At 39.7% G+C, this 288358-nt stretch overlaps 3 protein-coding genes across 3 annotated transcripts; 1 reads left to right on the forward strand and 2 right to left on the reverse strand.

Moving 5' to 3' along the window:
- Nucleotides 1-6241: 6241 nt before the first annotated feature.
- Nucleotides 6242-7163, reverse strand: LOC126262926 (cytochrome c oxidase subunit 5A, mitochondrial-like). Its single transcript, XM_049959851.1, has 2 exons — nucleotides 7062-7163; nucleotides 6242-6868 (listed from the first exon to the last, which is right to left on the reverse strand). Exon 2 carries the CDS (start codon nucleotides 6857-6859, stop codon nucleotides 6404-6406), a length of 456 nt encoding a protein of 151 aa, XP_049815808.1. The 5' UTR covers nucleotides 6860-6868; nucleotides 7062-7163; the 3' UTR covers nucleotides 6242-6403.
- Nucleotides 7164-7462: 299 nt separating this feature from the next.
- Nucleotides 7463-135972, forward strand: LOC126262571 (bifunctional arginine demethylase and lysyl-hydroxylase JMJD6). The gene is made up of 9 exons (XM_049959283.1): nucleotides 7463-7665; nucleotides 19883-20088; nucleotides 61260-61412; nucleotides 77406-77602; nucleotides 83227-83374; nucleotides 96658-96846; nucleotides 97849-98087; nucleotides 115344-115411; nucleotides 133600-135972. The coding sequence occupies exons 1-8, from the start codon at nucleotides 7605-7607 to the stop codon at nucleotides 115378-115380; spliced, it is 1230 nt and encodes a 409-aa protein (XP_049815240.1). The 5' UTR covers nucleotides 7463-7604; the 3' UTR covers nucleotides 115381-115411; nucleotides 133600-135972.
- Nucleotides 135973-138373: 2401 nt separating this feature from the next.
- Nucleotides 138374-214274, reverse strand: LOC126262745 (U3 small nucleolar ribonucleoprotein protein MPP10-like). The gene is made up of 11 exons (XM_049959554.1): nucleotides 214157-214274; nucleotides 213579-214060; nucleotides 202056-202291; nucleotides 199536-199657; nucleotides 195128-195459; nucleotides 187624-187808; nucleotides 184074-184232; nucleotides 173625-173733; nucleotides 172618-172784; nucleotides 171777-171976; nucleotides 138374-138533 (listed from the first exon to the last, which is right to left on the reverse strand). The coding sequence occupies exons 1-10, from the start codon at nucleotides 214231-214233 to the stop codon at nucleotides 171818-171820; spliced, it is 2028 nt and encodes a 675-aa protein (XP_049815511.1). The 5' UTR covers nucleotides 214234-214274; the 3' UTR covers nucleotides 138374-138533; nucleotides 171777-171817.
- Nucleotides 214275-288358: the final 74084 nt, after the last annotated feature.

A 288358-nucleotide genomic window follows, 5' to 3' on the forward strand; every position in this document is an offset into this window, starting at 1 on the left:
GTTATAAGTTGGCACAGTGGATAGGCCTTGAAAAACTGAACACAGATCAATCGAGAAAACAGGAAGAAGTTGTGGCGAAGATAGGCAACATCAAGGGTAATTTGAGCTCAGGATCGCCGTGGTCCCATGGTTAGTGTAAGCGGCTGCGGAACGAGAGGTCTTTGGTTCAAGTCTTCCCTCGAGCGAAAAATTTTTCTTTATTTTCGCAAAGTTATGATCTGTCCGTTCGTTCATTGACGTCTCTGTTCACTGTAATAAGTTTAGTGTCTGTGTTTGGGACCGCACCGCAAAACCGTGCGATTAGTAGACAAAAGGACGTGCCTGTCCAATGGGAACCGAAAACATTTGATCCCAAGGTCATAGGAAAACACGTCTGATATATTCTATACGACACTGGTGACGGCATGTGCGTCACATAACAGGAATATGTTGTCGACCCACCTAGCTTGTACACTTGGCGAATGGGTAAAAAGATTCTTCTATGTTGCCCGATTTAGGTTTTCATGTGGATGTGATAATTACTCCCAAAAAAGTGATGAAAACATAAGAGTTTGTCACATAAATTGCAACAAGTGAATACAAAAGTCACACACTTTTCCCTGTGCTCCGTCAAAACATATGTTTTTAACGTTTTCAAATTTTTCCGTGTGTAGGCCGTCAAATTCTGCATATGTCCAAGCAAATCTGAACATGTCTTGGAATTTTGGAGAGCGAAGTTGATTATGTGTGAGTGCCTGAACTTTGATAATTGTCTGAAAATAAAAAATTAAACTTTTCGCTCGAAGGAAGACTTGAACCAAGGACCTCTCGATCCGCAGCTGCTCACGCTAACCACGGGACCACGGCGCTCCTGAGCTCACTGTCATTTATGTTGCCTATCTTGTACATGGACTAATCAGTTTGTATATTTTGCTTATTTTTTCATAGTTCCACATAACTTCTTCCTGTTTTCTCGATTTATCTGTGTTCAGTTTTTCAAGGTCTATCCACTGTGGCAACTTATAACTAAATCTGAGGGGGGTGCGATTGGGAGGTTCCCTTGTTAGAAGAGTATCTCAAATTTCACCCATATAAAATATGGATTTCCAGAAGGCAAGTGAAATGGGTTTTGTGCACCTCAGAGAATTTTGTATCATAATGGACACTACTCTTGCGGAAGATGCAGATATCCCAGTATTCATGAGTGATGAAGCCCATTTTCATATGGATGGTTATGTCGATTAGAAATGCTGGTACTGTGTGTCCGAGAACCCCCATGAACACAAAGCTCTTCACAGCTCAAAAGAAGTGTGTGGTGCATGATCTCCAAGACAGGATTGTTGGACTTTACTTTTTTCAAGGAGGAGAAATGTTAAACAACTTTCTTCCACCAGAACTTGTAAGGCGATGGTTCCAGCAGGACAGTGCCATGGGTCACATGACGAGAGCATCTGTGGAAGCGGTCTCACAAATGGTCCTGGGACCTGTCATTTCTTGCTATGGTGATACTACTTTGCCCCCAAGTTCACCCAATGTATGACTTCTTTTTGTGGGGCTACTTAAAATCAAGAGTGTAGATGAACAAGCCCTCCACAATTTATGATCTCCAGTTTTTCATTCATCAGGAAACTGAAGCTGTGACGAATGAAATATTGGAGAGAGCTGTGTGTAACTTTTAGGAGAGGATCCAGATTTATGTCCAGCAAGGACATCATCTAAACGACATTATTTTCTGAACTTAATTAAGACAGATTTTAAAAGTACAATAAAAGTACTGTTATTGAGTGTAAGTTGGGTTTTTTTTTTTTTTTTTTTTTTTTTTAAGAAAATAAAACCAGGTTTCAGTTATTCAATATTGAAAAACATGCATTTCCTGTACCAATACTCTGAGCTATATATTCAGAAGAAAAAGAAAATTACCATATCTGCAGCAAAAGGCTGAAAATAATGTAAGGATCATACAAATGCAGGGAACTTATTTTACAGCAAACTGCATGAACCATTCCAGGCTAATGGAGGAACTATCAATACAGGATACATGGGAAACACTACGACATTGTCAAATTGTAAACTACGAATAGTAAACACTGTGCAGAAGTCACACACATTAGTGGGACATAATTAATTACAGATATGAATTACAAACTGCCAGATGTGCAGTGCCACAAGATTCCACACTTGGAGTAGTACTATTAATTCTCTGCAAAAATGATTTCCCCAAAAATCTATAAAGTAGAAACTTACAATATATGCTGATGACTTTACAATTAACATATACAGCTGACACAAGGAGGCACTTGAAAAGTTCTAAATAGTGCAACTGAAAAATAAGTATATAGTACAAAGCAATCTTTTTGTAAATTAATCTAAAGCAATGTATGTAGAAGATCTGACATAATTAAATTTTCCTTGATACACATTTGTCTCAAATCTCTCTACAATAATGTTAGAAGCTGAAGAAATGAATTAATATTTGTGCTACAGCCAGGAAAATAAGCTGAAGAAGTGAACTGAACTTTGTGTTAGGGAGGGCATTGGACTAGCATAGTCCACACAGCTGTGTTACCTATAATGTTGTGGTGATGTAATGACTAGCACACCTGCCTAGAAAGCAAACTGGTTCAAATCCTGGCTATGGCACAAATTTTAATTCATTTCTTCAGCTTCTACCATTATCGTAAATTATGTTGTGTTCCAAACCAAAAACAATGAAGTACATGATGTAAATAAATTAAAAAGAAAGTCCATTAATGAATTATGCAGCACATGAATTTTAGGAACTATTATAGATGAGCATTTGACAATTGGGAGAGGGGGCAGGGCACATAGATGTACTGTGTGAAAGAGACAGATTTTCCCGATTTGCAAGACAACAAAATTTGTGGATGATAAAGTTCTCAGCCCAATTTACTACAACCGTTTGTTCCCAGATCTGTCCTACTCCATTCATGTGAGGAAGTGCAAAATCGAGCTACTTAAAAAGAACATCTAAAATTCTGAAAAGAGCAGTTAGTTGTATAGCAAAAATGCCACACAGACAGACTTTTACACAAGTTTTTGCAAAATATTACAACTGTATACTCGCTATATATCAGAGTATTACGGCAGTGAGAGTAAGTGATAAAAACCAGCACCATGAAACAAGATGAAAGGAAAATTATAACAAAAGACAGCAAAATAAACTGACAATGACTGCTCCAGATGAAGCAGGCAAAAGGTTTTTTCCCCCCTTCACAAGTTACCAAAATTAAGGAAGAAAAGGAATTACTTTTTTAAAATTCATTAAAGGTGTAACAAACACACACACACACACACACACACACACACAATTTGAACAAGTATTAGATATCAGATTAAAGAAAAAAAATGTAATATCGTATCTGCCTGTAGAGGAAAGTCCTGTTTCCCTTACTGTATATTCCATTTTATTTAAGCCTTGATGTAATTTAACATGGTAAATGCTGTCAGAACACAGGTGTTCATTTGTATTAAACTGTCTCCTACATTCTCAGTTAAAATATAAACTAAGAGCCAATGGGCAAAGAATGGATAAATAAAAAGCATAAAGCAACAAAGCACCTTCAAAAGAAAACTGAACGAATATTTTATCTCTGAACGATGATATAAGGTCAAACAGTACTTGCTGTCAAATACATAGAAGAAATGTAAATTTAAAATTGGGAATGGAGTAAATCATTCCTTTTTTTATGTGGAAACAAATTTTCTGGCTAAACGAAAAAGGAAGACCAAGTCTGATGCTAAAAATACAGAAGAGGAATATGATGTTCCTGATTCTGTGTATTATTGCAAATATGATTTTAAGAAGTTTTTAGTAGGCTTATATTTAAACATCTAAATATTTTCTGTGATATAGCTTACATACACAATTTAAAATTCAGTTTGTACATGTGTCTTAGTATATTCTGCAGTATGGCATAAGTAAGTAACTTTGTCAACTTTCCTTGTGTGTCCAAGGTGGTTGTGTAAATTAATGCAGAATACTGGCAATTTTTCATTATTGTGTTACTAAAAATTGTGTACTGTGCCAGCCCCCCCCCCCCCTCCCCCAATCTAGAATAGCTAGTTACAATTGATTATCTGTTACCATTATAGTTATTTAAAATTTTGTTTTTATGTTATCAACAATAAATATAAGAAATTTTATTCTGTGTAAAATTGACAACATAATGTGCCTAACATTATTGTAAGGTATAATCTATAAGCAAAAACACACTGAACTAAGGAAGAGATCCAAAGTGCCTACATAATTCTAAATTTATATTTGAATCATATCAATTTGACTACTCTTCCTAATCCACAGAATAATTTCTTAACAAATGATACTTTATATTAAGTTGCTTCCCATGACAGTAAATCAGGGATGACTTTTAGTAAAGTAGATGTGACAATTGTGACTAATGACACTAAACAACGCAGTTACCAGTAGCTGGTTTAGTACATGTGTTAAATATCTATTGAAAAGAAATGTAGGCCTAATTCACTTATTAAAAATAACTTATTGGTTAACCCCTCCCCTCCTGCTATGCTTTATGGAGAAATCCAAATACTTAAAATTTTAACACTTGTTCCAGTGTAAGTTACAAAGTCGCAAGAAAATAAGAGAAAACTAACAGGAAAATAAGCAAATATAACAATATACTGTACTAAAAACCAGAATTTCACAAGCTTAACCTGTGGGTGCATGTTCCCACCAGAGGACAGAACTATCAATGGATTATCTTTCACACTTTGATTTCCATTGGTGGCGACCAACTTCTCATTGTTTGTGTGTACTTTAGTTGCAGAGTTTTCAGTTTGTTTGCTTGTTGACTCAATGCATTTACTACCCAGAATGTAGTCATCTCCTAAATTTACATTTTGCCAGAATTTCATGTTCTCTACTTCTAAATGGTCCTTTATCCCCCACTGCCACAGAACTTCCCCAGAAAACAGTACTGTGCTACAGACTGCATACTGAATCCCTGTAACCTACTTCATCACTCTGAATGTGCTCCTTGCATCAATGTTGCCTCCAGAACAGACTGCTCTAATGCAATTCTCCATGCTTACCTGCTCCACCCAAGTATCTTCATCTCTCAAACTAATGCATCCCACATTTTCCTGAACATCCTTGCAGTAACCAAGGTTTGTGTCTCCATTTACAATTTTTGTCCCCCAACACACTTTGCTTCCATTACAAAACTGACTACATCATACTTATGGAAGCAGCAAAGAAATACATACAATTATCTTTTAACTTTTCACTCTTTTGCATTATGCAAGTTGTACTCTATGCCCCACAGTTTTGCCTCAAGATGAGGGTAATGCTGTAACTCCCAACTACTTAATATGATGAACTCCTAATCTAGCCAGAATTAAAATGTTCCACTTCATTCTGCCCCTTACAGCATGTACTGTGTCACATGCTGTCACTGCATTATTGCAAGTCCATCAGAAAGCTACAAACACTGCTGGTCTTATGAAGCCTTTTCCTTAGCAATACCTACAACCCCTACATCTCGCAACGCAACATCCAGCAATCCTTCCCAAATTTGTTTCACAAACAAACATTGCACACAAAACTACATTTTCACAATTAGGAGCAATGAACAATAATGTACTTACTTTACTAAGGTTTCAAGCTCCTCTTTTCGTTCTTCTGTGTTTGCCATTTAAAAACTGGGTTGTTTTGGAAATCAGCCTTATGCAAACAATTAGTTTAATTTTATATTTACCTAGACATGTTTCGACACCAATGTGTCATTTTCTGTGGGTCAAATTTTTATTTCTGTAAAGTATATCACATTTGTAATAATTTGACTGCTGTAGGCCTAAGAAATAAAATAATGTACTGTTCAGTACCTTACATGCACCCCCCCCCCCCCGCCCCACCACCTCACTTTACCCAAGCACCACAAAGTTTGATGAATGTGTGGTACACCGGTTATATATGGGAGAAAATAAAACTGTCATACCACAACAGGTACCTATACAGAAATTTCGACTGTCGTTCCACACGGCTAAAAACTTGCATAGCATTAGCAACTTTGAAATATAAACACAACATAGTTTCTTCAGTGTCTTCTGCTCCAAATAAGTTTGATGCCATTGCCAAAATCTTATGCAGATATCACACACTAAAGCATTGTTTTGAAGTATCACAAATTACTTCAAAAGCTATATAGATCCAGACATTTTATGCGCTTACTGAAAACTCTGAATTATACCATACAGGTGCTGGAAAATGGAAGATACTCTGAACTCAAGTCCAAACAAATGAATTTATTATTACATTCAATTGCACATGTAAATTAATCACAAACTGCATACACTTGCAACTGACGATGTATGTCTGCGAAATGTTTCAGACATTAATACCTGCTATAACACTTCACCTAAGCACTGCTTTATCAGCAATAGCTATCTACATATCATACACACTCTGCAATGCTAATTCTGGTTTGTCATAACCAAGTTCTTCAGGAGTGTTGATTCCGAGCTCTTCCAACGTCGGTCGGATTTCTTGTATTACGTATGGATAAATTTCTTCGACTTTGCTCCCACACTTATCCTTTACGGACTCCAGGAACCTTACCGCGAGGGCATAATCATTTATTCTACGGCATGCCCTCAATGCTGCATTTATGATTTTTGGCTCTGGTACCAGGTCAAAACCAACAAGGTCATTCATTGCCTTGCGCACCTCCCAGCCATCAATATCCTCCCTGTTAAAAAATGCCTCATATCGAGCATCAAATTCTTCGTCTGTTTCGGTGTGCGACGACATTAAACGTGATGGAATGGCAGAGCACGCCGCACGGTTTTTAAATGCCAAGCCCCGTAAAGATGAATGTAGTCTAAGAGCAACCGTTCGCATCATTTTGGTAACCTGCAAAATAAAACTGCGTATGTTATATGCAGTAACGCAACATGAGCAGTACATTCGCGAAGGAATTAATACTGTATTAACAATGAAAGCAGTCTAACGTCACTGTAAAACTTGACATTCAAAATTAACACATCTTTTAAATAGCTGCATGACAAATTTCATCACTTTCAAGCCAAATGATTACTCAACATACCGAATATTATACAATAAGTACTTTAGCCTCTACCGAGTACCGAGACCGACGAAGTTAACCAAGGAAGCTAAGATAGTGCTATAGCACCAGCGGTGTTCGAATCACAGATGAAAGCTATTTATAGGCGAAAGATCATTCTCGATATCGTACTTTTAATGAAAATAGATATTCTGACTGATGTAACATGCAGCTTCAGAATCCTATTGTATACAGACATTATTACCGAAATTAAAATTTATTAAATGATATATGTGTGAGGACCTCTCGAAAAGTTGCTCCTCTGTTGCACTTTTTTTTATTTATTATTTTCCTGGTTAAGACGATTGTGCGACTGTGTGTATACGAGTTGAAATATTTCGCAATTGTAATAAAGCCGTGTACGTGACAAATTGGATTTCAGTAATGACGGCCCCGAGTAGTTTACTATGCTGACGTAGTGGTTCACGATGGCGGTTATCAGTATTTTGGTTATGATAGCTCACATGTGATTTAACTTCTGTTATTTTGTAATATTATTTATTGTCACAGCATATTTTATATAAAATGGAAATAGACCACAGAGCAAAGAAAAGAATTAAAGAAATCAAGAGAAAAGCAAGACCAGGTGAGTAATAGTAAGTTGTATACAACACTAATTTCATGCAGTTTTGTTCGTCAAAAACGCCGAAAGAACTACAAAAATCATTTAGAATGGGAGGAACGCGGAGTAGAAGTGACTGACAGGATTATTTCATTCTACCCTTTCCCCGATCCACGGTGTAAATGAGTGTAGATGCTCGCAATATATGTATATACAGCCTAAGGAGTCTTGTAATTACAGGCACAATAATGCTTTATTTTCGTTCCCGTCCACTGTACGTCACAGCTATCCTTAATGGCACATGGACAGTATTAAGAAGTTTTTGAAGAAGGCGTAGCTACGTCGTAATATTAGAGTCGTATACAGTTCACAAAACCATTTCATCGGAAGGATGATATTGTATGAGAAAGCGTTTAAAGCTACTACAGGAGAGTGTTATCACAATACATTCCTCAGCATAAACACATTTTGCGTTTATTTTAGGGAACGATGACCAAAACTAGTGCCCAGTCATCTTAAGATATAGGGAAGCTCAAGTTTTCGATAACAAAGTGAAAGACAAAATAAACTGTGTTTTCAAATATTTCTTAATTAGTATTACTCGCAAATAACCATCGCCCTTTAAAATCTAGCATTAAACAAGTGACACACATGAAATTGTGAAAACTGATCCAAGGTTTTGGCCTCAGTGAAATCCCACTTAGTCTTTGCATGGAATTTTAAGTTTGTTATGTTTCTAGCCATTACTTCTCGTTAATAATCGGAGTAGATAAGTTTTTTTCTCTAGAGACAGCAAGTACTGGAAAAATATGTGATATTGGTGATTATGTACCTCTACACATTGAGACCAGATTACATAAATATTTGGGATTATACTAGACAGTAATCAGCCAAGACAGACTAATTGCAGGAGACCTCTGGAAAACTGAAAGATTTAATTCCCAGTAAGAACCAACAGATGAATTTGAAATGCTTGTCATGTAGGAATGGGAAAGATCATATTTGACTAACTACAGTTTGCAAAGGAATTCTTCGATGGAATAATGTGGAAAATAAAGGCAAGGCAGCCACCCACCTGAGGCTGACTGATGTCCAACACATAAGAACATTGAGCAGAAAACAATATTCACACCAGCTTTCAAGCTCTTGCTCTAGCAAAAGCGCGCGCACACACACACACACACACACACACACACACACACACACACACACACAAACAACAACAACAATAATGAGTAGTTTTGCTGTGGCCGTGGGCACGTATATTTGAGTGTGTGTGTGTGTGTGTGTGTGTGTGTGTGTGTGTGAGAGAGAGAGAGAGAGAGAGAGAGAGAGAGAGAGAGAGAGAGAGATAGGAGGGGGGGGGGAGAAAATATAAGATGTAAATATGTAAGATGGTGGAAGAGTTGTAATAGTCTGTATTTTATTTAGGCTCTATCTGCTGTGGGGCTGAGATGGGAACATTTCTCTTTTCTGCAAGTTTAGGTCGAGTGTGAATTTGTGCCTTGGATGATGGCATTTTGTGATTGTTTTTCCCTGCGGTCAACCGATTTTGACATGAAACACTGTCAGGAATTGAGTAAGAGACGAAGAAACAATTGTGTGTGTGGTTCTTTTTCCAGTGTTGTATGCCCTTCAACCTCCAGTGATGTATACCCATCAAAAGTAATGACTGTGGCACATGTTTGTTGTCATTGTAGGAGGAGGGAGGACAGTGCCAGATAATGCAGATTCGTATGTTGAAGTAAACTGAACAAGCTTTCCATATGGGCTCATGAAAACCACTCACAAGTGGTCCGTTGTTGGACATTGTCAGAGCTATTAGTGGCACAAAGTTAGTGTCCAGTCAATAGTGAAAGAGACGGGAACTGAGTTTTCAAATGTTCCTTTACAAAGGAAAAAACCAGGAGAATTGCCCCAATGTAATCCATACCACTGAAACGGTGAATGAAATAAGTATTACTATCAGTGGTGCTGAGAAACAACAAAAATCATTAAAATGGAACAACAGAGCTCCAGGGCCCAATGCAATCGCTGTCAGATTCTATGCTGAATTTGCATCCAAGTTAGCCTCCCTCCCCCCCCCCCCCCAATTATAATCGACCACAAATCTGTCAAAAAAAAAGCTTTGATAAGTTTTTGGAAAAAATCACAGGTCCCACCCATCTGAATAAGTATAGTAGTAGTGATCCACGAAACTGATGTCTAATAAATAATTACTATTAAAAACAGTCTTGATCACAATTTATTTAACAAGGTGACCGGTTTCAACCACTACTGTGGTCATCTTCAGACCATTGAGTAGGAACCTCTTTCCTTGAAGAGTGATTCTTCAAGGAAAGAGGTTCCTACTCAATGGTCTGAAGATGACCACAGTAGTGGTTGAAACCGGTCACCTTGTTAAATAAATTGTGATCAAGACTGTTTTTAATAGTAATTATTTATAAGAAATTGATCACTGTTGTGCCCATAATGTATTCAAAAGTAATTGATGTCTAATAACCTTGATATGAATTTGTTGTAGAATCATACAACGTATTCTGAGCCCAAACATAATGTGGTATCTTGAACAGAATGACCTCCTCAATGTGCCAATCAACATGAATTAAGAAAACATTGATTACGTGAAACCCATCTCGCACTTTTCTCACATTACATACTGAAAGCTTTGGATCAAGGCAGTCAGGTAGATGCAGTATTTGTTGATTTCCAAAAAGCATTTGACTCAGTGCCACACCTACACTTATTGTCAAAAGTACAATCATATGGGGTAGCAAGTGAAATTTGTGATGGGCTGAGGACTTTTTGGTAGGGAGGATGCAGCTTGGTATCTTGGACGGAGAATCATAGTCAGATGTGGAAGTAACTTCGGATGTGTCACAAGGAAGCGTGTTGGGACTTTTGCTGTTCGTGTTCTATATTAATGTACTTGCAGACAATAGTAAATTCAGGCTTTTTGCAGATGATGCAGTTATCTATAACGAAGTACTATTTGAAAGTAGCTGCATAAATATCGAGTCATATCTTTATAAGATTTCAAAGCAGTGCAGAGATTGGCAACTTGCTTTATTTAAATGTTCAGAAATGTAAAATTGTGCACTCACAAACAATTAAGAAAGTAATACCCTATGACTATAATATCAATGAGTCAAATTTGGAATTGGCCATTTTATACAAGTACCTGGGTGTAACCGTTTGTAGAGATATGAAATGGAAAGATTACAGAGGCTCAGTCATGGGTAAAGTAGATGGTAGACTCCAGTTTATTTGTGGAACACTGGGGAAGCACAACCAGTCTACAAGGTAGACTGCTCACAAATCACTCATGTGACCCATTCTGGAATATTGCTCAAGTGTGTGGAACCCCTACCAAATAGGAGTAACAGGAGATATTAAACATATACTGAGAAGGGCAGCACGAATATTCACAGGTTTGTTTAATCCATGGGACAGTGTCACAGAGATACTGAAGGAACTGAACGGTAAGACCTGTGAAGATAGAAATAAATTATCCCGAGAGAGTTCGTTAACAAGGTTTCAAGAACCGCCTTTAAATGATGAGTTTAGGAATTTGGCCTATTGCAGTCCGCTACATATTGCTCACATAGGGATTGTGATATAAGATCAGATTAAGTACTGTGCTCTGTACATGAATGGAATGGGAAGAAACCCTAATAACTGCTACAATGAGATGTACCCTCTGCCATGCACCTCATAGTGGTTTGCAAAGTGTAAGTGTTGATGTAGACGTCTGCTCCCAGGACAGCCACCAAGTAGGGGAGCCTGGGGTAGTTTTCAGACATAAATTTGAAGCAAGCTTAATAAACATACAGCCTCACCACTGCCCAAAGGAATCTGAATTTTTGTCAAATAAGTTTTCTTTTCTATTAGAGCGATCTTTTTCAAGCAGTTATATGTATTTTGAATCAAATTATTTTCATAGAACATTTACAGCAACATGGGTTTAGAAAATGTGTCAGAAAAATTCCTTTAAACATTTAGTTTCATCAAATTTTAATACAATTTTCCATTGCACTAGTGTATCAACAGTGGCTAAATTTTATACAGAGTTATCAACCTACATTAAATGGTCTTCAAGCAAGAAATAAAATCTTTAGATGATAATATGGCAGAGAGTGGAATTTTGAAGAAAAGTGGCTAGATTTCATACACTTAGGAGCTTACAAGGTAAATTTGATTGCTTTTAAGTTTCTAAGTGATAAATCATACACTCAGTGGACAAGCTGCAGATCAAGAGGAATATTCTATTATAATCTTTGGCTTAGACCAGTAATGTAATGTTAATGGCTGCTGTGACATCAGCTTTCAATGCATATTTTCACAGTTTGGTTGTTAGATGACAAAGCCAGTGAATGTGGAAGCAAATAAACCTTGCTGTGGTTACAGACTGATTTGTAGCTTAGCTCAAGGGCTAAGTTAAATTGGAAGGTGATAGTTTGGTTGTGAGTTGGGTAGCCAAGTGCAAAAACAAAAAGCCTGATTGTGGAGACTTACTGATCTGTAGTTTAGCCATTTTCAAAAACTCACCACTTATATCACCTTATAGTTGCCATATTTGTTTCTGACGTTTTTTTCTACTTCGCTTATCAAAGCCGGCGATAAGTATCGAATATTCCTCTTTATCCCCAGCTGCTAAGAGTAATTGTACCAGTGAATGAAAATCCCAGTGTAAGCTTCAGAAATGTTACTAGGAAATGTGGGCAATACAGGGACTTATTTTCTCATATTAAAGGACAACGCAGAGGCACAGCTGGAAGGGAGCTAGTTGTTTTAGAAAGTGAAAAAGTGGAACTAGAAAACTCATTGAAGTTTGTTGCCAAATGGGGATTTGCACTAACAATGTGAGTGAGTGAAACATATTACTTATTTTATCAACAAGAGAACGGGAGAAGACTGATTCCCAAACTTTTAAGAAGTGCCAGGATTTTGAACTTTAAGAAGTGTCAGGATTTTGCAGTGAAGAAACCACAGCCTAGGTGAGATGTCATAAATAATTCATTGACAATTTACAACTTTTATGATATGGCGAAAGACGAAATTGTTATAAAAGATGGTCCAGAATGTATTCACAATCTGAATGAGACACGTTTCTGCCTAGGTCCACCTAAAACATACGAAAGATTTGATAGAATTTTAAATGGTTGGCAAATGGAAGATATTGATGATCACTAAAAGAACAAGTGGAAGTTCTAGCCAGTCAGTAGTTTAGGCCAGACATGTTAAAGCCATTGATGATGAAAAACAACTCTATGTATCATCAAGAAGTAGAATAAATGACTCTTTATAGTTAAGAAACATTAAACTGTGATTGTGATATACAAATTCTGTTTGAAAGGTTCATATCTTTTATTGCTCATTGTTTCATAATTGGCTTATAAATACACTGGTATAGTGTTTCACTAACATAGACCTACATTTTGTCTTTCAGTTACCCCAGTTGATTTATTAATTTCGTATTTCGTGGACCATGTGCACTTATAATTTGTAATTATGTTGAATGAGTCCTATTACATTTACATCACAAATTAATATGTAAATATGGCTACATGCTTAATTTTTTCAAAAGGTGGCTTTTTTAAAAGAATTACACAGGTGTGTGTTGCGAAATCCTACCCACTGTCTTTCACACATTACAATAATAGAAATTCTTCTATGGAATATGAGGAATTGTAAAGTAGAAAATTTTTCAGTTTGATTTCAAATTTTACTTTGCTATCTGCCAGACATTTTTTATCAATGGGTAAGTGATCGAAAATTTTGGTTGCAGCATTGTGCATCCCCTTTTTGTGCTAAAAACAACTTTATTGTGGAGTAATGAATGCCACTTTTTCTCGTAGTATTGCATTCATTGTCCTTTTGAACAGTAGACCATTTTTTTACAACAAACGTCATGAGGGAATAAACATACTATGATGCAGTAGTCAGAATGTTCAACTCCTTAAACAGATGTCTACAAGACGATCGTGGGTCAGCACCATATATTATTTTTACAGCACATTTTTGAGCAACAAAGACCCCCTTTCTTAAGGATTAGTTAACTCAGAACAGTATTCCATATGAAATTATTGACTGAAAGTATGCAAAATATGTCATCTTATTCTTTTGTCTCTCCCTGAGATTTGCAATGATTGTAAGTGCAAATGTAGCTGAACCAATTCCTTTTAGGAGTTCCAAAATGTGTTTTTCCAGTTTAAATTGCCATCAAGATGAACACTTAAGAATTTTGAAGTTTCCACCCTATTTATTATTTCCTCACTATGTGTTACACTCCTCATTGATGTAGTACCCCTAGATGTGCAAAACTGAGTATGTCGCGTCTTTTTAAAATTAATGGTGAGATCATTCCCTGAAGAGAGTCAGTGATACTTTTAAGACCACTGTTTACAATTTCTTCAGTTTCTGTATGTGTGGTTGGACTACCTACAAAACTAGTGTCATCTGCAAAATAACTAATTATTTTTGTTGTATATTAGCCAGAAAAGTATTTACATATGTGTGGAACAATTGTGAACCTAAGACTAAGCCTTGTGAAGCTCCATATATGCCTCCTTCCCAGTCCCAATTACATACCCAGAGTATATTGGTACAACCTTCTGCATTCTTTTGGTTAGGTGTTACATCAGTTGGTTGGCTGTGCCATCAATTCCATAAAACCTCAGTTTTCTAGGAGAATGCTGTGACTCACATAGTCAAATGCCTTAGATAGGTCACAGAATATACCAGCCAGTGCTATTTTGTTATTTAACACTTCTAAAAATATGTGAGTGAACATGTAAATTGCATTGTCAATGAAGCAACTCTTTTGAAATCCACACTTCTGTTTTAATGAGGATATTATTGTTGCTCAAGTGGGATACTATAGAATAGATACTTTCAGTAATTCTTTAAATAATCCAAATGGCAGCTGTCTGGAAATTACCCCATGAATGTGTGAGATGCACCCCATTCCATAGTTAATTTCCAGACACCTTTTTATTGTTTGTTTAGTATATCGTGAAATTTTCTCCAGACAATGGTTGGTTATGTAAGAATATTACATAAGGAAAGTATTACAGAAAACTTCGGTATGTCAGCTATAGCAAAAGTAACATTTGTCTGAAAGCTACTCCAGACATTACATGAGAAATTTCAGAATGAAAGAGTTCTGTATCCATGTTAAATTCCACTTCTGCTATAATGTGTCATTTCTCTTTTCAAAAGTGGCTTCGTTTCTTGCAAAAGAGTATATTGTGCAAAATAGAGAGAGATACGTACGTGCAAGCATTAAATAACGTAACAGCGATAATGCAATACAGGCCAGATGTTCATACCAGCGACTAACAAATTGAAAAGTGCAGTTGCAGATACACTGGAAAATGTGTAGCACCCTGAGAGAGAGGAAGAAACATGAAACTATGTGGTTTGGGAAGGTTTCTGCTGTTATTTCAGTGATTACAAAAATTGAGTATGAGCCCACTTCTCAGTAAGACATAGTGCTCCCTCTGGACTAGATGCATGCACTAATTTGGTTGGGAGTATGTCATAAAGCCATTGTATCCTCTCCTGAGGCAAGCTGGTTCACAGCTGCTGTAACTGGTCCTTGATCATCTTCAGGATAGGTAGTTAATTTCGTGTTCCATGGATCATTTGCACAATAAATCGTAATGATCTGAAAGAATCATTTTGCATTCAGTCCACCACTTTTTACACATTGCAGTAATAGATATTCTTCTGCGGAATAGGAGGAGTTGGCATGGAGAAACTATTTCAGTTTATTTTCAAATTTAACTTTGCTGTCCGTCATGCCATTCCGCTCCCGGGATTGGAATGACTCCTTACCCTCTCCCTTAAAACCCACATCCTTTCGTCTTTCCCTCTCCTTCCCTCTTTCCTGATGAGGCAACAGTTTGTTGCGAAAGCTTGAATTTTGTGTGTATATTTGTGTTTGTTTGTGTGTCTATCGACCTGCCAGCGCTTTGGTTTGGTAAGTCTCATCATCTTTCTTTTTAGATATTTTATATCCCTGGATAAGTTACAAAAATTTTAGTTGTGCCATTACACATCCCTTTTTGTGCTAAAGACGACCTTAATGTGGAGTAATGACTGTCATTTTTCCTTTTCGTATTGTAATTACGTATGTTATGTTCCTTAATGCCCAAGTCCTTATACAGTGTCTACGAAATGAATGCGCGTGAGCACATTTTTGAGCAATGAAGACTTCCTTTCTTAAAGATGAGTTACCAGGGAACATTATTCCATGACATTGAATGAAAATATGCAGACTGTCATCTCACTAATTTGTCTCTCCCCAAGATTTGCAATGATTTTAATTGCAAATGTATCAAGCATTTATTTGCAACAACCTTAAGGACTTTCTCATTTGTCATTCCCACTGTCTACAGTATCTTACGGACGTCGCGATACATCATGTCTCAAAACCTTTTATTTTTGTTTTGTTCATTTATTTATTCATTCATCCAAGGATCAAATCACAGTGATATATGATTTGTCAAGGTAATACAGTGCCAATCACTAGGACAAAATATAACACATAGCATACATGAAATGCTGTAAGAGGATAGAACAGATGCTTGCATGGATAGGAGGAGGTGGTCGACCATGGCCTTGATTAAGGAATCATTGCAGCATTTGCTGTAGCGATCCAGGAAAACCCAAATCCAGATGGCTGGATAGATCAGCTCCATCCTCCTGAATATGAAGTCAGTGTCCTAACAGCTGCACTGCCTCATTCAGTAATTCTCGAATGAATGATGTTTCTTCATTTACACACAGTGTTTCATGTAACATACAATACAAAACACGGTTTTCTTCTTCACTCCCCACACACTGAGGACACTGGCAGAGACTCCAGGTTTGTTTCCAGCCACTTGCTATGTAAAACAGTTCCAGTCTTTACTGTTGGTCACACTAAGATGCCCAGAATGAATTCTGGATGAGGAAGAGGCTGCAATGGCTCTTGACTCAATTCTGTACTCCACATCTCCAAGTATTTAGTGGTGTTTATTTTTAATGTCAAATCTTGTATCTCATAAAGGAGTATTTCCCAAACACAGACTTTAGGAAACTATTGTTTTATGCCCGGATCAAAATCCAAACATGTAAGCACTATTTAAATATTTGCAATTCTACTTGAACCTATGGAATGTGGCTTAGGTTAGATACAGTGAGAATTAGGAGAGTTCAGTAGCAAACAACACATGTTTGTGCTCAGATGAGTGCAGGATTATCAACACAAAATAAAAAATTAAAAAACTATGATACAGGATTGTAATTCAGTAGTAGAAAGAGAAAGAACAAGGAAAATAATAGAACATAGACTGGGGGAAGTCATTAGGTAGAATTGTACACAGAGCACAGTCATCATTGCTAATACTTGATTTAGGAATCGTAAAAGATTTTATATCTGGAAGAGACCTGGAGGCTCAGGAAAATATAAGGTAAATTACAGAATGATGAGACAGAAAATTTAGAACCAGATTTAAACAGCAAACCAGTTCCAGGGCAGATGTGGATTCTGACCATAATTTACTGGTTATTTATTATGAATGGAAGAAAATGGAAAGAGAGGGAAAATTAAATGAGATCTGGATAAGTTCAAATAACCAGAGGTTGTCAAGAATTTCACAGAGAGTGTTGGGCAACAATTGACTCGAACAGGGAAAATGAATACAATAGAAGACAAATGTGTAGGTTTTACAGATGAAATAGTGAGGGCTGTTTTAGGTAAACAGATGAGTCCCAATAAAAACTCATGGGTAATACAAAAAATATTGGATTTAATCAATGCAAAGAGGGAATATAAATAGGCAACAAATGAAGCAACCAAAGTGGAACAGATGTCTGAACATGAGAATGACAAAAAATGAAAATCGCAAAGCAGAAACAGCTAGAGGAGAAATGCAAAGCTTTAGGAGCATGTGAAACTGTGGGGAAGGTAGATGATATCTATAGGAAAATTAGATAGATCCATGGAGAAAAGATAATCATCTGTATGAGTACTAAGAACTAAGATGACAAATCATTACTAAGCAAAGGAGGACTGTACAAGAAACACAGGCTTGAAGACAATTTTACATAAAGGAGACAGATGAAGATGAGATATGATAAAGAATTGGACGGAGCCTTAAAAAAGCCAAATTGATACAGGGCCTGTGGGGTATACAACATTCTCTCAGAATGATAAAAATCCTTGACAGATCTATTCCACTCGGTGTGGATTGTGTATCAGATTGGCAAAATGCATTCAGACATGCAAGACCAATGTAGTATTTGCAGCTGTAAATGAGACATCTGCTGAAAGTTATGAATATTACCAAATCATCAGTTTAATAAGCCATGACTCATGAGAGAGAAATACTAACATGGATTATTTATAGATGAATGGAAGAACTGGAAGAAGCTAACTACGAGGAAGACCAATGTGGATTCCAGTGAAATGTAGGAATAAGCAGATCAATACTGGCCCTACAATTTCCCTTTAAAAGATAGGCTGAAGAAAGGACAACCTATATTAATAGCAATTGTAGACCAATCTTTAAAATTCGGAAGGTAGCAAGGATAAAATAAAGTGAGTGAAAGTTTTAACTACAACATATACAGAAAGCAGAGTGCAGTTTTAACATAGGGCATGATGTTGAGAGAGAGGGGGGGGGGGAGGGTGAGTGAGTGTGTGTGTGTGTGTTTTAGCCTATCCTCTATGTTATTCCGTCTATATGTTGAGGAAGTGGTGAAAGAAAAAAATAAATAAAAACTGTTAACATTTGCTGATGACAGAGATTGCAAATTCCTTAGATCAGTTGAACAGAATAGGCACTGGTTGAAAATGAGATTATAAAGTAAACATCAATGAAAATTAAAAAAGAGTAATTCATGGTAGTAGACTTAAACCTGACAATGGTGTGGGAACTGGACTATGGTATGAGACACTGAAAGTGGTAGGTGAGTTTTGCTGTTTCAACAGCAAAATAATCGATGATACCTGAAGTAGAGAGGATAGAAAATGAGAACTGGCGATAGCAGGAAAAACTTTTCTGAAAAACATCTAATATAAATTTAAGTGTTGAGAAGATAAACAGTAGAGATGTGAAGTGAAAAGAAGCAACTTTTGAAGTGTGATGTTTCTGAATAGTGCTTACGATCAAGTGGATGGATTAGATAATTGATGTAGATGCACCGAATTGAATGGAAGAGAAAAGAAATCTTATGGCACAACTTGACTAAAAGAAGGACATTTCCTGAATTCCTGAAGCTTCGTGGAATGACTAGTGTTATAATAGAAGGAAAAGGGGGGGGGGGTTAACAACAAGGCTTGACTGCACTAATCAGCTTAAAGTGGTTGTAGGGTGAACTACTTTTGCAGAGTGATGAGGCTCACTCAGGATAGTGTGAAAAGCCACATCAAACCAGTCATTGGACTGCACCACATGAACAACAAAAAAAAATCTTTCATATTCCATGTAGAGGTACAACATACACATTCTAACATACCGCAGGCTAACTTACTTCACTGCTGTATTAGCTGATCACTCAGTGGTTAGTGTAAGAACATCACATTGACATTGTTTGCAGCATTCTTAAGTGATTTTGCACATTTCCACTTTGATTCATTGGCTTTGTGTAGCATCACAACCATAATTTCAAACTCATGTTGCCTCAACAAATATCATTCTGTTTCTGACCTCTGTACATGGGCCGCAGCTGAAGTCCTCCATGACAGTTGGAAAGGATGCTCGATAGTTAGTGCAATATACTTGAAAATTTAGCAGTCCCCATCGATAAATTTCTTAGATGACTTACAGCAATGATTGCTTTTAACACTTTCCTTATGTTTCCTCTTTGAGCAACAGCATCATCAATGGACCGGAGGACATAAAACCATTGTGAGACCACTAAGATAGAATGCTCAGACGTGTGGAACACTACGTACATCACTCAGTTATTTCACTTACTCCTTTTGATTGAAAACATATATAGGGTGTTGCAAGTATGTGTGTACAAAATTTGGAACTGCTGTGTGATAAATATTGTTTTAGCGGAAGAAGAGAAAAATCCATATTTTCTTAGTCTTCAATAGAGTTGTATAAAATCTGGAAAACTAAAACAGTTCTAAATTAATGCTACTCGGAAGTTCTTCCATGCTTCTCAACAGAATGAGAGTTGCATTTGTTTGTGTATGTACAAGTTGCATTGCGTAGTTGTGATATCATAACTGTGTTTTCAGAATTGAATGATAAAGGAGATTGGACACAACTTGGGTATGCCCAGAGGTTTGACCCTTACAAATTGGTGAATGACAATGTAGAGAGAATACATGTGAAGGATTTTTCACCTAAGGCTTTTATAGAAAAGTATGAGAGTATATACAAACCAGTAGTCATTCTTGGTATACAAGACAAGTGGAAAGCAAAACATAAATGGAATCTCGAGGTAAGTAGGATGCACGTAACCTTGATTGTGATGTCTTCTGTTTCTCCTTCACCAATCTTCCATGCATAAATGGCACTGGGTGGCATCTAAGTTAGAAACTTGGGAAAAGCGGGTACCAAGTAGTTAGAGATTATCAAGCATATCATCATTTCAAAGAATTCTTTTTCTGGGTCTTCCATGTTTTTTTCTACATTTAATGTTTGGGCTGTTAACAGATGTATGTTATTAGCTGATGAATGCCTTACGATATCAGCAGGAGAAGTTACTCATAACAGAATTGTAGAAATACTGGCACCATCCATTATGTGGGACTGTAATATAAATCGTGACGACTGTTTACTTTTCTCAAACCTAAATAATATGACATATTACATACCGTAGCAGGTGTGCAATAACATCACTTAATAGAATTACAATGTACGTTTGCCTACTGGAGGAAGGTCAAATGTCAAAAGTGAGTCATACAGAATGGATATTACTTTTTGTTGACGATACTGTTGAAAGAGAAACTGAAGGAGAAAAAGATGTAGCAGGCAGACACTTTAGGACATAATGTTAAAGTACTATGTTTATGTCCTGAGAGGCAGGAAACTTCCTATGTGGCACAGGAAAAAACCGTCATGGTTGGTTGTATTGAAGGGATCAATCTGACTGTTACCTAACATGGTTTAGGAAAACAATTTAAAATGTGAATTAAGTTTATCAACTTGCAATGTGAGCATTTCCCAAAAAATGCCACAAGGAAGCTTGTGGCAAGTGCCCTTTTTTTAAAGCGTCAGTTCAATCCGTAATCTGAACAGTTGACGTGGCCACTCTTACATTGTATCTACTGTTATTTGAAATCAGGCAGAAGTGCAGCCTGTGATATACAGAAAACTGATACTGACACAGTCTAGCACTCATTTTTGTATTCAAGTGATGGAGCCAAAATTTGACATCTTGCATATTGTGAATGGATAAATTTACAACTACTAGTGATAACAAGTAAGTTCAAAGAAAACCTAAGAGCCATTTGACATTCGGTGCTCTGAAAGAGCATAAAGTTATTTGTTATGTAATGTTTAGTGCTTAAAATGTAAACTATTATACCATAGTAGAACACTCGACAGTTTCTGTCTTCATTATGACATAAGAAATTATTCCGATAAAGAAGAAAGTAAAAATCCAGTGAAAGCTAATAATAGTATCTGACAAGTGTGTCTCGTAATTTGCTCTTGAAGATTGTGACTGCAGTATTTACAGTGGTGCAGAAGCCCACTTACATTGCTGTCAACATTTGTTTATAATTCACTTTCTCCTACAATATTCACATGATGACTTTATTACTGCTAGCTACCAAGTGTACAAATAATCTTTCCACGGTGCTTTTGGTCTTGGATAACTGCCTGGCTACACTCGTGGTTGGGTGCCACATCCCAGTACACATGACTGTAGGCTTCCTTGTTGTATTCTAATGATTAAATCTTCTTGGGTGATCAGCCGAGTGGTGTCATCATCTTATCACAACATTTCAGTGAGTTTCATACCCATCATCTTAAGGTGAAGTGTCAGGATCCTGTATTCTGCATATCTACATAGCCACTGGACTGCTATCTATTTGGTAGGCAGACCAATCATGTGCCTACAGAAGCAGGTGCTGCTCCAGTGGTGGTGGTGGTGGGGGGGGGGGGGGGTGTATGGCCCCAGTGTGGACATGGTGTCATGGAATCTGTCTGTGGACACCACCACCTTCAGGATGGAACATTCCTGTCGCATTTGCATAACTGCGGAATGCCATGGTGTGCTGAATCGAAACATGCTATCACGGTTTATGAGATTTTTGTGCAAACGTGTTTCTACTTCCTCTTTGACAATCGGGTCTCTCAACCCATTGGGACTGCAAACCTTTTTTTGTTTTTTTAGAATTGAAGGTGTGTTCCTCGTTGGTGCTATGCTCTGTGCAAAGATCCTCTCCTAACTGTCAATGTTGCAAATATTAATTTAAAATAACATTGCTCCCAAGTATAAACTATTTCATATGCAGTGCACATAGACAAAGTTCAGGAAAGGAATCTTCACATATATTATTAATCATTTACTTAACTTACAAATGGCATCAGTGTCTAGAGGTTGTGGAAATGACATGGCTGAAGTGTGGTAACTTGTTTTCAGATTTTGATGACTTACTTCAAATCTATATTAATTACTAAAGAGGCACAATCATCATTGATTTTCACATGGAACCACAAATTAGCACAGGACAAATGTGTTGTGAAATCTTACATTATCTTCATAATCACATGTCGTAGAGCTTCACAAACTGTTCGTCATTACAGTCGCAGCACGAGTGAAGCATTTGCCCCCCCCCCCCCCCCCAAAAGGAAAGTAATGCCTATATACAATGTGTTTTGTTTTAGGAATTTCCAAAAAAGTGCTGTAAATCAAATTAGTACCAAGTTGACTTCCATTTTTAAGTTTTACCATAATTTTGATTTAACTCTCATAACACCCCGGGGGGGGGGGGGGGGGGGGGTCGCAATTCATGCCCACCTTCTGCAGTTATTGCAGTTTAGTCATGCACTTTATATTTTACAATTTTGACAGAATTATTTATTGTTTTTAATGATTTCTTATATGAGATTCTGTAGTTGCTTTGAATTTTTCAGTAAAGCTTATACAGAAAACTCTAGTCTTATTAGTGAACGTGACTTTTTGCAACAAGTGTCATATTCATATTTTCAAGTTCAGGACCCTTCTTACACATCTTTTTATCTTTAAGAAGTATGTTGTGAATAAATCTCAGTGAAAATTAACGAAACCTGTATTTAAAAAAAAAAATTCGGTTGTGGTCTTAAAGTACCCCTCTTGTGTACACGTTAAGGAAAACGTGTGATATTGTTAAGATTGTGCTAAAAGATATTTTCAGGTTCTGCACCCTTCTTATTTATCAGTACCTATTAAAAAAATTATGTTTTAATAAAAGTTAACAACTATTAAAGGATTTTTTTTTTTTTTTTTTTTTTTTTTTTTTTTTTTTTTTTTTTTGGTGGGCACAAAGTACCCACCCCTATAGTATGTGTTCTGGAAAAATACATTGCTATTGCTAAGGTTAATGAATGTATTTTACATGTGTAAATTCTTTTAGTGATTTATGAAAATGTGAGGTAAAGACAGTATTTTAAAAATAGTGTAGAAATTTCTAAATTATGTTGATACCATAATCAGATATCAGTTGTAACTTAATAAAAATATAAATAGTGACATTTGTCTTCAATAAATTTAAAATGACTTTGCAAGATAAGAAATCAGTGGTAATATTCTGTTTTATATGCTTTTACTGTCATTTACTGTGAAAATAATTTTCATTATATAATATTGTAGCATGTGTAACTAGGCATGCGGGCACACACACACACACACACACACACACACACACACACACACACACACACACACACACACACACACAAATCGTGAATTAAGTACTTTACAAATGAAAATAAACTCAGTCATGGTCAAACACCAGGTGGTATCATAGGTCTCTTTAGTTGAGGGAAATTCCGACAGGTCTTGATTTATATCTGCCATATGGTGCTGTGAGATGCATCGCACATTCACTCTCGATACTGTAAACACCTGATGTCTGCAGTCCTAGCTGGTTTTTGGTCGAGCTTGCATGGAAAATTATCTTTATTTGAGGTTTCTCCATTATTCTCACAATCTTGGCTGTCGGCGCAACTCATTTGGCTTCTTCTTTTTCTTCTTCTTCTAGTTTTTCCTCCCTCCTCTTATGTACCTTTAATGTGCTTCTTATTTGCATCTCGTTCTAACCATTATTGTGGAAGTCACCTGCAGATGCTGTAACTCATTCGGCAAGCTCTGTGTCGTAGATGTACGTGTGTCTATGTACTAAGGTGGTTAGTACCGAGTTGGCTTGGGTTGGATGGTGGCAAATTTAAGAATTAAAGCCTGGCTCACATTTGAAGAGAAAAGGCATAATTTTAGTGCAATCTTTACATTGTGCTGTAGGACAGTAGCACATAACTGGCAGCCAGTGCCATCAAGTAAAGCACCTAGAAATTTGCATAAAGTCTGAAAAGTATTACAGATAAACACTGCAGCTTTCAACGAAGTATGCCATGTGGTAATAAAGAGTGAAGATGGTGAATGAACTGAAAGGGTTTGGGTGGCAAAAATACAAAAATTCTTTATATGGGTTTCCTCATAAAATATTACTGAAATATCAATGTTTTTATACTAATATTCTCATCAGAATATCGTTCTACGCTGTAAATGACGATTAACTTTTATTACATATTCAGTTATAGAGACTTGTTGTGAGCAGATACAAAATTCACATTAACTCTGATGTTATTGGGTTGGTGCAAAAATTTGTAGTTTTTTTTTTTTTTTTTGTTTTTTTTTTTTTTTTTTTTTTTGTATCCGTGTTGCTAGGGGTTTATTTGTCAATTGTCATTTTGTATTTGTAGTTCACTGTTGCTGTTTGAGATATTTGTCATTTGGAGATAGTGAGTGGAGCTGTGGATGCTAGAAAATGGAGTGCCAAGTGGGAAAATCTGAACATTTCTGAGATATTCCTCTGTTTGAGTTTAATAGAAGGGTGACAGCAGCAGAGGCAGTCAGAAACATTTGAGCTGTGTATGGAGATAATGCCACTGGACATAGCACGGCAAGAAAATGGTTTTCTCATTGTAAGGAGGATTGTTATGACATTAGTTACCCTCCACTTTCAAGAAGACCTCAAGGGTTTGATGAAGATCATTTAAATGTAATAATCCGCAACGATTTAGGTCAGTGTTCCCTGACAGCTTGCAGCACTGTTGCCAGCTTTCAGTTACAAAGTGCTAACAGCTGTAGGTGGAAACAGTACACATCTATAAAGGTCTGGCAACACTGAGGTGTTGCCACAGAGGTGTTTAGAAAATTACATTACATTATTGGTTGAGGTAGGCCCGCGAAGCTGGCGTGCCCGCCCCACTGCAACTGTCAGGGACCAATTTATGCTGACTAAACTACAGTGAACTGACAGATTTGATGAACTGTGATCATTCCATATTGTGTGATATTTGCATGCAATGAGGAAGGTTCAAAAATTGGGTGTATGGGTACCACATGCTCTAAGCCAAAATCACATAAATCAGCGGATGGCCATATGTGCATCTCTGAATGCTCATTATCAGTTAGCTCATGAACACTACCGACAGCTTCTATCCTGTATTTTAACTGGTGATGAGAAATGGTATCTTTATGCTAACATAAAGAAAAGAATCGAATGGCTGAGCCCAAAGAAAGCAACTCCCTGTACAAAGACCTGCATGCATTCACAAAAGATAATGTTATGCATCTGGTGGAACAATGATGATGTAGTATACTACAAATTGCTTCCCTGAGGTTTAACCATCACTGCTGACTTCTAATGTCAACAACTTGGATTTCGTGCAGACACAATCCAAGAACAACGACCAGGAAGACTGAGTGAAGTGATGCTGCAATACAATAACATCTGCCCGCATTCTGCTAGACTGACAAAAAATACTATACAGAAGATGGGTTGGGAACTCTTTCCGCACCCACCTTACTCACTTGAATTTGCCCCCTCAGATTATCACCTTTTCCGCGTTCTACTGAACCATGAACAACCATTGAACAATCTTCGAGAAAGTTCGATGAGTTCTTAGCCTAAAAACCACATGATTTCTACAGTCATAGAATCAAGAAGTTACCTCAGCATTGACAGAATGTTGTAAATAGTGAAGGAGAATATATCATTCATGACTAAAGTTTCTGTTATGTGTATCCGTTGTGTTTATTAAGCTTTTGGAAAAACACAATGAACCTCTGCACCAACCTAATACAAGAGTTTCGATATCATTATAATACACATTATCATTTTGGGTCTTCACAGGCATCTCTTGTAAAGCAAGATTTTGGGGCCTTCCTAGGCAGTCCTTGCAGTGTTGGTAGCTCCAAGCAGCCCCTGCTGTAATGTAGGCAAGTCTACTGGTGAACTCCAGCCACTACACATCACCCAAGTAGTACCTCAAAGAAATATTGAAATGCAAAACAAACATTTGAACTAACACGGAATAACAAGTACCTAGAAGTGACACATTTCTGTGTTATTTAAACATCATAACCATTATAATAACAATATTATGAAAAATATTGATTGCTACGCACCACATAGAGGAGGTATTAAGCAGAACCGTACCAAGGTGGTCCTACACAATTGGCACAACTGCCAAGGCTGCACCACTGCCCCTCCCCCCTTTTTTCAAGCATGCACACACAAAAAACAAGCACACTCACAAAAATACCATTCTTCCGTTTTTATTTTTCCCCCTCCTCCCCTACATAGATTTAGAGGACTTTAGTAACTTTTTAGGTAGGTTTGATAAAAATTATGTATTATTAAAAAATATTATTTGAATGAACTTTATATTAGGAGCAGTGAAATGAAAATGAGTCAGATGGAAAAAAAATCAGTAAACTGTTTATTATTTCAAAAGTAATTGCCGTAGCTGTTAATACAGCTGTCCCCACTGTGAGACTTGTAGGCAGGTCCACATGTTGCCAAGATTGTTCTGACTATGCAGAAGTTTCACTGGGAAACCCTTATACATCCTCCATACAGTTCTGACCTCTTCTCACGTGATTTCCATACTTTTTAGAGCCCTGAAGAAAGACGTTCGCGGCTATTGATTTGCTTCGGATGAAGAGGTTCCTGCATGGGTACAATTACATGGAGACATTGACCATCTTGTCTCACAGTGGGATACATTTATTAACAGTTATGGCAAGTACATTTGAAAGAATAAACAATTTGCTTACTATTCCACCTGTCTAATTTTCATTTGACAGCCCCTTACATTAGTGTTATTAAAAAAGAAACGAGTCAGAGGCTGTAAAATTAAAACCACTGAAGGGATCACGATATTGCAATGCCATGGAAACAGTTGTGGTCACTTTAGGAATGCTGAGACCCCAAACTCGCTTTTGGAGGGACTCAGGCACACCTCCATATGACGACAGAGCGAGAACATACATGCTTCAACCATCCACTGCACTCAGAAATGCTTAAAACAGAGAAACAGGTGCTTCCAAAAGAAGAGCAAATGGGTGTAGTGTGTTTCTTTACAATGGAAGGAGTACAGGGAATGGAAATTCATTGTAGAATGGCACACATGTACGGAGAGCACTGCTTGCCCCCTTGCAAAGTTCAAGACGTGGCGCAAGCAATTCAAGAAATATCGATGGTCTGTAATGTCTCACTACTCTGCTGATAACATTGTCCAACAGGTGGATGCCCTCATTATAAATAATGGTGAGTTATGGTTGCCCCATAAGTCTGAGTGTTGAAATTGCAAGAGACATTTAGTGCACTCTATTACACATCTGCCATTCTTCAATGCTTTTCCATTCCCTGCTACCATTCTTCGATGCTTTTCCATTCCCTGCACTTCTTCAACTGTCAGGAAATGCACTACATCCCTTTGCTGTTCTTTGGAAGGTTCCCTTTTCCTATTTTCACCACTACTAAGGCCAATGGGATCATGTGGGTGTGTGCCCAAGTCCCTCTAGTGGTTAGTTTGGGACTTCAGTGCTCGTACAGTGATGACATCTTTTGCCATAGGCAAAGGCATTACTGAACCTTCAATAATTTTCATTACAGTCTTTGGCTCGGTTCTTTTTGAATGACCCTAATAGATTAAACGATACAAGTTGTGTCCAAAAAATTCTGGAACATTGTTCACAAAATTTTTTTGTGTGCTTTCCTTTCACTTATTGTGCATTTTCTCCTTCGAAATACTCTTCTCCACAATTGAAGCACCCCTCCCAATGCAGTTTCCATTTCTGGAACCACTGTTGGTACTTCTCTTGCTGGATCACGCAAAGTGCCGCCTGGGTATTTTCTCATATCTTGTCTTTCATTGCAAATCTTCATCCTTTCAACATGGTTTTCAACTTTTGAAATAAAAAAAATTGCAGGGTCAGGTATGGAGGGTATAGAGGATGAGGCAGCACATTGATTGCTTTTTTTGTGCAGTAGTCACATAACAACACGGAGGAATGCGTGGGTCCATTATCATGATGCAAAAGAGCCATGAATTATCTTACCACATTGCAGGCTGTTCCATTCTCACACTATCTCGCTGGCATTGCAACACGTGCCGATAGTACTATCGATTAACAGTTTGTCCCTGTGGCACAAATTCATGATGAACTAATCCTTCAAAGTCAAAGAAAACTCCCAGCATGGCTTTGACATTTGACCTGACCTGACGAGCTTTTTTTCGTCTTCGAGAACATTTCCTAACCCGTTATGAAGATTGAACCTTGGCCTCAGCATCATAACCATAGACCCACATCTCATCAACAGTTATGATTATTTTAAGGAACATCTCATTCTCATTTGCGCGATCCAAAAGCTCTTCATAGATGGTGAGGTGAAGGTCTTTCTGGTCTTGACTCATCAGCCGTGGGATGAACTAGGCACCAACACGATGCATTCCAAGATGCTGTGTCAGGATTTCATGACATGCTCCAACTGAAATATTACATTCTTCTACATCTACATCTACATGGATACTCTGCAAATCACATTTAAGTGCCTGGCAGAGGGTTCATCGAACCACCTTCACAATTCTCTATTATTCCAATCTCATATAGCGCGCGGAAAGAATGAACACTTGTATCTTTCCATATGAGCTCTGATTTCCCTTATTTTATCTTGGCGATCATTCCTCCCTATGTAGGTCGGTGTCAACAAAATATTTTCGCTTTCGGAGGAGAAAGATGGTGGTTGGAACTTCGTGAGAAGATTCCGTCGCAACGAAAAATGCCTTTCTTTTAATGATGTCCAGCCCAAATCCGGTATCATTTCTGTGGCACTCTCTCCCATATTTTGCGATATTACAAATCGTGCTGCCCTTCTTTGAACTTTTTCGATGTACTCAGTCCTATCCGGTAAGGATTCCACACCGCACAGCAGTATTCTAAAAAAGTACAGACAAGCGTAGTGTAGGCAGTCTCCTTAGTAGGTCTGTTACATTTTCTAAGTGTCCTGCCAATAAAACACAGTCTTTGGTTAGCCTTCCCCACAATATTTTCTGTGTTCCTTCCAGTTTAAGTTGTTTGTTATTGTAATACGTAGATATTTAGTTGAATTTACGGCTTTTAGATTAGCCTGATTTATCGTGTAACTGAAGTTTAATGAGTTCCTTTTAGCACTCATGTGGATGACCTCACACTTTTCATTATTTAGGGTCAACTGCCACTTTTCACACCAACCAGATATCTTTTCTAAATTGTTTTTCAGTTTATTTTGGTCTTCTGATGACTTTATTAGTCAATAAACAACAGCGTCATGTGCAAAGAACCAAAGACGGCTGCTCAGATTGTCTCCAAAGTCATTTATCTACATAAGGAACAACAAAGGGCCTATAACACTACCTTGGGGAATGTCAGAAATCAATCTGTTTCTTCTGCAATCTCTTTGACAGTAAATCCTTGATTGCCACGCACAATATCGTTGAGGTTCCTGACGAGCATCGTCAGTGGACATCAAAGGGTGTCCTGAACGAGGATCATTTTTAACTTCCGCCCAGCCATTTTTGTACCATTTGAACCATTCATATCACAGAGTACGGCTTAAGCACTCATCACTGTAGGTTTCCTGCATTATGTGGTGTTTCTATGTAAAGGTTTCCTTGAGCGTCACACAAAATTTCATGATGGCATGTTGCTCCTGTAAGTCCGTCATCTCGAAATTCACAAACTGTGCAACACAACGTTCTACTCAGTACACTACTGGACAATAACTAACTGGAACTTCCAGCAGTTACACATTAAACATAAGCATGTGGAGGGATGTCAGCCGCAGTTTGCTCCAACACACCATTGACATGAAATTATGAACGTTCCAGAATTTTTTTGAACAGACCTCGTACGGATAACTGTACCGTAGGTGCTATCACAACAGAGGAGTACCTATGAAGAGGCCAGACTAATCCTTGGTTCCTGAGAGGGGCAGCAGACTTTTGAAGGGGCGACAGTCTACATGACTGATTGATCTGGTCTTGTAACGTCAGTCAACATGCCCTTGCTGTGCTTGCACTGCGAACAGCTGAATGTAAGGGGAAACTGCAGCATGTTGTTTTCCTAATGACATGCAGCTCTACTGTGTGTTTAAATAATGATTGCTTCCTCTCGAGTAAAATATTCCAGAGATAAAAATAGTACCTCATTCAGATCTTGGGATGAGGACTAGTCTCTGCTTACAACTTTAACTACATGACAACAATGCAATTCATATTTAAGGGCCTGATAGTGTGTTCATTGAACCACATTCAAGCTATTTTGCTACCGTTCCACTCTCGAACAACGTGTGGGAAAAACAAACACTTGAATCTTACCATGTGAGCTCATTTATCTTATTTTATTATGGTGGTCACATTTTTGGATGTAGGTGGGCCCAAACACAGGGTGTCTACGACCCGGGACAACCGGGAGATCCGGGAAAAACCCGGGAATTTTTTCATCTGGGAGAAAACTGGGAAAAACCTGGGAATTTTTTTGAATTCCGGGAATTTTTCGTTGTTTTTGTTCTCAGTTAAATTTTTGTAATTTTGACTGGTAAGAACCAATACTCTAACAAAGGATATTACTGTATCCTGCTACTGCACAATAATACTGCAGCCATAAAACATGAACGAGAGAAAAAACTAAAATAAAACTTAAATTGCAAAGGAAATGCGCCGTATACAGCAACAAAACACAGTGCTCATACAAGCGTCTGCCAACAGCGAAATGTGTCAAAGGCTTTAGGAAGACTATGCAATGCTTCGTAACAACAAATTGCCTCCGATGAGCATGACGTCACAACTTTTAACATTAGATTTGTTTTAGCAGTGGGATCATGCGCATATGCAGTTTAGTAGTATCTTCTTCCGCTTCTGGCTACAGAAGGCAGCCAGGTGCTACCGGGAAAAATTTTACTGGCACGCCCAAGCTGCCTGGATCTAGGAGTGCGGGGGAGGGGGGAATTCATATAAACCTTGTTTCACAAAACGCCTAGCATCCAGCGACGTTGGTCTATCGATTATTCGTATGACTTTGAAATGTGTCCCTGTCAGTTTTTGAACATTGTTGAACACATTCTAAGTTGATTTCTGAATGAATCATATGTTGATTTGTGAATGCGTGCATAGTGTACGTGATGTCTCTGTCAGTGGAATCCTCATCACATCTAGAAATAAACTTTCCTGCAGACAAAAGGGGCTATACGAGCTGAGGAAAGTATAGCCGAATGAAAGAAAGCCAACCACTGTCTGATTATGTGGTTGATAGGGTTTGCAAATGATGAGTGTTGTTACGATTACCAGCGAAATCCATAGATTCAGACTACCAGAGTGCGAATAAATGACTAACAGGAATAACAGGTAAGAAAGATTATGTATTATCTTCTCGGTGTATCCAAGAAAATGAAATTTTGACAGAAAATTTTTAGCCAGATCGCTATACTAGCAAAGACTAGTTGTACAGTCTCCAGCTAGCAGCCGCTTTAAGGTCTATTCTGGAAGTAGTGCGGAAAACGCGTTGTACGAACACGTAACAATGCCTAACCGGAGATTAATCCCGGGATAACTAAACTGGTCATTCTGGCAGAGTTGGTGAAACTAACCGGCGAATAAGTTTTGACATTGGCAGGAATAGATACAGAATTAGTGATGACAACATCGTTTGTTAGAATGAGGAAGGAGAAGAAACGGGGACATCACACAAATTATCGAAGAATAAGACGATTCCAAATTTCTATAAAAATTTCGCACTACTACTTTTCGATCTCATGCTTGAGAAACTGGATCGTATGAATGAAGTGTAAAACTATTTCCTAACGTAAAGCGTTTTGCTTGTAGTAGGCCTAATAGGCATTTGATATTGGTACTTTGTGAATTATTATCTGCTGTGTTATAAAAATGACCTTTTCTGCCAAAACAGTCTCGTTTATTTGGTGTGTGTGACAGTTGCTGCAATAGTAGAAAGGCCTATTTTCTTTCGTCTACCAGACATTGACAACAGACGTAATCAGATCGAGAAACCACACCAGTCATTGGTAGTATTTGTATTAACATCTTTTTCAGTAGCAGACAACGACATTTCGATTTTTCATGTAGCAAAAGGTTTGACGAACTTTGATGAGGTAACAGATTCTTTTGCAGGAAGGAAAGCGCGCCATGTAAAGCTGTAGCTAGATTAGAGAGAAAAAAATTCAAGGAGCTAAGGATTGAAGAAATGTGTACTGTCTTGCTTGTCGCTTCTCTTTACTGGTTTTATGTATCCTATGCTTAATTTTATGTCACACAAAGCAGCAAGTTGTTAGCTAATAGGGAATAAAGAGTGCAAATTTTCTGAAGAGTTTTTTAGAGAGGGGGGGGGGGGGGGGCAGGAAGTCAAACTAGTCGACTGGAAGCAGGAGAGGCACCATAGGACATTTTAATTTCCACTGTCCTGAATATAGTTTGATGGCATCCAGTACAAAACATACACGTTTCAATTCCACAGACCGAAATACAGTGATGTGCGATAGAAGAATGCTGTGTAAAGAGGTGTGGTGCTGCACTTTGGCACACTTAAGATCAGATAACATGTCTTACAATTCCTTGGACACATATGTTTTATATATCGGAGTCTTCAGAAAGATGTGCGCTACAAAATGAACGTATTTTTGAAATTTTTTTTTTTTTTTTTTATTTTTTTTTTTTTTTTTTTTCCAAACGTTCGAGGGACGCCGCTATCTACTATTGCCCCGGTTCGGAAATATCGTAGATACGGGTCTGATGCGCAGAGCAGTCTGAGTTGTTATAGGAAAGTGGGTAGTGTCCATGTGACCTGTGTTTACTTTTAGTGATTTTGCTGTTTCCGCTTTGTCTACTGCACTCAAGTCAAATGAAAACAAAATTGATTTCTTTGGCCGGGAGCTATCATGTGAATTAAAATACATTCACATAATAACAGAAGGCTAAAATACATTATTAGTTTCAGATTTTATTTTATTTCCACCTTTCTGACAGTCAAGCATTAATTGCCATGCAGAACAATGAAGTTATTTTTATCGGTTTGCTGAAGAAATTTTCTTTTATTAATGTTTTCCCCTGAGGCAGTCAATATATTTGAAACAAAGGGTTTAATTTCAAACTATTGGCTAGTTTCAACTGTTCGTAGCATTTCAAGTGTACATTTTCATCTTCTAGCAGGTATGGCATTATGCCATAACAAAGAACCAGATATGAGATAACAAAGTACTGGTACCCAAGGAAATTTACATCCCGAAACAACATTGAAAAGCTTAATATCAGGTTGATGCCTACTTCACTGGGAATCTGGGACTCATTTAAAAATCACCTCTTTGATGACGAGCCACTTAGAAGAATTTATAACCCAGAAGATCACACTTTTATGTCAGTATTAAAAAATTTACTAGCACGTTTGTGTGAGATATCTTAAACTGTAATACGTGCATAAAAGACCAACATTATATGTGAAAGCTTAGCTTCTCTTGGAGCGTATTGGCGTTAGAGACCAATATTATATGTGAAAGCATTGTTTTTCTTGTAGCAACATTATATATATATATAAAAACCCTTAACGTTTCTTGTTCGCGTGTTTGCGCTACTTAACAGTGATGTTGCCATTGGCTGAGTACACCACGTGTCCGAAGCTCTGAATATCCACTGTCATCGGCTGGCGAGATCACGTGACAAGAGCTATGACTGGCTTACAAATACGCATCGCAATCTCGATTTCAATGCTTCGGAAAGTAACATGCGGTGTTTGTTGGAATTCGAATTTATACTTTCGTAATGCGAAAATATGCAGCGTACTTGTTACTGCACATCAAACATCTTTCCAAAAGCTGTTTCGTTTTCTAAAGTGCCGGGAAATTCTACGCCCATGTATAACAATTCAAAGGATTGATAAGTTATACAGTTCTGAGAGAAAATATACTGTCAATTAACAGGGAAAAACTATGTTTCCACCCGGGAGAAAGTGTATTTTTAACCGGGAAATCCAGGAATTTTTTTTCCTTGTCCACGTATACACCCTGAAACAAAATATTTTCATATTTGGAGGAGAAAGTAACTGATTGAAATTTTGTGAAATGATCTTGCCGCAAAGATGATCTTGCCACAAATAAACGTGCCTATGTTGATAGTACAAGATGTGCTGCCTTCCTTTTAACTCTTTCAATGTCCTCAGTCAATCCTATCTCAACTGTCAGCAGATATTTTAACTCCACCCAATTTTAACTCAGTCAATGTGAAATGTCAGCTATCTTTATTGCATCAAAATATTCGAGGACTGAGAAATAAAATTAATGAATTAACTATCTGCATAGATGAACTAGAGTCTTCAAACCCAGCTGACATAATCTGCCTCTCTGAACATCATGTGACCACTGGTATAGAACTTTTAAGTGTTACAGGGTGTAGGTTAGCATCTCACTTTTGTAGATCAGAAATGGAGAAAGGAGGAGTTGCCACATTCATCAGGAACTGTCATAAATTTAAGAACATAGACATTCATAAATTTTGCCTAGAACAGCATATGGAAGCATGTGCAACAGAATTAGATTTTCACAAAAAATTCTTCATAATATTAAGTGTATATCGAGCACCTGCAGGTAACTTTAATCTGTTTGTAAACCACCTTGAAGCTGTACTGGCCCATTTAACAACCAAAAACAAAGAAATAGTGGTTGCGGGTGATTTCAATGTAGATTTCCTTAAAGACTCCCCAATAAGAACTTATTTGAGTTAGTAACACTATCATTCAACTTAATTCCCACTGTAAAGTTCCCCTCTAGGATAGCCACTTGCTCACAAACAGCCATTGATAATATCTTTATAGAAAAGTCCAATGAACAAAATTATATTACAAAACCAATAGTCAATGGCCTCTCAGACCATGACATGCAGTTCCTTTTGTTAAATGTTAATACTGAACAGGATATAAAATCTGTTAAAGCTGAGCTCAAGAGGGTAATCAGTAAGCCAAAAATTGATTATTTTAGGACACTCCTCAGAGACATTCACTGGACTGATGTTTACAGTGCTCATGGCATGAATGAAAAATATAACATTTTTGTTAATAAAGTGCTTACCTTATTCGAACACCGCTTTCCCCCAAAACTTACCGAGGTTAGAGCAAAGTCTACAAAGAAGCCATGGATTACTCGAGGAATAGGGGTATCTTGTAAAACAAAAAGAAAACTGTATCTGTCAATCCGAAACATTTCCAATGTTGATGCTATAGCACATTATAAGAAATACTGCAAAATATTAAAGACTGTAATACGGATATCAAAGCAAATATATTACAAGGAAAAGATAGTCATATCAGATAACAAAATAAAGACAATATGGGATATAGTGAAGGAGGAGACCGGTAGAACCAGACATGAAGAGGAACAAATAGCATTAAGAGTAAATGATACATTGGTGACAGATGTGTATAGTGTTGCAGAACTTGTTAACAAACATTTTATAACTGTTACTGAAAAGATGGGGTTGTCAGGTTCGGTAGATGCTGCTATGGATTACCTTAGACCAGACATTTCAAGTAACTTCCATAATATGAATTTGACTCTCACCACCCCAACAGAAATAATGTCCATCATAAAATCTTTAAAATCAAAAACATCTAGTGGGTATGATGAAATATCAACAAAGTTAATTAAAGAATGTGATTCTGAGCTAAGTAACATATTAAGCTATCTGTGTAACCAGTCATTTATCAGTGGAATATTTCCTGAATGGCTGAAATATGCTGAAGTTAAGCCACTGTTTAAGAAGGGAGATAAAGAAATAGCATCAAATTTCCGTCCAATTTCACTGTTGCCAGCATTCTCAAAAATTTTCGAAAAAGTAATGTACAGTCGTCTTTATAACCATCTTATCTCAAATAACATACTGTCAAAGTCACAGTTTGGATTTCTAAAAGGTTCTGATATTGAGAAGGCTATCTACACTTACAGTGAAAATGTGCTTAATTCATTAGACAAAAAATTGCAGGCAACTGGTATATTTTGTGATCTGTCAAAGCCATTTGACTGCGTAAATCACAATATCCTTTTAAGTAAACTAGAATATTATAGTGTAACAGGAAACGCTGCAAAATGGTTCAAATCTTATATCTCTGGCAGGAAACAAAGGGTGTTATTAGGAAAGAGACATGTATCAAGCTATCAGGCATCATCCAACTGGGAACTAATTACATGTGGGGTCCCACAAGGATCCATTTTGGGCCCCTCACTTTTTCTTATGTATATCAATGACCTTTCATCAGTAACATTACCAGATGCCAAGTTTGTTTTGTTTGCCAATGATACAAACATTGCAATAAATAGCAAATCAAGTGTAGTCTTAGAAAGATCAGCCAATAAAATATTTGTGGACATTAATCACTGGTTCCTAGCCAATTCTTTGTCACTAAACTTTGAAAAAACACACTACATGCAGTTCAGAACTTGTAAGGGGTGTCCCAAGAGTATATGTCTAACATACGATGACAAGAAGATAGAAGAAGTGGACAGTGTTAAATTCTTGGGATTACAGCTTGATAATAAATTCAACTGGGAGGAGCACACCACAGAACTGCTGAAGCGTCTTAACAAATCTCTGTTTGCAATGCGAATTTTGTCAGACATAGGGGATATAAAAATGAAAAAGCTGGCATACTATGCTTACTTTCATTCCATAATGTCATATGGGATTATTTTTTGGGGTAATTCATCAAGCCAAGCTAAAGTTTTCCGGGCACAAAAACGTGCAGTAAGAATTATATGTGGTGTGAACTCAAGAACATCCTGCAGAAGCCTGTTTAGGGAACTAGGGATACTAACTACTGCTTCCCAATATATTTATTCCTTAATGAAATTTGTCATTAAAAATATATCACTTTTTCAAACCAACAGCTCAATTCATGGAATCAATACTAGGAATAAGAATAATCTTCACAAGGATTTAAAGTCACTTAGTCTAGTACAAAAAGGTATGCATTATTCAGGAACACACATTTTCAATAACTTGCCAGCAGCCATAAAAAGCTTAACAACCAATGAAATTCAGTTTAAGAGAAGCCTAAAGGATTTATTGGTGACCAACTCCTTCTACTCCATTGATGAATTTCTTAGTAAAACCAACTGATTTGTATATAAGTACAACATAACTTCTGCACAATTTCAGTGCAGTAATGTGTTCATTGTAAATAAGTATTACAGTAGTTGTATTACCTTATAAATAAATAAAAAACTTTTTTATTTTAAATTCAGTGCATTAGTATTTGTAAAATGACTCTTAGTGTTCATTAAAAAATGACGATCATTCCACTTGGGACCTGTGGAATGGTACATTAGCCTATTTGTTTTAGTTGTAAATATTTGCCATGTATTGTTGTTTTTCTGACATGTTCCACATCCTGGAGGACCTCCTCACTATGGATCAATTGGAATGAAAGTAAATCTAATCTAATCACGGATCCTATACCAAGCATCAGTAATTGAGAAGATGACAGACAAGTGTAGTGCCTTGACATTTTACAGGTCATAGTGTGGAGCATTAGATCTTTTAATTAGGGAGGTACATTAGAGAATTTAAAAAGAGAAATAGATACTTTGAAGTCAGGTGTTGTGGAAATTAGTGAAGTGCAACAGCAGGAACAACAGGACATCTGGTCAGGTCAGTACAAGTTTATCAATGCAGAATAGGATCGAGTAATCTGTATATGATGAGACAAGGAAATTATATCAATTGTGGGATAAGAAAGAATAGAACAACATGGACTGGGGGAATGAATGAAACAGGAAGCAGCCTAGTAAAATTTTGCACAGAGCATAATTTCATCATCGTCAATCCTTGGTTTAAGGATCATGTAAGAAGTTTGTATACATGAGTCCACTTTAAGTTTTCGGATTGATCACATAAAGGTAAGACAAAGGTATAGTAACCCTATTTTAAACTGTAGGACATTTTACAGAACAATGTTGACTCTGATCGTAATTTATTGGTTTTAAACTGCAGACTAAAACTGAAGAAGGAAATGGGAGCTTGCTAAATTGAAGCAACTGGAGGCTGTTGAGAGTTTCAGAAGGAGCATTGGGCAACTTTTGTTTGGAGGAATGCAATAGAATGAATGGGTAACTTTGGGAGATGAAACGGTGAAGGCAGCAGATGACCACATTGGCAAAAGACAAGACCTAGGAGAAATTCTTGGATATCACAGGCGATATTGAGTTTAATTGATGAATAGAGAAAATATTTTTAAAAAATGCAGCAATGAAGCAGCCGAAAAGGAATACCAGTAGAGATATCTAAAAATTGCTATTGACAGAAAGTGCTTAAATATTAAGCACCTGGTAGAGAACAAATGCAAGGCTGTAGAAGCATATGTAACTAGAGCAAAGATAGGTGCTGTCTATAAGAAAATTAAAGTGGCCTTTGGAGAGAAGAAAAGCAATTGTATGAACATCAAGAGCTCAGATAGCATGCCAGTCTTATTCAAAGAAAGGAAAGCTGAAAGATGGGAGGAATATATATAGGACCCCTACAAGGAAAATGAACTTGATGACAATATTTTAGAAAGGGAGGTAGTAGTAGCTGAAGATGAGATGGGAGCTATGGTCCTGTGAGACGAATTTAACAGGGCACTGAAAGACTTTTTATTGGTGACAAGGCTCCTGAAACGGGTAATATTTTCCCAGAAGTTCATATTCTTGAGGGAAAAAAACCTTGTTTCACAAAGCGTCTAGTATCCAGCGCACGTTGGTCCATCAATTATTCATATTATTTTGAAACGCATCCCTGTTGGCTTTTGAACATATCCTAGGTTTATTTCTGAATGAATCATAAGTTAATTTTTTAATGTGTGCATAGTGTACGTCATATCTCTGCCAGAGGAATCTCAGTCGCATCTAGAAATAAACTTTCCTGCAGACAGACGGGGACGGGGCTATACGAGCTGAGCAGAATGAAGCCGAAGAATGCCAATCGCAGTTTGTTTATGTGGTTGACTGGGTTTGCGAATGATTAGCGTTGTTATAATTACTAGTGAAATTAAGGCAAAAATAATTTGAAATTTTTAATTTATGCTCTATAACACTTATTTTTACAATTATTTAAGTGTTGTTCAAATGCTTCTGGTTTATTTTAGTGCACTAAACAAAGCCTGCAGCATTTTATTATTTATCACACTAAAGCACATAATTTTGTGTGGTTCTTTTAAATATAGTACACATAAATTGACTGTTAGAGTACTGAATTTTACACTCTGAAAAATTATACAATCTCTGTAGCAAATAAATTTCCAAATAAAACTATATTCCATGGTTTAAATTTGCGCATAAAATGCCACCCAACAGCTATGAAAAGAAAGTCCATCAAATTGACATTCTTTGCTGGGAACTACATTTTTCTTATCACCACTCAGAACCCATTCGATTTTAACAGAAACCCCACAGACACTTTAAACATTTCACTGAAGAAACAGACAGATCCCCATCACAACTTTCCTGAAGTTCTTCCTTTGAATTATACTCTTGTTCAATAGCAGAACTGTTATCACTGACTAATGTAAAATCATCATCTTTATCATTTATTTCTTGATCTGTATCACTGACACGTTCCTCCATAGACGGACTAACAATTTCATCCAACTCGGGAAAATTAAAAATGACATATTCGTGCCTACACATTTTGAGTTATATGGTACCACACTGAAGAAAACAGGTACGTAGTTCATGAGGCGCAGTCTAGGAGACTCCAACACGTACCAGTAACACGTGTCAACAATAAACGCAGAAGGTGATAATGCAACCGACAACAGAACATTGAGCTTGGCAATTTAAGGAGGGTAGGTGGGTTATAGAAGCATTCCAAAAAAACTGGCAATTGACAGCGAGTTCAAAAATTTTTACGCAGTCTGAGAGACCACACCTCTTGAGTTAAGTGTTAACAGGCAAGAAAGATTACATATTATCTTCTCGGTGTATCCAAGAAAATGAAATTTTGACAGAAATTTTTTTGACCAGACCACTACACTAGTAAGGGTCAGTTGTACAATCCTCCATAACAGCCGCTGAAGTTCTGTTCTGGGAGCAGTGCGGAAAATGCGTTGTACGAACACGTAATAGCCCCTAACCCAACTTACGGAAGAATATGACAATTCCAATAAAAATTTCGTACAACTACTTTTTGATGTCATGCTTCAGAAGCCAGAGCGTATGAGTGAAATGTGAAACTATTTCCTAACATAAAGCTTTTTGCTTGTAGTAGGCCTAATAGGCATTTGGTATTGGTGCTTCGTGAATTATGTTCTGTCGTATTATAAAAATGACCATTTATACCGAAAGTGTTTTGTTTATTTGGTGTGTGTTACAACTGCTGCAATATTAGATGGGCCTATTTCGTTTTATCTAGCAGACAGCGACAAAATACACGTAATCAGATTGAGAAACCACACCAGCCTTGGATATTATTTCTATTAACAGCTTTTTCAGTATTAGACAATGACATTAAGTTTTTTCATGTAGCAAAACATTTGATGAACTTTGGTGAGGTATATTCTTTCCCATAAAGAAAAGCATACCATGTAAAGCTATAGCAAAATTAGAGAGAAAAAAATGCTAGGACTTATTAAGGATTGAAGAATTCTGTACTGTCTTCTTGTCTCACCTTTATTGGTTTTATGTAGGCTATATTTAATTTTATGTTACCCAAAAAGCAATAGGCAATAGGCAATAAAGAGTGCAGATTTTCTGAAGAGTTCTTGTTTTCCGAGTTACAAATAATCCCACTCAATATTAATTGCAAGTTTTTTTTAAAGAGAGGCTGGATGTCAAACTGGGAGCTGGAGAGGCACCACAGGACATTGTAATTTCCACTGTCTTGAATATAGTTTGATGGCATCCATTACAAAATATTACACCTTTGAATTCCACAGAGTGAAATACAGTGATGTGCGATAGAAGAACGCTGTGTGAAGAAGCATGGCACTGCACTTTGGCACACTTAAGACCAAGTAACGTGTCTTACATTTCCTCGAACATGTATGTTTAATACATATATCAGGCTCTTCAAAAAGATGGCACTACAAAATGAACATATTTTTGAAAAGTCAATTTTTTAAATTTTTGTCATCCTGCCCCAAACACTCGAGGGAGGGGGCACCGCTATTTAGTATTGCCACAGTTCGGAAATATCGTTGATCTGGGGCTGATGCACAGAGCAGTGTGAGTTGTGGTGGGGAGGTGGATAGTCTCCACATGTCTCGTGCTCGTGTTTATGTTTATTCATTTTGCTGTTTCCTCTCCGTTTATTGCTCTCACATCAAATAAAAACAAAACCAATTTCTGTGGCTGGGAGCTATCAAGTGAATTAAAATACATCCACATAATTACGGAAGGCTAAAATATATTATTAGTTTCATATTTTATTTTATTTCTACCTTTCTGACACTCAAGCATTAATCGCCTTGCAGAACAATGAAGTTATTTTTGTCGGTTTGCTTAGGAAATTTGGCTTTTATTAATCTTTTCCACAAACACAGTCAATTTATTTGAAACACTATTGGCTAGTTTCTACTGTTCGCTACATTTCAAAAGAGCATGTTTTCATCTTCTAGCACGTATGGCACTATGCCATAATAAAGAACCAAACATGAGATTAACAGTAATGGTACTCCAAGAAAATTTACATCCGAATCTGGACATATGAATGTGCACTTTAAGCCGAATTATGCATTTTTGTATGGTTCCCGAAATTACGATGCCCTTGGAGTATCCTTTGACGTCTTGTTTCTTTTATGACATAATGTAAGATCTTTTAATGTCTTACACATACGAACACACGGGCTTCCTGCATCATTGTAGCTGCGCTAGTGCAGTGACACCTGTTACTTGGCATTCTCTGGCAACTACTGAAATGAACCTATTTCTAACAGGTTGTAGGAAAATATTGCGAATGGATGTAAATTTCCTTTTGCGCAAGATGAACTATGTGCAAGAATGTACGACGAATTTCTTAAATCGCAGAGTGTTTGACTGTCATTTAAAGATCAACTCTTTGAGGATGCCCATATAGAAAATTTTCGAGCCCATACGGTCAGACACTTATGTCGTTATTAAAAATTTTACTGGCACATTTGTGTGATGTATCTTAAAGTGTAACACACACAAAAAATCAACATTATATGTGAAAGTCTAGCTTCTCTTCCAGCTTATTAATCTTAGAGACCAATATTATATGTGAAAGGTTTGCTTTTCTGGTAGCAACACTAGGTATATTAATTTAAACCATTAACTTTTCCTATTTGTGTGTATGCACCTACTTGACAGTAATATTGCTATTGGCTGACTACATCACGTGTCCTATGCTCTGAATATCCGCTGTCATTGGCTGGCGAGATCACGTGACATGAGCTATGACTGGCTTACAAAAGTGCATCGCAATCTCGATTTCAGTGCTTCAGGGAGTAACATGTGGTGTTTGGTGGAATTCAAATTTATACTTTTGTAATACAAAAATATGCAGTGCACATGTTGCTGCATGTCAAAGATCTTTCCAAAATATATTTTTCTCCCCTGAGTTTCGTTTCCTAAAGGGACGGGAAATTCTATGCCGGTGTATAAAAGCATAACCATTCAAAGGATTGATAAGTTTTACAGTTCTGAGAAAAAGAATACTGCCAATTAACACAGGAAAAGTGTGTTTTCACCCTATAGAAAGTGTATTTTTAACTGGGAAAAATCCAGGTTTGTGATTGTGTGTGTGTGTGTGTGTGTGTGTGTGTGTGTGTGTGTGTCTATACACCCTGAAAATCTATGATCTATGCCTTACTTTTTGTCGGCAATGCACACTGATTTTAGCGTGATGTACATTACATAAAATTTTGTGCACTCCTCATAAATTAGTAGCAGTGCATAAATTATTAACTGGAAAGAAAAAGAAAAGGGCTATAAGTAAGTCTTGAGAGCATCATCCTTTTCAAGAATTATGTTTTTATTATAATTCTAGTTCCATTTTCTTATATTGGTTATGTCACTGAAGCCTCCATGTGCTGTACACAGTCCATCCCTTAGTGCATTGGGTCCAAGAAAGCTTACACTTGCTCAGTTTTGAAGGAGCCACTGTGTTGTTTATGTGGGTTCCTGGTCACATCGGTCGGACAGGAAACAAGGTAGCTGACACTGCTGCCAAGGCTGCAGTCCTCCTACATCGGCCTGCTAGTTCTTCCATTCTTTCCGATGATCTCTGTGTTGCCATCTGAGACAGGTGGTGTCACTTTGGCATCACCACTGTCCTACCTTTCACAGGAGCAATGTCCAAGGAACTAAACCTCTCCCAGTGGCTTGACTGACCTCCTCCCGGTCCTTTTGCCGCGATGGGATCACTTTTGCTAGGTTGTGTATTGGGCACTGTCATATTAGCCATCACCGTATGTTAAGTGATGATCCCCCACCACTTTGTGCTCGTTGTCATCAACTTTTGATGGTTCACCATTTCCTGACCGAATGCGCCACCGCCACCCCCCCCCCCCCCCACACACACACACACTTAAAAGAAGAAGAAGAAGAAGTTGTATGTTGCAATCTGAGTTATCGGCCGTTTTAGTGAACAACGTACAGGCTGTGAACTACGTTTTACTTTTTATCCATTGTAACAATATGGTGAAGGACATTTAATCTTTAGTTCGGGATCTCCATTGTCTTATGATGTGGACCTTTCTCCCAGAGGAAGTCACTGTTCTTAGCTCTCTTGCCTTCCATCAATTGGGCTTAACGTGTAGTCGCTTTTAACTCGTTTTCCATATTAGTATTCTAAGATTCTGACTTGGGTGTGGATGACCTTAGTGGTTTTCGTGCACTGAAACAAAACAAACAAACAAAGCCGTTGAGATCCTACAATACCGTAGCAAATTTGCAGCAAAAAAATCCATTGTTGAACATGAGGTTGTAATGCCTCGAGAATTTCGGGGTAAATTCTTGAGGCACTCTTATTTCACTGTCTCAAACACACAATATTTTAAGGATGAGTGTGTGAGAGAAATGTGTCTACTGCGCCACGGTTTATGTGTGCGCAGGACAGGCATGTGTTACGAGAAGACTAAAGTTGTGGCGGTCTATCGGCGCTGACCAGTGGTTGTCGTGGACACCTTGGAATCCATATGTCCAGTACAAGGAGTAATCAAGGGCTACTCTTCGGTAGTGAAATAGTAGTGACTGTTGGGAACAAATGAAATATATTTTATCTAGAGACTGATATACTCTGTTGTTTGACAAGGGTTATTAAAACCAAAAGAGACTGTAATGGTATATGTTAAGTACTAAGGTTTTCCAGACGTAGAAGATTTATGAGTCTTGAAAGAACATGTGAAACTTGTGTATTTGTCTTATTGTGAAGAAGACAAGATAGCGTAGTTGATATAAAAGTATTCTGAGAGTAATGAATCATTTCAAGGGTAGAGTAGTAGTTCAGTAACATTTCCCTAACCAGCACATAATCTTCGGAGAAGAAGCATTGTGAAGATCGATGCAGCCATCTGCCCTGAGAAGAAGATCGGCTGCACAAAATACTAAATCACCCACGAGAGACGTGTGTCTTGCAGCCCAGTACCACACAGTCTCTGGTTGTCAGGAAAACGTTAGAACGTGGCGACCCAAGTGACAGGAACCGAAGAAAACGGGAATTTTAAGACAGAAATCGAGATAAGAAGATATTGAGTTGCCATAGCAACTGATAGTAACAAGACAAAAATACTGTTATGCAGAATTGGATCCTGCCTGAAAGGAAGAAGTGGTGAAAGAGTTAATAAGCACCTTACAGAGGAAGACGCAGAGGATAATTCGACCAAGGAAAATTGGTGTGGGGTAGTATGCAGTCCTCACACGTACGCCGATGCAGTAACCAGCCGCCGACACTGAGGCAGTAAACCACCACCGTTGCTGACTGCAATGGCTGCCGTTCACCGTTGCTGACTTCGCTTCCGCTCACTGACACCGCAACCAATGTTCGACACTGCCAGCGCCTATGCTATTCACTGGTGCTGATTCTACACCTGCTTACCAACGCAGCCTAAAAATCTATGCCGGGTGAGCGAAAGACAATAATTGTTCAAGTAGAAAATAAAAAAGAACTTTTCAAAGACTATAGTACTGTAGCTAATACATTTAGAGGTGAAGTTGTTTTAGATGATCATTAGGTCGAAAATCACTAGGGTTATGGACAGCATTCAAAAAACGGGAAACTTCAGAACCAGCCGTGGCCATGACAGTGAGTAAAGAGATGCCAGACTGGTGTGAGGTAGCGAATTTACTTAAAGCCCAGAGAGCAGATTCAGCGTCTTTAAGAATAGAACTGATTGATCAAAATGCTTCTTTAAGAAAAGAACTAAATGCTAAGTTAGATGCTCAAAGAGCAGATTTAAATGCTCAGAATGCTTCCTGGAGTGAAGAGCTGAGTGCAACTTTAAGTGAAAAAATAGATGGCCAGAGTGTAGCTTCAACTGCTCAAATTGCCTCTTTGAGAAATGAAATAAGTACAACTTTAAGTGAAAAACTAGAAGCACAGGGTGAAGCTTTAAATTCGAACTTCAGTGTATTAAATGATGAAGTGGAAAATTTACGATTAGATTTAAAGAATGAATTAAGTAATTCTTTAACTGTCCAAATGAAGCAAATGTTTACGGACATTAGCCAAAAGCAGGATGATCAATTTCAGAAGTTGACCCAGAAATTAGAATTTGATATTGAAGACAAGTGTAACCATATAGAGTCTGAATTTAATGAAAAATTAGGGTCATTTCAGTGTGTGTCATGTTACATTTGATGCAGTGAAACAAAGACTACATACCTTAAAAGATAGCGTAGAAAGACAGGATAAGCTGATCCCTATTGTCCAGTCGCAAATTGCAGGTGTCAGCACTCGAGTCGATGACGTGGAGAGAAATTTTAAAGAAAAACTGGCAACTTCAGACACACTAAATATAAGTGGTCTGAAGGAACAGATAGAGGAAATGACGGACCGAAAAGTGGCCGCGAGAGTAACCTCCGACAACGTAACTCGAAATTTGTTTTCTGAACTTAACGATACCAGGGAAGAGAGAATTTTTGGAAAGAATTCAAATTTATCCAGGATAGAGTAGAAAACAGAATAACTTTACCTGATGTTGTGTTACCTACTAAAGTGGTGATTGTTTTGCCTTTGGGAAACTTTCACACAAAATGTAACGAGAAGTAATGGTCTGCGCTTGCTCAAGTGAAGTTAACGGGCAGAGTGCTACATTGTATGCCTACGTGTACAGAAATATATTTGGATTGGAAAAAAAAAACTAGGATGACAATAGAATATACATCACATACAACTAAGAAGGAAGCGTGAGTAATTAAGTACAGCAAGCCAAAGGAGAATGGATTATGATAATCATTCAAGGAATGTCAGTTTAACAACTATTCTGACGAATTGTAGGATAGTGGAACGAGTATAGCATAAGTATGAGTACTATATATTTAAATCTATATATATGTGTGTGTGTGTGTGTGTGTGTGTGTGTGTGTGTGTGTGTGTGTGTGTGTGTGGTGGTCATTGGAGGTGTAGGAATGGAAATGTAATGGAGTACTCTAGGATATGAAGCGAAGTATTGAGAAGCACGAGTGGAGAGTGGAGTAGATTTCATTTTTTCCAGGAGGCATTGAGTTATAGTACACATAAAGATGTATACTAGGGCAATGAACTATTAAGCCTACTCAGGAAGGAGGAGGAGGAGGGTGCACCCAGCATTTATTGGATGGAAAAAGGCAGGTAGGTAGACGCAAGAAGGGCTGACTTATACTGTACGGGCAGTGGCACCAAGAAGGGGATTGACCCGTACCATAGTAGATTAGGAAGTTTAAAGGGGCATACCTACCAAAACGGAAGGAGGAAGAGCATTCATAGTATCCACCCGTATGTAAGGTATAGGTACTTTGCCTAAAAGGAAAAGGGCAGTATCGGGACAAAAGTCCCACATTTTGTAGAGATTACTCTGATAAGTTTGAATTCTCTATTCCACTAGCATTGTCAGGTTTTATAAGTGTTGGAAAGGACATTTTCATTTGCCTAGAGTTCCTCCAGATTACGAGAAACGGTAGTTAATGAAATTAATATGTACTAAAGAAAAAACAGTACTTATGAGTAGAGTAAAAAATGACATAATTGTCTATGAACCCTGAAGTCTGTAATTGAAGATTAAGAATATTGTCCATATATATATGAAAGTCCTGATTCCAATAAAATAAAGAAAAATGAAAGAGCTGACTCCAGAATAGATTAAAAGGTTCATGTTTTATAATTGTAGTAAACGAAAAGAAAGAAGAGCCATGTAGTAAGTACACGATGGCTAGAAAAAATGTTATATAAACTGATTGAAATGTAAATTAGCATTACGTGAATACCATCTCGATGTACACAATGAACATGTATAAAATATCACGTGTTGGAGCTAAGGGGGGGGGGGGGTGTATATGTAGTGCCCCAGGAACTTCGGGGTAAATTCTAGAGACACGTGTATTTCCACCGTCTCGATCACATGACATTTTAAGGACGAGTGTACGAGAGTGGAAATGTGTCTACTGCGCCACAGTTTATGTGTTTGTAGGACGGGTGTGTGTTACGAGAAGACTAAAGCTGTTGCGGTCTATCGATACTGACAAGTGGTGGCCGCGCACGCCTTGGAAGGCATATGTCCAGTGCAAGGAGTAATCAAGGGCTACTCTTTGGCAGTGAAATAGTAGTGACTGTTGGGAACAAATGAAATATGTTTTATCTAGACACTGATATACTCTGTTGTTTGACTTGCGAGGAGCAAGAACTGTTTTGACAAGGGTTGTTAAAACCAAAAGAGACTGTAATGGTATATGTTAAGTACTAAGGTTTTCCAGGCGTAGATGATTTACGAGACTTGAAAGAACATGTGGAACTTCTTTAGTTGTCTTATTGCAAATAAGAAAATATAGCAGAGTTGATATAAAAGTATTCTGAGAGTAATGAGAGTAGTTCAGTAATATTTTCCTAACCAGCACGTAACCTTCGGAGAAGAAGCATTGTGAAGATCGACACAGCCACCTGTCCTGAGAAGAAGATCGGCTATACACAGTACGTAAATCACCCGTGAGAGACGTGTGAGTCTTGCACCCAAGTACCACATAGTCGTCAGGAAAAGGTTAAAACGTAGCTGTGAAAGTGACAACTATGTGAACCAACCACACTGTTGGCACATAACCCATGCACTGTCTATTTGGTAACAATATCTTTATGATGATACTTGGATAAAATGACACTGTGACAACAGCATTTGTGTATAGCCTCAGATCGAGACAAAGGTTTCTTTTCGCCAGCAGAAGATAGGAACATGTGGGGCAAATGAACTGACATACTTCTTTCAGGTAATTCTTAAACCTTCTTTTGAGAAATTTTATTTATTTATTTTGTTTGTTTTATCCCCCTCCCCCAGCCAGTTTTTATGCTCTCTCTGTGCCTGTGGCTATATATACATATATATAATTGTTTTTGGGTGGATGGATGGTGGGGGAGGGGGGGGGCAGAAGAGACACATAGAACGGTAGGAGCAGTGGTGGAATTTGTAGTGTTGGAGTGGGAGCATGGAAGGGGATTGGTTGGGGAAGGGCTGTGACTAGCGAAGGTTGAGGTCAGGGGGTTTTGGGAACAAGGGATATGTTGTATGGAGAGTTCCTACCTGCACAGTTCAGAAAAGCTGGTCCTGGTTGGAAGGATCAGTCATTAAAGTGAAACAAATTGTGTTGGGGAAATGTTTTTGGCAACTAGGTCTTGGTCATAGTTTGTTGATGGTCATTCATGTGGTCAGACAGTTTGTTAGTTATCATTCATGTGTAGGAAGCAGCACAGTGGTTGCAGCTTAATTTGTAGATCAAATAACTGCTTTTGCAGGTAGTCTTGTCTTTGATGGTATAGGAGATATGTGTGACAGGGCTGGAGCAGGTGGTAGTGGGAGGGTGGATGGGACAGCTCTTGCATAATTGGGAGCAGGAGTGGAGTAGGGATGGACAAGCGTATTGAAGAGGTTCATTGAGTGGTGAAATGCCACTGTAGAAGGGGTTAGGAGGATATTCCTAATTTCATGGCACAACAAGACGTAATCAAGACCCCGATGAAAAATGTGACTCAGGTGCTCTGCTGCTGGGTGGTACTGTCTAGGGAATGTTCCCAGCTATAAATAAATAATCCTGATGAAACTTGGCAGGTATGTAGAGAGGTTAAAATAATGCAGTACCTTTTTTTTGTCTTAAGGGCTAAAAAGGCTCAATGGGGCTGGTACAGCTATTGGAAATGTATGGTGTTTGATGTTGGAAGAACTTTGTGAGAATATTTTCATATCTAGTTCTGCTGGATGATGATGATGATGATGTCGTCGTCTCCACTTGAGAAAAAATATAATCCAGCTGCAGTCACTAGCACGTAACAGTTCTCTTTGCTAAGATTTTCCAGTGTACTGAAATATTCCTGATACAATTCAGGATACTTATAGGATCACCCACCACAATTTACAAAAACTACTTGATTTTGTTTAATATTGTGTTGCTTGTCGTGTGTATTATGTGGAGAAATTTTGTTATTTTTGTGTGTGTGGTGTAAAAAAAAGTAATGTTTTAAGCATTCCTTTATAGTTTGTCATCATTGTAATAATTTTATATCATAGTAATGAGAGTTACTTATTAGTTTCAATGAACAAAATACATGTAAGTGAAATGGTAAACCAGAAAACAGAATAAACATTAATTTAAAATGTAAAGTGACAGTTTAAAATTTAAAAGAAAATTAAGCAAAACATGTAATTAGAATAATAATGAATGGTTAGATATTTTGATTAGGTATATTGACAATACTCTGACAGTTCATTGTATACAGCTTATTATCCAAAATGGTATGTCAGAAACCAGCATTATTATACATGGATGGATGTGGTGTGAAAGCTTTTTTAATTTGTCTCGTAAGAAATGTTTTCATTTTTCAAAATTAATTGATAGTGGTATGGAGTTTCACAAAATTTCAGATTAGTACAGAAGTTGTTATACAGCTTTCAAGAATCTTAATTACATTTCAACTTTTATGTGAAGCATATTTTTTTTATGTATTAGATATTTCCCATAAACCCAATATGCCACCTGTTAAAAGTGAAATTGGACAAAAACAAAAAAATATGTCACATTATTCTGACCTTTCTATGTACTTGTGAAGTTACACCTGGGAATGTTCACTTGTGGTTCACAAGAGCTGTGCTCCCTTGTGGCCGGACAGTGAGTATGTGGGAAATGATAGATGATTGGAAAGACAAGGCACAGGAAGTCTGTTCCTGGACAAGGTTGGGATGGTAATTGCTGTCTGTGAGGACTCAATGAAGCCCTTGACATATTTGGAGAGTGTCTGCTCATCACTTCAGATGTGACAATTGCACGTGGCTAGGCCGTATGGAAGGGACTTCTGGTACGGAATAGGTGGCAGCTGTCGAAGTTAAGGCATTGTTGGTGATCGGTAGGTTTGATGTGGAAGGAGGTATTGATGTAGCCATCCTTGAGTGGAGGTCAACATCGAGGAAGGTAGAAATGGGCTGAGGTGAAACAAATGGGGGCGATGTAGGGGCATGTTAAGGTTCTGGAAGTATATGGATAGGGTGCCCCCAGCCTCTGTCCAGATCACAAAGATGTCATCAGTGAATATGAACCATGTAAGGGGCTTGGGATTCTGGGAGGTTCGGAAGGATTCCTCTAGATGGCCCATGAATAGGTTAGCATAAGGTGTTACAACTTGGTTGCCCATTGCTGTACCACAAATTTGTTTGTAGGTGATACCTTCAAAGGAGAAGTAATTGTTGGTGAGGATATAGTTGGTCATTGTGACCAGAGAGGGAGTTGTAGGTTCCTCAGTGCCCCATTGACTTCGAACCTTTGACTTAACTAAAAACCAAAAAAAGCAGTTTATCATTGAAGCTAGAAAATCTATTGTCTGTTGGATCAAATATTTCATTCATTTTAGAAAATCCTTCATTGATTTGTGTTCTCAGATATGAAATCATCTGTCTTAATTCTGTTGATTGGTGTGTCAGTGTGTGCCTTATTTCTGTTGACTGATTTAAAATCATATGCATAATTGTTTCTGAAGTCAACTTTTCCCTCATGGGAGTCATGGTAATCAGTATCCATACAAATGTTAATGTAAAAAGGCACAGAATTGGCACTGAAATTAATTAAGAACATACTAAATAAGGAATGTGCATCTCTTTTGTTTGTATTGCTCTCAAATCAACAAAATTCACTGAATAAATTCTCTGTCAAAATTGAAAATTGTCTAACAAATCAGCTGTATATTAATAGGGATGGCTTGACCAGTTATTAGACAAACTCAGTGTAATAATTAAAATATGAATTTGCTGCATAATAAAATTGATATTATTAAGTATACAGATCCCACTGGATTTTCCTAAAGTGAACCCACATAGAGTTCGTATATGCCCCATCTGTCACTTTTGGATATGCTATATCTGCTCGATCAGTGCTGGAAGCCCATTGCACTGGCAGCCAGTGTCGTGTTGAACTCTTGACTGTGAACTGCAGGCTGCCAATTGCAGCTCTCTCTGATGTTGTCTTGAACTATTCTTCTCGTAAAGTGAGCTTACATCCAACAAACACACTTGCATGTGTGTATTCTATAATTGTTGCCAGTGCATAACTTTTGATTAACTGTTGCTCAAGACCAATTGAAATTAAATTCAGTGTGCAGAAAATCATCTTTGTGTTTAATATTGATTGCTAAATTTTACTTAATAATGTTTAATGGTGTTTGTCCTCATTGTTGAATTTCTTGACAGCTGCTTGTACATTATTGATGCCAAGAAAAATTCACTTTTGTTTCTCCTTTGGAAGTAATACCGAATATTTTTAAATTGTTTCCAGTACAAAATATGCAGCACTGCTGTAGTTGCCGCAGTGCCTGTTTCACGCATGCATGTCTCAAGCAACATTGTATCACTCTTCCTTAACAACATAGGAACTCAGAATTGTGTGCAGCACTCAATGTCTTATTAATGTACATTTGTACAACTTTTAGTTAATATTAATTCTCCATCGACGTAAATGTTATATGCGCTTAATTCTCATAAATTCTTCTCAGTACTTCACTATTACTTTAAAGTTCTCTGGTAAATCGTTTTGAATTATCTTTAGTTTTATTTTACACTCGAAGTAATTGCAAAGACTTTAGTTCATTTCATGCCATACAGTTAAAAATCTTACTGTACTGCAGCACTCGTCCACATATTGACATTGTCAGAGTTCATTAATATTCTTCCACATGAATCAGAGAAATTTTCTTGAATCTTGAGGAACCAAGTCGTACTCTTAAGTGTTCTGCAATAAATCTTTTCTTATTTTTTAAATGTTTGTTTCTTCTTAATAAGTCTCTTCTTTTCTTCTTAGTTAATTTCTAAATAGAACTTCTTCACTGCAGGTCCGTTTTTTAACACACAGTCATCACATGAAAAATTCTGTACCTTCGCATGGCTTATGTGTCATGGCAGAAGCATTTCCCAAGATTTTCGTTAATCACTGATACAAATTCCTTCATGTACTAGTGTTCCTCTTTTTAATACCTCACAAACAGTATGAACAATGTGCCCAATGTAGGTCGCATGATTTAAGTTGCACAACGTAAGTCAGCATACACTGATGAGCCAAAACATAATGACCACTGCCATCTGCAAGATTGTCTGCCAGTTAATGCCAAGGAGGGCAAGTGACATGGTAAGGAAAGTATATCAACGTTAGCAATGATACATATGGGGAAATCCACTGACATAAGTAATTTTGACAAAGGCAGATTGATTTTCTGGCCCATTGACTGGGAACAACCATCTCTGAAACAGTGGAGATGATCAGCTGCTAATGTCCTGCTGTCATAAACATCTATGTAAAGTGGTTGAAGGACAGTAAATCACAAGTAAATGGCAAGGTGTTAGACATCCACGCTTCATCACGAAACATCGAGGTCAGAGGCGTGGCCCCTCTGTAAAGCAGGATCAGTGGCTATCTGTGCCAGTCTGATGACAGAGTACAATGTTAGTGTAGGGCTGTATAAAATGATAGTGTAGGTAAAAGTGTTTTGGAACACACTGTTCAGTGCGCATTGTTGAACATGGAGCTGCACAGCGGCAACCCATGTATTCTGATGTTGACACATTGTGATTGCAGTAGGCACGGGATTGTCAAGATTGGGCTATGATTACTGGAAGAATGTGGTCTTGGCAAATGAATCACATTTCTTATTACACCAGGTCAGTGGTTGTGTCCGGATATGCTGTTTTCCAGATGAACAGCTGCTCAAAATCTACGTCACACAGCAGACGCAGTGGCCATGTCCAGATATGCTGTTATCCATACGAATAGCTGCTCAAAACATGCAGCACTCCATGGACCAAGTTGGGTGAGGGGAAGTTATAATAGTGCTTCCCAGGCAAAAATGGGAATTTGGATTGAGGAGTGAGCTGTGCTAGGATAGTTCATGCAGTTGTACAAAAGCCACTGTGCCACGGCAGCATAGTGGTTAGCACATGTGTCTAGTGGGCAGGAGACCCAGGTTTGAATCCCAGAATTTTCAGTTGTTGCTTCAGTCTGCATGTACATACTATTACAAAATTTGGACTGCCAAGGAAGCAGCAAAAACTGTGCTAATATTCAGCATGACAGTAATACCAGTCTTACCTAGCGTGAAATAACTGTCACTGTTGTAGGCCCAGAATCGTACTGCTGTGTTTTGAGAGGCATGGTAAAGAATTCTCACTGATGTGTTGGCCACCAAATTCATCTGATGCACCCCAGTGGAAATGAAATACTATTGCCCACCAGCTCCGTACCCACAAATCACTAGCCATTAATTCGTGGAATTTGCATGAGCTGTCCATAGGCATCTGGTGACATACCTCGGGAACCTACCACAGACTTGTCGAATCCAACTTTGCATCATGGCATTGTCTGTTTTCTCAAGGCAGCAGGTTATCAAAAGCATGGGATTCACTTGTTCTCCAATCAAGGGTCCCACGAAAGTATTCATTGTGTATATATACTGTTCTTTCGGGCAATAGTTTTGTATAGAATAAACTACACTGGATCATCAGATGTTACTTATACTGATTTGCGACACTTTCTTCATATAGGAACTGAAAATGCAATTTCTTTAATGTGCTGTCGTCACGAATAAACTTTCCAGTATGCTTATACAGATACAACTTCATAATGCGATTGTTGAATATGGAAAGGGAAATATCACATTCTAGCATGTCACTGCTGTGTCAAAAAAAACGGGGGGGGGGGGGGGGGGGGAGGCTACTCACCATAAAGATGATCCATTCGTTGTGCCTGTCTGCAATTCAATGGATCATCTTTGACAGGTAGCAATGCATCCATCGCCTAATAATATTGACATTCAAGCCTGGAGTTATCTTTATTTAATAGTCACTAACATTGGCGGCTATTGTTTAGGAGCACAAGACCACGTGAACACCCTGACTTTTGACACCTTGTGGATTTATTGGTTATTTTTCTTTGAGTGCTGTTAAACGTACTGCAGATGTGCTAATCTGAAATACCCAGCACTAAATCTGCCGCAGTGTGGTCCTCTAGACTCGGTGAAACTTGGCATCAGGATCGCAAGCACACCTTCACTTGTGCATGTTTTTAGGAGCTTCTGTGCAGGCGCAACTGGTGTGACATAATTGCCTAATGCGCCAAATGCATACGGATTTGATAAACGATGTGCATGGTTCAGGGCATGCACTGTTAGCTCTTACCATTCAGCTGCAAGTTTACATCAATGCCACGAGGTGGTAACACACTGCAGCAGTCTTTTATTCATGTTTGCTTGCCATAAATGCCACTAGATGGTAGCACACTCCACAGATATATAAATTCACTCACTGTATAGTAAGTTATATGTTATAGCTATACTGAAAGAACAACCTATTTTGTGGGATTCTGAGTGAGATATGTTTTGGTTTTAATCATAAAGTAATCCATTTGAGGCACCAAGAACCATACAACACATAATCGTCGATTGTGGGAGTGTGCCATTTATCCATGATTCTGACATCTGTTGATCTTAAGGTGGGTCAGGTTTGTCTGTACTGTAGGGCCACATTGTATATACATCTCAACATTCACAAAAAATTGTCTCACTGGTTTATCTGATATTTACTTAAATATGGGGGAGGGGGGTCGAAGACGGTATGCTTTTGGCCCTTATGGCTCTTAGCACCTCATTTGTATTCTAGTCAAGTAACCTTGTTGGTAGATAGTACTACTTGAATTTAATAATTTCTGCAAAAGGTAGTTTGTGTTTGGAGTTGGTTGTTTACTGTGCAGGAATTGGATTTTCCTGTGCAGTGTCAGCATGAACTCTATTGAACTTGTATTAAGTGCTAACAGGAAAGAAAATTACCAAGAAAAGTTAAATGCAAAGGAAGTAGACCAGAGCCATTGCCTGGGAAAGTGACGAAATCAAACAAGTGTGACTACAAGCAAACATTTAATAAAGAAGCCTATAATAAGTGTAAGCTGTGTGGGTGCAAAGCAACAATGCCTGATTTTCAGCTCGAAAGTTAATTCATTAACAAATACATGAATTACAAAGCGAAAACTCCCACTTGCACAAGAATGCAAAACGGAGAGTAACAAAAGTTTAAACATTATTTCCTTCTTGCCATAAACTGTATTTATGTGCAAAATAATGGAGTCCACAAAAACAATTCTTCCTTTTTCATGCACATTATGCATATTATTGTTATTATTGACTGTGGCTGAAGTTGTATAAATACGTTGACAAGCATAGCTGTTACACAGTAGATACTATTAATGTTGCACTCTGATATGTATCTCAATTTAAAAATTTGTGAACACACAGAATGTGTACCTACTAGCCACAACTGGTCACTAATAAACTATTTGACTATGTCAAACATTCTTCCATCACTCATTGTGGATTTTGGCAGCTTGGATGCTGCAGACAAAAATAAAAAATTGGGTAGCAGTAGAGAAGAAAAAGTTACACTACTTACTGTTTGTGGTGCACTGTACTTCAAACTGCTTCTGCTTGTTAAGTGATCACGAGATAATTATCATGCAGACAATCTGTGCAATGATCATTGTTAGAACTGGCATATTTAAATAGTCTGTTTTGGCAGGAATTGTCATAGTTTATTTGTGTAAATGATTAAGACGGCATACTTTGTTGTTTCATTGAATTTTTGCCCCTTTTTCTTAGTGTTTCGTCTTGCAATTAACTTGCAGTTCCCCTCCACTCCCATGATAATGTGACATTAGTGCCTTGGATTACCAAAATAGTTCCTTTCTTCACTGTAAATCAAGTGCCAAAACACAACTACTGAAAGTATCATGGTAACTTTTCTGCTTCTGTTGGATAAATAGCTGATGTGTAATCAGTAAGTTTTCCCTCAGAATTCCTCAGCATGATTGATTAATAATGTGCTTCCAGATGTTCAACAGAGTTGATGTTTCCATTTTGGTCTTGTGCCAGTTTATAGCTGTGTCTATCTTTGATACTACACTCCTTGATACTATTTCATTTTTCAGAGCCAGCACTGATATTGTGTGAAACTCACGTTCCCTCATTGTTTAGCCATCAGCTCGATATTCCACAAACGAGGGCTTGTACCCATTCCATGTGCAGCCCATATAAGATTTGCATGTAGGTGACTCAGTAAGCAGACAACAATTTTGTGAATGGTTGGCTGTGCACAGAGATGTCATGCAATACGCTTTATATACAGATGAGACTACATATAGAGAACCCGCATGACACTAAGGAAGCAAGATTCCAAGTTAGGTTCTCAGTGAATGTCTGGCGTTGTATGACTGATGATGTGGTGATAGGGCCTGTGATCCTCTCAAATTACATGAAAGCCACAGAATACATACATTTCCTGATAGAAGACCTCCCTGCACTTTTGGAATACGTGTCAGTAGATCAACGATGGCAAACATATCTGCAACATGATGGATCACCGATTCAGTGTACCAGACAAGTATCCCAGTATCTGAATAATACATTTCCTCAACGATGGATTGGCCAGGGTGGACCATTAACTGGCCTGCCAGATCGCCCAACCTAACGCCATCAGACTCTGTTTATGGGGCTGGTTAAAGGGGAATGTGTCTGCTATGTAGGTGGATACATGTGAGGAACTTGTTGCTCTCATCACTGACATTGTTGTCTGCATTAAATGCTGCTGAGATGATGATCTGTGTGCAACACAACACACCCTCCGATGCACTGACAAGTGCACAGAAATGGGCTGGGGACTTTTTGTACAACTCTTGTAGGTTGGATTGGTCATCTGCTAAGAAGCTGATATATAAAACAAAGATACAAAACAAAGATGATGTAACTTACCAAACGAAAGCGTTGGCATGTTGATAGACATACAAACACACACCCAAAGTTCAAGCTTTCGCAACCAACAGTCGCTTCATCAGGAAAGAGGGAAGGAGAGGGTAAGACGAAAGGATGTGGGTTTTAAGGGAGACGGTAAGGAGTCATTCCAATCCCGGGCGCGGAAAGACTTCCCTTAGGGGGAAAAAAGGACAGGTACACTCTCTCTCTCTCTCTCTCTCTCTCTCTCTCTCTCTCTCTCTCTCTCGCACACACACACACACACACACACACACACACACACACACACACACACACACACACACACACATCCATCTGCATATATACAGACACAAGCAGACATTTGTAAAGGCAAAGAGTTTGGGCAGAGATGTCAGTCGTGGCGGAAGTACAGAGGCAAAGATGTTGTTGAATGACAGGTGAAGTATGAGCGGCGGCAACTTGAAATTAGTGGAGGCTGAGGCCTGGTGGATAACGGGAAGAGAGGATATACTGAAGGGCAAGTTCCCATCTCCGGAGTTCTGACAGTTTGGTGTTAGTGGGAAGTATCCAGATAACCCGGACGGTGTAACACAAACCCAATCATCCCGCCCGCCCCATTGTAGCTGGTTACCAAGCCCCCACAGAACGTATCTCTGCCTACGTAGATCAACACCTTCAACCCATTACATGCAGTCTCCCATCCTTCATCAAAGACACCAACCACTTTCTCAAACGCCTGGAACCCTTACCCAATCTGTTACCCCCAGAAACCATCCTTGTAACCATTTATGCCACTTCCTTATACACAAATATTCCACACATCCAGGGCCTCGCTGCGATGGAGCACTTCCTTTCACATCGATCACCTGCCACCCTACCTAAAACCTCTTTCCTCATTACCTTAGCCAGCTTCATCCTGACTCACAACTTCTTCACTTTCGAAGTCCAGACATACCAACAATTAAAGGGAACAGCCCTGGGTACCAGGATGGCCCCCTCGTACACCAACCTATTTATGGGTCGATTAGAGGAAGCCTTCTTGGTTACCCAGGCCTACCAACCCAAAGTTTGGTACAGATTTATTGATGACATCTTCATGATCTGGACTCACAGTGAAGAAGAACTCCAGAATTTCCTCTCCAACCTCAACTCCTTTGGTTCCATCAGATTCACCTGGTTCTACTCCAAATCCCATGCCACTTTCCTTGATGTTGACCTCCATCTGTCCAATGGCCAGCTTCACACGTCCGTCCACATCAAACCCACCAACAAGCAACAGTACCTCCATTATGGCAGCTGCCACCCATTCCACATCAAACGGTCCCTTCCCTACAGCCTAGGTCTTCGTGACAAACGAATCTGCCCCAGTCCGGAATCCCTGAACCATTACACCAACAACCTGAAAACAGCTTTCGCATCCCGCAACTACCCTCCCGACCTGGTACAGAAGCAAATTACCAGAGCCACTTCCTGATCCCCTCAAACCCAGAACCTCCCACAGAAGAACCCCAAAAGTGCCCCACTTGTGACAGGATACTTTCCGGGACTGGATCAGACTCTGAATGTGGCTCTCCAGCAGGGATACGACTTCCTCAAATCCTGCCCTGAAATGAGATCCATCCTTCATGAAATCCTCCCCACTCCACCAAGGGTGTCTTTCCTCCGTCCACCTAACCTACGTAACCTCTTGGTTCATCCCTATGAAATCCCCAAACCACCTTCCCTACCTTCTGGCTCCTACCCTTGTAACTGCCCCCGGTGTAAAACCTGTCCCATGCACCCTCCCACCACCACCTACTCCAGTCCTGTAACCCAGAAGGTGTACACAATCAAAGGCAGAGCCACGTGTGAAAGCACCCACGTGATTTACCAGCTGACCTGCCTACACTGTGAAGCTTTCTATGTGGGAATGACCAGCAACAAACTGTCCATTCGCATGAATGAACACAGGCAGACAGTGTTTGTTGGTAATGAGGATCACCCTGTGGCTAAACATGCCTTGGTGCACGGCCAGCACATCTTGGCACAGTGTTACACCGTCCGGGTTATCTGGATACTTCCCACTAACACCAACCTGTCAGAACTCCGGAGATGGGAACTTGCACTTCAGTATATCCTCTCTTCCCGTTATCCACCAGGCCCCAACCTCCACTAATTTCAAGTTGCCGCTGCTCACACCTCACCTGTCATTCAACAACATCTTTGCCTCTGTACTTCCGCCTCGACTGACATCTCTGCCCAAACTCTTTGCCTTTACAAATGAATGCTTGTGTCTGTATACATGCAGATGGATATGTGTGTGTGTGTGTGTGTGTGTGTGTGTGTGTGTGTGTGTGTGTGTGTGTGTGTGTGTGTAAGACCTAGGGGCGCGCGCGCGAGTGTATACCTGTCCTTTTTTCCCCCTAAGGGAAGTCTTTCCGCGCCCGGGATTGGAATGACTCCTTACCGTCTCCCTTAAAACCCACATCCTTTCGTCTTTCCCTCTCCTTTCCTCTTTCCTGATGAAGCGACTGTTGGTTGCGAAAGCTTGAACTTTGGGTGTGTATTTGTGTGTCTATCAACATGCCAACGCTTTCGTTTGGTAAGTTACATCATCTTTGTTTTTAGATATATTTTTCCCATGTGGAATGTTTCCCTTTAGGTTAAAAGATTTCCAATAATCTCAAACCAGTTGAAACATTGGAATAAGCAGGCTGCTACTGTCTGTCACCAGGAATTACAAAAAGTTAACATGCTTTTAAAAGTTTGTTTAATTTTAGTAATCACTGTAGCAAATATAGAGATACCTTTTCAGTTATGTTCATATATTTTTACAATTAAATGTATTGGTTTTTATTTTAGTTTTTAAAGTGTTTAACTATTTAAATTATAAACATGTAAATTATTCTTAAACAATGGAAAGTCCAGGCTGGAATAAAGACAATATTATGAAAAGGATAAATTGCTACTCACCAGCTAGATGAGATGTTGAGTCACAGACAGGTACAGCAAAAAGACTTGTAGGCATTTAAGTTTTTGGACAAAAGATGTTCTTCTAAAGTAGAAAGCACACACATCCACACAAGCACAACTCACACACACACACACACACACACACACACGACGTCTGTCTCTGGCCACTAAAGCTAGACTGCCAGTAACTGCACTTGATGGGAGAAGCCATGCATTGGCTGTGGGGGTAAGGAGGAGGCTGGGGCTGGGGTGGGAAATGGTAGGGACAACAGGTTAGGGGTTGAGGAGGATGTAGTGCCACTTTTGGGACATGATGGGATCAAGGTGGGCTGCTAGGTGCTGTCAGGAGATTTATTTTATTTTATTTTATTTTTTTTTTTTGGGGGGGGGGGGAGTAGAAAATTAGAAAAATAAAAGCACGGGAAGAGACTAGTGGATACATTGGTGGAATAGAATCCTATTGGCAGAAAGCTTAAATGTATAGCAGTATTTTTCGTGTGCGTTTCTGTGACTTAACAGCTCCTCTATAAGATGAGTAGCAATCTACTCTTTTCATAATAGTGTCGTAAGTTTTTCTTGTATGACATTGTAACATATTTTCATAAAAATTTTAATAGTTTTTAGTAATTGACTGGTAATAGTTTGTAGGTTTAATGTATCATGAATATTCAGCTCGAGAAAAGTAACTGTATTTTTCCTTCATCTTGTTTATAGAAGCTGGCAAAGAAGTACAGGAATCAGAAGTTTAAATGTGGTGAAGACAATGAAGGTTATAGTGTGAAAATGAAAATGAAATATTATGTTCAGTATATGGAGACAACCTTGGATGACAGTCCACTGTACATATTTGATAGCAGCTTTGGTGAGGTATCAAACTATTATTTGTTAATTATTTTGAAAAATATGTATTTTGAGATTATGCCATGCCAGGTGGTCTAATTTTGGATTTTGTAGAAATTTTGTGTGAATATTTGCACGTTACCAATGAATGGCGGTAAAGCTTTATTTTCACCAACTTACTACTTTCAGAGGTATAGTCATTCGTTTGACCCCATAGCACATCTATCAACAATGCACCTGTGAGTTTTCAGCAATTCATCTGTCAGTTTTCAGCAACATTTTGAGACATAATATCTCTGGAAATTTTTTCTTCAAAGAAACAAAACTGAACCATCTTGTACAACATTTTGCGCTGTCTTAAGCGAAATGATTAAAAAAGATTTCCTGACCAAATTTCATACGTTAATTTGAAGCTTTTTATATCTCTGAAAGTAATTCTGGAATAAATCTGTGTGTGTGTGTGTGTGTGTGTGTGTGTGTGTGTGTGTGTGTGTGTCAGTCACATGTGCTTGCTTGTGTGTGTGAACGGTGTTTGTCTCTCTTTTACTAATGAAGGGTGTGGCTGAAAGCTTTTAATTGTGCTTGTCTGCAACTTCATGTGTCTTCTTTACAGTAAGCAGCAATCTGTCTTTCCATACATTTTTATTTGTATGAAAAATGAAATGGCCAAGGAATCCAATAAGAGAATAGTTTTCTCTTTTATTGTGGTTCTAATAATTTGAGGTAATCACATATGAAAGGTGTAATTTTTTGGGTTCTGTGTTATCAAAATTTCTTCCCAAACTATCCCATCAGTGACATCATCTGGCCAGCAGTGTAGTTTTTCTCCTGACTACAGCAAGTTTATGAAGCCTGTAAAAAATTCAAGTAGCTTGAAGTATGCCTAAGCTCAGGATCCTAAAAGAGGCCTCTTATAGCTTTTGCCCCTGACGCTTATAGAAATGTATCAGCTTGGGAACTCGTTGTAAAGAAATCCACTCATGGCTGCTGTTGCACAGCTATCGGCCATGACCCCTATGGGAATGGAGATGCTGGCTTTCTCACTTTACAAGCAAACAGTTGTGATTTGGCCACCATAAACTGTAATAACACAGTTGTACAATATTTTATCTGTACACCAATTTTCCACATAAACTAACAAACTATGCTAATGCAAAGTGCGCTAAAACTTAAACCAGTATTAAACTAGCACGTCAGTAGCATTTCACAATTTTAAAGAGACACTAATAATTATCTATAACAGGAATCCATTCCATAAAATTTCGGGAAGACTGCGCTGAACTTCACCAAAATTTACACAATGTGTGAGTAGTATAAAACCTGATGGCTATTTATGTGGTGTGTGCTGCAGCTGATAAGCAACAATGTTACTACCATGATCTCCATTGCCTTGGTGATGGACGATTAAATTGTGAACTTTATAAACAATATGAGTCTGTAATTATAGCAGAAAAACATCCAAATATGTCACTATGAGTCATGACACGAGGCACCCTTTCTCTTTTTTTAAGGTCTTCAAGTTTTTTCTCACCTTAGTCATCAAGTTTTTTGATACTCAGTTTCCCATAGAGTACTAAATAATTGTAGAACATAATAAAAGATGTCAGATTTAATTTGAGACCAGTGGAATGTAGGCCCATTTTCAAGGACATCCAACTTGTCATTATTTTTTAATGCCTTATTGCAAAACCAAATACAGTTTTTGGGTGGTTTAGAACATTGTCTTTCTAGTGAAACGGGTTTAAAAGAGTTTGGCCTGCTATGCTGCAAATTATCCATGTGAAAATTGGCCAGGAGATTTTTTTCTTGTTTCACAAGAGATAGAGCAAAAATTGTACAAGATGGCCTAGTTTTGTTTCTTTCAAGAAAATATTGCCAGAGATGTTTTGTCTTAAAGGTGGCAAAAACTTAAGGATGCACTGTTGATAGGTGCACTATGGGGTAAAACAATCTCCAGGAGTATTGAATTGGTGACAGTGTAACTTTACCAGTGTTTATCAGGAACACGCAAATGTTCATACAGAATTGGTCACGTGGGAACATCTAGAGCAGCTGGTATGGAAATAACCAATAGGATAAATTACAACTCACCACACAGAGGTGGTGTTTAGCAGCAGGCAGGCAGATTTAATAATAAGCTGTTGGATATTGCAAGCTATTGGTCAGAGTATTACATCGGATGAACACATAACTGGAATTATCACTGCATCCTGTACTCATGGTGGAACCAAACTTCCAGTACAGCTGGTGTAAACACATCTAAAGGCAACAAAACTCATAGCTTTTAGAAAAACAATTTCATTCTTCAGGGCAGGACCAAATGATCCCTCTTAATCTGGATTGTTAGTGAACTCCTACATCCTAACCACATGCTTACATACTTAATAGACCTAGGTCATTAATTTTTCAGAGACAGGTGTTTGATAATGTTACTCAGATACTGCACAATCAGTAGCTATAACTAATATGTTTTTATTGGGTTGTAGTTTTTGTTTTGGCTTTTATTTCATTGTTGGTTTTTAAGTACTACAGTATAACCTTGTTAACACAAATCCAAAAGGACAAGAAAATCAAGAGTTCATGTTAAAAAAAATTGCATTAAGTGGAAAAACACAGGTTCTATTATGTATACACTCACAGTAGTACAGTAATGTGTAATACACTATGGTATCAATCACTTAACATTACTGTAGACTTATAACACTATAAAGTGACTGTCGAACCACAATTACTCGCAAACTACACTATTTTCTTGGAAAAATTCAAGCCTGGTTTGCTGACATGAAAATATCTAGTAATTTCATGACCAATTATAACTACAGCATCTGTAAACCCAGCAGTGATGTCAGATGTTGTAGCAAATCATTCTAAACTGTCCAAGGCTGTAGACATCTCCTGACAGATAAGTGGAATGGTATATGTATTCTCCTCCTCACTTTCTTCTGATGACCCGTGTTGCAACCCGGTCACAGCTTTTGGCACTAAGATTCCACAGAAGCACACATGACAACCCTGTCATGTGCACTAATGAACTGCTGTCATGTGCACTGTCCATTCATCAGTTGAAGTGGCATCATCTAACTTGTGGACATATTCAGTTTTGCTATGTCTCAAGGCTCTGTTAAAGCACTTATGTATATGGTGTCGCGACACAGAGTTCCTGTGTGCTGTGATGACTTTTATTGCATCAAGAAGATTCCAATGTGATGTTGCAGTACTGTCTGCAGCAGCACAAATTGCAGCTGTTAAAAGTTGCTTGCGATGTAGCTCTCTTCATGAGAGAAATGATGCTTTGGGCCAAGGGCTGAAGGCAGCTTGTCGCGTTTGGTGGAAAAAATCTGAACCCTTGTGTTGATCAGGTTCAGATAGTGTATATTATGAGCTGTACATTTGTCCAGTGTAAGAAGAATATGTCAATTTTGAGCAACCATTCGACTGTTGAAACGAAGAAGTCACTTGCAAAATGATGTGCCATTGATCCAAGTGTCTGTATGGTGAGAGTAGATGCGAGGTAAAGTGCCCATATGTATGTTTTTAAAACAACACTGTTTCTCAGACTTACCAATAACCTAGGTACGAAACTTCTCACTGCTGTCTGCATTACATACAAGGGCAACAGTTACATGTTGTTTGCTGCGTGGTCCACCTTGACACTTATCGCCTTTTGTCCCTTGGGTGCAATGTGGAAAAAGTCCAGTTTTGTCCTTATTGAACGCATCACATTAGGCATACTTTTCCCTCACTGTGTTGAATTCATGCAACCAGCTATTTGCACTTTCTTCAGCACCTTTATTTGCTTCACCACAAATTTGTACAGATGCAGTTGAATATCTCTGTTGGAACCAATTCAGCCAACCAGCAAAACAACTGAAGTTTTCAGTGCCTATATTTTTGGCATTCATTTGCTTCCAACTGAATCATAGGGCCACTTAAAGGTATGTTAGATACACGTATATGATTGAATCATTTTAGCAGTAATTCATCATTGTCTTCACACTTACTGCTACAAAGTAATTTAAATTTGTTTCATGATTTTTTTTTTCTCAATTCTTGATTATTGTAGATAAAATGGATTTGAGAATTCAAGACTGCTCTGCAGTTGTTTTCTCCATCTGTTTTCTCTTTGCCAAGTTTCATTCACTACTGTTTGTAGATATTTTTTCAGTATTCTAACTCGATTTGGCTGCAACTAAAAAAAAAACCTGGCATCAGATACATTTCTAAATGCTAATGCATATATTATTGAATTTATTTAAATGTATTGTGTGCACTGATTGTGGAGGTAACAGTCACAGCTGCTGACCTACAGTACATTAGAAACAAGTCAACAGTGGGTAGTTAGCTTTGTAGCTACATCCTTGCATTCATTTCAGAAAAAAATTAACACTTAAAAATACTGTATAATTATGCTAGGGACTGAAAAAGATTTTGTTATTCATCTTTACCAAAATTCATGTTATCAGGTAAAACTTTGTATAAGAACTAATATATTCCTGTCGGGGCCAATATATTTTGCATGCTAAGTGCAAGACGGGCATGAAAGGGAAGCAGTGGTTTGGAAGGGAGTGAGACAGGGTTGTAGCCTCTCCCCAATGTTATTCAATCTGTATATTGAGCAAACAGTAAAGCAAACAAAAGAAAAATTCGGAGTATGTATTAAAATCCATGGAGAAGAAATAAAAACTTTGAGGTTCACCAATGACATTGTAATTCTGTCGGAGACAGCAAAGGACTTGGAAGAGCAGTTGAACGGAATGGACTGTGTCTTGAAAGGAGGATATAAGATGAACATCAACAAAAGCAAAACGAGGATAATGGAATGTAGTCAGATTAAGTCAGGTGATGCTGAGGGAATGAGATTAGGAAATGAGACACTTAAAGTAGTAAAGGAATCTTGCTATTTGGGGAGCAAAATAACTGATGATGGTCGAAGTAGAGAGGATATAAAATGTAGACTGGCAATGGCAAGAAAAGTGTTTCTGAAGAAGAGCAATTTGTTAACATCGAGTATAGATTTAAGTGTCAGGAAGTTGTTTCTGAAAGTATTTGTATGGAGTGTAGCCATGTATGGAAGTAAAACATGGACGATAAATAGTTTGGACAGGAAGAGAATAGAAGCTTTTGAAATGTGGTGCTACAGAAGAATGCTGAAGATTAGATGGGTAGATCACATAACTAATGAGGAGGTATTGAATAGAATTGGGGAGAAGAGGAGTTTGTGGCACAACTTGACAAGAAGAAGGGACTGGTTGGTAGGACATGTTCTGAGGCATCAAGGGATCACAAATTTAGCATTGGAGGGCAGAGTGGAGGGTAAAAATCGTAGGGGGAGACCAAGAGATGAATACACTAAACAGATTCAGAAGGATGTAGGTTGCAGTAAGTACTGGGAGATGAAGAAGCTTGCACAGGATAGAGTAGCATGGAGAGCTGCATCAAACCAGTCTCAGGACTGAACACCACAACAACAACAACAAGTGCAAGTTCATGCTAATGAAGTTGTACTGTATAATTAAATGGACTGTTATATATTTCAAATCACATTTAAGTACTCTCAGATTTTGAGTTTATGTAAATACAACTTGGAACTGTGTTACACAATGATTGCACACTTTTTCTTCACAAGCAGAATTAATTGATGTTGAATTTTTAGATTAAATTTTTATTGTGATTACAGCATTTGTTATTTTTGAAGCCATTTGACTTCCATTGCTGACTAGGCTTTCAAACGTGTCCATATACTGTAATATTATAAGGAAAGTTATGCATGTCCTGACAGAAATAAGGAATGCAGGTAATAAGAATAAAGCTGTATGCGACATTGTCAAATGGGAGACATGACAGCCAGTGTGTGTTAAGGACTCCATAACAGTTAAACTAAATGACAATGTTGTGATTGATAACTCACGAGTTTCAAGTACGTTTAACAATTACTTTCTAAATGTAGCAGTAAACATTGGTTAAATGGTTCAAACAATGGAAAGTCCAGGTTGAAATATCAACAGTATTATGAACAGGATAGATTGCTACTTACCTTAATGATGGCACATTGAGTTGCTGAAAGGCATGATGAAAATTTGCTACATAAGCTTACAGCCAAATTTTTCTTCAGAAAAGAGAAACACACTCACATTCACACGACCAAGCACACCTAACACACACAACTGCTACCTGCAGCCATTCCGGCCTGACTGCAGTCTGGACAGAGACAAGGGTTGTGTGTGTGAGTTATGTTTGCTTGTGTGAATGTGTGTGCATTTCTCTTTTCTGAAGAAGGCTTTGGCTGATATGTAGCAGTCTTTTCATCATACCTATCTGCAATTCAGTATGTCATCTTTATGAATTAAATGGTTCAGTTGAAAAAGCAAGATAATATATTAAAAATATCATTCCACAACACTTCAAGCAGCTAGAAGTAGCACTAACATTCCTCACTGAGATTAATGTATCACAGAAATTAATATAATTACAAAAATTCTAAAAACTAAAAGCTCATGTGAGGTTGATGGAATTTCAAACAGAATTCTGAAAAGTTATTCCAACTTAGGAAGCTTTTCTTATTTATTGCTTTAGCTTTTTATTACATCAAATACAATTATTCATCAATTCATTCATTTACTTATTCAATTTTCACTTTGAAAAAAATTCACTGCTCCTTTTATTATAGTGCTCAGGTGCTACTTTATCTAAGACTTCAAGCAAAACATTAATGTAACATTACGTAGATCTGTTCTGTACAGTCATTAGAGTCAATTCTATTAAATTATGAAACAGAATTTCTGTCAAGAGAACTATAAAATTATGAGGTGTGGCTGATGACAAGTACTTGCCTTTAAGGAGAGAAATATTTAGTATTGCCAATAGAAACAGAAAAAAAATAGAAGACACTATCATGGCTTTCAAAATTATTGGTTCCTTCCCCAGGGGGAGAAAAGAATGAGAAAGATGAGTGAGAAAAATGGTTGTAATGTTTAAGGAATCTATTTATGCTTCTTGCTTTTTGGTTTTGAATAGCACAGTTTCTCCTAATTCACTCTTGTTATTAACCATAAGTACCATTGTGAAGATATGTATTGGCACGCACATGTGAGAATTCACAGGTCCGTGAAGAGGCTTCTGCAAGATGATAATATATAATGCCCACTTCTGTAGAATAAATACTTTTTGACCTTAGTAACATTACCCTAGAAGATTACACCTCAGGGCAGCATGATTTGACTGATGTATGAAACATTTCAAATAACTAAGTACCTAGTGAATTGTGATATTGTTGCTTGTTTGGATTGTGTGCTGTAGTTCTGATGCGTGTACGACAGCGAAATTTTCTGACAAATTTGTGAACAATTAATTTTTTCTAGTAGTTGTGGTAATATTCACTCTTTGTTCTGGTTGATTATGTCTTATTGATGAAGTATCCAATATGAGGTCAAAGGACATTCAGATAATAATACATGTATGATCGCAATGTGTATACAACCACTGTAAGAACTGTTTTTGAGAGAGGTCAGAGAAGGTGAAGATCATAAATGTTTGGACCATTGCTTGTGATTTGTTGCATAAAGGTAAAAATCATCCAGTTGACCTGATATTAATTGTTATTTTTCCAAGTGTAACAAATGCTGGGTTGGTTCACAGCTGATCTCTGTTTCTGAGGATCTTGACATCGATGGGAAATTAGATCTTTTACAAGCATAACTCTGTGTGCATAATTCTTATAGTTTTGTTGCCTTTTAACTGATATTATGTCCTCAGAGTCCTTGTATTTTGTAATTGGATCTCATTTAATGCACTGACATGACCCTCTCTGTTTTATCTCTTGATACATTTTCTGGTTTATCAGTACTTAAAAACATATATTCTTGTCTAAAGATGGAAATCCAGGTCTGGTACCTCAAACTTCCCAGCGAAACTGACAGACTGGTTCATTCATCAGCCTTTGTTGGATTTTGGTTTGAAAACATGAGCACAGCACAAAATTACTTAACTACTTTATTCATAATTTACTAAGGACAACAGACTTGAAAGCACGTGCATAGCAACATCTATGAACACCTGTGACATTACATGACTGTAAAATTTGAATCTCAAGATGCCCCCTCAATTTTTACAAACAGTTTGAGAATAAAATCTTAAACTTGTGATTCTAGGATCAAGGTCCAAACCCATTAACATATTTCTTGTGCTTTGATGCAGGAAGAATCTTCATTAGTACATCAGCCATTGTATCTTCTGTTTGACGATATTCCAGTTTCAGTGGATACTCTTGTAGAGCTTGCTGTATGAAGTGATATTTTATATGAATGTGCTTTGTCTTTAAATGAAAAACTGACTGATTGACATTGAAAAGGGTGATGTATGATTGTTTCTCTAAACCCAGCTCCTTCATGAATGAATGTTGACAGGTAGATCACTTCCATTGCTGCTTCAGTGAGGCTCATGTACTCTGCTTCAGTTGAAAAAAGAGCAATGGCTCGGCTTGCGTGAACACCATGAGATTGCTAATCTTGATGAAGTGAATTAGTAGCAAGTATATGGCTTTCTATCAACACTGTAAATTCCCCAATCAGCATCTGCAAAACGTAAGAGTCCTTCCTTATCCTTTTTGTTGGTCAGTTCCCTGTCTATGGTTCCTTTGAGGTATCTAAGCCTTTTGCCAGGAACAAAATTATGGCTATTATTGTACTGACATAGCTTATTTACCACATAGCATAAGTTGGTTCAAGTACATCGGTGCTCCTTCCAGGTCTCCGTATTTGTAGCTGTTGCACCCAACTTGCTCCCAGTCGTCAATGGAGTACTTACAAGGGAACCTCCCCATCGCACCCCCCTCAGATTTAGTTATAAGTTGGCACAGTGGATAGGCCTTGAAAAACTGAACACAGATCAATCGAGAAAACAGGAAGTAGTTGTGTGGAACTATGAAAAAATAAGCAAAATATACAAACTGGCAGAGAACTCACTCTTCATTTGTTTCCTCCTTTCGGAGTCTGCTGAAAAGATAAATAATGTCATCTACATAAACGAGTAGGAAGACTGGACATTTTCTAATATCTAAAAGACACGTGGCTCTGAATTGATGTTATGGTCGCATTCAACTTCGCATGCTACCGGTGACCAGCTTGGTGCAGCACATAAATGGCTTTTTTAAGTTTACACCCTTTATCACCAGATTCCAATATTTGGAGCATGTCACTTGCCTTCTTGGCTATGATTGTCTTTCTCCGCCTCTCTCATCTTTTGTAATGATTCTACCAGCGAGTCCAAGAGCCTCATGAATATTTCTGTGTCAGTTCTGCAATTGAGAAATGCAGTGGTGATACACAATTGAGAGACACACTAGTCAAATTTGACTGAGAGAACCATGAGTAATCTAAGTGATTCACTGCTTGTAACTCAGAGAGAATGTTTCTCCAAAGTCGTCTCCTTGTGCAGATATGTTGCTTTTCTCCTCAGCAAATATCCATCACTATTGTATTTATTCCTCAAAACAGTCCTACAGTCACTTACCGTTTTATATATCTGTCTGCAATGTCTGCTGTATCATTTTTTCACTGGTGACCTAATTTCATCATACATAGCTTTCAACCACTCTTGATGATCTGAACCACATAATGGATTGTTGACATTGACTTCTGTTGCAAAGTTAATATCATGAACTGAAATATCTGATGAGTCTACATAGAGGAACTCTGGCTCAAGTTTAAAAAAAATAGTTGACTATGCACAGGATAGATATGTACCCAGTAGAACAGTTCATAATGGGAGGGAACCTCTGTGGTATACATCACTGTGAAGAAAATTTTAAAGAAACAGAGATACTGCATAATAGTTGTAAAACAAAGCATAGGGCTATCGATAGAGAGATGCTGAATGAAACGCATTTGGCTGTCAAGAGAGCAATGTGTGATGCCTTCAATGACTACCATAAGAGAATATTGTCTAGTGATCTGTTACTGAACTCAGAGAAATTCTGGTCATTTGTAAAGGCTGTTAGTGGTACCAAAGTTAGCGTCCAGGCCCTAGTGAATGAGAGAGGAACTGAAACTGAGGATAGCAAAGCAGAAGCTGAAATGATTAACTCTGCTTTCAAATGTTTTTTTACAAAGGAAAACCCAGGAGATTTGCCCTAACTTTGTCCTCGTACCACTGAAAAGATGAATGAAATAAGTATTAGTGTCGGTGGTATTGAGAAACAGCTGAAATCGATAAAACTGAAAGCTCTAGGACTTGATGCAATCCATGTCAGATTTTATACTGAATATACAGCCGAGTTAGCCCCGCTTCTAAGTATAATCAATCGTAGATCCCTTGAACAAAAAACCTCGCCCAATTCTTGGAAAAAGGCACAGGTCACACCCGTATACAAGAAGGGCAGTATAAGTGATTCACAAAACTACCGTCGAATATCCATTATATTGATTTGTCATAAAATCTTAGAATATATTCTGAGCTCATACATAATGAGGTATCTTTAACAGAATGACCTCCTCAATGCCAACCATCATGGATTTCAAAAACATTGATCATGTGAAACGTAACTCGCGCTTTTCTCACATGACATACTGAAAGCTTTGGATCAAGGCAATCAAGTAAATGCTGTATTTCTTGATTTCAAAAAAGCATTTGACTCAGTACCACAGTTATGCTTATTCAAAATAATTATCATATGGGGTATCAAGTAGAATTTGTGACTGAATTAAGGACTTTCTGGTAGGGAGGATGCGACATGTTATCTTGGATGGACAGTGTTTGTCAGAAGTAACTTCGAGTGTGCCCCAGGGAACTGTGTTGCGACCCTTGCTGTTCATTTTGTATATTAATGATCTTGCAGATATTAATAGTAAAACCAAGCTTTTTGCAGATGATGCAGTTATCTGTAATGAAGTACTATTTGAAAGAAGCTGCATAAATATTGAGTCAGATCTTAATAAGGTTTCAAAGTGGTGCAGAGATTGCCAACTTGCTTTAAATGTTCATAAATGTAAAATTATGCACTTCTCAAAACACAGAAACTTAGTATTCCAGGACTATAATATCAATAAGTCAGTTTGAATCAGCCAACACATTGTAGGGATATGAAATGGAATGATCAGATAGGTTCAGTTGTGAGTAAAGCAGGTGGTAGACTTTGGTTTATTGGTAGAATACTGGGAAAGTGCAATCAATCATCAACAAAGGAGATTGCTTACAAACCACTTCGGCAACCTGTTGCAGAATATTGCTCAAGTGTGTAGGACCCATACCAGATAAGACTAACAGGGAATATTGAACATATACAGAGAAGGGCAGCACAAATGGTCACAGGTTTGTTAATCCATGGGAGAGAGTCACAGAGATACTGAAGGAACTAAACTGGAAGACCCGTGAAGATAGGCATAAACTGTCCTGAGAGAGTTTGTTAACAAGGTTTCAAGAACCAATTTCACTCTAGTCAAATACTACATCCTCCTGCATATTGCTCACCTAGGGGCCATGAAGATAAGGTTAGAATAATTTCTGCATGCACAGAGCCATTCAACCAATCATTCTTCCTGCATTTCATAAATGAATGGAACGGGAAGAAATCTTAATAACTCGTACAATGAGACATACCCCCTACCATGCACCTCACGGTGGTTTGCAGAGTATAGGTGTAGGTGTAGTCTACATGCGGCAGAAACTGTTGAGCAGGTGTCATCATTGGGGATGAATTCTTGGCCTGAAGTGATTGGAAGCCCACATACCTTAGTTGGACGTCCCCTTTCCCATATCTGCACTAGCTTCAATCTTCCACCTCCAAGTTTTGTTGTCATGTTGAACTCATTGCTCACAGGCACAATAAGTATTTCTTCAAACCATAGAATTTTTCATTGTCTAGCACTGATTCTGATTCAGTGTTTTTGTCACCAATGAAATCTCCTGGCCCTGAATTTATATTGCGATGCCCTCTCTTTGGTGATGATCTGGTTCTTCTTCATAAGTTTGTTCGGGCTCAAAACTGTCATGATCAAGGAACCTCACATCTCTTGACGTGTGAATCCTATGATCTCTTGGTACCCACTCACAATAGTCTTCCAGTCAGAATAGTGTACAAAAATCCCTCCTTTGCATTTAGTATCAAACTTTCTGTGCTTGGTGATTTATCCTGGATGACATTTTGACCAAATGTACGAAGATCAGATAGGTCAGATTTTCTCTTCAGCCATTTTTCATATGGAGTTCCGTCAGACAATCCTTTGGTTGAGCAAAAATTTCGGCTGTAGTCAGCTATGTTGATGGTTTCAGTCCAAAATGATGGTAGTCCTGGCTCGAGCAACATATAATGACCCATTTCAACCTACAAATGGCCTGATTTTCAACTAGGTTTTTGAATTCAGCAAATTTGTTGGCACCTTCTCCTTTGTCAGAGAAAATAGATTTGCTGTGATCATCTACAAAGGTAAAAAAGAAAAAGAAAAAAAAATCTTGCACTGTCTACATTTACATCTACATACATACTTTGCAGGCCACCTTACAGTGTATGGCTAATTATTTCCATTCCATTTGCTAATAGAATAAGGGAAAAATAACTGTCTACAAGCATCCATATGGGGCCCTAATGTCACTTGTCTAATCTTCATGGTCCTTATGCAAAATTATAGTGACAATAGTAGAATCTTCCCTCCAAGGATTCCCATATGATTTTACGAAGCATCTCTATAATACTTGCATATTGATCGAACCAACTGATAAAAAAATCTAGCAGCATGTCTCTGATTTGCTTTTTTGTCTTCCTTTAATCCTACCTGTTGGGGACCCCAAACACTCAAGCAGTACTCAAGAATGGGTTGCACCAGCATTTATATGCCATCTCTTTTATAGATGAGCTACACTTTCCCAAAATTCTCCCAATAAAATGAAGTTGAGCATTTGCCTTCACTACTACCAACCTGATGTGGTCATTCCATTTTGTATCGCTTTACAATGTTACGCCTAAATATTCTGTATTTGAACATTATCGAATTGTTTTTCCTACTTATCTGCAGTAACATACATTTTTCTACACAAACTAGAAATTTTGATTGAGTCATCTTGTATCCTCGTACAGTCATTCAACTTTGACACCTTACCATACACCACAGCATCATCAGCCAAACAATCTCAGATTGCTGCCCACCCTGTCTGCCAAATCATTTATGTATGCTTACCGGACACCCCTGACAATAGCCTTGTCTCTGATTAAAAGTCGCTGCTGAGGACAATTTACTGGGTTCTATCACTTAAAAAGTCCTCGAGCTACTAAGATATCTGGAAACGTAATCCGTATGCTTGGACCTTCATCAACAGCCAGCAGTGGCCCACTGTATCAAATTCTTTCCAGATATTTAGGAATATGGAATCTGCCTGTTGCCCTCCATCCATGATTTTTAGGATAGAAGGGCAAGCTGAGTTTCACCAGAGCAATGCTTTCTAAATCTGTGATGATTTGTGAACAGAAGCTTTTCCATCTCAATGAAATTTATTGTATTAGACCTGAGAATGTGTTCAAAAAACCACCTTGCAAATTTCTTTCATTGGCCCACAGACATTAGAGACAATTAACTCCACAACGGAATGTCTGTGATTTTTCCTTAAATAAATATAGAGCTTCTGGTGAGATTGGCATCACTGAACTTGAAACCTATTGCATATTTGTTTTTGAGCATTTTGATCATATCTCACAAATTCAAGTGGTCTAATCGTGCTTCTTGCTTTTCGTAACTTTTGGCTCAGCAACGATCCACATCTTTGGATCATTTTCTGGTAAATAAAACCAGCTACGCGCTCATTTTGCAATCGCTTTGACTTTACCATTAGTATTTCATATAAATGCATGATTTTTCTCAAATGTCGATATCTGGTTGTTTTCCACAACTTTTGATCCTGAAAGGAGATTTGTGCAGAGTTTTGGCACATAATAAAGTGTTTTTCAGCATTATAGAGTTGGTGTCATTTGCTGCAATTGGGAAGTATATGTCACCTTTAGGTGTTACTTGCGTAGTACTGTTGTCTGCAAGCATTAAATCCTCTTGCATTTCTGTCGCATGTATAAACACTTTTGGATTGTTGCACATGTGTGATGTGCATGCACTGTCTACACACAAAAAAATATTAGATTCATAAACTTCAGAGCAGACTCATTCATAGAGAAACAACAATGAGCTTTGTCGACTTTGTTCTCAACTCTCACATAGTTTCTTCTTGAAAAAAACACACATCTTCATTGTGTCCTTTCTTGTTACAAAAGCTGCAATTTTATGTTGATTTTACTACTTTGGTTTTGCTTTGATTTTTGTTCCAATTTGTCACTGTCACTCACAGCACTTTTTCACTAGTTCGCAAAATGTTTACCCAATTTAACAAACATTGTAACACTTACATTTTCACTAGATTTCTGCATCCTTGCATTGTGTTCTTCCAAGATTTTTGCTTTTAGTGGCTCAACATCTAGTTGAGTGTCACGGGATTCAATAGCACATCTAACATTGCAATTACTACCTGAATGACTGTAGAGCATCACTATTGGCAATAGATCACTGTTTATGTCGACATCCATTGCTTGTAACTCGTCCACTACATCGAAGAATTCAGTAAGGTGATGATTTATATCATCACTAGGTTTCATTTAAGAAATGTGATGGTGCATGAGGTGTTTGAGCAGCTTTGCATTGGGTGCATAATTGATTCTATTTTAAACCATACTTGATGTGATGTAATGCAGTGTTTTACTTTCTTCAGCTCACTGGGATTGGTGGAGCAAATCAAGTGTACTTTTCTGTCAGTCATGAGCCACGCTCTTTACACAGCTTTTGCAATAGTGAGCATTTGTCTTTGCCAGTCACTGCGGGTTGCAGTATGTCTCCAGATACACATTGCCATGTATGATTTTTTTTATGAGTAGTGCTTCTAATTGTATTCTCCATGTGTTGTGATTATTGCATGACAGCATTTCCAGTCAAACTCCATGTGCAGCAGTCATATGTGGTATATTTGTCATGTTAATGAACTTGTGTATTCACACACTTCTAAGCTTACAAATTTAGCTTTGTATAATTGAAAAATGTCACTTTTACTGATCACATGATCTTGGTCCATAACCTTTCAGGGTTGTGGTTTGAAAATACAGGGACAATATGTAATTACTGGACTACTTTATTCATAATTAACTATGTGAAGGATAACACAGAACTGAGAACAACAGAATTGAAAGTGTGCACATAGCAACATCTACAGACACCAATGATATTTTCATGGCAGTAAAATTTTAATCTCAGCAGCCTTCCCTGTTCAAGTCACTATCAAAAAAATTAACTTGACTTTTGACAGAATAGAATTGCCTTACTGTTGTTCATTCCAAGACATTGTCTTATATGAATATTACGATCTGCTTTGTGCTGATAAAAACATGGCTGCCAGCTTCATTCTTGTGGCGGGTGGAAATTATAGGTTATGCTTTGACTTTACAGCTGACAGCCTTGGCAAGTGCAAGAGTTCTATTCACATAAACTTAAGTTTTCCTCGCGTACCAGAAAGAAGATAAAAAGATGTATATATATATATATATATATATATAAATTGGGTTATTGTAAAATTGCATGACACTCTTACATTAGATTTAAAACGTTTGAAGAAGACATCTGTTTTATCTAAATTAACTAAGGATTTGATTATGTGATAAGTGTGCTCCACATGTGTTGCAAGAGGTGGAGCTACTGTATTCACTGTAGCACCAAATCTTTCATGAGGACATTACTGTACAAATGATTTCAGTTGTCCTGCTTGATTAGTGTTTGAGCTCAGTGTTTGAAGCGTCATTTCCACCCTCCTCACAAAAACACCAGGTGTTTATGTAGCCACAAATTGTAATTTTTTCACCTTTTATAGTATATGTTAGTTCCATACCTGTTTTACCAAGTATTTCATACAAATCTTCTGTGCCATGGCTAAACTCCTAGAACGTAGCATTAAGTATAAATAAATTGTGGTCTGACCCAACTGGATCACTTAATTGTATTCTTTCAGCACCCTCGTCGGCGACGGTTGCTGGAGGACTATGAAGTTCCAGAATACTTCCAAGACGACTTATTCCAGCATGCTGGAGAAGAGCGTCGTCCTCCCTATCGTTGGTTTGTCATGGGACCAGCTAGATCAGGCACTGGTATTCATATTGATCCACTTGGAACATCTGCTTGGAATGCTCTTATATCTGGTCACAAAAGGTTTGTTGCTTCTTCCTTTCATAAATATTAACATATCCCAAATTGTTCGTGAGGTATAGCACTGTAGATAGAGGTCTGCGCAGATGCAGACTTCCCCAGTAATAATTTGTTTGTTTGCTTAGCTGTCTTTCACAGCAGCAATTATAATAATTTTTATTGTTTTTTTTCTGTCTTATGCTAACTGCAAATAATAATTTTTTTACCAGGTGCATTTAGCTTTCATTTCTAAAGCATTTTCAGAGGGCACAGTATATTTGCTTCTTGTGTACATATTCTGCAAACCACTGTTTTTCCTTTGTTGTTAACAATGACTAAAGAAAACTGTGATTCTTCAACTTCTCTCGGCGTATTTCTTGCTCGAACAGTCCACGGGTGTACTGCCGGTCAGTAGTGTCCAACGGGCACAATATTTCAGCAATCAGACATGTCGCCATTGTCAGGTGCGCTGACGAACTGAGCTCCTGAGGGCGGGCGGGCGGCCGTCCTAAATCCCCTTCCCCTGCAAGGCATTCTCTCCGCGGTCCTCGGCCGCGCGTCGGCGGTCGCTGAGAGGCTGGCATCGGCATCTGTGGTGGTGGCGGCATCAGTGTAACTGCCTCGTCCGTCCTGATTGCTCATTCGTTTTCTTTGCTGAGCCTCTTTTTAAATTGACTCAGTGCCCTAGAGTCCACAAAGAAGGGATGCCGTTAACGCCCAATTGTCAGCAACATTAGGACACCTACATATTTGCTGGCCAAATATCTGTCAGAACTACTAAGCCCTTACGTGGGTAAAAGCCCTCATCATGTTCGGAATTCTATGGATTTCATAAAACGTCTGAAAAACTTCAAGCTGAAAGACTCAGATATCCTGGTGAGTTTTGACGTCTCATTATTCACCAGGGTGCCTCTTCAAGAGTCAGTTGAGATCATTGCACAGAAATTTGATGAGAAGACGACTGGCCTTTTCAGGCACGTTCTGACCTCCACGTATTTTCTGTTTAATGGAGAATACTATGAGTAAACAGAAGGAGTCGCAATGGGGAGCCCACTTTTGCCTGTGGTTGCGAATTTCTATATGGAGTATTTCGATGAGGAAGCTTTGGCGTCATCCAAATGAAAACCTACTTGTTTTCTACGTTATGTTGATGACACGTTCGTGATATGGCCCCATGGAAGGGACAAGCTCCTGGACTTCCTTACACACCTGAACTCCATACATCCGAACATCAAATTCACTATGGAGACTGAAGCAGAAGGAAGTTTACCATTCCTGGACGTCATGGTCAAAAGAAGAGTAGAAGGCACCCTGGGCCATGAGGTATACAGGAAGAAAACGCACACCGACCTGTATTTGCATGCAAATAGCTGCCACCACCCTTCGCAGAGGAATGGGGTACTGAAAATACTGGTGCAAAGGGCGCGCACCATCTCGGACGCAGAGAGTCTACCCCATGAGCTGGAACACCTCAAAACTGTATTTCGGAAAAACTGGTACTCGGAATGGCAGATCAGACGCGCTCTCCGCCCCACCTCTACAGTACAGCATGTGGAGATGGACGAAGTCACGGAGGAAGAGATAGCCACCACGTATATACCGTATGCTGGTGCACTATCGGGGAAAATAGGACGAATATTGAGGAAACACCGAGTAGAAACTGTCTTTTGCCTGCCCAATAAAACATGAGCATTATTGGGTAGTGTCAAAGACGATCTCGGTTTGCAGAAGGCCGGCATATACCAGATTCCCTGTGATTGTGGGAAGACTTACATTGGACAGACAGTGCCCACCATCTAAGATTGTTGCCGAGAACATCAGAGGCACACTCGACTTATGTACCCCAGCAAGTCGGCAGTCACAGAGCACTGTTTGTCCGAAAATCACGAAATGGACTACCAACATACCAGGGTCTTGGCAAAGACATCTAAATACTGGGACAGCTATCAAAATTCGTACCAGGGACGGACTCGTCAACAGAGATTGCGGCTATAACCTCAGCAAGGCACGGGAACCAGCACTGAGTCTAATTAAAAAGAGGCTCAGCAAAGAAAACGAACGAGTGACCAGGGCGGACGAGGCAGTTACACCGACACCACAAAGACTCAGACACCAGCCTCTCAGCGATCACCGATGCGCGGAGAGAACGCGTCGCGGGGGAAGGGGATTTAGGACGGCCGCCCACCCTCAGTAGCTCAGTTCATCTGCGCACCTGATGATGACGACATGTCTGATCGCCGAAATATTGTGCCCGTTGGACACTATGGACCGGCAGTACACCTGTGGACTGTTCGAGCACTAAAGAAAACTGGTTATACATTTACTCATGGCAGTTTTTCCCCTTTTCAGTTCTTCTTTTTGTTAAGCTGCATTGGTGTTTTTTCTCCACACTTTTGTAAAACTTGAGAAGACTTCCATGTATGTGGGGGAGGGGGGGGGGGGTGAGAGCACTTAAACCAGAAGAAGAATGGTACTTTTTCAAAAGCCACTGAAGTAATAATTATTCGTGCTTACAAGTATCTGAGTGCCTCCCATCAATCATCTGTGTGTGTGTGTGGTGGCCTTTGCTCGTTTCTGTTTACAATTAATAATGTAAAATAATTGAATAAATTTTTATTAATAGTAACAAGTGTGCTGAAAGCAATTAATGTAAACAGTCTACAACAGTATTCCCAGATGCTGGTAGAATTTCTGTCTCAGTGAATTTTTCCCATTGTGGAAGTATTATTTTGTAAACTATACTGATAGTGGTTAAACTGCTAGTTTTTTATTTTATTTTTATTTTTGACTCAATGCCTTTTGTGAACATTTAATGTAAAAATTAAATATCTATAATTTGGAGTAAATGGTCAGGAGAGGACGTGGGAATTGCTTGTATCACACAGTGAAGTGGAATAATGGATTCATAAGGGGAGTGGGACTGTAGTATGAGTGAAATTGGTGGCATGGGAATACAAGTGGAGGTGCATTTTGGGAAATGACTTGCAAATGTTGAAGGTAGTGAGATTATGGGATCAAAGAATGTGTTTAAAGGGAAATCCAATCTACGTAATTCAGAGAAAGCTTGTATTGGTCAAAGATCAAAATGATACAAGTCGTGAAACAGCCATTCACATTGAAGTGTGAAGCATTTTGTGCTTGACAGTGTGTTTCACCACTAGGTGGATCTACTCTATACTTGGCCACAGTTTTTGGTGGTGGCCTGGCCATACATAAGAGATGAGTAGTTGTTTGGTTGTCACGTCCACATAAATGACTGTGCAAAAGTTACAGCATTACTGGTATGTGATTCTTACTGCTTTCATACATGGTCCTACCTCTGATAGGGTAAGTCATCCTCTGATATGACCCATGGGGCAAGGGGTTGGGAGGAGGTGTGGCATAAGAATAGACAGGGGTGTTCTGTCGATTGTTTAGACAGTGGAAGTTACTTTGGAAGAGGTGGGAAGGATTGTGGGTTAAATGTTCATGTCCAGGTACAACAATAGATAGTCAAAGTCCTGGCTAAGGATGTTGTTAAGCTATTTGCCATGCGGAGCAATGAAGAGGTTGCCGCTTTGCACCTGATTTTTAGGGGTGGTTGAAGGTTCAGGTTCATATGTGGAAATGCTGCAGGAGATCTCCAGAATGAATTTTTTGTCTGCAGGGGAGATGCACTGGTTTTAAACTTTCTGGCAGGTTAAGACTATGTGCCAGACCGAAATGTGAATCTGGGACATTTGCCTTTCACAGGCAAGCATTCCTTTCTTCAAGGAATGCTTGGTCTGCAAGCCTCCAAGGTATGTAGGAGAACTTCTGTGACGTTCGCAAAGTAGGTGATGTACCTGGGAGAAGTAAAGCTGTGAGGGTGGGTCATGCGGGATTAAACAGTTGAGCACTTTTCCATGAAAGGCAAAGGTCCCAAGTATGAGTCCCGGAAGTTGTGCAGGAGACCTATTTGCAAACTAGATTTGGAGCATTATGTCTTAGTAAGTCTTTCAGGGTACTGGGCATTACCTTTATCGTGGAACACACGCAGCTTCTCCTGCAAGCACCAAAAATGTATACTGGTGCCACACTCCTCTCCCATCCACTTCCTGGCTGGTCATCCCAGCCATCGGCCACTCTACCCTCCAACCTTCCCTCCTCTCCCCTTTCCTCCTTCCCCTCACCCATTCCATCTGACACAGCCACAGTACAATGCAATGTAGTGTGTGTGTGTGTGTGTGTGTGTGTGTGTGTGTGTGTGAAAAAGGGGGGGCGGGTGCACTCTTGCTCTGAAATAGTACTTTGTTTGAAAGCTTTAGCAATGTTTTCTATTGTTTTGTTTGTGTGTTTATCAACCTTTCAACACCTGAGTTACATGGTGAGTTACGCGGCGTGTTTTTTGAGTAAGTACCGTTTTGAAATTTAAAAAAGACTTGCTAAGATATCACAGTAATTTTATTTTTACATGAAAGCCTGTACCTTAATCTACTTTTCTACATAATTTCCGTCAATATTGAGGCACTTGTCATAACGCTGTACCAGTTTTTGAATACCCTCCTCATAGAAATCTGCCGCCTGACTTGTTAACCACTGCATCACCACTGTTTTGACTTCATCATCTTGAAGACACTGACCTCCCAGCTGTTTCTTCAAGTGCAGGAACAGATGGTAGTCACTGGGCGCAAGATCGAGGCTGTACGGGGAATGATCTAGAGTTTCCCATCGAAAAGATGTGCTGAGATCTTTGGTCTGATTCGCCACATGCGGACGGGCATTGTCTTGCAGCAAAAAAATGCCCTTGCTCAACTTGCCATGTCTTTTGTCCTGAATTGAACGGCGCAGATTGTGCAATGTCTTACAATGAGCTGCTGCATTGATTGTCTCATTACAAGGCAGAAATTCCACAAGCAATACTCCTTTTCTGTCCCAAAAAACTGTGCACATGATTTTCCGGGCAAAAATTGTTTGCTTAACCTTCAATTTTCTGGGTGAATCTGAATGCCACCATTCCATGGACTGTTGCTTTGATTCTGGTGTGACATAGGCCACCCATGTTTCATCGCCCATAACAATTTGGCTTAAGAAATCATCAATGTCATTGTGGTACCGCTCAAGGAAAGTCAATGCAATGTCTAAACGTTTGGTTTTGTGCACATCCATCAACATTTTCAGTACCCAATGTGCGCACAATTTTCGGTAATTCAAGTGCTCGGTCACAATGCCATACAAAACACTGCGAGAAACATTAAGAAAGTCATCCAACAATGAATATCGATCATTTTTAGACCTCTAGCACTAAGAAATCTTATAACAGCCCGTACTTCACAGTCAGCAGGACTCACGATTATCGGAGGCATCTTAAACACCCAGTACACAACGTAAATAAGGAAGAATCAGACTGTAATGGCGTCAGTGCATAGACAACAGATGTAGGTACCCAGAGCGCATGCGCAGAACGCCTACCGCAGCACTGCAGTGTGGCAAAATGGCACTTACTTAAAAAACACTCCTCGTATTTTATATTGGCTGCTTACTTGCATTTTTTAATCTTTCTGTTATTTTCCACATTGAAAGTTAAACATTCTGTACAAATTTTTATACATATTGTATACTTTGAATTCCTTATCCCTGTTAGAGCTATTCTTTCATGAGCATGAATTGTTTTTTGTGTATTATTATAGATGGTGCCTTTTTCCAACTCATACACCACGTGAGTTACTTAAAGTAACTTCAGCAGATGGAGGCAAACAACGTGATGAAGCAATAACTTGGTTTACTGTGATATATCCCCGCACTCAGTTGCCAACGTGGCCAGCTGATTGCAAACCTGTGAGTATGGGATAGTCTGAGACTAGATGAGCCTCTCTTTCTCTCTATCTTGATATTAAATTTATGTAGCAAGTAACAATACCTATAGCAAAGACAGAAAGAAATATATGTATTTATAAATTATTGTTTTCTATAAAACTTTGTGTAAGCCTATCCAAGATTCATGTCATAACTTCAACAGTCTCTTTTGCTGCCCAGATCCCCCCTGTGAGATTGCTTCACATGGCCAGTTGGCTGAAAACGTAAATAAAATGCTAAGTACAATATTTAGATGTAACGTTTACCTATTTCAGCGTTGTAGTATTGTCCTTAGATGTTTATTGGTGCACTTGGCTTCTTTTCTCTTCGTAGATTTTCACTGAGTGCACAACCATCCTGCTGTAATTTGTATAACATTTGTGATGACGAGTGTCTAGCAATAAATGAACATCAACCCATTTAACTTCCCATGGTAAATTGTATCATCTTTGAAATTACTCATCAGAAGAGTTCACTTAAAATGGCCACATTTTAAGGATGAAATCAAATTGAAAATGTTTTATCTTATATCCCTACAGATTTTATTCTTCATCAAATCTTTATAGTTATCTGAATTTGTACTTCAAGGAAGTTAACGGACACTTGAACAAAGTAATTACATGCTAAATTCTCACTGCCTGTAAGAACTTAAGTGAGATATCCATCCTTGATAAGTTTGCATACATGCAGACCAACAAAAGCCCCTCCTCTGTTTCGATTTCATTGAGACAGGAAACTTTCTTACTTAAGGTACTAAAATGTATACAGCTACGAAACCAGTGGTTGGAAGATGGTGACATCTAGTGGGCAGTTTACAATTAGTATTTTCCTTGTAAGGATTGGCGATTGTTTGCATTGATTTCAAACATTAAAACAGTAACTAGCAAACATCATGTTCACTGCCTTGCTGAAAAAATACACAATAAATGCTTAACTCGCAAGATAAAATTATTGATACAATGGAATTGCCTCTAAAGATACTATCACAGTGAGGAAACTGAGGCATGTGAAATACAACTTTAAAATGTCTGTTCCATTCACCCTCATTCACTCCGTTCCCACTTCTAAAGTAATTTTTGGCTGGAAAACATTTAGAGTTCAGTGAAGAGAGATGCAGTCGTACAGGTATTTTTCAGATTCTGCTGGATGGAATCTGTTTCCTAGAAAAGTACGGACAAAATAAATAGGCATAAAATGGCACTTTTACCAAAAAGAGTGTATTTTGACCTAAAAAGTCTTTCAGTGCCAGCTGATTTTCTAATTGTTCTCGAAGTCTCATTTAAAATTTCATTAAATCTTTTCCAACAGTATTGCTGGACCTGTAGGAGATTGTATATCTATTACCATATTTGACTCCCACTCTGTCATTCTTATTTCTGTAGGCTCTTTACACTAAAAAGCAGGCTCTTTCAATGTACTATAAAGTCATTACATAAGACTTACATGTAACGAAAACGGAACTGTCAGTGGTGGGACATTCAATGTTGATCTGCTCTCCTTTCCAACTTCATTCATGATGGCGTATGGTTAAACCAGGAACAAAGACCAGGACGAGATATTTAACATAAATTAGGGACACTCTTCAATATAGCTGCCAGTATTCAGATTAAAGACTTCCTTGGGATAGCAGAGTTAACTGTTCATAAATTTAGCAAAACTTGTCAGGATAGTTCAAGTATTTGTAAATCATACTGATTTGAACTATAATTGCCATACACAAATTTGCATTGTTAGCCGCCTCAGGCAGAAAAGTCCTCTACCATTTTTGCTTTGAGTGGGGTAATCTGATGTTCTTTGGCAAGCTAGCGTAGAAACATCACAAAATTGGCTAAGTGCAAAATGCTCACATTCATTTACATATACAGGTTCTAGCAGAACAAATAGTAGGATATAAAAAGGATAGAACATCATAACATTTCAAAACAAATTATTAAAACATAAGAAGAAATCAAAGAAAAATACATGCCATTACACATCATATACTTCATTCTGAATGTAACACCATATTGATGATCGCCATCATGTTCCATGCATTCCTCCAGGTGGCGAATGGTACACTCCATCACCCAATTCAGCATGTTCAGTGAGATCTCCTCCACAACTGCAAGGAATTTTAAGTTCAACCACAGTATGAGGATGTGTAGTCATACACTTCACTTTTTAACTATAGTGGCCAGTGAATGCCTGCAAATCGGGAAATCTCTTGACCAGGAAAATGATGTTGTAAGATATTCAAGGATTGGCAGGCTGTATGAGCTGTTGTCCAGTCCTGTTGGAACAAAACATTGCTGTTCCAGCTAAGAAGGGGCAAGTTATTTATCATTTGGACACAGCTGTTTCTAGTAACTGTTACTACACATCTATTATGAAGCTCCTCAATAAAATATGGACCGATGATGCTAAACGAAGCCACACAACACGACACAGTCATATGTTTACAGCGCAGGGGTTTTTCATGCAGCTGACTAGGGTTACCCTGGCTGCGGTGCCTAGTGCCTGCAATTCTGTTTGTTTACACTGCTACCTAGGTGAAAATGAGCCTCATCAAACTTCAGTATGATGTTTCGCATCTGCAGGTAGGCTGATTTGTTTCAGGAAGCAAAAGGTGAAGGTTAATCGAACAACTTTGTCTTCGTTTGTTTAGTTCCTGTGTGATGTGCAGTTTGTATGGGTGGAAATGAAGGTTATCATGGATGGATCTGTAGGGAATGATCTGACATTGTTAGCACCAAGGCATGTCTGGCAGCAGAACAATGTGGACTTTGGATGGGTACGTGATGTGTCTCCTCTACTCACTGTGCAGTGTGCTGTGGGACTTTTCTTCTTTGCTCAGGATGCTTTAGTGCTGAATTATTGCACCCACTGTACAATTGTCTGATGATTTCAGACTTTATCATAACATTTCAACTTGAAACGATGATGAAAGAGTAACTGAGCTGTGATGGGAGACTCATTATTTTTTTAACCCATTTGTGGGAATAATTACTGTGGAATTATTTTTAATAAGTGGAAAGCAGTTAGTAATTAATAGATATATATATTAACCGTATAAAATGTCAGATTTGCTGCATTTGTTAAAGGGGGTCCATACAATGAAGTGGGAAGTATTCTTCCCATGGCCCTTCTTTGGAGTTAAAAAATAAAAGAAAAATTTGTAATATATCTCGTATTAATTTGAAAAATTTACTTTTTTGTTCCAATTACTGTTCACAATTATTTGCCATGAAATTTCTAAAACATGGGTCAATACAAAGTGGTATTTGACAGTATGTAGAAACACAACATGTGTGTTTTCTGCTGCTTTGGTACTACAATAACAGCACCTGCTGTAGGTTTCTCCTAAAATAGGTTGGTGTGTTCTCCCACAGCCGCAAGACGAACATCATCAGGTACTTTGACTTTTTGTGCCAGAAAAACAGATTTCTGGCCTTGTCTTTTCCGGGATGAGAAGCCAGCAATCAGTTGCCTGGCTAGAAGGATTCTGTATGTCAGCTGATCATGCTGTCAACCTTCTCTTTTACTTATTTTCCATAGTAAAAAAACTGTTTACTTTGGCAACATCCACTAGGAAATAAAATATTGTGAGCCACCATTTCACAGAGCGTCTGCCAAGAGTATACTTCCTCATAGTTGGTCAAATTTATCTACTCCGCCCATTATTTTATTGTATTCTGCCACAACTTCAGGACATGGAATCTCTGTACTAGGTCCAAATTTGTCTTTTCTCTTCGCCACTGTTGTTATTCTTGGGTCTTGAATAAATTACAAGAAAGTGACTGGACAGGTAGCCATCCACTTAACAGCATAAATGGCTCCTCTCGTATCAAACTGGATCTCACCTCTCCCCAATTTGATGTTCTCCTTCTTAATTTTGGGTAAATCTTTTCTCTTTGTCTTGACAGTCCACAAGCTTACACACCCTTCTTGAAAAGTACTGCCATCAATTTCACTGTGGTGAAGAATCTATCTAAAGCAAGAATATTATTTTTATTTGGTATTTTCTTTGTTAGATCTAACACAGCCCTTTCACCCAATGTCATATTACTATTTGTTTTACACTTGCCTCTGTAAACATCAAAGTTCATTACATATCCATTGAGCGAATCTGACAAGCACCACACTTTATAGCCTCGTTTCACTGGCTTCATTGACATATATTGCTTCTTTGATGATCTTCGTTTGAAGGGAATCATCGATTCATCTACTGACATAAATGATGGCTCATAATTGTTCTTACATTTCTGCAAAAGTCTTTCTATCAGTAGCCGTAGTGTATGCAATTTGTCATGTTCTGAAGATTTCTAGGTTTTGCAGTTTCATTGTTCTTGCAATGAATATTCTCTGCAACCTTTTAAAATCTTTTGCTTGTCTTAACATTAGTGATTGCATCTACTTTTTGTATAGGGTCCGGGCTCCAAAAATTAGAGGGAGCAGAAAGTTGGTGAATGCCCATTATAATAAAGCATACTATAAAAGCTTTCATTTCTTGAATTGTTGTGTCTACCCAGGTTTTTGATGGGTTTCTGCTACCATGATTTTGTTTTGCGTTCAGGTTTGTTTCATTTACAATCAGAGTGAGAATAACATCATCAAAGAACTTACAAAAATAACTGAGTCTCGATCGCTGGCACTAAATGGAAATTTTGGTTTCCCCTCCCTTTTTGCTTGAAAGTTGTTCTTCACATTGTCAAAGAAAGAACAGTCTCCATTCCATTCTTCTTCACATTCACTTCCACTTCCACTGTCCAGTGTATTGATATTGACATTTGTAGGAAGCACAAATTATTCAGTGTCAAGTACACCAACAAAAACATCTTGCTCCACAGAAACATGACTTGAATCACCTATGAAAGTGTCATCTAAAACATTCAGTTCATAGATAGCACCTTGATCTCCTTCAGTATGAATCTCTTTCATCAGGCAACAAAAATAATATATATAAACTACTTCAACATGTTTATGATTGCTGAGATCTAATGCATGAGCCATCTGAAAGCAAAGGAATGCAAAAGATAGAGGATGGAAGGGGTAAAACAATACTGTGGCAGATTCAATGTAAGCAAGCGTGTGGTTTGGTATGATAATGAGACATTCTTTGATAATACACTGATCTGTGTATTATTTCTGAAGTGTACTGGGTCAAAATTCTCAAATAATTGTATCAAAACAGAGAAACATTTATTTTAGACTCTTGAAAAAAAAAATCTACCAAAAAGGCGGTGGGAAATATACTTCCCACCAACAAGATCGAACATTCAAGTGATGTCAACGAGTAATGAAAATAAAACACATTTTACAACATTCAGAAAACACCAAGTAATGAGATAATACAACAAAAGATATAAGTATTTACCTTAGACTGAAGCAGTGAGAAGAAACTCACAAAACATCGTGATAACAGTGAGTCAAAAGCTCCTCTACAGGCAGACACTCAGCGACACAATGCCTCTAAGAGATCAGACTGCTTTAACGGCAGGAACTTATAATTGGAAGTGGTTCCCCCCCCCCTGTGCTTTTCGCTAGATGACAGCGCCATAAAGAGGTGGGAAGAACATATCCCACGGGACCAGGAGCGGATTACTTGAAGTGGCAAGCATGTTTTCCACTGCCTGTGAAAGGCTTAAGTATGCCTGTACAACAAATGTTTGATGTTCTGACCTACACAAGGCGGTAATTACAAATGGCTGCCCTAACGGTTATAACAAATTTTGAACTGAGGTGTTTTCTTACCAGGGAATACTTAGCTAGCTATATTATTATAGCCACTGTTGTAACCTCCAAATCCCACAGAAAACACACACTTAACTCCTATGCCCATATTCGATATCTGCAAATGTGTGCATGTTTCAAGAAACAACAGTTTGCAGCAAATGCACAGAATTGACAGAACCATTCTCATGTTGTAGTTTACTTAAATCATATTGCATTACTGGCCTGTAATGTTGGCTCTGGATAAACTGCCCATTGTCATTGTCAATAGCCATTGATTGCTCCACACTGAAGATGTGTCTGTATGTTGTTGTCTATCATCTCTTTAAAAGTTTTATTTCAATGTGGTTCATGCATGGCAGTTGTATGATGTCAATTGGCAACACCAGCGTACCTGTTCTGTAAGTTGCTTTAAAGTATTAATAAGTTGTGACTCTTCACACTTTCCCAGTGAATATGTTGTAAATAGTCTTCACGGCTTTGCCGCCAGATCATATTGTGCAAATTCCATGATATTTCCTCGGAGCAACTGTCCAACATCTTCAGGTGGTTCAACCTTGCTGGTGACTAGGTACAACTGACGGTATCCGCATGTCGACTTCCCGTTTCTAGAACATGCGCACGGAGTATGCGCAGGCACGGAAATCACACATGCACAAATGATTTGCAGATAGATGGTGCTATATTCAAATGCCCTCTGCCGGAAATTGCAGAGCGGCTCTCCTGTGTGTGCACTGTACGCTGCGTTTACTAACAGTGCGGCCAGACGTTACTCACCAAAGACCATACTAGACCAATGTTAAGATGGGTCTGTTATCAAAAACTATTGATTTTTGCATCGTGATTTAATAGCAGCCAGTGCAGGGTTCCAGGCTGTGCTCAATTGAAATCTCATATTCCTGTTGATGAGATTATCAGCTGTACGAATATGTATTGCTTCCTTAATGGCGCAATCCCAGAAAGATTATGCCAGGGATAAAACTTGAAATGTCATGAAATTTGCCATTTTTTCCCTATTCCTGTATAAAAATATAACAGTTTATTAATATTGGTAAATCGTTGTTTTATGTTGAATTTATCTTGACTTTTTCCTCAAGGCTGATGTTAGTATATAACCTAGAAATTACATCAGACAAAGTGAGACAAAACAGATGGGGAAATAGTAAACTTTGATGGTGAAGTTTGCAGATTTGTTTTCTAACTGGATCCTTCTGTTGTGTTAGGTCCGATTATGTTGATAATGGGGTACTGACAAGGGAACCTCCCCATCGCACCCCCCTCAGATTTAGTTATAAGTTGGCACAGTGGATAGGCCTTGAAAACCTGAACACAGATCAATCGAGAAAACAGGAAGAAGTTGTGTGGAACTATGAAAAAACAGGCAACATATACAAACTGAGTAGTCCATGTGCAAGATAGGCAACATGAAGGAAAGGGCATGAGCACGAGTGCCATGGTCCCGTGGTTAGCATGAGCATCTGCGGAACAAGAGGTCCTTGGTTCAAGCCTTCCCTCGGATGAAAATTTTAACTTTTTATTTTCAGTTTATGTGACAAACGCTTATGTTTTCATCACTTTTTTGGGAGTGATTATCACATATACAAGAAAACCTAAATCGGGCAAGGTAGAAGAATCTTTTTAGCCATTCTCCAAGCGTACAAGTTAGGTGGGTCGACAACATATTCCTGTCATGTGATGCACATGCCGTCACCAGTGTCGTATAGAATATCTCAGATGTGTTTTCCTGTGGAGGAATCGGTTGACCTATGACCTTGCCCTCAAATGTTTTCGGTTCCCATTGGAGAGGCACGGCCTTTCGTCGACTAATCGTACGGTTTTGCGGTGCGGTCGCAAAACACAGACACTAAACTTATTACAGTGAACAGAGACGTCAGTGAACGAACGGGCAGATCATAACTTTGCAAAAATAAAGAAAGAAAACTTTTCACCCGAGGGAAGATTTGAACCAAGGACCTCTCATTCCGCAGCTGCTCATGCTAACCACGGGACCATGGCACTCCTGAAGTCACACTATGCTTTATGTTCCCTATCTGGCACATTGACTACTCAGTTTGTATATTTTGCTTATTTTTTCATAGTTCCACACAACTTCTTCCTGTTTTCTCGATTGATCTGTGCTTAGTTTTTCAAGGCCTATCCACTGTGCCAAATTATAACTAAATCTGAGGGGGGTGCGATGGGGAGGTTCCCTTGTGAGCAGATTTGACAGATGTTGCCCGTCACATTAGGTAGACTGACTCTTTAGGACAGTTCATACCAGTTGTTACAGAAAGCAGCATTAAAACAGGCAATAGTTAATTACAAATGGAGACATTCATACAGACTAAGAGCAGAAAAGAATGTCGCATCACCATCAAGGTTTCTTGAGAAGTAAGTTTTGATGTTGAGGTCATCAGTTAGCGTTAGAAGTTAACTTATTCTTGCCACCCTGATCAATTTATTTTATAGTGCTGGATTTTATATTGGTTTGACTTCTTAATACATATTTTATTGCTTGCTTTGTTTTCGTGCCATATTATAGAAATTTCTTGAGGATTTCATATTTTTCCTTCAAGTATTCTCTCAGACAAGAGTCATAATCTGAAAACAAAAAATTATTTAGGTTTTACAATACCTGTATAAAGACAGCCTGCACTATGCAAGAATAAGAACGTAAATAATTTTAAAAAAGTTTCCTAGTGAAAACTCTGTTAACAGTGAAACAGTCAGCTCTATTAAAGGATATGAATACAGTTTTTTCCTCATTATTTGGCAATTAGCAAGAAGATAAGACACAGTTGAATGAAGAAAAAGATAATTACTGCCTACCAAATATTGCTTGTTGTGTTTGTGTGCCTTTTTTTTTTTAAAAAAAAAAAAACACACATAAAAGATGACAACAATTGAAATGTTTGCATGATTCTTTCCCTATTCTTTCAGTTTGTAAACACTGTGTAGCATTAACACTTTGAGGACTGGCAGCTTAGACATACTCTTGGTCCAGTGGGTCGGCCATTTTTAGCGTTTTTTGAAATGTCACTGGCATGTTTCTATTAAAGATACCTTGAAACATAAAACATATTATGAAAGAACAGTCTGTAAGGTCTATTTAAAACATTTATTTTAATTATATTGGTTGATAACAAAATTAATAAGAACAGACATGAAATGTACGATTTCGGTTTTACAGTCTGAACACCACCAGCTGGTTTCCTTCCTACCTGCTTTACTACTAGATTTTTTTTTCTTTTCTGAGAGCAAACTTTACACATGCTAGTTGGATGCTCCTTCTTCTCAGTGGCTGGAATTTTTTCTGCAAAGTGTCGTCCTAGAAGTGTGTTGCTGTGAGTTTCACTAGGAACATTTGTCTTGTGCCAAATTTGTACATTTGTGAATCAGTCCTTCACCAATTTGTCGTAGAAAAGTGGAAAAATGGCAGGTCTCTCTTTGAGCAGGAGTCCTGGTTTCCCGGTATAAGACAAATGCATTTGTTGCAGCCATTATAAGCATATGGAAGAACAATTTCTTCCACCACTTCATCTATTTTTTCGTAAATGCATAGTAAGAAATCATTTGATCACTCCTATCAACCCCCTTTTTGTAAATATTATAGTCAAGAATGGCATCTGGTTTTAATTTTACTTTGATACCTTCCTTTGTATGAAGAGAAGTGTTAGAGCTGGTCATTTTGTGCACAGTGGACAGGCATAGTACATATCCTGTGTCTTTCCACTTCAGACAAAGCAGATGATTCCTCCTCATTGACACAGATTCATACCTTTTCAGTTTTTGGAAACAATTTCATTTAGTAGTTCTTTCTGGTTAGTCTTGCACGTACCTATTGCTTTCAGTTTATGTTGCCCCAGAAAATGTAATACTGTTGGTGAACTATAAAATCTTTCCATGTAAAGAGTGTGACCTTTTCCCAGGTAATCTGCTAGCAACCTCTCAAAATAATGGTATTATGGAGTTGTCTTATGTTCCATTCCATACTTGTCAGGTTTATTTTTTTATGTAAACCCGAAATGCCATTCTTCCACGAAAACCACACATTCCTTCGTCAATAGTGAGGTTTTCTGATGGGTAAAATGATTATTGTGATTCTAATAAGAAATGATCCAGGATTGGCCTGATTTTATGCATGGGGTCATGCTGAGATTGACTTTTCAGAATGTAAGTTGCATTGTCATTCAAATGCAGGTTTGATAATATTGCCTTGAATCTGTTTCTGGCCATAACAGAGCCAGGGAAAGGGTTGAAATGAAATTGTTAGTAGACCAGTAATCTGTCAGTTTTGACGTGTGTATAAATATGCCAAAAACAAAACAAAAAAAATTTTTTTTTGCTGCTTTACTCCCACCCATGAATTACAAAAACTGTGAAGCTTGCACTGGAAACTGCTTTGAATTTGTCATAAACAGACTTTGCAAATGTTTTTGTTCCGGATTTTATATGTTCCATCATGGAATCGGGGAAAAAGATCGAAAACATATTGAAAGGAGTGGAATTCTCATGAACAGCTGCTATTATTCTAACTTTTCTCTACAAGTTGTGGCACAGTAGGCTGACCATCAGCAAATTTCCAGCCAAATTCGGCATCAGTGGGTTTTTTCTGCGAAATTTGTTGCCTCTTTGATGGAGTTACAGACAGCTGTGTTGCAGAGGATGTACTTTATTCAGTAAACACCGGCTGCACAGATGCAGGCTCATCAGATTCCTCTACAAGATAGATGAGACGAACAGAAATAAATTTTCTGCTAACTGAAGCAACTTGAGCAATATAAGTCGTAATAATAATACTGAAGAAAAACTGCACTAGGCAGCTCCCTACCTGTATCTGAATGTTCTTCATTCTTTTGCCATTCAGACATTTCCCACTCAGAAAATGTGACATATTTGAGAGAGATAAAACAATAAATGGAAAACAGTAATGAGAACATTTGAAACTCGAGGCTAAACCAATGCACAATGGCGCATCGTGTCATGGAAGCTGCTATGCGTGTCTTGCCATTTCTTTTGACGTAGAGTTCTGAAACGAGAACACAGAGGGAGCAGCAGTCAGGGGACAGATAGGCAGGTGTTCCACATAGCACTACCACAGTAGCCAGCCTGCTTCTGAACGGCTAATAGGCTGTGAGTGGAGTACAACAGCCACCCGACCTACACTCGGGTGCGGCCGTTTTGAAGCAGTTCTATGGCCCGACCTATGCTCGGGCTTATAGGCACCAAAGTGTTAAAAGAATGAGCATTGTGAAGAACATTCATTATGAATTGGCTTTCACCAATAACTCTGCAACAATTGCTAGTGTCCTCATGCTGACACTATATTCCATCTTTGCTGTATGACAAATGGTCCCCCATAAATCCACTTTCGCCATCACCATTAGCAAGATGACATTTTCACATACTATGAAAGTGTGTAGTGGAACACGGCCTCTTCCCCCCCCCCTCCCCTCCTCCTCCTCCTCCTCCTCCTCTCCCTTCTTCCTCTCGCCAGTCTGTGCATTTGTATTTGGCATTCAGAGTGAATATATGAAAAAATTAATTAACCCATCACAAACAATTATTGGAGATCACTAAGCCATGTTAAGTGCTCGGCACATAAATTGAATCAAACACTGCAATAATTAATGTAAAGAGCGTTAGTAAGCGAAAGCATTCAGCAATGCAAAATCCAGGATGGAATGTAACAATATTGGAAAGGATAGTTGCTACTCACCATATAGAGGAGATGCTGAGTCGCAAATAAGCACAGCAAAGAGACTGTCAGAAAGAGAGCCAACAAGAGAAAGCATTTGCTTTTGCATTTTTAAAGGTGCAGAAGAGAGATATGAAGGTTTTCATTCTTACAGTAATAACACTCTGAACCTCTTGGCTTTCCAGTCACCATTGTGGCAGAATATTTTGAAGAAATAGTGTAATTCTTCCTCAGTTATAGTATGCAAAAGTTTCCATATGCAGTGATTGAATGAGCTATTTCACTTTCTAATGGATGAAATAAGTTCGGTATTTGTTGAGACCATGTTTGTTAGAGAATACTCTACTTCCCACAAATGATATTTCAATTAAAACAAATTGAAGGTGGCTTGATTAATGTGGGAAAAGGATTTTTTGATGATGAAATGAACACACTTTTGACACACATGATGAGAATTACTTCAGAGCTGAAGGAAATATTGAAAAACTGTGGGTTGCACCTTCAGACTGGGCTGAAGACTCTTATGGCAACAGATCTATGCAAATCTGTGGTCACAGCTTTAGGATCTCGTTTCAGTGCTGAAATGAAAATGAAAATGTCTGCTAACAGTGATATTGCAAAATGTCTTTTATATCTTGGATGGCAGACCTCAGCGAAGTAAATTTTCTGAAAGTGTACAGCTCCCTTCAGAATATAGTAGAAATGCAAATTTCTGTGCAAGCTAGGAATGTAGACATTGTTAAATGTCTTTGACAACAATACTTCATAAACCACACTCTGCTTTGTCGCAATGAATGAAAAAATTATTTTTCTTTAAGTTACTAGATTTAATAGGGTGAAAGCAAATGTTTCTTTTTCCAACCAGTGAAATAAATAAATATGTGTGTACCGCCTAGTGTAATATTAACCCTATATATTTTATAATCATATAGGTTTATAAGCTATTAGCACCCTCTCACTGTTTAGAAGTGAGATTGATGTTATGTTTAATGAGTATTGTTACAAAATCTTGTTCAATGATGGCACTTATTTTGTTACATGTAGACAACAGTGATCAAATAATCCTGAGTTGTTGTTTCTTTATTGGTCCAGATCTTGTTCTTAGCTTCATACTGCATGTAGCTTCAAACAAGGTTCCAAGCTTGCTTCATTCAAAACAGTTTTGTTCAGGAAACAGATTTGTGTTTTGGCCAGGTACAGTGTATATAGATGCTGCCATGTTGATGTTACTTGCCATGTAAGTTAATGCTGGACTGTTTATATTACCTCCACAAGAAAATCTTTGAAACTAACATATTTCAAAAAACTTAGAAATGTAAGTTGAACTATTACAATATTTAAGACAGCATGACTCCATCAAGTACATGCTAAATATGTCCATGTATGCTACCTGTCCAAATTACAGTATTTATAATGACTGCATTAAGAGAACCCATACTGTTGAGCCAAGAGAAATGAGGAATAATGCCTATTTATTCTCCTCCATGTTTGTGCTGGTGGGTTTCTTAGATTTTTTGCAAGCTAATAAGACTTACTTTGTTGAGTGACCAAGTAAACAAATTTTGATGCACTGCTATACATCTACATCATTCCTCTTCATCAGAGTGGATTGAATACAAGTTTATGAGGTGTAACATATCATATACAATATGTCTTTGATGTACATAATAAAGCTTTAGTGGGTCAGTGGCCCAGAATGTGCATTAAAGGAATTTTTTGGGAAAAATGGCGTACTTGAGGGCAGATGAAATTACACTGAAATGCTTGTTAGTTCCTAAATGTGTTCACAGTGCCTTCCATGTTTTACTACATGGCATTTATTCCCTCCATCTCAAATACTTTATATATTTTGCAACAGGTAGAAATACTGCAGGGCCCCGGAGAGACTGTATTTGTACCTGGTGGATGGTGGCATGTAGTTCTTAACCTTGATACCACTATTGCTGTCACACAAAACTTCTGCAGCCGTACCAACTTTCCCATTGTTTGGCACAAAACTGTACGAGGAAGACCAAAGTTATCCCAAAAGTGGTACCGTGTACTGAAGGTAGGTGCCGTTTCTTAATTGTTTGACACATTTTTATATAAACTGTAAAAAACTTCTACTTCCTCTGTTTACCGTTCTTTCACTTTACAAAATAGTTGGAAACAGCTGTACCTTTAAGTAAAGTAAAATGGTGCTCCAGAACCCAACATTATAGACAAAAGAATTCACATTGTCATACTACGCATTATTATTATTTCACTTTTAATATGTGTCAATATGCTAATGATGGCTTTCTTCATGTTGTCTGTATAGATTATCATATGACAGCCAAATGTATAATTATTGCAATGTCTGATTCAGCAATTTCTCCACATTCTATGCTGAAGATTGAAAACGTCCGTCACAGGAACAGATACCTAATTTCTTGATCTCATGGTCATCATCTTGGTAAAATATTAAACAGTTGATAAATTTAACAGAAGACAGTCCTTTTGTTAGTACGTGGAAACAAACTGTAGAGACCCAACACTGCTGTCTCTACAAATTAAACCCTAAATTAGTAAGATGCTTGGATGAACTGAGTACCACATAAGATGATTAGGTACATTTTTCGGGATACATAGATTGATAACAAGTCACAAGAGGCCAAGTCTCAAGACATATTATGGTTGCCAGGTGCAAGAAAGTGTAATGTCTTGCACTGATGGAGGTGTCTTCCTACATGTACTGCACTCATATAATGAGACTGCGTAGTGTTTTTTCCACTCTGACACTGCTTCCGATTCCTTTCTGTGGTCTTCCAATGATGATGGTAGCCTCTTGTCATCTGGCAATACTGTGAAGCATCTGTTGTATCTTTTCACCAAAGAGAGACAGTGCATGTAGATTCAATATGAAGAATGCCACCAAATATTGATTGACGTACACTAATGTTCACACTTCTTTTTCTTTTTGAAAATACTTTAAGAATAGGTTCAAATTAATATTAATGCCCATACTTTTTATTGGTCAAGTCTGTTTATTGTACAAAAATAATGAAGTGTATTTTATTGTGCCATTTAGGAGAAGGAGCCATCGCTAGCAGCCATTGCTGATTCTGTGAATGTGAATGAAAGTACAGGTGTGGCATCAGACAGTTCCAGTGGCAGCTGCTCAACATCGAGCTCCAGTGACTCAGATTCTGATTCTGGTTCGTCACAATCGCATACTACATCGCCAGCACAGAAGCGATCACGCACGAGATCTCGTTCCTCTTCAAGTGATAGTGGTCAGGAATCACTCACTGCCCACAAGAAAAAGAGGTGATCAATTGTTGAATTTCGCATGTATGTATATAATTCTTCATTAAGCCGGTAACCAACTCACAAAGACAATAGGCATTACGTGAATCATAAATTAGTTGCAATTCTTCCATCTGAAACAGTTTTAAGTTGTCTGATGCAAGTCGTGAGCAGTTAACACAATATTACATTAGTTATAGCCGTTTACAATGCAATGGCTTAGTTATCATTCACAGGTGCAATATGGGCATAATTGGACCAGCTGTGGTTAAATAGTGGAACTTTAAATAAATAAACCATGTTGCCTACAATACCTTTCACAAGTCAGTGGCTGTCCAAATATATAGAGAATGCTATGTGACTACTCACGAGGACATCTTTATCAGGAGAAAGAAAACTGGCGTTCTACGGATCGGAGAGTGGAATGTCAGATCCCTTAATCGGGCAGGTAGGTTAGAAAATTTAAAAAGGGAAATGGATAGGTTAAAGTTAGATATAGTGGGAATTAGTGAAGTTCGGCGGCAGGAGGAACAAGACTTTTGGTCGGGTGAATACAGGGTTATAAATACAAAATCAAATAGGGGTAATGCAGGAGTAGGTTTAATAATGAATAAAAAAATAGGAGTGTGGGTAAGCTACTACAAACAGCATAGTGAACGCATTATTGTGGCCAAGATAGACACGAAGCCCACACCTACTGCAGTAGTACAAGTTTATATGCCAACTACCTCTGCAGATGATGATGAAATTGATGAAATGTATGGTGAGATAAAATAAATTATTCAGGTAGTGAAGGGAGACAAAAATTTAATAGTCATGGGTGACAGGAATTCAACAGTAGGAAAAGGAAGAGAAGGATATCTGTGGCCAGGAGCTGTCAAGTGAATTAAAACACATTCACATAATTACGGAAGGCCAACATATGTCATTAGTTTCAGATTTTATTTTATTTCCACCTTTCTGACAGTCAAGCATTAATCGCCTTGTGGAACAATGAAGTTATTTTTGTCTGTCTGCTAAAGAAATTGGACTTCTGTTAACCTTTTCCGCAGAGGCAGTCAATGTATTTGAAACGAAATGTTTAATTCCACAGTACTGGCTAGTTTCAACTGTTAGCTGCATTTCAAGTGCACGTTTTCAATTTCTAGCACTTATGGCATTATGTCATAATAAAGAACCAAACATGATGTAATATGGTACTGCAGCTCCAAGAAAATTTATATCCCGAAAACCTCACTGAAAAGCTTTATATCGGGTCGAGGTCTACTTCATTGGGAATCCGGACATATGAATGTGCACTTTAAGTATGCACTTTAAATGTGCACATTTTAATATTGTTCACGAAATTCTGATGCTCTTGCAGGATCTTCTGATGTCTTGTTTCTTTTATGACATAACATATGATCTTTCAATGTTTTACACGTACGTACATATGGGCTTCCTACGTCATGATAGCTACCCAAGCGCGGTGTCGCCTGTTATCTGCGCTTTCTAGCACATGCTGAAATGAGCCTATTTCTAACAGGTCACGGGAAAATATTGCGAATAGTGGTTTGAAAAGCGTTACTTTCAAAGTAAATATCCTTTTACGTTAGTTGAATTATGTGCAAGAATGTACTATGAATTTGTTAAAGCACAGAGCGTTTGACTCTCATTTAATAATCAACTCTTTGATGACGCGCCATTTAGAAGAATTTCGAACCCTGAAGATCAGACATTTAGGTCATTATTAAAAATTTTACTGGCACAAAAAATGGCTCTGAGCACTATGGGACTTAACATCTGAGGTCATCAGTCCCCTAGAACTTAGAACTACTTAAACCTAACTAACCTAAGGACATCACACACATCCATGCCTGAGGCAGGATTCGAACCTGCGACCGTAGCGGTCGCGCGGTTCCAGACTGAAGCGCCTAGAACCGCTCGGCCACTCCGGCCGGCTTACTGGCACATTTGTGTGATATATCTTAAAGTGTAACACGCGCAAAAAAGATCAACAGTATATGCGAAAGCTTAGCTTCTCTTGCAGCGTGAGAACAATATTATATGCGAAAACTTTGTTTTTCTTGTAGCAAAATTGTATATTAATTTAAACCATTAACTTTCCCTGTTTGTGTGTTCGTGCTACTTAACAGTGATGTTGCTGTTGACTGACTACACCACGTGTCCTACGCTCTGAATATCCGCTATCATCGACTGGCGAGATCACGTGACATGAGCTATGAACGGCCTACAAAACCGCATCAAAATCTCGATTTCAATGATTCGGAAAGCAAGATGTGGTGTTCGGTGGAATTCCAGTGCATACTTTCATAATACGAAAATATGCAGCATACATGTTGCTGCACATCAAAGATGTTTCCAAAACGTGTCTTTTTCCCTGAGTTTCGTTTTCTAAAGTGCCGGGAAATTGTACCCCCGTGTATAAAACCATAACCATTCAAAGGATTGATAAGGGAAAATATACTGTCACCCGGGAGAAAGTGTATTTTTAACCGGGAAATCCGGGAATTATTTTTCCTTGTCCACGTATACACCCTATATTCAATCTGTATATTGAGCAGGCAGTAAAGGAAACAAAAGAAAAGTTTGGAGTAGGCATTAAAATCCATGGAGAAGAAATAAAAACTTTGAGGTTCGCTGATGACATTGTAGTTCTGTCAGAGACAGCAAAGGACTTGGAAGAGCAGTTGAACGGAATGGACAGTGTCTTGAAAGGAGGATATAAGATGAACATCAACAAAAGCAAAACGAGGATAATGGAATGTAGTCGAATTAAGTTGGGTGATGCTGAGGGAATTAGATTAGGAAATGAGACACTTAAAGTAGTAAAGGAGTTTTGCTATTTGGGGAGCAAAATAACTGATGATGGTCGAAGTAGAGAGGACATAAAATGTAGACTGGCAATGGCAAGGAAAGTGTTTCTGAAGAAGAGAAATTTGTTAGCATCAAGTATAGATTTAAATGTCAGGAAGTCGTTTCTTAAAGTATTTGTATGGAGTGTAGCCATGTATGGAAGTGAAACATGGACAATAAATAGTTTAGACAAGAAGAGAATAGAAGCTTTCGAAATGTGGTGCTACAGAAAAATGCTGAAGATTAGATGGGTAGATCACATAACTAATGAGGAGGTATTGAATAGAATTGGGGAGAAGAGGAGTTTGTGGCACAACTTGACCAGAAGAAGGGATCGGTTGGTAGGACATATTCTGAGGCATCAAGGGATAACCAATTTAGTACTGGAGGGCAGCATGGAGGGTAAAAATCGTAGAGGGAGACCAAGAGATGAATACACTTAGCAGATTCAGAAGGATGTAGGCTGCAGTAGGTACTGGGAGATGAAGAAACTTGCACAGGATAGAGTAGCATGGAGAGCTGCATCAAACCAGTCTCAGGACTGAAGACCACAACAACAACAACATGTGACATTATAATCCTACACATCCATGTACTCTGCAACCTGTAAGGGAAATGTACATTATGCCAATATTAGCAATTTTGTATCCTATTCTGTCTGTCTATTGAGTGAAGGGAAACGTGAAAATGCATCTGTATCTGCCCTATCTCTCTCATCCGCTTCTCATGATCTCTGCGAGAGACACGAAAGAGTGGCAGCAGAATTAGCAAGTCATCTTATTCAACTACTGTTTCTGTAAATTTACCCACCAGGGTATCTATCATCAGGAGTCCTCCTGCTTCCAAAGATTCCATTTAAGTTCCCCAAGCATCTGAATTACCCTTTCGTATAGATCATACTGACCTGTTTTGATCGTAACAGTGTGGGTTCAAATGTTTGCTGTCTTGCTTATTATTTCACAAGGACTCAAAATACTGAATGATGGAACAGTACTCCAGGATTAGTTGCATTATTCTTGTGTGTGATTTTCTTTACTATTGCACTAATCTTTCCCAATATCCTTTCAATAAATAAGTCTTCCATTTGCATTCCTATCAGATTTTGTACGTTCATCCCATTTCATATTGCTTCTTGGTATTATCCCTAAATATTTAAATAATACAACAGGCTCCAGAATTTTATCATTGATATTGTAATAAGATATAGTCACATTTTTTTGGCTTTATTATTGACATTGTCTTTCATTTAAACACCTGTAAAGAGGTTCATTTGGTGCATTATTCTGCATTTCCTTACAATCATCCAAAGATGCTATTTCTTGTAGACAACAGTATCATCAGTGAACAGTTTGATAGTCCTGCTGACTCTTCTTTCTTCTTTTTCCTGGCCATATCCCATATCTGCACCATGTTGTATGTTAATCCGGATTTGCCAATGTTAGTGGTAGACGATGGCCGGTTTTTTCCCATGTAAAAGTGTGAGGACGTTTTCGAAATGTTAGTGAATTGTAAATCATGTATCAGGTGGGATGTACACTATGTGATCAAAAGTATCCGGTCACCCCAAAAAACATACTTTTTCATATTAGGTGCATTGTGCTGCCACCTTCTGCCAGGTACTCCATATCAGCGACCTCAGTAGTCATTAGACATCATGAGAGAGCAGAATGGGGTGCTCCGCAGAACTCATGGACTTTGAATGTGGTCAGGTGATTGGGTGTCATTTGTTCAAATTGCTCTAAGCACTACATGACTTAACATCTGAGGTCATCAGTCCCCTAGACTTAAAACTACTTAAACCTAACTAATGTAAGGACGTCACACACATCTATGCCCAAGGCAGGATTTGAACCTGTGACTGTAGCAGCCACGTGGTTATGGACTGAAGTGCCTAGAACTGCTTGAGCACAGCAGCTGGCAGTGTCATTTGTGTCATACGTCTGTACACAAGATTTCCACACTCCTAAAAATCCCTTGGTCCACTGTTTCCAGTGCAATAGTGAAGTGGAAACGGGAAGGGACACGTACAGCACAAAAGTGTCGAGGTCTACCTCGTCTGTTGACTGAGAGACCACCGACAGCTGAAGAGGGTCATAATGTGTAATAGGCAGACATCTATCCTGATCATCACACAGGAATTCCAAACTGCATCAGCATCCACTGCAATTACTAAGCCTGTTATGTGGGAGGTGGGAAAACTTGGATTTCATGGTTGTGCGGCTGCTCATAGGCCACACTTCATGCCAGTAAATGCCAGACGATACCTTGCTTGATGTAAGGAGCATAAACATTGGATGATTGAACAGTGGAAAAACGTTGTGTGGATCATGGTACACAATGTGGCGATGTGATGTCAGGGTGTGGGTGAGATGGTGGTGTTATGGTATGGTCGTGTTTTTCATGGTGGGGGCTTGCACCCGTTGTTGTTTTGCATGGCACTAACACAGGACAGGCCTACATTAATGTTGTGAGCACCTTCTTGCTTCCCACTGTTGAAGAGCAATTCGGGGATGGAGATTGCATCTTTCAACACAATCCAGCACCTGTTCATATTGCACGTCCTGTGGCCGAGTGGTTACACAAAATAACATCCTGGATGGGGTTTTTAGGCAGTTTCCTCATATCTGACTGGGCAAATACAAGACTGGTACCAATATCCTACCTCAGTTACACAGTTTGCAAACATTTAGAAAATGTTCGCATATTTTCATATGGGTAATACCAGATGGAGACAGTTAGGGTGACAAATTTCATCCCAGTTGATAAGGGTGGTGACAGGATGGATGTCTGGACACCCTCAATCATTAACAAAGCCAATTCCTGTAATTAACTTGCCAATTCGGGAGGCACAGCCTTCGCGCCACACGCAACACAGTAATCACCTCTATCAGTGCACCGCTAAAATGACTTAAACAGATACATTTTGACATTAGGTACATGGCAACAAAATCACTCGTGCTCTGTACCTTGGCATGTGCTCCACACGTAAGAACAGTATCTACAGTTAACTCACTGGAGCTGCCTGAACCAGTACATTTACATGGAGATAAACATAATGAGTATTACAGTCATGTTCGATGTTCTTCAGCATACAAAATATAATTTTCATTACTCATTGTTTTGCTATTTATGATATACACTACAAGGTGGCACAGCAGTACTACAATGATGCTCATAAATTAAAGATAATGCTGATACATGGTGAAACAACGCTCTGGTGGGCGGTTTGCAGGTTTAAATCACCTTTGGGTATGACCATGCGGCGCATTTGACCTGTGGTCATCGCACGGCGGCGCTGGCAGCAGTCCACATACGCAGAGGTGTATATGTCAGAGTACTATGCAGCGAGTAAGTTGCAGACGTTTTCAGACGTGCTAATGGTGACTGTGTGTTTAAAATGGCTCAAAGAACACATATTGATGATGTTACAAGGGGTAGAAAACTAGGGCGACTGGAGGCTGGTCAAACACAGCAGGTCATAGCACAGGTCCTCCATGTGCCACAAAGTGTGATCTCAAGATTATGGCAATGATTCCAGCAGACAGGAAACATGTCCAGGCGCTACGGTACGAAATGGCCACAGAGTAAAACACCACAAGAAGACCGATATCTCACCATCAGTGCCCACAGACGGCCACGGAGTACTGCAGGTAGTCTTGCTTGGGACCTTGCTGCAGCCACTGGAACAGTTGTCTCCAGACACACAGTCTACAGACAACTGAACAGACATGGTTTATTCACCCGGAGACCTGAAAGGTGCATTCCACTGACCCCTGGTCACAGGAGAGCCCGTAAAGCTTGGTGTCAGGAACACAGTACATGGTCAGTGGAACAGTGGTCCCAGGCTATGTTCACGGATGAGTCTAGGTACAGTGTGAACAGTGATTCTCGCCAGGTTTTCATCTGCCGTGAACCAGGAACCAGATACCAACCTCTTAATGTACTTGAAAGGGACCTGTATGGAGGTCGTGGTCTGATGGTGTGGGGTGGGATTATGATTGGTGCACGTACACCCCTGCATGTCTTTGACAGGGGAACTGTAACAGGTCAGGTTTATCGGGACATCATTTTGCACCAGTATGTCCACCTTTTCAGGGGTGCAGTGGGTCCCACCTTCCTCCTGATGTATGATAACACATGGCCCCAGCGAGCTGCCATCTTGGAGGCGTACCTTGAAACAGAAGACATCAGACCTAAACCCCATTGAGCACATCTGGGATGCTCTCGGTCGGCGTATTGCTGCATGTCTTCAAACCCCTATGACACTTCAGGAGCTCCGACAGTCACTGGTGCAAGAATGGGAGGCTATACCCCAGCAGCTGCCTGACCACCTGATCTGTAGTATGCCAATCCATTGTGCGGCCTGTGTACATGTGCATGGTGATCATATCCCATATTGATGTTTGGGTACATGCACAGGAAACAGTGGTGTTTTGTGGCACCACATTCTGCAATTATCCTTAATTTATGAGCATGAATGTAGAATTGCAGAGGCTATTAAGTACATTTTCAGAATTGGGTAATTTTTCAGTTAAATTTTTTGTTTTTCCACAATGTGCCCTACACAGCCAGACAATTTCATGATTCGCAGAGATTACAACTTTTTTTATATCGTTCTCTCCTAAAAAGATTTCTCATTTACCACAATCAGTAAAATGAGGCAGTGTCTGTCAAAATACTGTCTGGTTTAATAGTTTGCACGAAACAATCCTTCGTTAATGTCTTGCTCATTTTCCTACCAATGTATTTTCATAATACGTGGAACCTCACATATTTTGAGAAAACTGTTAAGACTGTAGTCTTAATAGTTTGCACTTGTGGAAAGTTCCCTGTTACGTTCAATAGCAAGCAGGAAAGATCCAATGCTACCAATATCCTGGTTCATCAGGTATTGTATGATAAATGAATATCTTGTGTTGAAAGTGGTTAGCACACTGGACTCGCATTCGGGAAGATGATGGTTCAATCCTGCATCCTGATTTAGGTTTTCTGTGATTTCCCTAAATCTCTCCAGGCAAATGCCGTGATGGTTCCTTTGAAAGGGTACAGCTGACTTCCTTCCCCGTCCTTCCGTAATCCGATGAGACTGATGATTTCGCTGCCTGGTCTCCTCCCTCAGAACGACCCAACCTTGTGTTGAATAGTTGGAATTTTGTTTCTTGCCAAATATCACACCTTTAAGCAGTGCACATATGCTACAAGCCTTGTTATTAAAATCATGTGTTCCTGCAGCTTCATATTTCTTTGGTCTGAAATGCCAGTAGCTGACATCTGTATAGTCAAGTCAGTCACCTACTGCATTTCTGGATACACACAATCTCCAGTGATCAAAATTTGCCAGCACCCTGTGGTACAATACATCCTCGTATAAATTCCCTTCACCATGGGTTGGGCTGTATTCACTTACCCTATGTAACCCTGATAGCATATTGAGAATAATATTCTCTTTCATGGCATGTATTCAGTTTCAAAATCCTATTGCTGAAGTGCGAGTGGGTATCTTGTCGGCAGTTGTGTGTCAACTTGTATTTCATTAAAAATGATAATGCTTTGTGGTCTGTGTGCACCCTCCTTATTCAAACTTCACACGATGGTGGAATGTTTCCTTGGTCTTTATTTCCCTGATGGGGGTGTTAAAAATAGGCTGTTGAAACAGTCCAGCAATCAGTTCGTAACTTCCATATCTTGCTAGGTTTTGTGCTTCTCACAGTCACTGTGCAAGGATCCTGCTGTCCTGTAACCTGGGACCATGAATACAGTTTCTCTTCCACGGACTTCGACCCATCGCGTCAAAGATGCTGAAAGAGAATTTCCTTGTTCCAGTGGAATCACACACTCAGAGAAGTTGAACTCAATGTGTTTCCTATAATGTACAACTGTAACTTCTCTTAATAAATTGATTATATATGTGTTACATTCCAGCTAGATGTTGTCATATTTCCATCTCACAGGAAACTCAGAACAGTAGTACAATAAAAACTGAACATCAATGGCATGACAATTTCTTTGGCATCACGGAGCTCACATGTGCTCCATGCCTTTCCCTCATGGCCCACACGGCAAATGACTGCCCAACAGGTAGAAGTGTCAGCCAAGAGCCTGCAACTCCGATAGCACAGGATCAGTACAATTCCAGTCCACACAAACCATCAAATACTCTCTCAAAAGTGGGGTGCTTCCTACTTCCTATCTGTCTTAACTCACTTCATTATGTTAACTCATCGTGCTTTCCCACATGCCAGTGAGTTCCTTTCATGACTTTTCTAATGCTTCTCAAATGCCTTGTGCATGGTTTTCGACCTGATGTTAGAATGTTTGTTTGCACATGCGCACACACATGCACATTGTACACATAACATACTTAGTTGCAGGTAGACCAATATTGTATAATCAAATGTTATAGAAAATTTTCTGTAGTACATTATCAGCATTAAGTTGGTCTTAGATGTGGATACCTGTGGCAACAGTTAATCTCTTCATCATGTGGAAAAATCTACAATACTGTGTTGTGAACGTACAGGTTACCAATGGATGACTGACCAAGCTTCACTAGTTCTTGTAAAAGGATTTTAATACTCCCCCCCACCCACTCTCACCCACCGCGAAATAAACAAACAAAACTTGCATCCTCTTCTTCTCCACAAGAGTAAAAAGATGTCCCTGTGAAGATGTTTATGGAAACACCGATGGTTAAATTTGAGTGTGGCTATTAGATAGTCTGTTCAACAAAATTCTTCATTGGTTTTGAGAATCAACATGTCTATCTCCTACACTACTGCAGGTGTCATCATTGTTAGATGTGGTGTATTATTTCTAAAACTCTCATATATTTACAGTTTGTAGTTCACAAATTATCCTTCCTTTCCGACATTGCTTTTACTAAAGCAAAGTGCTGCTGCAACATTAATGGAATCAGAATAATGAAATTGTGCTTCAAGATTCTTATATCATCTTACATTCAGCACTAGTTCTACCCTGGATGACATTCCCTACTTTTGAGCTAAAGTTAAATATTCCTTACGCGTGCGACCGCACGCACATTACGACACCACTATGAAGACTTAACAACAATTCCTACTATGCTGTGTGCCCAAAAACAAGCAAATAAATACCCATTGTTGTAACCATAGTTGTTTAACCATGTGTTGCCGCACCTCACAGAGGCTGTAGTTATTCTCCTATCGCTCAAGGTAGAGCAACGATGACTCCTTCACTGTCAATGCTACCTCCCTATACAACAACTTACCCCTTCCCCATGGCCCTGCAATTTCAAACACTACCTCTCCCCCTGTCCTGCCAGCTTCAGCCCCACCACGTTTCTTATCCATAACTACTTTTGACCCAAGGAGACTATATCCAAACAAATTGATGGTATTGCCATGGGTACCCACACAGCACCCTCGAATGCCAACTTGTTTGTGGGCCATCTAGAGCAAGCTGTTTCTGCACTGCCTCATAGGGCAGAGGCACCTGCAAGTGTCTGTCAGCATGCCTACTGGTGGGCACTGAGCGGCCTTGTTACGTTCATTCTCCTGCTTGGTCAACTCTGCCCTTGTGTCAGTTGTTTGTGTACTACTGTTGATGTGTGCGTGTAGGTGGGCACTTGAATTGGAACAGCCCAGTTTAGAGGAAGTGTTCCTAGCCATCCAAGACTGTAAACCACTCGTCTGGTTCAGATTAATTTATAATGATTTCTTCGTGATCTGATTACAGGACCCTACTTTTCCATTGCGTCAACACCTTCTTTCCCATCCATTTCAGCCAGTCCTCTTCAAACCATTGTGCCACTTCCACCTCTCCATATTGAGCCTGCAAACCATCAACTACTCCTCTAGTTTGATAACTGCCATCCCTTCCATACAGTCTGACCATCCTTGGACTGATTACCAGCAGTCAAATGTCTTCCTAAGGCGTATACAGACAGGCTACAAGTGAATCTGGAAAGTGATGAAGGCATTACTTGCTTGTCTCATCTGAGACTTTGCTCTATGAATCATACACCACATGAATACATTCAAATAATCTGGACTATCAAGAACACTTTCTACTTCTATTATTGAGGCAAAAGAGTCTTGAGCCTTTTTGGTTGAGAATGAAACCTCAAGCTCACTGATAAGCGGAAAGTGGATGCCAAGCCAAGGTTTGTTGAAGAACTCATAAAAAATGTAATTCCTCTATGAAAGATGTTACTAATAAAGCTCACTCTTGTGCTTGTGTCTGTGTACTTTAATAAAGAGACAGAAAAGATTCAAGGAAGAGCTGTGTGGTTTGTCACAAGTTTATTAAGCCAGTGCAAGGATATGCACAATAAAATTCAGTGGGAGATATTTTAATGAAAAGACAGTGTGCATTAAAAAAGTCCTGTACTTAAAACACCATTAATCACTACATCCAACCCTATCCTGGAAAGCATCGCCCTTCCCCTCCTAGCAGCACCACCTCAGTGCTTAAAGGGATTTAGGTATGCCAACTGCAGGAATGTAAATGGAGTACAAATGTTCTGGATCACATCTAGTTAATTAGTTACCCTTTACAAAGACAAGTCACTGTACTTCCAAAGATACAGAATGAGTAGCTATTACTTACGTGCCTTCAGGGAGCAAAATAGCAGTACTGTTGATATAATCTTATAAAACACTATGATCAACTTTTGGAACTACCAGTTTGTTCCTCATAGACGGATAGGTTGGGGAAGGTTAGAAAGGAGTGGTAGTTGTATCTTTCTCTCACAACAATTACAACAATATGCCTATTACATTAAGAGAAATATCTCAGGCTGGTCTTTTCTAGGTTTTAGTTATCATTACTCTGAGACGAATGAAACATTACATGGCAGTTATTTATTTTGCTAAACTGCAAATGGGTGTGCAGATATCCCAAGTATTAAGATTTGTCCTTAATTACCATGATTTCTAAGCTAAAATTATAGAATTCATTACCATATTTGATTTACCATATTTGTTTTACGAATCATTACTGTTTCAGAAGTAATGCAATATCCTTTCATTATTTCTTTAACACAGACTATGTAATATACACAAACACTTCTCAGCTACACTGTTGTGGGTGTGTGTGTGTGTTAACTTTAAGTTACATTTCAATTTGGCCTACTGATGTTCATGATGTGATGTCACCGTTGAGTGTAATGCAATTGAGTAGCATTTAAACTAACTTTCACACCTTTTTTTAGTCTCTTTTGAAATGACTGTATAAAGTTTGATGTAATTGTTTCTTTTGAAGTCATGAATACTCTTCCACAGAATTTTTTATTGGGCATCTTTTTCACATCTTCGCAATTATGTCACAAATCTGTGAAACATCACTAGCAACTGCAGTCACAGTTCCCAAGTGACTAGCGACACACTCATTGCTGTATTCTGTGTTTGCATGGTACAGTCAATTGTTTGTGTGTAAATAACGACAGTTTCAAGTTGTCATTTTTTTCTAGTGTGTTATGTGGTTAGTCCTGCTGCTTTAACAGAAAGTTTTGGTTCACTGATACTCAAGTAAAATATATAGTGTGTATTTATTGTACAATGTTCTTTGCATTCAATAATCCAAACTGAAGGGATTTTTAGTTAGTTTGACCTCGAAAGCTGATGGCGGTAATTCAAAAACCTGTAATTCCTGTGTCTCATACAGTCACAAAAGTCTACTCATCATGAATTCTGTAGTATTTGTTCATGCAGTATTGTTATTTCACACAGAGGTCAAGATGACTCAATGTCATATAAATAGCCAGCTTCATATAAACAATGGAAAGAGTTTAGCCAAAGTAAATTTTCCATAGAAATGTTCATAACCTCTGTGAACAAAAGAACTGTGTAAGTAATTCTGAGTTACTCTTATGCAACTTCGAGATCTAATTTTTAAATTTCCAGCATCCTTTTTGCGTTTCTTACTAGGGATTAAAGGCCTCAGTTTTCTCTTTTCAAGCATTGCAATTACACTTCAGATTGAGATTTTTGTCAATTTAAAAAAAATATCCAGGGGAAGGGCCCCACAGCCACTTCCCCAATTCTCTTGTCTCCATTACAGATAACTACTTCTTTCCATACTTAGCATCTGCACACTTAATACATGCCATTGTTGAAAACAATCCTTTGCACATTTGTGGCAATTTAAAAGCAAGCTTATTATAGCATGTTTCTCCCTTTATAATTTCTGAAATAGCTACCTGCATTACATTTAAGATCTTTGTGCCTTTTCTTGTTATTTTGGAAAATGCTAGAAAGATTGTGAGAAGTAAATGGTTATCTTGCACTTTTTATAAAATAAATAATGCTTGTTGCAAATGTCATGTGTAACAGAAGTGATATATCAATGAAAACAATCAATTATTGATAAAATTATTTAATTGGATAAACAAAAAAATCTATTCATCAAGCCGCATCAAAACACACACAAAAGATTGCTGCGATTGTAAAGCTTTCGGAGCCAGTGGCAGAAGGTTTGGGAAGAAGGGTGAAGGAAAAGGATTGGAGAGATCTAGGAAAAGGGATTAGGTTTTGGGAGAGTCACTCAGAACTGCGGGTGAGGGGAGACTTGCTGTACAGGACGAGAAGGAAAGACTATCATTAGATTAGATTAGATTTACTTTCATTCCAATTGATCCGTAGTGAGGAGGTCATCCAGGATGTGGAACATGTCAGAAAAACAACAATACATGGCAAATATTTACAACTAAAACAAATAAGCTAATGTACCATTCCACAGGTCCCAAGTGGAATGATCGTCATTTTTTAATGAACACTAGGAGTCATTTTACAAATACTAATGCACTGAATTTAAAATAAAAAAGTTTTTTATTTATTTATAAGGTAATACAACTACTGTAATACTTATTTACAATGAACACATTACTGCACTGAAATTGTGCAGAAGTTATGTTGTACTTATATACAAATCAGTTGGTTTTACTAAGAAATTCATCAATGGAGTAGAAGGAGTTGGTCACCAATAAATCCTTTAGGCTTCTCTTAAACTGAATTTCATTGGTTGTTAAGCTTTCTATGGCTGCTGGCAAGTTATTGAAAATGTGTGTTCCTGAATAATGCACACCTTTTTGTACTAGACTAAGTGACTTTAAATCCTTGTGAAGATTATTCTCATTTCTAGTATTGATTCCATGAATTGAGCTGTTGGTTTGAAAAAGTGATATATTTTTAATGACAAATTTCATTAAGGAATAGATATATTGGGAAGCAGTAGTTAGTATCCCTAGTTCCGTAAACAGGCTTCTGCAGGATGTTCTTGAGTTCACACCACATATAATTCTTACTGCTCGTTTTTGTGCCCAGAAAACTTTAGCTTGGCTTGATGAATTACCCCAAAAAATAATCCCATATGACATTATGGAATGAAAGTAAGCATAGTATGCCAGCTTTTTCATTTTTATATCCCCTATGTCTGGCAAAATTCGCATTGCAAACAGAGATTTGTTAAGACGCTTCAGCAGTTCTGTGGTGTGCTCCTCCCAGTTGAATTTATTATCAAGCTGTAATCCCAAGAATTTAACACTGTCCACTTCTTCTATCTTGTTGTCATCGTATGTTAGACATATACTCTTGGGACACCCCTTACAAGTTCTGAACTGCATGTAGTGTGTTTTTTCAAAGTTTAGTGACAAAGAATTGGCTAGGAACCAGTGATTAATGTCCACAAATATTTTATTGGCTGATCTTTCTAAGACTACACTTGATTTGCTATTTATTGCAATGTTTGTATCATTGGCAAACAAAACAAACTTGGCATCTGGTAATGTTACTGATGAAAGGTCATTGATATACACAAGAAAAAGTGAGGGCCCCAAAATGGAACCTTGTGGGACCCCACATGTAATTAGTTCCCAGTTGGATGATGCCTGATAGCTTGATACATGTCTCTTTCCTAATAACACCCTTTGTTTCCTGCCAGAGATATAAGATTTGAACCATTTTGCAGCGTTTCCTGTTACACTACAATATTCTAGTTTACTTAAAAGGATATTGTGATTTACACAGTCAAATGGCTTTGACAGATCACAAAATATACCAGTTGCCTGCAATTTTTTGTCTAATGAATTAAGCACATTTTCACTGTAAGTGTAGATAGCCTTCTCAATATCAGAACCTTTTAGAAATCCAAACTGTGACTTTGACAGTATGTTATTTGAGATAAGATGGTTATAAAGACGACTGTACATTACTTTTTCGAAAATTTTTGAGAATGCTGGCAACAGTGCAATTGGACGGAAATTTGATGCTATTTCTTTATCTCCCTTCTTAAACAGTGGCTTAACTTCAGCATATTTCAGCCATTCAGGAAATATTCCACTGATAAATGACTGGTTACACAGATAGCTTAATATGTTACTTAGCTCAGAATCACATTCTTTAATTAACTTTGTTGATATTTCATCATACCTACTAGATGTTTGTGATTTTAAAGATTTTATGATGGACATTATTTCTGTTGGGGTAGTGAGGGTCAAATTCATATTATGGAAGTTACTTGAAATGTCTGGTCTAAGGTAATCCATAGCAGCATCTACCGAACCTGACAATCCCATCTTTTCAGTAACAGTTATAAAATGTTTGTTAACAAGTTCTGCAACACTATACACATCTGTCACCAATGTATCATTTACTCTTAATGCTATTTGTTCCTCTTCATGTCTGGTTCTACAGATCTCCTCCTTCACTATATCCCATATTGTCTTTATTTTGTTATCTGATATGACTATCTTTTCCTTGTAATATATTTGCTTTGATATCCGTATTACAGTCTTTAATATTTTGCAGTATTTCTTATAATGTGCTATAGCATCAACATTGGAAATGTTTCGGATTGACAGATACAGTTTTCTTTTTGTTTTACAAGATACCCCTATTCCTCGAGTAATCCATGGCTTCTTTGTAGACTTTGCTCTAACCTTGGTAAGTTTTGGTAAGTATCATCCCTTCTCATCCCATACAGTAAAGTCTCCTGACCCGCGGTTCTGGGTGACTTTCCCAAAATTTACCCCTTTTCCTTCAACCTTCTTCCTTCACCTTCAACCCTTCTGCCTGAAGAAGGAGGCACTGGCTCCGAAAGCTTGCTAATCACAACACTCTTTTATGTGTGTGTTCTACCACCGCTTGGTGAGTAGATTTTTTATCTATCCAATTAAACAATTTTAGAAATAGTATATCAGTTTGACACACATAAAGGGTGAAAAATCTAAACCAAAACTGACATGGCAATATTACTGACTGTTGTATGTACTAAAAGTAGTAAAGTACACAACTGCTTGTACAATACTGATAAAAATAAAAAAGAAACAAACCTGACAATGTAATGTATTGTGTTTGTAACTGAAACATATTGAAATTTAGCCCTTACGAATCAATGAGTGAGAGTCATGAGCTATTTCAGTTTCCACATAAAAAACCAAGTTGTGTCCTCTTCTCTAAGTGAGATAATTCTGTGGTTGTTAGAATACAAGGAAATACTACCTGCAATAGCATTGTGTCTATAAAATCACCATATGTGACTTTAGCTTGAGCTAATGAAGTCCTAGCATCTTTCACTTCCACAACCACCACCACCATCATCAGCCACTTAAATCCGTACATGTTATCATGCAGTATTGTCTCCTTTGTGGTGCTAGTATATGATTTTTCATCCATTTCTGTGTTCTGCAGTAGATTGTTTGTAATCAACAGGTACCTGAGAAACATTAGTAGTAGTTTCATTTGCTATTGACACCTTTTATAATTATTTCAACCACTTTCTTTTTAAATTTGTCTAGTGCACTGTTCATGCAGTGGTCTTCTGACTTCATACATTCTGGTCATCCCATTTAAGTTTTGCTCCTCATTTTGTAAACAGTTTGAACGATAACACTAATTTGTACCAGTGTTTGTACAAAAACAATTTTTTGATGGCCTAAATGTTAACTCAGTGCACAGTATTGGCATTTGCAAGGCACTAGGGGGCAGTTCACTTTTCTCCCGTTTTGTGTTGGTGCTGCTGTAACTGAAAGTCTTTAATTGATCCTACCCCCTCCCCCAAAACACACACACACACACACGGTGAACTGTCTTTCTGTAAATATTTACGTTCCTTTTTAGACAATGTGATATTGTAATTAACCAGTGAAAACTGACTCTGAAATGCATTTTATTTTGCAAACTCATCTCTAAAAGCACTGACAGAGCTGAACTTTATTCTAATGGGGAGAATTATCGAAATATTTTGCCAACAAACATGCTGTAAAATCTTCCAGGACTCTTTAACACAAATCACTAAGGGGTCAGTTTTGTGCTTACAGTCCTTGTAGTTAGCAACTACGACACCACACTGGACAATTCCCATGCTGCAAGAATATCAGTTTCATTGCAATCTTGTAGATGTAATGTTTAGTGTTGTCATATAAGAATCTTGTTTAATCATTTTCAGGAGAAAAGCAGTCCAGTCACCAAAGGCTACATCATAGTGCATGATATACCATGCATTATAATGTTTTGGTAAGTTCAGCAGTTTCCTCTCCCATCTGAATTAGATGTATATGTAAATTGCAACGTGCTAATGCCCTTTACTTACCGCAGAGCTTCACGGTGTTTAAAAGAACATACATAAAGTGTATGTAACTTTCAGTTTCCAAGCCATGTGGAAAAGAGCTAGTTTTCAGGGAAGTGTGAAAATACATCAGTGGCACAATTTGGACTTAACTACACGTGGCTTTATCAAAAGCTGTATAACAGAAACATTTCCTGAACATTGGACCACAGCTACATAGAGCCACTCCACAATAAAGAAGATAAGACCAATCCAGATAACTACAGAGTTATATCTCTATTGGATTGCACATAAAAGTTTTTTTCTATAATTTTATATCATAGAATTAAACAATAACTAGAGCAAGAAGTAAATGAATACCAAGGAGGTTTAAGACCATGGGGCACCTATGCGGAAAAATCACCAACGCCACCCAAAGTTAGTCAAGTTATAGAACTCATTTTAAACAATAGAAAATGAAAAGTAAAGTTCAGAGGAGAATTTTTGGAGCCAATCCCCATAAAAACAGGTTTAAGGCAGGGAAACTGCCTGTCACCACTATTGTTTAATTGTATATTGAAACATATAATAAGAGAATAGCACATGGTTAACCTAAAATTAATTTAACTTTAAACTGCTCTCTTGCTCAAGAATATTCAGGAAACACTACAACAAGTTAAACCACTGCAGGAAATCTGCCTCAGAACATCCTTTGAAAATACAGAAATTATGAACAAAAACCTTGCATGGCTGAATAGAATAAACAGTCTGACAAAAATGCCCTTCAGTAACAACAAAACAGTTACACGACAAATTTCTTAACAACTAATGTTGTAGAAAGACAGAAGAAAATGGATACTGGAGACTAGCTTCTGATGAAACCATCTACAAGGAATGGAACTGGAACCCCATGCGCACTTTTTCTGTCCAGCCAGGTATATATACTTTACAGAAACATTTTGAAATACAGTCATAGCGTGTAGGCTTTCACGGCCGGCGTCTTCAGTAATTAAAACTTCCGGGCTAAGAGGTCGTGGTCCAATAGTAGAAATACTTCTCCCTGACGTTTCGTGAGGTGAGTCGTAGACTCACCTCAGATGATGTTGCCCGCAGCTGGCAACAAAACGTCAGGGAGAAGTATTTCTACCATTGGACCACGGCCTCTTAGCCCGGAAGTTTTAATTACTGATTTTGGAATACACCTCTTGGCTGTACAATTACAGCTTTGACGAACCGTTTGTGATTTGAAATAGCAATGTCAGCATCTCAATGTATAAAGTGGATTGAGTCCATTGAATCTCTGGACATCCATACATCTAGCCAGAAATACTCGAATTTGCTCAGAAAACTAGATGGTGGTACCCCACAAGATCACATTTACAATCTTGTTACCCCCAACCCATTTGCAGCCAGCATCATATCCACTTCCAGAACTCCTCAAGTCTGAGCACATACTATTAGGGATAATAGGAAATTAAAGGCACACAAAAGAGATTGCAAAGCTGAAACTGAGTATTCTCTACATACAAAATTGAGGAAATAACAATTGCCATAAAAGAAATGAAATCAGAGAGCCCCAGGTTTGATGGCATTCACACAGAATTCCTTTTGGTGTGGCCACTATTGTGAAACAGTGGCTGGCTGAGTTCTTCACAAACACTCTGCATACATGCAACTTACCATATGCAATGAAACAAGTTAAGTCATAGCCTTATTGAAACCACGTAAACCAAATGACAGACCAGAAAGTTATCAACCCATAGCCCTACTTAGTACACAGGAAAGAATGGTATACAATAGAAAAGTCATACGATCTTTTTTTTAAAAAAATGCTGATTGAACAGGGAGGATACAGACCATATGACAGATGCATAGATGCAAGTGCTCTCCCAAACAGCAATAGAAGCTGGTTTCCAGAGCCACGGTACTCAGCAGCTGTATTCATTGATTGACAGCTGCATCATATTGGAACTTGTACAAGTCATCCCAAGCCTAAAAATTGGCAATCTCATCAATAAAATGCTCAGTAAATGATGTTTCCAAATACTAATGGGCAACAAGATGAATTCACAGCTACAGGTAAACAATGGGCTGCCACAAGGATCTGGCCCTCTCATGTTCAATTTGTTCTTATTGGATATGCCTGAAACCACATCAAGAAAGTTTGGGTATCATGTCAACTGGGCACAGGCAAAGTTATCAAGTCTGTATTGACCAGTGATTTAGTAACTGTTTGTCTGTATTTTCAAAAAGGAGGTTGCAGCCAAATGTCCTAAGTCAGAAGTCTCAATGTTTTCCCTAAACAACAAGCTGGCCAACACAAAGCTCACAGTCTACTTTGAAATAATGCTATTCAGACATAACTAAACTCAGTATATCTAGAACACAACTCAGTTACAAACAGGATCTATTAACAACACCTTCTGTAATCAAAATTCAATATAACATTTTCCAGAAACTGTGTTGGGACATCATGGGGATCCTCTGTATCGACATTTTGTACTCCAACTGTGGGGACTGGTTTACCCTGTTGCAAAATATTGCTTCCCATTGTGGATGGACAATACTCTCACAAGACTTGTCAACATACAGCTCAACCCTACCATATAATTAAAGTGGTACAATCAGACCTACATCTACTTGTGGGTTACCCATAATTAGCCACATACCACCACCTCCTCCTCTGTGGCTGGAAGCTGCACTTGTACAGGAGTACAAAAAAACTACAGAAAAATCCTCACCTCCCTGTTCACACAAATATTCCAGCTATTAGCAAAAGCGGACTTCACTCTTTGACACCCAGACACCAGCTTCAGTATTAATGACTACTGGAGATTCACATGGCAGATTATGCTATTATGGAACAACTAAAGATGCCATGCATATCACCCAAGCCACATGGCTTTGCAGAGCCACACAAGATCTAGCCAGTTCTTAATCGAATAAGATCCAACATTGGAAGGTGTACTGACTCTGTACAAGTGGAAAAAATAACTTCCCCTGTTTGCCATGTAAATTCTAGCATGTCCTGCAAGGGCTCTCTCTGGTGATTCAACTGACTTCCTAATGGTGACAGAGGAATCAACAGACTGTGTATATGATTGGATACTAGTTTGTAAGTTTAGCCATTTGTAATATGAGGGTTGGAACTTTAATAGTGGCAACTATTTATTTAAAGCTCATACAAAATAGATATATGTTTCAAAGTAGTCACAAGCATTGTGTATAACCTGTTGGTCATAGTTTGTGTTCCAAAAATGAACAGCATAGAAACAGATGTGATGACACTTTCTGCAGGACCTGACCATCGTTTTGCAGGACAATGCTCAAGCACGTACAGTGCAAGCTGTTACTGATTTGTTTGACTGATGAGACAGCTAAGTGCTATACCACCTACTGCATGCATTCCCCTGACTTAAGCCCTCGTAAGTTCAACTCGACTTCTAAACTGAAGGAAACACTTCACGGCATTCGCTTCAGAACTGCTATAAATTTGTCGGGCAACAGACAGGTGTTGTGTCACTTTCACTTTTATGTGTATCTAGCAACAGAACTGTACATATTGCTTCCTGAAGGTAAGTATTGGCCAGCAATTTTGTCTCATTATTTATTAATTTACAATATAATTCATGCATGGTGAGTCTCAAGGGACAGACAAGATGTCATTTCTTATGGGGGGGGGGGGGGAACCTGTCCTGTAAGAGGAATTGTAGACAAATTTAAAAATACATGAGGCTAGTGAACTTAATCAGTATTTGGGATGCAGATTTTCTGTGAAGAATACCTATATTAATATTCTTTATGGAAAAGTCAAATTTCGAGGTGAAAAATCTGCCAGCACTCATTTTACATTTACTAAATAAGTAGAAGAGAGACTCCCAGTAGTCAAGAACCAATGCTTAAGAATACTGCTGGTACCCAAAATTCAACCTATATTTTCTCAGTTTTAAAATGGAGTTGTGTCCTCTTTCTTCTGCTAGTGCAGAAATTATGTACAAGCAGGTAATAAATTAATTGGTGAGGCTTTTTGGAAAAAGAACTGACAAGTACTCAAAAGTATATGTTCAACCATTCCCAAGACTTCAACAATGCTTTCTCATACAGACATGTAGAACACCCCTTTCATAAAGAAACTATATACTGGAAAGATGAGTCACGCAAACTATTAGTTGTCAATGAGGTAGAGACACTTTTCATCAGCATCTAAAAAGTAAGAAAATATTGAGATAATGGGGTACTTGTATTTAAAAAAATAATATCGTTATAGAAGAGTAGCAACACAGATAGGGAATGATTGTCAGTGTAAAATAACTAACAATGGAAAATCCAGGATGGAATGTAACAATATTATGAGAAGGAAAGTGGCTACTCATCAAACAGTGGAGATGCTGAGTCACATATGCTGTTGCTGTTTGATGCAGGTCTCCATGCTACTCTATCCTGTGCAAGCTTCATTTCCAAGTAACTACTGCAACCTACATCCTTCTGAATTTGCTTAGTATATTCATCTCTTGGTCTCCCTCTACAATTTTTACCCTTCACGCTGCTCCCCCAATACTAAATTAGTAATCCCTTGATGCCTCAGAACCTGTCCTAAGAACCGATTCTTTCATCTAGTCAAGTTGTCCCACAAATTCCTCTTCTCCCCAATTCTGTTCAGTACCTCCTCATTAGTTACATGATCTACCCATCAAATCTTCAGCATTCTTCTCTAGCATCACATTTCAAAAGCTTCTATTCTCTTCTTGTCCAAACTACACTCCTGGAAATTGAAATAAGAACACCATGAATTCATTGTCCCAGGAAGGGGAAACTTTATTGACACATTCCTGGGGTCAGATACATCACATGATCACACTGACAGAACCACAGGCACATAGACACAGGCAACAGAGCATGCACAATGTCGGCACTAGTACAGTGTATATCCACCTTTCGCAGCAATGCAGGCTGCTATTCTCCCATGGAGACGATCGTAGAGATGCTGGATGTAGTCCTGTGGAACGGCTTGCCATGCCATTTCCACCTGGCGCCTCAGTTGGACCAGCGTTCGTGCTGGACGTGCAGACCGCGTGAGACGACGCTTCATCCAGTCCCAAACATGCTCAATGGGGGACAGATCCGGAGATCTTGCTGGCCAGGGTAGGATACATGCGGTCGTGCATTGTCCTGTTGGAACAGCAAGTTCCCTTGCCGGTCTAGGAATGGTAGAACGATGGGTTCGATGACGGTTTGGATGTACCGTGCACTATTCAGTGTCCCTTCGACGATCACCAGTGGTGTACGGCCAGTGTAGGAGATCGCTCCCCACACCATGATGCCGGGTGTTGGCCCTGTGTGCCTCGGTCGTATGCAGTCCTGATTGTGGCGCTCACCTGCACGGCGCCAAACACGCATACGACCATCATTGGCACCAAGGCAGAAGCGACTCTCATCGCTGAAGACGACACGTCCCCATTCGTCCCTCCATTCACGCCTGTCGCGACACCACTGGAGGCGGGCTGCACGATGTTGGGGTGTGAGCGGAAGACGGCCTAACGGTGTGCGGGACCGTAGCCCAGCTTCATGGAGACGGTTGCGAATGGTCCTCGCCGATACCCCAGGAGCAACAGTGTCCCTAATTTGCTGGGAAGTGGCGGTGCGGTCCCCTACGGCACTGCGTAGGATCCTACGGTCTTGGCGTGCATCCGTGCGTCGCTGCGGTCCGGTCCCAGGTCGACGGGCACGTGCACCTTCCGCCGACCACTGGCGACAACATCGATGTACTGTGGAGACCTCACGCCCCACGTGTTGAGCAATTCGGCGGTACGTCCACCCGGCCTCCCGCATGCCCACTATACGCCCTCGCTCAAAGTCCGTCAACTGCACATACGGTTCACGTCCACGCTGTCGCGGCATGCTACCAGTGTTAAAGACTGCGATGGAGCTCCGTATGCCACGGCAAACTGGCTGACACTGACGGTGGCGGTGCACAAATGCTGCGCAGCTAGCGCCATTTGACGGCCAACACCGCGGTTCCTGGTGTGTCCGCTGTGCCGTGCGTGTGATCATTGCTTGTACAGCCCTCTCGCAGTGTCCAGAGCAAGTATGGTGGGTCTGACACACCAGTGTCAATGTGTTCTTTTTTCCATTTCCAGGAGTGTATTTATCGTTCATGTTTCACTTCCATACATGGCTATACTCCATACAAATACTTTCAGAAACGACTTCCTGACACTTAAATCTATACTCTTCTTCAGAAACGCTTTCCTTGCCATTGCCAGTCTACATTTTATATCATCTCTACTTCGACCATCAGTAATTTTGCTCCCCAAATAGCAAAACTCATCTACTACTTTGTGTCTCATTTCCTAATCTAATTCCCTCAGCATGATCTGATTTAATCTGACTACATTCCATTACAATCATTTTGCTTTTGTTGGTGTTCATCTTATATTCTCCTTTCAAGACACTGTCCATTCCGTTCATCTGCTCTTCCCCCCCCCCCTGTGGGTCCGGGGTAAGAATAGGCCCGAAGTATTCCTGCCTGTCGTAAGAGGCGACTAAAAGGAGTCCCTCCCCCTCAAGGGGGTAGTTAGCGCCTGCGTCCGGAGGCGGACGGTTCCACAACCTCTATTTGCGGTCATTTTGCTTTTTCACTTCTCGTTTCTTCCTTCCTTTGGTTGGTTCCTTTCTTTGCTGTTCTCCACCTCACTGTCTTCCTTACACTTTCCCCTGCAAAATCTCCTTGCCCTCTCATTGCCTTCTTCTCCTTGCCTTCTCATTGCCTTCTCTGGTCTCCGCCTCGGCGTTTGAGACAGTCTGTCCTCTCTCTCTCTCTCTCTCTCTCTCTCTCTCTCTCTCTCTCTCTCTCTCTCCCCTTTTTCCTCTTCTTCCTCTTCTTCCTTCCTCTCTGTGCGCGCCTGAAGGCCGACCGACGCGTTCGCACGCATAGCCGGTGACGGGGTAACGCGTAATTCCCCGCCCTGGGTAGACATGTGAGGCACGCGCGTACCCCCTGGTAAAGGCCAGGCCCGGGGAGGGGTGATTGCCTGAGCTGATACCTTCTGACCATGCGGATTGGTCCCTCCGTCTGTTTCTCGGGAGGTGTGACATGAGGTGTAAACATTCACGTAAGGCGGGAGTGCCCTCTGAGAGGGTCCCCACAAGGAAGGAGCGCGCCATCGGAGACGCTGGCAATCATGGGGGATTCCTCCGCAATGGATTCCACTCCATCTCTCTCGACTTCTGCCAAAAAACGGAAACGTGACCAGCTACCAGTGACAAAAGTACTACCGCCTGCCCCACAGTTCCTCGTCGTTTCTCGATCTGAGGACGGAAAGGATTTTTCCTCTGTCAACCCTTTCGTTATCCAGAAGGGCGTAGATGCCATAGCCGGATCTGTTAAATCTTGTACCAGGTTGCGTAACGGTACCTCATTACTCGAAACTGAGAGCGCCTTTCAGGCACAAAAACTGCTTCGGGCCACACTCCTGTACACGTTCCCTGTCCGGGTGGAGGCTCACCGAACTTTGAATTCGTCTCGTGGTGTGGTCTATACTAGATCCCTCGACGGCTAGACTGACGAGGAGATTCAATCTTTCCTCGCTGAGCAGGGCGTGACGGCTGTCCATAGGGTCATGAAAAAGGTCAACAATGACCTTGTACCGACCCGGACACTTTTCTTGACCTTTGATAGTGTTAAGCTGCCATCGTGCATCAAGGCGGGCTACGAGGTTATTTCTGTTCGCCCCTATGTCCCGACACCTACGTGCTGCTACCAGTGTCAGCGTTTCAATCACACTCGACAGTCTTGTTCCAATGCGGCTAAATGTGTCACTTGTGGCAGGGATGCCCATGAGGGTGACTGTCCACCTCCGTCTCCTCGTTGTGTGAACTGTCAGGGTGACCATGCCGCATCCTCCCGCGACTGTCCTGTCTATAAGGAAGAACGCTGTATCCAAGAAATTCGGGTCAAAGAGAAAGTGTATACCTCGGCTGCTCGCAAGCTATTGGCTAGTAGGAAGCCCACGCTGCTCCCAGCGGGGAAATACAGTACTGTCCTCGCCTCTCCTCGGACTACCAGGGAGGTGGCAACCCAGACATGCAATCTGACCTTCACAGCACCACAGTCGTCCGTTCGGCCAGTGCTAAGATCGCGCGGTCGACGTCTCCTCTTCCTCCCATCACCCCACAGGCACCAGCCCCTTCATCAGCTTCTGCTAAGACGAAGACCCAGAAGTCAGATGCACGGGCCTTCAAGAAGGAACCGTCCCGTGCAGACTTCCTACGTACCTCGACCTCCCAGCCTTCGACCGGTACTTCCACCAAACGACCTTCCAAGAAGGCAAATAGGAAGCACAGTTCTCCTTCTCCGCCACGGCGCATTTCTTCTCCTGCGCCACCCAGCGGTTGCCGCCCCAAGCCGTCATCCGTTTCGCCTGGCCGCACCGCTGGTAGCCGAACATCTGGCCGTTCACCGGCGGAGGAAGCTCCCCCTCCCGGCCATCTTTCCAAGATGGCCGATGAACCTATAGACCAAATGGACGATAACTGTCCGCCTACTGATAGCGGCGGCAGTGCTCGCTCGAAGCCAGGCCCTCAGCGGCCTTCGAGGTGACCCCTTCTTTCATCTTCCTTTTTCTTTTCTTACGATGGCACTTATTCACTGGAATATTCGCAGCATTCGCTCCAACCGAGAGGACTTGAAGTTGCTGCTCCGCTTGCACCGTCCGCTCGTCGTCGCCCTCCAGGAAACGAAGCTACGCCCTTGCGATCAAATTGCCTTGGCACACTACACCTCTGTGCGTTTTGACCTACCCCCTGTGGTAGGTATCCCAGCTCATGGAGGAGTTATGTTGCTGGTCCGGGATGATATTTACTACGATCCCATCACGTTGCACACCGGCCTGCAGGCAGTTGCCATCCGCATTACTCTCCCCACTTTTACATTTTCCATTTGTACCGTTTACACTCCATCGTCGTCTGCCGTTACCAGGGCAGACATGATGCAACTTATTGCTCAGCTACCTGCACCATTTTTGTTAACTGGAGACTTCAATGCCCACCATCCCCTTTGGGGCTCTCCAGCATCCTGCCCGAGGGGCTCCCTGTTAGCAGACCTTTTCAACCAGCTCAATCTTGTCTGCCTCAATACTGGCGCCCCTACTTTTCTTTCGGACACATCTCACACCTATTCCCATTTAGACCTCTCTCTATGTACTCCCCAACTTGCACGCCGGTTCGAGTGGTATGCACTTTCTGATACATATTCGAGCGACCACTTCCCGTGTGTTATCCATCTCCTGCAGCATACCCCCTCTCCGTGCTCATCTAGTTGGAACATCTCGAAAGCAGACTGGGGGCTCTTCTCTTCCAGGGCGACCTTTCAGGATCAAACATTCACAAGCTGCGATAGTCAGGTCGCACACCTCACGGAAGTCATTCTCACTGCTGCTGAATATTCCATCCCTCACCCTACTTCTTCTCCACGTCGCGTACCGGTCCCCTGGTGGACCGCGGCATGTAGAGACGCTTTACGCACCTTTAAACGCCAGCCTACAGTGGCGAATTGTATCAATTATAAGCGATTACGTGCACAGTGTCGTCATATTATTAAAGACAGCAAGAAAGCCAGCTGGGCTGCTTTCACAAGCACCTTCACCAGTTTCTGGCTTGACGGTCGTGAATGACGTCCTTGTGGCCCCTGAGGCTGTCTCCAATGCCTTCGGCCGCTTTTTCGCAGAGGTTTCGAGCTCCGCTCATTACCACCCTGCCTTCCTCCCCCGCAAACAGGCAGAGGAGGCTAGGCCACCTAACTTCCGCTCCTCGAATCGTGAAAGTTATAATGCACCATTCACCATGCGGGAACTCGAAAACGCACTTGGCCGATCACGGTCCTCCGCTCCAGGGCCTGATTCTGTTCATATTCAGATGCTGAAGAACCTTTCTCCTGCGGGTAAAGATTTTCTTCTTCGTACTTACAATCGCATCTGGATTGAGGGACATGTTCCCGCATGCTGGCGCGAGTCTATTGTTGTCCCGATTCCTAAGCCGGGGAAGGACAAGCACTTGCCTTCCAGTGATCGACCCATCTCGCTTACCAGCTGTCTGTAAAGTGATGGAGCGAATGGTTAACTCTCGATTGGTTTGGCTGCTTGAGTCTCGACGCCTACTTACCAATGTACAATGTGGATTTTGTAGGCGCCGCTCTGCTGTTGACCATCTGGTTACCTTGTCGACCTTCATTATGAATAACTTCTTGCGGAAGTGCCCGACCGCGGCTGTGTTCTTTGATTTGGAGAAGGCTTACGACACCTGTTGGAGGGCGGGCATTCTCCGCACCATGCATACATGGGGCCTTCGCGGTCGCCTCCCTCTTTTTATTCGTTCCTTTTTAATGGATCGACAGTTCAGGGTACGTGTGGGTTCTGTCCTGTCAGACACCTTTCGCCAGGAGAATGGGGTGCCACAGGGCTCAGTTTTGAGCGTCGCTCTCTTCACCATAGCAATCAATCCAATAATGGATTGCCTCCCAGCTGATGTATCAGGCTCCCTTTTCGTGGACGATTTTACCATCTATTGCAGCGCGCAGCGTATGTGTCTCCTGGAGCGCTGTCTTCAGCGTTCTCTTGACCGTCTTTACTCCTGGAGTGTCGCCAGTGGCTTCCGTTTTTCTGCCGAGAAGACGGTCTGTATTAACTTCTGGCGCTACAAAGAGTTTCTCCCACCGTCCTTAAGACTCGGTCCCGTTGCTCTCCCATTCGTGGAGACAACAAAATTTTTAGGTCTTACATTTGACAGGAAACTTAGTTGGTCTCCACATGTGTCATATTTGGCTGCCCGTTGTACCCGTTCTCTAAATGTCCTCCGTGTTCTCAGTGGTATGTCGTGGGGAGCGGATCGAACCGTCCTACTTCGCGTATATCGGTCGATCGTCCGCTCCAAGCTGGATTATGGGAGCTTCGTATACTCCTCTGCACGGCCATCCATCTTACGCCGCCTCAACTCCATACAACATCGGGATTTACGACTTGCGACCGGAGCGTTTTATACTAGTCCCGTCGAGAGTCTTCATGCTGACGCTGGTGAGTTGCCACTCACCTACCGGCGCGATATACTGCTTTGTCGGTATGCCTGTCGGCTACTGGCAATGCCCGACCACCCGTCTTATCGTTCCTTTTTTTGATGACTCTCTCGACAGTCAATACGGGTTGTATGTCTCTGCCCTGCTACCCCCTGGAGTTCGCTTTCGTCGCCTCCTTCAACACCTTAATTTTTCACTCCCTGCAACCTTTCGAGTGGGCGAGAGCCACACGCCACCTTGGCTCCAGGCTCAGGTTCGCGTCCACCTTGACCTCTGCTCGCTCCCGAAGGAGGTTACCCCCGGTTCGGTCTACCACTCCCGTTTTGTCGAACTTCGTTCGAAGTTCATTAATATGACCTTCATTTATACAGATGGCTCTAAGACCAATGACGGGGTCGGGTGTTCTTTTATTGTCGGGGCACAAAGTTTCAAATACCGGCTCCATGGCCATTGTTCAGTCTTCACAGCTGAGCTCTTTGCCCTCTACCAGGCTGTTCTTTACATCTGCCGCCACCGACATTCTGGATATATCATCTGCTCCGATTCCCTGAGCGCTATCCAGAGCCTCAGTGATCCGTACCCGGTTCACCCTTTCGTGCACCGGATCCAACGCTCTCTTCAGCAGCTGGTGGACGTCGGTTCTCCGGTTAGCTTTATGTGGGTTCCTGGCCATGTCGGTATCCCCGGGAACGAAGCTGCAGATGCCGCGGCCAAGGCTGCGGTCCTCCAGCCTCGGACAGCTTCTTGTTGTGTCCCTTCGTCAGATTGTAGCAGGGTAATTTGTCGGCGCATTTTATCGTTGTGGCATGCCGATTGGGCTGCACTTACAGACAACAAGCTTCGGGCCTTAAAACCTCTTCCCGTGGCTTGGACGTCCTCCTCACGCCCTTCTCGGCGGGAGGAGGTAGTTTTGGCCCGGTTACGAATTGGACACTGCCGGTTCAGCCATCGCCATCTGCTGAGGGCTGCGCCGGCGCCGTTCTGCCCATGTGGGCAATTGCTGATGGTCCGCCACATTTTAACGTCCTGTCCGGATTTTAACACCCTGCGTCTTGATCTTGGCCTGCCCTGTACTGTAGAAGCCATTTTAGCGGATGACCCACGAGCAGCTGCTCGCGTTCTTCATTTTATCAATTTGACAACCCTCTCAAAGGACATTTGATTATGCTGTTTTCTTTTTTAATCCTATGCCTGTCAGTCTGTCTTTTATCGTGTTTTCCGTTTCGTTGCTGTTTTAAACTTGTGACTCGCGGTGCATTCCTAACGTAGTCTGGGCGCTAATGACGGTTGAAGTTGTGCGCCCAAAAAAAAAAAAAAAAAAAAAAAAAAAAAAAAAAAAAAAAAAAAAAAAAAACTGCTCTTCCAGGTCCTTTGCTGTCTCTGACAGAATTACAATGTCATCGGCAAACCTGAAAGTTTTTATTTCTTCTCCATTGATTTTAATTCCTGCTCTAAATTTTTCTTTTGTTTCCTGTATTGCTTGCTAATGTATAGATCGAATAACATCGGGGATAGGCTACAACCCTGTCTCACTACTCCCTTCCCAACCACTGCTTCCCTTTTGTGCCCCTCGACACAAAACTGCCATCTGGTTTCTGTACAAATAGCCTTTCATCCCTGCCACCATCAGAATTTGAAAGCGAGTATTTCAGTCTACATTGTCAAAAGCTTTCTCTAAGTCTACAAATGTAGGTTTGCCTTTCCCTAATCTATCTTCTAAGATAAGTCATAGGGTCAGTATTGCCTCACGCGTTCCAACATTTCTACGGAATCCATACTGATCTTCCCCAAGGTCAGCTTCTACCAGCCCTTCCATTTGTCTGTAAAGAATTAGTGTTAGTATTTTGCAGCCATTACTTGTTAAACTAATAGTTTGGTAATTTTTCACACCTGTCAACACCTGCTTTCTTTGGGATTGGAATTATTATATTCTTCTTGAAGGCTGAGGGTATTTTGCCTGTCTCATACATCTTGGTCACCAGATGGTAGAGTTTTGTCATGGCTGGCTCTCCCAAGGCTATCAGTAGTTCTAATGGAATGATGTCTATTCCCGGGGCCTTGTTTCGACTTTGGTCTTTCAGTGCTCTGTTAAATTCTTCATGCAGTATCATATCTCCCATTTCATCTTCACTAAGTCCTCTTTCATTTCCATAATATTGTCCTTAAGTACATCGCCCATGTATAGGCCCTCTATATACTCCTTCCACCTTTCTGCTTTCCCTTCTTTGCTTAGAACTGGTTTTCCATCTGAGCTCTTGATATTCATATAAGATGTTCTCTTTCCTCCAAATTTGTCTTTTCCTTTAGCCATCCCTCCTTAGCAATTTTGCACTTCCTGTCAATCTCATTTTTGCCTGCTTCATTTACTGCATTTTTATATTTTCTCATGTCATCAATTACATTCAGTATTTCTTCTGTTACCCAAGGATTTCTACCAGCCCTCATCTTTTTATGTACGTGATCCTCTGCTGCCTTCACTAATTCATCTCTCAAAGCTACCCATTCTTCTTCTATTGTATTTATTTCCCCAATTCTTGTCAATTGTTCCCTAATGCTCTCTCTGAAACTCCCTGCAACCTCTGGTTCTTTCAGTTTATCCAGGTCCCATCTCCTCGAATTCCCACCTTTTTGCAGTTTCTTCAGTTTGAGTCTACAATTCATACCCAATAGGTTGTGGTCGAGTTCACATCTGCCCCTGGAAGTGTCTTACAATTTAAAACCTGGTTCCTAAATCTCTCTGTTACCATTACATAATCTATCTGAAACATTCCAGCATCTCCAGGCCTGTTCCATGTAGACAACCTTCTTTCATGATTCTTAAACCAAATGTTAGCCACGATTAAGTTATGCTCTTTGCAAAATTCTACCAGGCGACTTTATCTTTCATTCCTTACCCCGATTCCCATATTCACCCTCTACTTTTCCTTCTCTTCCTTTTCCTACTATCGGATTCCAGTCCCCCCATGACTATTAAATTTTCATCTCCCCTCACTATCTCAATGACTTCTTTTATCTCATCATACATTTCCACCTTCAGTCTCTTCATCATCTGCGGAGCTACATGGCATATTAACTTGTACTACTGTGGTAGGTGTGGGCTGTGTGTCTTATCTTGGCTACAATAATGCATTCACTATGCTGTTAGTACTAGCTTACCCACACTACTTTTTTATTCATTATTAAACCTACTCCTGCATTACCCCTATTTGATTTTATGTTTATAAACCTGCATTCACCTGACCATAAGTCTTGTTTTTCCTGCCACTGAACTTCACTAATTCCCACTATATCTAACTTTAACCTATGCATTTCTCTTGCCTGAGACTGTGTGTGTGTGTGTGTGTGTGTGTGTGTGTGTGTGTGTGTTGTTGATGAAGGCCGTAATGGCCGAAAGCTATAATCGTGAGAGTCTTTTCGTTGTGCCTATGTGTAACTCGGCATCTCCGCTATATGGTGAGTAGCAGTTTTCCTTCTCGTAATATTGTCAGTGTAAAATTTGTACTGTGTGACTCCATTGTCAATTGTATCCCATTATTAAAATATTCCATAAACGACTTTGAAAATAAAAAAATCATTAATTCTATACTTGAAATTCAACACAATCAACATTGTTTGAAAACCATTAGTGCTGTATGTAAAGTAACTCGTCGAGTATTTATAACAATGGAAGGGTTAATGTCAACCTTACGTTTACACTTTCGTTTCCATTCATTCAACAATAACCTTTCCTCTGTACAGAACAGTGAAAGAATGGGTAATTCAAATGTGATTTTCCCCAAAATTCCTTTGCCCTTGTTTGTGATAAGATTAGATTAGTACTTGTTCCATAGATCATGAATACGACACTTCGTAATGATATGAAACGTGTCAGGTTAATAAAAGGTGTCGATACAAGATACTACATTACATAAAATATTACATGACACTCAATATTTTTAATTTTTTATTTATTTATTTATTTTGTTTTGTTTTTGTGTGTTGGGGGAATTACCCACTTACTATATCCAAAAATTCATCTAATGAGTAGAAGGAGTTGCCATTAAGAAATTCTTTGAGTTTCCTTTTAAATGCTATATGGCTATCTGTCAGACTTCTGATGCTATTAGGTAAGTGACCAAAGACTTTTGTGGCACCATAATTTACCCCCTTCTGAGCCAAAGTTAGATTTAACCTTGAGTAGTGAAGATCATCCTTTCTCCTAGTGTTGTAGCCATGTACACTGCTATTACTTTTGAATTTGTTCGGATTGTTAATAACAAATTTCATAAGTGAATATATATATTGTGAGGCTACAGTGATTTGTAGCTCTTTAAATAAGTGTCTGCAGGATGATCTTGGATGAGCTCCAGCAATTATTCTGATTACAAGCTTTTGTGCAATGAACACTCTTTTACTCAATGATGAGTTACCCCAGAATATGATGCCATACGAAAGCAGATAATGAAAATAGGCGTGGTAAGCTAATTTACTCAGATGTATATCGCCAAAATTTGCAATGACCCTAATAGCATAAGTAGCTGAACTCAAATGTTTCAGCAGATCCTCAGTGTGTTTTTTCCAGTTCAACCCCTCATCAATGCATACACCTAGAAATTTTGAATATTCTACCTTAGCTACTGATTTCTGATCGAAGTCAATATTTATTAATGGTGTCATTCCATTTACTGTGTGTAACTGTATATACTGTGTTTTGTCAAAGTTTAATGAGAGCCCATTTGCAGAGAACCACTTAATGATTTTCTGAAAAACATCGTTTACAATTTCACCAGATAATTCTTGTCTGTTGGGTGTGATAGCTATCCTTGTATCATCGGCAAAAAGTACCAGCTTTGCATCTTTGTGAATATAGAATGGCAAGTCATTAATATATATTAAGAACAGCAGAGAACCCAAGACCGAACATTGCGGCACCCCATTCTTGATTGTTCCCCAGTTCAAGAGATCACCAGTTTTTTGCATATTATGTGAACTGTTAATTTCAACTTTCTGCACTCTTCCAGTTAGGTATGATTTAAACCATTTGAGCACTGTCCCATTCATACCACAGTACTTGAGCTTATCTAGAAGTATTCCATGATTTACACCATCAAAAGCCTTTGATAGATCACAAAAAATCCCAACGGGTGACTTCCAGTTACTCAGAGCATTTAATATTTCATTAGTGAAATTATATATAGCATTTTCCGTTGAAAAACCCTTCTGGAAACTAAACTGACATTTTGTTAAAACTTTATTTTTACAAAGGTGTGAAGCTACTCTACAATACATTACTTTTTCAAGAATTTTGGATAAGGCAGTCAGAAGAGAGATTGGGCGGTAGTTGTTGACGTCAGACGTATCCCCTTTTTTTTATGCAGTGGTTTACCACTGGCACACTTCAGTCTATCTGGGAAAATACCCTGCTTCAGAGAGCTATTACATATGTGGCTAAGAATCCCAAATATTTCTTGGGAACAAGCTTTTATTATCCTGCTGGAAATGCCATCAATTCCGTGTGAGCTTTTATTCTTGAGAGAGTTTATCATCTTCCTAATTTCAGAAGGAGAGGTGGGTGGAATTTCAATTGTATAAAATGGTGTGGGTAAGGACTCTTCCATTAACTGCCTTGCTTCTTCTAATGAACATTTAGATCCTATTTTCTCTACAACATTTAAAAAATGATTATTCAAAATGTTTTCGACTTCCTGCTTGTTGTTTATCAAGTTTCCATCCGCTTTGATGGTGATGCCATCATCCTATACTCTTGGTTGCCCTGTCTCCCTTGTAATAATATTCCAAATTGTTTTGATTTTGTTATCAGAGGTATTAATCTCAGACATGTGCACATGCTTCTGGACTTTTTAATAACATTTCTTAAGGTAGCACAGTAGTTTTTATAATATTTGGCTGTTTGTGGGTCATTACTCTTTCTTGTTGTTAGGTACAGTTCCCTTTTGTGGTTACAAGATATTTTTATTCCTTTAGTAAGCCAAGGTTTTTTGCATGGTTTCTTATAATTAGATTTAACTACTTTCTTGGGGAAACAGTTTTCAAATTCTCTTACAAGTGTATCATGAAATAAGTTATATTTTAAATTAGCATCGGGTTCCTTGTACACCTCATCCCAGTCTAACTGCTGAAGATTTTCTCTGAAATTTTTAATTGTTGAGTCATTAATTGAACGCAAAACTTTGGAGGGTAGTTTTGAATTATTGAATGGAGCTGTGTCATACTGTAACTAGCTGAGCATGATGATCAGAAAGCCCATTCTCAACAATACAAGAATTTATGTTTTTAAACCTATCTTGGTCTATAAAAGTGTTATCTATCAATGTGCTGCTGTCCTTTACTACCCGAGTAGGAAAATTAATGACAGATGACAAATTGAAAGAACCGAGCAAGACTTCCAGGTCATTCTTCCTATTACACTCTTTCAGTGAATCAACATTGAAGTCCGCACAAATAACAATTTGCTTTCCCCTATCTGACAGATAGTACAACAAGGCAACCAAGTTTTCCAGGAATAAATGAAAGTTCCCTGAAGGTGACCTATATACTGTTACAATTATAAAAGAGCCCTCCTTCAGTTTAAGTTGACAGGCACATGCTTCTATATGTTGCTTGACAAAAGTTTTTTGTATGTAAGCTTTCTACACAGTGATAACTTTTGACATATATGGCAACTCCTTATCCCACCTTATTCTCTGTACTCATATGTGCAGCTAGTTTATAACCACTGATATTTACCTTTTCCATATCCGACACAATGCGATGCTCAGACAGGCATAGTATATCTATTACATTATCAGATTCAATGTCATCTAAACAAACCAGCTCATCTACTTTATTCTTCAATCCCGGAATGTTTTGGTGAAAAATGGTAACATTATTATTTACTTTCCTCTTGTGAGATTTTTGTCAGTTTTGGACCTCTTTAGCACCTGCCTGCCTGAACTTCTCATTGGACGCTGATATTAGTCTAAAAAAAGAGGTACATCCAGGAGTACTAGTGTCCCCCCTTAAGCATTTATCCACTCCTTGTATTGTAATACTATCCACTTCTTTAGAGATCAACTTGATGTGTGGCTAAACACTCATTTGTTTTGTTTACAGACATTTACTTCAGCAACCAAACCACCTACTACAGTACATCAGCATGAAGATTCAATATTTTTTATAAACAAACAAGTGATAAGGCTCCCATAGAATGGCAGCAATGAACAGTGGTTGAAGTTAGTGGCCATTAGATATAACTGACTGGGATTTTTAAAAGTTAGGAAATTTTTCATAGTTTTTGTGTGTGTTTCATTTTCTGTTTGAAAAGCTTTTTAGTGCACTCCACTTTTAAGACATTTGTGATTTTTTCCTGCCTAACTTTCCTATTTTAAAATATTTATGGCATTACTTTATTACCTCTAGTCTGGCTTGGGGAGGGGGGAAATCAGGATCCAATGAATTGTAAAATGAAATGTTTTTGAGGAGGGGAAGAAGAAATAGGAGTAGAGCAATGGAGCTATTGCTGTGAAGTACACAAGGTCAGTATAATTTAAAACTTTTACTCTCCTCTATGTACACAGTCATATTTACTTTTGTTACATGTAAATTTGAAAAAGCCAATTGGCATTCAACATCAAACTGCTTCCTCAACTAAAGCAGCCACTTTAAACTGTTTCATTAAATGTTTGGAGTCTATTGGTCTTTTTAATTTCAACCAAAGGCAGTAGACATAACAGGTAAGGTGCCGAATAAGAAGATATATTGTTGGCTACAGGAATTAAATTGCAGTGTTCATAGATGACTTGGTGGGGAAAAAATTTCTTGCAGATGTTCATAGAACAATTTTTTGACAGCAAAATATGTTGCTTATATTATGTTCACTTGTAACATGTGGCTGATACCTGAGCCTATCAGTACTTTGAATTTACAATAAGAAATAACTTTTACTTTAGGTAAGTGCATAATGGCCAGTTGTTCCCATAAACAAAAAATATAGTGTCTTTAAACTAATTTTTACCCTTGCTTCCACATGTTATTTTTGTCTTTTAATAATCAGACCCTGTGTGGAACCTTCACTTACGCCCATTTGTAAAACTATTATGTTACTGCACAGTGCAGTAAAGAACTGATAAGTCAAACAGAAATAAATGATAACATTGACTGCTGCACCTGTAAACAGCCTCGTTCTGATCTAACTTAGGTGAGATGATCTGCAAATCATCTATCATTGTTGTTTCTCTTATGTGAAAAAAATGAGTTATCACAGCTTATCAATTTAAAACTACTTAGATTATTTCTATAATATCAAATGCAGAAAATCAGAAGAGCAATTCATATTATAGAAATACCTGTAGAGGTTTTGTGTCAGTTTTAGTAACATGGATGTATGAAGTATGTATTTTATTGTGGTGTAAAACTGGATATTTATTCAAAGCACTTTTACTTGAATTTCACTAAACAGTATTGGTTAGAAAGACTGTAGAGTGGTGTAGGCACTATGTACTCATAAATATTGTGTGTGTGACATATTTTCACTTCTTCAGAAGTGTGAATCAGCTTTACAACAGTATGGGTACATCAAGTACTCTTTGATATCTTAACAATACATGAACTGATGTTACTTAATGTGTTCTGAATCCATATTTCTGTGGCCACCCCTCTGATTTTAAAAAATTGTAAAAAAGTGTCAATTTGTTTCTGCTGTTTTTACAGTTGTGCCTGGTTTGGCAAATATCCTTGCCTGTAAATTGTATTAGTTTCTGTACAGATTGTATATAATGTATTATTGTATAAAACAGTAGGTTGCCCAAGCACTCAGAAAGATTTTGGTTTATATAGCAAGAATTGAAACTGACATTCCTGGTGCTGTAGTAGTAAATTTCTTACAAGAGATATGGTAATCTACATGCAGCGAAGTATTTGTGTCACATTATTAGTGATACATGGTGAATATTGTTTCTCAGTGATCAGTGCTTAGTTAGTGCTGGTTATTATAAGTATTATTGTTAGCCTTGAATTTCAGTTTTTATCATGGAAGGAACCCTACAATAGTAATCATTTTTGTTATTATTAGGAGTTATGTGGAAGAAATTATCAGTAATCATTGTATAAAGCTTGAATCAAAAGTTTTTCTTACATGTCATTTATTTTAAAATATATGACCAGAGGTAAAATTCCACTTTTCAGCTGTAATAATAATAATGAAGAATGTGCCTTCTGAAATCTCTGAGAGGTTTTATAATTATAAATGTTTCCTTCCTTGTAGCTTCCTATTGAGAGTGAAGGTAATAGTTACCATATGAATGTGTATTTATGAATCATGAATGTATCTGGTTTGATTGTATGCCTTTCTCAGGGAAGCATTATGGCATTTGGGCAGTATTACTAAGAGCTACAAATCTTAGTGCCTAAAAGCCTGTGGACACTAGTCTTCCTCCAGCATTCAGTGTACTGTTGGAAAGATGCTATTAAAATAATATGAAATTAAAATTACTTGTTATTTTTTTATGCAGCACTGTTCCAAGTTTACAGAATAACCCAGTTCAAACGAAGAGCATACATCCTGCTTGTGTCTGGATATGTGTGTGTGTGCGCGCGAGTGTATACCCGTCCTTTTTTCCCCCTAAGGTAAGTCTTTCCGCTCCCGGGATTGGAATGACTCCTTACCCTCTCCTTCAAAACCCACATCTTTCCTGACGAAGCAACCGTTGGTTGCGAAAGCTAGAATTTTCTGTGTCTATCGACGTGCCAGTGCTTTCGTTTGGTAAGTCACATCATCTTTGTTTTTAGATATATTTTTCCCACGTGGAATGTTTCCCTCTATTATATTTACTAAGTATTAGAATTTTATGCATGCAACAGTAGTAATTATGAGGGGCCCATTACAAGAAAAATGAATAGCATGTGAAAACAAAAGGACTGTTGCTTGGAAGAACAGATGTAATGGCTTAGTAGCTGAGTGACATTACACTTGCATTAAAAAAGGGGAAGTGATTACCCATTAACCTAAGTCAAAGGTGACAGCAAGTAGTATTTCAGTTCTAATAAGCGTTACATATTCTAAAGGGAACCTTGTCAAAGCAACCACTCTACTGTCATTTGCTGTTCGTTTTAGTTTCACATAATTGTCACATCTTTTTTATGCCTTCCAAACCCTAGGCCAACCTCTTCCCTTTTTTTCTCACCCCCCCCCCCCTTTCCCTTCAAAGAACATTAATGATAAAGTAGTTGTCAGGTGACATGTCATATAAATTTTATTTTTTGTGTTTTCCATTTCCTGTAATAATCTCTCTTCATGCACTTCCCTCAAGACTTCCAGGTTGATTTTTCTTTACATCCAGCTCATTCTTGTCATTTTGTACCATTTCACATTTCAGCAACTTCAAGTCAGTTCCTTTTCATTTGATCCACAGTCCAACTTTCCCTTCTGTAGAGCACTCTAAGCCATACAAATGATTTTGCCAACTATTTTCTGACGTCTATATTCATATGTTTGCAGGTTATAATGTTTTCCTTAGTGATAAATGCCTAATTTACCAATGCTATCCTTCTCTTCACTTTCACTAAGCCTTTATTGCCCCTCTGTGATTTTAGTAGTTACATTACAAAATTGTTTCACCTCCTCAGTTCTGACATCAGTTTTTATATTGGTTTTAATTTATCCCATTACTTTTGTTCTCAGTTTAAGAGCATTTGATAGGACTTGCAACAATCTAGTCACTTCTTTTTCAGTGTCTGCAACAATCACAGTGTCATCGGCAAATCTAATACACTGTATCCTTTCATCATTTGCCTTTATGACCTTTCCCTTCTCCTTCACAATCTGAATAGCTTGTTAAATAAATGTGGAGGTAGGGGGAATTCCTTTCTAATCTTGGCCACTTCCTCTATGTTATTGATGTTTATTTTTGTTCTAATGCAGCTGATGAATCATTCTTCTGTCCGTCCTGCAAAGTCCTATTTTCTTCATAACTCTCAAGAGTAGCTCCCAGTTTGTATTGTCAAAAGCTTTTTCTAAGCCAATGAAAGGACAAAGCTCTGTTCACATCAATCCTGCTCTCCAATAGCAACAACAAAGCCAAAATTGCTTCCCTTGTTCCTCTGCCCCCTCTAAATCCAAATTGGTCTGCTCCATATACTTGTCCTTTTATCCTGTTTCTACCTATGTTAATGAGTATTCTGGCGTCGCAGTTAAAAATATTGAAAAAAATCTAAGTAACTCTGGAAATCTGTCTGTCTGTCTATGTCTTGAACTGAAAGGTGGTGATATAGGGAAAAATTCCACATGGGAAAAATATATATAAAAAACAAAGATGCTGTGACTTACCAAACGGGAAAGCACTGGTAGATAGACACAATAAAAACACACAAAAATTTCAAGCTTTCGCAACCCAAGGTTGCTTCATCACGAAAGAGGGAAAGACAAAAGGATGTGGGTTTTAAGGGAGAGGGTACGGAGTCATTCCAATCCCGGGAGCGGAAAGACTTACCTTAGAGGGGAAAAAAGGACAGGTATACACTCGCGCGCGCACACAGACACATATATCAATCAATAAATAAGAAGAAATATTCTTTTTGTATTTGCATTCCAATTTCTGTAGTGGAGAATAGTAGTGACTCTAGAAGATCCTAGTTACTGACTGATTACTCAATAATCTCTTACTCAACACACACTTCCTTTGGCTGACCTATAAGTGGCAAGTTTTCAGGTACTCTCAAGGTTTCTTACACAAAGCATTTGTAGAACCACATAATTTTATGAATGTGTGTTGTCATTGGCTGTATGCCATTTAAATAACTATTGTGAAATGAGACACAGCTGAGGCAATATTAAAAATGTTATTTAAACCTAATTTGAGGTTTAGATTGCAGCATCAAGTGACAACAGGGATAAGATTGATACCATTGTTTATACAATCTTTACGTATAAAAATACAATGATTATTTACAGAACAGCTGTATAAACAGTAAAGAAGATAAATTACCACTATTTTGGTGGAGTTCACTTCAGAAGCATGTGTTGACCCGAACTGTCAGGGGAAGAAATTAACCTGAAAGTAAAATATGTGAACACAGATTTTAATATTGCTGTCAGTACCATTTTCTTAGAAAACACAGTTTAATATTAAAATAACATCCAGAAAAGTTAGTTAAATTGAGCCAATATCTATGAGTAATTGTCCTTCAAATATCTGTAATTAATACACAGCACCTCCAAATTCTGTACATGTGTCTACGAAAAAGGAAGTAAATTATTTTTAGAATTTCACGCATTTATTAAAAATAAGCAGCCCCACCCTCGAACAGTACACAGATAGAAGCAAGATCAATTCTCATATCTACATCTACATTTATACCCCGCAAGCCACCCAACGGTGTGTGGCGGAGGGCACTTTACGTGCCACTGTCATTACCTCCCTTTCCTGTTCCAGTCGCGTATGGTTCGCAGGAAGAACAACTGTCTGAAGGCCTCGGTGCGCGCTCTAATCTCTCTAATTTTATATTCGTGATCTCCTCGGGAGGTATAAGTAGCGGGAAGCAATATATTCGATACCTCACCCAGAAACACACCCTCTCGAAACCTGCAAACAAGCTACACTGCGATGCAGAGCGCCTCTCTTGCAGAGTCTGCCACTTGAGTTTATTTAACATCTCCGTAACGCTATCACGGTTACCAAATAACCCTGTGACGAAACGCGCCGCTCTTCTTTGGATCTTGTCTATCTCCTCCGTCAACCCGATCTGGTACGGATCCCACACTGATGAGCAATACTCAAGTATAGGTCGAATGAGTGTTTTGTAAGCCACCTCCTTTGTTGATGGACTACATTTTCTAAGCACTCTCCCAATGAATCTCAACCTGGTACCTGCCTTACCAACAATTAATTTTATGTGATCATTCCATTTCAAATCGTTCCGCACGCATACTCCCAGATATATTACAGAAGTAACTGCTACCAGTGTTTGTTCCGCTATCATATAATCATACAATAAAGGATCCTTCTTTCTATGTATTCGCAATACATTACATTTGTCTATGTTAAGGGACAGTTGCCACTCCCTGCACCAAGTGCCTATCTCCTGCATTTCGCTACAATTTTCTAATGCTGCAACTTCTCTGTATACTACAGCATCATCCGCGAAAAGCCGCATGGAACTTCCGACACTATCTACTAGGTCATTTATATATATTGTGAAAAGCAGTGGTCCCATAACACTCCCCTGTGGCACGCCAGAGGTTACTTTAACTAGACGTCTCTCCATTGATAACAACATGCTGTGTTCTGTTTGCTAAAAACTCTTCAATCCAGCCACACAGCTGGTCTGATATTCCGTAGGCTCTTACTTTGTTTATCAGGCGACAGTGCGGAACTGTATCGAACGCCTTCCGGAAGTCAAGAAAAATAGCATCTACCTGGGAGCCTGTATCTAATATTTTCTGGGTCTCGTGAACAAATAAAGCGAGTTGGGTCTCACACGATCGCTGTTTCCGGAATCCATGTTGATTCCTACATAGTAGATTCTGGGTTTCCAAAAATGACATGATACTCGAGCAAAAAACATGTTCTAAAATTCTACAACAGATCGACGTCAGAGATATAGGTCAATAGTTTTGTGCATCTGCTCGACGACCCTTCTTGAAGACTGGGACTACCTGTGCTCTTTTCCAATCATTTGGAACCTTCCGTTCCTCTAGATACTTGCGGTACACGGCTGTTGGAAGGAGGGCAAGTTCTTTCGCGTACTCTGTGTAGAATCGAATTGGTATCCCATCAGGTCCAGTGGACTTTCCTCTGTTGAGTGATTCCAGTTGCTTTTCTATTCCTTGGACACTTATTTCGATGTCAGCCATTTTTTCGTTTGTGCGAGGATTTAGAGATGGAACTGCAGTGTGGTCTTCCTCTGTGAAACAGCTTTAGTAAAAGGTGTTTAGTATTTCAGCTTTACACGTGTCATCCTCTGTTTCAATGCCATCATCATCCTGGAATGTCTCGATATGCTGTTTCGAGCCACTTACTGATTTAATGTAAGACCAGAACTTCCTAGGATTTTCTGTTAAGTCGGTACATAGAATTTTACTTTCGAATTCACTGAACGCTTCACGCATAGCCCTCCTTACGCTAACTTTGACATCGTTTAGCTTCTGTTTGTCTGAGAGGTTTTGGCTGTGTTTAAACTTGGAGTGAAGCTCTCTTTGCTTTCGCAGTAGTTTCCTAACTTTGTTGTTGTACCACGGTGGGTTTTTCCCGTCCCTCACAGTTTTACTCGATGTGTGTGTGTGTTGGGGTTTATGGGCGCTCAACATCGAGGTCATCAGCGCCCTGACACACATGAAAAGGAACGAATGTGGAGAGACCTAATAAAACTGAAAAAAAACACTCAAAGAAAGCAGAAAAAGAGGGAAAATACTACAGAAGAATGTAAAACCTAAGGAAAGGGAAAATATAGCAACAAGAATGACACAGGAAATTGTCATTGGCTGGCCACTTACATAAAATATGGGCGAGCTTGTCACACAGTGAGCAAATTAAAATCCTCTCCCTAAAATCTTTGTAAAAACAGTTGACATGGCACAGAACAGTTTTACTCGGCACGTACCTGTCTAAAACACATTTTACGATTGCCTTGAACTTTTTCCATAAACACTCAACATTGTCAGTGTCGGAACAGAAATTTTCGTTTTGATCTGTTAGGTAGTCTGAAATCTGCCTTCTATTACTCTTGCTAAACAGATGCTGCAACGGCCTTATGATCACTGATTCCCTGTTCTGCACATACAAAGTTGAAGAGTTCGGGTCTGTTTGTTATCAGTAGGTCCAAGATGTTATCTCCACGAGTCGGTTCTCTGTTTAATTGCTCGAGGTAATTTTCGGATAGTGCACTCAGTATAATGTCACTCGATGCTCTGTCCCTACCACCCGTCCTAAACATCTGAGTGTCCCAGTCTATATCTGGTAAATTGAAATCTCCACCTAAGACTATAACATGCTGAGAAAATTTATGTGAAATGTATTCCAAATTTTCTCTCAGTTGTTCTGCCACTAATGCTGCTGAGTCGGAAGGTCGGTAAAAGGAGCCAATTATTAACCTAGCTCGGTTGTTGAGTGTAACCTCCGCCCATAATAATTCACAGGAACTATCCACTTCTACTTCACTACAGGATAAACTACTACTAACAGCGACGAACACTCCACCACCGGTTGCATGCAATCTATCCTTTCTAAACACCATCTGTACCTTTGTAAAAATTTCGGCAGAATTTATCTCTGGCTTCAGCCAGCTTTCTGTACCTATAACGATTTCAGCTTCGGTGCTTTCTATCAGCGCTTGAAGTTCCGGTACTTTACCAACGCAGCTTCGACAGTTGACAATTACAATACCGATTGCTGCTTGGTCCCCGCATGTCCTGACTTTGCCTCGCACCCGTTGAGGCTGTTGCCCTTTCTGTACTTGCCCAAGGCCATCTAACCTAAAAAACCGCCCAGCCCATGCCACACAACCCCTGCTACCCGTGTAGCCGCTTGTTGCGTGTAGTGGACTCCTGACCTATCCAGCGGAACCCGAAACCCCACCACCCTATGGCGCAAGTCGAGGAATCTGCAGCCCACACGGTCGCAGAACCATCTCAGCCTCTGATTCAGACCCTCCACTCGGCTCTGTACCAAAGGTCCGCAGTCAGTCCTGTCGACGATGCTGCAGATGGTGAGCTCTGCTTTCATCCTGCTAGCGAGACTGGCAGTCTTCACCAAATCAGATAGCCGCCGGAAGCCAGAGAGGATTTCCTCCGATCCACAGCGACGCACATCATTGGTGCCGACATGAGCGACCACCTGCAGATGGGTGCACCCTGTACCCTTCATGGCATCTGGAAGGACCCTTTCCACATCTGGAATGACTCCCCCCGGTATGCACACGGAGTGCACATTGGTTTTCTTCCCCTCTCTTGCTGCCATTTCCCTAATGGGCCCCATTACGCGCCTGACGTTGGAGCTCCCAACTACCAGTAAGCCCACCCTCTGCGACTGCCCGGATATTGCAGAATGAGGGGCAACCTCTGGAACAGGACAAGCAGCCATGTCAGGCCGAAGATCAGTATCAGCCTGAGACAGAGCCTGAAACAGGTTCGTCAGACAAACTGGAGAGGCCTTCCGTTCAGCCCTCCGGAATGTCTTTCGCCCCCTGCCACACCTTGAGACGATTTCCCACTCTACCACAGGTGAGGGATCAGCCTCAATGCGGGCAGTATCCCGGGCAACCACAGTCGTAGTCCGATCGGGGGATGCGTGGGACGAGCTAGCCGTCCCCGACAAACCCCCATCTGGACCCCCACAGTGATGCCCATTGGCAACAGCCTCAAGCTGTGTGACCAAAGCCAACACTGCCTGAAGCTGGGAGTGAAGGGATGCCAACTCAGCCTGCATCCGAACACAGCAGTTGCAGTCCCTATCCATGCTAAAAACTGTTGTGCAAAGAACGTCTGAACTAATCTACAGAGAGCGCAAACAAATTGACACAAAATTTAAACGGTTATTAAAATACAAGATTGCCTAGTAAATGCAGTAATGCTGCTACTTGCGCACTGCTGACACACTGCTCGGCGGCGGAAGGAGAATACGCGATTTTACACTATTCAGGTACTAAAACGCGATGCTACAACTCTCAAATACTATAATACGCCCGAAATTTATGAATTAAACAATGCAAGTACCAAAAACATGCAAAGAAATTAAGAATTAGACTATGTAAGAAATGAGTGAGCTAGGAGTATACGACTTGCTGCTGCAGCTGCTTATCCAATGGCGGCAGGGAGCATAGAAATGTAGTACATTCTTTTTGAAGTCCATGTACAATGATAGTCATGATTTTAGTATTTTGAGCTTTTTCTCAGACAGGAAAATTATCAAAAGAAGTGCAATACATAGCCAGGGCCCAATTTCGGAACAATCAACAAGGAAAAGTATCACCAAAATAAGGGTGCGGTGGCATTGTAGCATGACAGTGTTGACTTTTTACAGTAGTATCATGAACATTTTTATGTTATTGTTTCTATTGATGAAACATGGGTAAAAACAAGCCATTCCATGAATAAAAGGTATGTGACAAAGGCACTATGCCTGCATTCATAAATTTATGAAACACAATTGCTTTTACGACCTCCTGTACTTCCAATGTATGTAACTTAGTAATATTCAGTGATTCATGACCAACCAATTCTAATTGCCTCCAGAAAATAATACAATGGGTATATTTTAACAGTATGGTATTAGTCAGTGACCCATGAGGGACCACTCAAAATTGCCTGCAGAAAATGAAACAATGGGTACATTTAAGCAGCAATCAGAAATTTTCCACCCAAGCTCTATAGCACATGCACAGCATTGAGCACAAGGAGATTCATACTTCCAGAACACTTCTCTAGTGTCACTTAACAACACACAAATTATTTTCACATCATACTGGACTATTTCATTCCAAGTACCTTTGTTTAGTTTGAGACTGAAGTTACTTTTTAGTGCTGCACCACACAAATGTGCAAGAAGTGCATTCTTTCATCCTATAATAGTTGCATGATATGCATAGGGGAAGAAACCATTGTACTAGCAAGCCTAAATTATGTCTAACTACCTGTCTAAATCAAACAATGGAAGCGCCAAGTAGGAATGTCAACTATATAGGAAAAGACAGATTGTTACTTACCAAAGACTGTGTCCGAAAGCTTTCTGTAAGTGTCTTTCAATTGTGCCTGTCTGCAACTATACAGTAGGTAGCAATCTGTTGTTTAACTGCCTGTCTGCATCAAATAGAACCTTACATTCTGTCTTGTTTAATTTCTGATATTTCTATACTATTGCCACTACTGCTCATTTATTTACTTTAGGTGTCATATACAATGCACCAAAGGAGGAAGTATAACAATAAAACATGACATGCAACTGATCCATAAAATTGACACTCAAACAAAACTACACATGGACTAGCTACAAAGGAAGAACATTTACTGTGCTGTTTAACATTTTTATAACACAATAAATGTCGGTGAGGGCGTGGATGCTCTTGCTAAAACTCAATATATTTGACCAGCAGGCACTTCATTAATACATTGAAAATATTTAGACACACCATCCAACGAGATGCCATATAGTCTCAGAAACATAGAGCTGTAATTCAAACTTCAGTTTGGTTAGATCAACAACTCTTGTTTTATGTATGAACAGTGAACATAACTGACCAACACACATCAAAAGGAAGCTGGTGACTTTGCAGCACTGAGTGTACTTACTGCATGTAAGTTGTAGTCACAAGTACATGCTTGTGTTCTAACATGGCATGTTTTGTTATGAAATGCAGCATTCAACAGTGTGGTAACATACAAAAAAGGAAGTAGAAAAAGTGTAGAAACATTTCTGCATGCACTTAGTAACATAAAAAATTAAAAAAAGGTTCAAAACCTTGTATCTTCAGAATTAAAAGACTTAATGTAGTCAACATTTTGTTGAAATTCATTTTGGTAAAATAAAGTGTTTGCGTCAGTGATCTCCCATATTAATGTACTTAAGGTAGTCAAGTTGTTAATTATCTTCAATTATTGTTGGAAATTTTAGAGTGGGAAAATTATCCAAAGTTGGATACTGAAAATCTGTAATAATCTCAATGAAAAATAACCAAAAGAAAATCAATAAGTATCCATAAATGAAGATTCTCTAACTAGGCCTGCATAATCTTGTTAACACTTTCTCTAACGGTTTACTGGAACCTAGAATATTTCATACTGGTGATGTGTACACTTATGTACTATTAGTTTGTGTGTATCCAGATACACTGTTGTGATGATGTACACAGAGCTTTTAAATACAATATTCATTAACCTGCAGAGCCTACACTTAAAAAAAAAAAAATTGGCCAATTCCCCTTTTCTTTTACTGATACCACAATAGTATGATATTAGACTTCCTACATTAGCTACATACTGAGGTTACAAAAGTCATGGTATAACAATATGCACATACATAAATTGAGGTAATACTGCGTACACAAGGTATAAAATGGCAGTGCACTGGTGAAGCTCTACTCTGTACTCAGGTGACTCATGTGACACGGCTTCCGGCATGATTATGGCCACACAATATCAAGAGAGATGAGAATACCAAGTTTCAGGCGTTATATCTCACCACGGACAACACAGAGACCGATGGCCTTCACTTAATGACTAAGAGCCAAGGCGTCCATGAACCATGGACCTTGCCGTTGGTGGGGAACCTTGCGTATCTCAGCGATACAGATAGCTATACTGTAGGTGGAACCACAACAGAAAGGTATCTGTTGAGAGGCCAGATACAATGTGTGGTTCCTGAAGAGGGGCAGCAGCCTTTTCAGTAGTTGCAGGGGCAACAGTCTGGATGACTGACTGATCTGGCCTTGTAACATTAACCAAAATGGCCTTGCTGTGCTGGTACCGCAAATGGCTGAAACAAGGGGAAACTACAGCTGTAATTTTTCCCGAGGGCATGCAGCTTTACTGTATGGTTAAATTATGATGACATCCTCTTGGGTAAAATATTCCAGAAGTAAAATAGTCCCCATTCAGATCTCTGGAGGGGACTACTCAGGAAGACATCATTATGAGAAGAAACAAAACTGGCAATCTATGGATTGGAGTGTGGAATGTTACAGATCCCTTACTTGGGCAGGTACGTTAGAAAATTTAAAAAGGGAAATGGATTGGTTAAAGTTAGATATAGTGGGAATTAGTGAAGTTCGGTGGCAGGAGGAACAAGACTTTTGGTCAGATGAACACAAGGCTATAAATACAAAATCAAATAGGGGTAATGAAGGAGTGGGTTTAATAATGAATAAAAAAATAGGTGCGCAGGTAAGGTACTTCAAACAGCATAGTGAACGCATTAATGTAGCCAACATAGACACGAAGCCCATGCCTACCACAGTGTATATGCCAACTAGCTCCGCAGATGACTATCATTCAGATAGTGAGGGGAGACGAAAATGTAACAGTAATGGGAGACTGGAAATTGAGAGCAGGAAAAGGAAGAGAAGGAAAAGTAGTGGGTGAATATGGAATCGGGGTAAGGAATGAATAAGGAACCAGGTTTCAAATAGTAAGACATTTCCAGGGGCAGGTGTGGGCTTTGACCACAATTTGTTGGTTATGAAATCTACACTAAAACTGAAGAAAACGTAAAAATATGGGATTTTGAGGTGATGGGACCTGGATAAACTGAAAGAACCAGTAGTTGTAGAGGGTTTCAGAAAGAGCATTAGGGAACAATTGACAAGAATGGGGGAAAGAAATACAACATAAGAGGAATGGGTAGCTTTGAGAGCTGAAAACGTGAAGGCAGCAGAGGATCAACTAGACATCATTCCATTAGAACTACTGAAAGCCTTGGGAGAGCCAGCCATGACAAAAAACTACCATCTGGTGACCAGGATGTGTGAGACAAGAAGAATATAACAATTCCAATCACAAAGAAAGAAGGTGTTGAGAGGTGTGAAAATTACCGAACTATCAGTTTAGTAAGTCACGGTTGCAAAATACTAACATGAATTCTTTGCAGATGAATGGAAGGACTGGTAGAAGCTGACCTTGGGGAAGATCAGTATGGATTCCATAGAAATGTTGGAACACATGAGGCAATACTGACCTTACGACTTACCTTAGAAGATAGATTAAGGAAAGGCAAACATATGTTTCTAGCATATGTAGACTTAGAGAAAGCTTTTGACAACGTTGACTGGAATACTCCCTTTCAATTTCTGAAGGTGGTAGGAGTTAATTACAGGGAACAAAAGGCTATTTACAATTTGTACAGAAACCAGATGGCAGTTATAAGAGTCAAGGGGCAAGAAAGGGGAGCAATCGTTGGGAAGGGGGTAGTGAGACAGGGTTGTAGCCTATCTCCGATGTTATTCAATCTGTATATTAGCAAGCAATAAAGGAAACAAAAGAAAAATTTGGAGTAGGAATTAAAATCCATGGAGAAGAAATAAAAACTTTTAGGTTTGCCGATGACATTGTAATTCTGTCGGAGACAGCAGAGGACCTGGAAGAGCAGTTGAAAGGAATGGACAGTGTCTTGAAAGGAGGGTATAAGATGAACATCAACAAAAGCAAAACGAGGATAATGGAATGTAGTCAGATTAAATCAGATGATGCTGAGGGAATTAGATTAGGAAATGAGACACTTAAAGCAGTAATTGAGTTTTGCTATTTGGGAGCAAAATAACTGATGATGGTCAAAGTAGAGAGGATATAAAATGTAGACTGGCAATGGCAAGGAAACGTTTCTGAAGAAGAGAACTTTGTTAACATCGAGTGTTGATTTAAGCGTCAGGAAGTCGTTCCTGGAAGTATTTGGATGGAGTGTGGCCATGTATGGAAGTGAAACGTGGACGATAAATAGTTTAGACAAGAAGAGAACAGTAGCTTTTGAAATGTGGTGCTACAGAAGAATGCTGAAGATTAGATGGGTACATCACATAACTAATGAGGAGGTACTGAACAGAATTGGGGAGAAGAGGAATTTGTGGCACAATTTGACTTGAAGAAGGGATCAGTTCATAGGACATGTTCTGAGGCATCAAGGGATCACAAATTTAGCATTGGAGGACAGCGTGGAGGGTCTTCAGTCCAGAGATTGGTTTGATGCATATCTCCATGCTACTCTATCCTGTAAAAGTTTAATCATCTCCAAGTAACTACTGCAACCTACATCCTTCTGAATCTGCTTAGTGTATTCATCTCTTGGTCTACCAACAGAACTTTCAAGTCCAGGTACGTTAGGAACTCCAGTACCTCCACGTACAATGGCTACAGTGAGCCAACCATTACCATGATCAAAAGTATCATTAATGTCAATACTAAAATTAAGTCTACAACCACAGAAAACACATGGTCCGTTGACAAGTGCAGTAGCAGCAACACTCTTAACTCGGCTGCAGGTGGTCAAGCAATAAGTCTATTAATAGAACAAAACTGTTGCATCCTTGAGCCCCCCAGTTCATGATGTTCCCTTGTCCGGTTAATGGCTGACGCTACAGATCAGTTTGCATGAAGATGAATTTATTTATGAAAATACAAAGTACAGTCACCAACAAACTTTACATATTCACATACTCCCTTACCTTTAACCCAAATGAATACAGACTCATTTACAGATATTTTTCTCTTATTACGAGTATACAAAGACAATGCAGAAGGCAACATATAAGCTGATTTACAAAAGTCTTTATTTGCAAGTTCTGCCATATGGTAGGTACGATAGGCAATAATATCTCTATCAACAGAACTTTCAAGTCCAGGTACGTTAGGAACTCCAGTACCGCCTTACAGGAGAATTCGTCGCCGTTCTAAGCAAACAGTTTATAAAACCATTGAGAACATCGAGTTCGCCACAACAGCTGGAGACAAGAAGAACCGCATACCAGTCAAGAGTGTTGCTGCTACTGCACTTGTCCACGGACCATGTGTTTTCTGTGGTTGTAGACTTAATTTTAGTATTGACATTAATTATACTTTTGATCATGGTAATGGTTGGCTCAATGTAGCCATTGTACGTGGAGGTACTGGAATTCCTAACGTACCTGGACTTGAAAGTTTTGTTGATAGAGACATTATTGCCTATCGTACCTACCATATGGCAGAACTCTTGGTAGACCAAGAGATGAATACACTAAGCAGATTCAAAAGGATGTAGGTTGCAGTAGTTACTTGGAGATGATTAAACTTTCACAGGATAGAGTAGCATGGAGATCTGCATCAAACCAATCTCTGGACTGAAGACAACAACAACAACAACAACAACTTAATCACAGCAAGTTGCATCATCTGCAAACTATTAATATTGTCTGTCCGGTCATTAATATGTAATACAAACATCAAGGGTCCATACATACTTCCCTTTGGCATATCTGAAGTTACTTCCAAATCTCTTCACAACTCTCCAATCAAGATAACATGCTACATCCTCTATGCCAAGAAATCCTCAAACCAATCATAAATTTTGTTTTTTATTGCTATAACCCTTTACATACTATTTGGATACGTGCCGCCGCACCATGCCATTGGTGTGTTACATTTTAAATATTCTGTAAGTGGCATCTGTGCAGACCTGTGGTAAGCCACATGACTTGTGCACAGGGCACAGCACCTGCCACGCCACCTACCATAGCCCCCTCTGAGTGCTCCAGGTACTCACTATCATATTTTGTTCATACTTATCTGCTTGTACCAGTACCTGGATTGGTTCTATGTTTGTGTCTACATTTTCAACTGTTGTTCACTTGTCTGTGGAAGAAGAACGAACTTTGTTAATTGTGTCTGTGTTGTTGTTTGTGTATTACAGTATGATCTAAGCCTACCCCATGTGATCATAGTTTTACCAGCAAGTTTACGTAAGGTCCTGAGTCAAATGCTCTTTGGAAATAAAAAAATACTACAGTAGGGCGTCGATTATCCGAAGTAATTGGGGGACATGGGTGTTCGGAAAACTGGTTTGTTCGGTTAATTGAACTGTACATATTTATTTGCCAAAAAGAAGTACTGTACAGTAGAATCAAGCATAGCTATAAAATTTGCTATGCTCGTCTTTTGTTTTTTTATATCTGTAATTATCGACTTCCCCACCTTGTACTCATTGGAGAAAGTGGTTGCAGATTCACCTTCTTCTAACCTTTTAATAATCTCATACTTGTCCCTCATGGAAAGGACAACACATTTACGTCCAAGCATTTTGTATCGTCAAGTTCACTTCTTCACGCAGCAGCATACATGTGGTCGTAACAGAAAACAGAAGGTGACTGTTTGCACAGTGAGAAGCTCTTCTTGGGGGCACGCAATCCTTCAAACTGCGCGGAGCGGCACGCCTCAACTCTAAGCTGGCGCAGCTGTTGCTGTGAACAGCTTTGATACTGCCGCTACTTCTTCTGCCAGTGCCCAGCCGACTCACATGTGCTGATTGTTGAAACACAGGGACTGGCGGCTTGGCCGGTCAGCAGCGCCTTTTGAAGGCCCCATTAGAAGCAATGTTCCGCCAGCGGTGGCCCAGTGCGGCGATTACTGTGGGAAACTTGGTTTGGGAGTGAGGGGGATGATGGATGGTAGGGTGGGAGAGTAACAGGTGCGAGCGAGTACACAGTTTGGTTAAGCGGTCATTCAGTTGACTGACACTCTACTATACTTCTCCCTGACTGTCTTGAGCCATGGTTTTTAGGATGTCACATGCGAGAAGCGCAAGTTGTGTTTCACTTGACCAAAGTTTCTGGAATCCATAACATCACCTAAAGTGTTGCCAGTCCCTTGCCTGGGTAAAGGAGGTGCTTTGGCATCAGATATGCCAAAACAAAGATGTCAGGACCTTCAACATCAGCCATGGAAACCAGAAGAGCGTTCCCCAGACGCTACTGAGTCAAGAGCAGGCTTGGCGAAAGAAGCTAGCTCCGATCAGGATAGACACACTGAATGTCAGATCAGTGACAGGAAGAAAAAGAGAGGTGGCTTTTATGACAGCTCACACACACACACACACACACACACAAAGATATACAAAATAAATTGAAAATTCTGTTAACTTTCATATTGATTTTAGGTAGGTGCTGGTGGTTGGATGGCGGTGATAGCATAAATGGGTTTTAGGATCGGAGCACGCAGGTGCCTAGGTTGAGGGGGGCAGGCAAAATAATAAGCAGTAGTAGTAAGGCAGGAGGTTATGACAGTATAGTGTAGAGACGAGAGGTTCACACAGGAGGTCATCTCTATAGGAATTTGTGGGATAGGAAGGTGTAGGATAAAGTAATTGAATGTGGTTGTGAAAGTTCTTGCAGTGATACATAAGAAGTACTATTTGCATAGTAACTACTGCATAAGAGAATTACATGTTTTTGCTTTATATGAAGAGTACAAATTGCTCAGTAAAACAATAATTTTCTCTTTCATAGTTAATGCTGTGCTGTGGAATGATTGAGCATATTAGTGCTTACATCTCTAGGAGTTCCTCAATTTTGTTCATTGTAAAGGACATCCAAGGTAAATGACATGTTTTCCCTCTAACTACCAACACTTTTTTTTAAGAATTTCATTGCATTTTGAAACAAAACTGTAATAATGACACGAAGGTTAATTATCTTAGAGCATTATTTATTTATTTATTAATAAGTAATCCTTTTTGTGGGGTAATTAATTTCTACCTGTTTTGCGGAAATAATTTTTGGTTGTGGATTTATATAGTTTTCTAGGTAAAAGTAGTTGCAAGTAGACTAGTTGGTCTTGGTTGCCAATTTTGATCAGTGAGCAAGAATAATTTGTGGACCTCCACAGAACACCAGTTGATTCAAAAGATTTCTGGTGAAATACTGGAACTTTCAGAGGCAGTGGAGACAACAATAAACTCCTGATAAATTTAATGTAACTTAGTTTTTGGGACAAAGGAAAGAAACTATTCTCTGGTATTGAAAGCTGAAGTAAAAGTACAGAGAACAAGGGGAACACACATGTAAATATCTAGTTTTGGTCACATACCAAAATGAAAGGGATTATTAGATGCCTAGAAACTCAGAGTAAGTTGACCCATCGGAAGTGTTGCACACTGTAGTGAACTGATATAATGGTAATGGTCCTTAAAATCACAAAAAAATAATAGTTAAGAATAATACTGTGATGTATTACTGAACCTCAAATGCTATACAAATCACTTATCTGGTGGATACTTCATAACAACCATATCACAGTGTACATGCGGACAAGGAGAAAAAATTCCCGGATCTCCCGGTTAAAAATACATTTTCTCCCGGGTGAAAATATGCTTTTTGCCATGTTAAGTGACAGTATACTTTCCCTCGAACTGTAAAACTTATCCTTTCATAGGATATGCTTTTATACAGCAGCGTAGAATTTCCTGGCACTTAAGAAAACTATAATCAGGGGGAAAAACCACGTTTTGGAAAGATCTTTCATGTGCAGCAACATGTACGCAGATAATTTCATATTATGAAAGTATAAATTCGAATTCCACCAACAGGAAAAGTTAATGGTTTAAATTAATATACATAGTGTTGCTACAAGAAAAGCAAAGCTTTCGCATATAATATTTATCTCGAAGGTCAATAAGCTACAAGAGAAGCTAGCTTTCACTTATAATGTTGATCTGTTAAGTACATATTACATTTTAAGATACATCACACAAATACGCCAGCAAAATTTTTAATACCGACATAAATCTCTGATCTTCTGGGCTCGAAATTCTTCTAAATAGCTTGTCATCAAAGAGTTGATTTTTAAAAGAGAGCAAACACTCTGTGATTTAAAAAATCCATCATACATTCTCGCACATAGTTCATCTTGTGTAAAAGGAAATTTACTTTGAAGGTAATGCTTTCCAAACAACAATTCGCAATATTTTCCTGTGACCTGTTAGAAATAGATTCATTTCAGCAGTTGTCAAAGAGCGCCAGATAAGAGGTATCACCACGCTTTCGCAGCTACGGTGATGTAGGAAGCCCATATGTTCATACGTGTAAAACATTAAAAGATCTTACATTACATCATAAAAGAAACAAGACATCAGAGGATACTCCAAGAGCTTCAGAATTTCATGAACCATACTAAAATGCATAGTTCGCCTTACAGTGCACATTCGTATGTCCAGATTCTCAAAGACATAGGCCTTGACCAGATATGAAGCTTTTCAGTGTGGTTTTCGGGACATAAATTTTCTTGGAGTACCAGTACTGTATTGCCTCGTGTTTGGTTGTTTATTATGGCATACTGCCATATGTGCTAGAAGATGAAAATGTGCACCTGAAATGCAGGGAACAGTTGAAACTAGCCAATAGTGTGGAATAAATTGACTGCCTAAGCTGTCTGTTCTGTTTTGTGTATCTATTGGCTGTACTGAGCTGAGGTAAGTACTGGCCAGCCCCTCTATCTCTTTGTTAGTATTTGTTTCACATCTTTATATGAGATTTTCCATTAACCATTTAGATCACCTATATGGTCCACATCCTTCATTGTTTTGTCCCTTTGTTAGCTATCACTTACATCTGTCATCTAAGCACTTTCTCTTCTTCAGTGATTCGTCACCAACTGTGCTAGTTTCATTTCCCTCCCTCCAATTATCTTCTTTCGTTTATAGTCCACTTCTCTTTATTTATTTATTTATTTATTTAACATTCCACAGTTTTAACATTTGTTATTAGCTGTTTTCCAGCCAACAATCTTTGTCTAACAAATTCCCACACCTACCAGTATCATCCCTTTCCGTCGATTTCGTGCTGCTGGCGATCTTTTTGTGCCATTGGCTATCTTTCTCTGCCACAGGCAAATTTTTTTGGGACTTTTTGCACCGATCGCGATCTTTTCTGCGCCACACTCGATCTTTTTTGCAATGCTCGTGATCTTTTTTGTGCTGCTCGCGATCTTTTTTGAGCAATGTGTGTTCGTTTCTCCTGGTCTGGGCATATTTGCTTGGTCTGGTCAACCTTTATCCATAGTGTTTTTCTCATTTAGTGGTCTTCCTTTGTCATTGAACATTACCAACACATTTTCTTTCTTGTTCTTCCCTCCTTGTTTTATTCCTTCTTATTATTACTATTTTAACTTTATTTATTTAATTTCCGTACCCACCAGTTACCCACTATGTACCCTAATCCTATAGCACATTATTTACATTCATTCTGGAAACATGCATTCACTGTAGCCAAACTGCAATCCCACATACTTTTCCTCCGGTCCTGCTTAACCTTTGGAATTACCCCTAAAGGACCTACCTTAAAAGTTCCCATCTGTGGGTGCAATCCCTCCTTCCACCAGTCTCTCCTGGACTTCCAGAACCTTCAATCCTTAGCCCTTACCCAACTTATCCTGAATCTCTACACTACTTCGTGTAACTACCCCTCCCAACAGCTCCTATCTCTCTTCAAAGTCCTCCACCTTTCAAACCCCTGCTTGGAGAACACACTCAGGAACATCATCCTAGAAGCCAGCTGTAAACTTTAGTTCCATGCCATACACCACCTGAAAAAAACTATCCACAATGCTGGTGCAACACCTAAGAAGTGCGGTCCCTCTCCCTATCCCTCACAAACACCAACCACAATAGCACCTTCAACAAACCCCCCTCATAGCCAACAAACCTAGCCTAACCACCCTACTCAATCTCCCAATCCCAGCACATACCCCACACAGACCAAATCTCAACTATAACCACAGTCAAATGCCACATATCACCAGTCCCAATTCAGTTCTAAACCTCTCATCCAGATCTCTCTCCTCCAGAGACATCTGTTCTATCAAAATGCTTAACCTTTAGCCTCACACCTAAATTCAACCACACTGCCCTGGTTAAAGATCTCCTCTCATTCACCCGGAACCTCAACTGGAAATATCACTTCACCACCCAAACACAGCCCCCAAATGCTAGACCCAGTGTTGACCCCTGTCTAGAACAGTTACGACTGCCTTCTCAAAGGGATCCTCCTCCCCTCCTCTAAAACCATCCCATGCAGACATTTCAGGAATTCCTCACATCCAATGTTGCCTCCCAGTCCTTCTTGAAGAACATCCCGACAACACCCAACATCACCCCAACTGAATCCCGTGCCATTAAAGGAGCTGAAAACAGACCACTCTATTGTCATCCTCCCGGCGGATAAAGGCTTCACAACTGTGGTACTTGACTGTGTGGAGTATGTGGCAGAATGACTGCGTCAACTCTGCGACACCTCAACCTACAAAGCTGTTACCCAGGAGCCCATTCCCTCCATCCAGACTGAGCTGCAGAAAATCCTAAAAATCCAAGGTCCCTCACAAGGCCTCACAACGGCTTCCATAGACCTACTCACTCCACCTGAGCCACGTACCCCTACTTTCTACCTATTACCCAAAATCCACAAAGAGTACCATCCTGGCCATCACATTGTGGCAGGCTTCAAAGCCCCAACAGAACGTATCTCAGCTCTGGAGACCAACACCTCCAACCTATCACCCGCAGACTCCCATCCTACATCAAAGACACCAACCACTTCCTAGAACGCCTCAAATCCATTCCCTCTCCCCTCCCACCTGAAACCTTTCTTGTCACCATAGATGCTACATCCCTTTACACAAACATCCCACATACCCATGGTCTCTCTGCCCTTGAACACTACCTCTCCCAACGCCCACCCGAAGATCTTCCGAAAACCTCATTCCTTATCACAGTTACCAACTTCATCCTCACCCATAATTACTTCACTTTTGAAGGCCAGACCTACAAACAAATCAAATCAGGGAAACGGCAATCGGAACCAGGATAGCTCCGTCCTATGCCAACCTCTTCATGGGCCGCATGGAAGAGGCTTTCCTGAAGACCCAACAGCTGCTTCCCCTGGCCTGGTATAGGTTTATAGATGATATCTTTGTGGTCTGGACTCTTGGTGAAGAAACACTCCTTAATTTCCTCCATAACCTCAACTCGTTTTCGAATCTGAATTTCACCTGGTCCTTTTCTCCAAAACCCAAGCCACCTTCCTGGATGTTGATCTTCATCTTGTTGAAGCTCACATCCACACCTCTGTCCGCATCAAACCCACAAACAAACAACAGTACCTTCACTTTGATAGCTGCCATCCATTCCACAACAAATGCTCCCTTCCCTACAGCCTAGGTATTTGCGGCAAACGTATCTGCTCCAGTGACGAATGCCTCAACAATTACACCAATAACCTGACCAGTGCTTTCCTCTCCCGCAACTATCCTGCAGACCTTGTCCACAAACCAAACAGATCTCCCAAGCAATACATTCCTCCCCGTCCAACAATAATGTTCCTACCACCAGACCACGCAGAAGCATCCCCCTTGTCACCCAATATTATCCTGGCCTCGAATACATCAACAAATTACTCTGCCAGGGATATGACTTTCTCAAGTCGAGCCCTGAAATGAGATCATCCCTTGACAATATTCTCTCCCACACCACCCAGAGTTGCCTTTAGTCGCCCCCCTAACCTCCGTAACATCCTTGTCAAACCCTACAATATTCCCAGACCACCTTCTCTACCCAGCGGTTCCTACCCCTGTAACCGACCCCGCTGCAAAACCTGCCCCATGAATCCCCCCACAACCACCTACTCCAGCCCCGCTACTGGTAAAACACACACAATTCAAGTCAGGGCCACATGTGAAACAACACATGTCATTTATCAGCTGATCAGCTGACATGCCTGCACTGCACAGCCTTTTACATTGGTATGACGACAACTAAACTGGCTGAACGCATGAACGGGCACAGACGAACTGTCCACCTAGGAGATGTCCAATACCCAATAGCAAAGCATGCCCTCCAGCATAATTCTAGGGAAGCCTGCTACACCGTACGTGCCATTTGGCTTCTCCCACCCAACACCAGTCCCTCGGAACTGCAGAGATGGGAACTTGCACTCCAACACATCCTTTCATCCCGCCATCACCCTGGACTGAACCTACGTTAAACAACCTCACTCCCAATTTACTCTTCAGTCTTCTCCTCTTTCCCTTTCCTCTTTAGCCATTCACACATCTTTTCATCTTACATAGTTGTGTTTACCTTTATACTATATACCTCGTCACTTCTGTATGCATCCTCTTTGGTTTGAAGCTGGCACAGTACTTACAATAGAATATCTTTGGCTTCCCTCTGACACCCATGCCTCCATCTTTGCTACCCTCCCTGTTTACCTTTCCCCTGTTGTTTCATAACCTGGGTTGTGAGTAACTGAATCCACTTCCCTTCTTCCCCCTTTTTCCCCCTCTCTCCTCCCTCCTCCCTGACGAAGGAACAAAGTTCTGAAAGCTAGGATAAAAATTTTCTGTTCTGTTTTGTGTATCTATCGGCTGTACTGAGCTGAGGTAAGTAATGGCCAGCCCCTCTTTATCTTTGTTAGTATTTGTTTCACATCTTTATATGAGATTTTCCATTATCATTTAAACTAGTAACATAGTTTACCCTTCTGTAATTATGTGAATGTATTGTAATTCACTTGATAGCTCCCAGCCAAAGAAATCCGTCTTGTTTTCATTTGACGTGAGAGCAGTAAACGAAGAGAAAACAGAAAAATCACGAAATGTAAAAACGGATCACGTGGAGACAACCCCCCCCCTCCCCCCAACTATAGCTCAGACTGCTCTGTGCATCAGAACGTCAAAAATAAAAGAAAAAGACTTTTCAAAAACAAGTTCATTTTGTAGCTCACATCTTTCTCAAGAGTCTGATACATAAAAGATATATCTTCGAGGATATGTAAGACACGTTATTTGGTCTTAAGTGTGCAGTGAGGTGCCACGCATCTTCAAACAATATTGTTATACTGCATGTCACTGTATTTCGCTCTGTGAAACTCAAACGTGTATATTTTGTAATGGATGCCATCAAACTATTTCAGGACAGTGGAAATTAAAATGTCCTGTAGCGCCTCTCCTGCTCCCAGTCGGCCGGTTTGACATCCTGCCATCTTTTTTTTTTAAAAAAAAAAAAAAAAAAGAAAAAAGGAACCCCTTGCAATTAATACTGGATAGGATTATTTGTTACCAGGAGATCAAGAACTCTTAAGAAAAACTCGACTCTTTATTGCCTATTAGCTAATAACTTGCTCTTCTGTATGACATAAAATTAAATATAGGACACCTAAAACCAGTAAAGACATGAAACAGGCAAGACAGTACACATTTCTTCAATCCTTAGGTCTTAGCAATTTTTCTCTCTAATCTTGCTACAGCTTTACTGGTGTGCTTTCCTTTCTGCAAAGGGACTATTACCTTATCAAAGTTTGTCACACATTTTGCTACATGAAAAATAGAAATGTCGTCGTCTAATACTGAAAAAGCTGTTAATACAAATAGTACCCAAGCCTGGTGTGGTTTCTCGATCTGATTACATCTATTTTGTCACTGTGTGCTGGAGAAAACAAAATAGGCCTTTCTAATATTTCAGCAATTGTAACACACATTAAATAAGCGAGACTGTTTTGGCAGTAATTATCAGTTTTATTATACGTCAGAATATAATTCACTAAGTACCAATATGAAATACCTATTTGGCCTACTACAAGCAAAAAGCTTTATGTTAGGAAATAGTTTCACATTTCATTCATATGCTCCAGTTTCTCATGCACGAGACCAAAAAGTAGTAGAACGAAATTTTTGTATAAATTTGGAATCGTCATATTCTTCCATAATTTGTGTGATGTCCCCATTTCTTCTCCTTCCTCATTCTAACAAACAGTCTTGTCATCACTAATTCTGTAACTATTCCTACCACTGTCAAAACTCATTCTCCGATTAACTTCACTAACACCCTGCCACAATCACCGGTTTAGTTATCAGCGATTATTCTCCGGTTAGGCGTTATTACGTGTTCGTACATTGCATTTTCCGCACTACTCCCAGAATGGGAGCGGCTGCGGCTGCTAGCTGGAGACTACAACTGGCCCTGTCTCATGTAGCGATCTGGCCAAAAGATTTCTGTCAAAATTTCACTTTCTTGGATACACCGAGAAGATAATACGTTATCTTTCTTACCTGTTAGTCATTTATTTCCACTCTGGTAGTCTGAATCTGTGGATTTCGCTAGTAATTATAACAACATTGAATGTTCGCAAACCAAATCAACCACATAAACAAGCAGCACTTGGCATTCACCAGTTCGGCTTATTCCGCTCAGCTCTTATAGCCCCATCCCATTTTGTCTGCAGGAAAGTTTATTTCTAGATGTTACAAGGATTACCCTGGCACAAACATCAAGTACACTATGAACGCATTCAAAAATCAACTTATAATTCATTCAGAAATCAACTTAGAATGTGTTCAAAAACCAGCAGGGGTGCTTTTCAAAATCATATGAATAATCGATAGACCGATGTGCACTGGATGCTAGGTGCTTTGTGAAACAAGGGTTTTTTCCCTCAAGAATATGAATTTGCCCCCTCCCCCCGAAATTGGCACCCGGTTCAGATACCCCAGTTTGCTCTCACTCCCCACTAGATCCGGCCTGCTGCAAACGTGTGAATCTGGCAGCTTGGGCGTGCCAGTAACATTTTTCCGGGTACCATGTGGCTGGTTGCTGCTACTTCTGCTTACTCAGCCAACAGCCATATTTCTGTAGCCAGAAGCGGGAGAAGATACTACTCATACGTGACTCAATTGCGTGTGTGCATGAGCCCACTCGTAACTGATTACATAAATCTAATGTAAACAGTTGTGACATCACGCTCATCAAAGGCAATTTGTTGTTATGAAGCATTGCAAAGTCTTCCAAAAGCCTTTGACAGTTTTGCTGTTGGCAGACGCTTGTACGAGCACTGTGTTATTTTATATTGCGCATTTCCTTTGCAATTTTACTTTTATTTTCGTTTGTTTCTCTCTTTCATGTTTTAATTCTGCAGTATTATTCTGCAGTAGCGGGATACAGTAATATCCTTTGTTAGAGTAACGGTTCTTACCAGTCAAAATTACAAAAATTTAACTGAAAACTAAAACAACAAAAAATTCCCGGAATTCTAAAAAATTCCCGGATTTTTCCCGGTCTTCTCGCAGATTAATTCATTTAATCAATTACGCAATGAGCATATGGACTATCAGACCAATTGTGTGATTGGATTGAAGAGTTCCTAGATAACAGAACGCAGCATGTCATTCTCAATGGAGAGAAGTCTTCCGAAGTAAAAGTGATTTCAGGTGTGCCACAGGGTAGTGTCATAGGACCGTTGCTATTCACAATTAACATAAATGACCTTGTGGATGACATCGGAAGTTCACTGAGGCTTTTTGCAGATGATGCTGTGGTGTATCGAGAGGTTGTAACAATGGAAAATTGTACTGAAATGCAGGAGGATCTGCAGCGAATTGACGCATGGTGCAGGGAATGGCAACTGAATCTCAATGTAGACAAGTGTAATGTGCTGTGAATACATAGAAAGATAGATCCCTTATCATTTAGCTACAAAATAGCAGGTCAGCAACTGGAAGCAGTTAATTCCATAAATTATCTGGGAGTACGCTTTAGGAGTGATTTAAAATGGAATGATCATATAAAGTTGATCGTCTGTAAAGCAGATGCCAGACTGAGATTCATTGGAAGAATCCTAAGGAAATGCAATCCGAAAACAAAGGAAGTAGGTTACAGTACGCTTGTTCGCTCACTGCTTGAATACTGCTCAGCAGTGTGGGATCCGTACCAGATAGGGTTGATAGAAGAGACAGAGAAGATCCAACGGAGAGCAGCGCGCTTCGTTACAGGATCATTTAGTAACCGCGAAAGCGTTACGGAGATGATAGATAAACTCCAGTGGAAGACTCTGCGGGAGAGACGCTCAGTAGCTCGGTACGGGCATTTGTTAAAGTTTCAAGAACATACCTTCACCGAAGAGTCAAGCAGTATATTGCTCCCTCCTTTGTATATCTCGCGAAGAGACCATGAGGATAAAATCAGAGAGATTAGAGCCCACACAGAAGCATACCGACAATCCTTCTTTCCACGAACGATACGAGACTGGAATAGAAGGGAGAACCGATAGAGGTACTCAGGGTACCCTCCGCCACACACCGTCAGGTGGCTTGCGGAGTATGGATGTAGATGTAGATGAAAAAATTCCCGGGTTTTTCCCAGATCTGCCGCTTATCACGGATCATATACATCCTGCATATACAAGTTTCAACACATTGCCCATAAAAAACTATTATATTCGTGACGTAAGAGCCACAATTAATGCAAATGGTTAGCTGAAAAGGACTATGCGTATATAAAAGAGACAAATAAGAGATCTTGTGTTACAAATCTTTGTTTCTGCGATGAATTTGTTATGTTAATAATTTGTTTAATGCTTCCCATGTTTATTCAATCATACAGATAGCATATGTGGGGATACAGGTGATTTTTAACATATGCAAATCTTTGGATAGCATTTGTACCCTCTGCAGTCTTGTATGTTTGACCAAGTGCATATATTTTGAACTAGCTTCAGCCAACATATAATTGAAATTTGTTAATTGATATATTACCATTATGCTGCTTTATTTATTGTGGAAATTTGTTTGTTTGAGATACTCCTAGAGTGTCGTGTGACAACATAGGGTCTCCTTGCAATGTGCTTGCATCATACACAGTGCTTTCTCAGATTCTGCAACATTGTGCATCACGCCATGGAACCCCCCTGGAGAAGTTCTTTGCCAAGGAGCTTCTCAACAGTCAAAGAATAGATGGAAGATTCAACCTAAGATGTTTCAGTTAGTACACAAATGACATTGTTTGACTTGGGAACATCTTGCTTTTGTTAATGGAATAATTTGATGTTCAAAGATTGATACATGCATAACAAAGAAAGTAGTCATTCATTATATGGACTTTCTATCAGTAGCTTGGAAACATCACAAGAATAGTGTTTTTTAGATTTTACAGAGTATTCATCTGACCAGCACTGAGGCCTAACTGCAAGAAGTTGGACTTCGTCAGAATGAATCCTCACAGCTGGATGGGGCAGTAGCTCCTCAGCTGGTCTCCTCTGTCTACATATATTTTAAAGAAATTTTATGTCTAGTACAGTGCCTGGTGTTACCGCTTCCCTCTATCTGCTCCTGCATTTTACCCTGACATGTGACGCTTGAAGGAGACTCATACATCACACTTGTTTTTCCATTTCAAGTAGATTTGGTATCTTTTGCAACAAAATAATGTTTCTCCTTTCATTAGTTTCTTATTTACTTGGTCTCTAGGTAAACCTGTCTGATCCATAACTATTTCAAGTCCCAATGTATTTTTTTCAGGAGGTCAAGCACTGTCAGGCTCTTACAGAATCTGCCTATCAATATTCATGAGCCTTTCTCAACAAGAGGAACACAGCTTTAGTAGCAACAATCTGACAGAATTGTCCACATTTAATTTCCCTCCATCATCCTTGACAGCATGCATTGTAATCCACATTTTTACAATTTGTTTTTATATGAACCCGGAACCCAGTTCTCTCTTCAAAAAGGCAGACTGTTTTATCTTTCGTCAGATTTTGATATAGATAAAAAACTGTTCTGTATTTTTATGTGTAGTGATCCCAAATAGCTTTTGTTTCATGCAAAAGTCGTCGCCCAGTTCTTATTGAGGCATCCATATTACCTTTATTATTTTATTACCTTTATTACCAATTCTATGCCATTCACCAACCACAGCTGGACAGATAGCGTCAAGATACAACAATATCAGGATACATTAATACAACTCTACTATAATAGTGATTTAATACTGCAAGACATATTTAAGTTATAAATTAGAATACAATAATATCATAACTATAAAATAGATACAAGTATATAATGAAATTAAATATAATGGTTGCTGTTGGAGTCATGAAATTGAGCTGCAACTCAAGTAAACACTATGCTATTACTAGAGAAGAATTCTTCAATATTGTAGAAGGGTTGCTCTTTTAGCTTACACAAAATAGAAGTTTTAAACTGCTCCCATGGTAAAGACTGAATGTGATCAGGTAGAGCATTAAACAATTTTAGGGCCACCATTGGGAAGCTGTTTTGTGTCTTTGCTAATCGACACCTTGGCATGTCAATACTGTCTTTGTTGCAAGTGCTGTATTTGTGAACTTCATTTCTCTTTCTGTAAATATCATGGTTTCTCTTTATGTGGAAGAGGCAGTTCAATATATACTGGCTGTAAATAGTCAGAACTCCTAACCTGGTGAAAATTCGTTTACTGTGGTCTGTTTTTTTGCTTGTAGTAATGATCCTCATTGCTTTCTTTTGCAGTAAAAACGCACATTCTTGCAGCCTGCAGAATGGCCCCAAAACAACAGCCCATAACTGATGTGGCTGTGGAACATTGCACACTACACAGTTAGAAGGTAGGCCTACTGTTCTGGTACTATACTTTTCAGTTTCCTCAAGAGGTACAGGACCCGTGAAAGTTTGGGACATACATGCTTGGTGTGCTGTTGCCAGGTTAATTTGGTACCAATGAGAAAGCCCAGAAGTTTAACATCTGCTGTGTTACCCAGTGCTCTAGTATTGCTGAGGCTGCATATCATCCTCCGAGTTTTTTCTTCATTAATTTTCATTTTGTTCATGATAAACCAGGCCTTAGCTTCATTGAACAAGACTTCTGCTTGTTGGACTGCCTGTTCAACATTCTCTCCTTTTGAGAACAAGGTTGTATCGTCTGCAAACTGCAAGGTGTGCCCATTGGAGCCTATGTCATTCATGAAGATAAGGAACAGCAGGGGCTCTATTACTGATCCCTGTGGCACACCATGCTGTAGCTTCTTCTCACCTGAATCAGCTCCTTGCATGGAGACAATCTCGTCTGTTTCTCAGGTAGGATTCAAGAGTTTGCAGGACAGATTCCCCTATACCATATGTTTTTAGCTTTCTGAGCAGGGCCTTATGTGGGATGCAGTCAAATGCCTTACTAAGGTCACAGAGTACTAGTGCTATAGACTCTTTGTCTTCAGAACCCTGACTTACGTTTGTAAGTAAGTGAAGTACAGCAGCTGTTGTTGACCTGCCCGTCCGAAAGCCATGTTGCGCATCATAAAAGAGACTATTTTCTTCAGAGTAACTTAATATTTGTTCTTTCATTATCAATTTCATCACCTTCGCTAGTACTGGTATTATAGATATGGGCCTGTAGCTTGACACTTCATGTGGACTGCCTTTTTTTGTAAACAGGCACTGTGCGTGCTACTTTCAGGAGGTCTGGAAATTCCCCCGTACGGAGGCTTTCATATATTACTACTGCTAATGGCTGTGCAATTTCACTGATTATAGTTTTTAACATAGTACAGGAAATGCCATAAATATGAGGGCTCCCTGAAGATTTGTAGCTTTTTACAATTTTTATTATTTCTTTTGGATACACTCTCTTCCATATTGCCATGCTGCATTTATTCTAAAATTTCACAGCAGTTGCAGGATCTGTTCCAAAGTCAGGAATTTCATCTACTGTGTTTTCCACTATTTTTATAAAATAGTCATTAAACTCATCTGGACTGCAAGAATTAGAGTAAGAGGTGGGCTTTTTCCTGTGCTCATTAACCAGGTCCCATGCTGCTTTACAAGGATTGTGAGCTTCAATAAATCTGGCATTGCTTTCCTTCTCTGCTTTTTCTACTTCCTTTCTGTAGGTCCTTTTGGTCTGTAAATAACTAGAGCACAATCTATCCTTAATATCTATATCTTTAGCAGCTTTGACCTTGTCATTTGGTATCTGGACAATACATTTTATTTTGGTTAGTCTAGGAGTATACCACCTCTTTACTTTGTTACTTTTTGTCTACATTTTGATGTAGCATTTGAATATCTCTTGAGTTTTAATGGGTAATGTTCACCAAATTTCACTTTAAGGGACAAATTTCACTTTAAGGGTCTGGAACATGTGATTGAATGCAGAATTTGGTGGCAATTCATCAATTATTTGGCGCCAATCTATAGGAGACACTGTAGTTTTGAAATCATCTAAGCTTTTCTTTGTAATAACTCTATTTCTGAATACATAATTTGAATGCCAGCTGGGAATTTGTTGTGTCCTTACTGAGTTTGTCCATAACTTCATGATTACCGCATGGTGATCTGCTAATATAGGGTCCACCACACTTACTTTGTAGTCCCAACTATTCAGGTTTGTCACAATTGTGTCAAGACAAATAAGTCCTCTTGTTGGTACAGAGTTTCCTACGAATAGCCCATAGCTGCTTACTAAGTTCATGGAAGCTCTTTCTTTATCATTACCTTCTCCAATATGAATGTTGAAGTCTCCACATAAAGCAATTTTTGTCCCTAAGTGCACTAGGTGACACAGACAGCTTTCCAACGGGTTGAGGAAACTTTCAAAATTTCCATCTGTGGAATGGTAAATGGAAACAACAATTAAGTTGGCATCTGACAGACCCAAAGCAGCTAATTCTAGGTCTAGACCTACACAAAATTTACTTAAGTCAATTTTATTGGCACTGAGTTTACTATTTGCATACACAGCCACACCACCATTGATTGTAGTTTCTCTACACCATGCAGTCACCATTTCTAAATATTCAATGTTTCTGTAGTATTCTGTTTGTGGTTGGGCTAGCCTGTGTTCACATATACGTAATACATCAAGTCTCACTTCATCAACGAACAGTGATAACGTATCAAGTTTTGTTCTGAGGCACTGCACATTTACACTCGCTATAACTAAGACAGCATTTTCTTCAATGATATTTCGTTTTTCACTGGAATGTTCTTGGTCTTGGGAGTTTATTGTACTGGTGCACTGGGCATCCTCCAGAACAAAAAACATTTTATCACACTGTTCTTCGGCCATATACTGTTGCCCATTATTTTATCTTTTAGGCTGAAATCAACACCAATTTTGAAGCAATTATTTATTCCCTTTGTTTCCAGTTTTTCAACTGTAAAATTGTTGTGATTTCGGAAAGTGTTCTGTATGCTTTGCACAAATACAGCAACCTGGATATGGCAATAATCTTGTCTCTTGACATTAGCTGAGAGACAAATGGTGATGCAAGAACAGAGTCCCACAATTCCAAGTTCATTACAACACACATTGCAACACAATTGCAAAGAACTGGTGAAATTTGTGTATTCTCACTGTGCTCCAAATTCCATAGTAAATTTCATTTGACTATGTTTCAACAGTAAAGTTAAGACAGAGTAGCACTTGTGGATCTATTTGTCCTTCATTTTAACAATATTATGGAAGGATAGTTGATAGTTGCTGCTCACCATAGAGCGGAGATAAGGAGTCACAGAGAGGCACAACAAAAAGACTGTGACAAAATAAGCTTTCGTCCAACAATGCCTTTGTCAAAAATAGACACCCACGCATGCACGCGCGTGCCCCCCCCCCCCCCCCACACACACACACACACACACACACAGTCTGCGGCAGCTGAAGCCACTCTATGAGCAGCAGCAACAGTGCGTGATGGAATAGGCAACTGGGTGGGGGTAAGGAGGAGGCTGCGGTGGTGTGGGGTTGGGGAGGGATAACAGGATAGGGGTAGAGGACGGTTAAGTGCTGCTGGGGAGCTAGCTGGGACAAGGTGGACAGAGAGAGTAGAGCAGCTACATGCAGTCGGGAGGTTAGAAAGAGGGCAGGAGAGAGAGGGAGAAGGGTAGCAGAAAAGGAGAGAAGTAGAACGACTGGGTGCATGATGGAATAGAGGGCTGTGTAGTGCTGGAATGGGAACTTTTGGACTTTAGGAAGTATGTAGAATGTAGGAATGCAGGGAGAGGTAGGGGTGAGGAGAGAGATGGACTCGAGGAGAGGTTCTGGGATGGGCTTATATGGGCATAACAACCAATAAACTGTCTGTCCTTATGAATGGACACCAACAAACTGTGGCCAAGACACAACTGGTCCACCCTGTTGCTGAGCATGCTGTCCAATGAGACTTTCTTCATTTCAATGACTGCTTCACAGCCTGTGCCATATGGATCCTTCCCACCAATACCAGCTTTTCTGAATTCCACAGGTGGGAATTCTCCCTGCAATATATCCTAAGTTTCCTTAACCATCCTAGCCTCAACCTTCATTAGTCATTGTCCTCACCCATATAGCCCCTCCCCCTTCCAGCACTAAACAGCTCTCTCTTCCACCAATGCACCCACTCTTTTTACTTCCCTCCTTTTCTGCTACACCTCCCCCTCTCTCCCCAACCCTCTGTCTAACCTCCTGACAGCACCTAGCTGCCCTACCCTATCTCCACCTCGTCCCTGCAAGCTCCCTAGCAGCACTTAACAGTCCCCCACCCATACCCAAATATCCCTCCCCCTCCCCACCCCAGCCTCCTCCTTATCCCCACCCAGTCGCTTCTCCTATCATGCATTGCTGCTTCTGCTTCTAGTGTGGCTTCAGCTGCCACAGACTGTGGTCATGTGGGTTTGAGTGTGTGTGTGTCAGTCGTTTATTTATGACAAAGGCCTTGTTGACCAAAAGTTTTTTTGTGGCAGTCTCTTTGTTGTGCCTACCCCTGCAACTCAGCATCTCCCCTTTATGGTGAGCATCAACTATCTGTTTCATAATATTGTTCCATCCTGGATTTTCTATTGTCTTTCATTTTATTTTTAGAAATAGGCTCTGATCAAAAAATGAGAGACAGTTCTGGTCTGCTGATAATTCATCAACAGGTACCTGAATTCCACTTGTTTCTGCAAAGATAATTAGGTTGCGCATTAAATCACACCATTTGTTATAGAAAGGTACATTGTTAAAGCGAAAGAAAAATCTTGCATATCTGAAACTTGTAGACTATGTTTTCATGGCCACTTGCATCTCTACTGGCTACAGCGCAATTTTCACTTTCTGAAAGATATAATTGCCATTTCACTGTTTTATACCAAAATCTAGATTTCGGCCTTAGACCATTATCAAGTGTTACAACTGTAGAGATGCTCTGGTCCTCTGGCTCCTAGGTACCAAATACGCAGCAGACATATTTGTGGAGTATACTCGTCTATACAACGTCCTAATTCTTGGCACATTACAAACATTTCAGTTCAATGACTGACACAACATACGTCAAGACTTATTCACACCCAAGCAGAGTCCTGGAAATGTACAAATCTGATATCCTTCACTTGCACTGTTTCAGCAGTAAACATCCACTACACATGCAAACACTATCTTAGTTCATCCATGTATTAAGCAGAGCACAGTTCACAGAATATTAATCACCGGCTTTTTGTAGTTCATCAATGTTTTGTTCGTGTTTATATGCACAAAAGCTAACAGACCAACCATGTGGTACAACTGCGGCTCCATACAAAAGTAAAATTGTTAACACTTTTCACTCTCCAGCTCAAATTAATAATTGTCATCTTCTGAAAATTCTGCATTTCTGTCTGACAGTTTGTGCAATTCTGAGCCATTATCCAAGAGTGCTGAGTTTGATAAGTCATACTTGTACGCCAAATTATCTGAATTTCAGTGCTACTATGTTTTCACACACCTATCAATGTAGGAATAATGCAACACATCATGAAAAATAACAACCTACGACCATGCTCCTAGTGTACGAGGAACTCATGCAACAACGCCAAAGTCAATGAGACACTGAAGCATGCATCAAATAAATGCCTTGAATATAGAACTTCTATTGCCTCCTAGTGATGAACATTACAATTACCTCAAGCCAAATAACTATTCTTGCAACACACCAACTGAAAAGACACTTTTAAATGGCAGCTAAATAGGATGCAACTAAAGAATATATGGCATACATACAAAGGATTCAAGATTAACTCTTACCAAAGAATGGTATATTCGTATGTTTTAACTGGCAGACACTTTAACAGGGTGTATATGACCCAGGAAATCCAGGAAAAAAAACGGGAATTTTTCATTGTTTTAGTTTTCACTTAAATTTTTGTAATTTTGACTGGTGAGAACTGATTCTCTAGCAAAGAATAATACTGCAGCAAAAAAACAAACCACAACAAGAAAACAAAGTGCATGCACAAGCATCTCCAAACAGCAAAAATATGTCAAAGGCCTTAGGAAGAAGACTATGTAATACTTGATAACAATAAACTCCTTTCTATGAGCGTGAAGTCACAACTGTTTACATTAGGCTCATTTGAGCAGTTGCCAGCAGGCTCATGCAGAAGTGCAGTTGACTTGCGAATGAGCAATACCTTCTCCCGCTTCTGGCAGTAGCTGGAAGCAGCCAAATGCTAACGAGAAAAATTTTTCTTGTGCATCCTAGCTGCCAGATTTGCGCATGTGCAGAGTTGTAGTGGGAAGGGGGGTACTTGTTTGCATTAAGTGATTTTGCCGTTTCCTCTTCGTTTACAGCTCCCACGTCAAACGAAAACAAAACAGATTTCTGTGGCCGGGAGCTATCAAACAAATTAAAATACATTCACATAATTATGGAAGGCAAAAATATATTGTTAGTTTCAGTTTTCTGATTTGATTTGATTTCCAAGTTTTTAGCAGTCAAGCATAAATCTCTCTGCAGAACAATGAAGTTATTGTTGTCAGTTTGGTAAAGAAATTTGGCTTTATTAATCTTTCTTGCTGAGGCAATCAATTTATTTAAAACAAAGTGTTTCATTGCAAAGTATTGGCTAGTTCTAATTGTTCGCAGAATTTCAAGTGCATGTTTCCATCTTCTGGCCATGTACGGCATTGTGTCATAATAAAGAACCAAACATAAGGTATTACAGTACTGCTACGCCAAGAAAATTTATGTCCCATAAACCACACTGAAAAGCTTAATATCAGGTGGGACCTACTTCGTTGTGAATCACGACAAACCAATGTGCACTTCAGGCTGAATTATGCATTTTAGTATAGTTTATGTAATTCCGATACTCTTTGAGTATGATGTCCTGTTTCTTTTATGGTGGAATGTAAGATCTCTTTATGCTTTATACATACAAACATGCAGGCTTCCTCCATCACAGCTGTGCAGGAGTAATAACGCCCGTTTTCTGGCACCTCTGGCACTGCTAAATCAAACCTATTTCTGACAGTCTTGGGATAGTATTGTGAATGGTGGTTTGAAAGACATTACTTTCAAAGGAAATTTTCTTTTAGACAAGATGAATTATGTTATGTGTGAGAAAGTGGGATGAATTTCTTAAATCACAGAGCGTTTGACTCTCGTTTAAAACTGAACACCTTGAGGACCAGCCACATAGAAGAAATTCGAGCCCAGAAGACCAGAGATCGTAAATTTACTGACAGATTTGTGTGTCATACCTTAAAGTATAACACGCGCAAAAAAGATCAATATTACATGTGAAAGCTTAGCTTCTCTTGTAGCTTATTAATCTTAGAGACCAATATTATATGTGAAAGCTTAGCTTTTCTTGTTGCTACACTATGTATATTAATGTACACCGTTAACTTTTCCTCTTTGTGTATTCGTGGTACATAAGTGCTATTGGCTTACTACAGCAGTTGTCCTATGCTCTGAATATCTGCTGTCATTGGCTGGCGAGATCACGTGGCATGAGATATGATTGGCTTACAACAGGGCATCGCAATCTCGATTTCAAACCTCTGAAAACTAATGTGTTGTGTTCAGTGCAATTCGAATTTACACTTTCGTAATATGAAAATATGCAGCGTACATGTTGCTGATACCAAAGGTCTTTCCAAAACTTCTCTCTCTCTCTCTCTCTCTCTCGTTTTTTTCCCCCCTTCATCAAAGGTCTTTCCAAAATTTCTCTCCTTTTTTTTCCATCAAAGGCCATTCCAAAACTTCTCCCCCCTGTTCCCGTTTTTCCGGGAAGTTCTACGCCAGTGTATAAAACTTTAACCATTCAAAGGGATTGATAAGTTTTACAGTTCCGAGGGAAAAATCTACGGAAACCCTTCTGTCACTTAGCACAGAAAAAGTTATTTTTGCCCGGGAAAAAGTATATTTCTAAACAGGGTACCCGGGAAAAGTTCTGGAATTTTTTTTTCCTTGTCCACGTATACACCCTGTTTAAGAAAGACATTGTATTCCCTACAATAACCTATTTACAAAACTTAAGGAACCATCTTTCAGGGCAGAAACTACAAATACTCCTCAGGCCCTAGATTATGCTGTTAAAATTAGGCTTCCAACAGTTGACTAGAGACACACAAGCAGTTGAATCCTTTTTCAAGCTGATTCTGATCCTGAATCCAAATAAACATAGATGTTAATGCAGTTCTGTCTTGAGCTTCAACAACATGCAACTAAGCTTGGAAAAGCACGAATGGGGGCATTATTAAAAGAACTCCAAAAAATTTTGTCGGCACTTATGAAGATCGCATCATTATTTAGTCTACTGAAAATACATTGGTGATTTCCTTCATCAAATACAATGTAGTGTTTTAATAAAATGTAACTGTCTTTCTCAAAGATGTAATCTGTACAGCCTGAAGCAATTGGCTTTAGAGAGAATTAACCAGTGCGCACAACATGAAGGAGAGTAATAAGAGAAGAAATGAAGTTAAGCTTATGGGAAAACTGGCACTACTTTACTTCCTCACAATGTTGAGACAATCTGTCAAGCAGACAGATTAATATACTACACTATGATTGCATTTATTAGTATGTATTAATCTTGCAACAACAGAGAACTTAAGAAACATGAAAGCAATAATATATTTCCTAATTTGCAAAATGATTTGAATATCCTTTGAAACGACACACATTTACTGCACTAACAATGTATTCACCGAGGTTCTTTCTTACTTAACTTTGGGTTGATTAGATAAGACAAACATATCCATTTTGGAAAAAAAAAACTCTCCTAAGCATTTTTGAAACTATAACAGCAAAATTGGTACCTTTCATAGTTCAACCACGAAGCTCCAGGGACACTTGTTTTTTATAGTTTCAATTTCTTGGCATTAACTGAATGGTGTGCAATGCTAGCATCCCGTTTTGCTGCACTGAGCCTCTGCACCTGGCCCCGGACTTCATCTTGTAGTTGATTGAAGAATGCAGTGGATGACTTAATGCCACGATCAGCACCAGAATCTTCCAACTGAAAACAATGAGGTATGATTATAGAAAAGTTTTCATATGTAAACATAATTCACTAGCACACAGTATGCAAAACATGAGTATTCGTATGAACTAAAACAAACAATACACAACTGTTTTAAAAAATATGAGGCTGAGGTCCTATTGTTGCATGAGAAAAGAAAAGGATGAAGGAAAATAACATTTGAGGTTATTCACAAAAGAAAGGTCACTTTAAAGTGTTAGATGGAGAGAGAACCATTCTCTCAGTACTGTATCCATAAAATTAATATTTTCTCCCATTGTAGTCTACTACTATTGCCCAGCTCCATTTAATTTTGGTGAATGCTAAGGGTACAGATACTTATACTTAATATATACTTTTGCCTATTGCTTTTAGTGTGGTCATGATATCCATTGCTGCTACGTGAAGCTTATTGAATTTTCATCAATATAACTGGCTTTCACACCTGACTTTCAATTTATAGGGGCAATACTCTCAAAAAAGAAGTAACAAGACAGGTACACAAAATATTTGCAATGTCATTTATGACATGATTTAAATATCAGCAATGTGTAGTGTGTACACAAGCAATTAAAAATTCTGCTGTTTAATTTCTCAAAAGAGTTATTCATATGAGAGGTGAAATAATATTTGCTTGCCTTTGAGATGTTACTGCCTCTAACCAGTACACCAGACACCTTTTGCTTCTCCACCATTCTCTGGGCACGCCTCTTCTGTGCCACCTTCTTACGACGACGCTCCCTTTTTCGGTCAGTGGCAGTCTTCTCTGCCGTGCTAGCAATGTCTCCACCTCCGCGTGGTTTTGCTGCAAAGTTTAATAAAAGTTATGTATTAAAAAATACGACAAAAATTATTAATAAAACATTTGCCCTTGCATCAAAGTACAAAGTAAACAGAGAATTAATAACAATATGAATTCCAGGGTATATGTAAAACTCAGATGTCCTTCAGATTTAACATGTTTGTCCAACTTTCAGGCACTCAGGTAAGAAATTTGAGCTTCTGAATCAAAAGAGAACTCCCATAACTAAAGGGAGATCTTGTGCAGCTCTCTGCTTGTCAAATGATTACTGTTGGTCACCCAAGAATCCATTGTGAATTAAGCATATGAGAATAAATACAAACTGCATCCAGCAGTTAATCTGTAATTTCTCCCAACAGAGTATAATATTCACACAATGGTGGCAGGAGAAAACACACATAAAATGTATTGAAATGTGCAAGCTTTTGGAGCCAGTGGATCCTTTTGGAAAAAGGGTTGAAGGGAAAGGAAGAGGAATGAAGGAAAATGACTTCTAAGGTTTGTGAATCGAGGGAAGTTATATGACAGTCACCCAGGACCCCCGAGTCCGGGAAGACTTATTGGACGAGATGAAAATGAAAGAAGAAAGAAATTTGTGTGTGTGAAATCAAATCTGCACATAACTGAAATTGTGCCAGTAGATTCTTTTTTAGTGAAAGTGAAATATAAGTTACAATTAAGTCACTGCTCTTATATTGGGAGACATATTAGAGCCAGTTTATGTAAAGCAAAGTTCTGATTTGCATATCCAATTGTTTCACTTTCTGAGATAAAGAGATAAATCCAGTATATTTGCTCCTAATTCCTGAAGTGCACTTTGTATTTGCTTTCTGTGTGACTTACATTTGACTTCTTCTGGTGCAAGTAAAGTTGCATCACTAGTAGCCGCAGGTGCCACCTCCTCAACAGAAACTGCTGGGAGATTTGTTACTACTTTCACTTCAGGAGCAACCTATGACAAGAAAATGAAGGTAATCAAACTAACACTTAGAAACACGCACAAAGGAACAGACGACAAATCAGTTCAATCGATTAAAAATGCCTTTATTTAAATATACTGTGAATTCGATTACACTTGTATTCTTCTTCTTCTGCCGGCCGCGGTGGTCTAGCGGTTCAGGCGCTCAGTTCGGAACCGCGCGACTGCTACGGTCGCAGGTTCGAATCCTGCCTCGGGCATGGATGTGTGTGATGTCCTTAGGTTAGTTAGGTTTAAGTAGTTCTAAGTTCTAGGGGACTGATGACCTCAGCAGTTAAGTCCCATAGTGCTCAGAACCATTTGAACCATTTTCTTCTTCTTCTTTAATATCACAAAAAGAAGCATTCAGTCTAGCTGCTACTCTATCTACTGCTATTAAGTAAGTATTTTTAGCATAAAACATGAAACCCCAAAAGGGCCAAATATGGTTAAGGGAATTATGAAATGCTCAATTTACAGTCAAAGTCTCCTTGCAGGTACTGCAGTGTGTCATTTTAACAGTCACTCATGAACGCTGAGAAAAAACTTCCACATTAGTGTCACATAATTCAAATCCTTATGCACCTCCTCCCACTTCATTATCCACAACTGAGATTGAAACACTAGGAGCTACAAAGAAGTTTGAGCCACAGCCTTCCTTGCTGATAACTGTGATCTATGTAGTAACACTGTTCACGTTTACATCGCACTTCACTTAGCGTAGACCGGGACTGTGTCCTAGGCATGCCCGATGTTGACTGACTGGGCACGGCCCGTGCTGCTGGAGTTGTTGTTGTTGTTCTTGTTGTTACGCCGGCAGAGGTCGCGTCCGAATTCTCGCGTGCCCTCTGGTGGACGGGACTCTACTTGCGGCAACTACCGCCCGTGACGCGCCGTGCCAATGTGCGCCTCCCGCGATCTTTCTGGTGGCTACTACACTCCTCCTTCGGGGGGGTGAAGCCACTGTGATCCACTGCATCGGAAGGTGGAGCGTCGGGCAGGAGCGATGACCTCCACATCCATTGGATGGCCGGAGTCGAGGGGATCTGCCAACCCTCGAGCTGGAACCTTCGAATACGGCTGGAAGTGACCCACACGAAGAGGCCCCCGTCGTCCCACAACCGGAGCTCGGGACAGAACGGGTGACAAGCTGTCGAACTCCGGATCCCGTTCCACCTCGGGAGGGGCAAGACCCAGTGGTGGGGATGAAGGGGAAGGGACAACCACAGGTGAACTAGCCCCCTGAGAAACCGAACCTGCGAGGGGGGCCAGCTCTCGCTGGGGCATCTCGAATGATGGCGATGCCGGTGCTGGAGCTACTGGAGGCTGCCAAGGCTGAGAACCATCGCAGTGCGGCAGAGTCACAGCGGGGAGAGGAGGTAACGTCCCCTGTGAAACCAATACAGGTGCCGGCAATGGGGAAGCCGGTGTCCGAGAGGTCGGAGGGTGGGTGCCCGAACGTGGACGTAGCTGATTTTGGTGACGACGTACCACCCGATCCCCCGCCTGCAAGGTATAGAGCCGGCGGCCATTTCGGCGCAGGACCACCGCCGGTATCCAACGTGGATTGCGACCAAACCCACGGGCCCAGACCGACATACCCAGTGGAAAGCCAGGTACTTCGTTTTGTGAAGACTGGCGAAGACCAGGCCGGAGGAGGTGCAGCAGAGTCCTAGGTTGACGCCCATGGAGGAGCTCTGCGGGGCTGCGGTCGCCCATTGGTGTGGTCCGGTATGCCGTCAAGAAAAACGTCAAGGCTTCCTCTGCAGGAAATTCGTGCACATACTTTTTCATCTGCGTCTTAAATGTGCGCACCATGCGCTCGGCTTCCCCATTCGATTGTGGATGGAAGGGGGGAGAGCAAACGTGCCGAATACCGAAGCGCCTACAAAAATCCTGGAAGGTCTGCGAAATAAACTGCGGTCCATTGTCTGAGACCAGGGTGATTGGCAGACCTTCCACAGAAAAGATTTTTGCTAGTGCCTGGATTGCAACTTCTGAAGTGGTTGAGGAGCAGCGAACCACATATGGGAATCGGGAATAAGCATCAATGACAATGAGCCAAAAGCCATTGAGAAACGGGCCCGCAAAATCGATGTGAACACGTTCCCATGCTTGTTTTGCCGGCGGCCATGAAGAGAACGCTGCCCTGGGAGATGCTTGTTGGCTCGCACACTGGGAACAGGCGGCCACCAAGTGCTCAATTTCTCTGTCAATACCGGGCCAGTAGACATGTCTGCGAGCCAAGGTTTTAGTACGGGAAACACCCCAGTGCCCCGCATGTAATAACGTGAGGACCTCCCTTCGTAAACCTGCAGGAACAACCACACGAGGAGCTGTATCATCGGTAGCCAGAAGGAGAACTCCTTCCAAGACCGAGAGGCAGTCTCGTAGAAGAAAATAATTACGAAGAGGGTCCGAGGCCCGGCCTGAAGGGCGGGAGGACCACCCCTGCTGAATGAGGCGAACTACTTGCTGGAGAACCGGGTCAGCCGCCGTTTCCCTGGCGACTCGAGAACTAGTGATCGGAAAGCCATCAACTGCTTGGCGGGATGCCACATCCAAATGAAAACACATAATCTCCTCTCGATCGAACGTAGGATCCGGGCCCACCGGAAGACGGGAAAGAGCGTCGGCGTTGGCATGCTGTCCTGTAGGGCGAAAATGAATGTCATAATGGTACTTAGAGAGGAACAAGGCCCAGCGCTGTAGTCTGTGGGCCGCCCTATCCGGAATCTGAGAGGTGGGGCCAAATAACGATATTAACGGCTTATGGTCAGTGATTAACTGAAACTTCGTGCCGTACAAGAAAGGGTGAAACTTGGTAACAGCGTAGACAATGGCCAAAGCCTCTTTTTCCACCTGGGAGTAATGGGCCTGCGCGGGACTAAGCGTTTTAGACGCAAACGCCAGTGGTTGCTCGGAACCGTCTGCGTTGCGATGGGCCAGGACCGCCCCCACCCCATACTGCGAAGCATCTGTAGCCAGGACCAATGGCTTACGGGGATCAAAAGTAGCCAAACAAGGGGCTGAAGTGAGGAGGCCCTTCAACGAGGTGAACACTCGCTCGCATGCAGGCGACCAATCAAAAGGAACACCCTTGTGCAGAAGGCAGTACAGGGGGTGGGCTATAGTGGAAGCCCTGGGAATGAACCGGTGGTAATAGGCTATCTTGCCTAAAAAGGCTTGTAACTCTTTCAGCGAAGTGGGCCGAGGAAGGTTGACGATACCTTGGACCAAACTTCCTAGTGGCTGTATGCCATGCCGAGATATGGTGTAGCCCACATACTCAATGGACGGTTGGAAGAAGGTTGACTTACGCAGGTTGCAACGCAAGCCCACAGACCTGAATTTGAGAAAGAGGGTGCGAAGGTTGTGCAAGTGTTCCTTCGTGCTGCGGCCTGTGACAATTATGTCATCCAGGTAATTAATACAATGAGGGATTGTCGACGTGACATGCTCAAGATAACGCTGGAATATCGCCGGGGCACTGGATATTCCAAAAGCCAACCGCTGGTATTGGAAAAGGCCAAACGGGGTGTTGACGACCGCCAGCCGTTTGGAGTCCTCATCAAGAGGTATCTGATGATAAGCCTCCGACAGATCGATTTTCGAAAAATATTGGCCACCCGCCACGGCGGAGAACAATTCATCAGCACGAGGCAAAGGATAGGTGTCCACCACCAATTGGGAATTAATGGTGGCCTTGAAATCGCCACAAAGACGTAAGTTTCCTGAGGGCTTCTTGACAATAACGAGGGGCGAAGCCCACTCACTGGAAGAAACGGGAAGAACGACCCCTAGGGCTGTCAGCCGGTCTAGCTCTTCCTTTACCTGAGGGCGGAGAGCCAAGGGGATCTGTCTCGCGCGTAGAAAACGCGGGCGAGCCGACGCCTTCAACGTTAAGTGAGCCTCAAAATCGGAAACACACCCCAGGCCCTCCTCAAAAATATCTGGGAAGTCTGAGATCAAAGATTCCAATGAGTGATAGGGAACGTCTTCGGAGACCAACTGTATGGTGTCAGCAATAGAAAAACCGAAAGCCTAAAGGCATCCAGGCCAAAAAGGTTAGCGGAGCTTGCATCACTGACAACAATAAAAGTAATAGGCCGAGTGACTGATTTGTAAGTCACGTCGGCAGTGAATTGACCCAGTAGGGGAATGAACTGTTTACCATAACCTCGTAGACGCCGGTAAACTGGCGCCAACGGGGGCGATCCAAGGTCGGAATAAGTTTGTGCATTCAACAACGAAACTGCCGCCCCCGTATCTACTTGCAGTTGTAACCGGCGCGACCGAACCGACACCTCAATAAAGAGTTTGTGGGCCGATGCGTCGGGAGCCTGGCCCGATGAAACTTCCTGAATGTCAACGTCCATGTCCTCTGTACTTGCTTCCTTCGATGCCTTTGAGGCTGAGCGGCAAACTTTAGCAATGTGACCTTTTTTATTACATTTGCGACAAACGGCCCAACGCTGGAGGCACTCTGACCGATCGTGATGTATATAGCACGACGCACAGGATGGCAACAGGGGCCGGCGGCCGGAATTCTCCTTACACGCCGTGCGGGAGCGGCCGTAACGGCCGGATTGTACCGCTCGCACGTCGTCCACCCCGGACACAGTGGACGCGGCCGCGCCACCCTGAACCTCCGCGACGTCGCACCACGCTTCCAGCTCTTGACCTGCTGCGTGAGAGACTTCATACGATTGAGCAATGGACAGAACTTCCTCGAGGGAAGGGTCTTCTAACTGCAGGGCCCGTTGCCGGACCTCCCTATCAGGGGCCGAACGAACAATGACGTCGCGACTGCTCCGTGACAAAATGACACTTGCGACTAAGACCGTGCAGGGTAGCGGCCCACGCCCGGTAAGACTGATGGGGCTGTTTCTTGCATTGATAGAACTCGACCCTAGCCGCCACAACATGCGTGCGGCGGCGATAATAGGAAGACAGCAACGAACACAATGCGTCAAAAGTCAAGGACGAGGGTTCCTGCAACGGCGCTAGCTGCCGCAAAACTTGATACAGCGAGGGAGATATCCAAGACAAGAAGAGAGCACGACATACCTCCGCCTCGGCAACATGAAACGCCTGGAAATGCTGCCGAAGGCGATGTTCATATGCGTCCCAATCCTCCGCAGTCTCGTCATACGGGGGAAAGGGAGGAGGGAACTGCGCCGGAGCAGACGGCGTGGAGAGCAACGCCGGAAGCACTTGTTTCATGGTGGCCATGAGTTCCGTCTGCTGCACAACCAAAACTCGCACCAAATCCTTCATGCCGTGGAGAAACTGCGAAACCGGAACAACGACGCAACACGCGAAAGAATGACCCTACTCGTCGCCAATTGTGTAGTAACACTGTTCACGTTTACGTCGCACTTCACTTAGCGTAGACCGGGACTGTGTCCTAGGCATGCCCGATGTTGACTGACTGGGCACGGCCCGTGCTGCTGGAGTTGTTGTTGTTGTTCTTGTTGTTACGCCGGCAGAGGTCGCGTCCGAATTCTCGCGTGCCCTCTGGTGGACGGGACTCTACTTGCGGCAACTACCGCCCGTGACGCGCCGTGCCAATGTGCGCCTCCCGCGATCTTTCTGGTGGCTACTACAATCTACATGCTCTTCCAAATTTAGATTTTCACAATATTTCTAATCTGTGACAGTGAAATGTTGATCCTTAATGACTGTGGTCAATACCTTCATTTATCCTAAAAATCTATGACCAATTACCTCACTATTCAGCATTATTCACAACTTATGTCAATGCATCCCTAATCTGTGAAGTCCCTTGAAATTGTAAACCACAGACACATACATTTTCTCACTGTAATCACAAATAACATAAGTTAAAATGTGTGTGTTGATCAGCAACTGGAGACACTATCCTCTTTACTAAAACAGTTCTCAACCTACCACTGCACGCTGACCAAAAGCTGAAACTCTGAAATGGAATCACCAGTATGATCAAAAGTAGGGTACAGTAGAAGAATCTACATATAAATCTTTACTCTACAATCCACCTAACAGTGTGTGGTGGAACATACTCTGTGTATCAGTGTTGTTTTGCCCTTTTCTGTTTCAACTGTAAAAGATTCACACAGGAAGAATGATACTTTGAAAGCGTCTGTGCAAGTTCAAATCTCTATAATTTTACCTTCATGATCTTTTCATTAAATATACACACGAGGAAGCTATATTAGTCAACTCTTCTAGAAATGTATGTTTCCGAATTTTAATGTTCATGCACAATGTCTCTCAGAACAGCCAAAGAGATGCTTCTAAGTCTCAAAAAGGTGCCATTAGTCATGTTGATAAAGCAGTTGTGATCTAAGAATGTCTGTCTTATAGGTTTCTTTGTGCTAGATGGTCTGTCTTATGCACTTTGCAACAATTCTAACTTCAATAGTCATATACACTCAAGTTTCCTGAGTATTTAACATTGTACCTTACTTTGTAAAGTCTTTAGTAATGTTGGCCAGTCTTATTTGGGGTCCCACCTACTGCTTGTGTAAGAGATATTTGCTTTTCCGAAAGTACAGAGGGTATGACAGAGTAATTAAAAAATCAGAGCCTGAGGCTTGATGACTCAACACATAACCATTACTTTCACAATTGTTTCAACAAACACAATAACTATAAAATAAGACAAAAGTTAAAGGGAACAGGAGAATCTTCTACACTTAACTGGGCAGACTGACCTTGCATTCAAAGTGATCCAGTATTTATTGGGGCACACAATGATTGACAATAGAGTAAGTCAAATTATTTATACCACTGCCAGAATAGTCTGGCCCTCATGATACAGAGAGAAACAGTTTAATACTATTCAGTGTGAAATTACAGTTTTTGGGTACCACAAACTGGTAAGTCAATCTCATTTTGACTATAGCGTTTACTGTTATTATTTTCTTGCTCCAGTTCTCTTTAGTGACAGTGAATATGCTTTGCTTCTGATGGAAACTGAACCATCTGGGTGAAAAATAAGCATCTATTTATACCAAAAAGCAATATCATCTACATTCAGTGTATTCACGTTAACAGTATCGCAAAAAGGTTACACAAAGCAAACTGTCATTATAAAAAATAAAAAAAAAATAAATCCTCTTATGACATTTTCTATTATACTTTGAATCACTTATGAGGTGTGAACAAAAAGTAAAAGGAATTTCTTAATTTTGCAGGTTTTATTCAAACTATTTTCAATTTTTTTATCTTATTGGTACACATGTTCCTAATGTACATTTGCATTCTAGCTGTTTTGAATATTTAATTTATTGTTCACAGTCAAAAAGGTTAATGTATTTTTGACTGCTCTGCAAATTTTTACTTTTGAAAAAGATGGATCAAAAAATCTGCATTAAATTTTGCTTGGAAAATGAAATAAAGTGCAACACTGCATCTGAAATGTTGGCTGTAGTTTTTGGTGAATCTACTATGAATAAGACAAGAGTTTACAACTGGTATAAATGTTTCAAAGAGGGTCACATGAAGACACTGAAGATGACGCCCTGTGAAACAAGTAAAGAAAATGGTTCCGAAAAATTACCAAATCATTATCACTATCAGAGGTTGCTGATGATGTTAGCACATCCTTTCGCTCATGCCAAGCAATTTTTTTCAGATATTTTGGGCATAAAACTTGTAGCAGCAAAGTTCTTTCTAAAACTGTTGAATTTCAACCAAAAAAGACAGCACTCAGGAATTGCTGAATGAAGTCGACAATGATCCAGAACTTCTAAAGAATGTTATAACAGACGATGAAACATGGGTACACAGGCATGATGTTGAAAACAAATCCCAATCATCACAATGAAAATTGCCCAGAGAGCCAAGACCAAAAAATATTCAACAAGTTCAATCACACGTGAAGGTTCTCCTCACTGCTTTCTTTGATTACAATAGGATAGTGCATCACGAGTTCCTGCCTTCTGGTTGTATGGTCAGTAACACGTTGAAGTTATGTGCCATTTGCATGAAACAATCTGAAGAAAATGACTAGAATTGTGACAAAACCATTAGTGGAAATTACATCACAATAATGCTCCTGCTCATGTCTCAATACTTGTTCATGATTTTTTTTGGCAAAAAAAAGGAAACTGTTAATGTTGCCTCAGCCACCATATTTGCTGGATATGGCCCCCTACAACTTCTTTCTATACCCGAGGCTGAAAAGAACCATGAAAGGATGTTGTTTTGCCACCACTGATGAGATAAAAACACAACTACTGAAGAAGCTGAACACCTTAATGAAAAGTGTGATTCCAAGACTGGAAAAAGCGTTTGCACAAGTGTACTATATCTCAGGGAGATTACTTTGAAGAAGACAAAGTTGTTGATGGAAAAAAAAAAGATTCTTTGAGAAAAACAATAATTCCTCTCACTTTTTGATCACACCTCATATGCTTAGATTTAACTGTGCATTTAATTCGGAACAATGAAAAGTTTCGTGTATTTTCATTCGTGCTTCCATTTGACAAATATTGAAACTATATTGGTGTTGTAATATGCACATTCTTTCAGGTAGAATGGTGTCCTTTGCTACACACCAAGATTTTCAGTTTTCTTACCTGACTAAATCCAAACTTCTATTTCCATTTCTTAGTGGGATTATAGTTGCATATACTTTACTTCATTAATTTATTACTCTTATAATAGCTGGATCTCATCGGTCCACTGCCTTGAGGCCAGCTAGAATGAGAGGCATTTCTACTGGCATACGTCTGTGTAGTGTGTACACACAGTGATGTGAATTGTTACAAGATGTGACACACCTATACTGACAGCAACATAAATGAATATGAAGTATAAATATGAACAAATCTGGTCATTTCTTCGGATCTCTTCGCGCAAATGGCACATAACTTCCAGCAGTATTCCTTACCAAGAGACCAATGTGCTCATATTTCAAAAGTTAAGGCTTCGTAGATAACATATTCTTCTTGTTAACTGAAATGGATAGTTGGAAATGAAAAGCTAATTAGATATCATAGTGAGAAGAATATGAATACTAACTAGCAGTATGTGAAATGGAAGTGCCTTTGTCCTCTGTCAAAGGCAGAACCCTTTCTTTCATAGATACAAGGAAGCATCAATTTATTGGCAGTTCCTGTGGTTTTTGTACCCTTTGTAGGGAAACCATATTTTTTCCCTATTACAGAGAAAAAAAAAAGACTGTTTTCTTGTAGGAATTTGGTCCACAAGGAAATGGTAATGTTAATACTAGTCTAAAAGCTAAAGGAAACAGAACATCCTCTAACAATCTTCCACTATGAGAGTATTAAGGATGCTTCCATTCTGAAAACATAAATGTTCATAGTCTTATGAACCAGCTGATCACTTCAAAATTTCAGAACAGTTCCCGAATAACATACCAAATTAAATATACAAGATTATGTTACTACAATTTTGCACACCAGAAACCTCTCAATGGCGCATTCCAAATGAGGAGATACCTCACTAGCATACTAGAAAGCCTTTGAACACATTTGAAACCACCCAGTGGTGCTATGTCCTTTTATGGACTTGTGCAAGTAAAAACAATAAGAATGACAACAGAGCTTGAAAAAAAAATGCAACCCTAAAATTAAATTTATGTTCTCACAATGGCTCCATCAGTCAGCTTGAAGTAAATCAAGACACAGTTTACTGTAGCCTCTAATACTTTATAGATCACAGCCCACTTTATGCTGTCACTCTCTTGCTTTATATACCTATAACCTTTTGTATCCCGACAAATGCCACTAGAACTTTGTAGCATTCAGAAAAACAAGTCACCTTTTGTACTACACCAATATACAGGCTCACACAGCAGTAAGAACTGGAGATGAAATAGAACAGATGCCTCACTTACAATACTCACTTCAACGGAAAAATGCAACATTTCATTCGAAAGAGATAAAAAGTGGAGCAATGGGAAAATTTTTCCTTTGGATGAAGAGTACTTAACACCCTACACCACTGTATTGAATGTAATGCCATAAGTAGTGAAGACTAACGTCTTTGCTGATGTTTCCAAAGAATAGAAAGCCATTAAGGGTTCATCAACATACTGACAGAAATATTACTGCAGAATTGAGAAGCAGTTAAATGTTCACCATGACACCTACCCGACAAAACAGAGAAATTAGAAAAAGATTTAGGAAAGGCAATGCATAGCTACAATTTCAGGGACATATGAAATAACACACACTGTGAAATACATTATGGAGGCACTTCACATGAAAAGTGGTACAATCATTTGATTGACACACACTCACAAAAACAGTAAGCAGTAATGTTGCATAGCAGAATTTGTGTACAAAACAAACTGTTAACATGAAACAACAAACCCTCACCATTTTAGGAGTGTAATGAAAGTTTGATAATGCATCAAGCTTGGAAAATAAATTTGCCATGAGGGTCTGGATTTCACGATGTTCTGCAGGCTCTTCTTCTGGCTTCTCCTGCCCAGGTGCTGCATCGTTTGATGTTTTTTCTTTCTGCTTTAGGTACTCCTGCACAGAAAATTGGATTGAAAATGAACACACATATCTAAAGTAAATTGAATATTAAATTAAATAAATTGATTTTTCTTTGCACGTCATCTTGTGGATAATAATGACTTTTTGTTTCCTCAATAGTAGCAGCTCAGCTTGATTACTCTCTGTGGCACACAAATCATAAACTTAATAAGGTAATATGCTTCAACAAATTGAATATAAAATGAAGAATGTAGTTGCAGAAACTGATTAAAAGAATAAATACTGTTTCCTAATGCTATGAGGGAACTTCAAAAAGTAAGTTACACATTATTGTGGCATGCCAAGTAATTTTTATTGGATGCTACATTACACTTCCAAGTGACACAGAGACAGGACAGTTTTTTCATAGTCAAAGTCTATACACAAGGAGTCAGAAATTCTACGAACTACTCAATTTCTCAGTGATAGGAATCTGCTCCTTCATCAAAGAACCATTTGAGAACTGCTGTGTGAATGTTCTCATTACTGAAAAATCTCTCCCCCCCCCCCCCCTCTCCCCTTCCCCAGATGTCCTTTCAGTTTGCCAAACTGATGGATATTTCATGTTGCAAGATCTGGACTTAAGATCGGCATTATCCATGTTTGTGTGGCCTTGGTCAAATTGTTGACACCATTTCTCTATGACTGGACACTAAACTGCATCTGAGCCATATATCACCAGAATTTCGTGATGAATCTGAATGTAATTTAGGCATTTTACCCACAAGAAGCATACTTCAACTTTGGAGTGTTTCAAGTTGCTGCACTGTGTCACTTGCACATGTGATGCACTTATCATTCATATCACAACAGAACTGTGTCATTAGCAGGAAAATGAGACCATGTAATCTCTTCTGACAATGTGCCATTCTTGTTGCAGAATGATCTCAGTGTGGGACAATGTGTAACTTTCTCTCTGTACTGACTATGTATTATTTCTGTTCTTGTTGTTAAGGTCCTCAGTCTGAAGGCTGATTTGATGCAGTACTCTCAGCTAGTGTGTACGGTGCAAGTCTCTTCATTTCTGCAGAACTACTGTAACCTACATCCAATTGAAAATGCTTACTGTAGTCAAGTCTCATTCTCCCTCTCCACATTTTATCCTCAGGATGTGATCCTCAGGATGTGCCCTATCAGTCTATTCCTTCTTTTAATCAAGTTGTGCCATAAATTTCTTTTATCCACAACTCCTCATCAGTCAGCTGATCTATTCACCTATTCTTCAGCTTTCTCCAGTGGCACCACATTTCTAAGTGCCTTTTCTCTACTTGCCTGTGCAGTTTACCATCCATGATCTTCCATATACATTTAAATTCCAGACAAATAGTTTTAGTAAATACTTCTTAACACTTAAATTTATATTAGACATTTATCATTTTCTCAAAAACTTTTCTTGCTATTGCCAGTCTGCATTTTACACCCTCTCTACTTTGGCAATTATTGATTATTTTGGTGCTCAAATCTCAAAACTCATCAACCACTTTTAGAGTTCCTAATATAATTCCCTCACTACCACTTGATTTAATTTTGTTGATGTTCATCTTATATTCTTTTTTCAAGACATTATTCCTTCCACTAAAGTCATCTTCCCAAGTCGTTTGCTGTCACTGTCAAATTACAATGTTATTGACAAACCTTAATGTTTCTATTTTTCCTTCCTAAATTTTAATTCAACCTCTATATTTCTCCTTGGTTTCCCTTGCTATTTTCTCAGCGTAGAAATTGAGTACCTTTGGGAAACCCTAACTCATTCCCTTCTCGACTACCACATATGTTCAGTAATTATGCAGGTAACTGGTTTAATAACAGAAAACAGTGCACTATATTTCTTCCCATTGCATTCAACAACCTTAAAGTATGAAACTTCCTGGCAGATTAAAACTGTGTGCCCGACCGAGACTCGAACTCGGGACCTTTGCCTTTCGCGGGCAAGTGCTCTACCAACTGAGCTACCGAAGCACGACTCACGCCCGCTACTCACAGCTTTACTTCTGCCAGTACCTCGTCTCCTACCTTCCAAACTTTACAGAAGCTCTCCTGCGAACCTTGCAGAACTAGCACTCCTGAAAGAAAGGATATTGCGGAGACATGGCTTAGCCACAGCCTGGGGGATGTTTCCAGAATGAGATTTTCACTCTGCAGCGGAGTGTACGCTGATATGAAACTTCCTGGCAGATTAAAACTGTGTGCCCGACCGAGACTCGAACTCGGGACCTTTGCCTTTCGCGGGCAAGTGCTCTACCAACTGCGAAAGGCAAAGGTCCCGAGTTCGAGTCTCGGTCGGGCACACAGTTTTAATCTGCCAGGAAGTTTCATATCAGCGTACACTCCGCTGCAGAGTGAAAATCTCATTCTGGAAACATCCCCCAGGCTGTGGCTAAGCCATGTCTCCGCAATATCCTTCCTTTCAGGAGTGCTAGTTCTGCAAGGTTCGCAGGAGAGCTTCTGTAAAGTTTGGAAGGTAGGAGACGAGGTATTGGCAGAAGTAAAGCTGTGAGTACCGGGCGTGAGTCGTGCTTCGGTAGCTCAGTTGGTAGAGCACTTGCCCGCGAAAGGCAAAGGTCCCGAGTTCGAGTCTCGGTCGGGCACACAGTTTTAATCTGCCAGGAAGTTTCATATCAGCGCACACTCCGCTGCAGAGTGAAAATCTCATTCTGGGAACCTTAAAGTAGATTGAAAGTGCAGCATAAATGCTAGAATGGCTTTAGAACGATACAGTTTTGACACAGATAAATTTTTCAGAGGGGAAATAAGTTTTTCAACCAATTAACTTGCTCATTGTAATACATTCATAATATGGTATTATTGTAACTAGTAAGATGAAGTTCTAAGCAATTCATCTGAAACACTGTAACTTTTCATGTATATGAAGTCTGTTAATGGAGAAAGAAGCAAAAGAGGGGATTGCCTACAGAGTCAAGTGGTATACACCAAAAGTCAATGGCAAAATATAGTTGGTAGTCTGTAGAACTGCCAAAAAAGGACTCTGTTGTTAGCACTGACACTGAAAATATTATTCAGAATGTGTCTTTTGTGGCCAGAGCTTCAATATTTTCACATGTCAATCTCACATGCCCCTGCTACATATAGGATACACTGCAGTGAACACCTCAGCAGTGCTGACAGTAAAATTATGTATCTTTCTGTAAATAGTGAACATAGCTAGAGGACTATTCTAATATCAACGTAAACTCATATGTTGTTAATATTCTAATGGGAGTCCAGCATATGCCTAGAATTAATAAGAAAAAATACAACATTGAACATAGGTGAATATGTAAAATATATAATTTTTCAAGTTCAAGTGATACAGTCTAAAAGATAAACCACAAACTACTCACTAATTTATCTGATACTCAGGAAATAGGCCTACAACTACACACACCTGCTCATACACCTCAGCAAGACTCAGTTTGCTCTTTTCTTGATCCAGGATGAGTCTCTTTCTATATTCATGAGGAGATTCTACTGGTTTCTGCTTCCTCACTACATCATCCCAAGCACGGTCTTTAATTCTTTGTTTAATTATGTCCTCCAATTTCAGAGTGGTCTTCTCAGTTCGCACAGGAGCTGCAGACAATAGGTAAACAGGGCTGCATGATTTGTTTACAACAAAATACAGTACATGAAATAATAGCTTCCCTTTATGTGAACTTATATGTCGACACAGGTAGAACACAAATGAATTCAAAAGCACTTCCAACAATAAGACATCAGATATCTCAAAAAGCGACAACTATTTCACTGGAGGATAATTCTGCTGAATCCCTCATCGTCAGAATTTCTGTTGCTTGTAAGTAAATAAATTAAACATGACGATTTGTAGTACTATATTGACTAATGATGTTGGTCCTGACAGTTCATGCTAATTTTAACCACACACACTGTGCAATTCTGTCTACAAATGGGAGAAAAGAAAGTTTCCTGCCTATAAGACTCCAAACATGTCAAACTTTCTTTTGTTACTGCCGTGGTCTCCATGTCATATATGACTGCCACGGTCTCCATGTCATATATGCAGTGGACACAGCACAATTGTTCACAGTTTCTCTCAAATACTTTCAACAAGGTTTAGTAAGAACGTCCTGCCTCTTCTAACAATTCCCACTCAATTTCGTTGAACATCTCAGATATACTTTCATAGCACTGTACGACAGCCTCTTACAGTCCCACAAATATAAATCAGAAATCTTTAAATTTCTGCTGTCATAGCAGCTTGACAGAGGCTCCAAATACTTGAACAGCACTTTAAATACATCACACTGGCATCATGGAAGAATTTTTCTTTAAGGATGCACTGTATCCTCCCACAACACCCCCTTGAATATAAGTTTTACAATTTTTTCGTTACTTCTGGTTTTACATGTTTGTTACATTTCACATCACTTAGTAGTTTTAGTACTCCTGCAGTTACATGAACACTATTCATAGCAAATGACACATTAAAGGAAAGCAATGCTGTGACTAAGATCAAAAACCACTGAAGTCTGAATTTCATACTTGAATGGAAGTGTTACAAATATAATGTTCACAGTTTTTACTTCAACAACATTTGAAAAAAGTGAAAGATCAAGTCCCATGCAGAGTGTGAGAAAAAAGTTTCCAGTCAGTGAGAACAGTCCAAACAGATCTGGTACAATAACAGCTCGTTGTATACAGAAAACAATGTATGGAGTGCCATGCTGTGGCAGGCAAATATTGTATCAGTGTGAGCCAGGAGATAACGGTACGGGGATGGTCAATGCCAGCTGCACCACTAACAGGCAGCAGCCATGGTGACTCATGGCTAGACGGTATAATGGTACAGTCTCCCCCAGGACCCATATGAAATGTCCGATACCACCTGTTTTCTTTTTTTTATATGCATCCAGATAGTTTTCAGACAATTCAGTGCTTCCTAAGACCTTGTATGTGTGTCTTTATATGTACCATTCTGTTCTATTTGATAAAAAGCTTGATATTCATTGAGAAGCGACATGGAATGTTCTGGAAGGACGTGCGTTGTCGTAATTATCGATGGATTGTTGTCACTGATAAAATTATGTACATATACTAAATTAAGTAACTAATCAAGAAATTGAAGTAATAAGTCCTCAGCAATAAATAACTAAGGACTGCAGAGATGTTAGCACAAAAAATCAATGCTTCTAATTAACAAAATGGTAATCTAAAAATCCAGTAACAGAAGAAGACCTCTCTATCTTGAGAAACGGCTTAAAAGTTATTACCAAGCAAAGTATTTTCATTTGTTATTTATTTTTATGTCTTCCTCTGTAATTAATGTTCTTTGTAATTACATTTATAACTAACTCTCCAATTGTTTACATCTCACAATTTTCCAATTTCCAGAATTTAAGGCCTTATTTGTGCTAACTACGTATTTAATTGGATAAAGCATGAGCTCTGTACTACCATTACATGTTGGTAACCAAATCCAAACTGTAATTAATTACTTAACTAAAATAATACAAGAGATATTATTGTAATTAAAGTTCAGAATGATTTTCTTATGGAAAACTAAAGATATTACTATAATAAATTGTCACTGAATATTGTATTTTATACCTTATTCGGCTGTAACATCAGTTTCTTTAAGTTTTGTAAAATTTAATTGTAACATCAATATTATACAAAATAAATAATGCTTTATTTTGGAAGTTATTGTAAATATTCTATACAAAGTGATGCAGCGAGTTAGTTGAGTTGTTTTGTGAGTCAGTTTCTGAAGTTATGTCTGGAAGTCAAAGATATCAGTGAAGTCTGTCCGTGTTTTGTTTACACGACAAGTGTGCAGTTCGGATGTCAACTATACGAATAAATTTTGTGAAGCATGAAAATTTCCCATTCATTCATCAATGGACCAGGCTGAAGAAACTTAAGTAACATTCAACACGAATTGTTACAACGGGCAGTCTGAGAGATGAAGTGGCTTCATCTAAATCCAGGTACCTTAGCTGTGTGGCAGTGGTCTGAAACTTTTGGGGCATCTGGTTTTTAACAAAGATACTTTGGTTCCCCCTCTTGTGTATAGCCAAATGTATGGTCCCAGACATATGAGGGAGACCAATAAATGTGATGGTATGGGGGTTATGAGCTCTCTGGGACAGGCACCAAAGATTAAATAATGTATGGTAAGTGTGCTCTTGTAGCAGCTCTATCATGCTACAACTGGTCACAAGGATAAACTGTTACGTAGTGAGGAACCTTTTAATAACTTGCTGTAATTTCCAGAATCTTACCGACTCTCTTCCTGCACATCTCGCAGCAGCCGTGCTTCAAAAGGCGGTTGTTCAGGCTTTTGACAGGTGGTCACATTAATGCAATTAGACAGTGTAATTACTGTTAATATCTACTTACAGCTCAACATAATCATATGTTCAAAATAATATATGACACATGATGTAAATCCTGTTATCAATTTCTCATCACATGACTGTAGAATAACAAATAGCTACACAATTACGTATAGTGAAAATCATATTTAACATGAAATCATACTTTTGTTCTGATGAAATAATTTTACACTTATTTTTTCTTATCTTAACGTAAAAAGATTTCACTTATCAAATGAACAAAATCAGTTTTTGCAGTTGCAATGAGCCACAAATTTATTGCTGTCCGATCTTTTACATTTATTTTTTCCTGTTATGCTGAACAAAGTAAACAGTGGGTGCTAATATGTAATTGCTTGTCTGTAGGTACTGTTATTATCACAACACTTCTAACATTTTTCAGATTCATAAATGAGTAAGGCGAAGTTGGTGAAACATATGTGGCAATCAATTGATTGTGTGTCAATATTATATTATATTGTTCTTTATATGCAGCTACCATAAATTTATTTATTTTTACATGCAATGGCAAAGGAATTGTGACAAAGCAAACTGCTGTTTCATTACCTTTTCAGCTGAACACTGCTGCCATACCAGTGTGTGTGTGTGTGTGTGTGTGTGTGTGTGTGTGTGTGTGTCGAGGAGGTGGCTTGCACATGCATGTATGCTCTTGTATAGTATGTATGACTACTCTAGTTCAAAAAAGGATCTGAAAGCTATCAACATTATCAGCCTTGTTTATGTGCCTTTTGACAACTCCATGTTTCTACTATTCAGTAAGATGTATGTTGGAAATGTACAGTTTATACCTATAAGACTAAATTTTAGCAGATAATGGATACTCCCCCCCCCATGAACCATGGACCTTGCCGTTGGTGGGGAGGCTTGCGTGCCTCAGTGATACAGATGGCCGTACCGTAGGTGCAACCACAACGGAGGGGTATCTGTTGAGAGGCCAGACAAATGTGGTTCCTGAAGAGGGGCAGCAGCCTTTTCAGTAGTTGCAGGGGCAACAGTCTGGATGATTGACTGATCTGGCCTTGTAACATTAACCAAAACGGCCTTGCTGTGCTGGTACTGGGAACGGCTGAAAGCAAGGGGAAACTACAGCCGTAATTTTTCCCGAGGGCATGCAGCTTTACTGTATGGTTGAATGATGATGGCGTCCTCTTGGGTAAAATATTCCGGAGGTAAAATAGTCCCCCATTCGGATCTCCAGGTGGGGACTACTCAAGAGGACGTCGTTATCAGGAGAAAGAAAACTGGCATTCTACGAATCGGAGCATGGAATGTCAGATCCCTTAATCAGGCAGGTAGGTTAGAAAATTTAAAAAGGGAAATGGATAGGTTAAAGTTAGATATAGTGGGAATTAGTGAAGTTCGGTGGCAGGAGGAACAAGACTTTTGGTCAGGTGAATACAGGGTTATAAATACAAAATCAAATAGGGGTAATGCAGGAGTAGGTTTAATAATGAATAAAAAAATAGGAGTGCGGGTTAGCTACTACAAACAGCATAGTAAATGCATTATTGTGGCCAAGATAGACACAAAGCCCATGCCTACTACAGTAGTACAAGTTTATATGCCAACTAGCTTTGCACAGGATGAAGAAATTGATGAAATGTATGATGAGATAAAATAAATTATTCAGGTAGTGAAGGGAGCTGAAAATTTAATAGTCATGGGTGACTGGAATTCGAGAGTAGGAAAAGGGAGAGAAGGAAACATAGTAGGTGAATATGGATTGGGGTTAAGAAATGAAAGAGGAAGCCGCCTGGTAGAATTTTGCACAGAGCATAACTTAATCATAGCTAACACTTGGTTCAAGAATCATCAAAGAAGGTTGTTTACATGGAAGAATCCTGGAGATACTAGTAGGTATCAGATAGATTATATAATGGTAAGACAGAGATTTAGGAATCAGGTTTTAAATTGTAAGATGTTTCCAGGGGCAGATGTGGACTCTGACCACAATCTATTGGTTATGAACTGTAGATTAAAACTGAAGAAACTGCAAAAAGGTGGGAATTTAAGGAGATGGGATCTGGATAAACTGAGAGAACCAGAGGTTGTAGAGAGTTTCAGGGAGAGCATAAGGGAACAATTGACAGGAATGGGGGAAAGAAATACAGTAGAAGAAGAATGGGTAGCTCTGAGGGATGAAGTAGTGAAGGCAGCAGAGGATCAAGTAGGTAAAAAGACGAGGGCTAGTAAAAATCCTTGGGTAACAGAAGAAATATTGAATTTAATTGCTGAAAGGAGAAAATATAAAAATGCAATAAATGAAACAGGCAAAAAGGAATACAAACATCTCAAAAATGAGATCAACAGGAAGTGCAAAATGGCTAAGCAGGGATGGCTAGAGGACAAATGTAAGGATGTAGAGGCTTATCTCACTAGGGGCAAAATAGATACTGCCTACAGGAAAATTAAAGAGACCCTTGGAGAAAAGAGAACCACTTGTATGAATATCAAGAGCTCAGATGGAAACTCAGTTCTAAGCAACGAAGGGAAAGCAGAAAGGTGGAAGGAGTATATAGAGGGGCTATATAAGGGCGATGTACTTGAGGACAATATTATAGAAATGGAAGAGGATGTAGATGAAGATGAAATGGGAGATACGATACTGAGTGATGAGTTTGACACAGCTCTGAAAGACCTAATTCGAAACAAGGCCCCGGGAGTAGACAACATTCCATTAGAACTACTGACGGCCTTGGGAGAGCCAGTCCTGACAAAACTCTACCATCTGGTGTGCAAGATGTATGAGACAGGCGAAATACCCTCAGACTTCAAGAAGAATATAATAATTCCAATCCCAAAGAAAGCAGGTGTTGACAGATGTGAAAATTACCAAATTATCAGTTTAATAAGTCACAACTGCAAAATACTAACACGAATTATTTACAGATGAATGGAAAAACTGGTAGAAGCCGACCTTGGGGAAGATCAGTTTGGATTCCGTAGAATTGCTGGAACACGTGAGGCAATACTGACCTTACGACTTATCTTAGAAGAAAGATAAAGAAAAGGCAAACCTATGTTTCTAGCATTTGTAGACTTAGAGAAAGCTTTTGACAATGTTGACTGGAATACTCTATTTCACATTCTAAAGGTGGCAGGGGTAAAATACAGGGAGCGACAGGCTATTTTCAATTTGTACAGAAACCAGGTGGCAGTAATCAGAGTCGAGGGGCATGAAAGGGAAGCAGTGGTTGGGAAGGGAGTGAGACAGGGTTATAGCCTCTCCCCAATGTTATTCAATCTGTATATTGAGCAAGCGGTAAAGGAAACAAAAGAAAAATTCGGAGTAGGTATTAAAATCCATGGAGAAGAAATAAAAACTTTGAGGTTCGCCGATGACATTGTAATTCTGTCAGAGACAGCAAAGGTCTTGGAAGAGCAGTTGAACGGAATGGACAGTGTCTTGAAAGGAGGATATAAGATGAACATCAACAAAAGCAAAACGAGGATAATGGAATGTAGTCGAATTAAGTCGGGTGATACTGAGGGAATTAGATTAGGAAATGAGACACTTAAAGTAGTAAAGGAGTTTTGCTATTTGGGGAGCAAAATAACTGATGATGGTCGAAGTAGAGAGGATATAAAATGTAGACTGGCAATGGCAAGGAAAGCGTTTCTGAAGAAGAGAAATTTGTTAACATAGAGTATAGATGTAAGTGTCAGGAAGTCGTTTCTGAAAGTATTTGTATGGAGTGTAGCCAAATATGGAAGTGAAACATGGACGATAAATAGTTTGGACAAGAAGAGAATAGAAGCTTTTGAAATGTGGTGCTACAGAAGAATGCTTAAGATTAGATGGGTAGATCACATAACTAATGAGGAGGTATTGACTAGAATTGGGAAGGAGTTTGTGGCACAACCTGACAAGAAGAAGGGACCGGTTGGCAGGACATGTTCTGAGGCATCAGGGGATCACAAATTTAGCACTGGAGGGCAGTGTGGCAGGTAAAAATCGTAGAGGGAGACCAAGAGATGAATACACTAAGCAGATTCAGAAAGATGTAGACTGCAGTAAGTACTGGGAGATGAAGAAGCTTGCACAGGATAGAGTAGCATGGAGAGCTGCATCAAACCAGTCTCAGGACTGAAGACCACAACAACAACAACAACAACAACAACATAATGGATACTGGACTGTAATAAAATTTAACAAGATCAAAAATACAGTACCAGCATACCCCTCCAGCAAGCACTGTTTAATACAGCGCGCACACACACGCACACACACACACACACACACACACACACACAATACTTCACCAGTTTTGTATCACACACACACACACACACACACACACACACACACACACAATACTTCACCAGTTTTGTATATTATGCCAATTTGTAATTCTCTCCCCCCTCCCCCCCCCCTCTCTCTCTCTCTCTCTCTCTCTCTCTCTCTCTCTCTCTCTCTCTCTCAAGCAATACTACATGGTTATACACTGCAGTCTTGGCAAATACTTTATTGGACATTATGTATTTTGATATATATTAGCTGCAGAACACTGAGAACATTACAAATAAAATTGTTACCTGGTCTTGTGACACTGTCAAATTCAACTGCTTCCTCCAGCAGCGAATTGTGGGGACGAGTGTCAGCACCAACTTCACCTTTAAGCTGCCATGGTTTTTCAGAAAGTGCTTGTTGTTCTAGTTTGGCTACCTTTTCATCTAGTCGTGCCTTCCTTCGTTCAAGACTAGACAAGGCAGTCTCCTCACTGACAGCAACAGACTTTTTGGTCCCTGTATCTGTGCATTTAATTTCATTTTCCTGCAATTGCTCTATGTTTCTTTCTGTGTCATCGTCATCTTCGTCTTCATCATCATCCCCATCATCATCATCATCTTCAGCTGGCAGACTGAACCTGTGAGTAAGTTTTGAAAACTTTTATATTAAGAACTAGAAACTAAATAACAAATGCACTCACAATCTTAACATACAAAGACAAAAATACACCTATACACTTTCATTCTGCAAAAGAAAAGGAAATACTACACTAATATTGTAAATGAAATCTGTACACTTCTCCTCTGCTGCTCCCACCACAACATTTTAGTGTTATATGTTAAAGCATCCCATCAGAATTGAAACATATAATTGTAGCAATTACAAATAGACACATTAGTTCACTAATAATATGTTTTTGTTCACATGACCATCATCTACAGCAGCTGTTATGTGTCAATTATTATTGTTTTTCCTTGTCTTAAGCTTACTGCAATTTGTCAGTGTTTCTCACCTGTTGTACCAACCGGTAAAAAAACACCGAAAGGAATGTGTGTGCCACATTTATAAAAGAGAACTGTTTTTAATCTATAAATACCACCCCTCCTTTCAAAATGATCTTCACCTTTACAGATTCTGCCAGTCCCTGTCCCTCACAAGCCTGGTACTGCAAAGACAACTCCAAGCCATAGGCATTCCAGAGCCACCTGTACTCCCTCTGCAAGATACTACTACTGTGCAGTCCTTGCTACATACATCTTTGAAATTGAATGCCTTGCTCTCCAGTACCTGGAGGAGCATTCCAAACACCACCTCCATAAATTATCCAACCTGCTGACATCCTACTGCTGCCTGAGAGCACCACTATCCAGTCCATACCCTATGCACTGTGTTTTTCTTTGTCAATCCCTCAGAGCACCCAAACCTGCCTAGCTGATCTTTTCAACCTGTCACATCCCCCAAAACTCCCTACTAACACTCCACCAAATCTAGAGCTGAAACATTCCTGTAACACTATTGTTAACCCTTCTATTGAAACCCTCAGCCCCACAAAAGTTCCAGTCCTATCCAGAGGCCTCACCTTTAATCACACACCCCAATTTAACCATGCTGGACTTATCAAAACTTGTCAAGGACCTACTCCCCTTCTCTTGATCCCTGCAAAGGCAACACTTCTTTGCCACCAATCCCTCCAACCAAAGCTAGCCTATTACAATTTTCAACATTATCATCAGCTGTAATTTCATTATTAATTTACTGGCAATCTGTTTCAACAATACAATTCATCATCTTCATGACCTCCAAATATATAGTGGCTAAATTTTCCCAAAAGACATCAATCAGAAAGCCCCACATGAAAATAACTGTACCCGCATCAGCTCTTGTAGTGCTTTCTATACATGCAGTATACATTTAGAAAACCTTGTGATGATGAAATGTATTGTTGAAACTGGTTGCCAATGAACTGATAATGAAATTACAGCTGACGAAAGGTTGAAAATAGTAATATTCCTATCGGCTGTGATCCTCTCCTCCTATTTAATACAGGTGGATATGCCAAAAAGCCAACCTAATCCCAACACTGAACCCTATCTCCCCAGTTCACACTACCATCCAACTGTGATCCCTCCCAACTCTCCACTGGTCACCTTACAGGAATTCCTTACCTCCAACTTGGCCTCACCATCCTTCACACGTCCCTTCCTCAGAATACCTACCTCTCAGCAGAAGAAAAGGACACCCATACACAACTTCAAAAACAAATTCTGACCTAATCATCCTACCTGCAGACAAAGATTGCACCACTGTTATGAATTGCACTGACTACCTGGTGGAAGGCCACTGTCTATGTGACTCCACTTACAAATTCTGTCAGAATGACCCCACCCCAGAGGTCAAACGTAACCTCCAATCCCGGTTTGAAGCCTTAGGCCCTTCATCGAACCTCTCCCCTGAATACATTTCTCTCCTAACCACTATGACATCCATACTCCCACCTTCTACATGCTCCCCAATATCCACAAACCCAACAATCCTGGACACCCCATTGTGGCTGGTTATTGTGCTCTCATTGAAAGAATTTTGGCCCTCACTGACCAACACCTTCAGCCAACTGCCCGAAATCTAGCCTCCTACGTCAAAGGTACCGACCACTTCCTTCATCAACTCTCCACCATCCCCATCTCTTTACCTTGTGGACACCTACTCATCAATGTTGATGCCACTTCCCTCTAAACCAACATCCCTCATGCCCAAGATCTTGCCACTATTGAACACTACCTTTCCCAGCATCTTTCAGGCTCCATACTAACAGCCTCACTCCTCACACACTTGACTAACTTTATTCTAACTCACAACTACTTCTCCTTTGAAGGTAAGATATACAAACAAATATGCAACACAGCCATGGGCACCTGCATGGCATCCTCCTATGCCAGCTTGTTCATAGGTCATGTAGAGAGACTTTTCTAGCCTCCCATAAGACCAAACCCCCATCCTAGTTCAGGTTCACTTATATCTTAATGATCTCAACTCAGTGCCAGGACACCCTATCCCTATTCCTTCACAACCTCAACACCTTCTCTCCCATCTGCTTCACCTGGTCCTCCTCAACCCACCGTGATACCTTCCTGGACTTTGACAACCTCCTCTCTAATGGTTCCATTCACACCTCTGTCCACATTAAACCCACCAACCACCAAAAGTTCTTGCACTGTGACCACTATAATCTCTTCCACACCAAAAAATCCCTCCCATACTGCCTGACCACCCAGCGATGGCATATCTGCCGTGGTAAGAACTCCCTTGTCCCCTCCACTGAAGGTCTCACCAAGGTCTTCATAAACAGGCGCTATCTCCCAAGAGTCTGCAAACAGATCTCACACCCCCAACCCTCCCACCACACCAAAGACTAGCGACAAAAGTGTGTCCCTTTGTCACTCATCACCACTCCAGACTGGAACAATGGAAGCACATCCTTCGCAAGTGCTCTGCTTAACAATCATCATGCCCTGAAATGAGACAGATCCTGCCACCTCTCCTGAACTGGTGTTCCATCATGTACCCAGCCTGCACAACATCCTTGTCCATCCCTATGCCACTCCCAATGCCAACCCCTTGCAACAGAGATCATATGCCTGTGGAAGACCAAGATTCCACAAATTTTTATATTGGTATGACTATGAACCCGTCATCCGCCAGGATGAACAGCCACCACCAAACTGTGGCCAAGAGCAAAGTAGATCACCATGTGGCGCAATGTGAAGCTGAACATAACATGCTCGACTTCAATGGCTGCTTCACTACTCAAGCCAATGGATCCTCCCCTGCACCATTAGCTTTTCTGCAACGCGCAGGTGGGAGTTATCCTTACAACACATACTACACTCCCAAAATTATCCCAGCCTCAACCTACATTAATATACTGTCCCCCGCCCTCTGCCAACCCACCTGCCCATCTTTCCCCTTCAACTCTCCTCTCCTCTTTCGCTCTTTCCCCTGCCCTCCCCTCTCCCTGCTCCACAGCCTCCCTACACTGTGTCTGTTGGCAATCTGGTCCCTGCAGGCTCTGGCAGACCCAGCACTCTTCTCTCCCTCCACCCATACACTGCTATCCCCTTCCCCACCCCCTCTAACGAATGCTGTGGCAAAAAACTAATGTGTAAGTGTCTTTACGTTGTGTCTGTCTGCAACTTAACCTGTCGTCTTTATGCTAAATAGCGATCTATCTTTTCCTTACACTGTTAAAATGTAAACCATTCCAAAATAATCACTAAGTGTGCTCTATAAACAAAAGTGAAACATAACTGGTGAAAACCACACTTAAACTGCAATAAGCTTAAGAAAGGAAAAAACAATAAGTTGGTAAGTACTTATTTTCAGGAGGCAAAAGCCTATTACTGCTGATACACCCAATTAAAAGTGTAAGTTTGCCTTGGCCTAACAAGTGGGCCCCCTCTCGTCGCAGGAACTGAATGATTTGCCTCTCCTTTCTTATCTTCTACAACCTATGCGTCTTTCCTCCATGAGGAAGAAAATATTAGCTCCAAATGCTATGAATAGTTCTCAGTTTTACATGTTTGTATCAGGAATACTGAAATTCTGCCTTCCAAAGGTAAATAATGGACATCTATCTTGTCCCTTTACAATTTTATAGTTTTTGTGTTGAATTTTCCTTTTGATAAAATATATAGTAATAATAAGACCGTTCATTACCTTACACTCCTCTTGTTACTTCTTCCATTTGCTTGGTCATCAATGTGTGTTCGGTCAGTTGTGCGCCCACCTAAATCTGGTTCATCAAAGAAATCTCCATACTTTGCTCTGAGTGCAGATCCCTGTTACAAAGTGATGTAAAGATGGAAGACGTGTTTAATATTAACAGTTCGGTTCTTGTAATAGTCATAGATTATATTTATAGTTTCTGCACAACAATGAGCTTGACTGGTGCAAAATACTATTAACTTTTGGTCCTTCAAAAGGTAGCCATGGTGAATAACAAAAAAAATCTTACAATGTATTACCCTGCAAGGAGAAGTGGTAATGTGGCCACAGCAGGAACTAATTTGGCCATGTGACTAGGGACAGCCATGCTCTGATTAAAATAGTATGCTTTGTTACATTTTTGTGCGAAAAGTATTGCTGGATAAAAATGCCAGTCAGTGTTTAACTGTTGTTCATGCAGACAACGACATGAGATTCACTTCTCATATATGACTCAAAAATCGAAACATTGGATTATCACTCAGAAATGGACAGTAAAAGATTTCAAAAATGTGTATAGTCCCAGGTTATCCAGGCTTACCCCCATAAAATATTATTGTTTTTGGCAGTGCACCTAGTCACAATAAGCAGGAAAATGAACCAATGTCTACTTGTTCTCTAAAATGTGAAATGCAATTCTGGGTGGCCAAATACAAATATTATCAGCCATGTCTACAGAAAGTCAAACTTTTGGCATTAGTGAAGAATCACCAGCCTTGTTCTGTTTATTACATAGGCAAAATTTTTGCAATAAAATGGATTTGTTTTCCTCCTACTGCCACCATACCATTCAGACCTAAATACCTTCTATAATTTGGAAGGAAAGATGTTTTGATGGACCAAGAAACAGAAAATATAATTATATCATATGGTGTGTATTCCAGCCAAGAATCATTATTGTCAGCAACTGAATTGGTATATAATAAACTGACAGAGACAGCTGAGGAAAACAATGAGATCAACGTGGGACGTAGTTCTTCTGAGACTGCCAGCAAAGCTTTCTAAGAAGCTACAGTAAGATAAAGATACTGTTCATCCTGTTTCTGTATTAAATATGTATTTAGTTCAGTGGTACATATATCAGGGTCATGCAATGCACCATCAAGTTGTAGTGTTGGCTGTGCCACATGTGGTATTCCTGCCTCGGGTTATATCACTGTAAAAAAGAATAGCTGGTGCTAGGCAATGTCAATCGGCCATATGAACCTGTCATGGGGATGGAATATATACATTTGCAAACAGCCGCTATCTCCTGAAGGTGGAATTTCACAGAGGCACAATGCCCATCAAGTGTCTGCAAATGTATAACAGACAGCTGCAAGGCTTCTACTTGCCTTTTTTTAAATGTTGATTATTTGGTTACAGTGGTTTTGTGTAGAGTGAAGGAAAAAAGTACTGTGTTGACCATGATGTATTTTCTTTATTTATTTGAAGAGATGTTTCTCTGATGAAACAAGATACACAAGTGCAGAAATATTTTCTCAATTAACAGAACAACAACCGCACTATCCTTTGTACCAGGCTTTTTCCTACCTGCAAACACTCTCATCCATAATCGTTTGTGGGTGACAAAATATTCACTACCTCAGAAAGGGAGGGCAGAGGAAGGGAGAGGATAGCAGGGATCGACTTTTTGAAACCTATAAGAAGGTGAGCAAATAAAAAAGTTCGTGTGACGATCAAAATGATAAGGCAAAGGTTTAGAAATTAAAATAAAAAACTGAACAAAGTCAGTTTGATAAAAATTTAACAATAAAAATTTTAAAGCCTCTGTAGGGATTCAAACTCATAACCTCTGCTGGTGACAAATATACCATATTTAAACCCCTATACTGTGCCTCGGCTCAGGACAAGTACAAGATTTTAATACTCTGGATTCTATAGCATTCTGTTCAGAACAAGTCCAAAAATTTTAATGCTCTGGATGTTTTAAAAAGCTCCAAAGGTGCTGATAATGTCACTTACAGAGTTGACTAAATCAGAACAGCACATTTACATAACCATAATCCACTCGTGTTACACAAGTGACACATGAATGCAATATTTGATCAGGTTAGCAAATTAGATTCAAGATTAGCTTGTAAACATGATTGTGAACATTGCCGTCAGATTTCAAAATCAGATTTTCATCTTCTGCAAATTATGTAGTTTGTAAAAATGGCGGTAGATGGGCGGCATATGACACCACTCCATTCGTAAGAATACTGGAAAGTATGCCAGTGTTGCTCTGCTACCCCTTCACGCCCCCCCCCCCCCTCTCCCCTCCCCAACCTATTTCTTGAGCATAAACACAGTGGTGCTGCCACCATGGCAAGATTACCCCATCACTTAGCTGAGTAATACTCAATGCTATTGATGTTATCATGACACAAAAAGCACCACATACAAAATCTGCAACCAAAACCATAAAATTCATACATTTTTTGGTATCTCTTATGTTTTACAGAAGGAAAATAAAAAATTAATTTGTACTTCATCATTGCTGTCTTCAGAAGGCATGTCCTCAAAGTAATCTATTGACTCAACATCATCATTGTCATCATCATCATCATCATCTAACTGTCCATCTGCCTTGTCCCCAACTATTTTCTTTGAATTCAGGCGGTTGTTTGAGTTTTCTTTCCTATCTTCCTTGTCTAGGAACTCTTCCATCTCTCCCAATTTAAAGAATTTATCATCTACAACTGATGTTTTCTGTCCTCCACTGGCTGAAAACAGACATTAAAATTCATATTATAACATATGCAAATAAAACACAGACACACATGAATAATTCTTAAGCATTTTAATTACATATATAAAATTAACATCAAATTTTTCAATAAATGGTATGCTTCCAGATATTCTACCAAGTTGTTGTTTCCATTTTATGAACAATATTTCAATGACTGAACCAGCTGACTCCTTCAGGTGCTGCAAGTTAGACACAGAGAGAAAACTACAGTTAGAATCATTTTAACTGGCTGTAAAACAGATGACTGCTTCTTGGAATTCATGAGTCATTGTATTTGACTAACTGGGATACAGTAAAATTTTAACTGGTTCTTGCAACGTAATATTAATGAACTGTTTGCATAATTAGGTTAGACAGCCAATATTAGTGTGCAAAAAGTGTCTTGTAATAATATTATAATTCAGAGTAGTGAGTGAGTGCTGTAAGTTATAAAGATCAAGTTTTGCCTTTATAACTCATAGCATTCACTCATTACCAAGCAGCTGACGATCACGCCTTCCAGCACACACTACAACTGTATTCATGCAGCTTACTGATGGGTATTTTATTATCATAATCTTTTAAGATTTCTGTATCTAGTTAACATGCTATGTAAATCATGAGTTCCCTTGTAGGAATTTGTACTAAATTTCAGTGATTGCCTACAGTCTGAGGATGGTCTTTCATGACTGAAGCAAGTCACAATTATAAAACATCTGTTTTTTGCACTCAAGACTGATTATTTTATCATCATCTGTCTGCATTGATAATGTGATCCACACTGAACAAGGAAATAGTTTTTGTTCCCTGTTGCTGGAAGTTTATACCAGTTTGTAACATATCCTCCTATGATACGAGTTGCTCCTGCCCACAAACTGTGTAACTGCTTGCTGCCAAATCCTATAGTGCATTTCAAAACTTTCCATCCCCATGAAGACAGCATCACTGCTGCATAGTACTGTGTCAAGTGATTGTAATGTTGCCTGTCATTGATTCTCTTTGAAAAAAGCTTAAAATATTTTGGCGGGTAATGGTACAACCACCTTCAACATGAGTCAGTGACTGAATGAAAACCACTAGTCACAATACATATAAAATATCGTAAGAAGATATAATACTGACCTGGATACATGCCAAAGAGATGATTTATTTTTAGTCAATATAAATGGGATGTGTTTGAAGATCTGCCTTATAGCCCAAACTTGACTGCAGATTTTTTGCACTCCTCAAACCTACTAAAACATGGTTTGGCTTTCAACACTTTGAGCCTGAGGAAGAATTTTCAGTGACTACCATGAGCTGACTACAATCTCATAAATTTGTGCAGAAGGAATTAGCCTGCTTGTTAAGAGACATGAAAAAGTCTCAAAGTGAAATGGTGATTATGCAGAGCTATAATAGAAAAGTGTAATATTTAGATTTTTGTAATAATTTGCTTTCAACTGTTGCAGTATTTATTTATAGCTTAACTAAGGTTAACTTCAGAATACATCTCTATTTCCTCTGACAAGTTCAAAAATGTTCAAAATCTTATGGGACTTACACACTACTTAACCTAAATTATCCTAAGGACAAACACACGCACCCATGCCCGAGGGAGGACTCGAACCTCCGCCGGGACCAGCCGCACAGTCCATGACTGCAGCACCTCTGACAAGAAAAAAGTTTCCTGAAGTAATTGCAAAATACAAGCCAATTAATTGGCCAAAGTAGGAAAGTTACAGAATGACAAAATTACATTCATTAATTCAAAATCCATTATCAGAGCCTATATTCATTGTGATGAAGAAATAGGCATGGTTTGCAATGAAGCTTAAGCCTAAGAGTTTATAAGAGAAAATTCTTCTACAATGTTAATCAGGTCTGTTTCCCTGGAGAATTGGCTGTACAAAAAAAAGACTACTTTGCATTGTTTGAATGGTGTCGAATGGCCTGTTGCTTTATCTCTTCCTCTGATGCATCCCTTGACATTACCTGCAACACAGAATCTAACATTTGTCCAGACAGGTCAGACAACAACAAATGATCACAATAGAGTCATTACAGTTATTTACATTAAACACTCGTGGGAGTCACTGCAGTCAGATATACTAAATGCACAGTGAATCAAAGTGTTGTGCTTTGGAGGGAGTAGAGTGACATTACTATTACTCTCTCTCTCTCTCTTTTTTTTTTTTTTTCTTTTTAACATCTCCGTAGTTGTAATGGATTTTTTATTCTCGATCCGAGTCTGTTCTCACGAGGTTTAATAAAAAGTTTCTTCATAACTTTACTTTGGTTTGTGTTACTTACATAGTATTTACAGCGAATATTGTCATAAAGTGGTGAACCCACAAGCAAAAAGAGCTAAAGTTCATGCAAATGGATGCACAAAATCAGGCAATATCATTGGGTAAAAATGAAAGAAGAGATGAGAACACAGCTGGCAGCCTTACGGGACAATTTGCAGAGGCAAATCGCAGGTCTGCCAATTAGCGAAGTCAGACAAGTCTACCGACCAGTCCGCAGTCACAAAACAGGACTAGATGTGCTATAAGGGACAGACCGCAGAGGAAGGTATGGACCCTGCAGTTCCTACTGGACAAACCAGCACTATAGTCTGCAATGCTGGAACTGGTGTACTAGCAAAATGGGGTAATGGATGAGTGCACAAAATTTGCAGCAGTGGTGAAACACATTAGACAACAGGGTAGCCGCTATCAGCACAGCCGCTGGAGGAGCAACAATACACATGCTTGAAGAAAGCACTAATTGATTACAAGTATAAACCATTTGATCATTCTATCAAGCAAGGGTTACATTATGAGCAAATGGGGGACGGGACTCCCTCCGAGTATCTGCAGCACTTGTGTGGCATCGTAGGAGACACAGATTTACCAAACAGAATGCTGATGCATATGTGGTTCGCACAGCTACCAGAAGCAATGAAAACATCAGTGGTTAAATGTGAAAAAGACGATATTACCACACTAATAAAGTCCATGCAACATTAAACTACTCACAGACAGTGGGCATCGCACTGGTTCCTAGCAACTGTGAAAATGAGGCAGCAGCTATACACAGAAGCCAACAACTAAATCAACAACTAAATCAACAGCTGCATGAACTGCAACAGAACATATCAAAACTATTATCAGTGACCATGAGGAGGTTGTAGCAACAATGATTACTGAAGTAAAAAAGGTGACTAAAACACATGGGAAGATTCATGTGCTATAATGAAGTCATTAGTTTCATGGAATGTGAAGAATGGAGAAAACAAAGCACAATTTCTTACCAAATTAAACTTAAAACTATTGAATAACACCAACACTACTACTTTAAAATAGATATGTACTACCTTCAACAGACCTAACTGCGCGAGAGTAATTCATAGGAGATTTCTATGTAGTTTGTCGTAAGGCATGTAATGTTAAGCATATGCGTACTATACTTTCTATATTCAAATGTTGGTAGATTTTGACATTGACTGAGAACTAAAATAGGATACTTGAAGTTACAATGCAACTGAAAGCTTTTAGAACTCAAAACTATCACATTTTCTATTGATAGGAAACTAGCGGTACACAGGAAGGTAGTTTAGAGATTTCATGACAAACATGATTTGTTAATATCTGACTGCGGTACGGGACGGGACAGGATGTGAAATTAGCTAACAAAGATCACAATATTTTCTGGAGGAGTGGAAAAAGGTGCCCTAAGCTGCATTTCAACAGATATGTTGGCTCAACTTGAGCTTTCGACATCACTTTTCTGCTTTGACCTGCAACTTAACTGTGTTGTGTGACATCAGGTGGCATGGCATATTTGAAATGCATCATGTTTGTTGAGGGTGTGTTGGAGTAGGCAATGGTGCACACTGGTGAGGGATATTTATGTTTCTAAATTGTTTGTGAGTGTTGTTAGTGATATTAAACTCCTTGGCTGTTGTTTGTGGTAATACTATTAGAAGAGATTGTTGCAGTTTGTCAGTGAGTTGTTTTGATGTTGGCACTTATGGACAATAGATGCATTTTTAGGTTTGGAATTATTAGGTAGATATGTTGTTTATGGATGGAGATTTAAGTTTATGTTTTGTTTTTTGTTGGTTATGTATTTGACAATGAAGTTCATGAGCATGACTGCACGTTGCAATGAGGGACAACATGATCAACATGATTAAATTCTATAGTTATTCAGTTTAAGTGCAGAAGATGAGAAGTGTTACATTTCAGGAGAAGATATGAGAGAGAGTGAAGTTGCCACACTTGGGACCAGTCCAGTAATGTGTCACTGTCGGGGGACAACATTTGGCTTTCTACCAGGAGAGTTCCCTGGTTTGAGAAGTCTGGGTGTGCTACTATGAAGATTGTGTTGTTGACACACTGTTTCTGCTATTGCTAGATTTGTGTGTCAGCTGACTGGTTGGTTTGGTAAGTTTGTTCTTAGTTATTATTTTTTTAATTGTAGTCTGTATGGTATACGTGTCTTTGTCCATAATTTTGCATTTCTTGTACACAGAAGTAGGAGTAAGTGCAATTTATTTATGAATTTTTTGGTTATATTGTTAGTTGCTGGGATTATGAGTAGTAGGTATCATGGAGTTTGATTTACTTATATTGGTGAGGTCAGGTTTTCAATGTTGGTCACGTTTGGTTTTCTGGTTTCATGGAATAGAATAGCTGACTGATACTGTCAATACTGCCTTTCATTGGCTTTTGTAATTTTTCACTAAGTGTATCTGTTGCATCTTTTAACATTTTTCGGATGATTTGGTTTAGGACCTTGTATTGCTATCAGTCTTTCAAGTGACTGATATAGCTCAAATAATGTTGCCAATACCGTCTTTTAGTTTTAGGATTTTTCACTATATGTATTGGTCATGGCTATTTTAGTGCAATTTAGCTCGGGATTTTTATATTTGTATCAGTCTTTAAATAAAACTACATAGGTCAACTGAAGCTGACAGTATCACCTTTCATTAGTTTTCACAAATTATAGCCATGTGTCTTGATCTTGCTTTTTGTTTTGTGTAGAGCAACCTGTTTTTGTATCTTCGTAGCAGTAACAGTCTTTCAAGATGAGCTATACAGCTCATCTGATGTTTTCGATACCAGTTGCCTCACTGTCCATTTTTTGCTTGTTTGGAACTATTGTTTTTCTTGTTTATGTCAATATTGCATTTTGTACATTTTACTATTAACGTGATTTTGCAGTTCTGTTAGATTTTAGTTTCATCCTGTGGACCCCCCCCCCCCTCCCCACACACAAAGTAGTCTTGTTGGCTTCAATATTTTTCATTAAGAATTTGTACTATCTGTACCTACTTGAGGTTTATATTTTCATGTCATGGAAATGTTTGAGATTACTGGTCGCCATCTTGAAAGTATGCTTGTGATGCATCATGGATCTTTGTATAGCATTACTGGTCAAAGGTGATGGGTGATGTCAAAAGTCCTATAGGGGTGAAGTGTGCTCTCTTTTCCCGATTTCAGCAGTGTTGTATTTTCCAAAAAATGAGGGCCAGTAATGAGCAAATTATGTCTTTGTAAGACATCAATTTTGGAGCTAGAACACATTGTCTATTTTCTAACCTCTTACTGAATACCCCACAACATCCTCCCACTGGCTAACATGTACAAGAGTATGTACATGTGGAAGAAACATACTGATGCCTGCACCGATCATATTCTTAACTTTAACCTGCCAAGCTATTTGATAGCCGTATAAACACTTTCACCAGGTTACAACTCAGTAACGTACAGCTAAATTGTTGTTAGTGTTCTAAAATAAAGCAAAAGAAGCACCACATAAGACAGTTGTTCTAATGGTGAAAGTCTAAGAAATACTAAGAAGGATACACTATGGAGTACAACTGCACTCCATATTATGCTAGGTTATTACTCCAACATGCAGGTACAGTGCATTTTGTTATCTGTTAGAATGGATGAATGCAGGCTACGTATTAATTTAATTATCTAGTTTGATGCAACATGATTGTAGGACAAGTACATCATGATTAGTGCGAATAGCCCAAAGACATCATAACATGGCGGAGATATGGGCTTCCACGAATAAATGATGGATGACATCACTAAAATAGAAAAACTGACAAATTAATGAGACCTATGTGGGAATGCGAGGAACTGAGTGGAGAGGAGAGGAGGTGGGAGAGGAGGTGGGGGGGACAGCAAATTCCAAAAATCTTTTGCTTAGACATATAGGCCTGTAACTCAGGTGTCCTCAGAATGAGGAAGGAGGGCGACAAACGTGTGTGTGTGTGTGTGTGTGTGTGTGTGTGTGTGTGTGTGTGTGTGTGTTAGATGAGGGCTTTTGGGTGAAAGCTGAAGTCTATAGCAGTCTTTTTGTCATGCCTGTCTGTAGCTTGGTGTCACCTCTATGTGGTGAGTAGCAATCTATCCTTTTCATAATACTGCCATGACTACAAGAATAGATTATTAATCAAAGCAACTGTGACTGAACACTCAATTTAAGTCAGGTTTCTGGAGTTAACTGAAAAGGTAATGAGCTAGAGAGAGGCTGAACTCTAGAGCATGTTCAGTGGAAGTAGTTAATTGGATTTAAAATACAGTGATGCAAGTCCTGTCATTCCCATGGACAACTGGTTGATTCGCAGTGGTGGCAACAGATTCCATGGAAGTGATTCACCATCTACCTCTTCTCTTTCAAAAGTATGTAGTCCTAATAAGGAGGAAGATTCAAATTTAACTGAAGAACATTCTTCTTTCATATCTTTCCCTGTACTTATCAATAACATTAATTCCAAATGCAAAACGAAAGTGCATAAATATCAGGTTGATTACCCAATATTAGGCTTTACCAAATTATTTTGAATCATGAGTAACAGCCACAGTGTTTCTTTGTTTAGAGATTTTTGCCAGCAATAACTTAAAGCATGCAAAACTGAAGAGATATCTGCAGACAAATCATTCAGACTACATAAGAAAATCCATCAAATTGTTTATTCATCACAACCAACAACTGAAAGAAAATGTCAGATTCCCTTAAAAGAAAACGAGCATCCCTAGAGGTATCCTACTTAACTGCAAAATCCAAATCACTACATATTATTGGCGAGAAACTACTTTTCCCCACAGCCCTCAAAATGTGAAAAATCATACATGGAGAAATTTGGTGAGAGTCTGAAGTTGATACCACTCTCAGATGACTCATATTAATCCAAAAGCTACTGACACGAAAAAACAGTTGCCACCACATTTTTATGACAACCAAAAATTCACCCTGCAACTTGACAGTTGTACTGATGTCAAAAGTTTTTCTCAGCTTCTTGTTTTTGTACACTACTGTTATGAAGATGAAATACACAAGAACTTTCATTTTGTAAATCCCTGGAAGGGGGGACTACAGGTGGGGATATTTTGTAGCTTGTGAATTCCTTTCATGAACAAATTCTGTTGATATACACACCAGTTGAGTGGCAGCATTTACTGAAACTAAAATGGGGTTCATGGCACAATTCACACATTTCATGATACACAGAAAAGCATTGCCTTCTAAAGTAGTACAACCAGAAGTCAATAAAATGCTGAATGATACAGTCAGCGTTGCAAATTTTGTGAAAGCATGAACTTTAAACATTAGGCTATTTCCATTCTTTGCAAGGAGATGGGTTCTACTCATGATCCACTTGTATTGCACACTTGAGTACACTGGTTGTCTCAAGGTAAAGTTTTTCATTGGGTTGTGGAGCTGAAACACAAACACCTTTTCCTACTGAACAGGAGTCCTACAGTACGGCTCTGTTTTTAGGTGCAAAACGGCTTCTAATATTGTGCTAGTTGGCCGATAGTTTTGAGAAACTGAATGATCTTAATGTATCACTTCAAAGACAAAATAGTAGCCTAAAGTCTTTATAAATGATAAAGTGCACGCAGCCGTGAGAAAATTTGGACTTTAGAATACTCAGATGGAGTAGAGCCACAGCAATAGTTTTTCTTGTATGAATGATCTTGTAAAGGAAAATAAGCTGGATGTAGGAAAAACCAGTACAGGTGGCGTAGTACATATCAAAAACCTTCGTCAACAATTTGATGATAGATTTCCAGGACTTTCACCTGAGTATGACTGGACCCATAATCTGTTCAATACGATAACAACAGACCATTGTCAAAAGCAGAACAAGAGGAGCTAATAAAACTCTCAAGTGACAGGACATTTCAAAACGAATATCCAAATTAGCAAGAAGGGCAGTGGGTGAGTTGTTACCCTTCCCATGAACTTACGTGCGAGTCAACATTTTCCACAATGGCATTAATCACGACAAAACTCAAGGTACCCTCCGCCACACAACGTCAGGTGGCTTGTGGAGTATGGATGTAGATGTAGAAAACATAGGTCTCAACTACAGCTGGAAGCAGAACTGCAAGTTGCTGTTTCAAAAATGTAACCACATCTAGATCTGCGTTCTTGAGAAATTCAAGCACACATTTTACACCACATGCGCAAATGTCAGAACATTTCCAAATTTTGAGCTGTAGGCAATTTTAGACTTGCTCATTTTCTTTGTGGATGATCAGTTTGAATATAACAGCTTTTAAACTGTCATTTGTGTGGTGTCACCGCCAGACACCACACTTGCTAGGTGGTAGCTTAAATCGGCCGCAGTCCATTAGTACATGTCGGATCCGCGTGTCGCCACTGTCAGGATCGCAGACCGAGCGCCACCACAAGGCAGGTCTCGAGAGACGTACTAGCACTCGCCCCAGTTGTACGGACAACATTGCTAGCGACTACACGTACGAAGCCTTTCTCTCATTTGCCGAGAGACAGTTAGAATAGCCTTCAGCTAAGTTAATGGCTACGACCTAGCAAGGCGCCATTTGTACCATTGCATTTATTTCAAGATAGTCTCACTTGTCTCATCAAGATTGCTGTATACCAAAGGACGATATAAAAGTTAAGTGTTCTAGTAGCTATGTTCTTTTCTTTATCACATTCATTACGAATCCTGTTCCAGACTTAACGCCAGACGGCGTGAGTTGACGCGTGCCCTTTCGGCTACTTCACTGTGGACTGGCTGCCTTAACAGTCCACTAAAATTTGAATATTGACTATTGTTCTCTTGTCATTTATGCATCATGATCTTTCAAATATTAAAGCATTGTAAATTAATTGAAAGCAATATAGATGGAAACAGTTAAACTTTAATTAACTAATTTGTGAACAATTTTATAAAAAAAATGTAGTGAAATACACACATTAGCTTAGTTCCAATAACTGCACATGGAGCTGTTGTTATTTATAAATATAGCTGAGACGGCGTAACAAGATCCCCGAGAACTAGTAGTGCTATTGTCAGCTTCCAGCAGCGAAGTACATATAGCTACATGCAAGACAGTAGCCTTCTATAGAGCTGTGATAACTCTGAAGCGTTCGCATAGGGATGTTTACGGAATTGCATTACATGACTGGTTGAGGTGGGCACATGAAGCTGTCACACACAGCCCAATGCAACTGTGAGGGATCATTTTACACAGCCTTTACCGTAGTTGTAACATTTTGTCCAAAATTACAGGAGCAGCAAGTTTGCATAAGGAAAAACAAAAACTAATTCCATCTCCAGTGTAATAGAACTAACTTGAAGGCCAGTCCCTGAAGATAACATGCTAGAATACCAGTGAAAGGTGGTCTTGCATATTACTCATACGTTATCAGCATACAACAGGCATCACACAATAGGTACCCAGATATTTAGGGCCACATGGTGTATGACAAAAAAAACAAGTTGGAAATGGATACAGTTGTGAATGGACCACTTACAAGATGTGTACAAAATTATAGAACATAAAAATGAATATGAATTACAATATTGTACTGGTTTCATGGATTCTGGGAAAGCTTTTGACTCACTTTCAACAAACTCTGTCCTGTCAGAACTTGAGAAACAAGGCAATGATTCGGCCTAAGCGAGTCAACCGAAGCGTCCGATTCCACCCGTGACGTAAGGCCGTTGTGGTGTCTGATGTCAGGATGGTGCGGAGTTCAGTTTGTGAGAGTGGCATGTTTGTAGGTGCCATTTTGATGTGATCGGTGGTGCTCTCTGGCGGTGTGTTCATATGTTGTGCGTTAGGTGATGTTTTTGGTTTAGTTTGCGCGTGTGGCGTGTTTATAGGTGGCGTATTGTTGCGGTCGGTGGTTCTCTCTGGCGGTGTGTTTGTGGTTAGCGTGTTATGTGGCATATGGGGTTCATTTGCATGGTAGCATTGCATGTGTGTGGTATCAGTGGTGACTGTACTATATGCGGAGTATTTTTCAGTGAGTTAACAATTTTGGTTCTGTTGTGTCGACGTTATAGTTTTTTTTTCTGTTTCTCGTGTGTGAATTTTGGTAAATCAGTTTGTTTATCTCTTTGATAGGTATGGATATGACTGACAAGGTCAACGGTTTTCGACTGTCAGCGATGATGAGGGGCAGTGGGTTGTCTCTAATAAAATTTCTTCAGCTATTCGACCTGTTGGCTTAAGTCGTGAAGTGTTACGTGTCTCGTAAAGAAATGAAGCTTACTAAAGTTTGAAGGATAACAGTTCAAGGGAAGTGTTCGATTCCAATTTTGATTCTCTAGGGTTTTTTTTTTTTTTTTTTTTTTTTTTTTTTTTTTTTTTTTGCATGATTAAGTGTGGTGGTTGTGAACGTTTTGAGACTTAGTGTGGTATCGGTGGTTGCTGTTGACCTATACGTTAAACGGAAACGTCCGATTCCACTCGTCTACTTTCACCAATGATGTCACCAATATGGCGGAAATGACCATTCAGAACAACTTCCATATCACGACTATGACGTCATTACTTAAACATGACAACACAAAAATAGATCGAAAAAACCATCAAATACATATTCCTCCAAAAAATAATGAAAAAAAATGTTTACAGCCATATTGAAAAATGCAAGGGGTGGGCGGGGGTCAAATACTTAATTCTTACCAGTACTGCAAATAGCTTCTTTGACAATATCGAATTGTGGGGTTCCCAAAAACTATTTGCTGCGTGAACAAATTTCTGTAGGCCTAAATATTAAGCAGATAATAAACGTGGCTAGTAAAATATTTTGCTCGCAAAAACATTCTGATACATGAAATGAAAATCGAAGTCATCAGCGATAGTAAAACTTGATAAAATACTATATAGTGCTGCAAGGGAGGAACGTTGGTCAATGTAAAACACATTCAATGAGTGACAACTTAAGATCCAACCAAACATCGGTCCTAAGTATTACACTATAACTACAAATAACAGAAACACAATTCCAGGACATAGGCTACATACCTCTCTGTAACTTTGCCATATTTCTGCCGCGTCTTGGTGATTCGCTTTCTTCTGCATCTTTCTCTTCTAAGGGGTCAGAGGAGCAATCCTCTTCTTCGCTCTTCGGTTTCCTAACACGTATGTCTCCGTGATCGGAGAAAACCTCGTCGTCACTGCCATTTTCACTACTATCCGATTCATGACGAGCGCTTTGATGGTTTTCTGGGTTATCGTCTGTCGTGAACGAATCGTCCTCAATGCTCCTAGTCGTCGGGAATTGTAATCGCTTCTTGCACGCAGTAAAAAAAGCAATTTTATCAATGAAGTTGCCAAAAACTGCTTCATTCTGAAGTTCCAGTTGTTGCCAAATTTGTTCTTCGTCAAAGTCTTGTATAATAAGCTCTGGTAAAGCGTCTCCACATGATCCATCTTCTGCTGATTTCGTGTAATCATATAAAGTCTTTACTAGCAACTTTATACTATCAGCTAGCTCATTCTGAACCCTGTCAAAGATATAAATAAAATAATTTTTTTGCGTTTGATGGAAATGAACAACAAAAAACACAAAAAATTGTTGAACTCTTCAATTTGTCACTTACTTCAAGTAATTTTCTGGTTTCTTGATAAAATTTTCAAACTTCTCCCTAACCTCATCCAACACGTGAGCACTTGCCATCTTCTGCTCACATTGTATACAAACAGCACATGAGCACAACAGAATCTAAGAAACAGATATAACACTTTGATACCACAGACCCAAACCATGAAGAATATAATCTCTGCGAATTTGGTTACATTTTCATTTAATAATTTATACTTTACAAATTTCCCAACCGTTAGTTACAATGGAACTGGAGAAATTTTCTGCTGAATAGAAATGTCTACAATTAATTGGTTCGTTCAAGTAAGGCTATCACAACCAAGTTCAACCATTTTCAAATTGTCTCTATTCCACATGCGCACCTTCGATTGTTTCGACCGTCGGAACCCTTTGCGTTTACATCAACCATTGGTAGTACTCGCTATGCTCGAATGCATACTTAGTGTGTTTTGTTGTTTGAGCACACGTAGTGCTAGTTAACAATTCTATTATCTTCGTGTTGCCCAAATGTTTCTGAATTAAATAATGAAACAAAGCACTGGGAACTTATTTTTTTCATGCTTAGCAATAAGCGTTTCGAGTTGATTTTCATTGTCATGTGAAAATTTTACAGCAGTAATTTGTGTACTGTTTGTATGACTGTTGTGCCTCTCTTGCCCTATACTGTGTCGTCTTTTTGAGGTTAATATAACATAGTTTGCCGTCTACATTATGCAGAAAAACACACACACTGTTAAGTATCACAAACAGTATGAGTGGTGGTTTGCGTGTGTGTGGTTTTCTGCACAATGGAGAAGGCATTGTATCTTATAACTACAAAAACGGCTACAGCGCAAGATCGGCAACACTACGCAAATATACCAATGAAAATATTTTATCGTGACGATGAGAATTTCTCGATCATGACTATGAGAATTTCTCGAAATGCATCGTGCGAAACATGAAAAAATACCTAAGTGGTGTAATGTTTCATTCCGTATTTACAGAATGATTGAGAGTTGCAAGCTTTCCAAAAACATCGAATATTATGAATGAAATTGAGTCAAACGTTTTGCTTCCCACTTGTGGTCGCACTCCTTGGAGAACACGCCATACAAAATATTATCTGAAGATGTTCTTAATTATTCCTGACACCATTTTCCTCAACAACGCCCTGTATTCTTTTACATATTTATACTATATGCATATGATGAAAAAATTTGATCAGCTTTTAGCACTGATTTTGGTAACACAAATTTTGTTGCTGCTTGACAATACATTGGAGATAATTGGTACCAATGTGAATAAACAACATTGTACTTAATGCCCAAACATTACAAATGCTAGAAATTACTTACTTTAAGGAAAAATGTTCGTTGTTTTAGTTGGCTGATAGCGGCTGCAATGTGTCCACTGGTTAAGTATCTACTATGCAGCTTAATTTCACTAATAAATGTGTAACAGCTTCTTCTTTTGCTCTAAGGCGCTACAGTCATGGACTGTTCGGCTGGTCCTGGCGGAGGTTCGAGTTCTCTCTCAGGCATAGGTGTGCTTGTTTGTCCTTAGGATAGTTTAGGTTAAGTAGTGTGTGAGCTTAGGGACTGATGACCTTAGCAGTTAAGTCCCATAAGATTTCACACACAGTTGAACAGTCTTCTTTTGCTTGCGTCTTTGTCCCGCAGTTTTTGCAGGGTCGGCGTGGTTCCCATCGAATTTGGCAATGATAATTGAAGGGATGGCCAGATGCCCTTCCTTCCACCACCCCGTACCCCCCAGGATGGAATCAATGTACCCCATCTGTCTGCACCTAGTGTAAACCATGAAATATCGCAAATGTGTTTCAAATGTCTGAGGCGGGACATGGGGACCAGCCCAGTATTCACCTAGTGGGATGTGGAAAACCGCCTAAAAACCACATCCAGGCTAGCTGGCACACCAGGTCTCATCGTTAATCCACCAGGTGGATTTGATCTGGTGACAGCACGCCTACCAGAGTCCAGGAAGCAGCACTTTAGTGCTCTTGGCTAAGCTGGCAGGTCAATAAATGTACAGCGTAGCATGCTTAGATTAGATTAGTTTTTTTACCATAGATCCGTGCTGAGGAGATCCTCGTGGATGTAGAACATGTCAATTTTTTTTAAGCTGAAATAATAATACTAATAGTATGAATATATACAATACATCATTTGTTTCTATTAAAAAATTCGTCAATGGAGTAGAAGGAGTTGGCCACTAGTAAGTCTTTCAGGCTCCATTTAAACTGATCTTTATTTGTAACTAATTTTTTTATGTTTACTGGCAAATTAATGAAGATGAGTGTTCCTGAGTAGTGGACCCCTTTTTTAACTAAAGTAAGTGCTTTTAAGTCCTTGTGCAGATCATTTTTGTTCCTGGTATTGTATGTATGAACTGAGCTGTTTGTTGGAAAAAGAGATATATTATTTAGGACAAATTTCATTAATGAGTAAATATACTGAGAGGCAGTAGTTAGTATACCCAGTTCTTTGAAGAGGTTTCTACAGGACGTCCGTGCATTTCCTCCACAAATAATACGTATTACACGCTTTTGTTTGACTTGAAGAGTTACCCCAAAATATTATACCATATGACATTATGGAATGAAAGTAGGCAAAGTATGCAAGCTTTTTCATTTTTATGTCGCCTATGTCTGCTAACACTCGAATTGCAAATACAGATTTGTTAAGGCATTTCTGCAGTTCTGTGGTGTGCTCTTCCCAACTGAATTTATTATCACATTGTAATCCCAGGAATTTAAGAGGCTTAAGACTCTTCTATCTGCTCTTCTTCGTATTTTATGCATATGCTGGGTGGAAACCTCTTACAGGTTCTGAATTGCATATAGTGAGTCTTATCGTAGTTTAATGTCAGTGAGTTGGCTTTAAACCATTTATTAATATCCATGAAAATATCATTAGCAGATCTTTCTAGAACTACACTTGACATACTATTTATTGCAATACTTGTGTCATCTGCAAACAAAACGAACTCTGTTTCTGGCAGTGTAACTGATGAGAGATCATTAATGTACACAAGAAAAAGCAATGGCCCTAAGATGGATCCTTGTGGGACACCACATGTAATTTCTTCCCATTCTGATGATGACTGATGACTTAATTCACTAGTCTCTTGCACTGACACCCTTTGTTTCCTGTTATCGAGGTATGACTTGAACCATTTTGCAGCACTGCCCGTGACACCATAGAATTCTAATTTACTTAAAAGGATGTTGTGGTTCACACAATCAAATGCCTTTGACAAATTACAGAAAATACCTGCTGCTTGTAATTTGTTATTTAATGAATTAAGTACATTTTCACTATAGGTGTAAATAGCCTTCTCGATATCAGAACCCTTCAGAAATCCAAACTGTGTTCTTGATAATATGTTATTTGTGGTCAGATGGTTGAGCAGCTGCCTGTACATTACTTTTTCTAAAATTTTTGAGAATGCTGGCAAAAGTGAAATCGGTCTGTAGTCTGATGGTACCTCTTTATCCCCTTTCTTGAATAGAGGCTTAACATCTGCTTATTTCTACCTATGCCACCTGCCCTCTAAAGTGATCCAAATTAACGTGCACACGTCATTTATAGCAATGTGTATGTCTACCTCCATACTCTGCAAACCACCCTGAGGCATGTAGCGGAGGATACGTCCAATTGCGCCAAAAACTAAGGCTTCTTCCTGTTCTATTTATGTATGGTGTGCAATCTACAAATTTTATTCCTTGTTTGAAGACCATTTAACACAAGTTGATAACTCTGCAGAAAATTTAGCTATTGTTGATGCACTGGTGCAACGGAAACTTAAAATAAAATTTGATGAAACGAAAAGTTAAAAAGAATTTTTCTGCCACATTTTCTAGACTTATGCTGCTATAAATGATATATGAAAATAATTTGATTCACAATACATATAACTGCGCGAAAAAAGATTACTCTTATAGCAAAGCAAAGTTATTTGACAAAAATTCAGCTTGCCATGGGGGTGGTGTGGCTATTTGTTAATTAGGCTCACTCCAGTTTTATGTATGAAAACTACCCCACCATACCCTACTTGTTGGCTGTCATGGGAGCAGATGTATTATGATGTCTACATCAACATCTATACTTTGCAAACCACCATGAGGTGCAGTTATTAGGATTTCTTACCATTCCATTCATGTACAAAGTGCAGGAAGAATGATTGGCTGAGTACCTCTGTGCATGCAGTATTATTGTAATCTTATCCTCGTGATCCCTATGTGAGCCATACATAGAGGATTGTAGTATATCCCTTTACAGTAATCATTTAAAGCTGATTCTTAAAACTTTGTTAATAGACTTTCTCAGGATGATTTATGTCTATCTTCAAGAGACTTCCAGTTTAGTTCCTTCAATGTCTCTGTGACATTCTCCCACAGATTAAACAAACCTGTAACCAATCATGTTGCCCTTCTCTGCATATGTTCAATATCCCCTGTTAGTCCTACCTGGTATGGGTCCTACACAGTTGAGCTATATTCTAGAACCAGTCGCATGAGTGATTTGTAAGCAATCTCCTTTGTAAATTGATTGCACTTCCCCAGCATTCTATCAATAAATCGCAGACTGCCACATTTTTTACCCATGACTGAACCTATGTGATCATTCCATTTCATATCCTTACTAAGTGTTACACCCAGGTATTGTATGAGTTGGCTGTTTCCAATAGTGACTCATTGGGTACTACATTTTTTCGTTTTGTGAAGCACAAAATTTTACATTTCTGAACATTTAGAGCAAGTTGCAAATCTCTACACCACATTGAAATCTTATCAAAATCTGAATATTTTTGCAGCTTCTTTCAGAGAGTATGTCAGTATAGATAATTGTATCATCTGCAAAACGCCTGATTTTACTATTAATATTGTCTGCAAGATCATTAATATACAGTGTGAACACCACAGGTCCCAACACACTTCCCTGGGGCACACCCGAAGTTACTTTTACATCTGACGATGACTCTCCATCCAAACGATGACTCTCCATCCAAGACAATATGCTCTGCCCTCCCTAACAAAAAGTCCTCAATCCAGTCACAAATAGCACTTGATACCCCATATGATCGTACATTTGGTAATAAGCACAAGTGCAGTACTGAGTCAAATGTTTTTCAGAAATCAAGAAATACTGCAGCTACCTGGTTGCCTTGATCCAAAGCTTTCAGTATGTCAAGTAATAAAAATGTGAGTTGGGTTTCACATGATTGATGTCTTCGAAATCCATGCTGGTTGGTACTGAGAAGTTCATTCTGTTCTAGCATTTTCAACTTCTCACAGTGTAATGAATAGTCCATTATGTTTGAGCTCAGAATACGTTCTTAGATTCTACAAGAAATCAATGTCAAGGATATTGGACGGTAGTTATGTGGACTACTACTACCATCGTTCTTGTAGAGAGAAGTGACCCATTCCTTCTTCCAAGAACTGGAAACGGTTTTTTGTTTGAGGGATCTGTTGTGGGTTAACTTAGGATATAATTTTATAGCAAGAACACAACACTTTTTGGAATAGTGATCTTCTTTCTTTAATATCTAAAAGATGACTCACAGCAACAATAAAAGCTTCATGAAGTAAAAGCATAGAAAATAGAAGAAACTCTCAGGAGCAAAGAAATTCGCACAACACAAAACCAGGCACCACTGTAGGAGAGGAGAGGAAATGCACAGGTCTGATTTATTTACTTTAACACTTCCCCTTAAATCAAACTGTGGTGCACTGAAGAACTTATAAATAAAAAATAAGAATTCAAAACACATTAGTTATGAAGTCCTATCTTGGTACAAATTGCTTTAAATTTGTATGACTTTAAAGGCTTTGTAAACATGTCACATGTCACACACATATTCTACATTGATATCCCCATTTTGATAGAGTTCTCACGCAAAATAATACCCTATTTCGATGTGCTTAGAGCGTTTGTGGAACTCTGGGCTTTTACTAATTTAATGGCACTTGCATTGTCAGTGAACAATTCGTGCATGTTTCTTTTTCCACTGACCTCCAACAGTGGTCTGTTGAGCCATTCTAATTCCTTGGCTCCTTCGCTTGCAGCAACGAAATCCGCTTCAATGGTAGATAGCGCTACTGGTATTTGCAGTTGAGATGTCTACGATACCACTGTATCACCAGTCATTGAAACAAAACTGTTTGTTGATCGCCTTGTTTTAGTGTTGCCAGGAAAGTCAGCATCAGCATTGGCACAAAGTTTACTGCCAGAAGATACCTAAGTCTGAAGTACTGTGAAGATATCTGAAAATGCGTTTTACAGCTTTCCAATCAGAAGAAGTGGGTTTAGCCGTAGATCGAGCAACTTTTGAAACAGCATAAAGCGAGATCTGGACGAGTCGAGCATGCCAGGTACATTAATGATCCTGTGGTGTCACTGCCAGACACCACACTTGCTAGGTGGTAGCTTAAATCGGCCGCGGTCCATTAGTACATGTCGGACCCGCGTGTCGCCACTGTGTGATCGCAGACCGAGCGCCACCACACGGCAGGTCTCGAGAGACGTACGAGAACTCGCCCCAGTTGTACGACGACGTTGCTAGCGACTATACGGACGAAGCCTTTGCTCTCATTTGCCGAGAGACAGTTAGAATAGCCTTCAGCTAAGTTAATGGCTACGACTTAGCAAGGCGCCAATTGTATCAGTGCATGTATCTTACGAGTCTCATTTGTATAGTCAAGAGAGATGTACCAAAGGAAGCATTAAAAGTTAAGTATATTCCAAAGCTACGTATTTTCTTTATAGCAGTCATAACTTATCCTGTTCCAGACTTGACGCCAGTCGGCGTGTGTGTACGCGTGCCTTTCGGCTTCCTCCTCAGTGTGGCGTGACTAGCTTGTTACGCTACAACAGATCCCATAGCCGAACAAGAAGGAACTTTGTTGCCAAGAGTATTGCTATATTCACTGTCTAATTGTTCATTATCACAGGGAGTTTTTTAATGATTTTGAATCAGCCACGTTAAACCGATGTAGAATTTTCTCTGTGTATGCTCGCTGTGAAATAAACAATCCAGACTCTCGTTGCTCACTTTGCATACCTAAAAATTAGTCTAAGGATCCCAATGTTATTTTGAATTCAGATATTAACACATTTAAAATGAATTCATTTCACTTCCAATTGTTCCTGCAATAACTCCATCATCGGCATAAATTAGCAATCAGCAATTTTTCTGTTTTGCTTTGTCGAACGTAAATTACGAGGATCTGCTGCCGAACTAATAAAGCCATTTTTTCTCATAAATGAATGAAACTTTTCCTCCAACAACGAAGTGATTGCTTAAGTCCATACAATGATTACTTTAGGCGACAAACACGACCTGACCCGTCGTCGAAAACTTCCGGCTGAGCCATGTATATTTCTGTATCCAAGTCACCACATGAAAATGCCGTTCTAACATCGAATTGATAAAATTTCAAATTTTCTTCTGCTGCAATCGCTATTACAGCACGAATAGCGTCATAACAGACAGACATAAGATGGCGTCCGGTGCGGTTGTTTATAGTGAGAAAATGAACAAAAGTTACAGCTGTGCGGTGAAAAGCGGAGCATACGTAAATTATAACCATTAAATAGTGAAGCTAAATGAACGTGTATCAAGTCTGCAATGAATTGTAGATGTACTAAGGCGGGACATTGCGCATTTAGAAAAGGAAAATGCCGAACTGAAAAAGGCGCGTAATATCCCGATCTCCAAAGCAAGTAAAACACAGAACTGGGAGCACAGGACTAGCACAATCAAGGAACAAAGTAGCGAAAAGGTGATAAATACAACAAATGTTATGAACCGCGGCAATAAAAACAGTTTCAATGTCCGAACTACAATAAACGAGTGCTCTGAAATAGATATTGTTGTGGATTGGCAAGACAGCCAATCCACTAGGAGGAAGCTGAAAGGCACGCGTTTAAGCTCACGCAGGCTGGCGTGAGGTCTGGAACAGGACACGGAAATGAGAATAGTAAAAAACGTACGTAGCTTCTGGAATACTTAACTTTAATCCGTAATTGGTGAACATCGCTCTTGACGGTACATGTTTTACAGCATCGATAGTGACTGGTAATGGCGCCTTGCAAGGTCGTAGCAAATGACGCAGCTGAAGGCTATGCTAAACTGTCGTCTCTGCAAATGAGAGCGTATGTAATCAGTGAACCATCGCTACCAAAGTCGGCTGTACAACTGGGGCGAGTGCTAGGAAGTCTCTCTAGACCTGCCGTGTGGCGGCGCTCGGTCTGCAATCACTGATAGTGGCGACACGCGGGTCCGACGTATACTAACGGACCGCGGCCGATTTAAAGGCTACCACCTAGAAAGTGTGGTGTCTGGCGGTGACACCACAGATATAAAGGCAGAAGCAACAAGGCAACAAATCTTTACTAGGCCAAAAATACTTGGTCGTGTGAAACCTAGTGACTGTAGAAACCATGTGGTAACAAACAACCGTTTTCATCCACTAAATGTGGCATCCACGGAAAACTGTGATAACAACATCACGAATCTATATAGCGACAAGCAGATGAGAAGAAACTTCCACAATAAACGTGAAGACAAACTCAAAGTGAAAACATACTCTGATACCCATGGACGTGAAATTGCAAAAATCTACGTTACAATCATTGTATACAAGAAGCTAGTATTGTCAAACCAAGTGCACCCATCCAAGAACTCGTTAGAAACATAGAAACTGAAAATGATCGTCATATTTTCATCATAGCTGGAGCCAATATTATCTATAAAAACGATCTCTACAGTGCAACACGAAACCTTAAGGCAATACTAAATTCAACAGAAGAGAAATCAGTTTCTGTAGTCGGAATTCCACATAGGCATGATCTTTTGGAATGGTCATGTGTGATGTGGAAATCCTATATGCAAACAGGCAATACCCAAAGATTTGCAGGGCCTACCAAAAGGTATATTTATAAGTCTGGACTCCCTGCAAAGAAACTGTTACACGAGACATGGAATGCACCATAATAACAGAGGCCAGAAGATTCTGTGCCAAAACATCAGCATGATATTGGAAGCATCTGACAACCTAGAAGTAATTGCTGACCTTCTAGTTCCTTCCTTAACGCAAGCAGAGCCTGAAGAAATGGTTACTTCTAAAGCAGCAGTAACAGTGGGTGCAGAAATTGTACCTCCACACATAACAAATGCTGCAGCAGCATTACCTACCACACTTCATCTACAGGATTCAGCAGCAGCAGAAGAAGAAGCAACAACCACATCTCCATAGTCATCAGATGCCACAACAGTGCCTCCACACACCATAACAACAGTTCCATCAATTCCTGTAATAGCAGCATCACCTACAATACCATCACAATGAGGGAAGAGTAGGCACACAATGGTAGATGTGCTACCACTCTAAGTGAACAATTTTTTAGTAAAAGGCAACAAGATGTAGAAATCCAAAAGATAAGCCTTGTAAAAGAGTTGAAACCAATCACCATAGTGTTCATTGTGTGAGCAATAAGAGTGTAGATCTTAAAATATGATACCTTAACGTTCAGTAAGAAACAAAAACAACATATTATGTAGTAATTAGAAAATTAGATGTATCGTATTGTGTCATTGTATAAAATTATGTATTTTTTTTATTATTTATTTTTGAGAACGTCTGCGTCGGCGAGTAATGAAACCGCCACAGAAGAGAAATGTCAAACAGAGATTAAAAAAGGAACTAGTATATAATACGTGATGAATATGAGTGTCTTTGTCTTTGTAATCTGAGAGTCGTGCGAGTAAGATCTCCTATGTTATAGTAGAGAACGCTAATGTAGCATTCTTTTGTCGAGACTGAGAAATGTACGCCATTACGTGTGAATTCACAAAGGTCTGTAATCACTGAGATATTTAAATGTTTTAATAGAGTTGTTTAAATGAAAACTTGTATTATTAATTGTTAAAGCTTGCTTGCCTATTATCCCATCCTGTTGAGACATTTTTCAGTTATATAAATATTATCTGTGGTGCTGAGCTGCGTGGAGAACGAAGAGCCGCTGCCGCGGCGTATTTAAACGACTTACAATATAGTCGAGCATACCGCAAGGAAGCGGTAAAATAATAGTAAAATAATATTATTTCTTTTAGCTCCCAGACTGGCAGTGAAGATCAGCAGATTTTATGATGTGTTGCAGGTTGACGCGGGCTGCTGATAGGATATAATTCACAGTATAAATAAGTTAATGTACCTTCAAAATCTGATAGGAATCTTGCTGTGCTCTGTTCTGATCTGGCAAACTTTATAGTGACAACGTAATTTTTTTAATGAGAGTCTCATGTTCTTGGGCTGGTCGTGGTATGAAATAGTATCTTACCGAGAAATAAAATCCACAGCAACCTTGTGTTTTTGAACGATCATACGAACTGTAACATCAGTGTTCATAACAAAGTAATTTCAATTTTCAATAATTATGAAGTAGGGAAGATATATTGATTCTTAGCATGAGTTACAGTTACGAAAAATCGTTCCTTAAATTGTAGGCCAGATACAGAACAATAACAGTTCAATATATATATATATTATTTCGCTAAAAGGTAATGATGATAAAGAAATTCAAAGCACAGCATTGCTAAAAGTATTTCACGTAACTCTTTTCATATATGCGTTGTTACGCCAATAATCGTAATTATATAAACAAAAGAGCAACAATTTATACAATTCAGCGAGTTTACGTGAAACTGGCGCCCAACGTGGGGCGCCAGTTTCACGTAAACTCGCTGAATTGTATAAATTGTTGCTCTTTTGTTTATTTAATTATGAATATTGGCGTAACAACGCATATATGAAAAGAGTTACGTGAAATACTTTTAGCAATGCTGTGCTTTGAATTTCTTTATCATCATTACCTTTTAGCGAAATAATATATATATATATTGAACTGTTATTGTTCTGTATCTGGCCTACAATTTAAGGAACGATTTTTCGTAACTGTAACTCATGCTAAGAATCAATATATCTTCCCTACTTCATAATTATTGAAAATTGAAATTACTTTGTTATGAACACTGATGTTACAGTTCGTATGATCGTTCAAAAACACAAGGTTGCAGTGGATTTTATTTCTCGGTAAGATACTATTTCATACCACGACCAGCCCAAGAACATGAGACTCTCATTAAAAAAAATTACGTTGTCATTATAAAGTTTGCCAGATCAGAACGGAGCACAGCAAGATTCCTATCCGATTTTGAAGGTACATTAACTTATTGGTACTGTGAATTATATTCTATCAGCAGCCCGCGTCAACCTGCAACACATCATAAAATCTGCTGATCTTCACTGCCAGTCTGGGAGCTAAAAGAAATAATATTATTTTACTATTATTTTACCGCTTCCTTGCGGTATGCTCGACTATATTGTAAGTCGTTTAAATACGCCGCGGCAGCGGCTCTTCGTTCTCCACGCAGCTCAGCACCACAGATAATATTTATATAACTGAAAAATGTCTCAACAGGATGGGATAATAGGCAAGCAAGCTTTAACAATTAATAATACAAGTTTTCATTTAAACAACTCTATTAAAACATTTAAATATCGCAGTGATTACAGACCTTTGTGAATTCACCCGTAATGGCGTACATTGCTTAGTCTCGACAAAAGAATGCTACATTAGCGCTCTCTACGACAACACAGGAGATCTTACTCGCACAACATCCAAATTAGGAAGACAAAGACATTAATATACATCACGTATTATATACTAATTCCTTTTTTAATCTCTGTTCGACATTTATCTTCTGTGGCGGTTTCATTATTCGCCGACGCAGACGTTCTCAAAAATAAATAATAAAAAAAAATACATAATTTTATACAGTGACACAATATGATACACCTAATTTTCTAATTACTACATAATATGTTGTTTTTGTTTCTTACTAGACGTTACACACTCTAAGTGAACAATTTTTTAGTAAAAGGCAACAAGATGTAGAAATCCAAAAGATAAGCCTTGTAAAAGAGTTGAAACCAATCACCATAGTGTTCATTGTGTGAGCAATAAGAGTGTAGATCTTAAAATATGATACCTTAACGTTCAAGGACTGAAAGATAAAGAACTTATCATAAATGAGTTTGGTCTTGATAACCAGTTTGATATTTTTTGTCTGAGTGAACACTGGGCTAATGAGAAAGAACTTTCAGTTACCAAATTTGACAACTGTAGTATAGTAAACAGCTACTGTAGGAAAGAGCACATTAGAGGTGGTGTGGCAATTTATACCAATCAGTCAGTCAATTGCACAATAACCAAGCTTGGCCTAAATTCCTTGTGTGATGAACAGCACTTTGAAGTTATGGGTATAATCATTAATAGTCATAAACTAATAGTAGTATCCATGTACAGATCACCAAAGGGAAGCATTAACGTATTTTTAGAAAAATGGACATGCTACTGAATGAATTAAGTAATATTAAATGGCTACACTACGATATTGCGATAGGAGGTGATTTGAATGCTGATTTTGATGTTCCTAAATGTAATGGCAATGCAGAGCTAGAAAACTTACTAAGCCAACACAATTTACATCATGTCAATAACAGGTCCACAAGAAACAAAGCATGTTTAGATTACATCTTGGTAAACTTCAAGACCACTGAAAACACATGCAAAGTTGTAGTGTTCCCATTCTCAGACCATGACCCTGTATCTCTAAACTATGCAAGTAAAATTCCCCTCAACAGGAGTAATACAAACAGACCTGTCCCAACAGTTGTGATTACCAGACCCGTAACTGAGGATAAAAATAACACATTTCATAATTCATTTGCTGACAGAGACTGGTTTGGCCATTGTAGTCTCGATGGACATTACACATCAAGTAATGACCTGCCAGCCAAAATAATATTTGCTATTTAGCCATAGTATTCCCATGAAGAAAATCAAAATAACAGTCAGCAGCTAAAAATCTAGACCTCAAAACAGACAAAATATGTGGTACACTAAATAACTGACAGGTATAAACAAACAAGTTTTGTTACTGAGCAACATATACAATAGTATGAGGTCTGACTGCCAAATCAGCCTATGTGGAATGCAGGAATGAATACTAAAAAGCTGTCCTGCAAACCAAAAAACCTACAATGTGAACAGCATACTTAATTCCACCAATAAATGCAAAATTCTTGGAAAATAATTAACAGTGCTGCCACAGGTACTAAAAAAGACAAAATTAATATCCCACCTAAAATACTCAATTAGTTTTTTATTAATTCAGTGAAAGAAATAGGAGAGACAATTATCAAACCAGACATCAGTCCATCAGAGTTACTCTCTCAAAATTGGGGTATACAGTCACTAAACACAAGCTTGCTAACCTTCTCTGAAGTATCGCCTAGATTTGCACAAGGGGTCATAAAACAACTGAAATCATCTGATAGCTTAGATATATATGACATATCATGCAACCTGCTAAAAAAACTCTGTGACTGCATTCTGCAGCCTTTAACCCATTCCATAAACAAGTGCTTAAAAAATGGCTCTGAGCACTATGGGACTTAACTTCTGAGGTCATCAGTCCCCTAGAATTTAGAACTACTTAAACCTAACTAACCTAAGGACATCACGCACATCCATACCTGAGGCACGATTCGAACCTGCGACTGTAGCGGTCATGCGGTTCCAGACTGCAGCGAAACAAGTGCTTACTTGAGGGATATCTTCCTGATGAATTAAAACTGTCTAGGATCGTCCCAGTATACAAAAAGGGAGATAAAGACTCTCCATCTACTTACAGGACTACCTCAATAGTACCTGCATTCTCCAAGGTAATAGAATGCATCATGTACCAACAATTATTATCTCACTTTGAGAACCTAGGAATAATTAATGTTACACAATATGGGTTTTGGGAGAATCTGTCTACCATTGATGCAATCGACACAGTAGTCAGTTACATCCACAAAGTTTTTGAGGACAAAGGCTTTGCTCAGGTCTCATTCTGTGACACAAGCAAGGCCTTTGACTGTGTTGAGCACACGTCATTACTAGAGGAACTAGAATTCTACAGCATCAAAGGAAACAGTCTCAGACTATTAAAGCTTATCTCAATAACCGTAAACATGTAGTTTGTGTTAGTAAGGAAATGTCAAATATAGAAAATGTTAAAGTAGGTGTGCCTCAGAGATCTGTACTGGGGTCCTTCCTGTTTCTGACAAAGATCAATGGCCTCCTCTCGTTTATTAAATCCACCACTGTATTGTATGCAGATGATACGACTTTTATACATAGCAGTAACAATCTTAAAGATCTTAAAACTTGTGCTGAAAATACACTAACTCATATTGGTTCAGGGCAAATGGTTTCTTGCTAAATGAAAATAAAACTCAGCAGATAATCTTCACTCTAAGAGACAAGCTACTATCGATGACCCTAGTTATGTTAAATTCCTGGGAGTTTATTTAGACGAAAAGCTATCCTGGGGCCAACATGTAAACTGTATTAGTAGTAAGCCATCTAGAGTAATTTATTTCTTAAGACCACTCAGAAATTGTGTACCTGAAACATACGTCAGATCATCTTATTTTGCATTTTTCCAAAGTATAAAATCCTATATCATTATCTTGTGTGGTAATTGTAGTCATATACATGACATCCTATCATTGCAGAAGAAAACTATAAGGATAATTACAAATAATTCACATAAGGCTCACTGCAAACCCTTATTTTCTGAACAAAAAATGATGACAGTAATTATCCTCTATATATTCAGTGTCTTAATCTATACGAAAAATAACCTACAAGATGTGAAACGTAGAGAAAATGTACATTGGTGCAATACACGAAGCATCAAGCACATATACACACATTACCACAGATTATGAAAATCAATGAATAGCTATGAAGTCGCAGGGCACAAACTATTTAATAAGGTGCCATATGCTATACAGGATCTTCCTGAACATACATTCAAAGAAGGATTGCATGAATGGTTTAATGCCCATCCATTCTATGACATCAATGAATTCTTCAACTGTAAAATGCAGTAATCCAATAGATGACCCACTGTACATTTACTGGAATATAAGTTAAAATAATTCAGTAGTCAATATTTTAACACAGTGTGTTGTAAATTATATCTTCATTTGACATTGTCAATTGCTGTAATGGCCTAAAGACAATAAAATATGTATTATTATTATTATTATTATTATTATTATTATTATTATTATAACGAGCAACTGGACTAAAAGTTTCATCATAATCAAGTCTGGCATGGTGAAACATACTGCGCACAATCAAGTGAGCACGATATCAAATGGTTCAAATGGCTCTGAGCACTATGGGACTCAACTGCTGTGGTTATCAGTCCCCTAGAACTTAGAACTACTTAAACCTAACTAACCTAAGAACATCACACACACCCATGCCCGAGGCAGGATTCGAACCTGCGACCGTAGCAGCAGCGCGGCTCCGGACTGGAGCGCCTAGAACCGCACGGCCACCGCGGCCGGCCAGCACGATATCGATCAATCGATCCACCAGGTTTATATCACAGTCTAACATCTACAAAGTCCCAGGTATCATTTTCTTCAAATGGTTTCATTTCTTCTTTCATCGCCTTAAACCATTAATTGGGATTACTACTTCATATAGCTTCTTTGAAGTTTGTTGGTGAAAGCTATTCACAGATTGCTTTTGTCAGGCAAAGTAATGCATTTGCTTCTTGAGAATGGTGTGGCTGGTATCCTAATTCGTAGTCACTATATTATTTTTCTGGGAGACGTATTTCTCTGGACGACCATTTGGTCACTCATTCCAATATTCTTGGTCACTAGTTTCCATCTGATCAACAGTAGAATCACGATCTCTCCTGTTTCTTTAGTTACGGAATTAAATTCCAATTCAATCCAATTTTAAGTTGTACATAGCTTTTATGGTTGAAAATCAACATTCTGTGACTTCATCACATGATGTTTTGATGGAATTCACACTTTGTAGCCATCTTTGTCATTCACGTAGCCAATTAAATGGCCAGGTATTGCCTTGTAATCGAACTTAAAACGAAATTTCTTTGGCAAATAAACATAGCATTCTGATCAAAAAATTCGTAGATAGTTAAAACTGTTAAACACTTTGCCAGTTCACAATTCGAAATGCGTTTTACCTTCAATAGTTGACTTCCCAGTACGATAGAGTAGAAAAACGGCTGTCTCACATGCAGGAGCCCAAAATGATTTAGGTCACTTGCTAGAGGTTAACATCAAGGGAGTTAATACAACTACACTATGTGGTCAAAAGTATCTGGACACTTCCAAAAACATTCGTTTTTCATATTAGGTGCACTGTGCTGACAACTACTGTCAGGTACTCCATATGAGCTACCTCACAAGTAAACCTCCCCATCGCACCCCCCTCAGATTTAGTTATAAGTTGGCACAGTGGATAGGCCTTGAAACACTGAACACAGATCAATTGAGAAAACAGGAAGAAGTTGTGTGGACCTATGAAAAAAATAAGTAAAATATACAAACTGAGTAGTCCATGCGCAACATATCCATCATCATGGATATTACGAGATCAGGAGCGCCGTGGTCCCGTGGTTAGCGTGAGCAGCTGCTGAATTAGAGGTCCTTGGTTCAAGTCTTCCCTCGGCTGAAAAGTTTAATTTTTTATTTTCGCAAAGTTATGATCTGTCAGTTCGTTCATTGACGTCTCTGTTCATTGTAATAAGTTTAGTGTCTGTGTTTTGCGACAGCACCGCAAAACCGTGCGATTAGTAGACGAAAGGACGTGCCTATCCAATACGAACCGAAAAAATTTCATCGCAAGCTCATAGGTCAACCGATTCCTCCACAGGAAAACACGTCTGATATATTCTATACGGCACTGGTGACGGCATGTGCGTCACATGACAGGAATATGTTGTCGACCCACCTAACTTGTACGCTTGGAGAATGGCTAAAAAGATTCTTCTACCTTGCCCGATTTAGGTTTTCTCGTATATGTGATAATCACTCCCAAAAAAGTGATGAAAACATACGCGTTTGTCACATAAACTGAAAATAAAAAGTTAAAATTTTCATCCAAGGGAAGGCTTGAACCAAGGACCTTTTGTTCCGTAGATGCTCACGCTAACCACGGGACCACTGCGCTCTAGGCCTCACGTTCTCCTTGATGTTGAATATTCTACTGTTTGTATATTTTGCTTATTTTTTTCGTAGTTCCACACAACTTCTTCCTGTTTTCTCGATTGACCTGTGTTCAGTGTTTCAAGGAGGAGGAGGAGGAGATTAGTGTTTAACGTCCCGTCGACAACGAGGTCATTAGAGACGGAGCGCAAGCTCGGGGGAGGGAAGGATGGTGAAGGAAATCGGCCGTGCCCTTTCAAAGGAACCATCCCGGCATTTGCCTGAAGCGATTTAGGGAAATCACGGAAAACCTAAATCAGGATGGCCGGAGACGGGATTGAACCGTCGTCCTCCCGAATGCGAGTCCAGTGTGCTAACCACTGCGCCACCTCGCTCGGTCAGTGTTTCAAGGCCTATCCACTGTGCACACTTATAACTAAATCTGAGGGGTGTGTGATGGGGAGGTTCCCTTGTGAGTCAAAAAAGAGTCGAGTCGAACTGCAAGCTGAGGGGGAGGTTCCCTTGTCAGTAGTCATTAGACATTGTGAGAGAGCAGAATGGAGCGCTTCGCGGAACTCATGGACATCGAACGTGGTCAGGTGATTGGGTGTCGCTTGTGTCATACATATGTACTCAAGATTTCCACACTCCTAAATGTCCCTAGGTCCACTGTATCCGATGTGATAGTGAAGTGGAATCGTGAAGGGACACATACAGCGCAAAAGCGTACAGGCCGACCTCATCTGTTGATTGACAGAGACTGCCAACAGTTGAAGAGCATCGTAATGTGTAATCGGCAGACATCTATCCAGACCATCACACAGGAATTCCAAACTCCATTAGGATCCACTGCAAGTACTATGACAGTTAGGTGACATGTGAGAAAACTTGTATTTCATGGTTGAGCTGCTGCTCATAAGCCATACATCTCGCCGGTAAATGCCAAATGATGCCTCGCTTGGTGTAAGAAGCGTAAACATTGGCCGATTGAACAGTGGAAAAACGTGTGGATCATGGTACACAATGTGGCGATGCGATGTCAGGGTGTGGGTATGGCGAACGCCCGGTCAACGTCATCTGCCAGTGTATGTAGTGCCAACAATAAAACTCGGAGGCGGTGGTGTCGTGGTGAGGTTGTATTTTTCATGGAGGGGGCTTGCAACACTTGTTGTTTTGCGTGGCACCATCAGAGGACAGGCCTACATTGATGTCTTGAGCACCTTCTTGCTTCCCACTGTTGAAGAGCAATTCGGGGATGGCGATTGCATCTTTCAACACGATCAAGCACCTGTCCATAATGCACGGCCTGTGGTAGATTGGTTACACGACAATAACATCCCTGTAGTGGACTGGCCCACACAGAGTCCTGACCTGTATCCTATAGAACACCTTTGGGATGTTTTGGAACGCTGACTTCGCGCCAAGCCTCACCGACGACATCGATATCTCTCCTCAGTGCAGCACTCCATGAAGAATGCGCTGCCATTCCCCAAGAAACCTTCGAGCACCTGATTGAACGCATGTCTGCGAGAGTGGGAACTGTCATCAAGGGTAAGGTTGGGTCAACACCACATTGAATTCCAGCATTACCGACGGAGGGTGCCACTAACTTGTAAGTCATTTTCAGGTGTCCTGATACTTTTGATCACACATTGTATTTGTCGATTTGCTTGTTCAGCAACACCATTTTTCTCAGGAGTGTCTGGACACGTAAGACGAAACTCAATACGACGACCTTGTAGCGCAGCAGCTACCAAGTTGTCATTAAGATCTCCTCCACTGCAGACCGAAATACTTTTACCCTATGACTAACAGCATCACACTCCTTCAAAAATGTTTTCAAATTGTTAGCCACTTCAGATTTATTTCGCATGAAATTTATCCAAACAAAACGAGAATAGTCATTTTTGAAAATCACATAGTAACGCAAACCATTTATAGAGTCAACAGACATGGGTCCATTAACGTCTGCATTGATCAACCAGTCGACAGTTTTTGGACGATCTCTGTGATGGCTAAATGGTTTATGGCGAGATTTGCCAAGAACACATCCATTACAAAACGATGTGGTGTCAGGGGACTTAACTGATACATCGAAACGAGAAGGCAAATCTTATGAGTGAGTCTCTCAGGCGAACATTGTAATTGTTCTTCTGAAGTTGCTATGTTAATCATTACATGTGTATTCGAAGCGCAAACTTGCATGTTCATATCTGTACTGAACCAACTATCTTCCTGTTATGACTGTTTCACTGTACTACCGAATGATAACACCTTTGTTATCGTAAGTCGCATTATATCCACGTTGTGTAGCTTGGCGGACAGAGAAAAGTTAGTGTCTGACATCAGTTACATACCAGACATTTTCAAGCAAAGCAGGTGTCCACCTTTTGTTTCTGAATATTTCAATATGAATACTGACAGTCGCATGTGCAAAAATAAATTGTTTCCGATCTGTCTGTACATATTGTGGACTCGGAAACTTTTCAGATGTAGAGAAATACCGTTTATTTGGTGAAACATAATGTGTCATACCAGAGTCCAAAATCTAGGAATCTGCACTACCAAAATTAAAATGAGACAACAAGCTAGTGGCTAGAAATACAGCGTGAGTCAGGAGGAAAGGTACATGCCTTGAGGAGTGATAATGATTCTGCACAAAATCTTCATATGGACGTATGCCCAATTCCGAATGGTTTCCGAGATAGAACACAGCTTTTGTAAGTTTTTCTTGAATAACTCGAAAATCGCACCCCCCCCCCCTCCCCAGAGAAAACGTGTCCTAGTACAAAATTAAACTATATTATATTTCCTACAAAAAAAAGGTCCAGTTAATTTTTTTCTCTAGACGTAATGGTTTGTGCCAAGAGAGCGCGAGAATGTTGAGAAGTTAAGTCCCATAGTGAAAAAAAATAAATAAATAAATTTAGAAACTCGCTCGATGCGCATGCGCTGTAGCTTACGTAGTTTTTATTGGCCAACTTGGGGTAATATCCCGACTTGATAGATCAAGTGTCCCATATCAAACTGTTCGTCTCAACTTGCTACCTCAAATTGGCCTACAAAAACTGCGTAAGCTGCAGCAATTTAAGGTAGTTTCCCGACTTGAAAGACCAAAATTGTCCCGTATCAAACTGTTCGTCTCAACTTGCTACCTCATATTGGCCTACAAAAACTACGTAAGCTACAGCGCATGCGCATCGAGTGAGTTTTTCAACATTATCGTGCCCTTTTCGCACAAACCATTAGTTCTAGGGAAAGAAATAAATAGGACCTTTTTGTAGGAAATTTAATATAGTTTAATTTTGTGTTGCAACACGTTGTCGCTGGAGGGTGCGGTTTTCGAGGTATTCAAGAAAAAAGTACAGAAGTGATATTAAATGTGTTCTACCTCGGAAACCACTCGGAATAGGGCATATGTCCACATGAAGTCTTTTGTACAGAATCCCTAATACACTAGTGGCCATTAAAATTGCTACACCAAGAAGAAATGCAGATGATAAACGGGTATTTCATGCAATTTGGGTACATAGATCCTGAGAAATCAGTACCCAGAACAACCACCTCTGGCCGTAATAACAGCCTTGAGACGCCTGGCCATTGAGCCAAACAGAGCTTGGATGGCGTGTACGGGTACAGCTGCCCACGCAGCTTCAACATGATACAACAGTTCCTCAAGAGCAGTGACTGGTGTATTGCGACGAGCCAGTTGCTCGGCCACCATTGACCAGGTGATATGCATGTATGACGATGACGAATACACGCTTCCAATGTGTGTTCACCGCGATGTCACCAAATACGAATGCGACCATCATGATGCTGTAAACAGAACCTGGATTCGTCCGAAAAAATGACGTTTTGCCATTCGTGCACCCAGGTTCGTCGTTGAGTACACCATTGCAGGCGTTCCTGTCTGTGATGCAGTGTCAAGGGTAACCGCAGCCATGGTCTCCAAGCTGATAGTTCATGCTGCTGCAAACGTCGTCGAACTGTTCGTGCAGATTGTTGTTGTCTTGCAAACGTCCCCATCTGTTTACTCAGGGATCGAGACGTGGCAGCACGATCCGTTACAGCCATGCGGATAAGATGCCTGTCATCTCGACTGCTAGTGATACGAGGCCGTTGAGATCCAGCACGCCGTTCCGTATTACCCTCCTGAATCCACCGACTCCATATTCTGCTAACAGTCATTGGATCTCGACCAACGCGAGCTGCCGCGCGGGATTAGCCGTGCGGTCTCAGGCGCTGCAGTCATGGACTGTGCGGCTGATCCCGGCGCAGGTTCGAGTCCTCCGTCGGGCATGGGTGTGTGTGTTTGTCCTTAGGATAGTTTAGGTTAAGTAGTGTGTAAGCTTAGGGACTGATGACCTTAGTAGTTAAGTCCCATAAGATTTCACACACATTTGAGCATCTGCACAACGCGAGCAGCAGTGTCGCGAAACGATAAACCTCAATCGCGATAGGCTACAACGCGACCTTTAACAAAGTCGGAAACGTGATGGTACGCATTTCTCCTCCTTACACGAGGCATCACAACAACGCTTCACCTTTATCAAAGTCGGAAACGTGATGGTACGCATTTCTCCTCCTTACACGAGGCATCACAACAACGCTTCACCAGGCAACGCCGGTCAACTGCTGTTTGTGTATGAGAAATCGGTTGGAAACTTTCCTCATGTCAGCACGTTGTAGGTGTTGCCACCGGTGCCAACCTTGTGTGAATACTCTGAAAAGCTAATCATTTGCATATCACAGCATCTTCTTCCTGTCGGTTAAATTTCGCATCTGTAGCACGTCTTCTTCGTGGTGTAGCAATTTTAATGGCCAGTAGTGTACTATCATCCCTCAAAGCATGTACCTTTCCTCCTGACCCACCCTGTCTATATGGTTCACTGCTCTCTTTTAAACTGGAACTAGAATTATTATTGTCGTCAGCTGTCGCTTTTGCTTCTTCTGTGGCCATGCAGCTTTCTTGTAATAAAGACAGTACCACTCTCTCTCTTCTTTGACTTACTCCCCTCTGTTGCATATTTCTTCTGTTTCTGATGTTGCTCATCGGATTTAATTTTGCGTAGAAAGCATTAGCTGCCTGTGTAGCTAGCGAATTCTTAGTCAAATGCAAACTCTCAATAAGAAGCTTTGTCGTCCGCTCAGATTCAGGAACACGATACCAAGTCAACCTGTGAAACTGATATTCGAGTCCCAACGTTTTGAGAATACGATGGCAGAGCAGCGAAAGGGACAAAGCATTTGGATTAATTTTGTTCAGTTCACTCCACAAGTCATGGAAATATTCGAAAGTAGCTACGTGTGTTTTGTTATAGACGTGACGTCAACTTTTGACGTTCCAAAGAACCAATCGAACAATATATATAGTCGATGTAATGAAGATTACTCGTGTACTGACGTACGGGTGTCTCAAATTTCTTTTGTGTCAGTCTTCTTTCTTACATGAATAAGCAGGTTCCTCATCAAGCACCATTCCATTGATACGAGATACCCAAGCATTTCACGCTGCCAGCACTGATATGTGTCCGACAGTTCGTCTTCTTCTACTAATGACGGACACTGATGTGTACCGTCTATAATGGAATAAAGAGAATGTTCCTTTAAGCAAAGTTGAATCTACAATTTCTATGTTTCCCACTGACCTTCACTTATCAATTTACAAATGTTTGTACGATTGCTATCATCACTCAGCTGAAGAGCTGTGTCTGCCATTTCAAAAATTTTGCAGTATCAAGAATATCCTAGTAAATGGAAAAATTGTCTGGCGAATGAATGTTATAATTCTCAGAACCTGAAGCGTTCAAACCTGGGCCCATAACATGTTGTGGGTGAACTTAGGACATAATTTTATAGCAAAAACACAAGATGTTTAGGAATAGTGATCTTCTTCCTTTAATAAAGATAGCTCATAGCAACGAGAAAAACTTCATAGATTAAAAGCACAGAAAATAAAAGAAACTCTTAGGAGCAAAGAAATTCACACAACACAGAACCAAGCACTGCCGTAGGAAAGGAGAGGAAACACACAGTTCTGATTTATTTACTTTAACAGTTAAAATTTGTATCATCTTCAGATAGAATGTAAATTTTCTGTTAATTTCATGTAATCTCGTTCTTGTAATAGTCCAGGAAGTTAATCGCCACAAAAGAGGAAGTAAACTGTGTGTTGCCTGCTGTAATAAGTTTTATATTTTGTATTTAAGTTGCAGTTTATAGGACTTTAGACTGTTATCAATAGTTTATTTTGTATGAATTCTGTCTGTAGTAGTGATCAGTTTAATCTGATTCATTGTTTGACAAAATGTAAATTTACTGTCTTATTTTTGTATGCAGTTCAGTTCTTTTGTGCAATGTTAACCTATTTCTGTTTATGACAAGTCAATATTTTTTGTTCAATGGAATGGATGCTAAATAAATAAATAAACAATATTATGAGAAGAAAAGTTGCTACTCATCATATAGCGGAGATGCTGAGTCACAGATCGGCACGATAAACAGACTCTCACAAATAAAGCTTTCAGTCATTAAGGCCTTCATCAAAAATAGACACACATACGTACACACATACACTCACGCAAACGGAACTCACACACATGCTTGCAGTCTCAGGCAACTGACACCACACCGTGAACATCACCAGTGCAGGCTAGAGTGGCAACTGGGTGGGGGTAAGGAGGAGCTGAGACAGGGAGGGGGAGAGATACTATGGTGCAGGTGGTGGACAGGGTGGACGGTGAAGTGCTGTAGGTTAGACGGAGAGCAGGGGAGAGGTGAGGAGGTGAGGGGGAAGTAGTGGAAAAGGAAAGGAATAAAAAGACTGGGTGACGTGGTGGAACAATGGTTGTGTAGTGCTTAGTGGGAGCAGGGAAGGGGCTGGATTGGTGAGTACAGTGACCAACGAAGGTTGAGGCCGGGAGTGTTATGGGAATGTAGGATGTATTGCAAGGAAAGTTCCCACCTGTGCAATTCAGAAAAGCTGGTGTTAGTGGGAAGGATCCTCTCTCTCTCTCTCTCTCTCTCTCTCTCTCTCTCTCTCACACACACACACACACAAATAAAGAAAAAAGTTGTTTCACAGGTTAGCAACACTCATAACATCAACAAAGACAAATGAACAGACATAAACACTGTTACCATGTCGAATGAGAAACAGTTTACAAAAGTGAAGTCTAAATAATGCAGCACAAGAAATACTGCAGAATGGCAAAAACTGACAAGTGCAAATGTGAATCGAAGTTTTTCGACTGCTGCTAGCTGTAAGGGAAAGAGCAGAATATGTAACGAAACTCCATAAGTAACTTGCACACCAACTTAATAAACAAAACACTGTTTTTCAGCTAAAACAAACAAAAATGTACAAATGTTTGTAACCAATTTGCAGAATAACCACAGAAGATACTTTATAAACAGAATTGAATGTGTCTAGTGTAATTGTTTTTAATTAAATTGCTGTCAGGTCAACACAGATAATCAGTTGTATGTATTTGCAGAAATTACTGTATGCAGACTATATGCCTGGGAGCACCAGAGGAATATAAAGAGACTGGAAGGAGGAGTCACCACAAATGGACTGGAATCTTCGCAAGCAGTGAGACAAGCATATAAGAAGAATATATAAATTTTTTCTTTATAGTTTTGTGTAACTGATTCATTTATTTCTTTTTCACACTGTGCAAAAATGGACAAGTTTTAAATCTGAATCTTTGCACTAAGCTTTTCTTTGAGCATGTATTCATAATTTTTGTGTATTTGATCTGCCACACTCTCTGTCACATTTTGTGTTCACTGAAGTCAACTTCATGTGGTGGTGATTGCTAATTTTTGGGGAATTCTATATTATGCTTCTGGCAATTGACAATTGACCTAAGTTTTATTTTTGACAGAGTATAAAATCTGATTCTCATCTCTCATATACAATACTCTGGGGGGGGGGGGGGGGGGTTGAAACATGCCAATATCATTAGGATAACTCTGACATGAAGTGTTCACCTCAGGTGTCAGACTACCACATTTACAAACTTCTATAAATTTTTTAACAACCTTGTTTCAGTTATGGTGGTGGTGGTGGTGGTTAGTGTTTAACGTCCCGTCGACAACGAGGTCATTAGAGACGGAGTGCAAGCTCGGGTTAGGGAAGGATTGGGAAGGAAATCGGCCATGCCCTTTCAAAGGAACCATCCTGGCATTTGCCTGAAATGATTTAGGGAAATCACAGAAAACCTAAATCAGGATGGCTGGAGACGGGATTGAACCGTCGTCCTCCCGAATGCGAGTCCAGTGTGCTAACCACTGCGCCACCTCGCTCGGTATTTCAGTTATCGGGTCATTTAGAATTCAATTTATTATACTGATTCATATTCTGTCATTAATTTTATTCCAACTTTAGCAAGAATACATATATTTCAGCACTAATTCAACTGTTACTAATCAATAGTTGAACATAAAACATAAACAGTTCTCATTTTTTAATTGAAGGATAATTTTTGTAAGGACTGAAAGTAGCATTCCAATTGTATTGGTGTAATAAACTCACAGAAATGTTGGGAACATTTTCCAACTAGTAATTTTCATGATATAAGTAACTTTATAAAAAAGAATGTAGTTAGCTAACATATTTTATGAATTTCAATACTAAAAATTAAAAGCCTTGTAAAGCTTTTTCTTGCAACGTGAGAGGAACAAATTAATTCATAACTGAATGATGGTGGTCTATGTGCACTAGCAACATTTTGATTGTAATCTATAAATTTTGTTTCTAACAATACATGATGACAGTAACTGTTACAAATATATAGAAGGACTGGCAAATTAGCCAGGGGGGTTTCAGTTTTCTGACAGTTTTCGTGAGACATTTTTGTTACAGTATTATGCAATAACATGTGATTTTGAAAGGGAACATTGTGTTAACCTGAATTCCTCAAAATTTCTCTTAGCAACCAAATCAACACCTACACTGCCAAGAAGTCAGCAAGTTGCAGCAAATTTTGGTGAGCAGGTAACTCGCAAATTTTTTTACAGAGGTCACCAAGAAATGATGAGTATTTGCTAATTAATTGTTATGCCCTGGTATGTTTCATGTTGAACTACATATCCCATAAAAACTTAACTTCTCTAATAGTATACACATTCTGATCAGAAGTACATGGACATCACTTAGTAATGCAGAATTGACCACTAGAAGCCATGAGAGATAGTCCTGCCAGAATAAAAGGACACGGGGGTATTGCATTGTAGTAGAGAAGCAGTAACAGCAGAATGGATAGATCAAGAGAGCTCAGTGACTTCGAACTTGGACTAGACATTAGACATCACCCGAGTATCAGATCCCTCATGGACATCACAACCATTCTAAAGCTGTTCAAGTCCACTGTTGCCAATGTGATTGTCAAGTTGAAATATTCAGGAACAATATCAGAAAGATCTCATGTACTGACAGACAGGAACCATCAGGTACTGTGGAGGATGGTTATAAAAGAATTGGATGAAATCAGCAGAAGGCATCACCCGTGAGTTCTGAAGTGCTATGAGCAGTCCATCTAGAATAATGACTGTGCATAGAGAATTAAAAGAATGGGGTATAATGGAGTTATGACACACACTAAATCTCATGACACTCTGATGGGAGTGTTTGGGTTTACTGACTGCCTGGAAAAAGTTACCTGTCATGTGTAGTGCCAAAAATGAAATATGGAGGTAGTGGTGTTACAGTAAGGGGGGGGGGATGTTTTTCATGGTTAGAATGTGGCCTCCTTATTGCAATTAAGAAAACATTAAATGAGGATGGATAGAAACTCATTTTATAACATTGTGTACTGCATACAATGTCCGCCCCTCGTGGTCTCGCGGTAGCGTTCTCGCTTCCCGAGCATGGGGTCCCGGGTTCGATTCCCGGCGGGGTCACTGATTTTTCCTGCCTCGAGATGATTGGGTGTTGTTGTGTCATCTTCATCATCATCATTCATCCCCATTACGGTCGGAGGAAGGCAACGGCAAACCACCTCCATTAGCACCTTGCCTAGTAAGGCGGTGCGGGTCTCCCGCATCGTTCCCCTACGCTCTGTAAAGAAGCATGGGACTTCATTACAATAGAGAAGCAGTTCAGAGATGATGACTGCTTGTGTCAGCATGACAGTGCACCCTGTGAGAAAGTAGCATCTGTGAGGCAATGGTTTATGAACAATAGCATTCCTGAAATGGAATGGTTTCTTCAGACACCCATCCCAAATGTAATGGACTACCTTTAGGATGGACTAGAACATTGACTTTGCTACATATTGCAGTGTCCAACATCACTACCATCTCTTGTTTCGGTTCTTGAGGAACAATAGGCTACCATTCCTCCACAGATATTCACACCCCTCACTGAAAGTATCCACAGCAGGGTTCAAGCTATCATAAAGCTGAAGGGTGGGCACATACTATATTAATGTGCACTAATAATAGGTATTCAGTTATTGTTGATCAGATACTGTATTATGACAGACATAATCAAATGTCTTCACTAATTCACAGAAGATCCCAGCTGATGATACGACTTCAAGATTTTATTTTGTCGTCAATAAATGTTCAAAAAGCATACTTAGTAGAGTGCTTATTTTGAAATCCAAATTATGACCCACCAAGTATCCCATTACTACACAGGTGGCTGTCAACTCTGGAGTACATCACCCTTTCAAAAATTTTACGAAATGATGTAAGAAGTGACATTGGGCAGTAGTGAGATATATCTATGGAATCACCCTTCTTATAGAGAGGCTTAAACTGGGCTCACTGCAGTATTTCTGGAAAAACATCCTAAACTGATGATTCATTACATATAAGATTAAGAACTTTGGATATTACAGGACACAACTTTTTAGTGTCATTCTGGAGGTATTAACCATCCTATATGAACTTTTAATGTTCATGATGAACTTCGTTTTTTAAAATGGATTTATGAGATTAATTTTTATTACTGAATGTCTGTACTCCAAATTCTTCCGAATTATTTGCACAAATTTGTAAAAAGTGATTATTAAAAGTATATCCTACACATAAACTGTCTTAACACATTCCCATTCTCTTTATAAAAATAATTTCATCTTCTATGGCTTCTTTCTCCGGCTATGTTTTAACAATATTCTTTATTGATTTGATATTATGGTGCGATCTGTCAGTTTCAGACAAGATGTGCATACTTTTGGATTTTTATGACTTTTCTTAATATCTTACACTACTGTTTATAATATAAGAGTATTTCTGGATTATTATTTCTTCTGGCTATTTTTTACATGTCCAATTTTCAATGCGAATGAATCTGTTGTGATCCACAGTTTCTATAATGACTTTCCAACATTTTGTTTAATTATATTTTTAGGAAAACTACTTCCACAAATCGATAGCAACTTATTAAGAAATATGATGAAGTTAGAGTTGGCATTACACTCATTATGGACTCTGTCACGCTTACCATTTTTTAAGCTTCCTTTAAAATCTTCAGTAGTTTTGTCATTAATTAGGCTCACTTTTTCTTTGATTGTTTCTGAACTCTACACAAAGTTAAATTACGTAATGTGTGTAACTATGCGCTTTGATCTGACAATCTGTTTATCACAGCATAAGCATGCACTCTTTGACTTCTTTTTGTTGTATGAATACGTTACCTGTAAGGCTACTACTATCATAAGCAACTCAGAAAAATTTATGACCAATAGTAAACTGTAAGTGAGTAGCATTCACATCTGTCAGATTCTTTCAATAAATTACGTTAAAATCACCAGAAATTATAACTATTTCTTTCTGTTTGGCACACAGCTCAATATATCAACAAAATTTGTCAAGTACGTTACAGAAGTACAGCACTGAAACAGATTATGGAATTCCAGTATGTAGCGATAGTGAATGATAGATAACACAGTGGTATGGAGGAGACAATACACTTTACCTTATAGAAACTCAATACATACAAGGATACATGACATAATACACTCGAGTCACAGAGTGAGCTAAACTGCTACTGTCAATCACCAGAGATAAGACGGTGAGTCGTTTTCTCTGGCTGCTGCTGATCATCAAAGATAAGACTCAGTTGTTTTCTCTGGCCACAAATGCTAATGTTCCCACAAAAGCCGGGGGGGGGGGGGGGGGGGTATTGTGGCGCAGCATGATGCGAAGGAAATAGCTGGGGGGAATTGTTTACAGGGGTGGTCTGGTGCAGCAGGGCATAGAGATTCTAGTCATGGAAATGGGCAGCTGCATGGATGGTGTGGCCCACACAGGTAGGCATAAGAGGGGTATTTGGGAAGATTTATCCCCCAATATGTCTGCATCAGGAGGGTCTGTGTGGAGCTCATTGTCGGGGGGGAGCAGAAGAGTAGTGGAGATGGCCAGGCAGCTGTCATCGGTGAAATGTACATGCTGTTGGGGTCTTTCAGGAGGGAACAGATGTGCAGATGGCATTTTCTGTGTAACAAGTTACCCACTAGATGTTGGTAAGACTGTGATATGCTGCTGGAACATTTTTTTCAGTGCAATAACGTTGTTCTCCAGGCAGCACAAATGTGGCAGTATGAAGTCATGGAGGGTGTTGTCACATCCTAGGGCAGTCGCCTTAGCATCTGTGATTCAGTGTACACAATGTGGGTTGGCCAACACAATGGCAAAATGTGCATGTCCATTGGCACTTGCATGCAGAAGAGCTGAAACACTGGTGGAACCAGCATAGACGTGTAGCACAAGGCAGGAGATTGGTATCCGCCATATGACAAGTTGTCTTTCTGTCCAGCAACCGTTGTAGGCATGTGTCATCCCCCTTGTGATGCAGTGACCAGCCTGAGTCATGGGGTCACAATGTCATTTGGATGGAGGCTTGATGTACTGGCTGATTGCCATGGTGGGGAGGGGACACTGGCTTCTTCAATAACGGTTGTGATATTTTGGCCAGCTGGGATGGCATGGTAATGAAGGTGCATGGTGATAGTCAATTGAATTTGTGGGTGTTTGGGTTGGTACTATCCTGAGGAGAGTGGAGGTTGTGGCAAGGCGAGTGGAGGTTGCAGCAAGGCAAGCTGGCTGCCATTGTTGAAAGGGTCGGTTACACATTGCTGATTGTACTGTGGTGAACTGGTGATTCTTCTCTGCTGTCAGACATGAAATGTAGATGACTAATGAGACTGCCCCACACTGAAGCCAACAATTAATTGATAGCAATAATTAAATGAAATCAAACAAAGGTTATGAAGTGAAGGGGTTGATGTATGTATGGAAAAGATTGTTCGGATAATTAAAACATGAAAGTAAAGGTATTTATTTCAGTACCTTTTGCATTAACCAAAGCAAAATTACAAATCTCAGGGCCGATTTGACTGTGCATGGACTTGACTCAGTTATTAAGGGGAAGGAAGGGAGGGGGGAGGAACAAATCGTCTCACCATTATTCATCATCATTTGTCATGTACTGTTGTCGATGGCAGCGCTGCACTGGTGTGGTGCATCACCTCCAAGCTGTGTGGTGCGACTCAGCTGCCCTTATCAGCGATCGGAGCTTTGTTGCGAAGCCCAGGTACGATCTATGCATTGTCTGCCCATTGTCAGTTGCTTGTGTGCAAATTTATATATATATATATTTATAACTAAACAAATTAATTATACTATTGACATATTTGATTGTTATGAATTTTGCAGCGAATAAATTGTCTTTTACTTTTAATTCACAAATACCGTAAATTGTGAGCCAGTGGTGTCGTGAACTTACGTCGAATCTGGTATCCTTGGTTATATTCATCTTCTTCCACCATAATTTTTTCTCTTTCTTGACTGTGTGTACAATATTAATTCTTAATTGGACTTTCTCTTCTGATGCAGGCAGCTATGTTGACATTTCATTGGGATAATGCGCGGAAAAAGAGAAAACTTTCGTGGTTTAGCACAAAAACAAACTCTCAGACTTTATATTTTCATAGGATTATTATTCAGACAACACATTGTATCACAAGAAATACGTCTTCTTGCAACGAGAACTAAAGACAGAGTTTCTGTAATAACTGGCAAAAAAATTGAATGGAGTTTTTATCATTTGTCATTCACCTTCCGGCATAGCAAATTAATCTTTTCCGATGCTTACAGAGGCCGCGCTAATGATTATTATCATTGGTTTTATGAGGGTAATCCCAAAAGTAAGGTCTCCTATTTTTTCTAAGTACAGAACTCTGTTTGTGTGGCAGTTGGTCACACTGTTATGAAGAGTGCTTCACGCGCTGTGTGTAAACATGAGCACGCCGCGCTGAGGCGCTCGGTCTTGGCTTGGCAGCTGTTCAGAATGGAGCTCCCGTTGGATGTTACCGCCAAGTGTTAATTGCGCGCAGTTATTCATTTTTTGAACGCAAAGGGCAGTGCGCCGATTGAAATCCATCGACAATTTACAGAAGTGTATGGTGAGTCGTGCATGGATGTCAAAAACGTTCGTAAGTGGTGTAGAGAGTTTGCAGCTGGTCCGACCGAAATTCATGACGAACAAAGGAGCGGGAGACCATCAATTTCTGAGGAGACAGTGTTGAAGGTTGAGCAAACCACACATGAACATCGGCGAATCACCCTGGATGATCTTTGCACATTGGTTCCTGAGGTTTCCCGAAGCACCGCTCACAGAATTTTAATGGAAACATTGAACTAGCGGAAGGTATGCGCAAGATAGGTGCCACGCATGCTGACTGAGGACCACATGTAGCAACGAGTTGATGCTTCCCGCGCATTTCTTCACTGCCTTGCAGCCGGACAGGGCAACTTCCTGGACTCAACCACGGGTGACGAAACCTGGGCATACCACTTTACACCTGAGACCAAGCAACAATAATGCCGGTGGCGGCATCCTTCTTCGCCAAAGCTGCTGAGCTGGTGGCGAGCTGATATGACGTCGGCATACAAAAAATGCCACAGCGTCTACAAAAATGCATCGACAGAAATGGTGATTATGTCGAAAAATAGCTCAATGTTCAAGCTGTAAACTGATGTAAACCACTGTAGAAATAAACAGGTCTATGTACTAATAAAAAAAATATGAGACCTTACTTTTCGGATTAACCTCGTAAATTTTTGTCATAGTTTGTTAGGGCTTTTCCTTATGTTCCTATACAATCGCCCCCACAATGTGCGGTGACATGCAATGGAGGTGCACAGTGTTTTGTATACATTCGTACAGCTTAAATATAAATTTTGCCGAAAAGGGTACAATGACCTTTATTTGTCAGCGTATTTCTTTGTGTTTTGGGATGGAGATGTCAGCTTGTATGTTTACACATTATCTTACATACAAATACATAACTTACATACGGAATGATAGTTCATTAAGTATTTACATGAGAGCCATGCTAGAGCGGCTACTTGTCCTTGTGGCAACATCGCCAGTCTCTGTGCGCATGCACACAAAATATGTTTGTGGTCTGTGAAAGAGCCAGTAATGCTCCGCGCATTAGTGTGTACAGTCGCTTGCACTTCCACTCCCGCTTTAGTGTCACTTTCACACTGAGTGCCATACTACCTGTCGAATAATTTGCTGTGGCGTGGTCTTCCAATGTGAGTGCAGTGCATGTACGTTTACTCTCCAAGAACCGATGCTGCAGCAGATAATTTTCCTTTCACATGGCCTGGGAAGGATCATCTCCGTCGTATCCACATTTTCAGCAGGCTGAATACTGCATATCAACACCCGACGTCAAGGTAAGTGATGCTTGCACAATTGTAGTTTGCTGATTAATATATCAGACGTTGTGTAGCATGACGTTACTATAATTGATTCGTTGCCCTATTGCACATGCGTTTGGATACCACCATCTATTTCATTGTTCACATTGTCGTGAGAATTGTTTTTAGTCCTTGAGGTTTTTTCCCTTTCTGTTAGTTTTCAAGTTCATCTTTTACATATGGGTCGATATACACATAAAATTTACATAAACATTTTGACACAACAATGCATATTACAGTGGCTTACATCTAAGGCTGACATTCTACACATTATTTGTATCAAACATAGAAAATTATTAAATACTAAAAGATTACAAAATTCCCTTGTACATAAATACAAGTAACTTATTTACATTGCATTACATTATGTTGCTATATATGCATTTAATGCATCCACATTTTATTTTCCAGTCATACATACGTCAGTTATGAGAGTTTAATATTTTCCTAGGGAGAAACAGAGAAAAACATTTACATCAAGATTCTACATTACGCATTGCTGGCTTAGCTACGCTTTGGCCACGCCTCCTGCGTTGGGGAGGGAGTAAGGAATACTATTCTACTGGTTTATGGAGCTTTCTGAAAGTATTTGTATAGAGTGTAGCCATGTATGGAAGTGAAACATAGACGATAAATAGTTTGGACAAGAAGAGGATAAAAGCTTTCGAAATGTGGTGTTACAGAAGAATGGTGAAGATTAGGTGGGTAGATCACATAACTAATGAGGAGGTATTGAATAGAATTGGGGAGAAGAGGAGTTTGTGGCACAACTTGACTAGAAGAAGGGATCGGTTGGTAGGACATGTTCTGAGGCATCAGGGGATCACACATTTAGCATTGGAGGGCAGTGTGGAGGGTAAAAGTCGTAGAGGGAGGCCAAGAGATGAATACACTAAGCAGATTCAGAAGGATGTAGGTTGCAGTAACTACTGGGAAATGAAGAAGCTTGCACAGGATAGAGTAGCATGGAGAGCTGCATCAAACCAGTCTCAGGACAGAAGACCACAACAACAACAATAACAAGGAAATGCTATTCGTCCTTTCTTAAATCACTTATCAGGGAACTCCCTTTTCATGGAACTGAAACGTATTAACGACTCATGTACTATATACCACTGTGTTGCTTATAATTGTTTACGTGTAGCTTTGCGTTAGTAACGCAAAAGCTTTTGAATTATTTCGTGATTACCTCTTTACGATTATGTGGAAACGTCGTCGTTTATATTCGCATGCAACGCGATATGAATTGATTAGTTTTGTTTGAGGATACATGACTTCGTGTTTATGTGCAGTTTGTAGTCAGTAAGCACAGATAAATGTTTTGTAGTTGGATTGCAACGATGTATATTCTTATTCTTCAGTTGCTTGATGACCAAAATATACAGACAGACATACTAATAACTAAATCATTTCTTTGAGATGCGGCCCGTTTTTTGGTACCTGTAACACCTGTCGTAAATCTCTTCTTCTGCGCCATGTCGATGCACTGGTCGCTGCAATATAAAAAACTTATGACAAACTTAAAACTAATGGTGTTTCGTAGCTCATAGGCCACACATATACTCGGTCATCACATTCGTTCGCAAACGTTTTTCATTTTTCATTATTTGTTTAAATATTTATTTACTTGCATTTGTATTCCTTTTATTCATTTACCCTGCAAAGAAAGTTACTTTGATATCTCCTACGGTATCTTATCCTTTTGTTAGCTAACACGACCTGTATGTTTCGTTATAATGATTTCTTTTAATTCTAGTTACAATGTATATATTTTAGTACTGACGCAACTTCGCATGTTGATATAAATGTAATATTATATTCTTTCGTTCCGTGATAGTAAATATAGTTGTTACGTGTTATTATTCATTTTGAAATTGGGCTTGAAACTTGTGCAGCTTCACGTTTCTATTTGGTTGCGCCACGAGTTAGCCTGTTGCGCTTATGTAAGGTCAATGTCTCTCCCCTAGTACTGACATAAGCATGCATTGTTGAGCGTGGACAGCTGAGTCGTATGCTGCTCTAGTTTGCATTTTGCTTTGCTTCGTGTGAAGCTAGGTTTTTACACTTCCTTCTCGTCAAATGTTTGTCTTTTCTTACAAAACAAGAAAATTACTTAAGTCTATACATATTTCATTCAAAAATACACATAATAAAATATTTTACTTATAAAACTATGACATTACTTATAAATATATTTTATGACAAGAAAAGTGCTGTGACTTTGTGTCACTACTCGTGAAAAGCTCTTAAGTCTTTGTGAGGGTGGAGACCTTTGTCTCTCCCTGTGTTTTCATATACCAACCTACGAGTTCCAGGATAAGTTATTTTTGCAATTATTATATGGCCCTGAGTATAGTAATTGCCATTTTTTGTTCAACTTACCGATCGTTGTCGATTTGGGATGTGTTCTCAAGAGGACTCGTTGGCTTCAAAAAAGTGTTAACTCGTTTAAACTTTTTGTTGTATATTCTCTTTCTGTATTCTGCTCTATTCTCCAGCATAGAAAGAAAAATCCTTTATCATTTAGCTACAATATAGCAGGTCAGCAACTGGAGGCAGTTAATTCCATAAATTATCTGGGAGTAGGCATTAGCAGTGATTTAAAATGGAATGATCATAGAAAGTTGATCGTCGGTAAAGCAGATGCCAAACTGAGGTTGGAAGAACCCTAAGGAAATGCAATCCGAAAACAAAGGAAGTAGGTTACAGTACACTTGTTCGCTCACTACTTGAATATTGCTCACCAGTGTGGGATCCGTAACAGTTAGGGTTGATAGAAGAGAGAGAGAAGATCCCATGGAGAGCAGCACGCTTCGTTAAAGGATCATTTAGTAATTGCGAAAGCATTACGGAGATGATAGATAAACTCCAGTGGAAGACTCTCTAGGAGAGACGCTCAGTAAGGGCTTTTGTTGACGTTTCGAGAACATACCTTCACCGAGGAGTCAAGCAGTACATTGCTTCCTCCTAAGTATATCTCACGAAGAGACGATGAGGATAAAATCAGAGAGATTAGAGCCCACACAGAGGCATACCGACAATCTTTGTTTCCACGAACAATAAGAGACTGGAATAGAAGGGAGAACCGAGAGAGGTACTCAAAGTACCCTCCGCCACACATCGTCAAATGGCTTGCGGAGTATGGATGTAGATGTAGATAATTACTGCTCGTTTGATTTTATGCTATAAAGTTAACTCTTTAGTAGGTAATTTTGGTATGGGTGATCCCCATTCGTCAGTTTGCTTTGTGTTAAACATCAGTTCATTAGGAGTGAAACCTGTGAAAGAGTGGGGGAGATTGTTTACTATTTGCATAAATGGAGGCACGTATTCAATCCATCACGAACGCTTATTATGAGCGTATATCCTTATAAATCTATTGAATTATTTAATCACCCTCTCCACGGGACTTGCTTCTGGGTGGAAAAAACTTACCAAGATGTGTTTAATGTCCTCTGCATTCATGAATTGTTTCCATTTTCTTCCCACGAAATAGGCTGCATTGTCTGTTAATATTACTTCGGGTTTCCCTACTCTTCGTAAATAATCTAAATAATCCTCTTCAATTCTCCTTATGATGCTACTGGCTGTAGTGGTTTTGATAGCATGAAGTTTGATGTATTTTGTGAAAATATCATAAAGAGCTATTACGTATTTGACACCTCTTTTAGCTCTAGGATATGGCCCTGCGATATCCAGAGAAACCATTTCCAGTGGAGCTTTGGTTAATATGGGGTGTAGTTCTGTAAAATTTGCCATCTTGGATGATTTTGTTCTTTGGCAAATAGCACTCTTTTTTTTTAATATTTGTGAAACACGTCGTCGTAAATTAGGAAAGTAACACAGTTTGGAAATCTTGTCTGCACATTTTGTTACTCCGTATTGTCTCCATACTTCATGTGTGTGTGTTTGATAAATTCGTCGATATATTCCTCTGGAATGCATAACACCAACGGATAGAACTTTCGTGCCTCCAGTGAAACAAAACGCCTTTGTATAACTGATACCGTTTACTACACCAAGAAGAAATTCAGATGAAAAAACTGGTATTCACTGGACAAATGTATTATACTAGAACTGACATGTGATTACATTTTCACGCAATTTGGGTGCATAGGTCCTGAGAAATGAGTACCCAGAACAACCACATCCGGCCGTAATAACGGCCTTGATACGCCTGGGCATTGAGTCAAACAGAGCTTGGCTGGCGTGTACAGGTACAGCTGCTCATACAGCTTCAACACGATACCACAGTTCATCAAGAGTAGTGACTGGCATATTGTGACGAGCCAGTTGCTCGACCACCAGTGTCCAGATGTTTTCAATTGATTAGAGATCTGGAGAATGTGCTGGCCAGGGCAGCAGTCGAACATTTTCTGCATCCAGAAAGGCCCGTACGGGACCTGCAACATGCGGTCGTGCATTATCCTGCTGAAATGTAGGGTTTTGGAGGGGTCGAATGAAGGGTAGAGCCATGGGTCGTAACACACCTGAAATGTAACGTCCACTGTTCAAAGTGCCGTCAATGCGAACAAGAGGTGACCGAGGCGTGTAACCAGTGGCACCCCATACCATCACGCCGGATGATACGCCAGTATGGCGATGACGAATACACGCTTCCAATGTGCGTTCACCGCGATGTCGCCAAACACGGATGCGACCATCATGATACTGTAAATAGAACCCGGATTCATCCGAAAAAATGACGTTTTGCCATTCGTGCACCCAGGTTCGTCGTTGAGTACACCATTGCAGGCGTTCCTTTCTGTGATGCAGTGTCAATGGTAACCGCAACCATGGTGTCCAAGCTGATAGTCCATGCTGCTGCAAACGTCGTCGAACTGTTCGTGCAGATGGTTGTTGTCTTGCAACGTCCCCATCTGTTGAGTCAGGGATGGAGACGTGGCTGCACGATCCGTTACAGCCATGCAGATAAGATGCCTGTCATCTCGACTGTTAGTGATACGAGGCCGTTGGGATCCAGCACGGCGTTCCGTATTTCCCTCCTGAACCTACCGATTCCATATTCTGCTAACAGTCATTGGATCTCGACCAACGCGAACAGCAACGTCACGATACGACAAACCGCAATCGTGATAGGCTACAATCCGACCGTTATCAAAATCGGAAACGTGATGGTACGCATTTCTCCTTTTTACACGAGGCATCACAACAACGTTTCACCAGGCAATGCCGGTCAACTGCTGTTTGTGTATGAGAAATCGGTTGTATACTTTCCTCATGTCAGCACGCCACCGGCGCCAACCTTGTGTGAATGCTCTGAAAAACTAATCTTTTGCATATTACAGCATCTTCTTCCTGTCGGTTAAATTTCGCGTCTGTAGCACGTCATCTTCGTGATGTAGCAATTTTAATGGCCAGTAGTGGGTATTATGGTTTGTATTCTGGTTGAGATTTTGTATTACCTTTTTCCACCTATTGTCTTGGTGTTGTATCATTCCTATCTGTGTACAAAATTTTTTGTAGTCTGATTTTTGTGTATTACTTTGCATCAATAATGTTCGGATTTCTGAATCGTGGTCAGACAGTTCACTGAACTTGTGTAGTCCCTGTGGTAATCTGGATAGTGCATCTGCAATAATATTCTGACTGCCTTTTATGTATATTATTTCAAAATTGAATTCCTGAAGGTACAAACACCACCTCGATAGTCTCCGGCGTAACAGCTTACAAGTTAAGAGAAAATATAATGATTGGTGATCAAAATAGACCTTAGTGTTTTTACCCCAAAGAAAATACTCAAATTTCTTAAACGCTCATATTACTGCTGAACTTTCCAATTTTGATACGGAATATGATCTTTCTGCCTCTGATCAAGTTCTGCTGGCAAAGCTGATGACTTTGGCTACTGTTTTCCCTTCTTCTTCTTCTTGTATCTGGAACAAACATGCCCCCAGCCCCTGAGACGAGGTGTCCATGCTTAAACAAAAGTCCTTACACATGTCAGGATGACTCAAAATGTTTGCTGATATTAATGCATTTTTAATTTTGGTGAAGTCCTCCTGGCATCTCTCATACCATAGCCAAGATTTATTCTTTCTCAACAGGTTAAGTAGGGCATCGCTATTCATAAGTTGTTGTGGTATAAATTTTCGAAAAAAGGAGGTTAGTCCTAGATATGCTTTCAATTGTTTTTTGTTCCTTGGTGGTGGGCAATTACGTATGGCATCTAGTTTCTTTGGGTCTGGTAATATACCCTGTTCTGATACGACTTGTCCTAAAAATTTTGCTTGTTATTTGCCAAAGTTAGATTTGCTGTTACTTCGTACTCTGTAAACCCCTGAAATACTTTTTCCATTATACTGAAGTGTTCTGCCCAAGTTGATGTGGCTATTAACAAATCGTCAACATAAATGGTAACCTTACTGAGCAATTCTGGTCCTATGACCCAGTCCAAAGCTGATATAAATACACCTGCACTAATGTTTAAGTCAAAGGGTAGAACTTGAAATTCGTAACTCCTGCCACTGCAGACAAATGCTGTGTATTTTCTACTCTCCTCATGTAACTTTATTTGCCAGTAAGATTTTTTAAGTTCGAGGATGCTGAAATATTTGGTGTTATGAAATTTTAGTAACTGTTCATCTAAATTATCTGGCTTTGTTCTTAGTAGTACTAGGATTTTGTTTATGCCTCTGGCGTCTAAAACTAGTCGTACTGATCCTTAAAGTTTGCTAACTGGTAGTATTGGGCTGCAATATGTTAGAAAATGATGGCTGTACGATTCCCCATTCGCACATTCTATTGATTTCCTGTTTAACTGCTTCAAGCTTTGCCCGCGGTATAGGGCAAGACATAACACAAAAGGTTTCGTGAGGATAGACATTAAGTTTATGTCCATAATCTTTGATTACTCCTGGCATCTTATTAAAAAACACTTGCATATTTAAAAAGTAATTCAGAAAGCTCTTGTCGTTGTGTAGCATCTAGAATATTTGATTCGTTCAAGTTTTTCACTACTAATGCCTGGTTAACTTCAGTGTCAGTATCGAGTTCATTGTCACATTTGTTCAAAAAATACACGGAAGGATATGAATACTGTACAGTGACAGGGGGTTCTGGGTTTACTGTGTCATACCTCTCTAGTGTGGTAATCAGGCTGACAGAAAATCTTTGGTCTTTCACAAAGAAATGACACTTACCATTACCTATGGCTATTTGAGTTTTGTAGGTTCTAAATGTGTCCATACATATCAGGCAGTTGACAATAAATTCGTCTACTATTAAAAAATTACACTGCACAGAAAATTGTTCTGTGTGCATGGTGATAAGAGCTTGGTGGTTTACTAATTTGGTTTTGCCGCCAGTAGCAGTTTGTACTGTGCAGTTTTGTACTGGAAGAACAGGAAATTTATTCCGTCTTTTTAATTCATTGAAAAATGCTTCAGACATTAAATTCGTAGTGGACCCTGTAACAAGTAGTAACTGTGTGTCTATACCAAAAATTTTCACCCTGACTACTGCTTGCACCTTTTCTTCTAGTTTATTTTTCGTTAGTCCTAGTTCATGTTGGTACAGAACGTCTTTTATGTCTCCTTGCTCATTGAATCGTACAAGACATGTTTGAAAATCTGATTTGCTCCCATCATATACTATGGGGCTCAGCTACAACCGATTCAGGTTTTCCTGCGTTGTAGTCTGATTTTCTACTGTGCATGGAACAATTTCTGTCAGTTGTACTGTGTGATTGTTTCCCCAGTGTGTATCATTTCCAGTTCGCGACATGCCTTCTCGTGTGTTCATATGGCTGTTGTGGAAATTGCCGTATTGTGATTGTGCTGCGCAAAGGTTTGCTGCGGTACAGCGTGTGGCTTATTATTGTTGCCGCGCGCTGGCCTTTGGTACGGCTGACTTCTCCATGCGGTGCATAGTTTTGAGGGGAGAGATTGAAATTAGCTTGTGGATTGTAATCGTTCCTATTATACGAAAAGTTTTGTTTAAATCTCTTGTTCCTGCCATTTCCATTCCCGTATCCATTACCACGGTTAATGTATTCTTGCAGTTGCGCGTACCAGACTTGCTGTATGTTCGCGTCTGGCTTTTTGTTTTGACCATTCGAGTTATGTTGTTGTTGTTGTGTTTAGCTGTCTGACGCCCTATTTGTTATTAATTTCTCCTCATATATTAGATCGATTGAATCTAAAATGGATAGAAAATATTCTGTGTCGTGTCCAGGTGTAGTAATTAATTTTTCACGAATGTGTGATGGCAAACGACTTTTCAAATTTTTTAAAACATCAACATGAGAAATAGGATTCGTCCAATAACGTGTTTTATTGAGACACTTGTCAAAATACCGTTGCAAGCTACCATATTTGCTATTAAAAAGTCCGCAGCTCGTGGTCGTGCGGTAGCGTTCTCGCTTCCCACGCCCGGGTTCGATTCCCGGCGGGGTCAGGGATTTTCTCTGCCTCGTGATGACTGGGTGTTGTGTGATGTCCTTAGGTTAGTTAGGTTTAAGTAGTTCTAGGGGACTGATGACCATAGATGTTAAGTCCCATAGTGCTCAGAGCCATTTGAACCATTTTTTTGCTATTAAAAGGGGAGCCGGGTTAAAAACCTCTCGCCTAAGTCTCTCCTGTAGGCTTCTGACCAGTATTTGTCCAGATACGCCCGTTCAAATTGTAAATATGTGGCACAACGCTCAGCTACCTCGGTCGCCCACAAAAGTACATCGCCTTGCATGTACCCAATAACAAAGCTGATCTTTTGAGCTTCCGTCCTATTTCTAGGAAACACATGTCGAAAAACACTAATAAATACAACAGGATTCGTCTTCTTACCTTCACTCGTAAATGTTGGAAATTGACGGTGTCTTAATAGTCCGTCAGCAAATATAGTGGACAAGCTGTTTGCATTTTGTGCTGTGTTTACATAGCTGTCATAATTATTTACATTTCTCATAGGTACTGGTTCTGGTGTTATGCCCTGTAAACATACACTCTGCATTCTGTCTTTACTACTTGCATTGTTTGTTGTGTTTGCAATGATCTCTGTGCATACATTACTTTGGTTTGCTGTGGCTGGCTCTTTGTTTATGGGTACAGCTTGTGCCTCTCTAACATTTTCGCGTAAGTAGTTGCGTATCCTGTGCTCTGTGGCTTGAAAATTGAGGTTCACTTTGTCGGTAATGTCATTTTCCTTTTGCTGAATAACTTTTTCAACTACATCACTGATTAATCTACATTCCTTCATTACTTTTCCCGCTGCAGTACTGGTTTTGTCGAATGTACCAGCTTCAGCTTTTGAAATTACATCAGCTAAATTTTCACCTTCTTCTGCCATAAGGCTTTCTCTTTCTTGACCGTATGTACAATATTAATTTTTAATCGGACTTCCTCTTCTGATGCAGGCAGCTATGTTGACATGACAATGGGATACTGCGCGGAAGAAAACTTTCGTGGTTTTGTACAAAAACGAACTCTCAGACGTCATATTTTCACAGGATTATTATTCAAACAACACAATGTATCACAAGAAATACATCTTCTCGCCACAAGAACTAAAGACAGAGTTTTTATCACTTGTCATTCGCCTTCCGGCGTAGCAAATTACATTTCTTCCGGCGCTTACAATGGCCGCGTTAATGATTATTATCATTGGTTTTAAACTTTTGTCGTAGCTTGTTGGGGCTTTTCCTTATGTACCTACACACTTGGCCGAAGCTGTGATATCACAGCGTCGGAAGGCGGATACTGGTGATGGATGGAAGAGATCTCAGGTCCTCTCGTTACTGCACTGTCTCACTGACCACCCATTTTGCTCCTTATCCATCTCTCAGCTCAACTCCTCTTCGAAATTTCCTTCCTTTCAGTGTTTTCATTGGTGGGCAAAATTTTGAATGCAGTCCAATGACAGATCGCCGTTTCATAGCCACGCCTCTCCACACAGGATGGAAATTTCCTATCTGGAATGGGCTGGTGTGTGCTTTGGGAACTGGGATCTTTCTCACGATTTCACATTCTTATGATGTTTTTCTGCATTCCGAGGCTGTTGTGAGAGCAGCTACACAACACTTCTTTGTAATCGCTCTCTCTGCATGAGGCCTGGACAGACTCATGTTTGCATTTCGTCTCAGAGTCTGCTGGCGCCCATGATTTATAAGGAAGTCAGCATTCTTAAGAAGATGCTTTTCTCCACAGTAAGGACTTACTGTCGAGAAAAGCATCTTCTTAAGAATGCTGACTTTTTTCACAAGCCTCCCTGTGCGAATTCTCAGTGCTTCATGTATGCTGTTCCTCTCTCTGTTCCTGAAATTGTTGGCATATTTCTGCTTTCTAAAGCAGGTAAAATGACTGCTGCCAGGCCATAACACCTCAAATGCTTTTGCACATTCATTCTTGACATTCCATCCTAACGGCTGCAGATTTCCATCAGTTCCCGGCAAGATTCTCATTGTTGGCGAGGCTCTTCGCAACATGTCCCTTCTTGAATGAGGCAAGAGCGTCTTCCCAGATTCCTGCTGTGTGCTTGCAGAATGGCTGGGTGCTCACCTCAGGGTGTCCGGCTCCCTCCTCCTCCTCCTCAGCCGCTGGCGCTATGAGTTGGCAAAAGTGCCCACAGCTGGAGGTATTACAATACGAAATAGTAGGGCGGAAAAATAATGTCCGAGGACTGTTCAACTGGTTGAAAGGCACAGTCATGAATATGTTTATTGTCCAAATGTGGCGCAGCCAAAACAGTAGCGTTGATAAGAGCACGCTCTCAAATTAGATGGACAGTGTGTCTCTGTCTGGCACTGCAATGACACACTATATCTGAATTGAAGTCGCCTGAAGACTGTTTGATGCTATGTTGGGGAGTGCCAGACATTATGGTTATATATTCCACACACAAATGAGCCATCTCTTGCGCACCGATGGACAGCGGAACACCATGATGCACCAGGCAGTCGGTATGCTACACAGCTGTGTCAATGTCTCATGATTGAACACAGTTTGATGCATTGCACACAGATGTTCTGTGTCATAGCATGGGACGTAAAACAAAGCTGCAGGAAAATTACTGTCAGTTCACATGAAGTACATAGCGGTGGAGTGTGATAATGGTTGAATTGTCTTTGCATGGTAACTGGCTTGGTAAAAAGTGAGAAGATATGGCATGACACAGTAATTGGGGCTGACCAATGTGGAACTCCAGTATGTAGTGATAGCAAATGATATGTAACACAGTGGTATGGAGTACACAAAACACTTTATTTTATAGAAACTCAATACACATAAGTATACACGACATAATGCACTTGAGTCACAGAGTGAGCCTAACTGCTGCCATCAACTGTCAGAGATAAGATGGAGAATTGTTTGCCTGGCCAGTGATGCTAACAGTCCCACAAATTGTTCAATGCAACACTCATTGAGGTGTACAGACTGTGACACTATTCCTCTAGAAGTGTTCTAAGCCACTCCCCTTTTTCTCACGTTATGCTTACGGTAAATTGATACAATCTTGTATCCCGCTATGTGCATGTGTTCAATTTGTATGACTTCCAACAATATTCTGCAAGCTCTGTATGTTTTGATGGAAAAGTTCAAATATATTAATATTGTTGTCTCTTCTGCTGCCGTTTTTGATCCTTGACTGATTGTTGCAACTATGTCTATGGCTGTTTGGTAGTTGTGTGTGGAAACATTTACCTTACAGAGGACTAGTGAAAATGTTAGAAATTACAGGGAGTGCACAAACAATACTCTAGAAATTATACATGCAAGTAAAATCCTTCCAGAAACATTCAGATGAAGACCATGGCATGTGTAGTGTGACTGAATATGGGGCCACATCAGTCACACCAACGTATGATCAGCCCACTCTGTTGTGCAACTCCTGAAGCTCTGCATTTACTTATTCAACAGAACACTTCGCTGAGTCCTGCACTTGGTTAAAAAAACAAGTTACACACACAGGGAGTTTTGTGCTAATTCAGACATTCTCTTAAAATAACACCCCCTAGCAGAAGGACTTACTTGGTTGTTTTAACCTTCTGATTACAACTGTTCTTAACTTTAACTTTTTTTTCCCTGTCTTGTCAGAATGTTCCTGGATTCCCTGGGATGTCTGCAAACTGTTGTCCACAGTCTTCGGGGTAGTAGAGAAGCTTTTGGAGTTAATGGCGTTACCCAGGGTTAAACAGTTATTTATAAATAGATGTTAATGCCGAAACTCACTATTCACGCGTATGCATTATCAGAAAAGCCGTCCCTTGTTATATCTTTAAAAGTACATTATAGGTAAAGCTTATTTACAAAATCATCTACATACAGGTATACGACGGGAATTCAAAAAGTAAAGGCACATTTGTGAAAAGCTGCACTTATTCTGATGATAGAAAACTGAAACATGCGTTATTTTTCTACGTAACCTCCCTGGACATCAATGCAGTTTTCCCGACGTTTTACGAGGTTTTTTTTTTTAATTTCATCAGAAAATACGTTTTTCGGTTGCATCTGTAACAAATTTTGCACCGTAGCAATGACGTCTTCATCACTTTCAAATCTTCTTCCCTGTAGTGCTTCCGTTAAGGGTCCAAACATGTGAAAATCACTTGGGGCCAGCCTGTATTGTGTCGGCTGTCCGTTTGGCAGAATGTGGGCGAGCGTTATCTTGCTGCAGGATGACACCTCTTCACAGTTCTCCACGACGTTTGAATCTGATTGTAGGTTATAGTTTCGTACGCAACACATCACATCCACCATACAATACAGACTTGGCTCTAAAGCCTCGTTTACGCTGGGGCGACGTCTTGCAACATTGTGGCATGCTACGGAAATGTGGCGTGCGTCGTCTTGTAGCATGCTACAACAGGCAACATCTTGCGGCGTATGTTGCATGCGGCAGGTTAATTTATACCAGAGCAACAGAATTTGTGCCACACGTGTGTCGGTCTTGCAGTATACAGGATGATAAAGTATCGCAGCGGCGGACTACATGGTACTTGCACATGCAGCTAACAACGGAAATGAAAACCAAAGGAAAAGAAAACGATGGTGGAAGAGAAGAGAAGAGTATTTAAAGAAGGTCCACGAAATAGTATCCTAGGAACTAGACGCAGCCGATGGTGCGTTATTTAGTAATGTGTGCTTTCCTCCCAGGCGCATTAGTCCGCGCCATACCGTTGCCAAAAGGTGGCCTATCGGTAAATGTTCGCAAGGTACCGGGCCCGTCACCACCCTGTGTCAGGGCCCAGGGTGGGACTTTCAGCCCCCAGCTCTGCTTCTCTCCTTTCCCACCTCCCCCTACCACTAGGAAGCCCTATCCTGCTCTCAAAAGCAGCACTACACCTGCCCGCACCCTGTCCCTGCTATCCCTCACTTTTGCCCTACCTGCCCCAGCCGCCACCTACCCCCACCACCCACAGATCGTGTCTCCCATCAGGTGCAGTTGCTGCATGCTACTCTGCGGTACGACTGCTGCGGTATGACTGCCACGCTACTTCCCTCGCAAGTAAACGGATGACGCACCTTAGAGGAAAGCAACAATGACAACATGAGAATGATGATTTAGTTCTAAATGTTTTGAAATGCTTAACTACTACATAACATTTTTTCAAAATAATAAGCAAACATATTAATAGTATTAATAGTAAGACTGTATTAAACACTTTCAGTGTTCGGCTCCACAAATTTAAATTATATGTAAAGTTTTACTCCAGTGCGTAGGAAATAAACATCCCAGGTTGGGATGCATAAACTAAAGCGAGAGGAGGGGATGGTCTGATGCAGAGGGGGGGGGGGGGGGGGGAATCCCTCCCATCCCCCCCTGCAAATCACACACTGATTTAGACTAAAGATAGCAACTTGCAACATCTCTTGATCCTTTTGCTTGATTTGGCAGATTTAACTACAGTACATTAACCTATCTAATTCCTAACCTCACTGCTGTCAACTACAGTTCTCAACATGTATATTTCATCATTGCTAACAAAGTTACTTACAGAACTGTCCTCGTATCTGGGGGTCATATGGGTAGGTTACTTATTTACCAACGTCAACTTCATAAAAAATTCCAAAATTGAAAAAAACTGCAATAATGCAAAACCCAAGATGGAATAACAACAATATTATGAAAAGGACAGATTCCTATTCACCATACAGGCGAGATGTTAAGCTGCAGACAGGCACAATGAAAAGACTGCTATCTGAGCTTCAGCAAAAGTCCTTCTTCTAAAGTAGACAACTCATACACATGTGCCACTGTCTCTTGTCTGTGGCTGGTGAGGCTGGACTGCATGCAGCAACTGCACCTGATGGGAGACACGATCTGTGGGTGGTGGGGGTAGGTGGCGGCTGGGGCAGGTAGGGCAAAAGTGAGGGATAGCAGGGACAGGGTGCGGGCAGGTGTAGTGCTGCTTTTGAGAGCAGTATAGGGCTTCCTAGTGGTAGGGGGAGGTGGGAAAGGAGAGAAGCAGAGGAGATGAAAAAGACCAGTGGGTGCATTGGTGGAATAGAAGGCTGTGTAGTGGAGTGGGAGCAAGAAAGGGGATGGATAGATAAAGAACAGGGACTAGCGAAGTTTGAGACCAGGCACGTTATGGGAATGTAGGACATATTGCATCAAGAGTTACCATATATACAGTTCAGAAAAGCTGGTGCTGGTAAGAGGGATCTAGATGGCACAAGCTGTTAAGCAGTCACTCATGTGAAGCATGTTGCATTGGGCAGTATGTTCAGCAAATGATCGGACAAGCAGCCTTGTGACCACAGTTTGTCACTGGCCTCTCATGCGCACTGGCAACTTATTGTCGTCCATACTTATGTAGAAAGCAGCACAATGGTTGCAGCTTAGTTTTTAGATCACATGACTGCTTCCCAGGTAGCCCTCCCTTTGACAGGTTAGGGGATGCCCATAATCAGGCTGGAGTAGGTGGTGGTGGGAGGATGTAAGGGTCATGTCTTTGCAGGGATAGGAGCCATGAGGCATGGAATTGGAAGCATACATTGGGCAGGGATGAACAAGGATTTTCGTGAGTGGTAGAACACCACTATGGGAGGACTGGGAAGGATATTGGGTAGCACATTTCTCATTTCAGGGCATGACGATAAACAATTGAAACCTTGGCAGAGAATGTGAAGCAGTTGCTCCAGTCCTGGGAGGTACAGAAACATAAGGGGAGTGCTCCTTTGTGGCCAGGTGATGGATATGTGGGAGGTGGCATGTGGCTGGTGAGAGAAATCTCAGCAGGAATGTGTGGATAATTTTGGTTTGAGTAGGCCTCTGTGAGATCCTTGCTTACCTGGAGACTGCTCATCACTATAGGTGTGACAGCAATGGAGGGAAGGAACTTCACGGTATGGAACAGTTGGTATTACTGGTGATTGACAGATCTGATATGGGCAGTACTTATACAATCATCCTTGAGTTGGAGGTTAATATAATGGAAGATTGCTTGTTGGTTTGAAGAGAACCAGGTGACGTGAATGGGGGAGAAGCTGTTGAGGTTCTGGAGGAATGCTGATAGGGTGTCCTCACTCCCTGTCCGTATCACAAAGTCATAAATAACTGACAAACTGTGGCCAAGGAGACAGTTGGGCCACCCAGTTGCTGAACGAGCTGCCCAAAAGAACATGCTTCACTTCAAAGACTGATTCACAGCTTGCACCATCTGGATGCTTCCCACCAACACTAGCATTTCTGAACTGCACAGTCTGGAACTCACCCTGGAACATATCCTATGTTTCTGTAACCCCACTGGCCTCAGCCTTTGCTAGTCCCCATCATTCACCTAGCCAACCTCTTCCCTGTTCCCACGCCAGCACTACACAGCCTTCTATTCCACCTACGCACTCACTAGCCTTTTTTGCCTTCTCTCCTTTCACACCTCACGCCCTCCCTCCTTCCCTCAAAGCTCCCAACTGCATCTAGCAGCACTACCCTGTCCCTACCATGTCTCTGCATGCTCTCACATGCACCACTACACTTTCCCCCACCCCTATCTTGCTATCCCCCCAAACCCCCCCCCCTCCGCACACCAGCCGCCTCCTTGCCCCCACCATCCACAGTTGCTTCTCCCTTCAGCAACCAGAGACATTCATGGGTGGGTTGTGCTTGTATGTGTTTTCTACTTTAGAAAAAACTGATTTGACCAAAATTTCAAATGTATAGCAGTCGTTTTGTTGTGCCTGTCTGTAACTCAACATCTCTACATGGTGAGTAGCAATATATTCTTTTCATAATATTGTTTGTGTTCCAAAGCTGGAATAATGTATCATGAAGGCTAACTGGAATTTCATGTGGAGTCAACACAAACCTGAGTATGACAGCAATGGCTCTGGTTTATTGATATGATGAGGATTGTGTAGCCGTGTAGCTAACCAGTCACCACATCCATATAGTGGAATTTCAACTATCAAAAGCTGTGCACATTGTATTTGATGTACTTCTGACTATGACTGTTCAGTGGCTCTCAATGATAAGCAGTAACACTCCACCGCCATTAAGGAGTACATTGCCGAGGAATCATTTTTCCTCCACAGACTACATAATCCAATAAGGTTTAACAACCCAAACAAAATCTTGTCAAGCAGCCTAGAGAATCACCAGAAGCCCTGTATCCAGCAATTTTGATCCTGTGGTTGCTGGAAATTGGAGTGGTTGTCTGGCTACATGGTATACACTCAATGACATCCAATACGGAAAAGGAAGAACTATGTTTCACTCCACACCTGGGAATGGTGAGACTCTTGAAAGCTGTGACTGCAGCGATGTTGAGTAAATGATGCTACATATCACACTGGACTGTCACTGTGTGCTTTTGCTGAATCCCTGAAAGAACTACATCAGATTGGTTGTAAGGCAATTGAGTGGCCAGAAAATGTGAATACTGATCTTCAACTTTTTTTATCTTTTGCATATCTTGGTTGTGCATATTTTTTGGTTGTGAATGTTAGTCTATCAGAACTGTGTATTTATTTATAAATGTCCAAGAGCATCAAACACTAAATAATAATAAATAATAAATCATATATAAGTGATTTCCCCTTATTATATTTACTATAGTCATTTAATTTTATTGTCAGTACTGCTTATCATTTCTAGACTTAATCTGCACTCTCCTCAGTTATTTCAGAACTTTCCTTAATAAGCTGTAACACTATTTCTAACACAAAAGTATTTCTCCATTTTTCCTTATACTGGTCACATTTTAGAGATTTAATTTTTTTTGTGTGGCGTTTATTTATTTATTGTTTTTCTGAATCCTGCCTTGATCCAAAGATATACTGGCAAGTTTCTAATATTTACGGGGTGGTTATAATTAAACTTTTGGTACTTAAGAAGGCCCCCATGAAAAGTGAGTTTTTATAGGACAATGAAACTGTCTGAAAACATTTGTAAGGATGTACAGAAGAGAAATAATGGACAAACCATTGAAGGAAACATTTTAATTCCCACACGAGAGGGTAACACTTGTTAATTGCGTACAATGTTTACATTCCAGGATACCAAACATTGCTCTATTTGATGACCATCTGCACTGCCAACCTGGAGCCACACTAAAGATTGCTGCATTGCTGCCCAAAAACTATGGTGGACCCTAGAATGTTCAACTGTCATGACACAGTTTGTACACTGCTTTATATTTGCACATTGCATCCACCATTCTCACCCATGACAACAGTAACTTCTTCAACAATAGGTGGCTCAATTGGCTGTCGATTTCTCCCAGGAGCAACTTTCAAATCGCCAGTTAATTCAAACATCTGCATTATGTTCTTTACCTTCTGTGCAGAAAGAGGACCACTCCTTATTCCTTTAATGCATCAACATTCACAAACAGCAGCAGCATTATTGGTGTTGTGATAAAACAGCCCTACGAGTAAAGTCCTGCTCACCTTACCAAGAACCATGTTGACTGCCTGCAATGCACACAGATGCTTGTTGTTCTGCCCTATATCGCCGTACTAGTGCAAGCGCCTAATAGCAAGTCATGACACTAGAACTACTAGCAAACCAAATCCTGCAGTGCACAGTTTGAACATCATTCCTATAAAGTTGGGTACCTACAAAATAGTTTTCCATCTATACTGGCTCAAGTATCAAAAGTATAACTATAACCACCATGTATTTTGAGGGAGGAGGGATTAGTACAAACTGTTTCTGAAAGCGGGACAAGCTTATTATTACATTGCTGAAATCCGCTCAAACATTTCTTCACAGATTAAATAATTTTTCTTGAAAATATATGATTAAAAAACGTAATACAGTGCTCAATATATAAAATTAAAGAAAGGCAACCATTCAACTATGGCAGACTGATTTTTGGAGCCAGGGTCGTACCAAGGCCATGGCAAGATTGGCCTCTGCCAAGCATGTAGGCACAGACAAAAACTGTATGGGAAAAAAAATCTTCTACCCCTTGTATTATTATCTACTGTGTATATGTGAAGCCTTTCCCTCAGCTTGCAACTGTAAACACCTGCTGTTATCACAATGTTATTTTGTTCAAGGAAACAACTATTACGAGCAGAGGTCTGCCACCATCATTGTTTTTGTGGCACAGTTGCTGCTTACACAACTTACTCATATTTAGCAATGGAATTTTTGCAGCTACATTGCAACAGTATTGCAGGAACTCTAAAACTGGTGAATGGATGTTGAAGCAGATATGGTGTTTGACTGAATGTTTCCAGTTCTTGCTGGACATTTCCATATGAGGACTGTGGTGAGACTGTTCCAGCTAGGGTGCTTGAAATTATTTGATACAATAATAAATGAAATGCAAGGCTGGTCTCATATATCTCAATCACCATTCCATCTGACTTAAATTTCCTGTCAGGAAACACCTTAAATGAAAGCTCAGCATATTATCCTGAAGAATGTCCAGCTGATTTTGATGCCAAATGTAACAGGGATATTGACAGAGCAGAGCTAGTTAATGAAGTAGCTGCTTTCAAGTTCCAGGGGAAAGCTGGTGAAGATCATTGACAGTTTCCTATTTGGATATTTTGAAAGGTTTTTCAAAGTATAGTTAGGCAATGTTTTTCCATACAATGGAATGGTTTTGAGTATATTTATAACAATACCAGTGACGGCAACAACTTGTAAACTCAGTTTAAGCAAATTTAAGATGATAAACTACTCAAGATTCTGTATGGGCATTAGTAGACTGTCAAATTTAGCTACAACTCCCACGTCACTCTCATAGGGACTGTGAGAACAAGATTAGAATAATTACTGCACACATGCAGGCATTCAGTCAATCGTTCTTCCTGTGCTCCATATGTGAACGGAACAGGAAGAAACCCTAATAACTGATACAATGGGACATGCCCTCTGCCATGCATCACACGGTGGTTTGCAGTGTATAGATGGAGGTTGCAGTGGATTTTATTTCTCGGTAAGATACTATTTCATACCACGACCAGCCCAAGAACATGAGACTCTCATTAAAAAAAATTACGTTGTCATTATAAAGTTTGCCAGATCAGAACGGAGCACAGCAAGATTCCTATCCGATTTTGAAGGTACATTAACTTATTGGTACTGTGAATTATATTCTATCAGCAGCCCGCGTCAACCTGCAACACATCATAAAATCTGCTGATCTTCACTGCCAGTCTGGGAGCTAAAAGAAATAATATTATTTTACTATTATTTTACCGCTTCCTTGCGGTATGCTCGACTATATTGTAAGTCGTTTAAATACGCCGCGGCAGCGGCTCTTCGTTCTCCACGCAGCTCAGCACCACAGATAATATTTATATAACTGAAAAATGTCTCAACAGGATGGGATAATAGGCAAGCAAGCTTTAACAATTAATAATACAAGTTTTCATTTAAACAACTCTATTAAAACATTTAAATATCGCAGTGATTACAGACCTTTGTGAATTCACCCGTAATGGCGTACATTGCTTAGTCTCGACAAAAGAATGCTACATTAGCGCTCTCTACGACAACACAGGAGATCTTACTCGCACAACATCCAAATTAGGAAGACAAAGACATTAATATACATCACGTATTATATACTAATTCCTTTTTTAATCTCTGTTCGACATTTATCTTCTGTGGCGGTTTCATTATTCGCCGACGCAGACGTTCTCAAAAATAAATAATAAAAAAAAATACATAATTTTATACAGTGACACAATATGATACACCTAATTTTCTAATTACTACATAATATGTTGTTTTTGTTTCTTACTAGACGTTACACACTCTAAGTGAACAATTTTTTAGTAAAAGGCAACAAGATGTAGAAATCCAAAAGATAAGCCTTGTAAAAGAGTTGAAACCAATCACCATAGTGTTCATTGTATGAGCAATAAGAGTGTAGATCTTAAAATATGATACCTTAACGTTCAAGGACTGAAAGATAAAGAACTTATCATAAATGAGTTTGGTCTTGATAACCAGTTTGATATTTTTTGTCTGAGTGAACACTGGGCTAATGAGAAAGAACTTTCAGTTACCAAATTTGACAACTGTAGTATAGTAAACAGCTACTGTAGGAAAGAGCACATTAGAGGTGGTGTGGCAATTTATACCAATCAGTCAGTCAATTGCACAATAACCAAGCTTGGCCTAAATTCCTTGTGTGATGAACAGCACTTTGAAGTTATGGGTATAATCATTAATAGTCATAAACTAATAGTAGTATCCATGTACAGATCACCAAAGGGAAGCATTAACGTATTTTTAGAAAAATGGACATGCTACTGAATGAATTAAGTAATATTAAATGGCTACACTACGATATTGCGATAGGAGGTGATTTGAATGCTGATTTTGATGTTCCTAAATGTAATGGCAATGCAGAGCTAGAAAACTTACTAAGCCAACACAATTTACATCATGTCAATAACAGGTCCACAAGAAACAAAGCATGTTTAGATTACATCTTGGTAAACTTCAAGACCACTGAAAACACATGCAAAGTTGTAGTGTTCCCATTCTCAGACCATGACCCTGTATCTCTAAACTATGCAAGTAAAATTCCCCTCAACAGGAGCAATACAAACAGACCTGTCCCAACAGTTGTGATTACCAGACCCGTAACTGAGGATAAAAATAACACATTTCATAATTCATTTGCTGACAGAGACTGGTTTGGCCATTGTAGTCTCGATGGACATTACACATCAAGTAATGACCTGCCAGCCAAAATAATATTTGCTATTTAGCCATAGTATTCCCATGAAGAAAATCAAAATAACAGTCAGCAGCTAAAAATCTAGACCTCAAAACAGACAAAATATGTAGTACACTAAATAACTGACAGGTATAAACAAACAAGTTTTGTTACTGAGCAACATATACAATAGTATGAGGTCTGACTGCCAAATCAGCCTATGTGGAATGCAGGAATGAATACTAAAAAGCTGTCCTGCAAACCAAAAAACCTACAATGTGAACAGCATACTTAATTCCACCAATAAATGCAAAATTCTTGGAAAATAATTAACAGTGCTGCCACAGGTACTAAAAAAGACAAAATTAATATCCCACCTAAAATACTCAATTAGTTTTTTATTAATTCAGTGAAAGAAATAGGAGAGACAATTATCAAACCAGACATCAGTCCATCAGAGTTACTCTCTCAAAATTGGGGTATACAGTCACTAAACACAAGCTTGCTAACCTTCTCTGAAGTATCGCCTAGATTTGCACAAGGGGTCATAAAACAACTGAAATCATCTGATAGCTTAGATATATATGACATATCATGCAACCTGCTAAAAAAACTCTGTGACTGCATTCTGCAGCCTTTAACCCATTCCATAAACAAGTGCTTAAAAAATGGCTCTGAGCACTATGGGACTTAACTTCTGAGGTCATCAGTCCCCTAGAATTTAGAACTACTTAAACCTAACTAACCTAAGGACATCACGCACATCCATACCTGAGGCACGATTCGAACCTGCGACTGTAGCGGTCATGCGGTTCCAGACTGCAGCGAAACAAGTGCTTACTTGAGGGATATCTTCCTGATGAATTAAAACTGTCTAGGATCGTCCCAGTATACAAAAAGGGAGATAAAGACTCTCCATCTACTTACAGGACTACCTCAATAGTACCTGCATTCTCCAAGGTAATAGAATGCATCATGTACCATCAATTATTATCTCACTTTGAGAACCTAGGAATAATTAATGTTACACAATATGGGTTTTGGGAGAATCTGTCTACCATTGATGCAATCGACACAGTAGTCAGTTACATCCACAAAGTTTTTGAGGACAAAGGCTTTGCTCAGGTCTCATTCTGTGACACAAGCAAGGCCTTTGACTGTGTTGAGCACACGTCATTACTAGAGGAACTAGAATTCTACAGCATCAAAGGAAACAGTCTCAGACTATTAAAGCTTATCTCAATAACCGTAAACATGTAGTTTGTGTTAGTAAGGAAATGTCAAATATAGAAAATGTTAAAGTAGGTGTGCCTCAGAGATCTGTACTGGGGTCCTTCCTGTTTCTGACAAAGATCAATGGCCTCCTCTCGTTTATTAAATCCACCACTGTATTGTATGCAGATGATACGACTTTTATACATAGCAGTAACAATCTTAAAGATCTTAAAACTTGTGCTGAAAATACACTAACTCATATTGGTTCAGGGCAAATGGTTTCTTGCTAAATGAAAATAAAACTCAGCAGATAATCTTCACTCTAAGAGACAAGCTACTATCGATGACCCTAGTTATGTTAAATTCCTGGGAGTTTATTTAGACGAAAAGCTATCCTGGGGCCAACATGTAAACTGTATTAGTAGTAAGCCATCTAGAGTAATTTATTTCTTAAGACCACTCAGAAATTGTGTACCTGAAACATACGTCAGATCATCTTATTTTGCATTTTTCCAAAGTATAAAATCCTATATCATTATCTTGTGTGGTAATTGTAGTCATATACATGACATCCTATCATTGCAGAAGAAAACTATAAGGATAATTACAAATAATTCACATAAGGCTCACTGCAAACCCTTATTTTCTGAACAAAAAATGATGACAGTAATTATCCTCTATATATTCAGTGTCTTAATCTATACGAAAAATAACCTACAAGATGTGAAACGTAGAGAAAATGTACATTGGTGCAATACACGAAGCATCAAGCACATATACACACATTACCACAGATTATGAAAATCAATGAATAGCTATGAAGTCGCAGGGCACAAACTATTTAATAAGGTGCCATATGCTATACAGGATCTTCCTGAACATACATTCAAAGAAGGATTGCATGAATGGTTTAATGCCCATCCATTCTATGACATCAATGAATTCTTCAACTGTAAAATGCAGTAATCCAATAGATGACCCACTGTACATTTACTGGAATATAAGTTAAAATAATTCAGTAGTCAATATTTTAACACAGTGTGTTGTAAATTATATCTTCATTTGACATTGTCAATTGCTGTAATGGCCTAAAGACAATAAAATATGTATTATTATTATTATTATTATTATTATTATAACGAGCAACTGGACTAAAAGTTTCATCATAATCAAGTCTGGCATGGTGAAACATACTGCGCACAATCAAGTGAGCACGATATCAAATGGTTCAAATGGCTCTGAGCACTATGGGACTCAACTGCTGTGGTTATCAGTCCCCTAGAACTTAGAACTACTTAAACCTAACTAACCTAAGAACATCACACACACCCATGCCCGAGGCAGGATTCGAACCTGCGACCGTAGCAGCAGCGCGGCTCCGGACTGGAGCGCCTAGAACCGCACGGCCACCGCGGCCGGCCAGCACGATATCGATCAATCGATCCACCAGGTTTATATCACAGTCTAACATCTACAAAGTCCCAGGTATCATTTTCTTCAAATGGTTTCATTTCTTCTTTCATCGCCTTAAACCATTAATTGGGATTACTACTTCATATAGCTTCTTTGAAGTTTGTTGGTGAAAGCTATTCACAGATTGCTTTTGTCAGGCAAAGTAATGCATTTGCTTCTTGAGAATGGTGTGGCTGGTATCCTAATTCGTAGTCACTATATTATTTTTCTGGGAGACGTATTTCTCTGGACGACCATTTGGTCACTCATTCCAATATTCTTGGTCACTAGTTTCCATCTGATCAACAGTAGAATCACGATCTCTCCTGTTTCTTTAGTTACGGAATTAAATTCCAATTCAATCCAATTTTAAGTTGTACATAGCTTTTATGGTTGAAAATCAACATTCTGTGACTTCATCACATGATGTTTTGATGGAATTCACACTTTGTAGCCATCTTTGTCATTCACGTAGCCAATTAAATGGCCAGGTATTGCCTTGTAATCGAACTTAAAACGAAATTTCTTTGGCAAATAAACATAGCATTCTGATCAAAAAATTCGTAGATAGTTAAAACTGTTAAACACTTTGCCAGTTCACAATTCGAAATGCGTTTTACCTTCAATAGTTGACTTCCCAGTATGATAGAGTAGAAAAACGGCTGTCTCACATGCAGGAGCCCAAAATGATTTAGGTCACTTGCTAGAGGTTAACATCAAGGGAGTTAATACAACTACACTATGTGGTCAAAAGTATCTGGACACTTCCAAAAACATTCGTTTTTCATATTAGGTGCACTGTGCTGACAACTACTGTCAGGTACTCCATATGAGCTACCTCACAAGTAAACCTCCCCATCGCACCCCCCTCAGATTTAGTTATAAGTTGGCACAGTGGATAGGCCTTGAAACACTGAACACAGATCAATTGAGAAAACAGGAAGAAGTTGTGTGGACCTATGAAAAAAATAAGTAAAATATACAAACTGAGTAGTCCATGCGCAACATATCCATCATCATGGATATTACGAGATCAGGAGCGCCGTGGTCCCGTGGTTAGCGTGAGCAGCTGCTGAATTAGAGGTCCTTGGTTCAAGTCTTCCCTCGGCTGAAAAGTTTAATTTTTTATTTTCGCAAAGTTATGATCTGTCAGTTCGTTCATTGACGTCTCTGTTCATTGTAATAAGTTTAGTGTCTGTGTTTTGCGACAGCACCGCAAAACCGTGCGATTAGTAGACGAAAGGACGTGCCTATCCAATACGAACCGAAAACATTTCATCGCAAGCTCATAGGTCAACCGATTCCTCCACAGGAAAACACGTCTGATATATTCTATACGGCACTGGTGACGGCATGTGCGTCACATGACAGGAATATGTTGTCGACCCACCTAACTTGTACGCTTGGAGAATGGCTAAAAAGATTCTTCTACCTTGCCCGATTTAGGTTTTCTCGTATATGTGATAATCACTCCCAAAAAAGTGATGAAAACATACGCGTTTGTCACATAAACTGAAAATAAAAAGTTAAAATTTTCATCCAAGGGAAGGCTTGAACCAAGGACCTTTTGTTCCGTAGATGCTCACGCTAACCACGGGACCACTGCGCTCTAGGCCTCACGTTCTCCTTGATGTTGAATATTCTACTCAGTTTGTATATTTTGCTTATTTTTTTCGTAGTTCCACACAACTTCTTCCTGTTTTCTCGATTGACCTGTGTTCAGTGTTTCAAGGCCTATCCACTGTGCACACTTATAACTAAATCTGAGGGGTGTGTGATGGGGAGGTTCCCTTGTGAGTCAAAAAAGAGTCGAGTCGAACTGCAAGCTGAGGGGGAGGTTCCCTTGTCAGTAGTCATTAGACATTGTGAGAGAGCAGAATGGAGCGCTTCGCGGAACTCATGGACATCGAACGTGGTCAGGTGATTGGGTGTCGCTTGTGTCATACATATGTACTCAAGATTTCCACACTCCTAAATGTCCCTAGGTCCACTGTATCCGATGTGATAGTGAAGTGGAATCGTGAAGGGACACATACAGCGCAAAAGCGTACAGGCCGACCTCATCTGTTGATTGACAGAGACTGCCAACAGTTGAAGAGCATCGTAATGTGTAATCGGCAGACATCTATCCAGACCATCACACAGGAATTCCAAACTCCATTAGGATCCACTGCAAGTACTATGACAGTTAGGTGACATGTGAGAAAACTTGTATTTCATGGTTGAGCTGCTGCTCATAAGCCATACATCTCGCCGGTAAATGCCAAATGATGCCTCGCTTGGTGTAAGAAGCGTAAACATTGGCCGATTGAACAGTGGAAAAACGTGTGGATCATGGTACACAATGTGGCGATGCGATGTCAGGGTGTGGGTATGGCGAACGCCCGGTCAACGTCATCTGCCAGTGTATGTAGTGCCAACAATAAAACTCGGAGGCGGTGGTGTCGTGGTGAGGTTGTATTTTTCATGGAGGGGGCTTGCAACACTTGTTGTTTTGCGTGGCACCATCAGAGGACAGGCCTACATTGATGTCTTGAGCACCTTCTTGCTTCCCACTGTTGAAGAGCAATTCGGGGATGGCGATTGCATCTTTCAACACGATCAAGCACCTGTCCATAATGCACGGCCTGTGGTAGATTGGTTACACGACAATAACATCCCTGTAGTGGACTGGCCCACACAGAGTCCTGACCTGTATCCTATAGAACACCTTTGGGATGTTTTGGAACGCTGACTTCGCGCCAAGCCTCACCGACGACATCGATATCTCTCCTCAGTGCAGCACTCCATGAAGAATGCGCTGCCATTCCCCAAGAAACCTTCGAGCACCTGATTGAACGCATGTCTGCGAGAGTGGGAACTGTCATCAAGGGTAAGGTTGGGTCAACACCACATTGAATTCCAGCATTACCGACGGAGGGTGCCACTAACTTGTAAGTCATTTTCAGGTGTCCTGATACTTTTGATCACACATTGTATTTGTCGATTTGCTTGTTCAGCAACACCATTTTTCTCAGGAGTGTCTGGACACGTAAGACGAAACTCAATACGACGACCTTGTAGCGCAGCAGCTACCAAGTTGTCATTAAGATCTCCTCCACTGCAGACCGAAATACTTTTACCCTATGACTAACAGCATCACACTCCTTCAAAAATGTTTTCAAATTGTTAGCCACTTCAGATTTATTTCGCATGAAATTTATCCAAACAAAACGAGAATAGTCATTTTTGAAAATCACATAGTAACGCAAACCATTTATAGAGTCAACAGACATGGGTCCATTAACGTCTGCATTGATCAACCAGTCGACAGTTTTTGGACGATCTCTGTGATGGCTAAATGGTTTATGGCGAGATTTGCCAAGAACACATCCATTACAAAACGATGTGGTGTCAGGGGACTTAACTGATACATCGAAACGAGAAGGCAAATCTTATGAGTGAGTCTCTCAGGCGAACATTGTAATTGTTCTTCTGAAGTTGCTATGTTAATCATTACATGTGTATTCGAAGCGCAAACTTGCATGTTCATATCTGTACTGAACCAACTATCTTCCTGTTATGACTGTTTCACTGTACTACCGAATGATAACACCTTTGTTATCGTAAGTCGCATTATATCCACGTTGTGTAGCTTGGCGGACAGAGAAAAGTTAGTGTCTGACATCAGTTACATACCAGACATTTTCAAGCAAAGCAGGTGTCCACCTTTTGTTTCTGAATATTTCAATATGAATACTGACAGTCGCATGTGCAAAAATAAATTGTTTCCGATCTGTCTGTACATATTGTGGACTCGGAAACTTTTCAGATGTAGAGAAATACCGTTTATTTGGTGAAACATAATGTGTCATACCAGAGTCCAAAATCTAGGAATCTGCACTACCAAAATTAAAATGAGACAACAAGCTAGTGGCTAGAAATACAGCGTGAGTCAGGAGGAAAGGTACATGCCTTGAGGAGTGATAATGATTCTGCACAAAATCTTCATATGGACGTATGCCCAATTCCGAATGGTTTCCGAGATAGAACACAGCTTTTGTAAGTTTTTCTTGAATAACTCGAAAATCGCACCCCCCCCCCCCCCCCTCCCCAGAGAAAACGTGTCCTAGTACAAAATTAAACTATATTATATTTCCTACAAAAAAAAGGTCCAGTTAATTTTTTTCTCTAGACGTAATGGTTTGTGCCAAGAGAGCGCGAGAATGTTGAGAAGTTAAGTCCCATAGTGAAAAAAAATAAATAAATAAATTTAGAAACTCGCTCGATGCGCATGCGCTGTAGCTTACGTAGTTTTTATTGGCCAACTTGGGGTAATATCCCGACTTGATAGATCAAGTGTCCCATATCAAACTGTTCGTCTCAACTTGCTACCTCAAATTGGCCTACAAAAACTGCGTAAGCTGCAGCAATTTAAGGTAGTTTCCCGACTTGAAAGACCAAAATTGTCCCGTATCAAACTGTTCGTCTCAACTTGCTACCTCATATTGGCCTACAAAAACTACGTAAGCTACAGCGCATGCGCATCGAGTGAGTTTTTCAACATTATCGTGCCCTTTTCGCACAAACCATTAGTTCTAGGGAAAGAAATAAATAGGACCTTTTTGTAGGAAATTTAATATAGTTTAATTTTGTGTTGCAACACGTTGTCGCTGGAGGGTGCGGTTTTCGAGGTATTCAAGAAAAAAGTACAGAAGTGATATTAAATGTGTTCTACCTCGGAAACCACTCGGAATAGGGCATATGTCCACATGAAGTCTTTTGTACAGAATCCCTAATACACTAGTGGCCATTAAAATTGCTACACCAAGAAGAAATGCAGATGATAAACGGGTATTTCATGCAATTTGGGTACATAGATCCTGAGAAATCAGTACCCAGAACAACCACCTCTGGCCGTAATAACAGCCTTGAGACGCCTGGCCATTGAGCCAAACAGAGCTTGGATGGCGTGTACGGGTACAGCTGCCCACGCAGCTTCAACATGATACAACAGTTCCTCAAGAGCAGTGACTGGTGTATTGCGACGAGCCAGTTGCTCGGCCACCATTGACCAGGTGATATGCATGTATGACGATGACGAATACACGCTTCCAATGTGTGTTCACCGCGATGTCACCAAATACGAATGCGACCATCATGATGCTGTAAACAGAACCTGGATTCGTCCGAAAAAATGACGTTTTGCCATTCGTGCACCCAGGTTCGTCGTTGAGTACACCATTGCAGGCGTTCCTGTCTGTGATGCAGTGTCAAGGGTAACCGCAGCCATGGTCTCCAAGCTGATAGTTCATGCTGCTGCAAACGTCGTCGAACTGTTCGTGCAGATTGTTGTTGTCTTGCAAACGTCCCCATCTGTTTACTCAGGGATCGAGACGTGGCAGCACGATCCGTTACAGCCATGCGGATAAGATGCCTGTCATCTCGACTGCTAGTGATACGAGGCCGTTGGGATCCAGCACGCCGTTCCGTATTACCCTCCTGAATCCACCGACTCCATATTCTGCTAACAGTCATTGGATCTCGACCAACGCGAGCTGCCGCGCGGGATTAGCCGTGCGGTCTCAGGCGCTGCAGTCATGGACTGTGCGGCTGATCCCGGCGCAGGTTCGAGTCCTCCGTCGGGCATGGGTGTGTGTGTTTGTCCTTAGGATAGTTTAGGTTAAGTAGTGTGTAAGCTTAGGGACTGATGACCTTAGTAGTTAAGTCCCATAAGATTTCACACACATTTGAGCATCTGCACAACGCGAGCAGCAGTGTCGCGAAACGATAAACCTCAATCGCGATAGGCTACAACGCGACCTTTAACAAAGTCGGAAACGTGATGGTACGCATTTCTCCTCCTTACACGAGGCATCACAACAACGCTTCACCTTTATCAAAGTCGGAAACGTGATGGTACGCATTTCTCCTCCTTACACGAGGCATCACAACAACGCTTCACCAGGCAACGCCGGTCAACTGCTGTTTGTGTATGAGAAATCGGTTGGAAACTTTCCTCATGTCAGCACGTTGTAGGTGTTGCCACCGGTGCCAACCTTGTGTGAATACTCTGAAAAGCTAATCATTTGCATATCACAGCATCTTCTTCCTGTCGGTTAAATTTCGCATCTGTAGCACGTCTTCTTCGTGGTGTAGCAATTTTAATGGCCAGTAGTGTACTATCATCCCTCAAAGCATGTACCTTTCCTCCTGACCCACCCTGTCTATATGGTTCACTGCTCTCTTTTAAACTGGAACTAGAATTATTATTGTCGTCAGCTGTCGCTTTTGCTTCTTCTGTGGCCATGCAGCTTTCTTGTAATAAAGACAGTACCACTCTCTCTCTTCTTTGACTTACTCCCCTCTGTTGCATATTTCTTCTGTTTCTGATGTTGCTCATCGGATTTAATTTTGCGTAGAAAGCATTAGCTGCCTGTGTAGCTAGCGAATTCTTAGTCAAATGCAAACTCTCAATAAGAAGCTTTGTCGTCCGCTCAGATTCAGGAACACGATACCAAGTCAACCTGTGAAACTGATATTCGAGTCCCAACGTTTTGAGAATACGATGGCAGAGCAGCGAAAGGGACAAAGCATTTGGATTAATTTTGTTCAGTTCACTCCACAAGTCATGGAAATATTCGAAAGTAGCTACGTGTGTTTTGTTATAGACGTGACGTCAACTTTTGACGTTCCAAAGAACCAATCGAACAATATATATAGTCGATGTAATGAAGATTACTCGTGTACTGACGTACGGGTGTCTCAAATTTCTTTTGTGTCAGTCTTCTTTCTTACATGAATAAGCAGGTTCCTCATCAAGCACCATTCCATTGATACGAGATACCCAAGCATTTCACGCTGCCAGCACTGATATGTGTCCGACAGTTCGTCTTCTTCTACTAATGACGGACACTGATGTGTACCGTCTATAATGGAATAAAGAGAATGTTCCTTTAAGCAAAGTTGAATCTACAATTTCTATGTTTCCCACTGACCTTCACTTATCAATTTACAAATGTTTGTACGATTGCTATCATCACTCAGCTGAAGAGCTGTGTCTGCCATTTCAAAAATTTTGCAGTATCAAGAATATCCTAGTAAATGGAAAAATTGTCTGGCGAATGAATGTTATAATTCTCAGAACCTGAAGCGTTCAAACCTGGGCCCATAACATGTTGTGGGTGAACTTAGGACATAATTTTATAGCAAAAACACAAGATGTTTAGGAATAGTGATCTTCTTCCTTTAATAAAGATAGCTCATAGCAACGAGAAAAACTTCATAGATTAAAAGCACAGAAAATAAAAGAAACTCTTAGGAGCAAAGAAATTCACACAACACAGAACCAAGCACTGCCGTAGGAAAGGAGAGGAAACACACAGTTCTGATTTATTTACTTTAACAGTTAAAATTTGTATCATCTTCAGATAGAATGTAAATTTTCTGTTAATTTCATGTAATCTCGTTCTTGTAATAGTCCAGGAAGTTAATCGCCACAAAAGAGGAAGTAAACTGTGTGTTGCCTGCTGTAATAAGTTTTATATTTTGTATTTAAGTTGCAGTTTATAGGACTTTAGACTGTTATCAATAGTTTATTTTGTATGAATTCTGTCTGTAGTAGTGATCAGTTTAATCTGATTCATTGTTTGACAAAATGTAAATTTACTGTCTTATTTTTGTATGCAGTTCAGTTCTTTTGTGCAATGTTAACCTATTTCTGTTTATGACAAGTCAATATTTTTTGTTCAATGGAATGGATGCTAAATAAATAAATAAACAATATTATGAGAAGAAAAGTTGCTACTCATCATATAGCGGAGATGCTGAGTCACAGATCGGCACGATAAACAGACTCTCACAAATAAAGCTTTCAGTCATTAAGGCCTTCATCAAAAATAGACACACATACGTACACACATACACTCACGCAAACGGAACTCACACACATGCTTGCAGTCTCAGGCAACTGACACCACACCGTGAACATCACCAGTGCAGGCTAGAGTGGCAACTGGGTGGGGGTAAGGAGGAGCTGAGACAGGGAGGGGGAGAGATACTATGGTGCAGGTGGTGGACAGGGTGGACGGTGAAGTGCTGTAGGTTAGACGGAGAGCAGGGGAGAGGTGAGGAGGTGAGGGGGAAGTAGTGGAAAAGGAAAGGAATAAAAAGACTGGGTGACGTGGTGGAACAATGGTTGTGTAGTGCTTAGTGGGAGCAGGGAAGGGGCTGGATTGGTGAGTACAGTGACCAACGAAGGTTGAGGCCGGGAGTGTTATGGGAATGTAGGATGTATTGCAAGGAAAGTTCCCACCTGTGCAATTCAGAAAAGCTGGTGTTAGTGGGAAGGATCCTCTCTCTCTCTCTCTCTCTCTCTCTCTCTCTCTCTCTCACACACACACACACACAAATAAAGAAAAAAGTTGTTTCACAGGTTAGCAACACTCATAACATCAACAAAGACAAATGAACAGACATAAACACTGTTACCATGTCGAATGAGAAACAGTTTACAAAAGTGAAGTCTAAATAATGCAGCACAAGAAATACTGCAGAATGGCAAAAACTGACAAGTGCAAATGTGAATCGAAGTTTTTCGACTGCTGCTAGCTGTAAGGGAAAGAGCAGAATATGTAACGAAACTCCATAAGTAACTTGCACACCAACTTAATAAACAAAACACTGTTTTTCAGCTAAAACAAACAAAAATGTACAAATGTTTGTAACCAATTTGCAGAATAACCACAGAAGATACTTTATAAACAGAATTGAATGTGTCTAGTGTAATTGTTTTTAATTAAATTGCTGTCAGGTCAACACAGATAATCAGTTGTATGTATTTGCAGAAATTACTGTATGCAGACTATATGCCTGGGAGCACCAGAGGAATATAAAGAGACTGGAAGGAGGAGTCACCACAAATGGACTGGAATCTTCGCAAGCAGTGAGACAAGCATATAAGAAGAATATATAAATTTTTTCTTTATAGTTTTGTGTAACTGATTCATTTATTTCTTTTTCACACTGTGCAAAAATGGACAAGTTTTAAATCTGAATCTTTGCACTAAGCTTTTCTTTGAGCATGTATTCATAATTTTTGTGTATTTGATCTGCCACACTCTCTGTCACATTTTGTGTTCACTGAAGTCAACTTCATGTGGTGGTGATTGCTAATTTTTGGGGAATTCTATATTATGCTTCTGGCAATTGACAATTGACCTAAGTTTTATTTTTGACAGAGTATAAAATCTGATTCTCATCTCTCATATACAATACTCTGGGGGGGGGGGGGGGGTTGAAACATGCCAATATCATTAGGATAACTATGACATGAAGTGTTCACCTCAGGTGTCAGACTACCACATTTACAAACTTCTATAAATTTTTTAACAACCTTGTTTCAGTTATGGTGGTGGTGGTGGTGGTTAGTGTTTAACGTCCCGTCGACAACGAGGTCATTAGAGACGGAGTGCAAGCTCGGGTTAGGGAAGGATTGGGAAGGAAATCGGCCATGCCCTTTCAAAGGAACCATCCTGGCATTTGCCTGAAATGATTTCGGGAAATCACAGAAAACCTAAATCAGGATGGCTGGAGACGGGATTGAACCGTCGTCCTCCCGAATGCGAGTCCAGTGTGCTAACCACTGCGCCACCTCGCTCGGTATTTCAGTTATCGGGTCATTTAGAATTCAATTTATTATACTGATTCATATTCTGTCATTAATTTTATTCCAACTTTAGCAAGAATACATATATTTCAGCACTAATTCAACTGTTACTAATCAATAGTTGAACATAAAACATAAACAGTTCTCATTTTTTAATTGAAGGATAATTTTTGTAAGGACTGAAAGTAGCATTCCAATTGTATTGGTGTAATAAACTCACAGAAATGTTGGGAACATTTTCCAACTAGTAATTTTCATGATATAAGTAACTTTATAAAAAAGAATGTAGTTAGCTAACATATTTTATGAATTTCAATACTAAAAATTAAAAGCCTTGTAAAGCTTTTTCTTGCAACGTGAGAGGAACAAATTAATTCATAACTGAATGATGGTGGTCTATGTGCACTAGCAACATTTTGATTGTAATCTATAAATTTTGTTTCTAACAATACATGATGACAGTAACTGTTACAAATATATAGAAGGACTGGCAAATTAGCCAGGGGGGTTTCAGTTTTCTGACAGTTTTCGTGAGACATTTTTGTTACAGTATTATGCAATAACATGTGATTTTGAAAGGGAACATTGTGTTAACCTGAATTCCTCAAAATTTCTCTTAGCAACCAAATCAACACCTACACTGCCAAGAAGTCAGCAAGTTGCAGCAAATTTTGGTGAGCAGGTAACTCGCAAATTTTTTTACAGAGGTCACCAAGAAATGATGAGTATTTGCTAATTAATTGTTATGCCCTGGTATGTTTCATGTTGAACTACATATCCCATAAAAACTTAACTTCTCTAATAGTATACACATTCTGATCAGAAGTACATGGACATCACTTAGTAATGCAGAATTGACCACTAGAAGCCATGAGAGATAGTCCTGCCAGAATAAAAGGACACGGGGGTATTGCATTGTAGTAGAGAAGCAGTAACAGCAGAATGGATAGATCAAGAGAGCTCAGTGACTTCGAACTTGGACTAGACATTAGACATCACCCGAGTATCAGATCCCTCATGGACATCACAACCATTCTAAAGCTGTTCAAGTCCACTGTTGCCAATGTGATTGTCAAGTTGAAATATTCAGGAACAATATCAGAAAGATCTCATGTACTGACAGACAGGAACCATCAGGTACTGTGGAGGATGGTTATAAAAGAATTGGATGAAATCAGCAGAAGGCATCACCCGTGAGTTCTGAAGTGCTATGAGCAGTCCATCTAGAATAATGACTGTGCATAGAGAATTAAAAGAATGGGGTATAATGGAGTTATGACACACACTAAATCTCATGACACTCTGATGGGAGTGTTTGGGTTTACTGACTGCCTGGAAAAAGTTACCTGTCATGTGTAGTGCCAAAAATGAAATATGGAGGTAGTGGTGTTACAGTAAGGGGGGGGGGGGGGGGGATGTTTTTCATGGTTAGAATGTGGCCTCCTTATTGCAATTAAGAAAACATTAAATGAGGATGGATAGAAACTCATTTTATAACATTGTGTACTGCATACAATGTCCGCCCCTCGTGGTCTCGCGGTAGCGTTCTCGCTTCCCGAGCATGGGGTCCCGGGTTCGATTCCCGGCGGGGTCACTGATTTTTCCTGCCTCGAGATGATTGGGTGTTGTTGTGTCATCTTCATCATCATCATTCATCCCCATTACGGTCGGAGGAAGGCAACGGCAAACCACCTCCATTAGCACCTTGCCTAGTAAGGCGGTGCGGGTCTCCCGCATCGTTCCCCTACGCTCTGTAAAGAAGCATGGGACTTCATTACAATAGAGAAGCAGTTCAGAGATGATGACTGCTTGTGTCAGCATGACAGTGCACCCTGTGAGAAAGTAGCATCTGTGAGGCAATGGTTTATGAACAATAGCATTCCTGAAATGGAATGGTTTCTTCAGACACCCATCCCAAATGTAATGGACTACCTTTAGGATGGACTAGAACATTGACTTTGCTACATATTGCAGTGTCCAACATCACTACCATCTCTTGTTTCAGTTCTTGAGGAACAATAGGCTACCATTCCTCCACAGATATTCACACCCCTCACTGAAAGTATCCACAGCAGGGTTCAAGCTATCATAAAGCTGAAGGGTGGGCACATACTATATTAATGTGCACTAATAATAGGTATTCAGTTATTGTTGATCAGATACTGTATTATGACAGACATAATCAAATGTCTTCACTAATTCACAGAAGATCCCAGCTGATGATACGACTTCAAGATTTTATTTTGTCGTCAATAAATGTTCAAAAAGCATACTTAGTAGAGTGCTTATTTTGAAATCCAAATTATGACCCACCAAGTATCCCATTACTACACAGGTGGCTGTCAACTCTGGAGTACATCACCCTTTCAAAAATTTTACGAAATGATGTAAGAAGTGACATTGGGCAGTAGTGAGATATATCTATGGAATCACCCTTCTTATAGAGAGGCTTAAACTGGGCTCACTGCAGTATTTCTGGAAAAACATCCTAAACTGATGATTCATTACATATAAGATTAAGAACTTTGGATATTACAGGACACAACTTTTTAGTGTCATTCTGGAGGTATTAACCATCCTATATGAACTTTTAATGTTCATGATGAACTTCGTTTTTTAAAATGGATTTATGAGATTAATTTTTATTACACTGAATGTCTGTACTCCAAATTCTTCCGAATTATTTGCACAAATTTGTAAAAAGTGATTATTAAAAGTATATCCTACACATAAACTGTCTTAACACATTCCCATTCTCTTTATAAAAATAATTTCATCTTCTATGGCTTCTTTCTCCGGCTATGTTTTAACAATATTCTTTATTGATTTGATATTATGGTGCGATCTGTCAGTTTCAGACAAGATGTGCATACTTTTGGATTTTTATGACTTTTCTTAATATCTTACACTACTGTTTATAATATAAGAGTATTTCTGGATTATTATTTCTTCTGGCTATTTTTTACATGTCCAATTTTCAATGCGAATGAATCTGTTGTGATCCACAGTTTCTATAATGACTTTCCAACATTTTGTTTAATTATATTTTTAGGAAAACTACTTCCACAAATCGATAGCAACTTATTAAGAAATATGATGAAGTTAGAGTTGGCATTACACTCATTATGGACTCTGTCACGCTTACCATTTTTTAAGCTTCCTTTAAAATCTTCAGTAGTTTTGTCATTAATTAGGCTCACTTTTTCTTTGATTGTTTCTGAACTCTACACAAAGTTAAATTACGTAATGTGTGTAACTATGCGCTTTGATCTGACAATCTGTTTATCACAGCATAAGCATGCACTCTTTGACTTCTTTTTGTTGTATGAATACGTTACCTGTAAGGCTACTACTATCATAAGCAACTCAGAAAAATTTATGACCAATAGTAAACTGTAAGTGAGTAGCATTCACATCTGTCAGATTCTTTCAATAAATTACGTTAAAATCACCAGAAATTATAACTATTTCTTTCTGTTTGGCACACAGCTCAATATATCAACAAAATTTGTCAAGTACGTTACAGAAGTACAGCACTGAAACAGATTATGGAATTCCAGTATGTAGCGATAGTGAATGATAGATAACACAGTGGTATGGAGGAGACAATACACTTTACCTTATAGAAACTCAATACATACAAGGATACATGACATAATACACTCGAGTCACAGAGTGAGCTAAACTGCTACTGTCAATCACCAGAGATAAGACGGTGAGTCGTTTTCTCTGGCTGCTGCTGATCATCAAAGATAAGACTCAGTTGTTTTCTCTGGCCACAAATGCTAATGTTCCCACAAAAGCCGGGGGGGGGGGGGGGGGGTATTGTGGCGCAGCATGATGCGAAGGAAATAGCTGGGGGGAATTGTTTACAGGGGTGGTCTGGTGCAGCAGGGCATAGAGATTCTAGTCATGGAAATGGGCAGCTGCATGGATGGTGTGGCCCACACAGGTAGGCATAAGAGGGGTATTTGGGAAGATTTATCCCCCAATATGTCTGCATCAGGAGGGTCTGTGTGGAGCTCATTGTCGGGGGGGAGCAGAAGAGTAGTGGAGATGGCCAGGCAGCTGTCATCGGTGAAATGTACATGCTGTTGGGGTCTTTCAGGAGGGAACAGATGTGCAGATGGCATTTTCTGTGTAACAAGTTACCCACTAGATGTTGGTAAGACTGTGATATGCTGCTGGAACATTTTTTTCAGTGCAATAACGTTGTTCTCCAGGCAGCACAAATGTGGCAGTATGAAGTCATGGAGGGTGTTGTCACATCCTAGGGCAGTCGCCTTAGCATCTGTGATTCAGTGTACACAATGTGGGTTGGCCAACACAATGGCAAAATGTGCATGTCCATTGGCACTTGCATGCAGAAGAGCTGAAACACTGGTGGAACCAGCATAGACGTGTAGCACAAGGCAGGAGATTGGTATCCGCCATATGACAAGTTGTCTTTCTGTCCAGCAACCGTTGTAGGCATGTGTCATCCCCCTTGTGATGCAGTGACCAGCCTGAGTCATGGGGTCACAATGTCATTTGGATGGAGGCTTGATGTACTGGCTGATTGCCATGGTGGGGAGGGGACACTGGCTTCTTCAATAACGGTTGTGATATTTTGGCCAGCTGGGATGGCATGGTAATGAAGGTGCATGGTGATAGTCAATTGAATTTGTGGGTGTTTGGGTTGGTACTATCCTGAGGAGAGTGGAGGTTGTGGCAAGGCGAGTGGAGGTTGCAGCAAGGCAAGCTGGCTGCCATTGTTGAAAGGGTCGGTTACACATTGCTGATTGTACTGTGGTGAACTGGTGATTCTTCTCTGCTGTCAGACATGAAATGTAGATGACTAATGAGACTGCCCCACACTGAAGCCAACAATTAATTGATAGCAATAATTAAATGAAATCAAACAAAGGTTATGAAGTGAAGGGGTTGATGTATGTATGGAAAAGATTGTTCGGATAATTAAAACATGAAAGTAAAGGTATTTATTTCAGTACCTTTTGCATTAACCAAAGCAAAATTACAAATCTCAGGGCCGATTTGACTGTGCATGGACTTGACTCAGTTATTAAGGGGAAGGAAGGGAGGGGGGAGGAACAAATCGTCTCACCATTATTCATCATCATTTGTCATGTACTGTTGTCGATGGCAGCGCTGCACTGGTGTGGTGCATCACCTCCAAGCTGTGTGGTGCGACTCAGCTGCCCTTATCAGCGATCGGAGCTTTGTTGCGAAGCCCAGGTACGATCTATGCATTGTCTGCCCATTGTCAGTTGCTTGTGTGCAAATTTATATATATATATATTTATAACTAAACAAATTAATTATACTATTGACATATTTGATTGTTATGAATTTTGCAGCGAATAAATTGTCTTTTACTTTTAATTCACAAATACCGTAAATTGTGAGCCAGTGGTGTCGTGAACTTACGTCGAATCTGGTATCCTTGGTTATATTCATCTTCTTCCACCATAATTTTTTCTCTTTCTTGACTGTGTGTACAATATTAATTCTTAATTGGACTTTCTCTTCTGATGCAGGCAGCTATGTTGACATTTCATTGGGATAATGCGCGGAAAAAGAGAAAACTTTCGTGGTTTAGCACAAAAACAAACTCTCAGACTTTATATTTTCATAGGATTATTATTCAGACAACACATTGTATCACAAGAAATACGTCTTCTTGCAACGAGAACTAAAGACAGAGTTTCTGTAATAACTGGCAAAAAAATTGAATGGAGTTTTTATCATTTGTCATTCACCTTCCGGCATAGCAAATTAATCTTTTCCGATGCTTACAGAGGCCGCGCTAATGATTATTATCATTGGTTTTATGAGGGTAATCCCAAAAGTAAGGTCTCCTATTTTTTCTAAGTACAGAACTCTGTTTGTGTGGCAGTTGGTCACACTGTTATGAAGAGTGCTTCACGCGCTGTGTGTAAACATGAGCACGCCGCGCTGAGGCGCTCGGTCTTGGCTTGGCAGCTGTTCAGAATGGAGCTCCCGTTGGATGTTACCGCCAAGTGTTAATTGCGCGCAGTTATTCATTTTTTGAACGCAAAGGGCAGTGCGCCGATTGAAATCCATCGACAATTTACAGAAGTGTATGGTGAGTCGTGCATGGATGTCAAAAACGTTCGTAAGTGGTGTAGAGAGTTTGCAGCTGGTCCGACCGAAATTCATGACGAACAAAGGAGCGGGAGACCATCAATTTCTGAGGAGACAGTGTTGAAGGTTGAGCAAACCACACATGAACATCGGCGAATCACCCTGGATGATCTTTGCACATTGGTTCCTGAGGTTTCCCGAAGCACCGCTCACAGAATTTTAATGGAAACATTGAACTAGCGGAAGGTATGCGCAAGATAGGTGCCACGCATGCTGACTGAGGACCACATGTAGCAACGAGTTGATGCTTCCCGCGCATTTCTTCACTGCCTTGCAGCCGGACAGGGCAACTTCCTGGACTCAACCACGGGTGACGAAACCTGGGCATACCACTTTACACCTGAGACCAAGCAACAATAATGCCGGTGGCGGCATCCTTCTTCGCCAAAGCTGCTGAGCTGGTGGCGAGCTGATATGACGTCGGCATACAAAAAATGCCACAGCGTCTACAAAAATGCATCGACAGAAATGGTGATTATGTCGAAAAATAGCTCAATGTTCAAGCTGTAAACTGATGTAAACCACTGTAGAAATAAACAGGTCTATGTACTAATAAAAAAAATATGAGACCTTACTTTTCGGATTAACCTCGTAAATTTTTGTCATAGTTTGTTAGGGCTTTTCCTTATGTTCCTATACAATCGCCCCCACAATGTGCGGTGACATGCAATGGAGGTGCACAGTGTTTTGTATACATTCGTACAGCTTAAATATAAATTTTGCCGAAAAGGGTACAATGACCTTTATTTGTCAGCGTATTTCTTTGTGTTTTGGGATGGAGATGTCAGCTTGTATGTTTACACATTATCTTACATACAAATACATAACTTACATACGGAATGATAGTTCATTAAGTATTTACATGAGAGCCATGCTAGAGCGGCTACTTGTCCTTGTGGCAACATCGCCAGTCTCTGTGCGCATGCACACAAAATATGTTTGTGGTCTGTGAAAGAGCCAGTAATGCTCCGCGCATTAGTGTGTACAGTCGCTTGCACTTCCACTCCCGCTTTAGTGTCACTTTCACACTGAGTGCCATACTACCTGTCGAATAATTTGCTGTGGCGTGGTCTTCCAATGTGAGTGCAGTGCATGTACGTTTACTCTCCAAGAACCGATGCTGCAGCAGATAATTTTCCTTTCACATGGCCTGGGAAGGATCATCTCCGTCGTATCCACATTTTCAGCAGGCTGAATACTGCATATCAACACCCGACGTCAAGGTAAGTGATGCTTGCACAATTGTAGTTTGCTGATTAATATATCAGACGTTGTGTAGCATGACGTTACTATAATTGATTCGTTGCCCTATTGCACATGCGTTTGGATACCACCATCTATTTCATTGTTCACATTGTCGTGAGAATTGTTTTTAGTCCTTGAGGTTTTTTCCCTTTCTGTTAGTTTTCAAGTTCATCTTTTACATATGGGTCGATATACACATAAAATTTACATAAACATTTTGACACAACAATGCATATTACAGTGGCTTACATCTAAGGCTGACATTCTACACATTATTTGTATCAAACATAGAAAATTATTAAATACTAAAAGATTACAAAATTCCCTTGTACATAAATACAAGTAACTTATTTACATTGCATTACATTATGTTGCTATATATGCATTTAATGCATCCACATTTTATTTTCCAGTCATACATACGTCAGTTATGAGAGTTTAATATTTTCCTAGGGAGAAACAGAGAAAAACATTTACATCAAGATTCTACATTACGCATTGCTGGCTTAGCTACGCTTTGGCCACGCCTCCTGCGTTGGGGAGGGAGTAAGGAATACTATTCTAC

This window comes from Schistocerca nitens, chromosome 6, assembly GCF_023898315.1.
Source record: "Schistocerca nitens isolate TAMUIC-IGC-003100 chromosome 6, iqSchNite1.1, whole genome shotgun sequence".
NCBI lineage: Eukaryota > Metazoa > Arthropoda > Insecta > Orthoptera > Acrididae > Schistocerca > Schistocerca nitens.

Bases quoted from the DNA above. Each gene is read 5' to 3' on its own strand.
- LOC126262745 (XM_049959554.1), bottom strand. From the start codon at position 214,233: ATGGCAAGTGCTCACGTGTTGGATGAGGTTAGGGAGAAGTTTGAAAAT. The intron at 214,061-214,156 runs GTAAGTGACAAA...TATCTTTGACAG, and splicing joins AAACCAGAAAATTACTTGAA to GGTTCAGAATGAGCTAGCTG. The intron at 171,977-172,617 runs GCAAGCAAATAT...CATTGTTTTCAG, and splicing joins GAGGCAGTAACATCTCAAAG to TTGGAAGATTCTGGTGCTGA.
- LOC126262571 (XM_049959283.1), top strand. From the start codon at position 7,605: ATGGAAATAGACCACAGAGCAAAGAAAAGAATTAAAGAAATCAAGAGA. The intron at 7,666-19,882 runs GTGAGTAATAGT...CTGTGTTTTCAG, and splicing joins CAAGAGAAAAGCAAGACCAG to AATTGAATGATAAAGGAGAT. The intron at 96,847-97,848 runs GTAGGTGCCGTT...TGTGCCATTTAG, and splicing joins AGTGGTACCGTGTACTGAAG to GAGAAGGAGCCATCGCTAGC.
- LOC126262926 (XM_049959851.1), bottom strand. From the start codon at position 6,859: ATGATGCGAACGGTTGCTCTTAGACTACATTCATCTTTACGGGGCTTG.